The sequence below is a fragment of the Phyllobates terribilis genome, unplaced genomic scaffold, assembly GCF_046119375.1.
Source record: "Phyllobates terribilis strain yellow unplaced genomic scaffold, ASM4611937v1 Scaffold_2__4_contigs__length_985480577, whole genome shotgun sequence".
Taxonomy (NCBI): domain Eukaryota; kingdom Metazoa; phylum Chordata; class Amphibia; order Anura; family Dendrobatidae; genus Phyllobates; species Phyllobates terribilis.
Genome location: NW_027362762.1, coordinates 273534361 through 273822718, shown reverse-complemented (window position 1 = coordinate 273822718; position 288358 = coordinate 273534361).

Here is a 288358-nt window from a genome sequence, read left to right as displayed (position 1 = left end):
GTTTTTTTTTTACTGAAAAAAGGCCCAAAGCTGGATAATATAGAGATTTGAACGGTGGAACTACAAAACCAAACTTCTAGTTATCTGACATGCACCAAAATATTTTAAACAGATATATTTGTGTCTGAACAGTCATGGCGACACTATTACTGTTTTTTTTTTATGTAAAAATGGCCAAAAGCTGGGTAATACAGAGATTTGAACCGTGTCACTGTAAAACCAAACTTCTGGTTATCTGGCCTACACTAGAATATTTTAAACAAATATATTTGCGTCTGAACAGTCAGGGAGACACTATTACTGTCTTTATTTTGTAAAAAAGGCCAAAAGCTGGATAATACAGAGATTTGAACCGTGGAACTACAAAACCAAACTTCTAATTATCTGGTCTACACCAGAATATTTTAAACAGATATATTTGTGTCTGAACCGTCAGGGAGACACTATTACTGTTTTTTTTTATTTAAAAAAAAAAAAAAGCTGGATAATACTGAGATTTGGACCGTGGAACTGCAAAACCAAACTTCTAGTTATCTGGCCTACTCCAGAATCTTTTAAAAAGATATATTTGTGTCTGAACAATGATTGAGACACTATTACTGTTTTTTTTTATGTAAAAAAGGCCAAAAGCTGCATAACACTGAGATTTGAACCGTGGAGCTGCAAAACCAAACTTCTAGTTATCTGGTCTACACCAGAATATTTTAAACAGATATATTTGTGTCTGAACAGTCAGGGAGACACTATTACTGTTTTTTTTATGTAAAAAAGGCCAAAAGCTCGATAAAACTGAGATTTGAACCGTGGAACTGCAAAACCTAACTTCTAGTTATCTGGCCTACACCAGAGTCTTTTAAACAGATATGTTTGTGTCTGAACAGTCAGGGCAACACTATTACTGTTTTTTTATGTAAAAAAGGCCAAAAGCTGGATATTAGTGAGATTTGAACTGTGGAACTGCAAAACCAAACTTCTAGTTATCTGGCCTACACCAGAATATTTTAAACAGATATATTTGTGTCTGAACAGTCAGGGAGACACTATTACTGTTTTTTTATGTAAAAAAGGCCAAAAGCTGGATAATACTGAGATTTGAACCGTGGAACTGCGTAACCAAACTTCTAGTTATCTGGCCTACTCCAGAATATTTTAAACAGATATAATTGTGTCTGAACAATCAGTGAGACACTATTACTGTTTTTTTTTAATGTAAAAAAGGCCAAAAGCTGGATAATACTGAGATTTTAACCGTGGAAGTGCCAAACCAAACTTCTAGTTATCTGGCCTACACCAGAATATTTTAAACAGATATATTTGTGTCTGAACAGTCAGGGAGACACTATTACTGTTTTTTTTATGTAAAAAAGGCCAAAAGCTGCATAACAATATTGTTGTCTGAACAGTCACAGACACACTTAATTTTTATTTTTTTTTTGGGAGGGGGGAATACCAAAAGGTTACTAAGACGTGGATTTGTACAGTCTGACTGAGGAAAAAAAAAATACAGGATTTAGATGCAAGAAAAATGATTTTTCCTGGCCCCTGAGACCTGGGGATTAGTCTAGCAATTTGACCAGCAGGAGCACACAGGACTGTAATGCACTGTTTGTTGGTATAACCACTGTGTCTCCTATACAGCCTGCCTGCCTGCCTGATATCTGGTATGGATATTAGTCCGGAGAAGGACTGTTTGTTTGATTTGGCAGCCTTTAGAGACCCTACACAAACTATTTTGCACTACATATCTCTCCCTAACTCAGCAGCACTCTCCATACACTGTCTGATCCCGGGCGACTGTGTCCAAGATGGCGGCGCCCGGTTTTAAATACTCGATGTGACACTATGTGGCCAGCCAATCACTGTAATGCCCACAAACAACATGGCTGCGGCATTACAGTGACTGGCTGGTAATCCCTGCATGTTTGTTGGCTCTGTAAAGAGCACCAAACGTGCAGGGCGGAGACCCGAGCTCCCGCCTGAGGAACACGGAAATGCTCGGTGCTCGCCGAACATCGCGAGTAGCGAGATGCTTGGGCGAGTAACAAGCAGTGTCGAGCATGCTCGCTCAACACTACTCCTTACTACCACAGTGGAAACAGCTCCCCTCAGCACGGCATGTTTTTTGGCGAGACTTGACCATCTTGGTCTGGTCGATCTGCATGGGTTCGGGCGAGCGTGCCCGGGGAGTTACAGGTTGGGATACAGGTTTCTGGAAAAACAGGAGCAAGATGAGGAAAACTTCTCTCCCGGGTAGTCTCCTTAGCTCGTTCCAGGAAACGTATGTCAATCTGGGTAGCTAGTGACACCAGGTCATCCAGGGTGGTAGGAATGTCCAGGCCGGCTAGCTCGTCCTTGATCCGTCCGGAAAGACCTTCCCAGAAGGTGGACACCAGGGCCTCGTCGTTACAGGCAAGCTCAGAAGTGAGGGTACGGAACTTTATGCCATACTCGCCCATGGTGAGACTCCCTTGGGGGAGTTGGAGCGATGAGGAGGCAGTAGAATTCCTTCGTCGGGGCTCATAGAAGACCTTCCAGAAGGCAGTGTGGAAAGCAAGAAGATCGGACACCAGGGGATCCCCTCTCTCCCATAGAGGGTTTAGCCATGCCAATGCTTCCCTGGTAAGGTGAGACATGATGAACCCCACCTTGGCCCGGTCGGAGGGAAACTGATGTGCCAGTAGTTCAAAGTTCAGCGTGCACTGGTTCAGAAAACCCTGACATAAGACAGGGTCACCCCCAAAACGAGGACGCGCAGAGAGCCGGGGTCCTGAGTAGAGATGAGCGGTGTTCGACTCGAACTGTTCGCCAATCTCAAATTCAAGCTGTTTTGGGTGGTGTTCGAGCCGTTCGGCGAACACGAACGATTTGAAAAAAATTCAGCTGTTCGAGGTTATGTTCGATAACTGTTCGTGCACCAAAATCATAACTGGATTTTTTCTCAGTAATGCTGAAAATTAATGTTAATACACAGTTTGAGTGCACAGCGGGGCGGGGGGAGGGGCAGGGGATGGATCTCTGCAGGAATAATGAAGATCTCCATTTTTTTTCTCTTTCCCGCATTTACAGTGGGGAGGTGCAATCTGTCAGCCTATCAGCAGCGCACACACGGAGCGAAGTGCTTTTTTTCACACAAGCAAGGGCATGTGTCAATGGCAATGTATGTCACATTTCCTTGCCCTATAAGACCCAGCCATTTTCCCCATCGCCACCATTTTCTCACTGCTGCAGCTGCGTGTTAGACGGCACCGCTGTTGCTGTGTGCGCTATGCCTTGTTAATTTCAAGCCAATTTTCGCACAAATCTACAGATAGCTTGGGAGTAGGGAATAGTTGTGATTGCAGTCCTTTTAAGGACTAGGTTGCATCATTTTCTACGACTTTTATCAGGCAGGTCTGTGCTCTTAAATAGATAAGTTGGGAGTAAAGACTAATTGTAATTGCAGTCTTTTTCAGGACTAAGTTACATCAGTTCCTATCAGTTTTTGCAAGGCAGGTCTGTGCCAGTGCTGTGCAAGTTTTTTTCACAGCATTTGGCTAAATCTAGCAAAGCAAATCCTTTTTGGCCTATTGCAGAGAGTGTTAGTCAGTGGAGTAGCCTATCTGTGTTGCAAGCTACACCACCTGTGTATAGAATACCAATTTTTTTACTGCACCTAGTGAAGTAAAATCTTTTGGGCATAGAATCATTCTATTAGTCCATCCATACTAACCTCCACCAGGTTGCAAATTCAATATAATATTTTTCTGCATCGAGCTCTGAAAAACTATTTTGGCTTCCAGCAGTGTGTGAGAGTTGTTCTATTAGTCCATCTATACTGACCTCCATCAGGTTGCAAATTCAATATAATTTTTTTCTGCATTTTGCTATAAAAAAATATTTCGGATTCTAGCAGTGTGTAGGACTTGTTCTATTAGTCGATCTATACTAACCTCCATCAGGTTGCAAATTCAATATAATTTTTTTCTGCATCTAGCTCTGAAAAAATATTTCAGCTTCTAGCAGTGTGTGGGACTTGGTCTATTAGTCCATCTATACTAACCTCCACCAGGTTGCAAATTCAATATAATTTTTTTCGTCATCTAGCTCTGAAAAAATATTTCGGCTTCTAGCAGTGTGTGGGACTTGGTCTATTAGTCCATCTATGCTAACCTCCACCAGGTTGCAAATTAAAAATAATTTTTATCTGCATCTAGCTCTGAAAAAATATTTGGGCTTCTAGCAGTGTGTGGGACATGGTCTACTAGTCCTTCTATACTGACCTCCATCAGGTTGCAAATGCAATATAATTTTTTTCTGCATCTAGCTCTGAAAAAACATTTCGGCTTCTAGCAGTGTCTGGTACTTGGTCTACTAGTCCATCCATACTAACCTCCACCAGGTTGCAAATTAAATTTTTTTTTTATCTGCATCTATCTCTGAAATAATATTTGGGCTTCTAGCAGTGTGTGGGACTTGTTCTATTAGTCCATCTATACTAACCTCCATCAGGTTGAAAATTCAATATGATTTTTTTCTGCATCGAGCTCTGAAAAAATATTTTGGCTTCTAGCAGTGTGTGGGATTTGGTCTTTTAGTCCATCTATACTAACCTCCACCAGGTTGCAAATGAAAAATAATTTTTATCTGTATCTAGCTCTGAAAAAATATTTTGGCTTCTAGCAGTGTGTAGGACTTTGTCTATTAGTCCATCTATACTGACCTCCATCAGGCTGCAAATTCAATATCATTTTTTTCTGCATCTAGCTCTGAAAAAATATTTCGGCTTCTAGCAGTGTGTGGGACTTGTTCTATTAGTCCATCTATACTAACCTCCACCAGGTTGCAAATTCAATATCATTTTTTTCTGCATCTAGCTCTGAAAAAATATTTCGGCTTCTAGCAGTGTGTGGGACTTGTTCTATTAGTCCATCTATACTAACCTCCACCAGGTTGCAAATTCAATATCATTTTTATCTGCATCTAACCAAGCAAATACTTTTTGCCTAATACCACAGTTTGGCTACTCAGCTCTGCTCGGTTCCCATCCATTGTTGTTTTGTGCAAACAACTCCAGAGTTCTGAATTAGTTAACCACCAAAATGAGTGGAAAAAGGCCTGCTGCTGGTGGAAAAGGGAATAGGCGTGTTGGAAAGGGGAAAAAAGTTGTGTCCGTGGGGTAGGTGTTAAAGCACAGTATCATCTGCAGAAGAAAGACAATCTTTCAGCCAAACTAAAATGTCTTCTTCTTTTAGCGGACAATGTGATAAGATCCCTTTCTAACGGCCACGCCAATCGCTACAAATTCCAGATGAGGCACAAAAACAGCAGGTGCTTCAACGGATATCAAGTGCTCCTTTATGTGGGCTCTCCTCCACCTCAACTTCAACATCACAAATACTCCAGCCCTCAGAGGTGTCACCACAATCGCACTTGCTTCCTCACAGCTCCCAAATCTCCAGCTGCCCATCTGAGTATGGGGTAGAACAGATGGTTGAGTCTGCAGAGCTGTTTACTCATACTATAGACTGGGAATCAGAGGTCGGCTCCAGAGCTTCTGTGAATCCAGACGAGGAAATGATCTGCACTGATGCCCAGAATCTTTATGAGTTGGATCCAGGACCAGACGCAGAAGGTTCTCACCATAATGTAGACTCTCATTCCCAAACTGTAACTGCTGTTGGTGGAGACAATGAGGAAGACGATGATGAGACTCAAATACCTGATTGGAGCGACAACTTTAGTTTTTTGTCAGGGCAGGATCAGGTTGGCTCTGAGGACGACGGGTGTGATAACACACAGGGTGTTGATGATGAGGTTGGAGTTCCCACTTACTGTCAACCCACAGTCAGCCAAGAGATGAGGTCAGCAGAGGAGGTGGAGGAGGATGCTAGTGACGACGAGGTCACGTTGCGCCTTCCTGGACAGAGACGTAGTACTGGAAGCACGTCAACAACTGCATCCTCAAACACAACTCTGCCTCTGACCACAAGTCGTGGTGGCTCTTCAGGTCGCATGGGTGCTAAGCCTTGCATAGCCTGGGCATTTATTCAGATCGATAAAGATGACCCAACATGTGTTATCTGTAACATTTGTCACCAAAAGCTAAGTAGAGGCCAAAAAATACATAGTTTGAGTACTTCAAGCATGAACCGGCACATGGACATGAAGCATAAGTTGCAGTGGGAAGCTCACTGTGCTACAATGCGGTCTAGCCGGCCAGGCCAACCACCGTCTGCCACATCTTGTGCATCCGCGGCCTCTTCAACCTCTGTGACTGGGGGGTCAGCAGTCACACCTGTTTTGGGACGCAGACCTGCCACCTCTTTACCCGCAACAGCCAGCGTGATTGGCAGGTCATAATTTTCTTTGGAGGTGGAAACACCAGCTGCTGTTGAGCGCTGTCCGACATCGATAGCACCACCTTTGGATCAAGGCAACCTAACATGTCTGCCTGCATCTTCCTCACAGACTGGCAGTTTGCCGGGGACACCCTTCTCATCCCCGTCTAAGCACAACAGCCAGCCCTTGGTCCCTCAGATGTGGACAAGTAAAAGACCATTTCTTCCTAGCCATGAGAAAGCTAAGAGGTTGAATTTCACCATCTGCAAACTCTTGGCTACAGAAATGCTTCCTTTCCTCCTGGTGGACACAGAGGATTTTCGAGACCTTATGTCCGTCGCAGTGCCCCAGTACCAGATGACCAGTCGGCACTACTTCTCAAAGAAAGGTGTGCCTGTGCTCCACCAGCATGTCGCACACAACATCACCGCTACGTTGTGAAACTTTGTGTGTGACAGGGTGCATTTCACCACAGTCACTTTGACGAGTAGGCATGGACAGGGGCGTTAAATGTCGCTGACTGGGCACTGGGTAACTATGGTGACAGCAGGACAAGGGGCTGCTGTCCAAGTCTTGCCGTCCCCACGAGTTGTGCGTCAATCCTCTTTATCTCAAAGTTCCTCCACTGAGACTGCCTCCTCAACCTCCTCTCGGTCCTCCACCTGCACCCAAAGACTGTCTGGTAATGCCACAAGCTTTCTAACTGTGCAGAAGGGATCCTGCACACCTCCTTACTATGCTGGCAGCAGGACTCAATGTCATCAGGTGGTTTTTACTTTGAAATGTCTGGGAAATGTGAGTCACACAGCTGAGGAGTTGTGGTCAGCTCTGGAGAACCAATTTCTTGAATGGTTGTCTCCACTGGACCTGAAACCAGGGAAGGCCGTGTGCGACAATGCTGCAAACCTGGGTGCGGCCCTTCGCCGGGGCAATGTCACACACGTGCCTTGTATGGCTCAGGTGTTGAACCTGGTTGTCCAGCAATTTTTAGCCCACTATCCTGGACTAGATGGCCTTCTGTATGGGGCACGGTCGCTGTGTGCTCACTTCCGCCGATCGCATCCCGCAGCTCAACGACTTAAATCTCTACAGAAGTTGTTGGACCTGACAGTTCACCAGCTAAAATGCAATGTACCTACCCGGTGGAATTCAACTCTGCACATGTTGCAGCGACTGTGGCAGCACTGACAAGCCCTGGTGCAATACGTTCTGACGTATAGCCTGGGCCAATGAGATCCAGAGGTAGGGCAAATCACGCTGGACGAGTGGTCTCAGATCAGGGACCTATGCAACCTTCTGCACAGTTTTGAAATGGCGACAAAGATGTTTAGTGCTGACGATGCCATTATCAGCATGACTATTCTGGTGATTTACATGCTGGAGCACATGTTAAACAGAATTTGGAGTCAGGTGGTGGCACAAGAGGAGGTGGAGGAAGTAGAGGAGGAGGAGTTGTATGCAGAAGGGCTAACATCTGCAAAGTCCAGACGGACGGCAGCAGCAAGGCAGCAGGCATGTGAGGGTGGGGGAGATGGTTTTACCAGGGCGCATGGTAGCAGCCAAACTAGTGAGGAACGTGCAGGAGCCCAGGATGAAGTGGAGGACGAACTGATGGAAGACTCATCAGATGAGGGAGACCTTGATCACATTTCTGTTGTGCGAGTTTGGGGGGAGAGGACAGAGGAAGGAAGCATGATTGTTACCTCGCCACCAACACAACAGGGACTTGGTGCTCCTGGATGCTCAAGACACATGAGTGCCTTCTTGCTGCACTTCCTGCAACATGACCCTCGAATTGTGAGAATTAGAAATAATCCTGCCTACTGGGTTGCCACACTGTTAGATCCCCGGTACAAAAGTAAATTTGCAGAAATTATTCCTTCCATAGAAAGGGATGCACGCATGCAGGAGTATCAGCAGAGACTGTTGCAGAATCTTACATGTGCTTTTCCACAAAACACCAGTGGTGCACGTAGTGAATCTCACAGTTCCAACTTGCCAACCGTGGGACCGTCAAGTGTTCAGCACTCAAACCGTAACAGAAACACAGTATCTGCTGGTAACATCAATTTTGCGGAATCATTTCACCACTTTTTTAGCCCATCCTTTGTAAGGCCACAAGAGACAAGAAGTCTGACACATAGTCAACGCCTAGAGACGATGGTACAGGAGTATCTCCAAGTAAACCTGGAAGCCATGACTGTGTCACTGGACCCTTGCTCTTTTTGGGCTTCCATTCTGGATAAATGGCCGGAGCTCGCCACTTACGCCTTGGAGATCTTGTCATGCCCTGCAGCCAGCGTTCTGTCTGAACGTGTGTTCAGCGCTGCTGGTGGTGTGCTGACAGATAAGCGCACGCGGCTCTCCACTGATAATGTAGACAGACTCACTTTCATAAATATGAACAAATCATCGATCCGAAATGACTTTCCTACCCCTGTGTCAGCCTGGGAAGAGCAAAAGCTTGATGATTTGTTAAAATCACCTCAACAACCATTTTAAGCTTTCAAATTACTAATCATGTTTATCTGTATCTTGGCTGGAAAATAATTTGGCTTTGTAGCAGTGTGCAGTACTGATTCTATTAGGCCATCTATTCTAAGCTCCTCCAGATTTAAAATTACTAATCATGTTTATCTGTATCTTGGCTGGAAACTAATTTGGGCTTTGTATCAGTGTGCAGTACTGATTCTATTAGGCCATCTATACTAAGCTTCACCAGATTTAAAATTAAAAATAATTTTTAGCTGCATCTAGCCCAGAAAATAATTTTGGGGCTCCTAGATGCGCAAGACACATGAGTGCCTTCTTGCTGCACTACCTGCAACATGACCCTCAGATTCTCAGAATTTCGAAGTAATCCTGACTACTGGGTTGCCACACTCTTAGATCCCCCACACTCTTCGATCAACCTTTTAATTTTAATAATGAACAAAAAAATGGTCATTTTTGAAATTATAAGCATTAGCAGGTTATTAGAAACTGAAATCAAAACTTTATTCTAGGTGATGTTACATTTGCACATAGGACCCATTGTTCGAAAGGAGCTTCTGAACTGTCCCGTCCATTGAATTTGTCAGGTTTTGGATGGTTTCTGCTTCCATTTTTTTTGCATGAGGACAGAATACCCTCCCAGAGCTGTTGCTTAGATGTGAACTGCCTCCCGCCATCATAGACGCTCAATTTGATGATGCTCCAGAGGTTCTGAATGGGGTAGAGGTCAGGGGAGCATGGGGGTCACACCATAAGTATGTCCCCTTTTATGCCCATATCAGCCAGAGATGCAGATGTGTTAAGTGCAGCATGAGACAGTGCATTATCATGCATGAAAATGATCTTGCTGTGGAATACACGGTTCTTCTTCTTGAACCATGACAGGAAGTGCTGTTTGAGAAACTCCACATACATTATGGAGTTCATCTTTACCCCTTCAGGAATCCTAAAGGGGCCGACAATCTCTCTCCCCATGATTCCAGCCCAAAACATTACTCCACCTCCTCCTTGTTGGCGCTGTAGCCGTGTTTGCGTGGGGTGTCCATCAACCAGCCATCCTCCACTCCATCCATCTGGACCATCGAGCGTTGCACGGCACTCATCCGCGAACAAAACAGTTTTGAAGTCAGTGTTCATGTATTGTTTGGCCCACTGGAGGCGTTTCTGCTTGTGTGCAGTGGATAGAGGAGGTCGACAGGATGGCGTACGCACAGCTGCAACCCTCTGAAGGACCCTGCATCTTGTTGTTCGGGGGACATTGGAGGCACCAGCAGCTTCAAAAACTTGTCTGCTGCTATGACAAGGCTTTTGTGCCGCTGCTCTTTAAACCTGACGTAATTGCCTGTAGTAAAGAGTCCTCAATTTTCCATTATCAGCACGCACACGTGTGTACTGTGAATCAGCTACATACTTCTTGATTGTGCGATGATCAGAATGAAGTGTCTTGGCAATGTTGATTGTAGTCATGCCTTGACCTAAACACTCCACAATTTGTTGCTTCTCAGCAGCCAACACATCTTTTTTCTTTCCCATTTTGGCAGAAAATGTAGGCTGCTTAATAATGTGGGACAGCCTTCTTAAGTAGTCTTGCCTTTCATTGGACACACCTGCCAAACTAATTAGCACAGGTGTCTGCAATTGCTTACAGTGATATAAAGAGCCCTGACACACATCACCATCAATGAGTTTAACTGACAAACAAAAAAATTCTTACCTTATCACTCCTAAACACTTTTTGCATAATAATTTGGAACACAGTGTACATGTGCTTTTCCACAAAACACCAGTGGTTCACGTAGTGAATCTTACAGTTCTAACTTGCCAACCATGGTCTATATGGAGCTGTTCAATAAAGGGCCCAAAATTAAGATAACATAGACGGGAGAGGTCTCTATGAATAGGAATTCCTAAGTATTTGATACCCTGTGAGGGCCAGGCAAAGGGAAAGTTGGACTGGATGGAATCCTGTATGGATTTTGGGAGAGAGACATCGAGGGCCTCAGACTTCGCTGCATTGATTTTAAAATTTGAACATGTAGCAAAGTGATCTATTTCAGCCATAACAGCAGGGATGGATATATGTGATTGAGTGATATATACTAGGACATCATCAGCAAATAGAGAGCACTTGTACTCGGTGCCTCCCACCTCAATCCACCTAATATTGGGGTTATGGCGAATTGATGAGAGCAGGTGCTCCGTCACTAGGATGTATAAGAGAGGGGACAGAGGACATCCCTGCCTTGTCCCATTGGTGATTATGAAAGGTGATGAAAATGTTCTGACGCGCCCCCTGGGCCTTGGGACACCCGGGCCGGACCCTTTTTGGTGGATGCTGGTGGCTGTAGTCTCCGTGGCGGCGACCCGGTTCCGTTGCTCACGGCGGTCAAAGCAGTGGCGGAACTATTTATGTGGTTTTGATGTTTAAATGTACGACTAGGCCACCCGTGGATTGCGGTCAGTGTGAACGGCCGCTGCAGGGCAGACCGCTGAGGCTGGTGTTGTGGGTGCAGCAAAGAGTAGTATAACTCCCCACGGGAGGAGTATAGCCTCAGGGCAGTGTATGCGGAGGATGGGGGTGATGGTGCAGGGCAGCAGCAGTAACGACACAGAGTCAGTGATGCAGTCCAGGGCCTTTACTCACAGTTCTTATTATCCAGACCACTTCTGCATGTAACGGCTGCCCATGTCATACTGTGCTCACCAGGTGAGGGGCTCAGACAACTCTGAGATAACTTTGGAGTGCATCACAGGACCCCCTTTGTATGTCCTTTGTCTGGCCTTTCTTACCAACCCTCCTGTCCGGCTGCCTCGGGCCTCCTCTTGGTAAACTTGGCGCCAGTTTTCCTGACCCTATGTGGTGCCTTCCTAGCGGGTGTAGCGAGGGGCTGCCCCACATAAAATGTCACAGCCTCCGGTTTGTATCAGAGGGTCATTTCCCGCCTCCACTAGTTTCGGGGACCGGTCTCCCCCTTTGGCCTGACCCCTCCACGCAGGTGGATTCGGGCGTGCGTGGCGACTCACCCGTCCGCACCCCTGGGATCCCTTCGTTCCTCTTTCCTGGAGCCTTCTCCGCTCCTCTTCCTTTCTTCTCCCTCTGCCAGGCCTGGGCCTCTGTTACTAGGCCCGCCTCTGGAGCAGAGCTCATGCAGAGCCCCTGCTCCCTGTCACTTCTGCTCAGACTTCTCTGCACTGAACTAAGATGGTGCCCACCTTTTATACTCCCTTCTCAACGCACCCAGGAACTGCTTCCTCCCTGCTCCTGCACTACAGGGTTCCCCTTCCTCAGTGTTCCCTACCCCCACTCCAGCCAGATACAGGGACTTTCATGCCCATCTCAGGGGCATATTGGTCGCCCTGCCCCACGGCAATGTGGTGTAATGCTTGCAGGTGTCGGGGTCCTGATCCACACTCCATCCTTACCTGAGAGTGAGATATCACACCTCTGGGTGAGGTGCAATACCTCTGTAGCAACCTAGCCCTCGGGGTGCTACAGTTCTATTTATCTTCAGCCTAGGTGACGTATTGCGATACAGGGCCGTGATTTTGGCTATAAAAGGGTCCCCTAGACCCCTACCCCAAGATTTTTAAGAGAATAATATATGGCGTGCCAGGAGACTCTATGGAATGCATTCTCAGCATCCAATAAGAGTATCTAATTACAAATGTTTAACTGCATCTAGCCCAGGAAATACTTTGTGCCTAGTAGCAGTGTCTGATATTCAGTGGATTATCCCAGCTGTTAAGCAAGCTACATCACCTGTAGATTGGACATTTAATTTTTTCAAAGGAAATGCTTCGGGACCCTGGAATACTGAGTGAAGAGCATCAGGAGGCACCCCAAGGCATAGGGGCTGGGACTGGCGGTAGGACGCCTTGCGGTGGACCTCCAAGCTCGATCCTTATAAAACCTTTTTAACTGCAGAAGCTTTAGTGGACGCACTGGAGCTGGAATTACGCGGCTGCTGGCATGAGACTTGCCCTCCAATAGATCCTTGTAAAAGGTTTTAAAGTGTATTCATTCAAATTAGAGAGACAATTTAAATTAAAAAGCTTAGACCTGCCTCCACCACAGGGGGGCTCAATCGACCCATCAGCGGACTGGCACCAGTATTGGGAGAGGGGGGCTGGCCGTCAGGGTCCTCCGCGGCTCTGGCACAAACTCGGCGACACGGAGGTCGCACGGGCAGGAACGGACTGGCCGTGTCGGCTTCTCACTTTTTGGGTTTTAGAAAGGCATGACATGCCTATATCTGTGTCTCCCTCTCCTTTTACTCCTCCACCTCTTTTCTTTTCGCATGACTATATGTACTTGTCACTTTTCCATGTGTTAGTTATGTCTTCTGAGCAGTTTGTCAGCTTTTGGACACCTTTGAAGGTGTTTTCTATGTGTTTCTATGTGTTTTTTTTTGCCTGCCATTGGTTTTAACGGTGTTCGACGGTGTTCGACGAACAGTTCGACGAACAGTTCGGCGAACACACGGGTGTTCGACGAACCGAACTGAACTCGAACACTACGGGGGTGGCTCAACACTAGTCCTGAGCTGGATGCTGAGGCACAGGTAGGCAGAGGCGCCGCCAGAGTGGGTGTCACTCGGCTCGAAGCGGATACTGGTGGGGCAGGCAGCGTGTCCAGGCGAGAGTTGACAGAACGCAGGTAGGTCAGGATGGTTTCTTGTTTGGATGTCTGACGAGAAACTTCCTGCTACAGGTCAGCAAGTGAAGGAACCTGGGGGCCACTGGATACATGGCCCGTGCAAACTGTTAAGGATCCGAGTGGTGGAACCTCTGCTGCAGTGCAAGGAGGGACCAGAGGGACGTAACTAGGTATCAACTCGGACTGACCAAGGTCGCACGGCGGCTCAATCAACTCCGTGAACCAAGGAAGGACCGAGCAGAGGGACCAGGTGCTTCTCTGGAACAGTCCTTGTATGAGAGCAGGTGACTCCCATGGGTCAGAAGGCAGGGACTGACCGGTATAGCAGATGAGCATGGCAGGCAGGCTGACGGGTGATCCGGGAAGTCGGACTAATAGACATCACGGGTAACTGGCTCTAGCCTCCAGGTTGGCTGGCTAGTAGGCACGGCAGGTAACTGGTACGTTCTCCGGGTAGGCTGGCAAGCCTGACCCATAGACAGATTGGCTGGTTAGAACCGTAGGCAGACCGTCAGGCTGGAGAGTGTACTTGGCAGGCGGACACGCGTAGACAGGCAGGCGGACTGGACTGGTAGTCAGGCTGGCAGACTGGACTGGTAGTCAGGCTGGCGGACTAAACTGGTAGACGGGCGGACTGGACTTGTGGTCAGGCTGGCGAACTGGACTGCTAGACAGGCTGGTGGGCTGGACTGGTAGTCAGGCTGGCGGGCTGGACTGATAGTCAGGCTGGCGGGCTTGACTGGTAGTCAGGCTGCCGGACTGGACTGGTAGTCAGGCTAGCAGCGGGACCTGAGTGCTGAAGCAGAGTTTAGCACACAGAGCTACAACCTTGCACGGGCTCCTCCATTTTGGAGGAGGTGCCTTTTATATGTGAGGTCCTCCAGCCATTGGCCGGGGACTCCTTAGGACGGCGCGCGCGGCCCCTTTAAGAGGGAAGGAGCGCGCGCCCTAAGCTTAGTGCCTGGGAAGCTGCGCGAGCCGGCAGCAGCAGCAGGAGTGCCCGAAGACGCTGGGTCAGGAGCGCGGAGGTAAGGGGGACGGCGTCTCTGCCTGTCAGGGGGCAGAGACGCCGATACTACATTCACTGAGCAGAACTGGTAGAAGACCAGGTCCAGAGTATTCCCATCCTCATGTGTAGGTGAGTTAGTAAGCTGTGAAAGTAGGAAAGAGGAAGTTAGAGAAATAAAATGGTAGATGAGGAGAGTGGATTATCAATGAGGATTTTTAAGTCCCCCATGATGAGAGTGGGAATATCACAGGCTAGAAAGTATGGAAGCCAGATTGCACAGTGATCCAGGAACTGGTTGGTTTTGCTTGCAGGGTGTTACACAACCGCCACTCACAGGTAGCAGAAATTAAACAATCTCAAAGTATGGACCTTAAAAGTAGAAAATATAGAAAAGGGTACCCGGGGGATAATCTGGAAAACACACTGTGATGAAAGAAGTAGACCAACACCTCCACCTTATCTGCTCCCAGGTCTGGCAGTATGTGAAAATTTTAGCCTATCACATGAGAAAGCAGAAGTGACGGTGGTGCCCAAATGCTGGATCTAGGTTTCAGTGAGAGCCAGAAGGTTAAAGGAATTGGAAAGGAAGCAGTCCTGAATGTAGAGGCGTTTGTTGCACACTGATCGTAAGTTCCAAAGAACACAATTAAAAGAGACAGGAGAAGGCATGCACTGAATATTGATAAGATGAGCAGGGTCTCTATATGCAGCAGATAGAAAGTCATATTATTATTTTGACTCCCTCACTCACAGCCACTGCAACAAGCAGTTGCCAGAAATGCCAGTCTGACCTTGCCTCTCCCTACCATTGATACCTGTCCACTTTCCTTATCACCTTTTAAAAGTACAGAAAGAATGGTAAGCAGCCAAAACTAAAACATTTTGCACAAAGGAGGCATTTGTTGAAATTGGTCAGGAAATTTAAAATGTAAACATCTTCTGAAAGATAAATGAGTTGAGGAGTGCTTGATTAATTTTAGACTAGATTTTACAGAATTAAAGTGCAAATTTATATGTGTATGTAATTAATAAAAATAAAAAATACATACACTTATAATAGTAATTAAGCAATTAAAAAGTATGCCATGCAAAATTTTATAAAGAAAGGTCATGTAAATTAAAAAAAAAGATTTGTATTACTAGATGACAGTATATGCAAGATTGATAGTTGAAGACTATCCCTTATATCATATAATCTGCAAACCCATTGATTCTTTTGAATTAATGTATGAAAAAATAATAATTGGAATGATATTGTGGAGAAGAAAAAAACTAAATGTCAACAGCCAAGTTCTGACAGATTGACAGCTATCATTCTTTTCTGATAGTACTGGACATTTTTAATCCTGCTACAAACAGCAATTTAAGGATTTTCATGTGATCCCTTGTGCCGTATGTTCATGACTGGCATATTTTCGTCACTCTAAACTCCCAAATCAGTAGAACTTAATCCTTGGGAAACTGAAATATAAGCTGTGAATATATCTTGTTGGAAAAGTTACCAGTGCTAACTCTTTCTTAACACACGGCAAAATTTTAAAACACTTGCTTCACTGGATTCATAGATAAACTGCAAACATTTACAGATGAAATAAAAAGGATGTTTCCATCTGTTATCTTTTTGATAGGGAAAATATGATTTTCCACTAGCAAGTAAAGGTTACCGTAAATTTTGAAATTCTAATTTGACGGCTTTGCAAATTTTTCCCACAGGATTTGTGGCAAATAAATTTGTGAAAATCTCAATACTAGAAAGTCTATAATTGCTTGGACAGAGCTAGGTCCTCACTTACCATAGGAGCTTACACACTACAGAAGAGAGGACCTAGCTGAGAATAAAAGTTAGTGAATAGTAAAATATCTCTTATTCCTTTCTAATCCCTGCCATGTGCCCAAACAGTAGCATTTGACCACATATGAGGTATCATCATATCTAGAAGGAATTGCACAAAAAATTGTGTGCTCATTTTTTCCATTTACTCTTGTAAAAATTAGAAATTTGAGGCCTAAACAACATTTAAAATTTGTAAAAAAAAAATTGTGTTATTTCATTTTCATGGCCCAATATTTTATTTTTTCTAAAAATACTTTAAAATTCTGGGAAGCACCAGTAGGCTCAGGATGCTCATCAAATCCCTAGATGAATTCTTTGAGTGGTGCAGTTTGCTAAATTGGGTCACTTTTTTTTTTTTTTTTTTGCTGTTTTGGCACTTCAGGCTCTCTTCAATGGGTTTCTGAATCAGTTTCAGCTAAATTTGTGCTCCAAAAATCAAATGTTGGTACTTTGCATTCAAGCCCTGCTGTGTGACTATACAGTAATGAAACAAATGAAAAAAAACTATACAGAAACAGGTGCACAACTATAAATGCAAAATCCAAATATTTATTGTACATAGCAATAATTAAAAGCCAGGTAAAACTATAACATCCCCACCAGTAAATAGACCAATATACACATCTAAAATACATAAATAAAATAATGAGTACCAAAATCAAGAAATATGTACAATAAGTTATAGAACCATATGTTAGTATTGGCACTATTACGGTCCCCAATGATTTATACATGAGTAAATATCACCAAATCTACTGTAAATGAATGTAATAATACCAATAACCTCATATTATACTAAACCAAAGGCAATTAGACATCCTCATTTTTGGCTTTAAGCCCAGAAAACAATATTGTGCAAAATCTTTAGACCTGGATATGGGTACAGAAAATAAACCCTCAGAAAGCAAAGTGAATATCAAAAATATAAATAAAGGCAAACATAGACAAAAATAAGAAGCACCAGAAAGCGCTAATAACCTGCCAGTGTATACAAATAATAAAAAATGTGAGACTATCAGAAAATTTAAAGTCCAATAGGACAGAGGCCAGTATGTGAACCTCATATAAGAGCAATGAAAAGGGTATCCATATTAAGGAGTCCAAGACCCATATTCTTTCCCCTGATGAAACTGCTTTTGGGTCCAGTGATATGTGACGCGCCCCCAGGGCAGTGGGGTACTCGGTGTCCGGGCCTATGGATGCTGGGGGGAATATGTCACAGTCACGGTCCGTGGCCCAGGGAGGTCAACAAAAAGGGGATAGTTTATATGGGATTTGTAGTTTGATCGTGACGCCACCTGTGGTTTCTGGTAATTTGTACCAGCGCTGCTGCAGACCTCTGAGGCAGTTGATAGGCAGCTAGGATGGAACAGCTCCCCCACAGTTGGAGCGGGCCTCAGGGCAGTGTAGAGTTTGATGGTGAGTGGTGATGCTGGGCTTGTAGTGCAGTCGGGATGGCGCAGCAGGAGTAACTGACAGAGACAGGGGATTCGCTTCAATAAGTTTACTGTTGCGGATGTCAGGTACGGTCCAGGGTACTCGGTAGGAAGGGTGCACTTCAGGACTTCTCCCCAGTGAGTGGGTATAAGGCCTCCTGGTCCGTGTTTCCCTCACTCTGAGCTCCTGGCCAGCCTGCAACTGGGCCTAGCTTCTGTGTCGTGTTGCTCTCTTCACCTGTCGCTTGGTAGTAGGACCTTCCTCTGGCAACCACTTTCCCTGGGCGCCGGGGCCTTCATGGTTCCTGGTCCTGTAATGGGTTTAGCTTCAGGTCAGCCAGGGACTTGTAGTCCTCCTGGTATGCCGGTGATCCCTACTGGGTATAAAGGAACCCTGTAGACGCGGACCCGGTGTCGGCTTTGTATACTCGGGGTGAGCCTATGATGCTCCTCTGCCCCCTCAACTCTTCTCTCCTCTCCTCTTTGCCTTCGGCCACACTTGGGGCCCTCAATACAGCAGCAGACGTGCTGCGTCTTTGCTGCTCTCAGCGTCAGCACGGTCTCCTACGACTAAACACTCTGACTCTGTCTGACTGACTGCCTGGCTCCTCCCTCCATATATATATCCCTAACGGGCTCCCTCTGGTGGTATGAGGTGGAAGGGTGGAGGTGTTTGTTTGTAATGAGGGCCTCTTGTGGAGAAGTCCATCCATGCACCTTTTTGGGTCTTGTGGTACCTGTGAACAGGAGGGTGCCACATTCCCCCCTAGTACAATTCAGTACTCCAGGACTGAAGCATTTTGTAACAGGTTACAACAATAACAATAATAATAATAATAATAATAATAATAATAATAAAGTTACAGTAAGTCCCGTATCCCGGTGTCCATTTCACCGAAGAAAGTGTATCAAGGGTAACATCTGGGGCCCACCTGAAAACCCTCAACGTAGGCCCTGGGCATGGCTACAGGGCCTAAGTGATCCAGGTGCCGGACCACATCTTCGGCCACGCCAAACGGGTTTTTGTTCTGTGGTCTTATAAGGTGGCGCTTTTGATGAGTGCAACTATTTACAAGGACAGTTTTTGGCTGCTCACAGTCCTCAGCCTACAAGTCTCTGTACCCTGACGGGTAACTAAATGCACATATTATTTCAGTTCATACAATAAACAATAGACAATACCAAACTGGGTAACTATTTATAATGTAGGCACTTTGTGCTTATTCCCTAAACCTGGCAGGGATTTGGCCTTGTGTGCTGCATGTGGACCTTCGTAGCACTGGGGTGTTACTAGTGTCTGTGCATGCACTTTCTGTTAATCTAGCAGGTGTATATGCTGGTAGATTATAAAACTGCCTCAATCTCTCTATGGGACTGGCAATTGCACTGCTTACTGGACCTTCAGGCTCTGCTTCCACGGGTGATACTCCTCTGACTGGGGACTCTTCCTGTTCCTGAGCAGGTTCTTCCAGAGCGCTCACAGGTTCTTCTTGTGGCTGGTAGAAGTGTATTACGGGTATAATAACTGCTCCATCAAGTTGAGGCCAGTCCGCAGGGAAATCTCCTAGAACTGTGTGAAGCACTTCTTTCTTAGGTTCTTCCGATGCTATAGGAGGTATTTCTTCCTCCGTTGTCTTCAGTAGACCTGGGCACACTTTCAAATGGTCTCTTGAGACTGTTGCGGTCGTTTTACCTCCATCTTTACTGATCATGCAGCTTTTACTGTTGTCAAATCTGGAGTTTAGCACAGTGTAGGGCTCTCTTTCCCACTGGTCATCGAGCTTGTGACCTCTTCTTTTCCGCTTTAGCACTATCTCTCCAGGTGCCAAGGGTTCTGCTGGTGCATGTTTATTGTACTGTTCTTCTTGTTTTTCCCTAACTCTATTTAGACTGTCTTTGACACAGGCCTGTACTCTCCTGTACTGCTCTTGCCGATTTGTATCCCAGTCTCCAGTGGACATATCTGCTGCAGGCTCTACCACTCCGAGTTCCAGGTCCATGGGCAACTTTCTGGGTCTTGCTCTCAGGAGGTATGCTGGGGTACAATTAGTAGAACTCACAGGTATGTGATTGTACAGATTAACCAGGTCAGGTAGTTTGTCTGGCCACTGGTTCCTTTCTTCCAAGGGGAAGGTTTTCAGCAGGTCTATGACGATGTTGTTCAATTTCTCACACAAACCATTGGTCTAAGGGTGATATGGCGCAGTCCGGATCTTCGGGCACCCATACAGATGACAGAATTCTTTAAACAGCTCGGCTTCAAAGGGAGGGCCTTGATCCATCAGCACTTTCTCTGGGTATCCATGGGGCCTGCAGAAGTATGCTTGGAATGGTCTTGCTGCAGTTTCTGCTGTCAGATCCTTGACAGGGGCTACCACCAGGAACCGGGAATAATGATCCACCATGGTCAGTGCATAGGAATAGCCTGACCTGCTGGGTGACAGCTTGACGTGATCCAGTACCCAACCAGTCCCAGGAATTGCCGCACCTCTTTGATGCTTCTCGGTTCAGGCCACTTCTGGATGGCAGTGACCTTCTCCGGGTCTGGCGCTACTCACTCTGAGCTGACTACGTTTCCCAGGTACTGAACCTTCTGCTTGATCAAGTGCCATTTAGAAGGTTTTAGTTTCATCCCATACCGGGACAATGCTTCAAATACCTCCGCCAGGTGCTTCAGATGGTCTTCATACGTCCTCGAGTACATGATAACGTCATCCAGGTACAGCAGCACTGTCTCAAAGTTCCGGTGTCCCAATCAACAGTCCATCAGCCTCTGGAACCTTCCGGGTGCATTGCAGAGTCCAAACGGCATGCTGTTGAATTCGCACAGTCCCATTGGGGTGGTGAAGGCTGTCTTCTCCCGGTCTTCCTCAGCAACAGAGACTTGCCAGTACCCGCTAGTGAGATCCAATGTAGAGAAGTAATTGGCAGATTTTATTGCAGCCAGGGATTCCTCTATACGGGGCAAAGGGTATGCATCTTTATGTGTCATTCGATTAATTTGTCTAAAATCTACACACATCCTCATGCTACCGTACTTTTTACTGACCAGGACCAGGGGAGCTGCCCAGGGGCTACAGCTATCCCTTATTACCCCTGCCTTTTTCATGTCATGCAACATTTCCTTTGCTTTTTGGTAATGTGCTGGTGGTACGGGTCTGTAACGCTCTTTAATGGGTGGATGGCTACCGGTGGGTATGTGATTTTGTACCCCTTTAACCCTTCCAAAATCTAGTGGGTGTTTACTAAACACTTGTTCATATTTCTGAACCACTCTGTAGACAACGTGTTTTTGATGGACAGGAGTGGCGTCAGTACCAACATGGAGCTGTTGACACCAATCCTCCAGCTAAGCTTCGGAGTCATTGTCCTCCACTGTATCTGGTGGGGTCAAGGATTCCACTGTGTGTATGGCATCATTATCCATAGTATAAAATCTGGCAACAGTGGCGTATCTTGGCAATTTAACTTCCTCCTCCCCACAATTTAGGAGACGTATGGTTACCCTCCCATTGCGTACATCAACTACCCCTCTAGCAGTTAAGAGTGTAGGTCTGTGCTCTGAGCTAATGGGCTCCACTACCGCCTGGTAGTTCTGTCCCTTGAGACCTATTGCTGCCCTACACCAAATCAGCATCTCACTCATTGGGGGAATCACAATGGGTATCGGATCTGTCCCCAGTACATACCAATCTCACCACCTGTTAGCTTTACCTGTTGCTGGTACAGGAAGGCTCGAATCTCTCTCTGGAGCACCTTGCTCTGCCCTAGTTTGGTAGTGTCAGAAATCTGTTGGAGTAAAAACAACACTTCTCCCAAACAGTTACCAACAAGTATCATATACGGATTGGTATCACCAGGGTTAGATTCTATAACAATTAGTCCTTGGTCCTTTAGTTCCACTCTCCACGTCTTCACTGTCACGTCCTTAACCCCTACAAGGTTAAGAGGAAGGCCGTTAGAGGCATACACAGAGAGGTTCGGGGATGGCGGGTGGAGTTCATCTATGGACCACTACCTTTTGTAGAGGACATCAGGTATGATGGTTACCTGTGAGCCTGTGTCCAGTAACGCAGGTGTTGCTATGCGGTCCAGCACGATGGACAGGAAAGGCCTTCCTCCTACGAACCGGTCGTACCAGCTTGATGGGCATGATTGAGTTACTCCTGGGTGTCGGCCCTCGGCCCCAGGTTTTGCCCGTTTAAAGGACAGTTCCGCGCAGTGTGGCCTGCCTTGTGGCAACAGTAGCAGATGAAATTCCCAGGAGGGCGCCGTTGGTCGTTGGTCCTCCCACAGGGTGGCGTTGTCCTCCTAAGGGGTTGGAGATGTCCTCCTTCTTCTCCTCATTCAGGGGACATCCTCAGGACTGTCGGCGAGTAGGATCCTTCCTTCCGGCTCGGACACCGTCTGTAGCTGCAGGGTGCTCAGGACAGTGGCCAGGGTTTTACTTAGCTGACGCACTTCAGAGCGCAGGCTGTCTAGATCGCTAGGGGGCACTGTTTGCATGTTTGTTTCAGCTGTTAATGAAGGAGCAGTGGGTGCTGCGGGCACTGGGGTGGCCCCACCCTGGTAATGCTGGATAGCAGTCCCTGATGTTTCCAGAAGGCCCTTAATAGCCATGTCCTTCAGGGTGTCAAAGGTGGCATTTGGATGATCTAAGGCTCACCATGGTACGGTTCTGCTCTCCTCCTGGGACCTCAACCCTGCGATGAGTTTTTCTTGTCAGCATTTTATTCTCATCTTGTATGCTGGCTTGACTAACCTGTTTCAGGGCCCGCAGGGCTTCCTGTAAGTGCCAGGCATAGTCCTGGATACTGTCCTCAGGTTTCTGGGTACAGTGGTAGAACCCTATCCAGAGATCTGTCTCAGTGCGGTTTTCAAAGACAGTTTGCAGTCTCTTAAAGATAATGGATACTGATTCCTGGTCTGCGGCTGGCCAGGTTTCAACTTCCCGCTCTGCGGCACCAGTCAATTGTCCCAGCACAACAGCGGCTCTCTGCTTACCAGTCATTGAGTACATATCCAGTACACCGCATATTTTCCTTTTGAATCCAGACAGGGTGTCTGGTTTGCCGTCATACTGGGGAAGCCATTTTGCTCCAGGGATATACGGCAGGGCCATGAGTATTAACCGAGTCACGACCCCTGCTGGTGGGTTAGTCGCTCCGGCTTTAGCAGCCCCGGGTGCAAGTTGAGCATAAGGAGCGTTATCCGGTGCTCCGGCGTATCGCTGGTTGTCGGCCATGGTTACGCATTCCTAGTGAACCGTAGCCTACCTCCTGTTTCTTTAATCGGGTAGGCCGCAGCTCCGCAGATGAGGGTCTCCTTCCAGGACCTGACGCTTCCAGGTGCTGCGTCAGGGCACGAGGCGGGGCTTGAGCTTCTCGAGCTTTTAGCAGTCATGCCTCTCCGATTCCCGCGGTTACGCCCCTCTTCTACCCGCGAGGCGAGGCGGTAATGGCGGCGATGTTCATCACAGTAAAACACAGTTCAATTACGACACACAGTACCCGGTGGCAACGGGATCGAAATCCTGTTCGTGACGCCAGAGATGACACGCCCCCAGGGCAGTGGGGTGCTCGGAGTCTGGGCCTATGGATGCTGGGGGGAATATGTCACAGTGGCTGGCTCAGTCCGTGGCCCAGGGCGGTCAACTAAAAGGGGATAGTTTATATGGGATTTGTAGTTTGATCGTGACGCCACCTGTGGTGTCTGGTAATTTGTACCAGCGCTGCTGCAGACCTCTGAGGCAGTTGATAGGCAACTAGGATGGAACAGCTCCCCACAGGTGGAGTGGGCCTCAGGGCAGTGTAGAGTTTGATGGTGGGTGGTGATGCTGTGGCTTGTAGTGCAGTCGGGATGGCGCGGCAGGAGTAACTGACAGACAGGGGATTCGCTTCAATACCTTTACTAGTGCGGATGTCAGGTATGGTCCAGGGTACTCGGTAGGAAGGGTGCACTTCAGGACTTCTCCCCAGTGAGTGGGTATAAGGCCTCCTGGTCCGTGTTTCCCTCTCTCTAAGCTCCTGGCCAGCCTGCAACTGGGCCTACCTTCTGTGTCGTGTTGCTCTCTTCACCTGTTGCTTGGTAGTAGGACCTTCCGCTGGCAACCACTATCCCTGGGTGCCGGGGCCTTTGTGGTTCCTGGTCCTGTAATGGGTTTAGCTTCAGGTCGGCCAGGGACTTGTAGTCCTCCTGGTATGCCTGTGATCCCTACTGGGTATAAAGGGACCCTGTAGGCGCGAACCTGGTGTCCGATTTGTATACTCGGGGTGAGCCTATGATGCTTCTCTGCCCCCTCAACTCTTCTCTCCTCTTTGCCTTCGGCCACACTCGGGGTCCTCAATACAGCAGCAGACGTGCTGCGTCTTTGCTGCTCTCAGCGTCAGCACGCTCTCCTCCGACTAAACACTCTGACTCTGTCTGACTGACTGCCTGGCTCCACCCTCCATATATATATCCCTAACAGGCTCCCTCTGGTGGTATGAGGTGGAAGGGTGGAGGTGTTTGTTTGTAATGAGGGCCTCTTGTGGAGAAGTACATCCATGCACCCTTTAGTGTCCTGTGGTACCTGTGAACAGCCTGGTGCCACATATGCGTGGGGTCTCTCCCTATTGATATTTTCTGTTAGCACTATAGGTGATGGTACTTCTAGAAAAAAATCAAAATTATTTGATTAAAGAGGCATGTTAAACTAAGGTGTGTCCTTTAGTCTAAAAAGGAGAACTAAGAGTCCATAAAGCAATGATAAAATAACAGTTTTATTAAAAAGTCATTAAAAAACAAATAATTTGGTAATTTAATGACTAATCCCCAAAAACGGGTTAGTGAGCTGCCATGAGAGTTTTCAACTGTAACTCAACCAAAGTATATATGGCACGGAGACTACTGACCAAACACCCACATATATTAGACATTCAAATTTGCATAAGGAATAGTGATGAGCGAGCCCTAAAATGCTCGGGTACTCGTTGCTCGGGTCGAGCAAATTGGAATGATCGAGTGCTCGGTCCGAGTAACGAGCCCATTGTAAGTCTATGGAAAGCGTAAGCATTTCTCTAGTGTTCCCCCCCCCGGTGGTCTGCAGAGGGCCTAAAAATTGCCAAAATTGATGGGAGCAGTGCTCAAATGACATGGGAAAAGCATGGGGAAGACCCCAGGAAGCATCTCTGACTCCCAGGTCACTGCTGTCAACAGCACAAAAAAAAAACCAAAATGGATTTTCCTGGGAAAAATGTTAAGGATCATCCATTCCAGGGTAAAGCATTGTGTATTAGGCAAAATACATATACAAAAACAAAAATGCTCCAGCACACCTTGGGCTATATTCACACATAGCATTTTTGATGCGTTTTTGCACTTTTGCATTGCTTTCAACGGTGAAAAGTGCATTCACCAGTAAAAGTCATTTTAACATTTTACTACCTTGTCTTGCCATGTGGTGTGTGAGACATGATCAGACACATCCTGTTTTACTTATTAAGGAGGGACTCTGAAAGTCACATAAACTATTTTTATAGGGCCATCCGGCGGCCCTTACTATTCTTAAAGGACCAGCAGTCGGCTATGCTGTGGTGTTCACATTATTAAAGAGTTGGTCTGCTATACTGTTTTTGGGTATGCAGCGACTGCAAGGGCTGCCAAAAATTTGGACTCACCCAAATGCCTCTTTGAAGAGACATAGAGGAGGGCCCCAATAAAAAAATGTTCACATTAAAAAGGAGTGGGTCTCCTATAGTGGTAATGACCATGCAGTGACTGCAAGGGCAACCAAAATTTGGGAAAAAACCCACTAACAATTTAAAGACACATAGAGCTGGGCCTCAGTAATGACATGTTCCCATTAGAAAGGAGCGGGTCTCCTATATTTTTATAGGGTATGCAGTGAGTCCAATGGCTGACAAAATTTAGGAAATACCCCAATAACAATTTAAAGACACATAGAGATGGGCCACAGTAACGACATGTTCCTATTAGAAAGGGATGGGTCTCCCATACTTTTATTACTTATGCAGTGACTGCAACGACTGCCAAAAATTTGAAGGAACTCCAACGCCTCTTGCAAGAGATGAAGAGGTCAGAGGGCCTCCTGAAAACAATGTTCCCATTATTAGAAAGTGGGTCTCACATACTGTTTGCCCATGCAGTGTATGAAACAGCTGCCAAAAATTTGGAGGAACTCCAATGTCCCTTGCAAGAGATGTAGAGGTCGGAGGGCTTCCTGAAAACAATCTTCCCATTATTAGGAAGTGGGTCTAACATACTGTTTGCCTACGCAGTGAATGTAAAAGCTGCCAACAATTTTGAGGAACTCCAATGTCTCTTGCAAGAGACATAGAGGTTGGAGTGCCTCCTAAAAACAATGTTCCCATTATTAGGAAGTGGGTCATCCACACTGTTTGCCTATGCAGTTAATGCTATGGCTGCCAAAAATTTATAGGAACTCCAATGTACCTTGCAAGAGCCGTAGATATGGTGATATGGTAGATATTGTGGTGATATGGTGGTGGAGGATGAGGATGAGTAGGAGGAGGACAAGAGCAAATGGACAAAATCAGGAAGCTTATACGCATGTCTGGGTGTGAAGACAGAGGTGCATACGAATAGAGTTAACTCCCAATAAAAAGACACTGTATTTGAGTTTATGCTACACTGCTATCATTCAGTGGTGTTGAGAAGTCTGGCCCAATCCAGCCCTTGTTCATTTTTATGACAGGCAGTCTGTCAGCATTTTCAGTTGACAGGTGGATGCGCCTATCGGTTATAATTCCACCAGCGGCACTAAAAACCCGCTCTGACAAAACGCTAGCGGCAGAGCAGGCCAGGACCTCCAAGGCATAGAGAGCCAGTTCATGCCATATGTCCAGCTTGGATTCCCAATAATTATAAGGCACAGAGGAATCACGGAGGATGTTGGTACGGTCGGCAAGGTACTCCCTTAGCATTTTCTGAAACTTTTCCCTCCTTGGAAGAGTACACCACTCCTCAGGGCCTGTGTGATGGGAGGGTCTGAGAAAACTGTCCCAAAACTTTGACAGTGTTCCCCTGCCTCCTCTGGATTGCACTGGTGTCTCTCTCACTTAAACTCCTTGGTTGTCCAACAAACTGCAAACTCTGCAGCCAGTATTTTCAGATGGAATTTTTTTTAATAATTTCACAACAAGGGCATTTTGGTACTGCCCCATTTTATTAGACCTGTCCAGCAAGGGAATAAGAGACAGAAAGTTCTCCTTGTAGAGTGGGTCTAGAAGTGTAACCAACCAGTAATGACTGTCACTCAAAATTTGAACTACGTGAGGATCACGGGAAAGGCAGCGTAACATAAACTCAGCCATGTGTGCCAGATTGCAAAGAGGCAAGACTTCTGTGTCCTCACCAAGAGGACGACTGACCATGCTCTCCTCCTCATCCTCCTCCTTTTCCTCCTCCTCCCTGTCCTCAGTCCATCCACGCTGAACAGACAGTATGACAGTTGTTCAGGTAGTACCATCTATAGCGCAGGAAAATAGCTCCTGTTCTTTCTCCTCCTCCTCCACATTGACACCCAATCCACATTAGGATGAGATGAGGCTGGGCTGAGTGGAATCACCCTGTATGGTTCCTTGCTTCACATAGTGCTCCACTTGCAATGCATTCTCTTTAATTGTGAGCAGAGAGCGTTTCAGAAGACAGAGAAGCGGGATGGTGATGTAATTATAGCATCAACGCTGCTCACCATCTTCATGGACTCCTCAAAGTTTTGAAGCATAGTACAGATGTCTGACATCCATGTTCAATCCTGAGGTCTTATGTGTTGAGTCTGATCTTAATACCGACAGCCGGGTTGATGCTGGTAGTCAAAATCTGCCCTCTTCTGCTCACAAATCCTTCCCAGCATCTGCAATGTAGAGTTCCAATGCATGGGGACATCACACACCAGTCAGTGAGCTGTTGAAGCATGGCAAAGGCGGCAGAAGCTGTAGCTGACTTTCTAAAATGGGCACACACGCTGCAAACGCTGCTGAAGCATGGAAAGGGCAGTGGAGGCTGAAGCTGAGTTTCTTAAATGGGCACACATGCAGCATAATTTGACAAGCAAATGCAATAGATCTAAGTAGGTTTTGAGAAACCGCTGAACAACGAGGTTAAGCACATGGGCTAGGCATGGTACGTGTGTGAGCTCGCCTCGCTTCAGAGCCGCCAACAGGTTCCGTTGCCATTGTCACACACGACAATGCCTGGCTGTAGGTTCAGCAGTGTCAACCACAGATCTGCATGCTCTATCAGAGCTGTCCACAACTCTTCAGCTGTGTGTGGTTTGTCACCTAAGAATATTAGCTTCAGCACAGCCTGTTGCCGCTTGGCCGAGGCACTGCTGCAGTGCTTCCAGTTTCTGACTGATGTGCTCGTTTTGGAGATGGAGGCTGAAGAGGAGGAGGAAGTGCAGGAGCTTTAGAATGTGGTGGCAACTCCGATTGACCCAAGGCCCGCAATCCTCGACGTCGGGATGACGTGTTCCGTCCCAAGGTTCGACTGGGTCCCGACTTCCACTATATTAACCCAGTGTGCAAACAGCGAGATGTAACATCCCTGCCCACAAGGACTGCTTTAGTTTTTAAGCAAATAACCAGGCTTAAGATCAAAATAAAAATTTGCCCTGACCCCTCACACCTGGGGCTATGTCTACAAATATCTGTAAGAACAGCAGCAGCTGGAACATGCTATGGACCCTCTTGCATTATATGCACTGCAGTATGCCACATACACTGCCTGCCTGCCTAACTCCTGCTGTCACCTTCACCACTGAAAATATGCATCTGTATTAGTCCTCAGGAGGACTATTAGTTCAGATAGATATATGGATATATGTTGTGAAATAAATATACTAACTCTAAACAAGCAAATCTCTCCCTGACTCAGCAGCAGCTCTCCCTACTCTGCCTGATTCCGGGGTAGACTGTGATGAGCATAGTGAGTCAGGTCTTATATAGACGTGATGATGCTGTGCGGCCAGCCAATCACTGTAATTACCACAACCAACTTGGCCACATCATTACAGTTCGTGGCAAGCAATCCCTGCATGTTCATTGATTCTCTAATGAAAGGCAAACATGCAGGGCAGGGACCCGCGTTCCCACCCGAGAAACCCGGAAATGCTCGCCGAGCTTGTCGAGCACCGTGATGCTCGGGCGAGTACCAAGCAGTGGCGAGCATGTTTACTCATCACTAATAGTAACAACTTCTACTGCATCTCACTCACGGTCCAGCAGATTGTCCGGTTCACTATACTCCGCCCTCTCTCAGCACAGCAGCGATCCTTCGGTCTCGTAGTTGTGGTGACGTAAAATATTGTTTCCTCCTACACATTGCAAAGCTAAGAGGTTTAACTCCACCATCTCCCATCTGTTGGCCACGGAAATTGTGATGTCAGGCCCTAATTGTTTGAACTGTGAACACTCCTGTATGGCTGCTTTTTTACTGCGGAAGAAACCATAGAACCTGGGGAAAACTCCCGCAAACACAGGATGACCATACAAACTACTCGCCAATGTTGTCCTTGATGGGATTTTTACCCAGGACTCCAGAGCTGCAAGGCTGCAGTGCTAACCACTGAAACACTGTGTTGCTTTCTCTGTTCTCCCGACTCTGATATCTAACATGCTGGAGAAGCTTGCACCTACTGCCACTCAGTGTCTTCAGCTCCTTTGGGAGAAACTAATGTTTGGGCAGCCACTCAGTCTACCAGATAAAATTCCTGGGAAGTAAATCATGGATGACTTCGCTTCTGGAACGGGGTACAATGCTAATACCATGGCATCATGCCACAATTCACAGGAAATATTCCAAGCTGGTTGGAGACGAGCTCATTCCCACAAAAAAGTACCAGCAGCAAACTAAGGAGATGGTGGCCTCTATCATCATAAAGGAGTTAGCTCGTTATCTAGGAGACTGCCCAACACTGCTGTCTACCTTGTGAACATTGTATTGAAGCATGCAAGGTATCACGGGTCTACCATGCCATAGAGGAGCCAGAAGACTGTAGTGTCTCATTCCTCCCACTCCTGCAGTCATTAGAAGCCTTTCACCTTCTAATTAATCAGTGCAAGGGTTAATCTGCTCCGTTGTGTGCTCCAGGAAGCTTATGGTGATTTAGGGTCTCAGTAGATTTGTCCCTTGCATCTCACCTGCTGTGTAATACTATACCCCAACACATTATACTGTCGCCTAAAGTGGAAACCTTTAAAAGGAAGTTGAAGAACAACTTCTTGTAACAAGCATACAATCTACGTTAACCCTCGCTCCAGCATGCCGCTGCACGACAAGCTGTACCTTGATCTACTGTATCCTCACGCATCCCTTGTAGATTGTGCGCCCTTGAGGGCAGGGTCCTCTCTCCTCTTGTACAAGTCGGTGAGTCACCGACGGTGACCCCTGTTGACATGTAAAGCGCCACGGAATAATGTCGCTGTAATAATAATAATTATAATAATAATAATAATTTTAGTTCTTGTACTCTGGGTCAATTGATGGCACTTTCCAGGCATCAAAACATTTGCTCATCTTTAGTGTGCATGGATGTCAGACATCTGTACCATCCTCCAAAAGTTTGAGGACTCCACCAAGATGGTGAGCGAAGATGACGCCATAATTAGCGTCACAATCCCGCTTCTCTGTCTTCTGAAAGGCTCGCAGCTCACAATTAAAGAGGAGGCATTGCAGGTGGATCATGATGAGATTGAGCACAGAACCATACTGGGTGATTCCATACAGTCCAGCCTCATCTCATCCAAACATGGATTGGGTGACAATGAGGAAGAGGAGGAGGATGAACAGGAGCTAGTTTCCTGCGCTACAGACAGTACTACCTCACAACTGTCATACTATCTATTCAGAGTGGATGGCCTGAAGAGAGGGAGGAGGTGGGGAGGAGGATGAAGAGGAGAGCGTGATTAGTCGTCCTCTTGGTGAGGACACTGAAGTTTTGACTGTTTGCAGTCTGGCACACATGGCTGAGTTTATATTACGCTGCATTTCCTGTGACCCTCGCGTTCTCCAAATTTTGGATGATAGTCAATACTGGTTGGTGACACTTCTAGACTCATGCTGCAATGAGCACATTCTATCTCTTATTCCCACAGTAGACAGGTCTACTAACAATGGGCAGTACCAGAAGGCCCTTGTTGCGGAATTATTAAAAAAATTCCCATCTGATAATGCTGGCGGCAGAGGTCACAGTTCTTTGGACAACAAAGGAGCAAAGTGAGAGACACAAATCCAATCCAGCTGAGGCAGGGAAACACTGTTAAAGTTTTGGGACAGTTTTTTCAGACCCTACTATCACACAAGCCCTGATGCGCAGGTAGCCTCTCAAGGAGGAAAAAGTTTGGAAAGATGCTGAAGGAATACCTTGCCGACCATACTAACGTCCTCTGTGATTCCTCTGTGCCTTATAATTATTGGGAATCCAAGCTGGACACGTGGCACGTGAACTGTCTCTCTACTCCTTGGAGGTCCTGACCTGCCCTCCCGCTAGCGTTTTGTCAGAGCGAGTTTTTAGTGCCGCCAGAGGAATTATAACTGATAGGCGCATCTGCCTGTCAACTGAAAATGATGATAGGCTGACTTTTATAAAAATTAACAAGGGCGGGATTGGACCAGACTTCTCAACACCACTGAATGATAGCAGCAGAGCATAAACTCAAAACCAGTGTCTTTTTTTTTAGGAAGTCTATTCGCATGTACCTCTTCACACCGAGACATGGGTATACGCTTCCTGATTTTGTCTATTTGCTCTTGTCCTCCTCCTTCTCCTCATCCTCATCCTTAGCCACCATATCACCAACATATCTACCATATGACCATATATACGTCCCTTGCAAGGGGCATTGGAGTGCCTCCAAATTTTTGGCAGCCCTTGCATTCACTGCATAGGTTATAACAATATGGGAGACCCAGTTCCTAATAATGGAACATTTATTTCATGAGGCACTCCTCTGCGACTCTCTTCACAGGGGTATTGGAGTGCGTCCAAATTTTTGGCAGCCATTGCTGTCACTGCATATGCAAGAACAGTATGGGAGACCCGCACCTTTATATTGGGAACATGTCGTTACTGAGGCCCACCTCTATGTATCTTTAAATTGGTATTAGGATATTTCTCTAATTCAGGCAGTCATTGGACTCACTGCATATGCAATAACTGTATAGCAGAACCGCTCCTTTCTAATGGGAACATGTCATTACTGAGGCCCACCTCTATGTGTATTCAAATTGGTATTGGGGTATTTCCCAATTTTAGGGAGCCGTTGTACTCAATGCATATGCAATAACTGTATAGCAAAACTGATCCTCTTTAATGGGAACATGTTGTTACTAGTGATGAGCGAGGATATTCGTTACTATTCGCTTTTCGCACGGAGAGTACGGTATTCGGGTTAATCGTTATAATGTATTTGTGTACTCGCCTCGCTATATTTGGATGTCCCGCCCCCCAGTTTTGGCGCCTCCTTTGCAGCCACTAAACATGCTGGGATTCTTAACTAATCACAGTAATGCAACAGACATCTTGGTTGTGGCATTACTGTGATTGGCTGGCCGTCCAGTTTTATATGGTCTATTTAAGCCCTGCTGTCGTCATTTTGTGCACATTGCATCTGGAGCCTGAGTACTGGAAGCATAGGGAGCGATCGCTGAGCTGCTAGGGAGAGTGTTTAAGCCTCTTGATAAAACAAAAGCCCTTTTAAGGGCTACCTGCAGTGTATACTAGTTCTGTGTTTAAAGGAGCCTCTCGCTAGCTCCATAATACCACCAAAAAATAGCTATTTTCAGAGCTGAAGACACACAACAAAGTCAGAGTACAGGGAGGGAGAGATTGTGTATTATGTAGGGAGAGGTTAAAGTGTTCTTCCAGTGTCCATCTTTAAACAGCTCTTGTCAGAGGCAAAGCAAAATTTTTCCAGCACACACAGAGTAGTAGCATTTTTTGCTGCCTTTTTTTGTAAACGCACCGCCGGTCTATTTTCCCCACTGTTTTAGGGGTCATAGCCTAGTCTCTACTGTCCACATTAGTCCACTTAAAAAGGCGGTTAGTGCCCAATGCAAAGCAGTAGTCCAAACATTTCCTACTGCCTGCTACCAAGCACGCACCAGGCCATTTTCCCCGCTGTTTTGGGGGTGACATCCTGCTTTCTGTCCACATTAGTCCACTTAAAAAGGCGTTTAATGCCCTACACAAAGCAGTAGTCCAAACATTTCCTACTGCCTGCTACCAAGCATGCACCAGGCCATTTTACCCACTATTTTGGAAGCCACCATCCCAAGGGCCACCAATCACAAATAGTAGTTAGGCTGGAGTAGGAATACTGTCCTGGTTTGTCCACTGCACAATGTGCATAGGGTTTGTAAAAATTAGCCCTATGGGCTGAGTCATGGTAGACGCAGGAAGCCACCATCCCAATGGCCTCCAATCACAAATAGTAGTTAGGTTGGAGTAGGAATACTGTCCTGGTTTGTCCACTACATAATGTGCATAGGCCTGCACCTCCAAGGCATATAAGGAGAGGTCGGGCAAAGTGTTCAGCTTAGACACCCAATAATTAAAGGGAACTGAAGCATCAGAAAGGACGCACGTGTGGTCACTTAAGTACCCCTTGACCATGTTCTGCAACTTATCCCTCCTTGTCCTTGTTACAGGCACAGATTGCCCTTGCTGTTGTGCTGGTTTACTGAAAATTGCCCACTTTGCGCACATTTTCCCCCCACCTCTTTTGGAGCTGGTGTTCGTGTCTCTCCCCATTATTCCTTGGTGTTGAAAAGAGCCGGTACCTCTGCCACCAGCATTGTCTGAGTTTGATGTTTTCAGCAACTGATCTACAACGACCCTCTTGAACGATTCCATTGTAAAATTCTTTGGTGACTCCAAAAGCAGAGAAGGAAATTTCTCCTTGTACCGTGGATTTAGAAAGGTGGCCAACCAGTAAAGGTCGCTCTTGTCACCTGCATCTTAAAAACTTCTCCAGAATCTGACCTTTTCTCCCAATTGAAACTGCTAAAACTCTTACTGTCGCTCTTATTGGCTCTCGTCTGGACTACTGCAACTCTCTTCTGATCGGTCTCCCTCTTACCAAACTTTCTCCTCTCCAATCCATCCTGAATGCAGCAGCTAAGGTCGTATTTCTGTCCAGCCCCTTCACTGATGCCTCCGTCTTGTGCCAGTCATTACACTCGTTGCCCATTCGCTACAGGGTCCAATATAAACTCATCACTCTCACTCACAAAGCTCTCCACAGTGCTGCACCACTTAATATCTTCTCTCTCATTTCTGTATATCGCCCTACACGTGCCCTCTCTTCTACAAATGACCTAAGACTAACATCCCCCTTAATCCGAACCTCGCACCTCCGTCTCCAAGACTTCTCTCTTGCTGCACCATTTCTCTGGAATGCTCTACCCCACACAATCCGACTGATGTCTAGCCCCCACGTCTTCAGGCACGCTTTAAAAAAACATCTCTTTAAACAAGCTTACTACTACTCAGTAAACTAACTTTCCCCTGTTCCCTTCTTCTAAATATTATTCAGAATATGCACCCTACTATTCATCTGTCTCCGCACCCTCCATGCATACGATAGCTGCACTCAATACTTGATTATTGCACTTAAGCATACTGGCTGATAACCGGATCATGCAGCTTTATATGAAAATCCCTACTTATTATAATTGCCAGACCTGAAATAACAAGCACTTTTCACCTATTATGTCCACCCATTTCCTTGTCGAATGTAAGCTTGCGAGCATGGACCTCACTCCTAATGTAACTGTTTAAACGGTCTTACCTTGTATTGAATTTATTGTATGTACATGTCCCCGCCTAATTGTAAAGTGCTGCGGAATATGTTGGCGCTATATAAATAAAAAATATTATTATTATAATTGTTGGATACAATGTGCATCACTTGAGGGTCTTGCCACAGACACTTACACATGAACTGTGCCATGTGGGCCAAGCTGCAAAAAAGGAAATGTTCTGTGTCCCCAACAGTAGAAACAGCACCCATCCTCTCCTCACGCTGACTCGCTTCCTCCTCCTCCTCCTCCTCCTCCTCCTCCCCCACCTCCTCCTCTTCAGCCCATCCAGGATGGACAGACATGAAGCTTGGGTTGGGTGTCCCCTCTGTAGCACAGAAAAACAAGTCCTCTCCCTCCTCATCCTCCTCATCACCCAATGTTGCCTCAGAATATTGGCTGGGCTGGATAGTATTACCCATTGGGAAATTTGGCTCCTTACCAACATGCTGGGCACTCAAAGCGTCCTCTCTGATATTATGCAGTGATTGTTTCAAGAGACACAGCAGCGGGATGGCTACCCTGATAATAGCCTGATCACTGCTCACGAGGTTGCTGCAGTACTCAAAATTCTCAAGAACCTTACAAATGTCAGTGATCCATACTAGAGATGAGCGGTGTTCGAATCGAACTGTTCACCAATCTCAAATTCGAGCTGTTTTGGGCGGTGTTCGAGCCGTTCGGCGAACACGAACAATTTGAAAAAAATTTGGCTGTTCGAGGTTATGTTCGATAACTGTTCGTGCACCAAAATCATAACTGGATTTTTTCTCAATAATGCTGAAAATTAATGTTAATATGCAGTTTGAGTGTACAGCGGGGCGGGGGGAGGGGCCGGGAATGGATCTCTGCATAAATAATGAAAATCTCCAATTTTTTTCTCTTTCCCGCATTTGCAGTGGGGAGGTGCAATCTGTCAGCCTATCAGCAGCGCAAACACGGAGCGAAGTGCTTTTTTTCACACAAGCAAGGGCATGTGTCATTGGCAGTGTATGTCACATGTCCTTGCCCAATAAGACCCAGCCATTTTCCACGTAGCCACCATTTTCTCACTGCTGCAGCTGCGTGTTAGACGGCACCGCTGTTGCTGTGTGCGCTATACCTTGTTAATTTCAAGCCAATTTTCGCACAAATCTACATATAGCTTGGGAGTAGGGAATAGTTGTGATTGCAGTCATTTTGAGGACTAGGTTACATCATTTCCTATGACTTTTATCAGGCAAGTCTGTGCTCTTAAATAGATAGGTTGGGAGTAAAGACTAATTGTAATTGCAGTCCTTTTGAGGGCTAGGTTACATCAGTTCCTATCACTTTTATCAGGCAGGTCTGTGCTCTTAAATAGATAGGTTGGGAGTAAAGACTAATTGTTATTGCAGTCCTTTTGAGGGCTAGGTTACATCAGTTCCTATCACTTTTTGACAGGCAGGTCTGTGCCACTGCTGTGCAAGTTTTTTTCACAGCATTTGGCTAAATCTAGCTAAGCAAATCTTTTTTGGCCTCTTGCAATGTGTGTTAGTCAGTGGAGTAGCCTATCTGTGTTGCAAGGTACACCACATGTGTATAGAATACTAATTTTTTTACTGCACCTAGCCAAGTTAAACCTTTTGGGCATAGCATCATTCTATTAGTCCATCTTTACTATCCTCCACCAGGTTTCAAATTCAAAATAATTTTTATCTGCATCTAGCTCTGAAAAAATATTTGGGCTTGGGCTTGTAGCAGTGTGTGGGACTTGTTCTATTAGTCAATCTACACTAACCTCCACCAGGTTGCAAATTCAAAATAATTTTTTTCTGCATCTAGCTCTGAAAAAATATTTGGGCTTGGGCTTGTAGCAGTGTGTGGGACTTGTTCTATTAGTCCATCTATACTAACCTCCACCAGGTTTCAAATTCAAAATAATTTTAATCTGCATCTAGCTCTGAAAAAATATTTGGGCTTGGGCTTGTAGCAGTGTGGGACTTGTTCTATTAGTCCATCTATACTAACCTCCACCAGGTTGAAAATTCAAAATAATTTTTATCTGCATCTAGCTCTGAAAAAATATTTGGGCTTGGGCTTGTAGCAGTGTGTGGGACTTGTTCTATTAGTCCATCTATACTAACCTCCACCAGGTTGCAAATTCAAAATAATTTTTATCTGCAACTAGCTCTGAAAAAATATTTGGGCTTGGCCTATAGCAGTGTGTTGTACTTGTTCTATTAGTCCATCTATACTAACCTCCACCAGGTTGCAAATTCAAAATAATTTTTATCTGCATCTAGCTCTGAAAAAATATTTGGGCTTGGACTTGTAGCAGTGTGTGGTACTTGTTATATTAGTCCATCTATACTAACCTCCACCAGGTTGCAAATTAAAAATCATTTTTATCTGCATCTAGCTCTGAAAAAATATTTGGGCTTGGGCTTGTAGCAGTGTGTTGGACTTGTTCTTTTAGTCCATCTATACTAACCTCCACCAGGTTTCAAATTCAAAAAAATTTTTATCTGCATCTAGCTCTGAAAAAATATTTGGGCTTGGGCTTGTAGCAGTGTGTGGGACGTGTTCTTTTAGTCCATCTATACTAACCTCCACCAGGCTGCAAATTCAAAATAATTATTATCTGCATCTAGCTCTGAAAAATATTTGGACTTGGGCTTGTAGCAGTGTGTGGGACTTGTTCTCTTAGTTCATCTATACTAACCTACACAAGGTTGCAAATTCAAAATAATTTTTATCTGCATTTAGCTCTGAAAAAATATTTGGGCTTGGGCTTGTAGAAGTGTGTGGGACTTGTTCTATTAGTCCATCTATACTAACCTCCACCACCTGTGTATGTAATAAAATTGTTTTACTGCATCTAACCCAGCCAATACTTTTGGGCTAATACCACAGTTTGGCCACTCAGCTCTGCTCGGTTCCCATCCATTTTTTTTTGTGCAAACAACTCCAGAGATGTCAATTAGCTAACCACCAAAATGAGTGGGAAAAGGCCTGCTGCTGGTGGAAAGGGGAATAGGCGTGTTGGGAAGGGAAAAAAAGGTTGTGTCCGTGGGGTAGGTGTTAAAGCAACAGTAACATCTGCAGAAGAAAGACCATCTTCCAGCCAAACTAAGATGTCTACTTCTTTTAGCGGACAATGTGATAAGATCCCTTTCTTACGGCCAAGCCAATAGCTACAAATTCCAGATGAGGCACAAAAAAAGCAGGTGCTTCAACGGATATCAAGTGCTCCTTTAAGTGGGCTCTCCTCCACCTCAACTTCAACATCACAAATACTCCAGTCCTCAGAGGTGTCACCCCAATCGCACTTGCTTCCTCACAGCTCCCAAGTCTCCAGCTGCCCGTCTGAGTATGGGGTAGAACAAATGGTTGAGTCTGCAGAGCTGTTTACTCATACTATAGCCTGGGAATCAGAGGTCGGCTCCAGAGCTTCTGTGAATCCAGACAAGGAAATGATCTTCACTGATGCCCAGAATCTTTATGAGTCGGATCCAGGACCAGACGCAGAAGGTTCTGACCATAATGTAGACCCTCGTTCCAAAACTGTAACTCCTGTTGGTGGAGACAATGAGGAAGATGATGATGAGACTCAAATACCTGATTGGAGCTACAAAATGAGTTTTTTGTCAGGGCAGGAAGAGTTTGGCTCTGAGGACGACGGGTGTGATAACACACAGGGTGATGATTAGAGATGAGCGGTGTTCGACTAGAACTGTTCGCCAATCTCAAATTCGAGCTGTTTTGGGCGGTGTTCGAGTCGTTTCACGAACGCGAATGATTTGCAAATTATTCGGCTGTTCGAGGTTATGTTCGATAACTGTTCGTGCACAAAAAGCGTGTCCTGCATGTCTGGCACTATTTAGAGCACCAATCATGCAGGGATTGTCTGCCACTCACTGTAATGCCACAGCCATGGTGGTTGTGGCATTACAGTGGTTGCACAAATCGATGGGAACAGTGCTCACAGTGAAACATGAAAAGCTGGCAATTCAGCAGCGGCATACACCGGTTCCCGACAATTTAGAACCGAAAGAAGAGAGTATCACACAAAGATTAGATAAATAGAAACATGTCAGTCACATATAAAAGAAGTACAGTGACAGTGTTGGTTACTGTACTTGTCATTTAGTGTTAAGGATTTATTAAGAAAATAGTAGTGTTTTCATGCACCGTCTCTTTAAAAAAGCCGGCTGGCAATTCATCAGCGGTATCCGACAATTTATAACAGAAATAATAGAGCATCACACAGATTAGATAGATAGAAACATGTCAGTCACATATATAAGAAGTACAGTGATAGTGTTGATTACTGTACTTGTCATTTAGTGTTAAAATAAAGGAATAATTAAAAAAAAAATGGCGTGGGGTTCCCCGTAATTTTAGTCTCTAGCGGAGGTTAAGCAGACGGCTGGGGCAGATGTTTGAAGCCTGGGAAGGGGGTAATACCCATGGAGCTTCCCAGGCTACTAATATCAGCCCCCAGCTGAATACCTAGCCTTTACTAGCTATTAAAATGGGGGAACCCCAAAAAAATGATGTGGGGTCCCCCCTATTTTAATAGGTAGTAAAGGCTAGGCAGACAGCTGGGGGCTGATATTAATAGCCCAGGAAGGGTGCCATGAATATTGGCCCCCTCCAAGGCTAGAAACACCAGCCAGCAGCCGCTCCAGAAATGGCACATCCATAGGATGCGCCAATTCTGGCATTTAGCCTCGCTCTTCCCACTGCCATGTAGCAGTGGCAGTGGGGTTATAGGGCTGGGTTTGATGTCAGCTTATAATGCCAGCTGACATCAAGCCCAGGTTAGTAATGGAGAGGCGTCTATAAGACACCCCCATTACTAACCCCATAGTCAAAGTTACAAAAAAACACAAACACCCAGAATAAAGTCCTTTCATTGAAATAAAGACACAATTCTTTACTGTTCTAAATTAACCCATACTTACAATCACGCCCAATCCAGCTGAAGCCAACGATCTCCTGCAATAAAAGTAAAATAATAAAGCAACATCATCCTTACTTTTCCATGGTTCCCACGACAGCTTCAGCTCTGCTACATTCACATGACAGGCTGGACCTCAGCAGAATGCTGCCATCCAGCTTACCATGCGGCAGACACTGAGAAGCGCAGGCATGCTTGCGCTCCTCAGTGTCTGGCTGTGACGGTATCCAGATGAGCCGAGTTCACGTCCAATGAACTCAGCTCACCTCATGCACGTCACTGACAGCGTGGGAACATTCTCCTGCGCATGCGGTGAGTGCAGGAGAATTTTCTCACGCTGTCAGTGATGTGCATGAGGTGAGCTCATGTCCAATGAACTCGGCTCACCTCATGCACATCACTGACAGCGTGGGAAAATTCTCAGCGCTCAGCGCTTGAGCAGGAAAATTTGACGAACCGAACCCGAACACTACGGGGGTGGCTCAACACTAGTGATGATGACGAGGTTGGAGATCAGATTTACTGTCAACCCACAGTCAGCCAGTCGATGAGGTCAGCAGAGGAGGTGGAGGAGGATGCTAGTGACGACAAGGTCAGGTTGCGACTTCCTGGACAGAGACGTAGTACTGGAAGCTCGTCAACAACTGCATCCTCAAACACAACTCTGCCTCTGACCACAAGTCATGGTGGCTTTTCAGGTCGCATGAGTGCTAAGCCTTGCATAGCCTGGGCATTTTTTCAGATCGATAAAGATGACCCAACTAGTGTTATCTGTAACATTTGTCAGCCAAAGCTAAGTAGAGGCCAAAAAATCCATAGTTTGAGTACTTCATGCATGAACCGGCACATGGATATGAAGCATAAGTTGCAGTGGGAAGCTCACTGTGCTACAATGCGGCCTAGCTGGCCGGGCCACCGTCTGCCACATCTTGTGCATCCACGGCCTCTTTATCCTCTGTGACTGGGGGGACAGCAGTCACACCTGTTTTGGGACGCAGACCTGCCACCTCTTTACCCGCAACAGCCAGCGTGATGGGCAGGTCATCATTTTCTTTGGAGGTGGAAACACCAGCTGGTGTTGAGCGCTGTCCGACATCGATAGCACCACCTTTGGATCAAGGCAACCTAACATGTCCGCATGCATCTTCCTCACAGACTGGCAGTTTGCCGGGGACACCCTTTTCAACCCCGTCTAGGCACAACAGCCAACCCTCGGTCCCTCAGATGTGGACAAGTAAAAGACCTTTTCCTCCTAGCCATGAGAAAGCTAAGAGGTTGAGTTTCACCATCTGCAAGCTCTTGGCTACAGAAATGCTGCCTTTCCACCTGGTGGACACAGAGGATTTTCGAGACCTTATGTCCGTCGCAGTGCCCCAGTACCAGATGCCCAGTTTGCACTACTTCTCAAAGAAAGGTGTGCCTGCGCTCCACCAGCATGTCGCACACAACATCACCGCTTCTTTGTGAAACTCTGTGTGTGACAGGGTGCATTACACCACAGACACTTGGACGAGTAGGCATGGACAGGGGCGTTACATGTCGCTGACTGGGCACTGGGTAACTATGGTGACAGCAGGACAAGGGGCTGCTGTTCCAAGTCTTGCCAACCCCACGAGTTGTGCATCAGTCCTCTTCATCTTGAAGTTCCTCCACTGCTTCTGCCTCCTCAACCTCCTCTCGGTCCTCCACCTGCACCCAACCCCTATCTGGTCATGCCACAAGCTTTCTAACCACGTAGAAGGGATCCTGCACATGTCCTTACTATGCTGGCAGCAGGGCTCAATGTCATCAGGCAGTTTTTACTTTGAAATGTCTGGGAAATGTGAGTCACACAGCTGAGGAGTTGTGGTCAGCTCTGGAGAACAAATTTCATGAATGGTTGTCTCCATTGGACCTGAAACCAGGGAAGGCCGTGTGCGACAATGCTGCAAACCTGGGTGCGGCCCTTCGCCGGGGCAATGTCACACACGTGCCTTGTATGGCTCACTTGTTGAACCTGGTTGTCCAGCAATTTTTAGCCCACTATCCCGGACTAGATGGCCTTCTGCAGAGGGCACGGTCGCTGTGTTCTCACTTCCGCCGTTCGCATCCCGCAGCTCAGCGACTTACATCTGTACAGAATCCGTTGGGCCTGCCTCTTCACCGGCTAAAATGCGATGTGCCTACCCGGTGGAATTCAACTCTGCACATGTTGCAGTGACTGTGGCAGCACCGACAAGCCCTGGTGCAATACGTTGTGACGTATAGCCTTGGCCAATGAGATCCAGAGGTGGGGAAAATCGCGCTAGAGGAGTGGTCTCAGATCAGTGACCTATGCACCCTTCTGCACAGTTTTGAAACGGCGACGAAGATGTTTAGTGCTGATGATGCCATTATCAGCATGAGTATTCTGGTGATTTACATGCTGGAGCACATGTTAAACAGAATTCGGAGTCAGGTGGTGGCACAAGAGGAGGTGGAGGTAGTCGAGGAGGAGGAGTTGTATGCGGAAGTGCTAACATCTGCAAGGTCCAGACGGTCGGCAGCACCAAGGCGGCAGGCATGTGAGGGTGGGGGAGATGGTTTTACAGGGCGCATGGTAGCAGCCTAACTAGTGAGGAAGGTGCAGGAGCCCAGGAAGAAGTGGAGGACGAACTGATGAAAGACTCATCAGATGAGGGAGACCTTGATCAAATTTCTGTTGTGCGAGGTTTGGGGGGGAGAGGGCAGAGGAAGGAGGCTTGATTGTTACATTGCCACCAACACAACAGGGACTTTGTGCTCCTGGATGCGCAAGACACATGAATGCCTTCTTGCTGCACTACCTGCAACATGACCCTCGAATTGTGAGAATTAGAAATAATCCTGACTACTGGGTTGGCACACTGTTAGATCCCAGGTACAAAAGTAAATTTGCAGAAATTATTCCTGCCATAGAAAGGGATGCACGCATGCAGGAGTATCAACAGAGACTGTTGCAGAACCTTACATGTGCTTTTCCACAAAACACTAGTGTTGCACGTAGTGAATCTCACAGTTCCAACTTGCCAACCGTGGGACCGTCGAGTGTTCAGCACTCAAAACGTAACAGAAACACAATATCTGCTGGTAAGATCAATTTTGCGGAATCATTTCACTACTTTTTTAGTCCATCCTTTGCAAGGCCACAGGAGACAAGAAGTCTGACACATAGTCAACGCCTAGAGACGATGGTACAGGAGTATCTCCAAGTTAACATTGAAGCCATGACTGTGTCACTGGACCCTTGCTCTTTTTGGGCTTACAATCTGGATAAATGGCCAGAGGTCGCCACTTATGCCTTGGAGATCTTGTCATGCCCCTCAGCCAGCATTCTGTCTGAACGTGTGTTCAGCGCTGCTGGTAATGTGCTGACAGATAAGCGCACGCGGCTCTCCACTGATAATGTAGACAGACTCACGTTCATAAAGATGAACAAATCATGGATCAGAAAGGACTTTTCTACCCCTGTGTCATCCTGGGGAGAGTAAAAGCTTGATTTGTTAAAATCACAACACCAACCGTTTTAAGCTTTCAAATTACTAATCATGTTTATCTGTATCTTGGCTGGAAAATAATTTGGGCCTTGTAGCAGTGTGCAGTACTGATTCTATTAAGCCATCTATTCTAAACTCCACCAGTTTTAAAATTACTAATTGTTACGGGTCCGGGTGGTGGAACCTCTGTGCCGAGGTGCAAGGAGGGACCCAGAGGGGCGTGATTAAGTATCCACCCCAACCAACCCTGGTCGTACGGCAGCAAACGACACAGGGACCAGGGAGGATCCAGGCTGAGGGACCAGGTTCTACTCTGGGGACGACCTTGTAAGAGAGCAGGTGGCTCCGACGGGTCAGATGGCTGGGACTGACCGGTATGGCGGATGGACACGGCAAGCAGGCGGAAGTCTCTAGTAGCAGACAGGTGGTCACAGTTCGAGAAAGCAGGGCAAGTAGCAGTCTTTTGGTTTAACAGGAAGGTGGTCACAGCAAGTGACGGCAGGGTCTCCAGGCAGGCTGACAGGAAACAGGCAGGTGCTCCCAGATGAGTGGGCAGACAGACGAGGCGGGTAACAGGCAGGTAACTGGTGGGCGCTCCCATGTGAGCGGGCTGACGGACACAGCTGGTAATAGGCGGGTGCTCCCAAGTGAGCGGGCAGACAGACGAGGCAGGTAACAGGCAGGTAACTGGTGGACGCTCCCAGATGAGCGGTCAGACAGACAGGACAGGCGGATGCTCCCAGGTGAGCGGACAGATAGCCAAGGCAGGTAACAGTCAGGTAACAGGTGAGCGCTCCAGATGAGCAGGCTGGCAGGCTCGGCAGGTAAAGGGTAGATAACAGGCTGGCAGGCAGGACGAGAAGCCAGGCTAGCAGCGGGACCTGAGGGCTGAAGCACAGATCAGACACAGTGCAAACAACTTTGCTCGGGCACCTCCATTTTAGAGGAGGTGCCTTATATATGGGAAGTCCTCCGGCAATTGGCCGGGGACTCCTTAGGACGATGCGCGTGGCCCTTTTAAGAGAGGTGGAGGGCGCTCGTCCTAAGCACAGTGCCCTGGAAGGAGCGTGTACTGGCAGCAGCGAGGGAAGGAGTGCTGGAGCACGCCGTGAGCTGAACAGGAAGGTGAGAGTGACGGCGTCTCTGCCAAGCAGGAGGCAGAGACGCCGATGCAACACTAATCATGTTTATCTGTATCTTGGCTGGAAAATAATTTGGGCCTTGTAGCAGTGTGCAGTACTGATTCTATTAGGCCATCTATACTAAACTCAACCAGATTTAAAATTACTAATCATGTTTATCTGTATCTTGGCTAGAAAATATTTTGGGCCTTGTAGCAGTGTACAGTACTGATTCTATTAGGCCATCTATACTAAACTCCAACAGATTTATAATTACTAATCATGTTTATCTGTATCTTGGCTGTAAAATAATTTGGGCCTTGTAGCAGTTTGCAGTACTGATTCTATTAGGCCATCTATACTAAGCTCCACCAGCTTTCAAATAAATAATAATTTTTAGCTGCATCTAGCCTGGAAAATAATTTTGGGGCTCCTAGATGCACAAGACACATGAGTGCCTTCTTGCTGCACTACCTGCAACATGACCCTCAGATTGTCAGAATTCGAAATAATCCTGACTACTGGGTTGCCACACTCTTAGATCCCCCACACTCTTCGATCAACCTTTTCATTTTAATAAAGAACAAAAAAGTGGTCATTTTTGAAATTATAAGCATTAGCAGGTTATTAGAAACTGAAATCAAACAGTTTTCAACTCAAAACTTTATTCTAGGTGATGTTACATTTGCACATAGGACCCTTTGTTCGAAAGTAGCTTCTGAACTCTCTCGTCCATTGACTTAGTCAGGTTTTGGATGGTTTCTGCTTCAATTGTTTTGCATGAGGACAGAATACCCTCCCAGAGCAGTTGCTTAGATGTGAACTGCCTCCCGCCATCATAGACACTCCTTTTGATGATGCTCCAGAGGTTCTCAATGGGGTTGAGGTAAGGGGAGCATGGGGGTCACGCCATAAGTTTGTCCCCTTTTATGCCCATATCAGCCAGAGATGCAGATGTGTTATGTGCAGCATGAGACTGTGCATTATCATGCATGAAAATGATCTTGCTGCGGAATACACGGTTCTTCTTCTTGAACCATGGCAAAAAGTGCTGTTTGAGAAACTCCACATACATTATGGAGTTCATCTTTACCCCTTCAGGGATCCTAAAGGGGCCGACAATCTCTCTCCCCATGATTCCAGCCTAAAACATTACTCCACCTCATCCTGTTGGCGCCGTAGCCTTGTTTGCATGGGGTGTCAATCAACCAGCCATCCTCCATTCCATCCATCTTGACCATCGAGCTTTGCACAGCACTCATCGGTGAACAAAACAGTTTTGAAGTCAGTCTTCATGTATTGTTTGGCCCACTGGAGCCGTTTCTGCTTGTGTACAGTGGATAGAGGAGGTCGACAGGATGGCTTACGCACAGCTGCAAACCTCTGAAGGACCCTGCATCTTGTTGTTCGGGGGACGTTGGAGGCACCAGCAGCTTCAAAAACTTGTCTGCTGCTATGACAAGGCTTTTTTGCTGCTGCTCTTTTAACCTGACGCAATTGCCTGTAGGAAAGAGTCCTCAATTCTCCCTTATCAGCACGCACACGTGTGTACTGTGAAACAGCTACATACTTCTTGATTGTGCGATGATCAGGATGAAGTGTCTTGGCAATGTTGATTGTAGTCATGCCTTGACCAAAACACTCCACAATTTGTTGCTTCTCAGCAGCCGACACATCTTTTTTCTTTCCCATTTTGGCAGAAAATGTAGTCTGCTTAATAATGTGGGACAGCCTTCTTAAGTAGTCTTGCCTTTCATTGGACAAACCTGCCAAACTAATTAGCATAGGTGTCTGCAATTGCTTACAGTGATATAATGAGCCCTGACACACATCACCATCATTGAGTTTAACTGACAAACAAAAAAATTCTTACCTTATCACTCCTAAACACTTTTTGCATAATAATTTGGAAGACAGTGTACATGTGCTTTTTCACAAAACACCAATGGTTCACTTAGTGAATCTTACAGTTCTAACTTGCCAACCGTGGTCTTTATGGAGTTGTTCAATAAAGGGCCCAAAATTAAGATAACATAGACAGGAGAGGTCTCTATGAATACAAATTCCTAAGTATTTGATACCCTGTGAGGGCCAGGCAAAGGGAAAGTTGGACTGGATGGAATCCTGTATGGATTTGGGGAGGGAGACATCGAGGGCCTCAGACTTCGCTGCATTGATTTTAAAATTTGACCATGTAACAAAGTGATCTATTTCAGCTATAGCAGCATGGATGGATATATGTGATTGAGTGATATATACTAGGACATCATCAGCAAATGCTGTGCAATTGTATTCGGTGCCTCCCACCTCAATCCACCTAATATTGGGGTTATGGCGAATTGATGAGAGCAGGTGCTCCGTCACTAGGATGTATAAGAGAGGGGACAGAGGACATCCCTGCCTTGTCCCATTGGTGATTATGAAAGGTGATGAAAATGTTCCATTTATCTTCAGCCTAGGTGACGTGTTGCGATACAGGGCCGTGATTTTGCCTAGAAAAGGGTCCCCCAGACCCCTACCCCAAGCTTTTTAAGAGAATAATATATGGCGTGCCAGGAGACTCTATGGAATGCTTTCTCAGCATCCAACGAGAGTATCTAATTACAAATTTTTAACTGCATCTAGCCCAGGAAATACTTTGTGCCTAGTAGCAGTGTCTTCTATTCAGCGGATTATCCCAGCTGTTAAGCAAGCTACACCACCTGTAGTTTGGACACTTAATTTTTTCAAAGGAAATGGTTCGGGCCCGCGGGACACTCAGTGAAGAGCATCGGGGAGGCACCCCAAGGCACAGGGCCTGGGACTGGCGGTAGGAAGCCTTGCGGTGGACCGCCAAGCTCGATCCTTATAAAAGCTTTTTAACTGCAGCAGCTTTAGTGGACGCTACTGGAGCTGGAATTACCGTGGCTGCTGGCATGAGACTTGCCCTCCAATAGATCCTTGTCAAATTTTTTTAAGTGTACTCATTCAAATTAGAGAGACAATTTACATTAAAATGTTTAGACCTGCCTCCACCGCAGGGGGGCTCGCTCGACCCACCAGCGGACAGGCACCAGTATTGGGAGAGGGGGGCTGGCCGTCAGGGTCAACCGCGGCTCTGGCACAAACTCGGCAACACGGAGGTCGCCCGGGCAGGAACGGACTGGCCGTGTCGGCTTCGCACTTTTTTGGTTTAAGAAGGGCATGACATGCCTATATCTGTGTCTCCCCTCCTTTTACTCCTCCACCTCTTTTCTTTTCGCATGACTATATGTACTTGTCACTTTTCCATGTGTTAGTTGAGTCTTCTGAGCAGTTTGTCAGCTTTTTGACACCGTTGAAGTGTTTTCTATGTGTTTTCTATGTGTTTCTATGTGTTTTTGTTTGCCTGCCATTGGTTATAATGGTGTTCGAAGGTGTTCGACGAACAGCTCGACGAACAGTTCGGCGAACATACGGGTGTTCGACGAACCGAACCGAACTCGAACACTACGGGGGTGGCTCAACAGTAATCCACACCCACTCGACAGTTGCTATATGTGGTGGCTGACTCTCAGTCAGAAGCATGTTGAAGCTGGTATTCAGCTACTGCCCTCTGCTGTTCACTAATCCTCGTTAACATATGAAAGGTTGAGTTCCACCGCATGGCCAGGTTGCAAGTGAGTCTGTGACTTTGCAAATTCTAGCGCTTTTGCAGTGCTGTAAGAGCAGCAAAATCAGTAGAGGAATGGCAGAAATGGGTGCTAATATGGTGCACCTTCTCACGTAGGTACGGCAAGTCACGGTAAGTTTTAAGAAATTTCTGAACAACTAGGTTCAGCACGTGAGTCATGCATGGCACGTGTACCAGCTTGCCGACCTTTAAAGCCGCCACCAGGATACGCTCATTATCGCAGACGACCTGACCGGGTTGCCTGTGAGCGACGAATGATAGAGCCGCTCACAGGCAGAAGCAGCAACAGGAGGTAATTAGAAAGAAGCTTCTATTTATCATTAAAACACATTAGCACATTTTTAAAAGTACTGGACAACCACGTTAACCTTTTTGGCCTGTTCAATGCAATTTAGGTTAGGTTTGGTAGTTGTTCTTGTGTGTCTGTAAAAGTGGCGTAATACTGCAACAAACTTATTCCCATAAACCATATGTGAGTCAGAAATGCATGCAGGCATATTCTCCAGGCTCTTCCCATTCTGTTTCATCACTTTCCCATCCATTTCAGCCTTTTCCTCAGGCCCCCAGACTTCTTTGTAGTGTCCAGCAGAAAATTACTCGCATTTCCCATTGACTTACAATGTACTCGCTCTTCGGAACGAATACGCGATTATTGCAAAGTTCTCGTTATGAGTATAGCGTTTACGAATATTATGGTAGTCGCTCATCACTAGCTGTTAAGGAGGCCCACCTCTATCTGTCTTCAAATTGATATTGGAGTATCCCAAATTTAGACAACCGTTGTACTCACTGCATATGCAATAACTATATAGCAGAACCACTCCTTTTTAAAGGGAACATGTTGTTACTGAGGCCCACCTCTATGTGTCTTCAAATTGGTATTGGGGTATTTCATAAATTTAGGCAGCCGTTGCAGTCACTGCATGGGCATTACCACTATAGGAGATCCACTCTTTTAAAATGGGAACATTTTTTTTAATGAGACCCTCCTCTATGTCTCTTCAAAGGTGCATTAGGGTGCGTCCAAATTTTAGGTAGCCCTTGCAGTCACTGCATACGCAGTAACAGTATAGGAGACCCACTCTTTAATAATGGGAACAACAAAGCATAGCCAGCTGATGGCTCTCTAACAATAGTAAGGGCCAACTGCTGGCCCTTTATGAATAGTAAAGGCCGCCTGATGGCCCTATAAAAACAGGCTATGTGACTTTCAGAGTCCCTCCTTCATAAATGAAACAGGATGTGTCTGATCGTGACTCACACAAAACATGGCCAGATAAGATAGTAAAATGTTAAAATTGCATTTACTGGTGAATGTATTTTTCACCATTGAAAGCAATGTAAAAGTGCAAAAATGCTTTAAAAACGCTACGTTTGAACTTAGCCAAAGGTGTGGAGGATAATTTTTGTTTTTGGTTATTTATTTTGCCTTATATACAAGTCATTACCCTTGAAACAATGTTCTTTAACATTTTTCCCAGGAAAATCCATTTTGGTTTCATTTTTGTATGCTTTATTGTGAGTCCGTTAAAGTTGCATAATATTCTGACAACATTGTTGGCAGCAGTAACCTCGGAGTCAGTGATGCTTCCAGGGGTATTCCCCAATGCGGTTCCCATGTCATTTGAGCACTGTTCCCATCGATTTCGGCAATTTTCAGGCCCTCTGCAGCCCCCCTGGGGGGGCTGCCGGAAAATTTCTAGAGCTTCCCATAGACTTACATTGAGCAATCCAGTTTGCTCAACTCAATCAATGAGTACACGAGCATTTTAGTGCTCGTTCATCACTAATCACGATATTTTAAATGTTTCACAAAAAGTCAACTGCTGTAGCTATATATTTAGCAGTGGACTGCAAAGTCCTAATACCTGCCTAGAGACTGTATTCAGCCACTCTCCCTGCTCCTGCAATTCTCTCTCCCTCCCTAGGCTAAATGCAGAATGTATCTGATACAAACAGCAAAGCATAGGACTAGCCCTTATACTGTGCACACACATGCCTGGACAAGCACTCTCTCTATCTAATAACATCTGTCACAGAGCTGTACCATGGCATCAGTGTGCCAAGTCTGGCCGCGCCTGCCCTTTTATAGCCCCTGATGATGTCATATGCCCAGCTAATCAATCACAGTAATGCCACTATTGAGATAGCTACGACATTGCAGTGATTAGCAGGCAATCCCTGCATGCTTATTGGCTACATAACTGGCACCAAAGAAGCGGGACGGGGATTCAAATTTGAAATTGAGCACAGTCTAATGCTTGCTGAGGAATTAGCACTTTAGAGCACCTATATACTTGAGTGATATCCAAGTATCACCGAGCACGTTTGCTCATCCCTAGTTCTACGTAATTGTCAATAATTTTTTTGATGAGTTGGCTGCAATTATATTATTTTAATGTGCATTGTACTGCTCATTGCTCATTCTGATTAAGTGCTCAAAACTCAGCTTTTCTACATTGTACAGTACAATTTGTTCTCTCTGCATCAGAAGTAATGTTCTTGCTTATACAACTCTACAGTTTATACTGTGTGAACTGATGTGCTTAATATTGTTCATAGTTCAAGGTACTGTACTGTATTGTAGAAAGTGTTTGTGAGATGCACTATCACCCATTTTTTACTTTTTGTTGCTTGGTATCTACACAGTAATGAATTAATATTAGCAGTTGTTCTATCTGATTGCTAGGATATTTTCCCTGTTTTTTCCTGATTGCCTCCAATATGAGCTATCAGAGAAAGCAGAGCTTTATTTAAATAAAATATGAGTTATTTTTCTTAATTAAAATAAGAAATCTACAATTTATATTAGATGATTTCTTCTAAAGATGTTCTAATTTAAATTCATGTTTGCCACATGCGGAAAAACGCTACTTACCACTTTGCTAGCAGTAAATTCTTTCCACAGATGCCAGTACAACACTGCCAGCAGCTGCAACAGTTAATTAATATAAAGTATGGATCTTTGAAATGCTTTAATTCTGAAAGAGCAATGTGATCCCAATTATACAATAGTCCTTTCACAAACTAATCAGTATGGGGCACTATGGTGTACGACATTCAAGAATTATAGCCCAGGAGTAGGAAGCATCATCTATTACTTTCCTGAAATCCCCAACATAAATAAACTAGCTATTAAACCCGTTATACACCCGGGTGGAGAGCATTTTTATTGGTATATGGTCACCCATGCTGGTATGTGCTGCCCCCATCCTGTCTCCACCATCCTATCCTAGTATGCATGGCACCCCTCACCCCAAATCCTGATATGCATGGCACCCCTCATCCCCAATCCTGGTATGCATGGCACCCCTCATCCCCAATCCTGGTATGCATGGCATCCCTCATTCCAAATCCTGGAATGCGTGGCACCCCTAATCCCAAATCCTGGTATTCGTGGCACCCCTCATCCCCAATCCTGATATGCGTGGCACCCCTCATCCCCAATCCTGGAATGCATGGTACTCCTCATCCCTATCCCGGTATGTGTGGTACGCCTCACCCCTATCCCAGTATGCGTGGAACCCCTCATCCCCAATCCTGGTATGTGTGGCAACCCTCACGCCCAATCCCGGTATGTGTGGCACCCCTCACCCCCAATCCCGGAATGTGTGTCACCCCTCACCTCCAATGCTAGAATGTGTGGCACCCCTCACCCCCAATCCCGGTATGCCTGGCACCCCTCACCCCAAATACCGGTATGCATGGCACCCCTCATCCTTATCCTTGTATGATTGGTACCCCTCATCCTGGTTTGCATGGTGCCCCGCATTCCTATCCATATATGTATGGTACGCCTCATCCCTATTCTTGTACTCATGGTACCCCTCACCCCCCCAATCTTGGTATGCATGGTCCCCTCAACCCCCAATCCTTGTATGTGTAGTACCCCTCACCCCCTAATCCTGGTATGTATGGTACCCCTCACCCCCCAATCCTGGTATGCATGGTCCCCTCACCCCTCAATCCTGGTATGTGTGGCCCCCTCATCCCCCAATCCTGGTATGCATGGTCCCCTCACCCCCCCAATCCTGGTATGCATGGTCACTTCACTCCCCAATCCTGGTATGCATGGTCCCCTCACCCCCCAATCCTGGTATGTGTGGCCCCCTCATCCCTTTCACACTGTACACACATACAAAAAAATAAACAGTTACACTCACCTTTCTTCTCTGTGCTCCAGCACCGCTGCGTCCTGTTCTGCCGGAGGCCGGGGGAGGAGTGCGGTGCCGGAGCACAGCGCTGTCTGGTGCCATTTTGCTGAAGACACACTGCAAATGTGACTTCAGTAAAACGACGCCCGATAGCGCTATGCCCATGCGCGGATCTCACTTCTGCCCCGGTCTCCGGTGAAGAGAGGCGCCGCGGCAACATTCCTCCTGGTCAGGTAAATATGTAAGTATGGCGCCGGAGATCGCGGTATGCATTCAGTGTCTACGCATACTGCGATCTCCGGCGCCATGCACACTCCTCTTACCTGTAACGGCTGGATGCCTGCTTCTGTCTGGAGCCAGACTGTGCGTGACGCATGCGCAGTCTATAAAGGCTTCAGACAGAGACACGCATCCCCGGTTATATTATAGATTAGTAGAAATGGTGCCCCCAATTTTTTGCAGATTTCATAAAGGTAGCAACTAGAGAAGCTTTTTTTTCTTTTTTTTTTTAAATTTAGACCTTAAATGAATGTATAACTAACTCTATATAAAACTTAGTGCTGTTAACACCAACATGACCAACCCACAGAGAATTATTCAGTTTTACAAGCTGGCTTTGCTCATGGCAATCACGTTTTTTAACTACCAAACTGTGTTTTGTATTAGATGATGTGTCTTATTGCTTCTCTAACCTACATTATATTAAGGGCTCTAACCTACAGTATACTAAAGGCTCATTTTTGAGACAATGGACAGAAACCATACATTTCCTAGCCTACTGTATATATAGTTGTGCTCAAAAGTTTAGATATCCCGGCAGAATTTTTGCTTTCTTGGCCTTGTTTCTGAGAATATGAATGATAACAAAAAAACTTTTTCTCCACTCATGTTTATTGGTTGGGTGAAGCCATTTATTGTCAAACTACTATGTTTTCATTTTTTAAATCTTAATGACAACCAAAAACATCCAAATGACCCTGATTAAAAGTTCACATACCCCAGTTCTTAATACCATGTCTGTGATTGCAATGCATTCCAGCGGGTTCAATAGATCTCCATGCGCATGCTAGGGGATACATATCGACCCCCGCATATGATTTCTCTCACTGCCTCACATATCCCCCCCTCTGTTCAAACTTGAGGTGCTGAACACCTGTAACCATACAGGGTGCCCGTGACAGGGCATCTGCATTTCCCTGCGATTTAGCAGCTCAGTGTTCCACCGAGAAACTGAAATTTTGCAATGACAGGAACCAGCTGGTGACTCAAGCATTCCTCTCCTTGGAATTTCTCATCCATACCAAGGGTAAATGGTCCATCACCAAGCGAAACTGTCGCCTGAGCAAATAATACCCACTTAATGGTCAAGCACTCCTTCTTCACTACGCTATAATTTTTCTCTGCCGGAATAAGTTTCCTATTCAAGTAGGTGACCGGATGTTCTTCTCCGTTCATCTCCTGTGACAGCACTAGGCCTACCTCAGAAGCATCTGTTTCCACTATAAAGCCCTTCTTGAAATTTTGGCTGGTGAGGACGGGCTGTCCGCACAATGCCAGCTTCATGGACCGGAACGCTTCCTCCGCCTGAGGATTTCACCAAACCATGACTGACTTCTTTCCCTTTAGGAGATCGGTCAGGGATGCTGACCTCCAAGCTAAATTAGGTATATACCAGTGGTAGTACCCAATGATGCCAAAGAAGGCTCTTTCCTGTTTAGAAGTAAGAGGTCGGGGCCAGTTTTGAAAGGCCTCAATCTTGTTTATTTGGGGTATAATAACCCAACGGCCAGTCACGTACTCTAACTACCAGGTTTACTCCAGTCATATCGCACATTTCTTTGAGTTCGCTGTTAATCCCGCGACTCTGAATGAATTCAGCACTGCTTGTACCTAGGACAGGTGCGTATGTCAGTCAGTGCTATAGATGATGATATCATCTAAATATGCTGATGCGTACTTCTCATGAGGCTCTAACACTATGTCCATCAACCTCTGGAAGGTGGCCGGGGCCCCGTGTAATCCAAAAGACAAGACAACATAGTGATAGAGGCCCTCTGGTGTTACAAAGGAGGTCTTTTCTTTTGCTGATTCCTGCCATTAACCCTTGGTCAGATCAAGCATGATGAAGTACTGGGCCTGCACAAGTCTCTCAATCAGCTCGTCTACCCGAGGCATTGGATAAAGGTCAAATTTTGACCCCTCTTTCAATTTTCATAAGTAATTACAAAATCGTAATGATCCGTCTGGCTTCAGAATCAGCACAATGGGACTAGCCCACTCACTCCTGGATTCCTCAATGACTCCTAACTGGAGCATTTGTTTCATTTCAGCTGCGGTGGTTTGCGGTGGTACACTTTGTAATTTACCTCCCCCTTATTTTTCCGGATTTCATATGGCCTTTTACACTTGGCCATGAGCTTACTCTCTGGGGTGGGCACTGACACTAATACCCGATCCCCTTCTTTAAAGGACCTCACTGTGGCATTTCTATTATATGCTCGGCTCTGCGCAGCCTGAGCATCTAGGAGTTCTTTTATTATCGGCATTACCACCGCGATCCGGTCCTGCATACTTGCCACATGTTCTATTACACTCCTATGTGTGGTAGGCTCTTGTTCCCACGTCTCTTTGACAATGTCCAGCAGACCCCTAGGATGCCGGCCGTACAATGGCTCAAAGGGTGAGAACCCCGTGGAAGTCTATGGTGCCTCGCAGATGACAAACATTAAATAGGGCAGCAACATGTCCCAATCCCTCTCATCCCTAGAGATGACTTTTTTATCATAGATTTAATAGTCTTGTTAAATCTCTCAACTAATCCATCGTTTGGGGGTGGTACACCGACGTGAGCAACTGTTTTATTTTAAGCAGCTAACACAGTTCCTTTGTCACCTTGGACATAAAGGGAGTCCCCTGATCTATAAGGATCTCCTAAGGCAGCCCAAGGCAACAGAACATGGCAAACAGCTCCCGGGCAATAAGTTTTGCCAAGGTGTGGCAGAGCGGAATGGCCTCCGTGTAATGGGTGGCATAATCAACGACCTCAAGTATGTGTTGGTGACCATGAGCTGACTCATCAATGGGCCCCTCCAGATCCATCGCAATTCGTTCAAAAAATACCTCTATAACTGGCAGAGGCACCAATGGACTATGGAAGATTGGGGTGGGTGTGTTCAGCTGATATTCCGGGCAAGATTCACAAAACCTCTGTACCTTAGCGTAAATCCAAGGCCAAAAGAACTGATGCAAGATGCTCTCTTGTGTCTTTTTATCCCCTAGATGCCCACCCAGCAGGTGTGTGGGCCATCTCAAGCACCGCCAAAGGGTACGACTGAGGCACTACTAGTTGTTCCATGACCTCGTCCCGGATCTTGCAACTCTATAGAGTAAATCTTGGTTGACCGCCATGCACGGAAAACAATCTCTGCACCCGGTTTCTGAGCCACCCCATTTACCTTTATTACCCTTTCCCGTGCCAGGGTCAGGGTAGGATCCTGTAGCTGAGCTCTCCCAAACGTTCCCTGGGACACTTCCAGCTCTGGGATTGATGGGGTCTCCTCAACCTCTCCTGCCAATACCTCTAAGGGTAACCTATTGGGTTTACACTCTGTCCCTAGGTTGGCGACCCCGACGGCAGGTATCCCTGACTTGGGATCTTCGGGTTCCACTCACAGAAAGACATTTACCTTGGGAGGAGTAATTTTATTCTTCCACAAGAACCATAATAGTGGCTAGTCTCTTCCCAAACAGTCCCAAAAGGAAGGGTCTTCACTAGTGTTGAGTGAGTATGTTCTGTCTGAGTATGCTCAGGCCGAGCTCCGAGTATTTATAGCTGCTCGATGATATGGTTGAATCGCTCCCGTGTGCATGATTTGCAACTGTTTGAAAGTTTTATTACATGTCAGGAATGTGTAAGAAATAGACATTCCTCACATGTAATAAAATTGTCAAACAGTTGCAAATAAAGCACACGGGAGCGATTCAACCATATCACCGAGCAGCTATAAATACTCGGAGCTCAGCCTGAGCATACTCGGCGAAAGGGTTAATAGAACATACTCGCTCAACACTAGTCTTCACCACTCCCACCACATGTTTCTTCTCCCCACACAGTGTTGAAAAAATAACCTCCGCTGTCGGCCACTCTCGGTGATCCCCATGTATACAAACAACCCCCATTTTCTGACCATCAGGGTTGTCCTCGGCAACCAATGAGGCATGGACTAGTGTCACTAGGCTCGCTGAGTCGAAGAGGGCCTTTGTCGGGTACCCGTTGATGAGTACCTGGCACACTTGTGGTTCACTGCGCGTAGGATCTGCATTCGCGGTGCAGACTGTTTGGACATACATTGACACCCGGTGAATAAACCCGCAGGAGGCAGTTGGAAGCTACATGTCATGGCCCTTGGCACTGTCATCACTTGATAGTGGTGGCACTCTTAGTCAATGAGACAGGTTCAGTTTTAACTGGTCTCCGTCCACCGTCACTCCGGGTTATCCCTTCCATATGGGCTTTGTCCTGATTGACCCCAGCAGTGGTCCAGTGTGATAGCCGCAGTGGGGCAGAGTCCCGTATGAAGTCTTGAGGGGCTGAAAACCTCTCAATCAGGCTAACCACCTGGTCCAGAGTACCCTGGTCCCCATGCCGCACCCAATGCTGTATAGCGGCTGGCAGAGTTATCAGAAACTGGATAACCACCACCCTCTCTACCATCTGGGATGGAGTCAAGGTCTCAGGCTGAGCCACCTTTTAACTAGCTGCAGCAAGTCATATGCCTGAGTCCGGGTGGGTCGAGACTCCACAAAGGTCCATGAAAACACCCGCTGGGCTCTCACATAGGTCTTAACCCCCAGTTGGGCAAGAATCTCACCTTTCAGCATCCCATATTCCTGGGCATCCTCCTGACTGAGGTCAAAATAGGCCTTCTGCTTGCCACCCATCAGGAATGGAGTCACCACATTAGCCCACTGGGAAGTTGTCAGGCTCTCCCGCGCCACGGTGTGCTCGTAGATGGTGAGGAAGGCTTCCACATCGTCCTCCGGGCTCAGCTTCTGCAATGCTGAACGGACCTTGTCCCGGGCATCACAATGTTCTGGGGTCGGTGAAGGTGGCGTCTCTCGCAGAGCCGCAATCTGCTACAGCAACAGGTTGTTCATCTATTGTTACTATTGATGTTTGAGGACCAACTGTCTCAGGATTTCCTCCATCTTATCAGTGGGCCTGGGTTGCAATGTGGCAAACCTAATGATAGACAAGCAGATGGTGTTGGGGTATGCCTTAGTTCACACTGCCCGCATTCTCCACCAAATTGTAGTGCGGCAGTGTTCATACAGTGCGACTTAACAGGCAGTGACCCAAGAATGTCCAACTTAAAGTTTTTATTGTCCAAATAAATTCACAAATTAAAGGCAGCTTTATTCTCCCGATCGCAGCAGGGACCTCCCGTACAGTCGGTATAACACAACCTCCTTGCCGTGGGCAACTGCACCGCCGTGTTACTCAAGGTACATCAGATACGTTCACAGGCCTGTTTTCAGCTTTCACAGAAGCTTGCAGTGCAGAGCCTCCTGCTCTGCTGCTAGCAAACACAACACTGACACACCCAAACCTTTGCTGCAGGTTTTTAAATGAAAACTGTGGACATGAGCCACATGCAAGACCTGGGCTGGAGGGAGTGAACCGCCCCACTGCCATCCTGTAGTTCACTCCAAAAATAAAAGCCCATGCTGGGTTTTCTTAAATCCGACTTTGTCAAAATAGCTTGACCAAGTCAAAGCTTTCTTTTATTTTGCACTGCAACCACAGCCGTGTCTGTGATTGCAAAGCACTCCAGTGGGTTCAATAGTTTTCTATGTGCATCCTAGGGGATACATACCAACCATCGCATATGTTTACCCTCACTTCCTCACAATACACAATAGTTTATAACCTAGAGTTTTAGTAGACTGTCAGGAGAAAATCAGCATATCGTCGCATTTTCAAATATGTGATTGTGTTTAAATGCTGCAATTTTATGATACATAAAAAGCTTCATTAGAAACTTTAGATTTGGTCAAGCTACATTAGTCAAAGTAAATTAAGAGTATATTGTAATTTACCCTAAGGGCTAAAGATAGTGAGTAATATTGTGACATGTGCCATGAGCAGGTGTTGTATGTACATCTGTCCAGTTGACACAAGGAGTGATATACCATTAAAAATCCCTATATCTTCAGAATATTCACTGCAGTATATTAACAATATCATCACTACCAAATCCTTGAGTTCAAATAAGGCCTCTTTGAAAAACAATTGAAGAATTACCCTACAATGATGGAAAGGTCAAAGTGACAATCATGACTATTACTGTGGAATACAAGCATCTCACATTTCCGTTTTGACAGGAGTTCAATGAGGTTATATGTGGTCATTTCTGAGTGTTACAATAGCAACTACTGAATATTGCAGAAATGATACATTTCTCTTGAAATTAAAAGGAAAAGAGTGAATGTGTGTTTTTTAAGAAGAAGCTGTAGTGCAAAAATAATTATAAGGAGACTAAACTAATGGTAAATTATGCCAATCTGGCAGCTTTTTTTTATTCGCAGGTAAATAACAGATAAGGAGTATTGTTCATCAGTTTTATCATGTTATACTTGCCACATCATGGTATAGTAGCTGCAGATCTAAATGAAACAGATTTTTTAATTTCTTTTTTCCTTTGCAAAGATATTGTCTTGTAAAGTTTAAATTAAAATATATATAAAAAAGGGATTTTTTATATAGACTTGCACTGGTAACAGTGTGGGATTGAGATGAGTGTGAATGAATATAATACAAATTTATTAGAACAAGGTTAAAAAGGTAAAAGGTGCAAATTAGGTTAAAACCAAGAAAAAATCAGAAAGCTAGGGAAGGATCCTCGTTTTCCTGCTTAAAGTGCGTAGTGCTTCCTGTTAGTAAGGTGGAGGGACACTTATATCAGAGCCTCCATCTTGAGCCCACTCTGAACCTCTAGGTGTTTTCTACTCACACCCAGGAGAGCAGAAGGGAGTACAGCTGAGCTGACAATGCTGGAAGTGGAGAGCTTCAGAGGTTTTTAAGTTTATGATGCACAACTGTGCTCTACTCCCCTCCCCTCACTAACTGCCATAACATGAAAACTTGAGGTGTTTGTAATCACACTTAGCTCTGGTATATTCACCCTCCTCTCACACTGACTGCTGTCAGATGAAAGCTTGAGGTGTTTGTAATGACACTCAACTCTGCTGTGCTTTACATAGTAGATGCAGTGATCACAGAGGTGAGACAGGAGGTCTATCATTATAGGTCTCACAAGAAAAGGCATTTTCTTGTAGACTACAGGGTGTGTGTTTTTTTTCACCTTTTATGATGCTTCCTGCTTATGATGGGTCACCATCATACAGGGCAAAAAGAGTACACCCTCAGAGATGAATCTCTGGTAACACAACATTTGGGCGTATCATAAATTGTAACCTAAACTTTTCAAGCTAATATCTCTGCAATGTAGATGAGAAATTAAAAAATAAGAAATATGTTTTGCTCTGCTTTGCAGTCTCTATACCATTATCTGACCAGTCTAATATGCTAAAACTGGTGAAAGGCCAACTTTAACATTGCAAATTAGACAGCAGCCTCTCAGTAAGTTAAGTTGTTGAATTTGTCACAGGTTTTTTTCTGCAAACTATTTTCATTGAAAAGATAAGTTGTTTTGTTTCTAAGCATTATATTCCCGGAGCAGTGATTTGTTGGTGACCATAGCAACTTCTGGCAATCTTTTTTCTAATATTTTGTCACTATAACCTGTCTCTACGAATTTAACAGAAATCATTGAGACAGACTTTGTTACTGTAGCTTGTGTTCATAGAAGTGTATTCCAAATGCTTTTGAAATAAATGTAAATGGTTGTTATTTTGGGTTTGTTTATGTGTTTCAAGGTCTGAAAACCTTGCAATATGTGATTTGTCACCTATATAACTTGTTTTTGTATATAGGTACTTTACATAAATGTGCCTTTTCATTCTGCAACTATATCTTTGCAATATAATTATCTTATATGAAGAAATTCAGAGCCAAGTGCAAGCTTTAAATTGTAATTAGATATAGGCAAACCCAAACGATAAAGTTCAGAATCCTCACCGGACACCTAATGTCTGAGCACAAACCCGAACACGGACTTCTCCCGAAAGTTCATGTTACTGTTCGCATTCGGAAGCTCGAACAAATCTTGTTGTAAGACTGCAGCACAGCCAATAATCAAGATATTCCTATGTGGGCACTTCCGGCCCCATCACAGGCATGTGAAGTATTGGCATGACTTTGATTGGTCGGCAAACCATGTTAAAAATAAAAAAAAGATGTGGGATCTCCTCCATCTTTGATAACAAGCGCAGGTAAAGCTGATAGCAGTGGACTTTAGCCATCAGCTTTTTGGTTTATCTTGGCAGGTTAATAAAATTAGAAGGGCCCCCACACCATTATTTTTAATTTTTTAATTAAATAATTTTAAAAAAGAGTGTGGGATCAGCCCCATTTTTGATAACCAGACAAGCTAAAGCAGACAGCAGGGAGCTAGATTTCTCAGACGGGGAAGGTCCATGGATATTTGGCCCTTCCCAACCTAAAGATAGCAACCCGCAGCAGCCACAGAAAAGGCACATCTTTTAGATGTGCAAATTATGGTGCTTTGTCTGGCTCTTTCTGCTTTCCCTGGTGCATTGGCAAGTGGGTTAATATTTTAGGGTTGATATAAACTTTGTAATATCAGCTGACATCAAGCCCAGGGATAGTAATGAAGTGGCATGTATAAGACATCCCCATTACTAACCCCATTAAGAAAGACACACACACAGAGAAATTTATTGAACAAAACACTCGCCGATAAATCCCATTCTATATCCATTTATTAATATAAAATAAAAAATAAAAGTTATCTTCACCTGTCCTCCATTAATCCATAATAATGAGGACCCACGGCGATCTTCAACTCTTCAACATCTGGATACAATGGTGTGTGGTGATATCAGTAACGTGACCACTCATCACGGCGTCCGGAACGCAGTGAACTTAGCGTTAGAACTGACGGCTGCAGTAACAAGCAGTGACAAAATTTAGGTTACCGCAGGTCACATGCGGTGGTTCTCACGCTAACCTCTGTGTGAACTGGCCTGTGACCTGCGGTAACCTTACTGTAAAGTCACCTGTGTTCATAGCAGATGGTTCTCATGCTGTACAGCACCATTGCCGGACTGATGAACGACAGCAAGTCTGGCACTCGGCACTCTGGCACTCATTAGTTCAGCACTCGAGCTACCATGAGACCCAGTGGCTGTGAAAACTTTAAGAGAGACTTTCAGGTTACTGGAGTTTCCAGCTGCTAGAACATCTGAAGGCTGTGAACTAAGGTTACCTTGGATGTGTATTTTAATGTACTTGTTAATAAATAAATATCTAAATAAAGTATTAACAACAATAGAAAAGAGAGCTGAACAGCCCAGTGCATGGAGCCCCTATATTCTGTTCTTTACAGCCGGATGATTAGTGCCCGTTCATCCTAGTACACAGTGCACTTACAGTGGTGTAGAGTGCCCTTACAGCCTGGTACACAGTGCACTTCCAGCCTGATGTATAGTGTTCATACAACCTGATGCACAGTGCACAGCTGCTGCAAGGAGATGACATGGTCGTTCTGTGCCTGCTACGTGCCCAAGTGCCTGCTAGGTTCACACAGATCATAGGACATTCGGCATCTTTTCATAGGTTCGAGTAAAACTTGAAGAATGCTGAGGCCACAAGATGTTGAAAAGGTGTTAGAATGGATGGCTGCAACTGTCTCCAGTTCCTTGGCATTGTCTTCCACCCAGACCCCTGCTGAAAGCGTAGATTTGGAACCTGAGAACCATGGTCAGCCAAGCTGTCTGAGCCTCAAGTCATGCAGCAGTTTCTTCCCTTGCCTGATGCATGTGCTTAATTTGGTCGTGCATAGCTTCCTCAAAAATTACCCAGATATGTCCATTCTGATGGTGAAAGTGCCACAGGATTATCTCCCTCATGAAACCTTCCCCACCTCCATCTCCATGCAGGATAAAGAATGCTGTGTACTAGTGAGTCTTTGTGAAGGAAAAGCCTGCTGTTTATGCATAAAAGTGAGCTGCCAAGAGATCTAATCTGTGCTGAATTATGCAACTGAAGAGACTGACGTTACTGTGCCTGCTTTATGAGATTGTAATGTAATGAAGATTGTTGCTGTAAAATCCCTGAATTGCACTGGCCGTGCTTCAGATTTAATTCCACTGTTGAAAAAGACTCTTGTGAGAAGCTGCAGAGAAGCTGAAGCCTATGGTCACCCTGAGTAATGATTCCCTCAGGATTCCAAAGAATTCATGAAACCCGTCTCGCCCTATCTGAACCTAGCAGAGTGTGTGTAACACTTGTACTAACAGTGGACATGTGCACAAGTGTACAGCCAGGGGACAGTTTTGGAGGATGAGGAATAGGAGGAACAACTGTGTTCACAGCAGGGTGGCTCTCAAAGCAACTCACAAACATCACTGAAGCATAGCTGGGGGGATACTGAGGACCCAGACGATACACCTCCCACTGAGGACAGCTGGTTGTTGCCTCTAGGTAGCCTGGTATACAGGAGCCAATACATGCTGCAGTGCCTGCAAAATGACAGCCGAGTTGCCCGTATTGTTACCAGTGCAGATTACTGGGTGACCACCCTGCAGGATCCCGACTACAAGGACAAAGTACCCACATTACTTCCGTCACTGGATCTGCACAGATAAATGCGTCAATACAGGCATGCGCTGGTAGAGAAATTATTGACTGCTTTTCCACCTGACAGCGGGGGGCTCAGTGGGAGAACAAGGCAGAGGAGGAGGAAGAAGTCGCCAACACAACTTTGGCGGCACCACCACCTCAAAAGGTAGGGTTAGCATGGCCGCAATTTGGAAAACTTCATGACATGCCACGACATCTTACTTCACCATGTGAGACTGCCTGAATAAGCAGGAGACAGCATTTCCACAACATAATGGAAGATATCTTGTCTACACATATCCACATACTAACTGATGGGTCTGCCCCATTTAACTCTTGGGTGTCCAAGTTGGACACATGGCCAGATATTGCCTTGTATGCCTCCGAGGTTGTGGCAGAAAGTGTAATGTCAGAGCATGCCTTTAGCACTGCAGGTGGTGTGATCATAGATAGGTGCATCTGCCTGTCCTCAGCAAAAGTGGGAAAGCTTACATTCATTAAAATGAATCAGGCGTGGATCACACAATTCTTGTCCATACCTTTAGCTAACTAAACAACAATACAAGCCACACCCAGCCATGGTTACACTATTCGTTTCATTTTGGTGCGTCCCCAAATTCAAACAAAAAACAATAAAACAGTGTTGGCTACCTCCTCCTCCATCTCTTCCATGTACACTGCCATGTCGACCTCCACTTAGACCTCTGCCTTATGGTTCTTTTTTTTTCTTTTTTTTTTTTTTAGTCTCTGTTATTTTAAGTCATTTGCCTATCACAATTTGTTTGCAGGGCAATTGTCCTGCTCTTACCCTCACTTTTGCAGCCCCCTACCTCTTACTACCATTATTTTACAGCAATTTTATAGCACTGAAATTTAAGTCTACTGTTACTCTCATGCCGAGACTGTTTGGCGTGAGCATGGTTTGTGGTCCCACTGGGCCATGAACCGAGGATTGCCTGAAGGGGAGTGACTAGGGGCCTCGCGAGTTCAGACCACGGACGCAGGTCGGTTTAATCGACTCCGTGGTCCGAGGAGGGACGATGAAGGTGGCCCAGGTGCTACACACAGCTGTTGACCCACACCGGAGTATGCAGGAAAGGGCAGGTTCGGCTGGTGTGTAGATAGGCAGGCAGGTACTAGTGGGCATGGCTGATTTACAGGCGGGCAAGTACTGGCAGGTACGGCTGATATACAGACAGGCGGGTACACAGGCTGGATAGGGACCAGTACAGACTGGGATACTGGAGCAGAGCCGCAGGTGCTGATGGGAAGTGGAGCAGAGTAGGGCAGAGCATAGTCGCAGGTAAGGACGGGAAGCGGAGCAAACAAGGGCAAATCAGAGCCGCAGGTGTGGATGGGTAGCGGAGCAGAGCAGGGCAGAGGAGAGATGCAGGTGGAGATGGAAAATAGAGCAGAGCAGGGCAGAGAAGAGATGCAGGTGCAGACGGGAAGCGGAGCAGAGCAGAGCCGCAGATGCGGACGGAAAGCGGAGCAAAGCAGGGCATGGCAGAGCAGCAGGTGTGGACAGGAAGCAGAGCAGACCAGGGCAGGGCAGAGCCGCCAGCATGGACGGGAAGCAGAGCAGAGCAGGGCAGGGCAGAGCAGAGCTGCGGGTGCGGACGGGCAGAAAAGCAGAGCAGGACAGGGCAGAGCCACAGGTTTGGATGGTAAGCGGAGCAGGGCAGAGAAGAGCAGAGCCGCAGATGCAGACGGGAAGCAGAGCAGAGGCAGGCGGGAATGCCGCAGAGCGTAGCCAGGCGGGAATGCCGCAGACTGCGGCCAGGCGGGAAAGGGCTCTATTCACAAGGAACAGGCAGTCGGGAAAACGCAGGAAGATACAGTGGGTTCGGCAAGTATTCAGACCACTTTAAATTTTTCTTGACTGAAAAAAAAAGAAATGTAGAAATTTTTGCAAATTTTTAAAAAAAGAAAAGCTGAAATATAACATGGTCATAAGTATTCAGACCCTTTGTTCAGTATTGAGTAGAAGCACCCAGTTCAGCTAGTACAGCCATGAGTCTTCTTGGGAATGATGCAACAAGTTTTTCACACCTGGATTTGGGGATCCTCTGCCATTCTTTCTTGCAGATCCTGTCCAGTTCCGTCAGGTTGGATGGTGAACGTTGGTGGACAGCCATTTTTAGGTCTCTCCAGAAATGCTCAATTGGGTTCAGGTCAGGGCTCTGGCTGGGCCAGTCAATAATGGTCACAGATTTGTTCTGAAGCCACTCCTTTGTTATTTTAGCTGTGTGCTTAGGGTCATTGTCTTGTGGGAAGGTGAACCTTTGGCCAAGTCTGAGGTCCAGAGCACTCTGGAAGAGGTTTTCATCCACGATATCTCTGTACTTGGCTGCATTCATGTTAACTTCATCGCAAACAGCTGTCCTGTCACTGCAGCTGAAAAACACCTCCATAGCATGATGCTGCCACCACCATGTTTCACTGTTGGGATTGAGATTGTTGCAAGTAGAGGAGCACAGTGCACAGCCTGGACTGGTAGGTAAGTTGGCGGTCTTGCATGGTGGGAGATGGTAAGCCATGCCAGCACGCCGCCAGGGATGTTACATCTACACTCCTTTTTTATTTATTAATTATTTATAATAAAATAAATATTAAAGAAAGATGTGGAATCACCCTCTATTTTAATAACCAGCCAAAGAAAGCAGACAGCAGGGGGCTGCGGCACTCAGCTGTCTACTTTACCTTGGCTGGTTAACAAAAATAGAGGGGCCCCAGTGACTTTTTTTTAAATAATTAAAAAAAAATAATTTAAAAAATTATGTGGCGTACCCCTCATTTTTCATAACCAGCCAATGTAAAGCAGTTAGTTGGGGCTGGTATTCTCAGGCTGGGAAGACCCATGGTTCTTTGGTCTTCCCCAGCCTAAAAATAGCAGCCCGCAGATATTGGATGTGCCAATTCTGGCGCTTTCCCCATATCTTCCTGCCTTGCCCTGGTGCCGTGGTAAACAGGGTAAAATTTTGGGATTGATGTCAGCTGTGAATTGACAGCTGACATCAAGTCCAGAGGTTAGCAATGGGGTGGCATATATCAGACATTCTCATTAATAACCCAATAAGAGTCTGGGATCATTGTGGGACCTCATCATTATGGATTAACAGCAGGCAGGTGAGGATTACTTAGATTTTTTATTTTTAATTTTATCTTAATAAATGGGTAAAAGATGATAATTGTTGAGAAGTATTTTTTTCAATTAAAGGACTTTTCTCTGTGTGTGTCTTTATTACTTTTGATTATGAGGTTAGTAATATGGGAATCTGATAGACACCTTTCTATTAGTAACCCCTGAGCTTGCTGTCAGTGGACAGAAAACAGCTGATATCAACCCCAAAACACTTACCCCGCTTGCCAACGCACTAGGGCAACGGATGCACCATTTCTGGGGTGGCTAAGGGCTAGTGTTATTAGTCTGGGAGGGGGCCAATATCCATGGCCCCTTCCCAGACTATTAATATCATCATGCGGCTGTCTGCTTAACCTTTGGTGGTTCTTAAAAATAGAGGGGACACCACATCATTTTTTTTTGCGGAGGTCCTCCCTTTTTAATAACCAGTAAAGGCTACATAGGCAGCTGTGAGCTGATAGTAATATCCTGGGAAGCTCCATGATTATTGTCTCCCTCCCAGAATACTAATACTAGCCCCCAGCTGTCTGCTTTTCTTCAACTGGGTATTGAAAATAAGGGGGAACCCACAAAATTTTTCTCTTTTACTCTTTTTTTTTTTGCTAAATACATGTACAGTAAGCCACACACGCACAGCACTTTATGTATATCACACTGACATCTTTCTTATTATGCACAGGCACCGCTTAGTTAATACACTCATCAGCGTCATCTGCTTTTGCTGCTATCAGCGAGACCAGACGTACACTGATAAGAGTAGTTGTCATCAGCCGACGCCTGACCGGCGGTAATCTTTTCACCCCCGGTCACAGCTGCTTGCTCACTCTGTGTGAAAGCATGGGTACCACAGTGCTGTGGCCGGTGGTAACATCAGTGATGTTACCACCGATCAGAGCCCGTGTTTCCCATGCTGTCACCTAGATGACAGTGTGGGAGCCGCCTGATGTTCGGGTACTGTTCTGGTATGCGAATCAAACTTTTTTATAAAGTTAAGCAGAACCTGATGGACCCGAACATGCATGGATCCACCCATCCCTAATTGTAATTACAGTTTTAAATAAATTAAACAGCATGCAGAACAATATTGTCTCATTTATAAGTGAACAGCTTGTTGCATTTGCACTGCTTATTTACAGCTGTAGCTACTAAAGATGCTCAAATCAATCCTTGGAGTCGAATCTCCTGAAAGTCGTAGCTTCACGTGAATTCAAACATTTTGAGATGTGATTCGCGGTTCACAAATTCAAACTTCCTCTTTACCACTTCACACAGTGCTGAAGCCTCAGAGACCAGGCTCAGAGACCTGCAAATGCTGCTGAAACACAGCAAGGGCGGCGGAAGCTGTAGATGACTTTCTAAAATGGGCACACAGGCAGCGTACTTTGACAAGCAGATCTGGCAGCTTTGGGTAGGATTTGAGAAACCGCTGAACCACGAGGTTAAGCACATGGGCCAGGCATGGTACGTGTGTGAGCTCGCCTCGCCTCAGAGCTGCCACCAGGTTCCGACCATTGTCACACAGGACCATGCCTGGCTGTAGGTTCAGCGATGTGAGACACAGATCTGCCTGCTCTTTCAGAGCCATCCACAACTCTTCAGCATTTTGTGGTTTGTAACCTAAGCATATTAACTTCAGCACAGCCTGTTGCCACTTGGCCGAGGCAGTGCTGCAGTGCTTCCAGCTTGTGACTGATATGGTCATTTTGGATATGGAGGCTGAAGAGGAGGAGGAGGCTGAGGTGGATGAGGTGCAGGATCTGAAGACTGTGGGGGCAACCCCGATTAACTTAGGGCCCCAATCCTTGGCGTCGGGAGGACGTGTTCCGTCCTAATGTCCGACTAGGTCTCGACTTCCACTATGTTAACCCAGTGTGCCGTCAGTTAGATGTACTGTCCCTGCCCACAAGCACTTGTCCACATGTCCGTGGTTAGGTGGACTTTCCCGGTTACTGCGTTGTTGAGGGCACGGCTAATGTTTTGGGACACGTGCTTGTGTAATGCGGGGACGGCACTCTGGGAGAAATAGTGGCTGTTGGGGACCGAGTGCCGAGAAATGGCCGCCGCCATCAGGTTGCAGAATTCTTCCGTCTCCATGAGCATAAAAGGCAACATTTCGAGCGCAAGCAGTCGTGAACTGTGGGAATTTAGTAGTGTGGCATGTGGGGCTTTGGCTGCATATTTGCGCTTGCGTTCCAAGGACTGGGGTATGGACAACTGAACACTGCGCTGGGACAAAGACGTGGACGTGCTTCCTGCTGCTGCAGGAGGCATCTTCGCATGCACCATGGCTTGCATGCAAAACGGCGGAAGAAGCAATGGTGCCACCCGCAGACACTGTTCCTGGACCTTGGGGTTCAGCCCACAAAGTTGGGTGCATTGCTGCCATGTACCTGATCGTGCTGGTGGTGGTCAGGCTGCTAGTTTTGCTGCCCCTGCCTGCTGGTGCTGGCCTGGCAGGTGGTGCAAATGGCCTTTTGGGGGTTATTAGCAGAGTCGTTAAAAAACAACCAGACTCCAGAAGACCTAACAGTTGTACTGGCAACTTCCTTCGTGTTGGTGTTACGGGGAACGTTGCCTGCCTTTTGTCTATGGCCACCACACTGCTTCTTCCTGCTTGTTGGGGTGCTCTGTTTCCCTCACCCTGTGTGCTGCCATTCTCGCTCTGCATGTCCTCCTGCCAGGTTGGGTCAGTTACTATATCATCCACCCTCTTATCTTCCACTTCCGCACCCTGGTCCTCCTCCTGACATTCTGGCAATTGTGTCTCATCATCGTCCATCTCTTGTGACATTTTTCCACCGTCGCCTTCATGTTACTGTGGCTGCTCAAATATTTCGACATCGCTACATGTGATCTCCTCTTGCCCCGCTTTAAGTGTACTGGGCGAGAGGCCCGAATCTATGAATGGAAAAGTGAACAGCTCTTCTGAGTGTCTAAGTGTGGGATCAGTTGTCTCTGGGCACTCGGCATGGTGGGATGAAGGAGGATCAGGATGAGGAATATGCGGTCCAGACTCACGGCTACTGAGACTTGACCATGTGGAAGACAGGATGGTGGTGGTGGCTAAGAGACTGGAAGCATTATCCGCTATCTAACCAACAACCTTTTGACACTGCTCTGGGTTCAATAGTGGTGTGCTGCGGTCCCCTAGGAATAGGGACAGAAAGGTCCAGCGAGAAGATGGGGGTGTTTGTTGTGGCACAATTTCAGCTTGCCCGCGGCCTTGGCCTCGGCCTCTGCATGCACCATCACGAGTACATCCAGTACCCCGTCCCTTGCCATTCGACTTACCCCTTTTAAATGGAAGACAATATCTTCCACGCTCACTACAAATGGCTGAATTTGGAGTGAAGTTATATGTAATCCGTGTGATGGAGAAACCAGAGTTTTAAATTCCTGGCCTGTAGGTAACTATTTTGAACAGCAAACCGGTGCCAAAACTTTGCTGACACACTGAAAAAAAATTTGAATGGACGCCAAAAATGGCAGTATTTTCAGCGCAATTATATGTGATCCATGTGACGGACAAACCACAGTTTTAAATAGCTGTATTTCTAACGCTGTAATATGGAAAGGACCTGGCTGTATTCTGCAGTGCCAACAAGCAAATGGCACAGAAAAACTGTGTTGTCTGGATTGCTTTTAAAGCAAATCATGAGGATTAAGATCTAGAAAAAATTATTCCTGGACCCTGAGACCTGGGCCTTTGTCTAGAAATATTTAACAGCAGCAGAAATCATAACTGGAATGGAGCCTCTTGTGCTCTATGCACTGCAGTCTGCTATATACACTGCCTGCCTGATATCTCTTCAAATGGATTAGTCCTCAGAAGGACTGTTAGCTGAGATGAATTTGTGTAATGTACTTGTTTTCTCCCTACACTACATAATACACAACCAAATCTCTACCTAGCTCAGCAGCACCTCTCCCTACACTGCCTGATTGAGGAGTAGACTGAAGATTACAGCGGCGCCAGGTCTGATATAGACCTGATGACGCTGTCCGGCCAGCCATTCACTGTAATGCCACAGCCACAGCCACCTCAGTGGTGAGGTGAGCATATTAATTTTTAATTTAGTTAAGCTTTTGATGGCCCATTATGGTTCAGAAAAATGGTGGCCACCATTTTACTGAATAAGCGAAGACGAAAATTACAAAAAAATCAGCATTTTGGTAAATCTGAATTTTTGTAAAATTTGAATAGAATTCCTTTGCACTGAAATTTCAACTTCTGCAAAAACATGTTTGAATAAAAACATGTTACTTTTACTATTCAAAATAAATAAAACCAACAAAAAAAATCACTGTCCAGCACTTTAGACCTTTTTCACCTAAGGGAGGTGAATAGCATAACACTTAGGGCGAATTTTCAGTGACAATTGCGGCCGCTAATAGACCGCTGATTGGCTACATTGAAGTGGCAGTCATTTTATAGCCTGTTTATACTGGCTGGCAGCACTTCCATGTTCACAATATAATTGCTCATGCGCACATTGTGAATGTTCTTTACAGAAAATTTCCTATTTAAACATGCCTCGATCATACCCATCCTCAAAAAGCCCTCCCTTGACCCATCCTCTCTGTCTAGCTATTGCCTCATCTCACTTCTCCCCATGCCTCAAAAGTACTGTAACAACACGTCCATTTTGAACTGTCCTCCCACCTGTCCTCCTACTCCCTCTTTGACTGCTTACAATCTGGCTTCCAACCGCATCACTCCACTGAAACTGCCCTGACTAAAGTCACCAGCAACCTACTGACCACCAAATCCAAGCGACACTACTCTGTCCTCCTCCTCCTGGACCTGTCCTCTGCTTTTGATACAGTGGACCATTCCCTCTAACTACTGACTCTCTCATCTCTCGGTATCACAGCACTGGTCCTATCTTGGATCTCCTCATACCTAACAGACAGGACATTCAGCGTCTTCCACTTACACACCACCTCCTCATCAAGCCCCCTATTTGTTGTTGTCCCCCAAGGCTCAGTTCTAGGATCCCTGCTTTTATCCATCTACACCTTCGGCCTGGGACAGCTCATAGATTCTCACGACTTTTAGTATCACCTCTATGCTGATGACACACAGATCTATCTCTCTGGACCTTATATCACCTCCACTAACCAGAATCCCACAATGTGTGTCTTCTATTTCATCTTTCTTCTCTGCTAGATTCCAAAAACTTAATATGGTTAAAACTGAATTCATTATCATTCCACCATCTCACTCAACCCTCCACCAAACCTATTATAGTCAATGGCTGTTCACTCTCCCCAGTCCCGCAAGTTCACTGCCTCGAAGTAACCCTTGACTCTGATCTCTCCTTCAATCCTCATATCCAAGCCCATTCCACTTCATGCCGACTCCAACTCAAAAATATTTCCCGCATCCGCACATTCCTCAATCATGAATCCGCAAAAACACTAGTGCATAACCTCATCATCTCTCGCCTCGACTACTGCAACCTCCAGCTCTGTTGCCTCCCTTCTACCACTCTCGCACCCCTGCAAACTATCCTAAACTTTGCTGCCCGACTAATCCACCTGTGCCCCTGCTATTTCCTGACCTCACCCCTCTGTACTCGCTCCCCATTGCCCAGAGACTAAAGTTCAAGACAATAACCTTGGTATACAAAGCCATCCACAAACTGTCTCCTCCATACATCTGTGATCTAGTCTCCCGGTACTTACCTGCACTCAACCTCTGATCCTCACAGGATCTCCTTCTCTACTCCCCTCTTATCTCCTCTTCCCACAATCGCATACAAGATCTCCCGTGCACCCCCTTACTCTGGAACTCTCTACCCCAACACGTCAGACTCTCGCCTACTGTGGAAACATCAAAAAGAACCTGAAGAACTACCTCTTCCAACAAGCCTACAACCTGCAGTAACCCTTGCTGCATGACCAGCTGTTCCCTCTCCTACTGTATCCTTACCACCCCCTTCTAGATTGTGAACTCTCGCGGGTAGGGTCCTCTCTCTCCTGTACCAGTTGGCTACTTATTTTGTTCAAACTATTGTACTTGTTGTTTGCTATGCATACCCCTTTTTTCACATGTAAAGTGCCATGGAATTAATGGTGCTATAATAATAAATAATATTACAGCGACATTTATTCCGTGGCGCTTTACATGTGAAAAGGGGTCACCCCCGGTGACTCACCGACTGGCACAAGAGGAGAGAGGAACCTGTCTGCGAGGGTGCACAAACAGTCTACAAGGAATGGGTGCGGATACAGTGTGTCAGGGTAAAGCCAGTCGTGCAGTGTTATGTGGGAGCGAGGGTTACTGCAGATTGTATGCTTGTCACAAGAAGTGGGTCTTCAGCTTCCTTTTCAAGGTTTCCACAGTAGGAGAGAGTCTGATGTGTTGGGGAATAGCGTTACACAGTAGGTGAGATAAACGGGACAAATCCGCTGAGAACCTAAATCACGTTAAATTTCCAGGTGCTCACAACTGAGCATATTAACCCCTGCACTTATTAATATGAAGGCAAAATGCTTCTAATGACTGCACGAGTGGGAGGAATCAGACGCTGCGGTGTTCTGGCTTCTCTCTGTCACGGTAAACCCGTGACACATTGCAAGCTTCAGCACAATGTTCACAAGATAGACAGGAGCGGTGGTCAGTCTCCTAGACAACGAGCTAACTCCTTTATGATGATAGAGGCCACCATCTCCTTAGCTTGCTGCTGGTATTTTTCTGTGGGAATGAGCTTGTCTCCAAGCAGCCTGGAATATTTCCAGTTAATTATAGCACGACGGCATGGTATTAGCAGTGCACTCAGTACCAGAAGCGAAGCCATCCACTATTTCCTTTCAGGAATTTTATTTGGCAGACTGAGTGACTGCCCAAAGATTAGTTTCTCACAAAGGAGCTGAAGACACTGAGTGGCAGTAGGTGCTAGTTTGTCCAGCATGTTATATATCAGAGCCAGAAGATCAGAGAGAGCAGCATGGTGGCACTGTGGTTAGCACTGCAGCCTTGCAGCATTCGAGTCCTGGGTTCAAATTCCACCAAGGACAACATCTGCAAGTAGTTTGTATGTTCTCCCGGTGTTTGCGAGGAGTTCTCCGGTTTCCTCCTCAGTAAAAAAGCAGCCATACATGAGTGTTCACAGGTCAAAAAATTAGGGCCTAACACCACCAATTCCATGGCCAAAAGAATGGAGATGGTGGAACTCAACCTCTTAGCTTTGTCATGTGTAGGAGGAAACAATCTTTTTTTACGTGACCACACCTGCGGGATAGAGGGCTGGCTGCTGTGCTAAGAGAGGGTGGAGTACGGTGAACCGGACAAACTGCTGGACCGTGAGTGAAATGTAGGCGGAGATGTTACGATGGATTGATAACGGTGTGGTGTGCTCGTTTTCCGAGATCTGTCAAAAACAGCAGGCATATCTGCTTCCGCAAAAGCTAAAGGGCTCTCACTGAGCCTGACTGGAGCTGGTAAAGAATCGGAGGTTCTGTGGTGGGAGACCTGCATGACAATACTTGGCACGGTAACAGAGGAGGAGGAAGAACCAGCAGATGCGGCTGATGGTTGTTGAGGTTCGCATTTTATCGCAGTGAGATTGCCAGAGTAACGCATGTTGATTGCACATGTGAAGGTTCATGCATGTAGTAGTCAAATTATTGCACTTTTTCCCTCTACTGAGTTTTTTATCGCAAGTTTGCAGATAACATGAGTTGGCTCATCGTTTGCGGTCTGAAAAAAGGCCCATGCTAAGCAACCCATGCCATTCCTGTGAGCTGCAGACCCTCATCCTCTGCTGAGCACAGCCACAGTTGTGGCTAAGGATGCAGTGCTCGTTGTAGGTGTGTCACTCCGTGTGTGTGCTGTAGGACGCAACGTTACTTCGTCTTCCTCCTCCTCCAACTCCTCACATGAGCTACTCAGCTGCGTGCCTCTGGGTTCACACCAAATATGATCTACAACCTCATCATCAACCAATGTGCTATCCCATTTCTTGCCCTGAGAGTAATCCTCCTCCTCTTTTTGCCCTGACAGCACAGTACAGTCGAGGGTCAGGAAGCTGCTCGGATTCAACCTTTCATTTTTTTTTCCCTGTATGGAGAATAATATCTGTCCCAAAGAATTTTAAGGTCAGATGTAGCCTGCTTTAAATACTACTTTTGAGTTTTTCAGGTCTGTGTACCCCTGTATGGAGAACAATATCTGTGCCAAAGAATTTTAAGTTGATATGTAGCCTGCTTTATATACCACGGTGGAAAGAAAACCAATTTCTATTTTATCATGTGATCTCCTGAGAGAACAATATCTGTACCAAACAATTAATTTTACTTGAGTATAAGTATTATAATGGAGATCAACATCTCTTCCACTACAGCCAATCCGATGCAATATGGAGTAAAAACGTTTTTTACTGCGCTGCTGGCTGACCATGTGGAAAATACAGATCAAATCCAAAGGAATTCCAATAAAGGACTTTTTACTTCTTGTCTGTTAAAGATTAAAATCGACACGTTTCAAAGTTTTATCCAACTTCTTCATCAGGATATCATAAGGCAAATCTAGATGACATTTGAACATCTTCATTTTTATACACACAAGGTACAAGTAGTGTTAAGCGAGCACTAAAATGCTCGGGTGCTCGAAGCTCGGGCCGAGCTCACCGTGATACTCGGGTGCTCGACCAAAGCAATGAGCCCAATGTTAGTCTATAGGAGACCCGAGCATTTTTGCGGCGGCACCACCGGCAGTCTGTAGAAAGCCTAAAAAGTGCTCAAAACGATAGTAACAGTGCTCAAATGACATGGGGACAGCATGGGGATCGCCCCATGAAGCATTTCTAACCCCCAGGTCACTGCTGTCAACAACGTGGTCAGAGGTATTAAGCCACTTTTACGGGCTCACAATAAAACGTTCAAAAACTAAACTGAAACGGTTTTCCTGTGAAATAGGTTAAGGAACTTCCTTTCCAGAGTAAAGACTTGTGATTAAGGTAAAATAAATAAACAAAAAGAAAAATAAACCTCCACGCCTTGGGCTATGTTTACAAGTAGCATTTTTCATGCATTTTTGCACTTTTGTATTGCTTTCAACTGTGACAAATGCATTCACCGGGAAATGTCATTTTAACATTATACAACCTTTTCTGGCCATGTGCTGTGTGACACATGCATACAGTACTGAAAAGACATGGGAACAGCATGGGGAAGGCCCCTGGAAGCATCTCTGATAGTGTTGAGCCACCCCCGTAGTGTTCGGGTTCGGTTCGGTTCGTCGAACACCGGGATGTTCGAGGAACTGTTCGTCGAACACCTTAGAACACCGTCGAACACCGTTAAAACCAATGGCAGGCAAACAAAAACACATAGAAACACATAGAAAACACCTGCAAAGGTGTCCAAAAGCTGACAAACTGCTCAGAAGACACTCTCTTTAAAAAAGCCGGCCGGCAAATTCAGCAGCGGCATACACCGGTACCCGACAATTTAGACAAGAAGGAATAGAGCATCACACATAGATTAGATAGATAGAAACATGTCAGTCACACATATAAGAAGCACAGTGACAGTGTTGGTTACTGCACTTGTCATTTAGTGTAAAGGATTTATTAAAAAAAATATTAGTGTTTTCATGCACCGTCTCTTTAAAAAAGCCGGCCGGCAATTCAGCATCTGTACCCGACAATTTAGAACAGAAAGAATAGAGCTTCACACATAGATTAGATAGATAGAAACATGTCAGTCACATATATAATAAGTACAGTGATAGTGTTGCTTACTGTACTTGTCATTTAGTGTAAAGGATTTATTTAAAAAAATAATAGTGTTTTCATGCACTGTCTCTTTAAAAAAGCCGGCCGGCAATTCAGCAGCGGTACCCGACAATTTAGAACAGAAAGATAGAGCATCACACATAGATTAGATAGATAGAAACATGTCAGTCACATATATATGAAGTACAGTGATAGTGTTGGTTACTGTACTTGTCATTTAGTATTAAAATAAAGGATTTATTATTAAAAAAATTGGCGTGGGGTTCCCCTTAATTTTAGGCTCTAGCGGAGGTTAAGCAGACGGCTGGGGCAGATGTTTGAAGCCTGGGAAGGGGGTAATACCCACGGAGCTTCCCAGGCTACTAATATCAGCCCCCAGCTGAATACATAGCCTTTACTAGCTATTAAAATGGGGGACCCCCCAAAAAAAATGACGTGGGGTCCCCCCTAATTTAATAGCTAGCAAAGGCTAGGCAGACAGCTGGGGGCTGATATTAATAGCCCAGGAAGGGAGCCATGAATATTGGCCCCCTCCCAGGCTAGAAACACCAGCTGTCAGCCGCCCCAGAAATGGCGCATTCATAGGATGCGCCAATTCTGGCACTTAGCCTCGCTCTTCCACGCTGCCCTGGTGCGGTGGCAGGGGGTAATAGGGTTGGGGTTGATGTCAGCTTATAATGCCAGCTGACATCAAGCCCAGGTTAGTAATGGAGAGGCGTCTATAAGACACCCCCATTACTAACCCCATAGTCAAAGTTAAAAAAAACACAAACACCCAGAATAAAGTCCTTTAATTGAAATAAAGACACAATCCTTTATTGTTCTAAATTAAACCATACTTACCATCACGCCCATTCCAGCTGAAGCCAACGATCTCCTGCAATAAAAGAAAAATAATAAAGCAACCTCATCCTTACCTTTCCATGGTTCCCACGACAGCTTCAGCTCTGCTACATCGAGATGACAGGCTGGACCGCAGCAGAACGCTGCCATCCAGCCTGTCATCCCGCAGACACTGAGAAGAGCAGGCTTGCTTGCGCTGCTCAGCGTCTCTCTGTGACGACATCCAGATGAGCCGAGTTCATGTCCAATGAACTCGGCTCACCTCATGCACGTCACTGACAGCGTGGGAAAATTCTCACGCTGAAGCGCTGATTGCAGGAGAATTTTCCCACGCTGTCAGTGACGTGCAGGAGGTGAGCTGAGTTCATTGGACATGAGCTCACCTCATGCACATCACTGACAGCGTGGGAGAATTCTCCTGCACTCAGCACTTCAGCGTGAGAATTTTCCCACGCTGTCAGTGACGTGCATGAGGTGAGCCGAGTTCATTGGACATGACCTCGGCTCATCTGGATGCCGTCACAGCGAGACAGTGAGGAGCGCAAGCATGCCTGCGCTTCTCAGTGTCTGCGGGATGACAGACTGGATGGCAGCGTTCTGCTGCGGTCCAGCCAGTCATCTCGATGTAACAGAGCTGAAGCTGTCGTGGGAACCATGGAAAGGTAAGGATGAGGTTGGTTTATTATTTTTCTTTTATTGCAGGAGATCGTTGGCTTCAGCTGGAATGGGTGTGATTGTAAGTATGGTTTAATTTAGAACAATAAAGAATTGTGTCTTTATTTCAATTAAAGGACTTTATTCTGGGTGTTGTGTTTTTTTTAAATACTTTACTAGAAATTCATGGCGGTCATGTCTAATACTGGCGTGACCCCATGAATTTTGGGCTTGGGGCCAGCTGATAATACCAAGCTGGCCCTAACCCCTTTATTACCCAGTGAGCCACCGCACCAGGGCCCTGGATGAGTTGGGTACAGCGCCAGAAGATGGCGCTTCTATGAACGCGCCATTTTCCGGGGTGGCTGCGGACTGCAATTTGTAGCGGGGGGGGCCCAGAAAGCTTGGGCCTCCCTGCGCTGCAGATTCCAGCCCCCAGCTGCCTAGTTGTACCTGGCTGGACACAAAAATAGGGCGAAGCCCCACGTACTTTTTTTTAAATTATTTCATGAAATTCATGAAATAATTAAGAAAAAAAGGCCTTCCCTATATTGTTGTGTCCGGCCAGGTACAAATAGGCAGCTGGTGGTTGGGGGCAGCCCGTTCCTGCCTGCTGTACCTGGCTGGACACAAATATAGTGCGAAGCCCCACTTCAATTTTTTTTAATTATTTCATGAAATTCATGAAATAATTAAGAAAAAAAGGGCTTCCCTATATTGTTGTGTCCGGCCAGGTACAAATAGGCAGCTGGTGGATGGGGGCAGCCCGTTCCTGCCTGCTGTACCTGGCTGGACACAAATATAGTGCGAAGCCCCACTTCAATTTTTTTAAATTATTTCAGGAAATTCATGAAATAATTTAAAAAAAATTGACGTGGGGCTTCGCACTATATTTGTGTCCAGCCAGGTACAGCTGGCAGGAACGGGCTGCCCCCAACCACCAGCTGCCTATTTGTACCTGGCCGGACACAACAATATAGGGAAGCCCTTTTTTTCTTAATTATTTCATGAAATAATTTAAAGAAAATTGACGTGGGGCTTCGCCCTGTTTTTGTGTCCAGCCAGGTACAACTAGGCAGCTGGGGGCTGGAATCCGCAGCGCAGGGAGGCCTAAGCTTTCTGGGCCACCCCCGCTGCAAATTGCAGTCCGCAGCCACCCCGGAAAATGGCGCGTTCATAGAAGCGCCATCTTCTGGCGCTGTACCCAACTCATCCAGGGCCCTGATGCGGTGGCTCACTGGGTAATAAAGGGGTTAGGGCCAGCTTGGCATTATCAGCTGGCCCTAAGCCCGAAATTCATGGGGTCACGCCAATATTAGACATGACCACCATGAATTTCTAGTAAAGTATTTAAAAAAAACACAACACCCAGAAAAAAGTCCTTTAATTGAAATAAACACACAATTCTTTATTGTTCTAAATTAAACCATACATACTGTCACGCCCATTCCAGCTGAAGCCAATGATCTCCTGAAATAAAAGAAAATAATAAAGCAACATCATCCTTACCTTTCCATGGTTCCCATGACAGCTTCAGCTCTGCTACATCGAGATGACAGGCTGGACCGCAGCAGAACGCTGCCATCCAGCCTCTCATCCCGCAGACACTGAGAAGCGCAGGCTTGCTTGCGCTCCACAGTGTCTCTCTGTGAGGGCATCCAGATGAGCCGAGTTAATGTCCAATGAACTCGGCTCACCTCATTCACGTCACTGACAGCGTGGGAAAATTCTCCTGCACTCAGCGCTTCAGCGTGGGAGAATTCTCACACTGAAGCGCTGAGTGCAGGAGAATTCTCCCACGCTGTCAGTGACGTGCAGGAGGTGAGCTGAGATCATTGGACATGAGCTCACCTTATGCACGTCACTGACAGCGTGGGAAAATTCTCCTGCACTCAGCGCTTCAGCGTGGGAGAATTCTCACGCTGAAGCGCTGAGTGCAGGAGAATTCTCCCACGCTGTCAGTGACGTGCAGGAGGTGAGCTGAGTTCATTGGACATGAGCTCACCTTATGCACGTCACTGACAGCGTGGGAGAATTCTCCTGCACTCACCGCTTCAGCGTGAGAATTTTCCCACGCTGTCAGTGACGTGCATGAGGTGAGCCGAGTTCATTGGACATGAACTCGGCTCATCTGGATGTCGTCACAGAGAGACGCTGAGCAGCGCAAGCATGCCTGCGCTTCTCAGTGTCTGCGGGATGACAGGCTGGATGGCAGCGTTCTGCTGCGGTCCAGCCTGTCATCTCGATGTAGCAGAGCTGAAGCTGTCGTGGGAACCATGGAAAGGTAAGGATGAGGTTGCTTTATTATTTTTCTTTTATTGCAGGAGATCGTTGGCTTCAGCTGGAATGGGCGTGACGGTAAGTATGGTTTAATTTAGAACAATAAAGGATTGTGTCTTTATTTCAATTAAAGGACTTTATTCTGGGTGTTTGTGTTTTTTTTAACTTTGACTATGGGGTTAGTAATGGGGGTGTCTTATAGACGCCTCTCCATTACTAACCTGGGCTTGATGTCAGCTGGCATTATAAGCTGACATCAACCCCAACCCTATTACCCCCTGCCACCGCACCAGGGCAGCGTGGAAGAGCGAGGCTAAGTGCCAGAATTGGCGCATCCTATGAATGCGCCATTTCTGGGGCGGCTGACGGCTGGTGTTTCTAGCCTGGGAGGGGGCCAATATTCATGGCTCCCTTCCTGGGCTATTAATATCAGCCCCCAGCTGTCTGCCTAGCCTTTGCTAGCTATTAAATTAGGGGGGACCCCACGTCATTTTTTTTGGGGTGTCCCCCATTTTAATAGCTAGTAAAGGCTATGTATTCAGCTGGGGGCTGATATTAGTAGCCTGGGAAGCTTCGTGGGTATTACCCCCTTCCCAGGCTTCAAACATCTGCCCCAGCCGTCTGCTTAACCTCCGCTAGAGCCTAAAATTAAGGGGAACCCCACGCCAATTTTTTTAATAATAAATCCTTTATTTTAATACTAAATGACAAGTACAGTAACCAACACTATCACTGTACTTCATATATATGTGACTGACATGTTTCTATCTATCTAATCTATGTGTGAAGCTCTATTCTGTCTGTTATAAATTGTCGGGTACCGCTGCTGAATTGCCGGCCGGCTTTTTTAAAGAGACGGTGCATGAAAACACTAATATTTTTTTTGATAAATCCTTTACGCTAAATGACAAGTACAGTAAGCAGCACTTTCACTGTACTTCGTATATATGTGGCTGACATGTTTATATCTATCTAATCTATGTGTGAAGCTCTATTCTTTCGGTTCTAAATTGTCGGGTACAGGTGTATGCCGCTGCTGAATTGCCGGCTTTTCATGTTTCACTGTTGGCACTGTTCCCATCGATTTGGGCAATCACTGTAATGCCACAACCACCATGGCTGTGGCATTACAGTGAGTGGCAGACAATCCCTGCATGATTGGTGCTCTAAATAGCGCCAGACATGCAGGACACGCTTTTGGTGCACGAACAGTTATCGAACATAACCTCGAACAGCCGAATTTTTTGCAAATCGTTCGGGTTCGTCGAACAACTCGAACACCGCCCAAAACAGCTCGAATTTGAGATTGGCGAACAGTTCTAGTCGAACACCGCTCATCTCTAATCTCTGACACCCAGGTCACTGCCTAAAAGTGTGCCCATCATAAGTGATCCTTGCCGCATCAGAAGTTACAGATTTGCAACTATCCCCGTGCAACTCTTTGTTCCAGGGCAGTTTTCAATTGTACCTCCCCATTCCTTGCAATGCAAGCGCAAGTATGCAGCCTGCCACCCACCCACCCCCAGGCTGCAATACCATACTGCTTGCTTGCACTTGAAATTGGACCTTTTAGGCATGTGGAGGCGGAATCTGGCCACCACATCATAGCTGCGTCAGTGGCCTGGTATCCATACCCAGTCCCCAGCTGCCCGGCGGCCGCGTGTCCAGGCTTGGCCCCAGCAGCCAGGGGGTGGCCGGGTGTCCATACTCGGTCCCCAGCCGCCCCACGGCCGGGTGCCTACACACGGTCCCCAGCTGCCTGGGGGCAGCCGGGTGTCCATAAACGGTCCCCAGCCGCCCCTATTTGAAGGACAGCCTAACCACAAACATGTGGACAAGTGAATGTGGCCAGGGATGGTCCATCTGACTGATGCCTTCACACTGGGTTAATATTGTGGAAGCCGGGACACAGTTGGACACTGGGATGCAACACGGCCTCCAGACATAGAGGATTGCGGGTCCTGGGTCAATCAGGCTTCAACACAAAGTTCAGAAGCTAGACAGCAGCAGTGGTCAGCCTCCTACACAACGAGTAAATTATTCATGATCATGAGGCCATCCATATCCTTAGCTTTCTGTTCCTTGGAATGCAAGCGCATGACTGTAGTAGTGGCTAGGCCTGAGGTGGTCAGCGTGTTGGCGCATATCCTACCTCCTCCGAGGATTGCTGGATGTTTTCCTGCTACTATCCCAGTTCTATGACTCCCGTTAAAACAAAGCTTCAGGTGATGAATGATAGATGAGGTGGTGGCAAAGGAGAAAGAGCAGGAGGAACAGGGACCATTCACATCAATATCAGGCCAGTCAACCACATATGTCTTGTAGGATATGTTTCTGTACCAAAAGGAGCAGTTCGGCTACACAGTTATAGGGCATACAATGAGTGCAATGCATACCAATAATTTCGAGGCACTCTAATGCCCCTTGGAAGAGACATGGAGGTCAGAGGGCCTTAACTAAACCGTTTTGTCCATTTATAGCAACTGGGTCTCCTGTACATTGTTGGCCTAAGAAGTGAATGGAAGGCTTTCCAAAAATTATGAGGAACTGCAATGCCCCTTGAAACAGACGAGGATTACAGCATACTAAAAACCTTCTACCCATTATTGGGAAGTGGGTCTCCCTTAGTGTTCGCCTATGCATTGAAAAGCAAAAGCGGACTAAAATTAGGAGGAAATGCAATGCCCGTTTAAAGAGTCGTGGAGGTCAGAGGTAATTAAAAACAACATTTCAATGCCCCTTTGAAGAGCTGAGGAGTTCAGAGTGGTTTAACAAGATGGTTTTAATGGCCCTTGGAAGAGCTGTGGAGTTCAGAGTGGTTTAAAAAGACGGTTTTAATGCCCATTAGAAGAGTGGTGGAGGTCACAGTAGCTTAACAAGATGGTTTTAATGCCCCTTGGAAGAGTGGTGGAGGTCACAGTAGCTTAACAAGACTGTATTAATGCCCCTTGGAAGAGACGTGGAGTTCAGAGTGGTTTAACAAGACTGTTTTAATGCCCCTTGGAAGAGTGGTGGAGGTTGCAGTGGAATAAAAAGACAATATCAATGTCCCTTGGAAAAGTGGTGGAGGTCACAGTAGCTTTACAAGATGGTTTTAATGCCCCTTGGAAGAGACGTGGAGATCACAGTAGCTTAACAAGACAGTTTTAATGCCCCTTGGAAGAGTGGTGGAGGTCATAGTAGCTTAACAGGACGGTTTTAATGCCCCTTGGAAGAGATGTGGAGGTCACAGTAGCTTAACAAGACACACTTATTGCCCCTTGGAAGAGTGGTGGAGGTCACAGTAGCTTTAAAAGACAGTCTTAATGCCCCTTGGAAGAGACGTGGAGTTCAGAGTGGTTTAACAAGACAGTTTTAATGCTCCTTGGAAGAGACGTGGAGGTCAAAGTAGCTTGACAAAACAGTTTTAATGCCCCTTGGAAGACTGGTGGAGGTCACAGTGGAATAAAAAGACAATATCAATGCCCCTTGGAAGAGTGGTGGAGGTCACAGTAGCTTAACAAGAATGTTTTAATGTCCCTTGTAAGAGACAGGGAGGTCACAGTAGCTTAACAAAACAGTTTTAATGACCCTTGGAAGAGTGGTGGAGTTCAGAGTGGTTTAACAAGAAGGTTTTAATGCTCCTTGGAAGAGACGTGGAGGTCACAGTAGCTTAACAAGACAGTTTTAATGCCCCTTGGAAGAGATGTGGAGGTCACAGTAGCTTAACAAGACACTTTTAGCGCCCCTTGGAAGAGTGGTGGAGGTCACAGTAGCTTAACAAGACAGTCTTAATGCCCCTTGGAAGAGACGTGGAGTTCACAGTGGTTTAACAAGACAGTTTTAATGCTCCTTGGAAGAGACGTGGAGGTCACAGTAGCTTGACAAAACAGTTTTTATGCCCCTTGGAAGAGTGGTGGAGGTCGCAGTGGAATAAAAAGACAATATCAATGCCCCTTGGAAGAGTGGTGGAGGTCACAGTAGCTTAACAAGACGGTTTTAATTTCCCTTGTAAGAGACGTGGAGGTCACAGTAGCTTAACAAAACAGTTTTAATGACCCTTGGAAGGGTGGTGGAGTTGAGAGTGGTTTAACAAGAAGGTTTTAATGCTCCTTGGAAGAGACGTGGAGGTCACAGTAGCTTAACAAGACAGTTTTAATGCTCCTTGGAAGACACGTGGAGGTCACAGTAGCTTAGCAAGACAGTTTTAATGCCCCTTGGAAGAGTGGTGGAGGTCACCGTAGCTTAACAAGACGGTTTTAATGCCCCTTGGAAGAGACGTGGAGGTCACAGTAGCTTAACAAGACAGTTCTAATGCCCTTTGGAAGAGTAGTGGAGGTCAGAGTAGCTTAACAAGACGGTTTTATTGCCCCTTGGAAGAGTGGTGGAGGTCGCAGTGGAATAAAAACACAATATTAATGCCCCTTAGAAGAGTGGTGGAGGTCACAGTAGCTTAACAAGATGGTTTAATGCCCCTTGGAAGAGACGTTGAGGTCACAGTAGCTTAACAAGACAGTTCTAAAGCCTATTGGAAGAGTGGTGGTGGTCATAGTAGCTTAACAAGACAGTTCTAATGCCCCTTGGATGAGTGGTGGAGGTCACAGTAGCTTAACAAGACAGTTTTAATTCCCCTTGAAAGAGACGTGGAGGTCACAGTAGCTTAACAGACAGTTTTAATGCCCCTTGGTAGAGTGGTCGAAGTCCCAGTAGCTTAACAAGACGGTTTTAATGGCCCTTGGAAGAGTGGTGGAGGTCACAGTAGCTTTACAACATGGTTTTAATGCTCCTTGGAAGAGACGTGGAGTTCAGAGTCGTTTAACAAGATGGTTTTATTGCCCCTTGGAAGAGGCGCGGCGGTCACAGTAGCTTAAGAAGACGGTGTAATTGCCCCATGGAAGAGACGTTGAGTTCAGAGTGGTTTAACAAGATGGTTTTAATGCCCCTTGGAAGAGATGTGGAGGTCACTGTAGCTTAACAAGACGGTTTTCATGCCCCTTGGAAGAGTGGTGGAGGTCACAGTGGAAAAATAGACAATATCAATGCCCCTTGGAAGAGACGTGGAGGTCACAGTAGCTTAACAAGACAGTTTTAATGCCCCTTGGAAGAGACGTGGAGGTCACAGTAACTTAACAAGACGGTTTTAATGCCCCCTGGAAGAGACGTGGAGGTCAGAGTTGTTTAACAAGATGATTTTAATGCCCCTTGGAAGAGAAGTGGAGTTCAGAGTAGCATAACAAGACGGTTTTCATGCCCCTCAGAAGAGCCATGCAGCACAGCATATTAAAAACATTATTCCCATTATTGGGGAGTGGGTCTCCCATAGTCTTTGCCTATGTCTTCCAAGCAAAAGCTGCAAAAAATTAGGATGGAGGAACTTGCAATGCTGGCAACACGGACCACGGTCACCGTGGTGGTATAGTGGTGTTGTAGGCTGAGGTTAAGGAGAAGAGCAAAATACAGCCGAAATGAGGAAGCGTATACCCATGTGTGGGTGTTAAGTGGTGCATTGGAATACACCTCCCGAAATAACACAGTGGATTTGACTTTATGCTACTCTGCTGTCATTTGGTGGTGATGAGAAGTCTGGCCCAATCCAGCCCTTGTTCATTTTGATAAGGGTCAGCTTGTCAGCACTGTCAGTTAACAGGCGAGTGTGCTTATCAGTTATAATTCCCCCAGCGGCACTAAAAACATGCTCCGATAACACGCTAGCAGCAGGGCAGGCCAGGACCTCCAAGGCGTACAGAGCGAGTTCATTCCAAGTGTCCAGCTTGGATACCCAATAATTAAAAGGCACAGAGGAATCACGGAGGACGCTGGTATGGTCGGCAAGGTACTCCCTCACCATCTTTTGAAACTATCCACTCCTTGTGAGACTACCCCGCGCCTCAGGGCCTGTAAGCTGGGCGGGTCTCAGAAAACTGTCCCAGAACGTTGACAGTGTTCCCCTGCCTCTGCTGGATTGGAGTTGCGTCTCTCTCGCCTATACGCCTTGGTTGGTCAACGAACTGTGACCTCTGCCGCTAGAGTGTTGAGATAGGAATTTTTTTTACAGTTCTGCAGCAAGGGCCTTCTGGTACTGCCCCATTTTTGTAGACCTCTCCACCTCAGGAATAAGAGAGTGAAAGTTCTCCTTGTAGCGGGGGTTTAAAAGTGTCACCAACCAGTAATGACTGTCACCCAAAATTTTGACAACGTGAGGGTCACGGTTAAGGCAGCGTAACATAAAGTCAGCCATGCGTGCCAGACTGGTAATGGGCAAGACTTCCGTGTCCTCACCAAGATGACGAATGACCATGCTCTCCTCCTACTCCTCCTCCCCCTGTCCTCAGGCCACCCACGCTGAACCGACGGTATGACAGTTGTACAGGTGCTACCGTCTACAGCGCATGATACCAGCTCCTGTTCTTCCACATCCTCCTCCTCCTCTCCCTCATTGTCACCCGATGCATGTTAGGATGAGATGAGGTTGCGCTGTGTATAATCGCCCGTTACAGCTTCTTGATCCATCTCATCATACTCTGGCTGCAATGCCTCCTCTTTAATTCTCTGCAGAGAGCGTAGCAAAAGACAGACAAGTGCGATGCTGACTCTAATGATGACTTTATCGCCACTCACCATCTTAGTGGACTTCTCAAAGTTTATCTGGATGGTACATATTTCAGACATCCAGGTCCACTCCTGAGGTCTTATGTGTGGAGTCTGACCTGAATATCGACGGCCTTGTTGCAACTGGTACTCCACAACTGCTCTCTTCTGCTCACAAATCATTTGCAACATGTGGAGGATAGAGTTCCAACATGTGGAGACATCACACACCAGTTGGTGTGCAGAAAGCTGCAAACGCTGCTGCAAAACAGCAAGGGCGGCGGAAGTTGTAGCCGACTTCCGAAAATGAGCTGACAGGCGGCGTACTTTGAGGAGCAGATCTGGCAACTCGGGGTATGGTTTAAGAAACCGCTGAACCATGAGGTTAAGCACATGAGCCAGGCTTGGTACGTGTGTGATCTCACCTCGCCTCAGAGCTGCAACCATGTTACGGCCATTGTCGCACACGACCATGCCTGGATGTAGGTTCAGCAGTCTCAGCCACAAATCTGCCTGCTCTTTCACAGCTGTCCACAACTCACAAGAAGTGTGAGGTTTATCACCTAAGCTTATGAGTTTCAGCACAGCCTGTTGCCGCTTGGCTGAGGCAGTACTGCAGTGCTTCCAGCTTGTAACTGATGTGATGATATCTGAGATGGAGGCTGATCATGAGGAGGAGGATGATGCACAGAAGCTGTACACTATGGGGGCATCTCTGACTGACAGAGGGCCCGCAATCCTCGGTGTGGGGAGGACGTGTTCCATCCCAAGGTCCGACTGGGTCCCGGCTTCCACTATGTTTACCCAGTGTGCCGTCAGGGAGATGTACCGTCCCTGGCCACAAGCACTTGTCCACGTGTTCTTTGTCAGGTGTACTCTCCCAGTAACTGCATTGTTGAGGGCACGGCAGATGTTTTGGGACACGTGCTTGTGTAGTGCGGGGATGGCACACCGGGCAAAATAGTGTCGGCTGGGGACCGAGTACCGAGGGACGGCCACCGCAATAAGGTTGCGGAAGGATTCCGTCTCCACCAGCCTAAAAGGCAGCATCTCCAATGCAAGCAGTCTTGAAATGTGTGAATTTAGGACTGTGGCCTGTGGGGCATTGGATGCGAATTTGCGCTTTCATTCAAAGGCCTGGGATATGGACAATTGAACGATGCGATGGGATGTGGACGTTGATGCTGTTTCTTGAGAAACTGCCATAACAAGTGAAGACTGAGAGGAGGGGGCATCTTTGCATGCAGTATGGACAGGGGATTGCCTTGCACGCACTACAGGGGGTTCTCTTACACGCACAACAGCGGAAGAAGCAGTGGTGACACCCGCTGACACTGGTCGTGGACCCTGGGATTCGCCCCACAAGGTCGGGTGCTTTGCTGACATGTGCCTGATTTTGCTGGTGGTGGTCAGGCTGGTAGTTTTGTCAACCTGTTGATGCTAACATGGCATGTGGTACAAATGGCCTTTTTGGGGTTATCAGCAGAGTCTTTAAAAAATATCCAGACTCTGGAAGACCTACCGGTTGTACTGGCAACGTCCCTCGTGTTGGTGTTACGGGGAACTGTTGCCCGCATTCTGTGTGCGGCCACCACACTGCTTCTTCCTGCCTGTTGGGGTACTCTGCCTCCCTCCCCCTGTGTGCTGCTGGCCACGCTCTGCGTGTCCTCCTGCCACATTGGGTCAGTTACTTGATCATCCACCACCTCCTCCTCTTCCACTTGCACACAAAGATCCTCCTCCTCACTTCGTGGCAATTGTGTCTCGTCATCGTCCACCTCTTGTGACAAATTGCCAGCGTCGACTTCCTCTGGCCATGGCTGTTCAAATATTTAGGCATCGCTGCATGGGATCTCCTCTTCCACCTTTTCAAGCGGAGCAGGCGAGGGACACAAATGTGGAAATGGACCAGTGAACAGCTCTTCAGAGTGTCCAACTGTAGGATCAGTTGCTGTCTGACGACACTTGGCATGGTGGAAGGAAGGAGCATCAGGGTGAGGAGGAGTCCTGAGGAGGAGGAGGGGAGGAGTCCTGAGGAGATAATTTGCATATTCCCACTGCATTTTGGGGTAAGTGAAGAGTCTCCGTGAGCTCAAAGAACACTGGATTTTGGCTGTTGGAGCTGAAAAGAGGACATCGGTAAACCAGGGGAGGAGTCCTGAGGAGATAATTTGCATATTCCCACTGCATTTTGGGGTAAGTGAAGAGTCTCCGTGAGCTCAAAGAACACTGGATTTTGGCTGTTGGAGCTGAAAAGAGGACATTGGTAAACCGCGCGCCTAACGGCGCGCGCATTTTGAAGCTTTTTTTTTAAGCTTTTTTCACTGTTTTCAGAACATTAACAGTAAGAACATGGAAGAGTCCAGGAGCCATTTGGTGAGCTGCATATCCTGCTACATGTTCACAGACTTGCCAGTGGAAAAGCCAAATTTCACATGCCAGAAATGCAAGCTTGTGTACCTGTTGGAGGAAAAGTTGCGAAATCTAGAAGAGAGGTTAACTACCTTGAAAATCATTAAGGAAGGTGAAGAGTTCTTAGACAGAGCAGAATTATCTCTTCATGATTCAGAAAGAGAAGAAATTCGAACTGCACCTGAGGAAACAGAGGAATGGAAGCATGTGACCCAGAGAAGCAGGAGGATAGAGAGGCAGTCAGCACCTATATGTAACGGGTCCGGGAGGCGGAACCTCTGAGCTACTATACAAGGGGGCGGCCCTTGTAAGGGAGCGGGTGGCAGTCTCTGGGTGAACGGACAGGGAGTTACGGCAAGTGATCAGGGCAGTTTCTGGGTAAGGGGTAGGTACGACCTGTGATGGCAGAGCCTCCGGGTAGGCTAGCAGGCAGATGGTAGATGTGTGCTCCCAGGTGAGCAAGCGAGAGTCTCTGGAATAGCAGGTGGTCACGGCACGTGACGGCGGAACCTCCGGGCTGGCAGGCAGGTAGGTAACGGAGATGCGCTCCCAGGTGAGCGGGCAAGAGTCTCTGAGATAGCTGGTGGTCACAGCACGTGACAACGGAGCCTCCGGGCTGGCAAGCAGGCAGATAACGGAGAAGCGCTCCCAGGTGAGCGGGCAAGCTGGTCCATAGACAGACTGACCGGAGTAGTAAGGCAGACCGTCGGACCTCAGGCAAGCAGGCAGGTAGCTGATATGCGCTCCCAGGTGAGCGGGCAGGCTGGTCCTTTAGACAGACTGACAGGAGTAGTAAGGCAGACCGTCGGACCTCAGACTGGCAGACAGGTAACAAGTATTCAGGCAGGAATCAGGCAGGTAACTAGCAGGAAACTGGCAGGAAACTGGCAGGTAACTGGCAGGTAACTGGCAACGGGACCTGAGGGCTGAAGCACAGGTGAGACACAGGTGCAAACAACATTGCTCGGGCACCTCCATTTTGGAGGAGGTGCCTTATATATGATGAAGTCCTCCGGCCATTGGCCGGGGACTCCTTAGGACGGCGCGCACGGCCCCTTTAAGAGGAGGGGAGCGCGCGCGCGCGCGCCCTAAGCACAGGGGCCGGGAAGGAGCGCGCGCTGAGAGCAGAGCGGGAGGAGGACGCCGGGAAGGAGCGCGCGCTGACAGCAGAGCGGGGAGAGGACGCCGGGCACGGAGCAGAGCGGTGAGGGGAGCAGCGTCCCTGCCTAGCAGAGGGCAGGGACGCCAGCGCTACAGTACCCCCCCCTTTAGGCCCCCCCTTTTTTAGGCCAGACAGAAATTTAGCTAGGATGAGAGGGGCATGGATGTTCTCCCGGGGCTCCCACGTTCTCTCCTCAGGACCAAACCCCTTCCAATCTACCAGAAAAAAGGTCTTTCCTCTTACCCTTTTGGTGGCAAGAATGTTCTCTACCTCAAACTCGTCCTCAGCAGAAACCGGAGCAGGAGGCGTACCTGTAGACTTGGAAAAAGAGTTAAGCACTACAGGTTTGAGGAGAGACACATGGAAGGAGTTAGGGATCCGTAAGTTGGCCGGGAGTTTCAATTTATAGGCCACCGGGTTGATCTGACTGATGACCTCCAGTGGGCCGATGAACCGAGGCCCTAACTTATAGGAAGGGATCTTGAGCCGGACATATTTGGACGAGAGCCAGACTTTATCCCCAGGGCGGAATTGAGGAGGGTCCAGACGTTTTTTGTCAGCGTGTCTTTTCATACGCTCGGATGACAGAAGGAGTGCGGACCGGGTACTCTCCCATATGGAGGAAAATTTGTTAACAAGAGATTCCGCAGCCGGATTGTCCGCCGAGGTGGAGACGGGAAACGGGATCCGAGGATGCTGACCGTAGACTACAAAAAACGGGGATTTGGAGGAAGACTCGCTCTCGTGATTGTTGTACGAGAATTCGGCCCATGGCAGGAGATCCACCCAGTCAGAATGGTGGGCATTAACGAAGTGCCGAAGGTAACTGGTCAGGTTCTGATTGATCCGCTCCACTTGACCATTAGACTGTGGGTGGTAAGCGGAGGAGAAGTCCAGGGTGACGTCCAGCAATTTACAAGTGGCTCTCCAGAAACGGGAAGTGAACTGTACCCCACGATCCGACACGATGTGACGGGGCAGACCATGAAGACGGAAGATGTGGCGGATAAAGTCTTTAGCCAGCTCGGGTGCAGACGGAAGACCTGGCAGTGGAATGAAGTGAGCCATCTTGGAGAAGCGGTCAGCGACCACCCAAATGACCGTACAACCGGCAGAGACGGGTAGATCAGTAATGAAGTCCATCGCTATATGCTGCCAGGGGGCAGCAGGTACTGGCAGAGGTAGGAGGCGGCCGGCCGGCAGGTGTCTCGGAACTTTGTTGCGGGCGCAGGACACACAGGCAGAAACAAAGTCTATTACATCCTTGTGCAGGTTAGGCCACCAGTAGTTCCGGGTAATAAGCTGGAGGGTCTTTTTCTGACCGGCGTGGCCAGCTAGTTTAGACGAATGACCCCAGTGTAGGATCTTCTCCCGATCAGGTACTGGTACGAACGTCTTACCAGGAGGAAGACGATTTAGACTCACGGGAGCCACCTGCATTACTCTGGCGGGATCGATGATATGTTTCGGATCCTCCTCGAGATCAGACACCAGAAAGGACCGAGACAAGGCGTCCGCCTTGACGTTTTTGTCAGCCGGGCGAAAATGAAGGACAAAATCAAAACGAGCAAAAAACAAGGACCACCGGGCTTGGCGCGGGTTAAGTCTCTGGGCATGCTGGAGGTAAGCCAAGTTCTTGTGGTCAGTGTAAATTATTACCGGGTGAAGAGCCCCCTCGAGCAGGTAACGCCACTCCTCCAATGCCAGTTTGATGGCCAATAACTCTCGGTCTCCTATGGAATAGTTGCGCTCAGAGGAGGAGAAGAGTTTAGAGAAGAAGCCACAAGTTACCATCCTCCCGGAAGATGATTTTTGAGTAAGTACCGCTCCGGCTCCAGAGGAGGAGGCGTCAACTTCCAGGAAGAACTGTTTGTTGCCATCTGGGCGATGCAGCACCGGGGCGGAAGAGAAGGCCTGTTTAAGGGAAAGAAAGGCCTCCTCTGCTTCGGGTGGCCACTCTTTGGGATTAGTACCTTTACGGGTGAGCGCAGAAATTGGGGCCGTCCGGGAAGAGAAGTGTGGTATGAAGAGGCGGTAGTAGTTGGCGAAGCCCAGGAATCGCTGAATGGCCTTCAACCCCTCCGGTCGGGGCCATTTCTCGATGGCAGACAGTTTCTCAGGATCCATTTGTAGGCCGGTCTGAGAGATAATGTAGCCCAGAAACGGAAGCGAGGTCTGCTCAAAGAGGCACTTCTCAAATTTAGCGTAGAGATGGTTCTGCCTTAGCCTGAGCAGGACCTGACGAACGTCCCTCCGGTGAGTCTGGAGATCCGGAGAGAAGACCAAGATGTCGTCCAGGTACACCACTACGCAGGAGTAGAGAAGGTCCCGGAAGATGTCATTGACCAACTCTTGAAAGACGGCAGGAGCGTTACAGAGACCAAAGGGCATTACCAGGTATTCATAGTGGCCGTCCCGGGTGTTGAATGCCGTCTTCCATTCATCCCCCTGACGAATACGAACCAGGTTGTACGCCCCACGAAGGTCCAGTTTGGTGAAGATACTAGCCCCCCTCAGGCGATCAAATAATTCTGGAATGAGCGGAAGGGGGTACTTATTCTTCACCGTGATCAGGTTTAGGCCTCTATAGTCTATACAGGGACGGAGAGAGCCGTCCTTCTTTTTGACGAAAAAGAAGCCTGCTCCCGCCGGGGAGGTAGATTTCCGGATGAATCCTCTGGCCAGATTCTCCTCAATATATTCGGACATTGACCGGGTCTCAGCAGCGGATAAAGGATAGATACGCCCACGGGGAGGAGTAGTACCGGGTAGCAGATCGATGGGACAGTCGTATGGTCTATGTGGTGGTAATGTCTCTGCCTCCTTTTTATTAAAGACATCTGCATAAGACCAATAAGGAATCGGAAGTCCAGGTAGATTAGCTGGGGTAGGAGAGGGACGGACGGGATGGACGGGAACCAGGCAGGTTTTATGACAGTCTTGTCCCCAGCGAAGGACCTCTCCGGTTTGCCAGTCTAGCACGGGTGCATGTCTCTGGAGCCAGGGCAGACCTAGCAAGAGGGCGTGAGAGAGTCCAGGCAGAACATGAAAGGAGATACTTTCAGAATGCAGCATTCCCACCTGCAGGGTAATGGATTCGGTGATGAGTTGAATGGGGCGAGGTAAGAGGCCCCCATCCACGGCAGCGACAGACAAGGGTACAGCCAGAGGTTTGGTAGGGATGCGGTATTTCTCAACCAGGGACTGTGAAATAAGGTTCCCGGCTGCTCCAGAGTCAAGTTGGGCTAGTTCGAAATAACGGTTCTCCCCGTAGATGATCGAAACTGACAACAGCAGGGATGGAGAGGATTTATTCTTGTCTAGGTGGACCTCTCTGAGCGAACCTAGACACAGGCGTTTCCCGACCTCTCCGGGCAGGCACGGATCCGGTGCTCCCTACTGCCACAGTAGAAGCAGCTCCCCTCGGCACGGCGTGAGTCCTGACGGGTTTTGACCATCTTGGTCTGGTCGACCTGCATAGGCTCAGGAGAGTGTACCTGGGGAGAGATGGAGGGAATGACGGGTTTCTGGAAAGTAGGAGCTAAACGTGGAATCCTTCTCTCACGGGTGACCTCTTTGGCACGCTCCTGGAACCGTAGGTCAATCCGGGTGGCAAGGGTTATTAGATCATCGAGAGAGGTAGGAATGTCCCGACCAGCAAGTTCATCTTTAATACGACCGGACAGACCCTCCCAGAAGACGGATACCAGAGCGTCGTTATCCCAGGCCAGCTCCGAGGCAAGGGTGCGGAACCGTATGGCATATTGGCCCACGGTGAGACCCTCCTGACGGAGGCGTAGCAGAGAGGATGCGGATGAGGTCTTCCGTCCGGGTTCGTCGAAGACTTTCCGGAAAGCCGAGAGAAAAGCAGGCAAGTTGGACACCAGGGGGTCTCCTCTCTCCCATAGAGGATTTAGCCAGGCCAGGGCCTCCCCGGTGAGATGGGACATGATAAAGGCAATTTTGGCCCGGTCGGAATTAAACTGATGGGACAAAAGTTCAAAGTGCAGGGTGCACTGATTTATGAAGCCCCGAGCCTGGACGGGGTCGCCTCCGAAGCGAGGAGGTGCAGAAAGCCGGGGTCCGGGGTAGGATACCATAGTATTAGTGGGCAGCGGAGCTGCCGGATTGCAAGATATGGCACTGGCGGAAGTTGTTGGTGGATCAGACAGAGTGTTCAGGCGAGTATTAACATTCCGCAGGTGACCCAGGATGGCCTCCTGTTGGGACCTCTGACGGGACAGTTCAAGACAGAGGTCCGAGAGCGAGGGAGCTTGGGTGCCACCGGGTTCCATGGCCCGAGCAAACTGTAACGGGTCCGGGAGGCGGAACCTCTGAGCTACTATACAAGGGGGCGGCCCTTGTAAGGGAGCGGGTGGCATTCTCTGGGTGAACGGACAGGGAGTTACGGCAAGTGATCAGGGCAGTCTCTGGGTAAGGGGTAGGTACGACCTGTGATGGCAGAGCCTCCGGGTAGGCTAGCAGGCAGATGGTAGATGTGTGCTCCCAGGTGAGCAAGCGAGAGTCTCTGGAATAGCAGGTGGTCACGGCACGTGACGGCGGAACCTCCGGGCTGGCAGGCAGGTAGGTAACGGAGATGCGCTCCCAGGTGAGCGTGCAAGAGTCTCTGAGATAGCTGGTGGTCACAGCACGTGACAACGGAGCCTCCGGGCTGGCAAGCAGGCAGATAACGGAGAAGCGCTCCCAGGTGAGCGGGCAAGCTGGTCCATAGACAGACTGACCGGAGTAGTAAGGCAGACCGTCGGACCTCAGGCAAGCAGGCAGGTAGCTGATATGCGCTCCCAGGTGAGCGGGAAGGCTGGTCCTTTAGACAGACTGACAGGAGTAGTAAGGCAGACCGTCGGACCTCAGGCTGGCAGACAGGTAACAAGTATTCAGGCAGGAATCAGGCAGGTAACTAGCAGGAAACTGGCAGGAAACTGGCAGGTAACTGGCAGGTAACTGGCAACGGGACCTGAGGGCTGAAGCACAGGTGAGACACAGGTGCAAACAACATTGCTCGGGCACCTCCATTTTGGAGGAGGTGCCTTATATATGATGAAGTCCTCCGGCCATTGGCCGGGGACTCCTTAGGACGGCGCGCGCGGCCCCTTTAAGAGGAGGTGAGCGCGCGCGCGCGCGCCCTAAGCACAGGGGCCGGGAAGGAGCGCGCGCTGAGAGCAGAGCGGGAGGAGGACGCCGGGAAGGAGCGCGCACTGACAGCAGAGCGGGGAGAGGACGCCGGGCACGGAGCAGAGCGGTGAGGGGAGCAGCGTCCCTGCCTAGCAGAGGGCAGGGACGCCAGCGCTACACTATACTGCTCAGGAACCAGTACCAGGCTCTCTCGCAGGAGAACCATGAAGAAATACAGCAAGATTAGACTTTGCCAGCAATGAATAACCTTGTAAGCCCTCAGAATCCTCCTGGATGGAGAAAGAAGAATGTTGTGAAGAAAAAACGGAGAGTGGTGGTCATGGGGGATTCCCTGTTAAGAGGAACAGAGGCTGCTATCTGCAGACCAGACATAACCTCAAGAGAAATGTGCTGTCTTCCAGGAGCAAAAATTAAAGATGTGTCTGACAGGATATCAAGACTCTTCAGACCTACAGATCACTACCCATTCCTGCTAATACATGTGGGGACAAATGACACCGCAAGAAAGGACCTGGAAACCATCTGCAGTGACTTTGAAGACTTGGGCAAGAAAGTGAAAGAATTGGGAGCGCAGGTAGTCTTCTCATCCATCCTCCCAGTGGATGGCCATGGAACAATGAGGTGGAATAAGATTCTACAGGTGAACAACTGGCTACGTCGATGGTGCCGTCAACAAGGATTTGGATTTCTGGATCACGGAATGAATTACCTATACGATGGACTACTTGCTAGAGATGGGGTGCACCTTACGAAGACTGGAAAACATGTATTTGGAAATTGCCTTGCTGCACTCATCAGGAGAGCTTTAAACTAGAACAATGTGGGAAGGGAAGCAAAAGGCCAGAAAAAGCCATACAGCTGACAAATACTATTGAGATCTCTGCTACTGGAAGTGGAAAGGAAGAACAAAGACAAAACAATTTAAATAATAAAAATATGGGAGGAAGAGAAACCAATCACAAACTAAAATGTTTTTATACAAATGCACAAAGCATGGGCAACAAACAAGGAGAATTAGAACTACTAACGCAGGAAAAGAAATATGATGTCATTGGAATCACTGAAACTTGGTGGGACGATACACATGATTGGAATAAAAGGCTAAAAGGATACAACTTATTTGCAAGAAACAGACTTGATAAACGAGGAGGAGGTGTCGCATTGTAAGTTAGAAAAGCGTATATCTGCACAGAGATTGAAGCTTCAGAGACTGGGAGTTCTGTGGAAACTGTTTGGGTAAGAATACAAGGAGAGAACAACGGAAAGGACACCATTGTAGGCATTTACTACCGGCCACCTGGGCAAGCTGAAGATATGGATGAACTCTTTATGTATCAAATGACCAAGTTCTCAAAAAAATATGACGTAGTGGTCATGGGAGATTTCAACTATCCAGACATTTGTTGGGAATCTCTCTCAAGTAAAACTAACAGGTCAAGCAAATTCTTATCCTCTCTTGCTGACAACTTTATCTTCCAAAAGGTAGGGGAGAAAACAAGGGGATCTGCTACTTTGGATCTAATCCTTATAAACAAGGAGTAAATGGTTGAGGAGGTAAAAGTGGCTGGGACCCTAGGAGGCAGCGATCATGCTATTATAGAATTTTGGATAACTAGAGGAGGAAGACATGTGAAGACTCAAACTTCAAGGTTAGATTTTAGAAAGGCAGATTTTAAGAGACTCAGAAAGAGAATAGGAGGGATCCAATGGCTGGATGTCCTTAAGGACAAAAATGTCCAGGAAGGATGGGAAATTTTTAAGAATGAGATTCTCAAAGCACAATCGTTAACAATCCCGAAAAGTAGGAAGAATGGGAAGCATTTAAGGAAACCAGGATGGATGAACACAGAACTTAAACACATGCTAAAAAGAAAGAAAGAAATGTTTATTAAATGGAAAGAGGGAGGCATATCTAAAGAAGATTATAATGCAGTCTGCAGATCCTGCAGGGCATGTATCAGGTTAGCTAAAGCTGACAATGAATTAAGGCTTGCAAGAGATGTCAAAAGCAATAAAAAAGGATTTTGGGGGTATGTCAAAAGTAAAAGAAAAGTCAAAGATGCTATAGGATTTTTACAGGATGAAAATGGAGAAATGGTAAGAGAGGATGTTGAGAAGGCCAAACTTTTCAATTCCTATTTTGCATCTGTTTTCTCTCAGAAAGAAAATGTAACATCAACTGATCTTCACTGTCCTTTTAAAGGAATAGAAGAATCCAAGTTATCTGTAAACAGAAAGATTGTGAGGGAATATTTAGCTAACATAAATGAGTTCAAGTCTCCAGGTCCAGATGAATTACACCCCAGAGTACTGAAGGAGATCGTAGAAGAAATTTTAGAACCACTCTCCATAATCTTTGAAAATTCTTGGAGAACAGGAGAAGTCCCAGAAGACTGGAGAAGAGCAAATGTTGTTCCTATCTTCAAAAAGGGGAAGAAGGTGGACCCAGGGAACTATAGGCCGGTGAGTCTGACTTCTATACCAGGAAAGATCTTTGAACAAATTATTAAACAACATGTATGTAAGTACCTGGATAAGAATGAAGTGATTAACCAGAGTCAGCATGGGTTTATAACTAACAAGTCATGTCAGACTAACTTAATTTCCTTCTATGACAGAATCACTGACTGGGTGGATCAGGGAAATGCTGTAGATATAGTATATCTTGACTTCAGCAAAGCATTTGACAAAGTATCTCACACCATCCTTATTGAAAAAATGACCAAGTATGCAATGGACCAGGCAACTGTTAGGTGGATTCATAACTGGCTTAGTGATCGGACTCAAAGGGTGATTGTAAATGGCTTCACATCCAGCTGGATGAATGTCTCAAGTGGGGTACCACAGGGCTCCGTACTGGGACCTGTATTGTTCAACATCTTTATCAATGATTTAGATGAAGGAATTGAGGGTAAACTGATTAAATTTGCTGATGACACAAAGCTAGGAGGGATAGCTAATACTAGAGAAGAGAGAGAGAGGATTCAAAAAGACCTAAATAAACTGGAGCAGTGGGCAGCAACCAACAGATTGGTTTTTAACAGGGAAAAATGCAAAGTACTACATCTGGGCAATAAAAATGAAAAAAGCATATACAGAATGGGAGGAATAGAGCTAAGCAACAGTACATGTGAAAAAGACTTAGGTATACTAATAGATCATAGACTGAACATGAGTCAACAGTGTGATGCAGCAGCAAAAAAGGCAAATACAATTCTGGGATGTATTAACAGAAGCATACAGTCTAGATCACGTGAAGTCATTATTGGTCTTTACTCCTCTTTGGTCAGACCTCATCTGGAATACTGTGTACAGTTTTGGGCACCACATTTTAAAAAAGACATAGACAAACTGGAGCAAGTTCAGAGAAGAGCGACCAGAATGGTGACTGGTCTGCAAACCATGTCCTATGAGAAACGGTTGCAGGATTTGGGAATGTTTAGCTTGCAAAAAAGAAGACTGAGAGGAGACTTAATAGCTGTCTACAAATATGTCAAGGGCTGTCACATTGTAGAAGGATCATCTTTATTCTCATTTGCACAAGGAAAGACTAGAAGCAATGGGATGAAACTAAATGGGAGGAGACACAGATTAGATATTAGAAAAAACTTTTTGACAGTTAGGGTGATTAATGAGTGGAACAGGCTGCCACGAGAGGTGGTGAGTTCCCCTTCAATGGACGTCTTCAAACAGAGGCTGGACAGACATCTGTCTGAGATGATTTAGTGAATCCTGCTTTGAGCAGGGGGTTGGACCAGATGACCCAGGAGGTCCCTTCCAACTCTACCATTCTATGATTCTATGAGTATGTGGTCGAGACTCATGGCTACTAAAACTTGACCGTGTGGAAGACAGACCGTAGGTGGTGGTGCCCAGGTAACTGGAAGTATTATCTGCTATCCAATTAATAAACTGTTCACGCTTATCACTTCGCAATACTGGTGTTGTAGTGTGCTTCCCTAGTAATTCGGTCAAGTAGTGGGAGCGAGAAAATGTGGCTGTTGGTTGTGGCACATTTTGACCTTGGCCACGGCCCCATCCTCTACACGCACCATCACCAGAACGTGCAGTTCCACGTCCCTTGCCACGCACCTTGCCCATTGTAAATGAAGTAAAATAGCGTATACTCGCACTATCAATGGAAAAAGGTTAATAAAAAGGAGATTAGAAACGTGGAAGAGGAAAACCACAGTTCTATTTTTATGGCCTACACCAGAATCATTTAAAAAGATATATTTGTGTATGAACACTGAGCGAGACACTCAAACTGTTTTTTTTTAATGTAAACAAGGCCAAAGCTGGATAATGCAGAGATTGGAACCGTGGAACTTCAAAACCAAACTTCTAGCTATCTGGCCTACACCAGAATATTTTAAACAGATATATTTGTGTCTGAACAGTCAGGGAGACACTATTACTGTTTTTTTTTCGGAAAAAAGGCAGAAAGCTGGATAATACAGTGATTTGAAGCGTGGAACTGCAAAACCAAACTTCTAGTTATCTGGCCTACACCAGAATATTTTAAACAGATATATTTGTGTCTGAACAGTCAGGGAGAAACTATTACTGGTTTTTGAACGGAAAAAAGAACAAAAGCTGAATAATACAGAGATTTGAACCGTAGAACTGCAAAATCAAAATTCTAGTTATCTGGCCTACACCAAAATATTTTAAACAGATATATCTTTGTGTCTGAACAGTTAGGGAGACACTGTTACTGTTTTTTTATGTAAAATAGGCCAAATTCTGGATAATACAGAGATTTGATCCGTGGAACTGCAAAAAAACTTCTAGTTATCTGGCCTACACCAGAATATTTTAAACAGATATATTTGTTTCTGAACAGTCAGGGAGACACTATTATTATTTTTTTTTAACGAAAAAAAGGCCAAAAGCTGGATAATACTGAGATTTGAACCGTGGAACTGCAATCCAAACTTCTAGTTATCTGGCCTACACCAGAATATTTTAAACAGATATATTTGTTTCCAAACAGTCAGGGAGACACTACTACTGTTTTTTTACGGAAAAAAGGGCAAAAAATTGGATAATACAGAGATTTGAAACATGGTACTGCAAAACCAAACTTCTAGTTATCTGGCTCACACCAGAATATTTTCAACAGATATATATGTGTCTGAACAGTCATGGAGACACTATTATTTTATTTTTTTACGGAAAAAAGGCCAAAGACTGGATAATACTGAGATTTGAAACATGGTACTGCAAAACCAAACTTCTAGTGATCTAGCCTACACCAGAATATTTTAAACATATATATTTGTGTCTGAACAGTCAGGGAGACACTATTACTGTTTTTTTTTACGGAAAAAAGGCCGAAAGCTGGATAACACAAAGTTTTGTACCGGGAAGTGCAAAACCAATCTTCTAGTTATCTGGACTACAACACAATATTTTAAACAAATAAATTTGTGTCTGAACAGTCAGGGAGACGCTATCACTGTTTTTTTTACTGAAAAAGGCCAAAAGCTGGATAATACTGAGATTTGAACCATGGTACTGCAAAACCAAACTTCTAGTTATCTGGCCTACACCAGAATATTTAAAACGGACATATTTGTGTTCTGAACAGTCAGGGAGACACTGTTACTGTTTTTTTTATGGAAAAAAGGCCAAAAGCTGGAAATTACAGAGATTTGAACAGTGGAACTGCAAAACCAAACTACTAGTTATCTGGCCTACACCAGAATATTTTAATCAGATATATTCGTGTCTGAACACTGAGAGACACTCAAACTGTTTTTTTTATGTAAAAAAGGCCAAAAGCTGCATAATACTGAGATTTGAACCATGGAACTGCAAAACCAAACTTCAAGTTATCTGCCCTACACCAGAATATTTTAAACAGATGTATTTGTGTCTGAACAGTCAGGGAGACACTATTACTGTTTTTTTTTACGGAAAAAAGGCCAAAAGCTGGATAATACTGAAATTTGTAACATGGTACTGCAAAACCAAACTTCTAGTTATCTGGCCTACACCAGAATATTTTAAACATATATATTTGTGTCTGAACAGTCAAGGAGATACTATTACTGTTTTTTTAACGGAAAAAAAGGCCAAAAGCTGGATAACACAGAGATTTCTACCGTGGAACTGCAAAACCATTCTTCTAGTTATCTGGCCTACACCAGAATATTTTAACGAGATATATTTGTGTCTGAACAGTCAGGGAGACAATAATACTGTTTTTTTGCGGAAAAAAATGCCAAAAGCTGGATAATACTGAGATTTGAAGCGTGGTACTGCAAAACCAAACTTCTAGTTATCTGGCCTACACCAGAATATTTTAAACAGATATATTTGTTTCCAAACAGTCAGGGAGACACTACTACTGTTTTTTTACGGAAAAAAGGCAAAAAATTGGATAATACAGAGATTTGAAACATGGTACTGCAAAACCAAACTTCTAGTTATCTGGCTCACACCAGAATATTTTCACCAGATATATTTGTGTCTGAACAGTCATGGAGACACTATTATTTTATTTTTTTACGGAAAAAAGGCCAAAGACTGGATAATACTGAGATTTGAAACATGGTACTGCAAAACCAATCTTCTAGTTATCTGGCCTACACCACAATATTTTAAACAAATATATTTGTGTCTGAACAGTCAGGGAGACGCTATCACTGTTTTTTTTTACTGAAAAAAGGCCAAAAGCTGGATAATACTGAGATTTGAACCATGGTACTGCAAAACCAAACTTCTAGTTATCTGGCCTACACCTGAATATTTAAAACGGACATATTTGTGTTCTGAACAGTCAGGGAGATACTGTTACTGTTTTTTTATGGAAAAAAGGCCAAAAGCTGGATATTACAGAGATTTGAACAATGGAACTGCAAAACCAAACTACTAGTTATCTGGCCTACACCAGAATATTTTAATCAGATATATTCGTGTCTGAACACTGAGAGAAACACTCAAACAGTTTTTTTTTATGTAAAAAAGGCCAAAAGCTGGATAAAACTGAGATTTGAACCATGGAACTGCAAAACCAAACTTCTAGTTATCTGCCCTACACCAGAATATTTTAAACAGATGTATTTGTGTCTGAACAGTCAGGGAGACACTATTACTGTTTTTTTTTACGGAAAAAAGGCCAAAAGCTGGATAATACTGAAATTTGTAACATGGTACTGCAAAACCAAACTTCTAGTTATCTGGCCTACACCAGAATATTTTAAACATATATATTTGTGTCTGAACAGTCAAGGAGATACTATTACTGTTTTTTTTACGGAAAAAAGGCCAAAAGCTGGATAATACTGAAATTTGTAACATGGTACTGCAAAACCATTCTTCTAGTTATCTGGCCTACACCAGAATATTTTAACGAGATATATTTGTGTCTGAACAGTCAGGGAGACAATAATACTGTTTTTTTGCGGAAAAAAAGGCCAAAAGCTGGATAATACTGAGATTTGAAGCGTGGTACTGCAAAACCAAACTTCTAGTTATCTGGCATACACCAGAATATTTAAAACAGATATATTTGTGTTCTGAACAGTCAGGGAGACACTGTTACTGTTTTTTTATGGAAAAAAGGCCAAAAGCTGGATATTACAGAGATTTGAACAGTGAAACTGCAAAACCAAACTACTAGTTATCTGGCCTACACCAGAATATTTTAATCAGATATATTCATGTCTGAACACTGAGAGAAACACTCAAACTGTTTTTTTTTATGTAAAAAAGGCCAAAAGCTGCATAATACTGAGATTTGAACCATGGAACTGCAAAACCAAACTTAAAGTTATCTGCCCTACACCAGAATATTTTAAACAGATGTATTTGTGTCTGAACAGTCAGGGAGACACTATTACTGTTTTTTTTATGGAAAAAAGGCCAAAAGCTGGATAATACTGAAATTTGTAACATGGTACTGCAAAACCAAACTTCTAGTTATCTGGCCTACACCAGAATATTTTAAACATATATATTTTTGTCTGAACAGTCAAGGAGATACTATTACTGTTTTTTTAACGGAAAAAAAGGCCAAAAGCTGGATAACACAGAGATTTCTACCGTGGAACTGCAAAACCATTCTTCTAGTTATCTGGCCTACACCAGAATATTTTAACGAGATATATTTGTGTCTGAACAGTCAGGGAGACAATAATACTGTTTTTTTGCGGAAAAAAAGGCCAAAAGCTGGATAATACTGAGATTTGAAGCGTGGTACTGCAAAACCAAACTTCTAGTTATCTGGCCTACACCAGAATATTTAAAACAGATATATTTGTGTCTGAACAGTCAGGGAGACACTCTTTCTGTTTTTTTTACGGAAAAAAGGGCAAAAGCTGGATAATACTGAGATTTGAACAGTGGAACTGAAAAACCAAACTTCTAGTTATCTAGCCTACACCAGAATATTTTAAACAGATATATTTGTGTCTGAACACTGAGAGAGACGCTCAAACTGTTTTTTTTATGTAAAAAAGGCCAAAAGCTGGATAATACAGAGATTTGTACCGTGGATCTGCAAAACCAAACTTCTAGTTATCTGCCCTACACGAGAATATTTTATACAGATATATTTGTGTCTGAACAGTCAGGGAGACACTATTACTGTTTTTTTTTTGGAAAAAAGGCCAAAAGCTGGATAATACTGAGATTTGAAACATGGTACTGCAAAACCAAACTTCTAGTTATCTGGCCTACACCAGAATATTTTAAACAGATATATTTGTGTCTGAACAGTCTGGGAGACACTATTACTGTTTTTTTTACAGAAAAAAGAGCAAAAGCTGGATAACACAGTGATTTGTACCGGGGAACTGCAAAATCAAAATTCTAGTTATCTGGCCTACACCAAAATATTTTAAACAGATATATCTTTGTGTCTGAACAGTTAGGGAGACACTGTTACAGTTTTTTTATGTAAAATAGGCCAAATTCTGGATAATACAGAGATTTGATCCGTGGAACTGCAAAAAAACTTCTAGTTATCTGGCCTACACCAGAATATTTTAAACAGATATATTTGTTTCTGATCAGTCAGGGAGACACTATTATTATTTTTTTTTTACGAAAAAAAGGCCAAAAGCTGAATAATACTGAGATTTGAACCGTGGAACTGCAATCCAAACTTGTAGTTATCTGGCCTACACCAGAATATTTTAAACAGATAAATTTGTTTCCAAACAGTCAGGGAGACACTACTACTGTTTTTTTACGGAAAAAAGGCAAAAAATTGGATAATACAGAGATTTGAAACATGGTACTGCAAAACCAAACTTCTAGTTATCTGGCTCACACCAGAATATTTTCACCAGATATATATGTGTCTGAACAGTCATGGAGACACTATTATTTTATTTTTTTACGGAAAAAAGGCCAAAGACTGGATAATACTGAGATTTGAAACATGGTACTGCAAAACCAAACTTCTAGTGATCTAGCCTACACCAGAATATTTTAAACATATATATTTGTGTCTGAACAGTCAGGGAGACACTATTACTGTTTTTTTTTACGGAAAAAAGGCCAAAAGCTTGATAACACAAAGATTTGTACCGGGAAGTGCAAAACCAATCTTCTAGTTATCTGGCCTACACCACAATATTTTAACAAATATATTTGTGTCTGAACAGTCAGGGAGACACTATTACTGTTTTTTTTTCGGAAAAAAGGCCAAAAGCTGGATAATACTGAGATTTGAAACATGGTACTGCAAAACCAAACTTCTAGTTATCTGGTCTACACCAGAATATTTTAAACAGATATATTTGTGTCTGAACAGTCAGGGAGACACTATTACTGCTTTTTTTACGGAAAAAAGACCAAAAGCTGGATAACACAGTGATTTGTAACGGGGAACTGCAAAACCAATCTTCTAGTTATCTGGCCTACCCCAGAGAATTTTAAACAAATATATTTGTGTCTGAACAGTCAGGGAGACGCTATCACTGTTGTTTTTTACGGAAAAAAAGGCCAAAAGCTGGATAATATCGAGATTTGAGCCATAAGACTGCAAAACCAAACTTCTAGTTATCTGGCCTACACCAGAATATTTTAACCAGATATATTTGTTTCTGAACAGTCAGGGAGACAATATTACAGTTTTTTTTATGAAAAAAAGGCCAAAAGCTGGATAATGCTGATATTTGGACAGTGGAACGGCACAACCAAACTTCTAGTTATTTGGCCTTCATCAGAATATTTGAAACAGATATATTTGTGTCTGAACAGTCAGGGAGATACTATTACTGTTTTTTTTACGGAAAAAATGCCAAAAGGTGGATAACACAGAGATTTGTACCGTGGAACTGCAAAACCTTTCTTCTAGTTATCTAGCCTACACCAGAATATTTTAACGAGATATATTTGTGTCTGAACAGTCAGGGAGACAATAATACTGTTTTTTTTTGCGGAAAAAAGGCCAAAAGCTGGATAATACTGAGATTTGAACCGTGGTACTGCAAAACCAAACTTCTAGTTATCTGGCCTACACCAGAATATTTACAACAGATATATTTGTGTCTGAACAGTCAGGGAGACACTCTTACTGTTTTTTTTACGGCATAAAGGCCAAAAGCTGGATTAAACTGAGATGTGAACAATGGAACTGCAAAACCAAACTACTAGTTATCTGGCCTACACCAGAATATTTTAAACAGATATATTCGTGTCTGAACATTTAGAGAGACACTGAAACTGTTTTTTTTTAATGTAAAAAAGGCCAAAAGCTGGATAATACTGAGATTTGAACCATGGAACTGCAAAACCAAACTTCTAATTATCTGCCCTACACCAGAATATTTTAAACAGATATATTTGTGTCTGAACAGTCAGAGAGACACTATTACTGTTTTTTAATGGAAAAAAGGCCAAAAGCTGGATAATACTGAGATTTGAAACATGGTACTGCAAAACTAAACTTCTAGTTATCTGGCCTACACCAGAATATTTTAAACAGATATATTTGTGTTTGAACAGTCAGGGAGAGACTATTAGTTTTATTTTTCGGAAAAAAAGCCAAAAGCTGGATAATACTGAGATTTGAAACATGGTACTGCAAAACCAAACTTCTAGTTATGTGGCCTACACCAGAATATTTTAAACAGATATATTTGTGTCTGAACAGTCAGGGAGAGACTATTAGTTTTTTTTTTCGGAAAAAAGGCCAAAAGCAGGATAATACTGAGATTTGGACCGTGCAACTGCAAAACCAAACTTCTAGTTATCTGACCTACACCAGAATATTTTAACCAGATATATTTGTGTCTGAACAGTCAGGGAGGCACTATTACTGTTTTTTTATGGAAAAAAGGCCAAAATCTGGATAATACTGAGATTTGAAGCATGGTCCTGCAAAACCAAACTCCTAGTTATCTGGCCTACACCAGAATATTTAAAACAGATATATTTGTGTCTGACAAGTCAGGGAGACACTGTTACTGTTTTTTTTTTTTACGGAAAAAAGGCCAAAAGCTGGATAACACAGAGATTTGTACCGGGGAACTGCAAAACCAATCTTCTAGTTATCTGGCCTACACCAGAGTATTTTAAACAAATATATTTGTGTCTGAACAGTCAGGGAGACGCTATCACTGTTTTTTTTATGTAAAAAAGGCCAAAAGCAGGATAATACTGAGATTTGAACTGTGCAACTGCAAAACCAAACTTCTAGTTATCTGGCCTACACCAGAATTTTTTAAACAGATACAGTAGAGACCAAAAGTTTGGACACACCTTCTCATTTAAAGATTTTTCTGTATTTTCATAACTATGAAAATTGTACATTCACACTGAAGGCATCAAAACTATGAAATAACACGTGTGGAATTATTTACTTAACAAAAAAATGTGAAACAGCTGAAAATATGTCTTATATTCTAGGTTCTTCAAAGTAGCCACCTTTTGCTTTGATGACTGCTTTGCACACTCTTGGCATTCTTTTGATGAGCTTCAAGAGGTAGTCACCGGAAATCATTTTCACTTCACAGGTGTGCCCTGTCAGGTTTAATAAGTGGGATTTCGTGCCTTATAAATGGGGTTGAGACCATCAGTTGTGTTGTGCAGAAGTCTGGTGGAAACACAGCTGATAATCCTACTGAATAGACTGTTAGAATTTGTATTATGGCAAGAAAAAAGCAGATTATTAAAGAAAAACGAGTGGCCATCATTACTTTTAGGAATGAAAGTCAGTCAGTGTGAAAAATTGGGAAAACTTTGAAAGTGTCCCCAAGTGTAGTTGCAAAAACCATCAAGCGCTACAAAGAAACTGGATCACCTGAGGACCGCCCCAGGAAAGGAAGACCAAGAGTCACCTCTGCTTCTGAGGATAAGTTTATCCGACTCACCAGCCTCAGAAATCGCAGGTTAACAGCAGCTCAGATTAGAGACCAGGTCAATGCCACACAGAGTTCTAGCTGCAGACACATCTCTACAACAACGGTTAAGAGGAGACTTTGTGCAGCAGGCCTTCATGGTAAAATAGCTGCTAGGAGACCACTGCTAAGGACAGGCAACAAGCAGAAGAGACTTGTTTGGGCTAAAGAACACAAGGAATGGACATTAGACCAGGGGAAATCTGTGCTTTGGTCTGATGAGTCCAAATTTGAGATCTTTGGTTCCAACCACCGTGTCTTTGTGCGACGCAGAAAAAGTGAACGGATGGACTCTACATGCCTGGTTCCCATCGTGAAGCAAGTAGGAGGAGGTGTGATGGTGTGGGGGTGATTTTCTGGTGACACTGTTGGGGATTTATTCAAAATTGAAGGCATACTGAACCAGTATGGCTACCACAGCATCTTGCAGCGGCATGCTATTCCATCCAGTTTGCGTTTAGTTGGACCATCATTTATTTTTCAACAGGGCAATGACCCCAAACACACCTAAAGGCTGTGTAAGGGCTATTTGACCAAGAAGGAGAGCGATGGGGTGCTACGCCAGATGACCTGGCCTCCACAGTCACCAGACCTGAACCCAATCGAGATGGTTTGTGGTAAGCTGGACCGCAGAGTGAAGGCAAAAGGGACAACAAGTGCTAAGCATCTCTGGGAACTCCTTCAAGATTGTTGGAAAACCATTTCCAGTGACTACCTCTTGAAGCTCATCAAGAGAATGCCAAGAGTGTGCAAAGCAGTCATCAAAGCAAAAGGTGTCTACTTTGAAGAACCTAGAATATAAGAGATATTTTCAGTTATTTCACACTTTTTTGTTAAGTATATAATTCCACATGTGTCAATTCTTAGTTTTGTTGCATTCAGTGTGAATGTACAATTTTCAAACTCATGAAAATACAGAAAAATCTTTAAATGATAAGATGTGTCCAAACTTTTGGTTTGTACTGTATATTTGTTTCTTAACAGTCAGGGAGACACTATTACTGTTTTTTTACGGAAAAAAGGCCAAAACAGGATAATACAGAGATTTGAACCGTGGAACTGCAAAACCAAACTTCTAGTTATCTGGTCTACACCAGTATATTTTAAACAGATATATTTGTATCTGTACATTCAGGCAGATACTACTGCTGTTTTTTTTAAGGAAAAAAGGCCAAAAGCTGGATAATACAGAGATTTAAACCGTGGAACTGCAAAACCAAACTTCTAGTTATCTGGCCTACACCAGAATATTTTAAAGAGATATATTTGTGTCTGAACAGTCAGGGAGACACTATTATTGTTTTTTTTATGGAAAAAATGCCAAAAACTGGATAATACAGAGATTTGAACCGTGGTACTGCAAAACCAAACTTTTAGTTATCTGGCCAACACCAGAATATTTTAAACAGATATATTTGTGTCTGAACAGTCAGGGAGACACTATGACTGTTTATTTTTGCGGAAAAAAGGCCAAAAGCTGGATAATACAGAGATTCGAACCGAGGATCTGCAAAACCAAACTGCTAGTTATCTAGCCAACACCAGAAAATTTTAGTCAGATATATTTGTGTCTGAACAGTCAGGGAGCCACTATTACTGTTTTTTTTTTACGTAAAAAAGGCCAAAAACTGGATGATACAGAGATTTGAACCGTGGAACGGCAAAACCAAACTTCTAGTTGTCTGGCCTACACCAGAATATTTTAAACACATATATTTGTGTCTGAGCAGTCAGGGGGACACTAATACTGTTTTTTTTTACAGAAAAAAGGCCAAAATCTGGAAAATACAGAGATTTGAACCATGCATCTGCAAAACCAAACTTCTAGTTATCTGGCCTACACCAGACTATTTTAACTAGATATATTTGTATCTGAACAGTCAGGGAGAGACTATTACTGTTTTTTTTTTTTATTGAAAAAATGCCAAAAGCTGGATAATACTGAGATTTGAAACATGGTACTGCAAAACCAAACTTCTAGTTATCTGGCCTACACCAGAATATTTTAAACAGATATATTTTTGTCTGAACAGTCAGGGAGAGACTATTAATTTTATTTTTCGGAAAAAATGCCAAAAGCTGGATAATACTGAGATTTGAAACATGGTACTGCAAAACCAAACTTCTAGTTACCTGGCCTACACCAGAATATTTTAAACAGATATATTTGTGTCTGAACAGTCAGGGAGAGCCTATTAGTTTTTTTTTTCGGAAAAAAGGCCAAAAGCAGGATAATACTGAGATTTGGACCGTGCAACTGAAAACCAAACTTCTAGTTATCTGACCTACACCAGAATATTTTAAACAGATATATTTGTGTCTTAACAGTCAGGGAGACACTATTACTGTTTTTATTGTGGAAAAAGGGCAAAAAGCTGGATAATACTGAGATTTGTACTGTGGAACTGCAAAACCAAACTTCTAGTTATCTGGCCTACACCAGAATATTTTAAACAGATACAGTAGAGACCAAAAGTTTGGACACACCTTCTCATTTAAAGATTTTTCTGTATTTTCATAACTATGAAAATTGTACATTCACACTGAAGGCATCAAAACTATGAAATAACACGTGTGGAATTATTTACTTAACAAAAAAATGTGAAACAGCTGAAAATATGTCTTATATTTTAGGTTCTTCAAAGTAGCCACCTTTTGCTTTGATGACTGCTTTGCACACTCTTGGCATTCTTTTGATGAGCTTCAAGAGGTAGTCACCGGAAATCATTTTCACTTCACAGGTGTGCCCTGTCAGGTTTAATAAGTGGGATTTCGTGCCTTATAAATGGGGTTGGGACCATCAGTTGTGTTGTGCAGAAGTCTGGTGGAAACACAGCTGATAATCCTACTGAATAGACTGTTAGAATTTGTATTATGGCAAGAAAAAAGCAGATTATTAAAGAAAAACGAGTGGCCATCATTACTTTTAGGAATGAAAGTCAGTCAGTGTGAAAAATTGGGAAAACTTTGAAAGTGTCCCCAAGTGTAGTTGCAAAAACCATCAAGCGCTACAAAGAAACTGGATCACCTGAGGACCGCCCCAGGAAAGGAAGACCAAGAGTCACCTCTGCTTCTGAGGATAAGTTTATCCGACTCACCAGCCTCAGAAATCGCAGGTTAACAGCAGCTCAGATTAGAGACCAGGTCAATGCCACACAGAGTTCTAGCTGCAGACACATCTCTACAACAACGGTTAAGAGGAGACTTTGTGCAGCAGGCCTTCATGGTAAAATAGCTGCTAGGAAACCACTGCTAAGGACAGGCAACAAGCAGAAGAGACTTGTTTGGGCTAAAGAACACAAGGAATGGACATTAGACCAGGGGAAATCTGTGCTTTGGTCTAATGAGTCCAAATTTGAGATCTTTGGTTCCAACCACCGTGTCTTTGTGCGACGCAGAAAAGGTGAACGGATGGACTCTACATGCCTGGTTCCCATCGTGAAGCAAGTAGGAGGAGGTGTGATGGTGTGGGGGTGCTTTTCTGGTGAAACTGTTGGGGATTTATTCAAAATTGAAGGCATACTGAACCAGCATGGCTACCACAGCATCTTGCAGCGGCATGCTATTCCATCCGGTTTGAGCTTAGTTGGACCATCATTTATTTTTCAACAGGGCAATGACCCCAAACACACCTACAGGCTGTGTAAGGGCTATTTGACCAAGAAGGAGAGCGATGGGGTGCTACGCCAGATGACCTGGCCTCCACAGTCACCAGACCTGAACCCAATCGAGATGGTTTGTGGTAAGCTGGACCGCAGAGTGAAGGCAAAAGGGACAACAAGTGCTAAGCATCTCTGGGAACTCCTTCAAGATTGTTGGAAGACCATTTCCGGTGACTACCTCTTGAAGCTCATCAAGAGAATGCCAAGAGTGTGCAAAGCAGTCATCAAAGCAAAAGGTGTCTACTTTGAAGAACCTAGAATATAAGAGATATTTTCAGTTGTTTCACACTTTTTTGTTAAGTATATAATTCCACATGTGTCAATTCATAGTTTTGTTGCATTCAGTGTGAATGTATAATTTTCAAACTCATGAAAATACAGAAAAATCTTTAAATGAGAAGGTGTGTCCAAACTTTTGGTTTGTACTGTATATTTGTTTCTTAACAGTCAGGGAGACACTATTACTGTTTTTTTACGGAAAAAAGGCCAAAACAGGATAATACAGAGATTTGAACAGTGGAACTGCAAAACCAAACTTCTAGTTATCTGGTGTACACCAGTATATTTTAATCAGATATATTTGTATCTGTACAGTCAGGCAGACACTATTGCTGTTTTTTTTTAAGGAAAAAAGGCCAAAAGCTGGATAATACAGAGATTTAAACCGTGGAACTGCAAAACCAAACTTCTAGTGATCTGGCCTACACCAGAATATTTTAAACAGATATATTTGTGTCTGAACAGTCAGGGAGACACTATTATTGTTTTTTTTATGGAAAAAATGCCAAAAACTGGATAATACAGAGATTTGAACCGTGGTACTGCAAAACCAAACTTCTACTTATCTGGCCTACACCAGAATATTTAAAACAGATATATTTGTGTCTGAAAAGTCAGGGAGACACTCTTACTGGATTTTTACGGAAAAAAGGGCAAAAGCTGGATAATACTGAGATTTGAACAGTGGAACTGCAAAACCAAACTTCTAGTTATCTGCCCTACACCAGAATATTTTAAACAGATATATTTGTGTCTGAACAGTCAGGGAGACACTATTACTGTTTTTTTTACGGAAAAAAGGCCAAAAGCTGGATAATGCTGAGATTTGAAACATGGTACTGCAAAACCAAACTTCTAGCTATCTGGCCTACACCAGAATATTTTAAACAGATATATTTGTGTCTGCACAGTCAGGGAGACACTATTACTGTTTTTTTTATGAAAAAAGGCCAAAAGCTGGATAACACAGAGATTTGTACCGGGGAACTGCAATACCAATCTTCTAGTTATCTGGCCTACACCAGAGTATTTTAAACAAATATATTTGTGTCTGAACAGTCAGGGAGACGCTATCACTGTTTTTTTTATGTAAAAAGGCCAAATGCAGGATAATACTGAGATTTGAACCGTGCAACTGCAAAACCAAACTTCTAGTTATCTGCCCTACACCAGAATATTTTAAACAGATATATTTGTGTCAGAACAGTCAGGGAGACACTATTACTGTTTTTTTTACGGAAAAAAGGCCAAAAGCTGGATAATACTGAGATTTGAAACATGGTACTGCAAAACCAAACTTCTAGTTATCTGGCCTACACCAGAATATTTTAAACAGATATATTTGTGTCTGAACAGTCAGGGAGACACTATTACTGTTTTTTTTATGGAAAAAAGGCCAAAAGCTAGATAACACAGAGATTTGTACCGGGGAACTGCAAAACCAATCTTCTAGTTTTCTGGCCTACACCAGAGTATTTTAAACAAATATATTTGTGTCTGAACAGTCAGGGAGACGCTATCACTGTTTTTTTATGTAAAAAAGGCCAAAAGCAGGATAATACTGAGATTTGAACTGTGCAACTGCACATCCAAACTTCTAGTTATCTGGCCTACACCAGAATATTTTAAACAGTTACAGTAGAAACCAAAAGTTTGGACACACCTTCTCATTTAAAGATTTTTTTGTATTTTCATAACTATGAAAATTGTACATTCACACTGAAGGCATCAAAACTATGAAATAACACGTGTGGAATTATTTACTTAACAAAGAAATGTGAAACAGCTGAAAATATGTCTTATATTCTAGGTTCTTCAAAGTAGCCACCTTTTGCTTTGATGACTGCTTTGCACACTCTTGGCATTCTTTTGATGAGCTTCAAGAGGTAGTCACCGGAAATCATTTTCACTTCACAGGTGTGCCCTGTCAGGTTTAATAAGTGGGATTTCTTGCCTTATAAATGGGGTTAGGACCATCAGTTGTGTAGTGCAGAAGTCTGGTGGAAACACAGCTGATAGTCCTACTGAATAGACTGTTAGAATTTGTATTATGGCAAGAAAAAAGCAACTTATTAAAGAAAAACGAGTGGCCATCATTACTTTTAGGAATGAAAGTCAGTCAGTGTGAAAAATTGGGAAAACTTTGAAAGTGTCCCCAAGTGTAGTTGCAAAAACCATCAAGCGCTACAAAGAAACTGGATCACCTGAGGACCGCCCCAGGAAAGGAAGACCAAGAGTCATCTCTGCTTCTGAGGATAAGTTTATCCGAGTCACCAGCCTCAGAAATCACAGGTTAACAGCAGCTCAGATTAGAGACCAGGTCAATGCTACACAGAGTTCTAGCAGCAGACACATCTCTACAACAACGGTTAAGAGGAGACTTTGTGCAGCAGTCCTTCATGGTAAAATAGCTGCTAGGAAACCACTGCTAAGGACAGGCAACAAGCAGAAGAGACTTGTTTGGGCTAAAGAACACAAGGAATGGACATTAGACCAGGGGAAATCTGTGCTTTGGTCTGATGAGTCCAAATTTGAGATCTTTGGTTCCAACCACCGTGTCTTTGTGCGACGCAGAAAAGGTGAACGGATGGACTCTACATGCCTGGTTCCCATCGTGAAGCAAGTAGGAGGAGGTGTGATGGTGTGGGGGTGCTTTTCTGGTGACACTGTTGGGGATGTATTCAAAATTGAAGGCATACTGAACCAGTATGGCTACCACAGCATCTTGCAGCGGCATGCTATTCCATCCAGTTTGCGCTTAGTTGGACCATCATTTATTTTTCAACAGGGCAATGACCCCAAACACACCTACAGGCTGTGTAAGGGCTATTTGACCAAGAAGGAGAGCGATGGAGTGCTACGCCAGATGACCTGGCCTCCACAGTCACCAGACCTGAACCCAATCGAGATGGTTTGTGGTAAGCTGGACCGCAGAGTGAAGGCAAAAGGGACAACAAGTGCTAAGCATCTCTGGGAACTCCTTCAAGATTGTTGGAAGACCATTTCCGGTGACTACCTCTTGAAGCTCATCAAGAGAATGCCAAGAGTGTGCAAAGCAGTCATCAAAGCAAAAGGTGGCTACTTTGAAGAACCTGGAATATAAGACATATTTTCAGTTGTTTCACACTTTTTTGTTAAGTATATAATTCCACATGTGTTAATTCATAGTTTTGATGCCTTCAGTGAGAATGTACAATTTTCATAGTCATGAAAATACTGAAAAATCTTTAAATGAGAAGGTGTGTCCAAACTTTTGGTCTGTACTGTACATTTGACTAGGTATACAATTACTTAAAAGGGGCGGGGCCAGATACAGAGTAATACCTCTATATTAACCCCTTGAGTTCATATATGCTCAATAGAGTAAAAAGGATTGTTATAAAATAATGCCTAATGAAGCATATAGGGTTCTTATAAAAAGGATTCGCTGTAAAAAAAAAAAAAAAAACTTGTGAATCCTAGAATCTTAATACTTCATAGGATATATTGTCATCTACCACCCTATATTTTAGATTATATAAAAAAATAATAATAATAATTTTTACATACAACATAAAACAATGCATAAATATAAAGTATAAAATTACAATCAGTTCCTATCATTGTAATTAGGAAAAGTAGACGAAGAAAGGAAAGAGAAAAAAAAAAAAAAAAAAATTTCCCTGACCACGTGATATACCACCAAGAGATCAGGATCTGTGAACGCCGCTGGAAATAGATGACAGCCACCAACAGAGCGGAGCTTGTGGAGCTTTACACTGGGGTTGTGCAGAGGTGCACAACTTCATAAGGTTAGTAGCCATCCCCACACCCCTCTATAAATTGCAATACTGAGTCACCCATTGCACCTTGTTCTCTCCTCTCTTTACATGAACAGTCAGGGAGACACTATTATTGTTTTTTTTATGGAAAAAATGCCAAAAACTGGATAATACAGAGATTTGAACCGTGGTACTGCAAAACCAAACTTGTAGTTATCTGGCCAACACCAGAATATTTTAAACAGATATATTTGTGTCTGAACAGTCAGGGAGACACTATGACTGTTTATTTTTGCGGAAAAAAGGCCAAAAGCTGGATAAATACAGAGATTTGAACCGAGGAACTGCAAAACCAAACTTCTAGTTATCTAGCCAACACCAGAAAATTTTAGTCAGATATATTTGTGTCTGAACAGTCAGGGAGACACTATTACTGTTTTTTTTTTACGTAAAAAAGGCCAAAAACTGGATGATATAGAGATTTGAACCGTGGAACGGCAAAACCAAACTTCTAGTTATCTGGCCTACACCAGAATATTTTAAACACATATATTTGTGTCTGAACAGTCAGGGGGACACTATTACTGTTTTTTTTTTACAGAAAAAAGGCCAAAATCTGGAAAATACAGAGATTTGAACCATGCATCTGCAAAACCAAACTTCTAGTTATCTGGCCTACACCAGAATATTTTAACTAGATATATTTGTATCTGAACAGTCAGGTAGAGACTATTACTGTTTTTTTTATTATGGAAAAAATGCCAAAAGCTGGATAATACAGAGATTTCAACCATGGAACTGCAAAACCAAACTTCTAGTTATCTGACCTACAACAGAATATTTTAAATAGATATATGTGTCTGAACAGTCAGGGAGACACTATTACATTTTTTTTTACGGAAAAAAGGAAAAAAGCTGGATAATACAGAGATTTGAACCGTGGAACTGCAAAACCAGACTTTTAGTTATCTGGCCTACACCAGGATGTTTTAAACAGATATATTTGTGTCTGAACAGTAAGGGAGACACTACTACTGTTTTTTTTTACGGAAAAAAAAGACAAAAGCTGGATAATACAGAGATTTGAACTGTGGAACTGCAAAACCAAACTTCTAGTTATCTGGCTTACACCAGAATATTTTAAACAGATATATTTGTGTCTGAACAGTCAGGGAGACACTATTACTGCTTTTTTATGGAAAAATGGCCAAAAGTTGATAATACAGAGATTTGAACCGTGGAACTGCAAAACCAAACTTCTAGTTATCTGGCCTACACAAGAATATTTAAAACAGATATATTTGTGTCTGAACACTAATAGAGACCCTCAAACTGTTTTTTTTTACGTAAAAAAGGCCAAAAGCTGGATAATACTGGGATTTGAACTGAGGAACTGCAAAACCAAACTTGTAGCTATCTGGCCTACACCAGAATATTTTAAACAGATATATTTGGTCTGTACAGTCAGGGAGACACTATTACTGTTTTTTTTACGGAAAAACGGCCAAAAGCTGGATAATACAGAGATTTGTACTGTGGAACTGCAAAACCAAACTTGTAGTTATCTGGCCTACTCCAGAATATTTTAAACAAGAAATATTTGTGTTTGAACAGTCAAGGAGAGACTATTACTGTTTTTTCTTACGGAAAAAAGACCAAAAGTTGGATAATACTGAGATTTGAACCATGGAACTGGGAAACCAAACTTCTAGTTATCTGGCTTGCACCAGAATATTTTAAACAGATATATTTGGTCTGTACAGTCAGGGAGACACTATTACTGTTTTTTTTTGTAAAAAATGCAAAAAGCTGGATAATACAGAGATTTGTACAGTGGCACTGCAAAACCAAACTTCTAGTTATCTGGCTTACACCAGAATATGTTAACCATATATATTTGTGTCTGAACAGTCAGGGAGACACTATAACTGTTTAATTTTTATGGAAACAATGCCAAAAGCTGGATAATACAGAAATTTGAACCGTGGACCTGAAAAACCAAACTTCTAGTTATGTGGCCTACACCAGAATATTTTAACCAGATATATTTGTGTCTGAACAGTCATGGAGACACTATTACTGCTTTTTTACGGAAAAAAAGGCCAAAAGCTGGATAATACAGAGATTTGAACCGGGGAACTGCAAAACCAAACTTCTAGTTATCTGGCCTACACCAGAATATTTTACCCTGATATATTTGTTTCTGAACAGTCATGGAGACACTATTACTGCTTTTTTTACGGAAAAAGGCCAAAAACTGGATGATACAGAGATTTGATCCGTGGAACAGCAAAACCTAACTTTTAGTTATCTGGCCTACACCAGAATATTTTAAACAAATATATTTGTATCTGAGCAGTCAGGGAGGCACTTTTACTGTTTTTTTTACGGAAAAAAAGCCAAAAGCAGGATAATACTGGAATTTGAACCTTGGAACTGCAAAACCAAATTACTAGTTATCTGGCCTACACCAAAATATTTAAACAGATACATTTGTGTCTGAACAGTCAGGAAGACACTAATAATGTTTTTTTTACATAAAAAATGCCAAAAGCTGGATAATACAGAGATTTGAACTGTGGAACTGCAAAACGAAACTTCTAGTTATCTGGCCTACACCAGAATATGTTAACCATATATATTTGTGTCTGAACAGTCAGGGAGACACTATAACTGTTTAATTTTTATGGAAACAATGCCAAAAGCTGGATAATACAGAGATTTGAACCGTCGAACTGAAAAACCAAACTTCTAGTTATCTGGCCTTCACAAGAATATTTAAAACAGATATATTTGTGTCTGAACACTAACAGAGACCCTCAAACTGTTTTTTTTACGTAAAAAAGGCCAAAAGCTGGATAATACTGGGATTTGAACTGAGGAACTGCAAAACCAAACTTGTAGCTATCTGGCCTACACCAGAATATTTTAAACAGATATATTTGTGTCTGAACAGTCAAGGAGACACTATTACTATTTTTTTTACGGAAAAAGGGCCAAAAGCTGGATAATACAGAGATTTGTACTGTGGAACTGCAAAACCAAACTTGTAGTTATCTGGCCTACTCCAGAATATTTTAAACAAGAAATATTTGTGTTTGAACAGTCAAGGAGAGACTATTACTGTTTTTTCTTACGGAAAAAAGACCAAAAGTTGGATAATACAGAGATTTGAACCGAGGAACTGCAAAACCAAACTTCTAGTTATCTAGCCAACACCAGAAAATTTTAGTCAGATATATTTGTGTCTGAACAGTCAGGGAGACACTATTACTGTTTTTTTTAACGTAAAAAAGGCCAAAAACTGCATGATACAGAGATTTGAACCGTGGAACGGCAAAACCAAACTTCTAGTTATCTGGCCTACACCAGAATATTTTAAACACCTATATTTGTGTCTGAACAGTCAGGGGGATACTATTACTGTTTTTTTTTACAGAAAAAAGGCCAAAATCTGGAAAATACAGAGATTTGAACAATGCATCTGCAAAACCAAACTTCTAGTTTTCTGGCCTACACCAGAATATTTTAACTAGATATATTTGTATCTGGACAGTCAGGGAGAGACTATTACTGTTTTTTTTTATGGAAAAAATGCCAAAAGCTGGATAATACTGAGATTTCAACCATGGAACTGCAAAACCAAACTTCTAGTTATCTGACCTACAACAGAATATTTTAAATAGATATATCTGTGTCTGAACAGTCAGGGAGACACTGTTACATTTTTCTTACGGAAAAAAGGAAAAAAGCTGGATAATACAGAGATTTGAACCGTGGATCTGCAAAACCAGACTTTTAGTTATCTGGCCTACACCAGAATGTTTTAAACAGATATATTTGTGTCTGAACAGTAAGGGAGACACTATTACTGCTTTTTTATGGAAAAATGGCCAAAAGTTGATAATACAGAGATTTGAACCGTGGAACTGCAAAACCAAACTTCTAGTTATCTGGCCTACACAAGAATATTTAAAACAGATATATTTGTGTCTGAACACTAATAGAGACCCTCAAACTGTTTTTTTACGTAAAAAAGGCCAAAAGCTGGATAATACTGGGATTTGAACTGAGGAACTGCAAAACCAAACTTGTAGCTATCTGGCCTACACCAGAATATTTTAAACAGATATATTTGGTCTGTACAGTCAGGGAGACACTATTACTGTTTTTTTTACGGAAAAAGGGCCAAAGGCTGGATAATACAGAGATTTGTACTGTGGAACTGCAAAACCAAATTTGTAGTTATCTGGCCTACTCCAGAATATTTTAAACAAGAAATATTTGTGTTTGAACAGTCAAGGAGAGACTATTACTGTTTTTTCTTACGGAAAAAAGACCAAAAGTTGGATAATACTGAGATTTGAACCATGGAACTGCGAAACCAAACTTCTAGTTATCTGGCTTGCACCAGAATATTTTAAATAGATATATTTGTGTCTGAACAGTCAGGGAGACGTTATTACATTATTTTTATGGAAAAAAGGCCAAAGGCTGGATAATACTGAGATTTGAACCATGGAACTGCAAAACCAAACTTCTAGCTATCTGGCCTACACCAGAATATTTTAAACAGATATATTTGGTCTGTACAGTCAGGGAGACACTATTACTGTTTTTTTTTTGTAAAAAATGCAAAAAGCTGGATAATACAGAGATTTGTACAGTGGCACTGCAAAACCAAACTTCTAGTTATCTGGCTTACACCAGAATATGTTAACCATATATATTTGTGTCTGAACAGTCAGGGAGACACTATAACTGTTTAATTTTTATGGAAACAATGCCAAAAGCTGGATAATACAGAGATTTGAACCGTGGACCTGAAAAACCAAACTTCTAGTTATGTGGCCTACACCAGAATATTTTAACCAGATATATTTGTGTCTGAACAGTCATGGAGACACTATTACTGCTTTTTTACGGAAAAAAAGGCCAAAAGCTGGATAGTACAGAGATTTGAACCGGGGAACTGCAAAACCAAACTTCTAGTTATCTGGCCTACACCAGAATATTTTACCCTGATATATTTGTTTCTGAACAGTCATGGAGACACTATTACTGCTTTTTTTACGGAAAAAGGCCAAAAACTGGATGATACAGAGATTTGATCCGTGGAACGGCAAAACCTAACTTCTAGTTATCTGGCCTACACCAGAATATTTTAAACAAATATATTTGTTCTGTACAGTCAGGGAGACACTATTACTGTTTTTTTTACGGAAAAAGGGCCAAAAGCTGGATAATACAGATATTTGTACTGTGGAACTGCAAAACCAAATTTGTAGTTATCTGGCCTACTCTAGAATATTTTAAACAAGAAATATTTGTGTTTGAACAGTCAAGGAGAGACTATTACTGTTTTTTCTTACGGAAAAAAGACCAAAAGTTGGATAATACTGAGATTTGAACCATGGAACTGCGAAACCAAACTTCTAGTTATCTGGCTTGCACCAGAATATTTTAAATAGATATATTTGTGTCTGAACAGTCAGGGAGACATTATTACATTATTTTTATGGAAAAAAGGCCAAAGGCTGGATAATACTGAGATTTGAACCATGGAACTGCAAAACCAAACTTCTAGCTATCTGGCCTACACCAGAATATTTTAAACAGATATATTTGGTCTGTACAGTCAGGGAGACACTATTACTGTTTTTTTTTTGTAAAAAATGCAAAAAGCTGGATAATACAGAGATTTGTACAGTGGCACTGCAAAACCAAACTTCTAGTTATCTGGCTTACACCAGAATATGTTAACCATATATATTTGTGTCTGAACAGTCAGGGAGACACTATAACTGTTTAATTTTTATGGAAACAATGCCAAAAGCTGGATAATACAGAGATTTGAACCGTGGACCTGAAAAACCAAACTTCTAGTTATGTGGCCTACACCAGAATATTTTAACCAGATATATTTGTGTCTGAACAGTCATGGAGACACTATTACTGCTTTTTTACGGAAAAAAAGGCCAAAAGCTGGATAGTACAGAGATTTGAACCGGGGAACTGCAAAACCAAACTTCTAGTTATCTGGCCTACACCAGAATATTTTACCCTGATATATTTGTTTCTGAACAGTCATGGAGACACTATTACTGTTTTTTTACGGAAAAAGGCCAAAAACTGGATGATACAGAGATTTGATCCGTGGAACGGCAAAACCTAACTTCTAGTTATCTGGCCTACACCAGAATATTTTAAACAAATATATTTGTATCTGAGCAGTCAGGGAGGCACTTTTACTGTTTTTTTTACGGAAAAAAAGCCAAAAGCAGGATAATACTGGAATTTGAACCTTGGAACTGCAAAACCAAATTACTAGTTATCTGGCCTACACCAAAATGTTTAAACAGATACATTTGTGTCTGAACAGTCAGGAAGACACTAATAATGTTTTTTTTACATAAAAAATGCCAAAAGCTGGATAATACAGAGATTTGAACTGTGGAACTGCAAAACGAAACTTCTAGTTATCTGGCCTACACCAGAATATGTTAACCATATATATTTGTGTCTGAACAGTCAGGGAGACACTATAACTGTTTAATTTTTATGGAAACCATGCCAAAAGCTGGATAATACAGAGATTTGAACCGTGGAACTGAAAAACCAAACTTCTAGTTATGTGGCCTAAACCAGAATATTTTAAACAGATATATTTGTGTCTGAACAGTCAGGGAGACACTATGACTGTTTATTTTTGCGGAAAAAAGGCCAAAAGCTGGATAATACAGAGATTTGAACCGAGGAACTGCAAAACCAAACTTCTAGTTATCTAGCCAACAGCAGAAAATTTTAGTCAGATATATTTGTGTCTGAACAGTGAGGGAGACACTATTACTGTTTTTTTTTTACGTAAAAAAGGCCAAAAACTGGATGATACAGAGATTTGAACCGTGGAACGGCAAAACCAAACTTCTAGTTATCTAGCCAACAGCAGAAAATTTTAGTCAGATATATTTGTGTCTGAACAGTGAGGGAGACACTATTACTGTTTTTTTTTACAGAAAAAAGGCCAAAATCTGGAAAATACAGAGATTTGAACCATGGAACTGCAAAACCAAACTTCTAGTTATCTAGCCAACACCAGAAAATTTTAGTCAGATATAATTGTGTCTGAACAGTGAGGGAGACACTATTACATTTTTTTTTACGGAAAAAAGGAAAAAAGCTGGATAATACAGAGATTTGAACCGTGGAACTGCAAAACCAGACTTTTAGTTATCTGGCCTACACCAGAATGTTTAAAACAGATATATTTGTGTCTGAACAGTAAGGGAGACACTACTACTGTTTTTTTTTACGGAAAAAAGGCCAAAAGCTGGATAATACAGAGATTTGAACCTTGGAACTGCAAAAGCAAATTACCAGTTATCTGGCCTACACCAGAATATTTTAACAGATATATTTGTGTCTGAACAGTCAGGAAGACACTAATAATGTTTTTTTTACATAAAAAATGCCAAAAGCTGGATAATACAGAGATTTCAACTGTGGAACTGCAAAACCAAACTTCTAGTTATCTGGCCTACACCAGAATATGTTAACCATATATATTTGTGTCTGAACAGTCAAGGAGACACTATAACTGTTTAATTTTTATGTAAACAATGCCAAAAGCTGGATAATACAGAGATTTGAACCGTGGAACTGAAAAACCAAACTTCTAATTATTTCGCCTACACCAGAATATTTTAAACAGATATATTTGTGTCTGAACAGTCAGGGAGACACTATTTCTGTTTTTTTTATGGAAAAAAGGCCAAAAGCTGAATAATACTGAGATTTGAACCATGGAACTGCAAAACCAAACTTCTAGCTTTCTGGCCTACACCAGAATATTTTAAACAGATATATTTGTGTCTGAACTTTCAGGGAGACACTATTACTGTTTTTTTATGTAAAAAATGCCAAAAGCTGGAAAATACAGAGATTTGAACCGTGGAACTGAAAAACCAAACTTCTAGTTATGTGGCCTACACCAGAATATTTTAAACAGATATATTTTTCTCTGAACAGTCAGGGAGACACGATTACTGCTTTTTTTACGGAAAAGGCCAAAAGCTGGATAATACTGAGATTTGAACCATGAAACTGCAAAACCAAACTTCTAGTTATCTGGCCTACACCAGAATATTTTAAACAAGAAATATTTGTGTTTGAACAGTCAAGGAGAGACTATTACTGTTTTTTCTTACGGAAAAAAGGCCAAAAGTTGGATAATACTGAGATTTGAACCATGGAACTGCGAAACCAAACTGGTAGTTATCTGGCCTACACCAGAATATTTTAAATAGATATATTTGTGTCTGAACAGTCAGGGAGACACTATTACATTTTTTTTACGGAAAAAAGGAAAAAAGCTGGATAATACAAAGATTTGAACAGTGGAACTGCAAAACCAAACTTCTACTTATCTGGCCTACACCAGAATATTTTAAATAGATATATTTGTGTCTGAACAGTCAGGGAGACACTATTACATTTTTTTACGGAAAAAAGGAAAAAAGCTGGATAATACAGAGATTTGAACCGTGGAACTGCAAAACCAAACTTCTAGTTATCTGGCCTACACCAGAATATGTTTACCATACATATTTGTGTCTGAACAGTCAGGGAGACACTACTACTGTTTTTTATGTAAAAAATGCCAAAAACTGGATAATACAGAGATTTGTACCGTGGAACTGCAAAACCAAACTTCTAGTTATGTGGCCTACACCAGATATCTAAACCATATATATTTGTGTCTGAACAGTCAGGGAGACACTATAACTGTTTATTTTTTATGGAAACAATGCCAAAAGCTGGATAATGCAGAGATTTGAACCGTGGAACTGCAAAACCAAACTTCTAGTTATGTGGCCTACACCAGAATATTTTAAATAGATATATTTGTGTCTGAGCAGTCAGGGAGACACTATTACATTTTTTTACGGAAAAAAGGAAAAAAGCTGGATAATACAGAGATTTGAACCATGGAACTGCGAAACCAAACTTCTAGTTATCTGGCCTACACCAGAATATTTTAAATAGATATATTTGTGCCTGAACAGTCAGGGAGACACTGTTACATTTTTTTTATGGAAAAAAGGCCAAAAGGCTGGATAATACTGAGATTTGAACCATGGAACTGCAAAACCAAACTTCTAGTTATCTGGCCTACACCAGAATATGTTTACCATACATATTTGTGTCTGAACAGTCAGGGAGACACTATTACTGTTTTTTATGTAAAAAATGCCAAAAACTGGATAATACAGAGATTTGTACCGTGGAACTGCAAAACCAAACTTCTAGTTATGTGGCCTACACCAGAGATCTTAACCATAAATATTTGTGTCTGAACAGTCAGGGAGACACTATAACTCTTTAATTTTTATGGAAACAATGCCAAAAGCTGGATAATACAGAGATTTGAACCGTGGAACTGCAAAACCAAACTTCTAGCTATCTGGCCTACACCAGAATATTTTAAACAGATATATTTGTGTCTGTACAGTCAGGGAGACACTATTACTGTTTTTTTTTGTAAAAAATGCAAAAAGCTGGATAATACAGAGATTTGTACAGTGGCACTGCAAAAGCAAACTTCTAGTTATCTGGCTTACACCAGAATATGTTAACCATATATATTTGTGTCTGAACAGTCAGGGAGACACTATAACTGTTTAATTTTCATGGAAACAATGCCAAAAGCTGGATAATACAGAGATTTGAACCGTGAAACTGAAAAACCAAACTTCTAGTTATGTGGCCTACACCAGAATATTTTAACCAGATATATTTGTGTCTGAACAGTCATGGAGACACTATTACTGCTTTTTTTACGGAAAAAAAGGCCAAAAGCTGGATAATACAGAGATTTGAACCGGGGAACTGCAAAGCCAAACTTCTAGTTATCTGGCCTACACCAGAATATTTTAGCCTGATATATTTGTGTCTGAACAGTCATGGAGACACTATTACTGCTTTTTTTACGGAAAAAGGCCAAAAACTGGATGATACAGAGATTTGATCCGTGGAACGGCAAAACCTAACTTCTAATTATCTGGCCTACACCAGAATATTTTAAACAAATATATTTGTATCTGAGCAGTCAGGGAGACACTATTACTGTTTTTTTTACGGAAAAAAAGGCCAAAAGCTGGATAATACTGAGAGTTGAACCGTGGAACTGCAAAACCAAACTTCTAGTTTTCTGGCCTACACCAGAATATTTTAAACAGATATAATTGTGTCTGAACAGTCAGGGAGACACTATTACTTTTTTTTTTACGGAAAAAAAGTCAAAAGCAGGATAATACTGGAATTTGAACCTTGGAACTGCAAAACCAAATTACTAGTTATCTGGCCTACACCAGAATATTTTAAATAGATATATTTGTGTTTGAACAGTCAGGGAGACACTATTACATTTTTTTTACGGAAAAAAGGAAAAAAGCTGGATAATACAGAGATTTGAACCGTGGAACTGGAAAACCAAACTTCTAGTTATCTGGCCTACACCAGAATATTTTAAATAGATATATTTGTGTCTGAACAGTCAGGGAGACACTATTACATTTTTTTACGGAAAAAAGGAAAAAAGCTGGATAATACTGAGATTTGAACCGTGGAACTGCAAAACCAAACTTCTAGTTATCTTGCCTACACCAGAATATGTTTACCATACATATTTGTGTCTGAACAGTCAGGGAGACACTATTACTGTTTTTTATGTAAAAAATGCCAAAAGCTGGATAATACAGAGATTTGTACAGTGGAACTGCAAAACCAAACTTCTAGCTATGTGGCCTACACCAGATATCTTAACCATATATATTTGTGTCTGAACAGTCAGGGAGACACTATAACTGTTTAATTTTTATGGAAACAATGCCAAAAGCTGGATAATACAGAGATTTGAACCGTGGAACTGCAAAACCAAACTTCTAGTTATGTGGCCTACACCAGAATATTTAAAACAGATATATTTTTGTCTGAATAGTCAGGGTGACACTATTACTGTTTGTTATGGAAAAAGGCCAAAAGTTGGATAATACTGAGATTTGAACCATGGAACTGCAAAACCAAACTTCTAGTTATCTGGCCTACACCAGAATATTTTAAATAGATATATTTGTGTCTGAACAGTCAGGGAGACACTATTACATTTTTTTTATGGAAAAAAGGCCAAAGCTGGATAATACTGAGATTTGAACCATGGAACTGCAAAATCAAACTTCTAGCTATCTGGCCTACACCAGAATATTTTAAACAGATATATCTGTGTCTGAACAGTCATGGAGACACTATTACTGTTTTTTTTTGTAAAAAATGCAAAAAGCTGGATAATACAGAGATTTGTACAGTGGCACTGCAAAACCAAACTTCTAGTTATCTGGCTTACACCAGAATATGTTAACCATATATATTTGTGTCTGAACAGTCAGGGAGACACTATAACTGTTTAATTTTTATGGAAACAATGCCAAAAGCTGGATAATACAGAGATTTGAACCGTGGAACTGAAAAACCAAACTTCTAGTTATGTGGACTACACCAGAATATTTTAACCAGATATATTTGTGTCTGAACAGTCATGGAGACACTATTACTGCTTTTTTTACGGAAAAAAAGGCCAAAAGCTGGATAATACAGAGATTTGAACCGGGGAACTGAAAAACCAAACTTCTAGTTATCTGGCCTATACCAGAATATTTTAGCCTGATATATTTGTGTCTGAACAGTCATGGAGACACTATTACTGCTTTTTTTACGGAAAAAGGCAAAAAACTGGATGATACAGAGATTTGATCCGTGGAACGGCAAAACCTAACTTCTAGTTATCTGGACTACACCAGAATATTTTAAACAAATATATTCGTATCTGAGCAGTCAGGGAGACACTATTACTGTTTTTTTGATGGAAAAAAAGCCAAAAGCAGGATAATACTGGAATTTGAACCTTGGAACTGCAAACCAAATTACTAGTTATCTGGAAAACACCAGAATATTTTAACAGATATATTTGTGTCTGAACAGTCAGGAAGACACTAATAATGTTTTTTTTACATAAAAAATGCCAAAAGCTGGATAATACAGAGATTTGAACTGTGGAACTGCAAAACCAAACTTCTAGTTATCTGGCCTACACCAGAATATGTTAACCATATATATTTGTGTCTGAACAGTCAGGGAGACACTATAACTGTTTAATTTTTATGGAAACAATGCCAAAAGCTGGATAATACAGAGATTTGAACCGTGGAACTGAAAAACCAAACTTCTAGTTATTTCGCCTACACCAGAATATTTTAAACAGATATATTTGTGTCTGAACAGTCAGGGAGACACTATTTCTGTTTTTTTTTGGAAAAAAAGCCAAAAGCTGGATAATACTGAGATTTGAACCATGGAACTGCAAAACCAAACTTCTAGCCTTCTGGCCTACACGAGAATATTTTAAAAAGATATATTTGTATCTGAACTGTCAGGGAGACACTATTACTGTTTTTTTATGTAAAAAATGCCAAAAGCTGGATAATACAGAGATTTGAACCGTGGAACTGAAAAACCAAACTTCTAGTTATGTGGCCTACACCAGAATATTTGAAACAGATATCTTTTTCTCTGAACCGTCAGGGAGACACTTTTACTGTTTTTTTATGGAAAAAAGGCCAAAAGTTGGAAAATACTGAGATTTGAACCATGGAACTGCAAAAGCAATCTTCTAGTTATCTGGCCTACACCAGAATATTTTAAACAGATATATTTGTGTCTGAACAGTCAGGGAGACACGATTACTGCTTTTTTTACGGAAAAAGGCAAAAAGCTGGATAATACTGAGATTTGAACCATGGAACTGCAAAACCAAACTTCTAGTTATCTGGCCTTCACCAGAATATTTTAAACAAGAAATATTTGTGTTTGAACAGTCAAGGAGAGACTATTACTGCTTTTTTTACGGATAAAAAGGCCAAAAGCTGGATAATACAGAGATTTGAACCGGGGAACTGCAAAACCAAACTTCTAGTTATCTGGCCTACACCAGAATATTTTAGCCTGATATATTTGTGTCTGAACAGTCAGGGAGACACTATTAATGTTTTTTTTTACGGAAAAAGGCCAAAAACTGGATGATACAGAGATTTGATCCGTGGAACGGCAAAACCTACCTTCTAGTTATCTGGCCTACACCAGAATATTTTAAACAGATATATTTGTGTCTGAACTGTCAGGGAGACAATATTACTGTTTTTTTATGTAAAAAATGCCAAAAGCTGGATAATACAGAGATTTGAACAGTGGAACTGCAAAACCAAACTAATAGTTATCTGGCCTACACCAGATATGTTAACCGTATATATTTGTGTCTGAACAGTCAGGGAGACACTATAACGGTTTAATTTTTATGGAAACAATGCCAAAAGCTGGATAATACAGAGATTTGAACTGTGGAACTGAAAAACCAAACTTCTAGTTATGTGGCCTACACCAGAATATTTTAAACAGATATATTTTTCTCTGAACAGTCAGGGAGACATAATTACTGTTTTTTTGTGGAAAAAAGGCCAAAAGTTGGAAAATACTGAGATTTAAACCATGCAACTGCAAAACCAATCTTCTAGCTATCTGGCCTACACCAGAATATTTTAAACAGATATATTTGTGTCTGAACAGTCAGGGAGACACTCTTACTGTTTTTTTTTACGGAAAAAGGCCAAAAACTGGATGATACAGAGATTTGATCCGTGGAACGGCAAAACCTAACTTGTAGTTATCTGGCCTACACCAGAATATTTTAAACAGATATATTTGTGTTTGAACAGTCAAGGAGAGACTATTACATTTTTCTTACGGAAAAAAGGCCAAAAGTTGGAAAATACTGAGATTTGAACCATGGAACTGCGAAAACAAACTACTAGTTATCTGGCCTACACCAGAATATTTTAAATAGATATATTTGTGTCTGAATAGTCAGGGAGACACTACTACATTTTTTTTACGGAAAAAAGGAAAAAAGCTGGATAATACAGAGATTTGAACCGTGGTACTGCAAAACCAAACTTCTAGTTATCTGGCCTACACCAGAATATTTTAAATAGATATATTTGTGTCTGAACAGTCAGGGAGACACTATTACATTTTTTTACGGAAAAAAGGAAAAAAGCTGGATAATACAGAGATTTAAACCGTGGAACTGCAAAACCAAACTTCTAGTTATCTGGCCTACACCAGAATATGTTAACCATACATATTTGTGTCTGAACAGTCAGGGAGACACTATTACTGTTTTTTATGTAAAAAATGCCAAAAGCTGAATAATACAGAGATTTGTACAATGGAACTGCAAAACCAAACTTCTAGTTATGTGGCCTACACCAGATATCTTAACGATATATATTTGTGTCTGAACAGTCAGGGAGACACTATAACTGTTTATTTTTTATGGAAACAATGCCAAAAGCTGGATAATACAGAGAATTGAACTGTGGAACTGCAAAACCAAACTTCTAGTTATCTGGCCTACACCAGAATATTTTAACAGATATATTTGTGTCTGAACAGTCAGGAAGACACTATTAATGTTTTTTTTACATAAAAAATGCCAAAAGCTGGATAATACAGAGATTTGAACTGTGGAACTGCAAAACCAAACTTCTAGTTATCTGGCCTACACAAGAATATGTTATCCATATATATTTGTGTCTGAACAGTCAGGGAGACACTATAACTGTTTAATTTTTATGAAAACAATGCCAAAAGCTGGATAATACAGAGATTTGAACCGTGGAACTGAAAAACCAAACTTCTTGTTATTTCTTCTACACCAGAATATTTTAAACAGATATATTTGTGTCTGAACTGTCAGGGAGACACTATTACTGTTTTTTTATGTAAAAAATGCCAAAAGCTGGATAATACAGAGATTTGAACAGTGGAACTGCAAAACCAAACTTCTAGTTATCTGGCCTACACGAGATATGTTAACCGTATATATTTGAGTCTGAACAGTCAGAGAGACACTATAACTGTTTATTTTTTATGGAAACAATGCCAAAAGCTGGATAATACAGAGATTTGAACCGTGGAACTGAGAAACCAAACTTCTAGTTATCTGGCCTACACCAGAATATTTAAAACAGATATATTTGTGTCTGAAAAGACAGGGAGACACTCTTACTGGATTTTTACGGAAAAAAGGGCAAAAGCTGGATAATACTGAGATTTGAACAGTGGAACTGCAAAACCAAACTTCTAGTTATCTGGCCTACACCAGAGTATTTTAAACAAATATATTTGTGTCTGAACAGTCAGGGAGACGCTATCACTGTTTTTTTTATGTAAAAAAGGCCAAAAGCAGGACAATACTGAGATTTGAACCGTGCAACTGCAAAATTAAACTTCTAGTTATCTGCCCTACACCAGAATATTTTAAACAGATATATTTGTGTCTGAACAGTCAGGGAGACACTATTACTGTTTTTTTTATGGAAAAAAGGCCAAAAGCTGGATAACACAGAGATTTGTACCGGGGAACTGCAAAACCAATCTTCTAGTTATCTGGCCTACACCAGAGTATTTTAAACAAATATATTTGTGTCTGAACAGTCAGGGAGACGCTATCACTGTTTTTTTTTGTAAAAAAGGCCAAAAGCAGGATAATACTGAGATTTGAACTGTGCATCTGCAAATCCAAACTTCTAGTTATCTGGCCTACACCAGAATATTTTAAACAGTTACAGTAGAGACCAAAAGTTTGGACACACCTTCTCATTTAAAGATTTTTTTGTATTTTCATAACTATGAAAATTGTACATTCACACTGAAGGCATCAAAACTATGAAATAACACGTGTGGAATTATTTACTTAACAAAGAAATGTGAAACAGCTGAAAATATGTCTTATATTCTAGGTTCTTCAAAGTAGCCACTTTTTGCTTTGATGACTGCTTTGCACACTCTTGGCATTCTTTTGATGAGCTTCAAGAGGTAGTCACCGGAAATCATTTTCACTCCACAGGTGTGCCCTGTCTGGTTTAATAAGTGGGATTTCTTGCCTTATAAATGGGGTTGGGACCATCAGTTGTGTTGTGCAGAAGTCTGGTGCAAACACAGCTGATAGTCCTACTGAATAGACTGTTAGAATTTGTATTATGTCAAGAAAAAAGCAGCTTATTAAAGAAAAACGAGTGGCCATCATTACTTTTAGGAATGAAAGTCAGTCAGTGTGAAAAATTGGGAAAACTTTGAAAGTGTCCCCAAGTGTAGTTGCAAAAACCATCAAGCGCTACAAAAAAACTGGATCACCTGAGGACCGCCCCAGGAAAGGAAGACCAAGAGTCACCTCTGCTTCTGAGGATAAGTTTATCCGAGTCACCAGCCTCAGAAATCACAGGTTAACAGCAGCTCAGATTAAAGACCAGGTCAATGCCACACAGAGTTCTAGCTGCAGACACATCTCTACAACAATGTTTAAGAGGAGACTTTGTGCAGCAGGCATTCATGGTAAAATAGCTGCTAGGAAACCACTGCTAAGGACAGGCAACAAGCAGAAGAGACTTGTTTGGGCTAAAGAACACAAGGAATGGACATTAGACCAGGGGAAATCTGTGCTTTGGTCTGATGAGTCCAAATTTGAGATCTTTGGTTCCAACCACCGTGTCTTTGTGCGACGCAGAAAAGGTGAACGGATGGACTCTACATGCCTGGTTCCCATCGTGAAGCAAGTAGGAGGAGGTGTGATGGTGTGGGGGTGATTTTCTGGTGACACTGTTGGGGATTTATTCAAAATTGAAGGCATACTGAACCAGTATGGCTACCACAGCATCTTGCAGCGGCATGCTATTCCATCCAGTTTGCGCTTAGTTGGACCATCATTTATTTTTCAACAGGGCAATGACCCCAAACACACCTACAGGCTGTGTAAGGGCTATTTGACCAAGAAGGAGAGCGATGGGGTGCTACGCCAGATGACCTGGCCTCCACAGTCACCAGACCTGAACCCAATCGAGATGGTTTGTGGTAAGCTGGACCGCAGAGTGAAGGCAAAAGGGACAACAAGTGCTAAGCATCTCTGGGAACTCCTTCAAGATTGTTGGAAGACCATTTCCGGTGACTACCTCTTGAAGCTCATCAAGAGAATGCCAAGAGTGTGCAAAGCAGTCATCAAAGCAAAAGGTGTCTACTTTGAAGAACCTAGAATATGAGAGATATTTTCAGTTGTTTCACACTTTTTTGTTAAGTATATAATTCCACATGTGTCAATTCATAGTTTTGTTGCATTCAGTGTGAATGTACAATTTTCAAACTCATGAAAATACAGAAAAATCTTTAAATGAGAAGGTGTGTCCAAACTTTTGGTTTGTACTGTATATTTGTTTCTTAACAGTCAGGGAGACACTATTACTGTTTTTTTACGGAAAAAAGGCCAAAACAGGATAATACAGAGATTTGAACCGTGGAACTGCAAAACCAAACTTCTAGTTATCTGGCCTACACCAGAATATTTTAACCAGTTAAATTTGTATCTGTACAGTCAGGCAGACACTATTACTGTTTTTTTAAGGAAAAAAGGCCAAAAGCTGGATAATACAGAGATTTAAACCGTGGAACTGCAAAACCAAACTTCTAGTTATCTGGCCTACACCAGAATATTTTAAACAGATATATTTGTGTCTGAACAGACAGGGAGACACTATTATTGTTTTTTTTATGGAAAAAAAGCCAAAAACTGATTAATACAGAGATTTGAACCGTGGTACTGCAAAACCAAACTTGTAGTTATCTGGCCAACACCAGAATATTTTAAACAGATATATTTGTGTCTGAACAGTCAGGGAGACACTATGACTGTTTATTTTTGCGGAAAAAAGGCCAAAAGCTGGATAATACAGGGATTTGAACCGAGGAACTGCAAAACCAAACTTCTAGTTATCTGGCCAACACCAGAAAATTTTAGCCAGATATATTTGTGTCTGAACAATCAGGGAGACACTATTACTGTTTTTTTTTACGTAAAAAAGGCCAAAAACTGGATGATACAGAGATTTGAACCGTGGAACGGCAAAACCAAACTTCTGGTTATCTGGCCTACACCAGAATATTTCAAACAGATATATTTGTGTCTGAACAGTCAGGGGGACACTACTACTATTTTTTTTTACAGAAAAAAGGCCAAAATCTGGAAAATACAGAGATTTGAACCATGCATCTGCAAAACCAAACTTCTAGTTATCTGGCCTACACCAGAATATTTTAACTAGATATATTTGTATCTGAACAGTCAGGGAGAGACTATTACTGTTTTTTTTTATGGAAAAAATGACAAAAGCTGGATAATACTGAGATTTCAACCATGGAACTGCAAAACCAAGCTTCTAGTTATCTGACCTACAACAGAATATTTTAAATAGATATATCTGTGTCTTAACAGTCAGGGAGACACTGTTACATTTTTTTTTACGGAAAAAAGGAAAAAAGCTGGATAATACAGAGATTTGAACGGTGGAACTGAAAAACCAGACTTTTAGTTATCTGGCCAACATCAGAATGTTTTAAACAGATATATTTGTGTCTGAACAGTAAGGGAGACACTACTACTGTTTTTTTTTACGGAAAAAAAAGACAAAGGCTGGATAATACAGAGATTTGAACCGTGGAACTGCTAAACCAAACTTCTAATTATCTGGCTTACAAAAGAATATTTTAAACAGATATATTTGTGTCTCAACAGTCAGGTAGACACTATTACTGCTTTTTTATGGAAAAAGGGCCAAAAGTTGATAATACAGAGATTTGAACCGTGGAACTGCAAAACCAAATTTCTAGTTATCTGGCCTACACAAGAATATTAAAAACAGATATATTTGTGTCTGAACACTAATAGAGACCCTCAAACTGTTTTTTTTTACGTAAAAAAGGCCAAAAGCTGGATAATACTGAGATTTGAACCGAGGAACTGCAAAACCAAACTTGTAGTTATCTGGCCTACACCAGAATATTTTAAACAGATATATTTGTGTCTGAACAGTCAAGGAGACACTATTACTGTTTTTTTTTACGGAAAAAGGGCCAAAAGCTGGATAATACAGAGATTTGTACTGTGGAACTGCAAAACCAAACTTGTAGTTATCTGGCCTACTCCAGAATATTGTAAACAAGAAATATTTGTGTTTGAACAGTCAAGGAGAGACTAATACTGTTTTTTCTTACGGAAAAAAGGAAAAAAGCTGGATAATACAGAGATTTGAACCGTGGAACTGCAAAACCAAACTTCTAGTTATCTGGCCCACACCAGAATATTTTAAATAGATATATTTGTGTCTGAACAGTCAGGGAGACACTATTACATTTTTTTAAGGAAAAAAGGAAAAAAGCTGGATAATACAGAGATTTGAACCGTGGAACTGCAAAACCAAACTTCTAGTTATCTTGCCTACACCAGAATATGTTTACCATACATATTTGTGTCTGAACAGTCAGGGAGACACTATTACTGTTTTTTATGTAAAAAATGCCAAAAGCTGGATAATACAGAGATTTGTACAGTGGAACTGCAAAACCAAACTTCTAGTTATGTGGCCTACACCAGATATCTTAACCATATTTATTTGTGTCTGAACAGTCAGGGAGACACTATAACTGTTTAATTTTTATGGAAACAATGCCAAAAGCTGGATAATACAGAGATTTGAACCGTGGAACTGCAAAACCAAACTTCTAGTTATGTGGCCTACACCAGAATATTTTAAACAGATATATTTTTGTCTGAACAGTCAGGGAGGCACTATTACTGTTTTGTATGGAAAAAGGCCAAAAGTTGGATAATACTGAGATTTGAACCAAGGAACGGCAAAACCAAACTTCTAGTTATCTGGCTTACACCAGAATAAGTTAACCATATATATTTGTGTCTGAACAGTAGGGGAGACACTATAACTGTTTAATTTTTATGGAAACAATGCCAAAAGCTGGATAATACAGAGATTTGAACCGTGGAACTGAAAAACCAAACTTCTAGTTATTTCGCCTACACCAGAATATTTTAAACAGATATATGTGTCTGAACAGTCAGGGAGACACTATTTCTGTTTTTTTTATGGAATAAAGGCCAAAAGCTGGAAAATACTGAGATTTGAACCATGGAACTGCAAAACCAAACTTCTAGCTTTCTGGCCTACACCAGAATATTTTAAACAGATATATTTGTGTCTGAACTGTCAGGGAGACACTATTACTGTTTTTTTATGTAAAAAATGCCAAAAGCTGGATAATACAGAGATTTGATCCGTGGAACGGCAAAACCTAACTTGTAGTTGTCTGGCCTACACCAGAATATGTTTACCATACATATTTGTGTCTGAACAGTCAGGGAGACACTATTACTGTTTTTTATGTAAAAAATGCCAAAAGCTGGATAATACAGAGATTTGTACAGTGGAACTGCAAAACCAAACTTCTAGTTATGTGGCCTACACCAGATATCTTAACCATATTTATTTGTGTCTGAACAGTCAGGGAGACACTATAACTGTTTAATTTGTATGGAAACAATGCCAAAAGCTGGATAATACAGAGATTTGAACCATGGAACTGCAAAACCAAACTTCTAGTTATGTGGCCTACACCAGAATATTTTAAACAGATATATTTTTGTCTGAACAGTCAGGGAGACACTATTACTGTTTTCTATGGAAAAAGGCCAAAAGTTGGATAATACTGAGATTTGAACCAAGGAACTCCAAAACCAAACTTCTAGTTATCTGGCCTACACCAGAATATTTTAAATAGATATATTTGTGTCTGAACAGTCAGAGAGACACTATTACATTTTTTTTATGGAAAAAAGGCCAAAGGCTGGATAATACTGAGATTTGAACCATGGAACTGCAAAACCAAACTTCTAGCTATCTGGCCTACACCAGAATATTTTAAACAGATATATTTGTGTCTGTACAGTCAGGAAGACACTATTACTGTTTTTTTTTGTAAAAAATGCAAAAAGCTGGATAATACAGAGATTTGTACAGTGGCACTGCAAAACCAAACTTCTAGTTATCTGGCTTACACCAGAATATGTTAACCATATATATTTGTGTCTGAACAGTCAGGGAGACACTATAACTGTTTAATTTTTATGGAAACAATGCCAAAAGCTGGATAATACAGAGATTTGAACCGTGGAACTGAAAAACCAAACCTCTAGTTATGTGGCCTACAACAGAATATTTTAACCAGATATATTTGTGTCTGAACAGTCATGGAGACACTATTACTGCTTTTTTTACGGAAAAAAAGGCCAAAAGCTGGATAATACAGAGATTTGAACCGGGGAACTGCAAAAGCAAACTTCTAGTTATCTGGCCAACACCAGAAAATTTTAGCCAGATATATTTGTGTCTGAACAGTCAGGGAGACACTATTACTGTTTTTTTTTACGTAAAAAAGGCCAAAAACTGGACGATACAGAGATTTGAACCGTGGAACGGCAAAACCAAACTTCTAGTTATCTGGCCTACACCAGAATATTTTAAACAGATATATTTGTGTCTGAACAGTCAGGGGGACACTACTACTCTTTTTTTTTACAGAAAAAAAGGCCAAAATCTGGAAAATACAGAGATTTGAACCATGCATCTGCAAAACCAAACTTCTAGTTATCTGGCCTACACCGGAATATTTTAACTAGATATATTTGTATCTGAACAGTCAGGGAGAGACTATTACTGTTTTTTTTTATGGAAAAAATGCCAAAAGCTGGATAATACTGAGATTTCAACCATGGAACTGCAAAACCAAACTTCTAGTTATCTGACCTACAACAGAATATTTTAAATAGATATATCTGTGTCTGAACAGTCAGGGAGACACTGTTACATTTTTTTTTACGAAAAAAAGGAAAAAAGCTGGATAATACAGAGATTTGAACGGTGGAACTGAAAAACCAGACTTTTAGTTATCTGGCCAACACCAGAATGTTTTAAACAGATATATTTGTGTCTGAACAGTAAGGGAGACACTACTAATGTTTTTTTTTACGGAAAAAAAAGACAAAAGCTGGATAATACAGAGATTTGAACCGTGGAACTGCTAAACCAAACTTCTAGTTATCTGGCTTACAAAAGAATATTTTAAACAGATATATTTGTGTCTCAACAGTCAGGGAGACACTATTACTGCTTTTTTATGGAAAAAAGGCCAAAAGTTGATAATACAGAGATTTGAACCGTGGAACTGCAAAACCAAACTTCTAGTTATCTGGCCTACACAAGAATATTTAAAACAGATATATTTGTGTCTGAACACTAATAGAGACCCTCAAACTGTTTTTTTTTACGTAAAAAAGGCCAAAAGCTGGATAATACTGAGATTTGAACCGAGGAACTGCAAAACCAAACTTGTAGTTATCTGGCCTACACCAGAATATTTTAAACAGATATATTTGTGTCTGAACAGTCAAGGAGACACTATTACTGTTTTTTTTTACGGAAAAAGGGCCAAAAGCTGGATAATACAGAGATTTGTACTGTTGAACTGCAAAACCAAACTTGTAGTTATCTGGCCTACTCCAGAATATTGTAAACAAGAAATATTTGTGTTTGAACAATCAAGGAGAGACTATTACTGTTTTTTCTTACGGAAAAAAGACCAAAAGTTGGATAATACTGAGATTTGAACCATGGAACTGCGAAACCAAACTTCTAGTTATCTGGCCTACACCAGAATATTTTAAATAGATATATTTGTGTCTGAACAGTCAGGGAGACACTATTACATTTTTTTACGGAAAAAAGGAAAAAAGCTGGATAATACAGAGATTTGAACCGTGGAAATGCAAAAACAAACTTCTAGTTATCTTGCCTACACCAGAATATGTTTACCATACTTATTTGTGTCTGAACAGTCAGGGAGACACTATTACTGTTTTTTATGTAAAAAATGCCAAAAGCTGGATAATACAGAGATTTGTACAGTGGAACTGCAAAACCAAACTTCTAGTTATGTGGCCTACACCAGATATTTTAACCATATTTATTTTTGTCTGAACAGTCAGGGAGACACTATAACTGTTTAATTTTTATGGAAACAATGCCGAAAGCTGGATAATACAGAGATTTGAACCGTGGAACTGCAAAACCAAACTACTAGTTATGTGGCCTACACCAGAATATTTTAAATAGATATATTTGTGTCTGAACAGTCAGGGAGACACTATTACTGTTTTCTATGGAAAAAGGCCAAAAGTTGGATAATACAGAGATTTGTACAGTGGAACTGCAAAACCAAACTTCTAGTTATGTGGCCTACACCAGATATTTTAACCATATTTATTTGTGTCTGAACAGTCAGGGAGACACTATAACTGTTTAATTTTTATGGAAACAATGCCGAAAGCTGGATAATACAGAGATTTGAACCGTGGAACTGCAAAACCAAACTACTAGTTATGTGGCCTACACCAGAATATTTTAAATAGATATATTTGTGTCTGAACAGTCAGGGAGACACTATTACTGTTTTCTATGGAAAAAGGCCAAAAGCTGGATAATACAGAGATTTGAACCGGGGAACTGCAAAACCAAACTACTAGCTATCTGGCCTACACCAGAATATTTTAGCCTGATATATTTGTGTCTGAACAGTCATGGAGACACTATTACTGCTTTTTTTACGGAAAAAGGAAAAAAACTGGATGATACAGAGATTTGATCCGTGGAACGGCAAAACCTAACTTCTAGTTATCTGGCCTACACCAGAATATTTTAAACAAATATATTTGCATCTGAGCAGTCAGGGAGACACTATTACTGTTTTTTGGACGGAAAAAAAGCCAAAAGCAGGATAATACTGGAATTTGAACCTTGGAACTGCAAAACCAAATTACTAGTTATCTGGCCTACACCAGAATATTTTAACAGATATATTTGTGTCTGAACAGTCAGGAAGACACTAATAATGTTTTTTTTACATAAAAAAGGCCAAAAGCTGGAAAATACTGAGATTTGAACCATGGAACTGCAAAACCAAACTTCTAGCTTTCTGGCCTACACCAGAATATTTTAAACAGATATATTTGTGTCTGAACTGTCAGGGAGACACTATTACTGTTTTTTTATGTAAAAAATGCCAAAAGCTGGATAATACAGAGATTTGATCCGTGGAACGGCAAAACCTAACTTGTAGTTATCTGGCCTACACCAGAATATTTTAAACAGATATATCTGTGTCTGAACAGTCAGGGAGACACGATTACTGCTTTTTTTTACGGAAAAAGGCCAAAAGCTGGATAATACAGAGATTTGAACCGGGGAACTGCAAAACCAAACTTCTAGTTATCTGGCCTACACCAGAATATTTTAGCCTGATATATTTGTGTCTGAATAGTCAGGTAGATATGATTACATTTTTTTTACGGAAAAAAGGAAAAAAGCTGGCTTATACAGAGATTTGAACCGTGGAACTGCAAAACCAAACTTCTAGTTATCTGGCCTACACCAGAATATTTTAAATAGATATATTTGTGTCTGAACAGTCAGGGAGACACTATTACATTTTTTTACGGAAAAAAGGAAAAAAGCTGGATTATACAGAGATTTGAACCGTGGAACTGCAAAACCAAACTTCTAGTTATGTGGCCTACACCAGATATCTTAACCATATATATTTGTGTCTGAACAGTCAGGGAGACACTATAACTGTTTATTTTTTATGGAAACAATGCCAAAAGCTGGATAATACAGAGATTTGAAACGTGGAACTGCAAAACCAAACTTCTAATTATGTGGCCTACACCAGAATATTTTAAACAGATATATTTTTGTCTGAACAGTCAGGGAGACACTATTACTGTTTTTTATGGAAAAAGGCCAAAAGTTGGATAATACTGAGATTTGAACCATGGAACTGCAAAACCAAACTTCTAGTTATATGGCCTACACCAGAATATTTTAAATAGATATATTTGTGTCTGAGCAGTCAGGGAGACACTATTACATTTTTTTTACGGAAAAAAGGCCAAAGGCTGGATAATACTGAGATTTGAACCACGGAACTGCAAAACCAAACTTCTAGCTATCTGGCCTACACCAGAATATTTTAAACATATATATTTGTGTCTGTACAGTCAGGGAGACACTATTACTGTTTTTTTTTTTGTAAAAAATGCAAAAAGCTGGATAATACAAAGATTTGTACAGTGGCACTGCAAAACCAAACTTCTAGTTATCTGGCTTACACCAGAATATGTTAACCATATATATTTGTGTCTGAACAGTCAGGGAGACACTATAACTGTTTAATTTTTATGGAAACAATGCCAAAAGCTGGATAATACAGAGATTTGAACCGTGGAACTGAAAAACCAAACTTCTAGTTATGTGGCCTACACCAGAATATTTTAACAAGATATATTTGTGTCTGAACAGTCATGGAGACACTATTACTGCTTTTTTTACAGAAAAAAAGGCCAAAAGCTGGATAATACAGAGATTTGAACCGTGGAACTGCAAAACCAAACTTCTAGTTATCTGGCCTACACAAGAATATTTAAAACAGATATATTTGTGTCTGAACACTAATAGAGACCCTCAAACTGTTTTTTTTTACGTAAAAAAGGCCAAAAGCTGGATAATACTGAGATTTGAACTGAGGAACTGCAAAACCAAACTTGTAGTTATCTGGCCTACACCAGAATATTTTAAACAGATATATTTGTGTCTGAACAGTCAAGGAGACACTATTACTGTTTTTTTTTACGGAAAAAGGGCCAAAAGCTGGATAATACAGAGATTTGTACTGTGGAACTGAAAAACAAAACTTCTAGTTATGTGGCCTACACCAGAATATTTTAAACAGAAATATTTGTGTTTGAACAGTCAAGGAGAGACTATTACTGTTTTTTCTTACGGAAAAAAGACCAAAAGTTGGATAATACTGAGATTTGAACCATGGAACTGCGAAACCAAACTTCTAGTTATCTGGCCTACACCAGAATATTTTAGCCTGATATATTTGTGTCTGAATAGTCAGGTAGACACGATTACATTTTTTTTACGGAAAAAAGGAAAAAAGCTGGATAATACAGAGATTTGAACCGTGGAACTGCAAAACCAAACTTCTAGTTATCTGGCCTACACTAGAATATTTTAAATAGATATATTTGTGTCTGAACAGTCAGGGAGACACTATTACATTTTTTTACGGAAAAAAGGAAAAAAGCTGGATAATACAGAGATTTGAACCGTGGAACTGCAAAACCAAACTTCTAGTTTTCTGGCCTACGCCAGAATATTTTAAACAGATATAATTGTGTCTGAACAGTCAGGGAGACACTATTACTTTTTTTTTTACGGAAAAAAGGCCAAAAGCTGGATAATACTGAGATTTGAACCGTGGTACTGCAAAACCAAACTTCTACTTATCTGGCCTACACCAGAATATTTAAAACAGATATATTTGTGTCTGAAAAGTCAGGGAGACACTCTTACTGGATTTTTACAGAAAAAAGGGCAAAAGCTGGATAATACTGAGATTTTAACAGTGGAACTGCAAAACCAAACTTCTAGTTATCTGGCCTACAAAAGAGTATTTTAAACAAATATATTTGTGTCTGAACAGTCAGGGAGACGCTATCACTGTTTTTTTATGTAAAATAGGCCAAAAGCAGGACAATACTGAGATTTGAACCGTGCAACTGCAAAATTAAACTTCTAGTTATCTGCCCTACACCAGAATATTTTAAACAGATATATTTGTGTCTGAACAGTCAGGGAGACACTATTACTGTTTTTTTTACGGAAAAATGGCCAAAAGCTGGATAATACTGAGATTTGAAACATGGTACTGCAAAACCAAACTTCTAGTTATCTGGCCTACACCAGAATATTTTAAACAGATATATTTGTGTCTGAACAGTCAGGGAGACACTATTACTGTTTTTTTTACGGAAAAAAGGCCAAAAGCGGGATAATACTGAGATTTGAAGCATGGTACTGCAAAACCAAACTTCTAGTTATCTGGCCTACACCAGAATATTTTAAACAGATATATTTGTGTCTGAACAGTCAGGGAGACACTATTACTGTTTTTTTATGTAAAAAAGGCCAAAAGCAGGATAATACTGAGATTTGAACTGTGCATCTGTAAATCCAAACTTCTAGTTATCTGGCCTACACCAGAATATTTTAAACAGTTACAGTAGAGACCAAAAGTTTGGACACACCTAATCATTTAAAGATTTTTTTGTATTTTCATAACTATGAAAATTGTACATTCACACTGAAGGCATCAAAACTATGAAATAACACGTGTGGAATTATTTACTTAACAAAGAAATGTGAAACAGCTGAAAATATGTCTTATATTCTAGGTTCTTCAAAGTAGCCACCTTTTGCTTTGATGACTGCTTTGCACACTCTTGGCATTCTTTTGATGAGCTTCAAGAGGTAGTCACCGGAAATCATTTTCACTTCACAGGTGTGCCCTGTCTGGTTTAATAAGTGGGATTTCTTGCCTTATAAATGGGGTTGGGACCATCAGTTGTGTTGTGCAGAAGTCTGGTGCAAACACAGCTGATAGTCCTACTGAATAGACTGTTAGAATTTGTATTATGGCAAGAAAAAAGCAGCTTATTAAAGAAAAACGAGTGGCCATCATTACTCTTAGGAATGTAAGTCAGTCAGTGTGAAAAATTGGGAAAACTTTGAAAGTGTCCCCAAGTGTAGTTGCAAAAACCATCAAGCGCTACAAAAAAACTGGATCACCTGAGGACCGCCCCAGGAAAGGAAGACCAAGAGTCACCTCTGCTTCTGAGGATAAGTTTATCCGAGTCACCAGCCTCAGAAATCACAGGTTAACAGCAGCTCAGATTAGAGACCAGGTCAATGCCACACAGAGTTCTAGCTGCAGACACATCTCTACAACAACGGTTAAGAGGAGACTTTGTGCAGCAGGCCTTCATGGTAAAATAGCTGCTAGGAAACCACTGCTAAGGACAGGCAACAAGCAGAAGAGACTTGTTTGGGCTAAAGAACACAAGGAATGGACATTAGACCAGGGGAAATCTGTGCTTTGGTCTGATGAATCCAAATTTGAGATCTTTGGTTCCAACCACCGTGTCTTTGTGCGATGCAGAAAAGGTGAACGGATGGACTCTACATGCCTGGTTCCCATCGTGAAGCAAGTAGGAGGAGGTGTGATGGTGTGGGGGTGCTTTTCTGGTGACACTGTTGGGGATTTATTCAAAATTGAAGGCATACTGAACCAGTATGGCTACCACAGTATCTTGCAGCGGCATGCTATTCCATCCAGTTTGCGCTTAGTTGGACCATCATTTATTTTTCAACAGGGCAATGACCCCAAACACACCTACAGGCTGTGTAAGGGCTATTTGACCAAGAAGGAGAGCGATGGGGTGCTACGCCAGATGACCTGGCCTCCACAGTCACCAGACCTGAACAGAATCGAGATGGTTTGTGGTAAGCTGGACCGCAGAGTGAATGCAAAAGGGACAACAAGTGCTAAGCATCTCTGGGAACTCCTTCAAGATTGTTGGAAAACCATTTCCGGTGACTACCTCTTGAAGCTCATCAAGAGAATGAAAAGAGTGTGCAAAGCAGTCATCAAAGCAAAAGGTGTCTACTTTGAAGAACCTAGAATATAAGAGATATTTTCAGTTGTTTCACACTTTTTTGTTAAGTATATAATTCCACATGTGTCAATTCATAGTTTTGTTGCATTCAGTGTGAATGTACAATTTTCAAACTCATGAAAATACAGAAAAATCTTTAAATGAGAAGGTGTGTCCAAACTTTTGGTTTGTACTGTATATTTGTTTCTTAACAGTCAGGGAGACACTATTACTGTTTTTTTACGGAAAAAAGGAAAAAAGCTGGATAATACAGAGATTTGAAACGTGGAACTGCAAAACCAAACTTCTAGTTTTCTGGCCTACGCCAGAATATTTTAAACAGATATAATTGTGTCTGAACAGTCAGGGAGACACTATTACTTTTTTTTTTACGGAAAAAAGGCCAAAAGCTGGATAATACTGAGATTTGAACCGTGGTACTGCAAAACCAAACTTCTACTTATCTGGCCTACACCAGAATATTTAAAACAGATATATTTGTGTCTGAAAAGTCAGGGAGACACTCTTACTGGATTTTTACAGAAAAAAGGGCAAAAGCTGGATAATACTGAGATTTTAACAGTGGAACTGCAAAACCAAACTTCTAGTTATCTGGCCTACAAAAGAGTATTTTAAACAAATATATTTGTGTCTGAACAGTCAGGGAGACGCTATCACTGTTTTTTTATGTAAAATAGGCCAAAAGCAGGACAATACTGAGATTTGAACCGTGCAACTGCAAAATTAAACTTCTAGTTATCTGCCCTACACCAGAATATTTTAAACAGATATATTTGTGTCTGAACAGTCAGGGAGACACTATTACTGTTTTTTTTACGGAAAAATGGCCAAAAGCTGGATAATACTGAGATTTGAAACATGGTACTGCAAAACCAAACTTCTAGTTATCTGGCCTACACCAGAATATTTTAAACAGATATATTTGTGTCTGAACAGTCAGGGAGACACTATTACTGTTTTTTTTACGGAAAAAAGGCCAAAAGCGGGATAATACTGAGATTTGAAGCATGGTACTGCAAAACCAAACTTCTAGTTATCTGGCCTACACCAGAATATTTTAAACAGATATATTTGTGTCTGAACAGTCAGGGAGACACTATTACTGTTTTTTTATGTAAAAAAGGCCAAAAGCAGGATAATACTGAGATTTGAACTGTGCATCTGTAAATCCAAACTTCTAGTTATCTGGCCTACACCAGAATATTTTAAACAGTTACAGTAGAGACCAAAAGTTTGGACACACCTAATCATTTAAAGATTTTTTTGTATTTTCATAACTATGAAAATTGTACATTCACACTGAAGGCATCAAAACTATGAAATAACACGTGTGGAATTATTTACTTAACAAAGAAATGTGAAACAGCTGAAAATATGTCTTATATTCTAGGTTCTTCAAAGTAGCCACCTTTTGCTTTGATGACTGCTTTGCACACTCTTGGCATTCTTTTGATGAGCTTCAAGAGGTAGTCACCGGAAATCATTTTCACTTCACAGGTGTGCCCTGTCTGGTTTAATAAGTGGGATTTCTTGCCTTATAAATGGGGTTGGGACCATCAGTTGTGTTGTGCAGAAGTCTGGTGCAAACACAGCTGATAGTCCTACTGAATAGACTGTTAGAATTTGTATTATGGCAAGAAAAAAGCAGCTTATTAAAGAAAAACGAGTGGCCATCATTACTCTTAGGAATGTAAGTCAGTCAGTGTGAAAAATTGGGAAAACTTTGAAAGTGTCCCCAAGTGTAGTTGCAAAAACCATCAAGCGCTACAAAAAAACTGGATCACCTGAGGACCGCCCCAGGAAAGGAAGACCAAGAGTCACCTCTGCTTCTGAGGATAAGTTTATCCGAGTCACCAGCCTCAGAAATCACAGGTTAACAGCAGCTCAGATTAGAGACCAGGTCAATGCCACACAGAGTTCTAGCTGCAGACACATCTCTACAACAACGGTTAAGAGGAGACTTTGTGCAGCAGGCCTTCATGGTAAAATAGCTGCTAGGAAACCACTGCTAAGGACAGGCAACAAGCAGAAGAGACTTGTTTGGGCTAAAGAACACAAGGAATGGACATTAGACCAGGGGAAATCTGTGCTTTGGTCTGATGAATCCAAATTTGAGATCTTTGGTTCCAACCACCGTGTCTTTGTGCGATGCAGAAAAGGTGAACGGATGGACTCTACATGCCTGGTTCCCATCGTGAAGCAAGTAGGAGGAGGTGTGATGGTGTGGGGGTGCTTTTCTGGTGACACTGTTGGGGATTTATTCAAAATTGAAGGCATACTGAACCAGTATGGCTACCACAGTATCTTGCAGCGGCATGCTATTCCATCCAGTTTGCGCTTAGTTGGACCATCATTTATTTTTCAACAGGGCAATGACCCCAAACACACCTACAGGCTGTGTAAGGGCTATTTGACCAAGAAGGAGAGCGATGGGGTGCTACGCCAGATGACCTGGCCTCCACAGTCACCAGACCTGAACAGAATCGAGATGGTTTGTGGTAAGCTGGACCGCAGAGTGAATGCAAAAGGGACAACAAGTGCTAAGCATCTCTGGGAACTCCTTCAAGATTGTTGGAAAACCATTTCCGGTGACTACCTCTTGAAGCTCATCAAGAGAATGAAAAGAGTGTGCAAAGCAGTCATCAAAGCAAAAGGTGTCTACTTTGAAGAACCTAGAATATAAGAGATATTTTCAGTTGTTTCACACTTTTTTGTTAAGTATATAATTCCACATGTGTCAATTCATAGTTTTGTTGCATTCAGTGTGAATGTACAATTTTCAAACTCATGAAAATACAGAAAAATCTTTAAATGAGAAGGTGTGTCCAAACTTTTGGTTTGTACTGTATATTTGTTTCTTAACAGTCAGGGAGACACTATTACTGTTTTTTTACGGAAAAAAGGCCAAAACAGGATAATACAGAGATTTGAACCGTGGAACTGCAAAACCAAACTTCTAGTTATATGGCCTACACCAGAATATTTTAACCAGTTATATTTGTGTCTGAACAGTCAGGGAGACACTATTACTGTTTTTTTATGGAAAAAAGGCCAAAAGCTGGATAATACAGAGATTTGAATAGTGGAACGGCAAAACCAAACTTCTAGTTATCTGGTCTACACCAGTATATTTTAAACAGATATATTTGTATCTGTACAGTCAGGCAGACACTATTACTGTTTTTTTAAGGAAAAAAGGTCAAAAGCTGGATAATACAGAGATTTAAACCGTGGAACTGCAAAACCAAACTTCTAGTTATCTGGCCTACACCAGAATATTATAAACAGATATATTTGTGTCTGAACAGTCAGGGGGACACTACTACTGTTTTTTTTTACAGAAAAAAGGCCAAAATCTGGAAAATACAGAGATTTGAACCATGCTTCTGCAAAACCAAACTTCTAGTTATCTGGCCTACACCAGAATATTTTAACTAGATATATTTGTATCTGAACAGTCAGGGAGAGACTATTACTGTTTTTTTTTTATGGAAGAAATGCCAAAAGCTGGATAATACTGAGATTTCAACCATGGAACTGCAAAACCAAACTTCTAGTTATCTGACCTACAACAGAATATTTTAAATAGATATATCTGTGTCTGAACAGTCAGGGAGACACTATTACATTTTTTTTTACGGAAAAAATGAAAAAAGCTGGATAATACAGAGATTTGAACCGTGGAACTGAAAAACCAGACTTTTAGTTATCTGGCCAACACCAGAATGTTTTAAACAGATATATTTGTGTCTGAACAGTAAGGGAGACACTATTACATTTTTTTACGGAAAAAAGCTGTATTATACAGAGATTTGAACCGTGGAACTGCAAAACCAAACTTCTAGTTATGTGGCCTACACCAGATATCTTAACTATATATATTTGTGTCTGAACAGTCAGAGAGACACTATAACTGTTTATTTTTTATGGAAACAATGCCAAAAGCTGGATAATACAGAGATTTGAACCGTGGAACTGCAAAACCAAACTTCTAATTATGTGGCCTACACCAGAATATTTTAAACAGATATATTTTTGTCTGAACAGTCAGGGAGACACTATTACTGTTTTTTATGGAAAAAGGCCAAAAGTTGGATAATACTGAGATTTGAACCATGGAACTGCAAAACCAAACTTCTAGTTATCTGGCCTACACCAGAATATTTTAAATAGATATATTTGTGTCTGAGCAGTCAGGGAGACACTATTACATTTTTTTTACGGAAAAAAGGCCAAAGGCTGGATAATACTGAGATTTGAACCACGGAACTGCAAAACCAAACTTCTAGCTATCTGGCCTACACCAGAATATTTTAAACATATATATTTGTGTCTGTACAGTCAGGGAGACACTATTACTGTTTTTTTTTTTGTAAAAAATGCAAAAAGCTGGATAATACAAAGATTTGTACAGTGGCACTGCAAAACCAAACTTCTTGTTATCTGGCTTACACCAGAATATGTTAACCATATATATTTGTGTCTGAACAGTCAGGGAGACACTATAACTGTTTAATTTTTATGGAAACAATGCCAAAAGCTGGATAATACAGAGATTTGAACCGTGGAACTGAAAAACCAAACTTCTAGTTATGTGGCCTACACCAGAATATTTTAACAAGATATATTTGTGTCTGAACAGTCATGGAGACACTATTACTGCTTTTTTTACAGAAAAAAAGGCCAAAAGCTGGATAATACAGAGATTTGAACCGTGGAACTGCAAAACCAAACTTCTAGTTATCTGGCCTACACAAGAATATTTAAAACAGATATATTTGTGTCTGAACACTAATAGAGACCCTCAAACTGTTTTTTTTTACGTAAAAAAGGCCAAAAGCTGGATAATACTGAGATTTGAACTGAGGAACTGCAAAACCAAACTTGTAGTTATCTGGCCTACACCAGAATATTTTAAACAGATATATTTGTGTCTGAACAGTCAAGGAGACACTATTACTGTTTTTTTTTTACGGAAAAAGGGCCAAAAGCTGGATAATACAGAGATTTGTACTGTGGAACTGAAAAACCAAACTTCTAGTTATGTGGCCTACACCAGAATATTTTAAACAGAAATATTTGTGTTTGAACAGTCAAGGAGAGACTATTACTGTTTTTTCTTACGGAAAAAAGACCAAAAGTTGGATAATACTGAGATTTGAACCATGGAACTGCGAAACCAAACTTCTAGTTATCTGGCCTACACCAGAATATTTTAGCCTGATATATTTGTGTCTGAATAGTCAGGTAGACACGATTACATTTTTTTTACGGAAAAAAGGAAAAAAGCTGGATAATACAGAGATTTGAACCGTGGAACTGCAAAACCAAACTTCTAGTTATCTGGCCTACACCAGAATATTTTAAATAGATATATTTGTGTCTGAACAGTCAGGGAGACACTATTACATTTTTTTACGGAAAAAAGGAAAAAAGCTGGATAATACAGAGATTTGAACCATGGAACTGCAAAACCAAACTTCTAGCTATCTGGCCTACACCAGAATATTTTAAACAGATATATTTGTGTCTGTACAGTCAGGAAGACACTATTACTGTTTTTTTTTGTAAAAAATGCAAAAAGCTGGATAATACAGAGATTTGTACAGTGGCACTGCAAAACCAAACTTCTAGTTATCTGGCTTACACCAGAATATGTTAACCATATATATTTGTGTCTGAACAGTCAGGGAGACACTATAACTGTTTAATTTTTATGGAAACAATGCCAAAATCTGGATAATACAGAGATTTGAACCGTGGAACTGAAAAACCAAACTTCTAGTTATGTGGCCTACACCAGAATATTTTAACCAGATATATTTGTGTCTGAACAGTCATGGAGACACTACTACTGCTTTTTTTACGGAAAAAAAGGCCAAAAGCTGGATAATACAGAGATTTGAACCGGGGAACTGCAAAACCAAACTTCTAGCTATCTGGCCTACACCAGAATATTTTAGCCTGATATATTTGTGTCTGAAAAGTCAGGTAGACACGATTACATTTTTTTTACGGAAAAAAGGAAAAAAGCTGGATTATACAGAGATTTGAACCGTGGAACTGCAAAACCAAACTTCTAGTTATCTGGCCTACACCAGAATATTTTAAATAGATATATTTGTGTTTGAACAGTCAGGGAGACACTATTACATTTTTTTACGGAAAAAAGGAAAAAAGCTGGATAATACAGAGATTTGAACCGTGGAACTGCAAAACCAAACTTCTAGTTTTCTGGCCTACGCCAGAATATTTTAAACAGATATAATTGTGTCTGAACAGTCAGGGAGACACTATTACTTTTTTTTTTACGGAAAAAAGGCCAAAAGCTGGATAATACTGAGATTTGAACCGTGGTACTGCAAAACCAAACTTCTACTTATCTGGCCTACACCAGAATATTTAAAACAGATATATTTGTGTCTGAAAAGTCAGGGAGACACTCTTACTGGATTTTTACAGAAAAAAGGGCAAAAGCTGGATAATACTGAGATTTTAACAGTGGAACTGCAAAACCAAACTTCTAGTTATCTGGCCTACAAAAGAGTATTTTAAACAAATATATTTGTGTCTGAACAGTCAGGGAGACGCTATCACTGTTTTTTTTATGTAAAATAGGCCAAAAGCAGGACAATACTGAGATTTGAACCGTGCAACTGCAAAATTAAACTTCTAGTTATCTGCCCTACACCAGAATATTTTAAACAGATATATTTGTGTCTGAACAGTCAGGGAGACACTATTACTGTTTTTTTTACGGAAAAAAGGCCAAAAGCTGGATAATACTGAGATTTGAAACATGGTACTGCAAAACCAAACTTCTAGTTATCTGGCCTACACCAGAATATTTTAAACAGATATATTTGTGTCTGAACAGTCAGGGAGACACTATTACTGTTTTTTTTACAGAAAAAAGGCCAAAAGCTGGATAATACTGAGATTTGAAGCATGGTACTGCAAAACCAAACTTCTAGTTATCTGGCCTACACCAGAATATTTTAAACAGATATATTTGTGTCTGAACAGTCAGGGAGACACTATTACTGTTTTTTTATGTAAAAAAGGCCAAAAGCAGGATAATACTGAGATTTGAACTGTGCATCTGTAAATCCAAACTTCTAGTTATCTGGCCTACACCAGAATATTTTAAACAGTTACAGTAGAGACCAAAAGTTTGGACACACCTTATCATTTAAAGATTTTTTTGTATTTTCATAACTATGAAAATTGTACATTCACACTGAAGGCATCAAAACTATGAAATAACACGTGTGGAATTATTTACTTAACAAAGAAATGTGAAACAGCTGAAAATATGTCTTATATTCTAGGTTCTTCAAAGTAGCCACCTTTTGCTTTGATGACTGCTTTGCACTCTCTTGGCATTCTTTTGATGAGCTTCAAGAGGTAGTCACCGGAAATCATTTTCACTTCACAGGTGTGCCCTGTCTGGTTTAATAAGTGGGATTTCTTGCCTTATAAATGGGGTTGGGACCATCAGTTGTGTTGTGCAGAAGTCTGGTGCAAACACAGCTGATAGTCCTACTGAATAGACTGTTAGAATTTGTATTATGGCAAGAAAAAAGCAGCTTATTAAAGAAAAACGAGTGGCCATCATTACTCTTAGGAATGTAAGTCAGTCAGTGTGAAAAATTGGGAAAACTTTGAAAGTGTCCCCAAGTGTAGTTGCAAAAACCATCAAGCGCTACAAAAAAACTGGATCACCTGAGGACCGCCCCAGGAAAGGAAGACCAAGAGTCACCTCTGCTTCTGAGGATAAGTTTATCCGAGTCACCAGCCTCAGAAATCACAGGTTAACAGCAGCTCAGATTAGAGACCAGGTCAATGCCACACAGAGTTCTAGCTGCAGACACATCTCTACAACAACGGTTAAGAGGAGACTTTGTGCTGCAGGCCTTCATGGTAAAATAGCTGCTAGGAAACCACTGCTAAGGACAGGCAACAAGCAGAAGAGACTTGTTTGGCCTAAAGAACACAAGGAATGGACATTAGACCAGGGGAAATCTGTGCTTTGGTCTGATGAATCCAAATTTGAGATCTTTGGTTCCAACCACCGTGTCTTTGTGCGACGCAGAAAAGGTGAACGGATGGACTCTACATGCCTGGTTCCCATCGTGAAGCAAGTAGGAGGAGGTGTGATGGTGTGGGGGTGCTTTTCTGGTGACACTGTTGGGGATTTATTCAAAATTGAAGGCATACTGAACCAGTATGGCTACCACAGTATCTTGCAGCGGCATGCTATTCCATCCAGTTTGCGCTTAGTTGGACCATCATTTATTTTTCAACAGGGCAATGACCCCAAACACACCTACAGGCTGTGTAAGGGCTATTTGACCAAGAAGGAGAGCGATGGGGTGCTACGCCAGATGACCTGGCCTCCACAGTCACCAGACCTGAACAGAATCGAGATGGTTTGTGGTAAGCTGGACCGCAGAGTGAATGCAAAAGGGACAACAAGTGCTAAGCATCTCTGGGAACTCCTTCAAGATTGTTGGAAAACCATTTCCGGTGACTACCTCTTGAAGCTCATCAAGAGAATGAAAAGAGTGTGCAAAGCAGTCATCAAAGCAAAAGGTGTCTACTTTGAAGAACCTAGAATATAAGAGATATTTTCAGTTGTTTCACACTTTTTTGTTAAGTATATAATTCCACATGTGTCAATTCATAGTTTTGTTGCATTCAGTGTGAATGTACAATTTTCAAACTCATGAAAATACAGAAAAATCTTTAAATGAGAAGGTGTGTCCAAACTTTTGGTTTGTACTGTATATTTGTTTCTTAACAGTCAGGGAGACACTATTACTGTTTTTTTACGGAAAAAAGGCCAAAACAGGATAATACAGAGATTTGAACCGTGGAACTGCAAAACCAAACTTCTAGTTATATGGCCTACACCAGAATATTTTAACCAGTTATATTTGTGTCTGAACAGTCAGGGAGACACTATTACTGTTTTTTTATGGAAAAAAGGCCAAAAGCTGGATAATACAGAGATTTGAATAGTGGAACGGCAAAACCAAACTTCTAGTTATCTGGTCTACACCAGTATATTTTAAACAGATATATTTGTATCTGTACAGTCAGGCAGACACTATTACTGTTTTTTTAAGGAAAAAAGGTCAAAAGCTGGATAATACAGAGATTTAAACCGTGGAACTGCAAAACCAAACTTCTAGTTATCTGGCCTACACCAGAATATTATAAACAGATATATTTGTGTCTGAACAGTCAGGGGGACACTACTACTGTTTTTTTTTACAGAAAAAAGGCCAAAATCTGGAAAATACAGAGATTTGAACCATGCTTCTGCAAAACCAAACTTCTAGTTATCTGGCCTACACCAGAATATTTTAACTAGATATATTTGTATCTGAACAGTCAGGGAGAGACTATTACTGTTTTTTTTTTATGGAAGAAATGCCAAAAGCTGGATAATACTGAGATTTCAACCATGGAACTGCAAAACCAAACTTCTAGTTATCTGACCTACAACAGAATATTTTAAATAGATATATCTGTGTCTGAACAGTCAGGGAGACACTATTACATTTTTTTTTACGGAAAAAATGAAAAAAGCTGGATAATACAGAGATTTGAACCGTGGAACTGAAAAACCAGACTTTTAGTTATCTGGCCAACACCAGAATGTTTTAAACAGATATATTTGTGTCTGAACAGTAAGGGAGACACTACTACTGTTTTTTTTTACGGAAAAAAAAGACAAAAGCTGGATAATACAGAGATTTGAACCGTGGAACTGCTAAACCAAATTACTAGTTATCTGGCCTACACCAGAATATTTTAAACAGATATATTTGTGTCTGAACAGTCAGGTATACACTATAACTGTTTAATTTTTATGGAAACAATGCCAAAAGCTGGATAATACATAGATTTGAACCGTGGAACTGAAAAACCAAACTTCCAGTTATTTCGCCTACACCAGAATATTTTAAACAGATATATTTGTGTCTGAACAGTCAGGGAGACACTATTTCTGTTTTTTTATGAAAAAAAGGCCAAAAGCTGGATGATACTGAGATTTGAACCATGGAACTGCAAAACCAAACTTCTTGCTTTCTGGCCTACACCAGAATATTTTAAACAGATATATTGGTGTCTGAACTGTCAGGGAGACACTATTACTGTTTTTTTATGTAAAAAATGCCAAAAGCTGGATAATACAGAGATTTGAACCGTGGAACTGAAAAAACAAACTTCTAGTTATGTGGCCTACACCAGAATATTTTAAACAGATATATTTTTCTCTGAACAGTCAGGGAGACATTATTACTGTTTTTTTATGGAAAAAAGGCCAAAAGTTGGAAAAAACTGAGATTTGAACCATGGAACTGCAAAACCAATGTTCTAGCTATCTGGCCTACACCAGAATATTTTAAACAGATATATTTGTGTCTGAACAGTCAGGGAGACACTATTACTGTTTTTTTTGACGGAAAAAGGCCAAAAACTGGATGATACAGAGATTTAATCCGTGGAACGGCAAAACTTAACTTGTAGTTATCTGGCCTACACCAGAATATTTTAAACAGATATATTTGTGTCTGAACAGTCAGGGAGACACGATTACTGCTTTTTTTACGGAAACAATGCCAAAAGCTGGATAATACTGAGATTTGAACCATGGAACTGCAAAACCAAACTTCTAGTTATCTGGCCTACACCAGAATCTTTTAAACAAGAAATATTTGTGTTTGAACAGTCAAGGAGAGACTATTACTGTTTTTTCTTACGGAAAAAAGGCCAAAAGTTGGATAATACTGAGATTTGTACCATGGAACTGCGAAACGAAACTTCTAGTTATCTGGCCTACACCAGATTATTTTAAATAGATATATTTGTGTCTTAACAGTCAGGGAGACACTATTACATTTTTTTGACGGAAAAAAGCTGGATAATACAGAGATTTGAACCATGGATCTGCAAAACCAAACTTCTAGTTATGTGGCCTACACCAGATATCTTAACCAAATATATTTGTGTCTGAACAGTCAGGGAGACACTATAGCTGTTTAATTTTTATGGAAACAATGCCAAAAGCAGGATAATACAGAGATTTGAACCGTGGAACTGCAAAACCAATCTTCTAGCTTTCTGGCCTACACCAGAATATTTTAAACAGATATATTTGTGTCTGAGCAGTCAGGGAGACACTATTACATTTTTTTTACGGAAAAAAAGCCAAAGGCTGGATAATACTGAGATTTGAACCATGGAACTGCAAAACCAAACTTCTAGCTATCTGGCCTACACCAGAATATTTTAAACAGATATATTTGTGTCTGCACAGTCCGGGAGACACTATTACTGTTTTTTTTTGTAAAAAATGCAAAAAGCTGGATAATACAGAGATTTGTACAGTGGCACTGCAAAACCAAACTTCTAGTTATCTGGCTTACACCAGAATATGTTAACCATATATATTTGTGTCTGAACAGTCAGGGAGACACTATTACTGTTTAATTTTTATGGAAACAATGCCAAAAGCTGGATAATACAGAGATTTGAACCGTGGAACAGAAAAACCAAACTTCTAGTTATGTGGCCTACACCAGAATATTTTAACCAGATATATTTGTGTCTGAACAGTCATGGAGACACTAATACTTCTTTTTTTACCGAAAAAAAGGCCAAAAGCTGGATAATACAGATATTTGAACCGGGGAATTGCAAAACCAAACTTCAAGTTATCTGGCATACACCAGAATATTTTAGCCTGATATATTTGTGTCTGAACAGTCATGGAGACACTAGTACTGCCTTTTTTACGGAAAAAGGCCAAAAACTGGATGATACAGAGATTTGATCCGTGGAACGGCAAAACCTAACTTCTAGTTATCTGGCCTACACCAGAATATTTTAAACAGATATTATTGTGTCTGAACAGTCACGGAGACACTATTACTTTTTTTTTTACGGAAAAAAAGCCAAAAGCAGGATAATACTGGAATTTGAACCTTGGAACTGCAAAACCAAATTACTAGTTATCTGGCCTACACCAGAATATTTTAACAGATATATTTGTGTCTGAATAGTCAGGAAGACACTAATAATGTTTTTTTTACATAAAAAATGCCAAAAGCTGGATAATACAGAGATTTGAACTGTGGAACTGCAAAACCAAACTTCTAGTTATCTGGCCTACACCAGAATATGTTAACCATACATATTTGTGTCTGAACAGTCAGGAAGACACTATTACTGTTTTTTATGTAAAAAATGCCAAAAGCTGGATAATACAGAGATTTGTACAGTGGAACTGGAAACCAAACTTCTAGTTATGTGGCCTACACCAGATATCTTAACCATATATATTTGTGTCTGAACAGTCAGGGAGACACTATAACTGTTTAATTTTTATGGAAACAATGCCAAAAGCTGCATAATACAGAGATTTGAACCGTGGAACTGAAAAACCAAACTTCTCGTTATTTCGCCTACACCAGAATATTTTAAACAGATATATTTGTGTCTGAACAGTCAGGGAGACACTATTTCTGCTTTTTTTTATGGAAAAAAGGCCAAAAGCTGGATAATACTGAGATTTGAACCATGGAACTGCAAAACCAAACTTCTAGCTTTCTGGCCTACACCAGAATATTTTAAAAAGATATATTTGTGTCTGAACTGTCAGGGAGACACTATTACTGTTTTTTTATGTAAAAAATGCCAAAAGCTGGATAATACAGAGATTTGAACAGTGGAACTGCAAAACCAAACTTCTAGTTATCTGGCCTACACCAGAATATTTTAACCAAATATATTTGTGTCTGAACAGTCATGGAGACACTATTACTGCTTTTTTAACGGAAAAAGGCCAAAAACTGGATGAAACAGAGATTTTATCCGTGGAACGGCAAAACCTAACTTCTAGTTATCTGGCCTACACCAGAATATTTTAAACAAATATATTTGTATCTGAGCAGTCAGGGAGACACTATTACTGTATTTTTTACGGAAAAAAAGGCCAAAAGCTGGATAATACTGAGAGTTGAACCGTGGAACTGCAAAACGAAACTTCTAGTTTTCTGGCCTACACAAGAATATTTTAAACAGATATAATTGTGTCTGAACCGTCAGGGAGACACTATTACTTTTTTTTTACGGAAAAAAAGCCAAAAGCATCATAATACTGGAATTTGAACCTTGGAACTGCAAAACCAAAATACTAGTTATCTGTCCTCCACCAGAATATTTTAACAGATATATTTGTGTCTGAACAGTCAGGAAGACACTATTAATGTTTTTTTTACATAAAAAATGCCAAAAGCTGGATAATACAGAGATTTGAACTGTGGAACTGCAAAACCAAACTTCTAGTTGTCTGGCCTACACCAGAATATGTTAACCATATATATTTGTGTCTGAACAGTCAGGGAGACACTATAACTGTTTAATTTTTATGGAAACAATGCCAAAAGCAGGATAATACAGAGATTTGAACCGTGGAACTGAAAAACCAAACTTCTAGTTATATCGCCTACACCAGAATATTTTAAACAGATATATTTGTGTCTGAACTGTCAGGGAGACACGATTACTGTTTTTTTATGTAAAAAATGCCAAAAGCTGGATAATACAGAGATTTGAACAGTAGAACTGCAAAACCAAACTTCTACTTATCTGGCCTACACCAGATATGTTAACCGTATATATTTGTGTCTGAACAGTCAGGGAGACACTATAACTGTTTAATTTTTATGGAAACAATGCCAAAAGCTGGATAATACAGAGATTTGAACCGTGGAACTGAAAAACCAAACTTCTAGTTATGTGGCCTACACCAGAATATTTTAAACAGATATATTTGTGTCTGAACAGTCAGGGAGACACTATTACTGTTTTTTTATGGAAAAAAGGCCAAAAGTTGGAAAAAACTGAGATTTGAACCATGGAACTGCAAAACCAATGTTCTAGCTATCTGGCCTACACCAGAATATTTTAAACAGATATATTTGTGTCTGCACAGTCCGGGAGACACTATTACTGTTTTTTTTTGTAAAAAATGCAAAAAGCTGGATAATACAGAGATTTGTACAGTGGCACTGCAAAACCAAACTTCTAGTTATCTGGCTTACACCAGAATATGTTAACCATATATATTTGTGTCTGAACAGTCAGGGAGAAACTATTACTGTTTAATTTTTATGGAAACAATGCCAAAAGCTGGATAATACAGAGATTTGAACCGTGGAACAGAAAAACCAAACTTCTAGTTATGTGGCCTACACCAGAATATTTTAACCAGATATATTTGTGTCTGAACAGTCATGGAGACACTAATACTGCTTTTTTTACCGAAAAAAAGGCCAAAAGCTGGATAATACAGATATTTGAACCGGGGAATTGCAAAACCAAACTTCAAGTTATCTGGCATACACCAGAATATTTTAGCCTGATATATTTGTGTCTGAACAGTCATGGAGACACTAGTACTGCTTTTTTTACGGAAAAAGGCCAAAAACTGGATGATACAGAGATTTGATCCGTGGAACGGCAAAACCTAACTTCTAGTTATCTGGCCTACACCAGAATATTTTAAACAGATATTATTGTGTCTGAACAGTCACGGAGACACTATTACTTTTTTTTTTACGGAAAAAATGCCAAAAGCTGGATAATACAGAGATTTGTACAGTGGAACTGCCAAACCAAACTTCTAGTTATCTGGCCTACACCAGATATGTTAACCATATATATCTGTGTCTGAGCAGTCAGTGAGACACTATTTATGTTTTTTTTATGGAAAAAAGGCCAAAAGCTGGATAATACTGAGATTTGAACCATGGAACTGCAAAACAAAAGCTCCTAGCTATCTGGCCTACACCAGAATATTTTAAACAGATATATTTGTGTCTGAACAGTCAGGGAGACACTATAACTGTTTAATTTTTATGGAAACAATGCCAAAAGCTGGAAAATACAGAGATTTGAACCGTGGAACTGAAAAACCAAACTTCTAGTTATGTGGCCTACACCAGAATATTTTAACCAGATATATTTGTGTCTGAACAGTCAGGGAGACACTATTACTGCTTTTTTTACGGAAAAAAAGGCCAAAAGCTGGATAATACAGAGATTTGAACCGGGGAACTGCAAAACCAAACTTCTAGTTATCTGGCCTACACCAGAATATTTCAGCCAGATATATTTGTGTCTGAACAGTCAGGGAGACTCTATAACTGCTTATTTTTTATGGAAGCAATTCCAAAAGCTGGATAATACAGAGATTTGAATCGTGGAACTGCAAAACCAAACTTCTAGCTATCTGGCCTACACCAGAATATTTTAAACAGATATATATGTGTCTGAACAGTCAGGGAGACACTATTACTGTTTTTTTATGGAAAAAGGCCAAAAGCAGGAAAATACTGAGATTTGAACCATGGAACTGCAAAACCAAACTTCTAGCTATCTGGCCTACACCAGAATATTTTAAACAGATATATTTGTGTCTGGACAGTCAGGGAGACACTATTACTGTTTTTTTTTTACGAAAAAAAAGTCCAAAAACTGGATGATACAGAGATTTGATCCGTGGAATGGCAAAACCTAACTTCCAGTTATCTGGCCTACACCAGATTATTTTAAACAAATATATTTGCATCTGAACAGTCAGGGAGACACTATTACTGTTTTTTTTACGGAAAAAAAGGCCAAAAGCTGGATAATACTGAGAGTTGAACCGTGGAACTGCAAAACCAAACTTCTAGTTTTGTGGCCTACACCAGAATATTTTAAACTGATATAATTGTGTCTGAACAGTCAGGGAGACACTATTACTTTTTTTTTTTTACGGAAAAAATGCCAAAAGCAGGATAATACTGGAATTTGAACCGTGGAACTGCAAAACCAAATTACTAGTTATCTGGCCTACACCAGAATATTTTAACATATATATTTGTGTCTGAACAGTCAGGAAGACACTATTAATGTTGTTTTTACATAAAAAATGCCAAAAGCTGGATAATTTGAACCGTGGATCTGCAAAACCAAACTTCTAGTTATCTGGCCTACACCAGAATATGTTAACCATATATATTTGTGTCTGAACAGTCAGGGAGACACTATAACTGTTTAATTTTTATGGAATCATTGCCAAAAGCTGGATAATACAGAGATTTGAACCATGGAATTGAAAAACCAAACTTCTAGTCATGTGGCCTACACCAGAATATTTTAAACAGATATATTTGTGTCTGAAAAGTCAGGGAGACACTATTACTGTTTTTTTATGGAAAAAAGGCCAAAAGTTGGAAAATACTGAGATTTGAATCATGGAACTGCAAAACCAATCTTCTAGCTATCTGGCCTACACCAGAATATTTTAAACAGATATATTTGTGTCCGAACAGTCAGGGAGACACTATTACTGTTTTTTTTACGGAAAAAGGCCAAAAACTGGATGATACAGAGATTTGATCCGTGGAACGGCAAAACCTAACTTGTAGTTATCTGGCCTACACCAGAATATTTTAAACAGATATATTTGTGTCTGAACAGTCAGGGAGACACGATTACTGCTTTTTTTACGGAAAAGGGCCAAAAGCTTTATAATACTGAGATTTGAGCCATGGAACTGCAAAACCAAACTTCTAGTTATCTGGCCTACACCAGAATATTTTAAACAAGAAATATTTGTGTTTGAACAGTCAAGGAGAGACTATTACTGTTTTTTCTTACGGAAAAAAGGCCAAAAGTTGGATAATACGGAGATTTGAACCATAGAACTGCAAAACCAAACTTCTAGTTATCTGGCCTACACCAGAATATGTTAACCATACATATTTGTGTCTGAACAGTCAGGGAGACACTATTACTGTTTTTTATGTAAAAAATGCAAAAGCTGGATAATACAGAGATTTGTACAGTGGAACTGCAAAACCAAACTTCTAGTTATCTGGCCTACACCAGAATATTTTAAACTGATATAATTGTGTCTGAACAGTCAGGGAGACACTATTACTTTTTTTTTACGGAAAAAATGCCAAAAGCTGGATAATACAGAGATTTGTACAGTGCAACTGCAAAACCAAACTTCTAGTTATCTGGCCTACACCAGATATCTTAACCGTATATATCTGTGTCTGAACAGTCAGGGAGACACTATTTATGTTTTTTTATGGAAAAAAGGCCAAAAGCTGGATAATACTGAGATGTGAACCATGGAACTGCAAAACAAAAGCTTCTAGCTATCTGGCCTACACCAGAATATTGTAAACAGATATAATTGTGTCTGAACAGTCAGGGAGACACTATTACTTTTTTTTATGGAAACAATGCCAAAAGCTGGATAATACAGAGATTTGAACCGGGGAACTGCAAAACCAAACTTCTAGTTATCTGGCCTACACCAGAATATTTCAGCCAGATATATTTGTGTCTGAACAGTCAGGGAGACACTATTACTGTTTTTTTATGGAAAAAGGCCAAAAGCAGGAAAATACTGAGATTTGAACCATGGAACTGCAAAACCAAACTTCTAGCTATCTGGCCTACACCAGAATATTTTAAACAGATATATTTGTGTCTGGACAGTCAGGGAGACACTATTACTGTTTTTTTTTACGAAAAAAAAGTCCAAAAACTGGATAATACAGAGATTTGATCCGTGGAACGGCAAAACCTAACTTCCAGTTATCTGGCCTACACCAGATTATTTTAAACAAATATATTTGCATCTGAACAGTCAGGGAGACACTATTACTGTTTTTTTTACGGAAAAAAAGGCCAAAAGCTGGATAATACTGAGAGTTGAACCGTGGAACTGCAAAACCAAACTTCTAGTTTTCTGGCTTACACAAGAATATTTTAAACTGATATAATTGTGTCTGAACAGTCAGGGAGACACTATTATTTTTTTTTTTTACGGAAAAAATGCCAAAAGCTGGATAATACAGAGATTTGTACAGTGGAACTGCAAAACCAAACTTCTAGTTATCTGGCCTACACCAGATATCTTAACCGTATATATCTGTGTCTGAACAGTCAGGGAGACACTATTTATGTTTTTTTTATGGAAAAAAGGCCAAAAGCTGGATAATACTGAGATTTGAACCATGGAACTGCAAAACAAAAGCTTCTAGCTATCTGGCCTACACCAGAATATTGTAAACAGATATAATTGTGTCTGAACAGTCAGGGAGACACTATTACTTTTTTTTATGCAAAAAATGCCAAAAGCTGGATAATACAGAGATTTTAACCGTGGAGCTGAAAAACCAAACTTCGAGTTATGTGGCTCACACCAGAATATTTTAACCAGATATATTTGTGTCTGAACAGTCAGGGAGACACTATTACTGTTTTTTTATGGAAAAAGGCCAAAAGCAGGAAAATACTGAGATTTGAACCATGGAACTGAAAAACCAAACTTCTAGCTATCTGGCCTACACCAGATTATTTTAAACAAATATATTTGCATCTGAACAGTCAGGAAGACACTATTACTGTTTTTTTTACTGAAAAAAAGGCCAAAAGCTGGATAATACTGAGAGTTGAACCGTGGAACTGCAAAACCAAACTTCTAGTTTTCTGGCTTACACAATAATATTTTAAACTGATATAATTGTGTCTGAACAGTCAGGGAGACACTATGACTTTTTTTTTTATGGAAAAAATGCCAAAAGCAGGGTAATATTGGAATTTGAACCGTGGAACTGCAAAACCAAATTACTAGTTATCTGGCCTACACCAGAATATTTTAACTGATATATTTGTGTCTGAACAGTCAGGAAGACACTATTAATGTTGCTTTTACATAAAAAATGCCAAAAGCTGGATAATTTGATCCGTGGAACTGCAAAACCAAACTTCTAGTTATCTGGCCTACACCAGAATATGTTAACCAAATATATTTGTGTCTGAACAGTCAGGGAGACACTATAACTGTTTAATTTTTATGGAAGCATTGCCAAAAGCTGGATAATACAGAGATTTGAACCATGGAATTGAAAAACCAAACTTCTAGTTATGTGGCCTACACCAGAATATTTTAAACAGATATATTTTTCTCTGAACAGTCAGGGAGACACTATTACTGTTTTTTTATGGAAAAAAGGCCAAAAAGTTGGAAAATACTGAGATTTGAACCATGGAACTGCAAAACCAATCTTCTAGCTATCTGGCCTACACCAGAATATTTCAAACAGATATATTTGTGTCTGAACAGTCAGGGAGACACTATTACTGTTTTTTTTTACGGAAAAAGGCCAAAAACTGGATGATACAGAGATTTGATCCGTGGAACGGAAAAACCTAACTTCCAGTTATCTGGCCTACACCAGATTATTTTAAACAAATATATTTGCATCTGAACAGTCAGGGAGACACTATTACTGTTTTTTTTACGGAAAAAAAGGCCAAAAGCTGGATAATACTGAGAGTTGAACCGTGGAACTGCAAAACCAAACTTCTAGTTTTCTGGCTTACACAAGAATATTTTAAACTGATATAATTGTGTCTGAACAGTCAGGGAGACACTATTACTTTTTTTTTTACGGAAAAAATGCCAAAAGCTGGATAATACAGAGATTTGTACAGTGGAACTGCAAAACCAAACTTCTAGTTATCTGGCCTACACCAGATATCTTAACCGTATATATCTGTGTCTGAACAGTCAGTTAGACACTATTTATGTTTTTTTTATGGAAAAAAGGCCAAAAGCTGGATAATACTGAGATTTGAACCATGGAACTGCAAAACAAAAGCTTCTAGCTATCTGGCCTACACCAGAATATTGTAAACAGATATAATTGTGTCTGAACAGTCAGGGAGACACTATTACTTTTTTTTATGCAAAAAATGCCAAAAGCTGGATAATACAGAGATTTTAACCGTGGAGCTGAAAAACCAAACTTCGAGTTATGTGGCTCACACCAGAATATTTTAACCAGATATATTTGTGTCTGAACAGTCAGGGAGACACTATTACTGTTTTTTTATGGAAAAAGGCCAAAAGCAGGAAAATACTGAGATTTGAACCATGGAACTGAAAAACCAAACTTCTAGCTATCTGGCCTACACCAGATTATTTTAAACAAATATATTTGCATCTGAACAGTCAGGAAGACACTATTACTGTTTTTTTTACTGAAAAAAAGGCCAAAAGCTGGATAATACTGAGAGTTGAACCGTGGAACTGCAAAACCAAACTTCTAGTTTTCTGGCTTACACAATAATATTTTAAACTGATATAATTGTGTCTGAACAGTCAGGGAGACACTATGACTTTTTTTTTTATGGAAAAAATGCCAAAAGCAGGGTAATACTGGAATTTGAACCGTGGAACTGCAAAACCAAATTACTAGTTATCTGGCCTACACCAGAATATTTTAACTGATATATTTGTGTCTGAACAGTCAGGAAGACACTATTAATGTTGCTTTTACATAAAAAATGCCAAAAGCTGGATAATTTGATCCGTGGAACTGCAAAACCAAACTTCTAGATATCTGGCCTACACCAGAATATGTTAACCAAATATATTTGTGTCTGAACAGTCAGGGAGACACTATAACTGTTTAATTTTTATGAAAGCATTGCCAAAAGCTGGATAATACAGAGATTTGAACCATGGAATTGAAAAACCAAACTTCTAGTTATGTGGCCTACACCAGAATATTTTAAACAGATATATTTTTCTCTGAACAGTCAGGGAGACACTATTACTGTTTTTTTATGGAAAAAAGGCCAAAAAGTTGGAAAATACTGAGATTTGAACCATGGAACTGCAAAACCAATCTTCTAGCTATCTGGCCTACACCAGAATATTTCAAACAGATATATTTGTGTCTGAACAGTCAGGGAGACACTATTACTGTTTTTTTTTACGGAAAAAGGCCAAAAACTGGATGATACAGAGATTTGATCCGTGGAACGGAAAAACCTAACTTCCAGTTATCTGGCCTACACCAGATTATTTTAAACAAATATATTTGCATCTGAACAGTCAGGGAGACACTATTACTGTTTTTTTTACGGAAAAAAAGGCCAAAAGCTGGATAATACTGAGAGTTGAACCGTGGAACTGCAAAACCAAACTTCTAGTTTTCTGGCTTACACAAGAATATTTTAAACTGATATAATTGTGTCTGAACAGTCAGGGAGACACTATTACTTTTTTTTTTACGGAAAAAATGCCAAAAGCTGGATAATACAGAGATTTGTACAGTGGAACTGCAAAACCAAACTTCTAGTTATCTGGCCTACACCAGATATCTTAACCGTATATATCTGTGTCTGAACAGTCAGTTAGACACTATTTATGTTTTTTTTATGGAAAAAAGGCCAAAAGCTGGATAATACTGAGATTTGAACCATGGAACTGCAAAACAAAAGCTTCTAGCTATCTGGCCTACACCAGAATATTGTAAACAGATATAATTGTGTCTGAACAGTCAGGGAGACACTATTACTTTTTTTTATGCAAAAAATGCCAAAAGCTGGATAATACAGAGATTTTAACCGTGGAGCTGAAAAACCAAACTTCGAGTTATGTGGCTCACACCAGAATATTTTAACCAGATATATTTGTGTCTGAACAGTCAGGGAGACACTATTACTGTTTTTTTATGGAAAAAGGCCAAAAGCAGGAAAATACTGAGATTTGAACCATGGAACTGAAAAACCAAACTTCTAGCTATCTGGCCTACACCAGATTATTTTAAACAAATATATTTGCATCTGAACAGTCAGGAAGACACTATTACTGTTTTTTTTACTGAAAAAAAGGCCAAAAGCTGGATAATACTGAGAGTTGAACCGTGGAACTGCAAAACCAAACTTCTAGTTTTCTGGCTTACACAATAATATTTTAAACTGATATAATTGTGTCTGAACAGTCAGGGAGACACTATGACTTTTTTTTTTATGGAAAAAATGCCAAAAGCAGGGTAATACTGGAATTTGAACCGTGGAACTGCAAAACCAAATTACTAGTTATCTGGCCTACACCAGAATATTTTAACTGATATATTTGTGTCTGAACAGTCAGGAAGACACTATTAATGTTGCTTTTACATAAAAAATGCCAAAAGCTGGATAATTTGATCCGTGGAACTGCAAAACCAAACTTCTAGATATCTGGCCTACACCAGAATATGTTAACCAAATATATTTGTGTCTGAACAGTCAGGGAGACACTATAACTGTTTAATTTTTATGAAAGCATTGCCAAAAGCTGGATAATACAGAGATTTGAACCATGGAATTGAAAAACCAAACTTCTAGTTATGTGGCCTACACCAGAATATTTTAAACAGATATATTTTTCTCTGAACAGTCAGGGAGACACTATTACTGTTTTTTTATGGAAAAAAGGCCAAAAAGTTGGAAAATACTGAGATTTGAACCATGGAACTGCAAAACCAATCTTCTAGCTATCTGGCCTACACCAGAATATTTCAAACAGATATATTTGTGTCTGAACAGTCAGGGAGACACTATTACTGTTTTTTTTTACGGAAAAAGGCCAAAAACTGGATGATACAGAGATTTGATCCGTGGAACGGAAAAACCTAACTTCCAGTTATCTGGCCTACACCAGATTATTTTAAACAAATATATTTGCATCTGAACAGTCAGGGAGACACTATTACTGTTTTTTTTACGGAAAAAAAGGCCAAAAGCTGGATAATACTGAGAGTTGAACCGTGGAACTGCAAAACAAAACTTCTAGTTTTCTGGCCTACACAAGAATATTTTAAACTGATATAATTGTGTCTGAACAGTCAGGGAGACACTATTACTGTTTTTTTTACGGAAAAAATGCCAAAAGCAGGATAATACTGGAATTTGAACCGTGGAACTGCAAAACCAAATTACTAGTTATCTGGCCTACACAAGAATATTTTAACATATATATTTGTGTCTGAACAGTCAGGAAGACACTATTAATGTTGTTTTTACATAAAAAATGCCAAAAGCTGGATAATTTGAACCGTGGATCTGCAAAACCAAACTTCTAGTTATCTGGCCTACACCAGAATATGTTAACCATATATATTTGTGTCTGAACAGTCAGGGAGACACTATAACTGTTTAATTTTTATGGAAACAATGCCAAAAGCTGGATAATACAGAGATTTGAACCGTGGAACGGCAAAACCTAACTTGTAGTTATCTGGCCTACACCAGAAATTTTAAACAGATATATTTGTGTCTGAACAGTCAGGGAGACACTATTACTGTTTTTTTTTACGATAAAAGGCCAAAATCTGGATAATACAGAGATTTGAACCATGGAACTGCAAAACCAAACTTCTAGTTATCTGGCCTACACCAGAATATTTTAAACAGGAAATATTTGTGTTTGAACAGTCAAGGAGAGACTATTACTGTTTTTTCTTACGGAAAAAATGCCAAAAGTTGGATAATACTGAGATTTGTACCATAGAACTGCAAAACCAAACTTCTAGTTATCTGGCCTACACCAGAATATTTTAAATATATATATTTGTGTCTGAACAGTCAGGGAGACACTATTACATTTTTTTACGGAAAAAAGGAAAAAAGCTGGATAATACAGAGATTTGAACCGTGGAACTGCAAAACCAAACTTCTAGTTATCTGGCGTACACCAGAATATGTTAACCATACATATTTGTGTCTGAACAGTCAGGGAGACACTATTACTGTTTTTTATGTAAAAAATACCAAAAGCTGGATAATACAGAGATTTGTACAGTGGAACTGCAAAACCAAACTTCTAGTTATGTGGCCTACACCAGATATCTTAACCATATATATTTGTGTCTGAACAGTCAGGGAGACACTATTACTGTTTTTTTTTACGGAAAATGGCCAGAAACTGGATGATACAGAGATTTGATCCGTGGAACGGCAAAACCTAACTTTGAGTTATCTGACCTACACCAGATTATTTTAAACAAATATATTTGCGTCTGAACCGTCAGGGAGACACTATTACTGTTATTTTTACGGAAAAAAAGGCCAAAAGCTGGATAATACTAAGAGTTGAACCGTGGAACTGCAAAACCAAACTTCTAGTTTTCTGGCCTACACCAGAATATTTTAAACTGATATAATTGTGTCTGAACAGTCAGGGAGACACTATTACTTTTTTTTATGCAAAAAATGCCAAAAGCTGGATAATACAGAGATTTGTACAGTGGAACTGCAAAACCAAACTTCTAGTTATCGGGTCTACACCAGAATATGTTAACCATATATATTTGTGTCTGAACAGTCAGGGAGACACTATAACTGTTTAATTTTTATGGAAACAATGCCAAAAGCTGGATAATACAGAGATTTGAACCGTGGAACTGAAAAACCAAACTTCTAGTTATGTGGCTCACACCAGAATATTTTAGCCAGATATATTTGTGTCTGAACAGTCAGGGAGACACTATTACTGCTTTTTTTACGGAAAAAAAGGCCAAAAGCTGGATAATACAGAGATTTGAACCGGGGAACTGCAAAACCAAACTTCTAGTTATCTGGCCTACACCAGAATATTTCAGCCAGATATATTTGTGTCTGAACAGTCAGGGAGACACTATTACTGTTTTTTTATGGAAAAAGGCCAAAAGCAGGAAAATACTGAGATTTGAACCATGGAACTGCAAAACCAATCTTCTAGCTATCTAGCCTACACCAGAATATTTTAAACAGATATATTTGTGTCTGAACAGTCAGGGAGACACTATTACTGTTTTTTTTTACGGAAAAAGGCCAAAAACTGGATGATACAGAGATTTGATCCGTGGAACGGCAAAACCTAACTTGTAGTTATCTGGCCTACACCAGAATATTTTAAACAGATATATTTGTGTCTGAACAGTCAGGGAGACACGATTACTGCTTTTTTTACGGAAAAAGGCCAAAAACTGGATAATACAGATATTTGAACCATGCAACTGCAAAAAAAAACTTCTAGTTATCTGGCCTACACCAGAATATGTTAAACAAGAAATATTTGTGTTTGAACAGTCAAGGAGAGACTATTACTGTTTTTTCTTACGGAAAAAAGGCCAAAAGTTGGATAATCCTGAGATTTGAACCATAGAACTGCAAAACCAAACTTCTTGTTATCTGGCCTACACCAGAATATTTTAAATAGATATATTTGTGTCTGAACAGTCAGGAAGACACTATTACTTTTTTTTATGTAAAAAATGCCAAAAGCTGGATAATACAGAGATTTGTACAGTGGAACTGCAAAACCAAACTTCTAGCTATCTGGCCTACACCAGAATATTTTAAACAGATATATATGTGTCTGAACAGTCAGGGAGACACTATTACTTTTTTTTATGTAAAAAATGCCAAAAGCTGGATAATACAGAGATTTGTACAGTGGAACTGCAAAACCAAACTTCTAGCTATCTGGCCTACACCAGAATATTTTAAACAGATATATTTGTGTCTGGACAGTCAGGGAGACACTATTACTGTTTTTTTTTACGAAAAAAAAGTCCAAAAACTGGATAATACAGAGATTTGATCCGTGGAACGGCAAAACCTAACTTCCAGTTATCTGGCCTACACCAGATTATTTTAAACAAATATATTTGCATCTGAACAGTCAGGGAGACACTATTACTGTTTTTTTTATGGAAAAAAAGGCCAAAAGCTGGATAATACTGGAGTTAAACCGTGGAACTTCAAAACCAAACTTCTAGTTTTCTGGCTTACACAAGAATATTTTAACTGATATATTTGTGTCTGAACAGTCAGGAAGACACTATTAATGTTTTTTTTACATAAAAAATGACAAAAGCTGGAAAATACTGAGATTTGAACCATGCATCTGCAAAACCAAACTTCTTGTTATCTGGCCTACACCAGAATATTTTAACTAGATATATTTGTATCTGAACAGTCAGGGAGAGACTATTACTGTTTTTTTTTTATGGAAAAAATGCCAAAAGCTGGATAATACTGATATTTGAACCATGGAACTGCAAAACCAAACTTCTACTTATCTGGCCTACACCAGAATATTTTAACAGATATATTTGTGTCTGAACAGTCAGGAAGACACTATTAATGTTTTTTTTACATAAAAAAAGCCAAAAACTGGATAATACAGAGATTTTAACTGTGGAACTGCAAAACCAAACTTCTAGTTATCTGGCCTACACCAGAATATGTTAACCATATATATTTGTGTCTGAACAGTCAGGGAGACACTATAACTGTTTTTATTTTTATGGAAACAATGGCAAAAGCTGGATAATACAGAGATTTGAACCGTGGAACTGAAAAACAAAACCTCTAGTTATTTCGCCTACACCTGAATATTTTAAACAGATATATTTGTGTCTGAACAGTCAGGGAGACACTATTACTGTTTTTTTATGGAAAAAAGGCCAAAAGTTGGAAAATACTGAGATTTGAACCATGGAACTGCAAAACCAATCTTGTAGCTATCTGGCCTACACCAGAATATTTTAAACAGATATATTTGTGTCTGAACAGTCAGGGAGACACTATTACTGTTTATGTTTACGGAAAAAGGCCAAAAACTGGATGATACTGAGATTTGATCCGTGGAACGGCAAAACCTAACTTGTAGTTATCTGGCCTACACTAGACTATTTTAAACAGATATATTTGTGTCTGAACAGTCAGGGAGACACGATTACTGCTTTTTTTATGGAAAAAGGCCAAAAGCTGGATAATACTGAGATTTGAACCATGGAACTGCAAAGCCAAACTTTTAGTTACCTGGCCTACACCAGAATATTTTAAACAAGAAATATTTGTGTTTGAACAGTCAAGGAGAGACTATTACTGTTTTTTCTTACGGAAAAAAAGCCAAAAGTTGGATAATACTGAGATTTGAACCATGGAACTGCAAAACCAAACTTCTAGCTATCTGGCCTACACCAGAATATTTTAAACAGATATATTTGTGTCTGGACAGTCAGGGAGACACTGTAACTGTTTAATTTTTATGGAAGCAATGCCAAAAGCTGGATATTACAGAGATTTGAACCTTGGAACTGAAAAACCAAACTTCTAGACTATGTGGCCCACACCAGAATATTTTAAACAGATATATTTTTGTCTGAACAGTCAGGGAGACACTATTACTGTTTTTTTATGGAAAAAAGGCCAAAAGCTGGAAAATACTGAGATTTGAACCATGGAACTGCAAAACCAAGCTTCTAGCTATCTGGCCTACACCAGAATATTTTAAACAGATATATTTGTGTCTGGACAGTCAGGGAGACACTGTAACTGTTTAATTTTTATGGAAGCAATGCCAAAAGCTGGATAATACAGAGATTTGAACCTTGGAACTGAAAAACCAAACTTCTAGCTATGTGGCCTACACCAGAATATTTTAAACAGATATATTTGTGACTGAACTGTCAGGGAGACACTACTACTGTTTTTTTTTTTAAGGAAAAAGGCCAAAAACTGGATGATACAGAGATTTGATACGTGGAACGGCAAAACCAAACTTCTAGTTATCTGGCCTACACCAGAATATTTTAAACAAATATATTTGCATCTGAGCAGTCAGGGAGACACTATTACTGTTTTTTTAACGGAAAAAAAGGCCAAAAGCTGGATAATACTGAGAGCTGAACCGTGGAACTGCAAAACCAAACTTCTAGTTTTCTGGCCTACACCAGAATATTTTAAACTGATATAATTGTGTCTGAACAGACAGGGAGACACTATTACTTTTTTTTTTTACAGAAAAAATGGGAAAAGCAGGATAATACTGAGAGCTGAACCGTGGAACTGCAAAACCAAATTACTAGTTATCTGGCCTACACCAGAATATTTTAACAGATATATTTGTCTCTGAACAGTGAGGAAGACACTATTAATGTTTTTTTTACTTAAAAAATGCCAAAAGCTGGATAATACAGAGATTTGAAACGTGGAACTGCAAAACCAAACTTCTAGTTATGTGGCCTACACCAAAATATGTTAACCATATATATTTGTGTCTGAACAGTCAGGGAGACACTATAACTGTTTAATTTTTATGGAAGCAATGCCAAAAGCTGGATAATACAGAGATTTGAACCGTGGAACTGAAAAACCAAACTTCTAGTTATGTGACCTACACTAGAATATTTTAAACAGATATATTTGTGTCTGAACAGTCAGGGAGACACTATTTATGTTTTTTTATGGAAAAAAGGCCAAAAGCTGGATAATACTGAGATTTGAACCATGGAACTGCAAAACCAAACTTCTAGTTATGTGGCCTACACCAGAATATTTTAACTAGATATATTTGTGTTTGAACAGTCAGGGAGACACTATAACTGTTTAATTTTTATGGAAGCAATGCCAAAAGCTGGATAATACAGAGATTTGAACCATGGAACTGCAAAACCAAACTTCTAGTTATCTGGCCTACACCAGAATATGTTAACCATATATATTTGTGTCTGAACAGTCAGGGAGACACTATAACAGTTTAATTTTTATGGAAGCAATGCCAAAAGCTGGATAATACAGAGATTTGAACCGTGGAACTGAAAAACCAAACTTCTAGTTATTTGGCCTACACCAGAATATTTTAAACAGATATATTTGTGTCTGAACAGTCAGGGAGACACTATTTCTGTTTTTTTTTATGGGAAAAAGGCCAAAAGCTGGATAATACTGAGATTTGATCCATGGAACTGCAAAACCAAACTTCTAGCTATCTGGCCTACACCAGAATATTTTAAACAGATATATTTGTGTCTGAACAGTCAGGGAGACACTATTTCTGTTTTTTTTTATGGGAAAAAGGCCAAAAGCTGGATAATACTGAGATTTGATCCATGGAACTGCAAAACCAAACTTCTAGTTATCTGGCCTACACCAGAATATTTTAAATAGATATATTTGTGTCTGAACAGTCAGGGAGACACTATTACATTTTTTTTATGGAAAAAACTAAAAAAGCTGGATAATACAGAGATTTGAACCGTGGAACTGCAAAACCAAACTTCTGGTTTTCTGGCCTACACCAGAATATTTTAAACAGATATATTTGTGTCTGAACAGTCAGGGAGACACTCTTACTGTTTTTTTATGTAAAAAATGCCAAAAGCTGGATAATACAGAGATTTGTACAGTGGAACTGCAAAACCAAACTTCTAGTTATCTGGCCTACACCAGAATATGTTAACCATGTATATTTGTGTCTGAACAGTCAGGGAGACACTATAACTGTCTAATTTTTATGGAAACAATGCCAAAAGCTGGATAATACAGAGATTTGTACATTGGAACTGAAAAACCAAACTTCTAGCTATGTGGCCTACACCAGAATATTTTAAACAGATATATTTTTGTCTGAACAGTCAGGGAGACACTATTACTGTTTTTTTATGGAAAAAAGGCCAAAAGCTGGAAAATACTGAGATTTGAACCATGGAACTGCAAAACCAAACTTCTAGCTATCTGGCCTACACCAGATTATTTTAAACAGATATATTTGCGTCTGAACTGTCAGGGAGACACTATTACTGTTTTTTTTTTTAAGGAAAAAGGCCAAAACCTGGATGATACAGAGTTTTGATCCGTGGAACGGCAAAACCTAACTTCTAGTTATCTGGCCTACACCAGAATATTTTAAACAAATATATTTGCATCTGAGCAGTCAGGGAGACACTATTACTGTTTTTTTTACGGAAAAAAAGGCCAAAAGCTGGATAATACTGAGAGCTGAACCGTGGAACTGCAAAGCCAAACTTCTTGATTTCTGGCCTACACCAGAATATTTTAAACTGATATAATTGTGTCTGAACAGTCAGGGAGACACTATTACTTTTTTTTTTCAAAAAAAATGGGAAAAGCAGAATAATACTGGAATTTGAACCGTGGAACTGCAAAACCAAATTACTAGTTATCTGGCCTACACCAGAATATTTTAACAGATATATTTGTGTCTGAACAGTGAGGAAGACACTATTAATGTTTTTTTTACTTAAAAAATGCCAAAAGCTGGATAATACAGAGATTTGAACCGTGGAACTGCAAAACCAAACTTCAAGTTATCTGGCCTACACCAAAATATGTTAACCATATATATTTGTGTCTGAACAGTCAGGGAGACACTATAACTGTTTAATTTTTATGGAAGCAATGCCAAAAGCTGGATAATACAGAGATTTGAACCGTGGGACTGAAAAACCAAACTTCTAGTTATCTGGCCTACACCAGAGTATGTTAACCATATATATTTGTATCTGAACAGTCAGGAAGACACTATAACTGTTTAATTTTTATGGAAGCAATGCCAAAAGCTGGATAATACAGAGATTTGAACCATGGAACTGCAAAACCAAACTTCTAGTTATCTGGCCTACACCAGAATATGTTAACCATATATATTTGTGTCTGCACAGTCAGGGAGACACTATAACTGTTTAATTTTTATGGAAACAATGCCAAATGCTGGATAATACAGAGATTTGAACCGTGGAACTGAAAAACCAAACTTCTTGCTATCTGGCCTACACCAGAATATTTTAAACAGATATATTTGTGTCTGAACAGTCAGGGAGACACTCTTACTGTTTTTTTATGTAAAAAATGCCAAAAGCTGGATAATACAGAGATTTGTACAGTGGAACTGCAAAACCAGACTTCTAGTTATCTGGCCTACACCAGAATATGTTAACCATATATATTTGTGTCTGAACAGTCAGGGAGACACTATAACTGTTTAATTTTTATGGAAACAATGCCAAAAGCTGGATAATACAGAGATTTGTACCTTGGAACTGAAAAACCAAACTTCTAGCTATGTGGCCTACACCAGAATATTTTAAACAGATATATTTTTGTCTGAACAGTCAGGGAGACACTATTACTGTTTTTTTATGGAAAAAAGGCCAAAAGCTGGAAAATACTGAGATTTGAACCATGGAACTGCAAAACCAAACTTCTAGCTATCTGGCCTACACGAGATTATTTTAAACAGATATATTTGTGTCTGAACTGTCAGGGAGACACTATTACTGTTTTTTTTTTAAGGAAAAAGGCCAAAACCTGGATGATACAGAGTTTTGATCCGTGGAACGGCAAAACCTAACTTCTAGTTATCTGGCCTACACCAGAATATTTTAAACAAATATATTTGCATCTGAGCAGTCAGGGAGACACTATTACTGTTTTTTTTACGGAAAAAAAGGCCAAAAGCTGGATAATACTGAGAGCTGAACCGTGGAACTGCAAAGCCAAACTTCAAGATTTCTGGCCTACACCAGAATATTTTAAACTGATATAATTGTGTCTGAACAGTCAGGGAGACACTATTACTTTTTTTTTTCAAAAAAAATGGGAAAAGCAGGATAATACTGGAATTTGAACCGTGGAACTGCAAAACCAAATTACTAGTTATCTGGCCTACACCAGAATATTTTAACAGATATATTTGTGTCTGAACAGTGGGGAAGACACTATTAATGTTTTTTTTACTTAAAAAATGCCAAAAGCTGGATAATACAGAGATTTAAACCGTGGAACTGCAAAACCAAACTTCAAGTTATCTGGCCTACACCAAAATATGTTAACCATATATATTTGTGTCTGAACAGTCAGGGAGACACTATAACTGTTTAATTTTTATGGAAGCAATGCCAAAAGCTGGATAATACAGAGATTTGAACCGTGGGACTGAAAAACCAAACTTCTAGTTATCTGGCCTACACCAGAGTATGTTAACCATATATATTTGTATCTGAACAGTCAGGAAGACACTATAACTGTTTAATTTTTATGGAAGCAATGCCAAAAGCTGGATAATACAGAGATTTGAACCGTGGAACTGAAAAACCAAACTTATAGTTATGTGGCCTACACCAGAATATTTTAAACAGATATATTTGTGTCTGAACAGTCAGGGAGACACTATTTATGTTTTTTTTATGGAAAAAAGGGCAAAAGCTGGATAATACTGAGATCTGAACCATGGAACTGCAAAACAAAACCTTCTAGCTATCTTGATTACACCAGAATATTGTAAACAGATATATTTATGTCTGAACAGTCAGGGAGACACTATTACTTTTTTTAATGGAAACAATGCCAAAAGCTGGATAATACAGAGATTTGAACCGTGGAACTGAGAAACCAAACTTCTAGTTATGTGGCCTACACCAGAATATTTTAACTAGATATATTTGTGTCTGAACAGTCAGGGAGACACTATAACTGTTTAATTTTTATGAAAGCAATGCCAAAAGCTGGATAATACAGAGAATTTGAACCGTGGAACTGCAAAACCAAACTTCTAGTTATCTGGCCTACACCAGAATATGTTAACCATATATACTTGTGTCTGAACAGTCAGGGAGACAATATTACTTTTTTTATGTAAAAAATCCCAAAAGCTGGATAATACAGAGATTTGTACAGTGGAACTGCAAAACCAAACTTCTAGTTATCTGGTCTATACCAGAATATGTTAACCATATATATTTGTGTCTGAACAGTCAGGGAGACACTATTACTGCTTTTTTTACGGAAAAAAAGTCCAAAATCTGGATAATACAGAGATTTGAACCGTGGAACTTAAAAACCTAACTTCTAGTTATCTGGCCTACACCAGAATATGTTAACCATATATATTTGTGTCTGAACAGTCAGGGAGACACAATAACTGTTTAATTTTTATGGAAGCAATGCCAAAAGCTGGATAATACAGAGATTTGAACCGTGGAACTGAAAAACCAAACTTCTAGTTATGTGGCCTACACCAGAATATTTTAAACAGATATATTTGTGTCTGAACAGTCAGGGAGACACTATTACTTTTTTTATGAAAAAAAGGCCAAAATCTGGATAATACAGAGATTTGAACTGGGGAACTGCAAAACCAAACTTCTAGTTATCTGGCCTACACCAGAATATTTTAGCCAGATATATTTGTGTCTGAACAGTCTCAATGAGACACTATAACTGTTTAATTTTTATGGAAGCAATGCCAAAAGCTGGATAATACTGGAATTTGAACAGTGGAACTGCAAAACCAAATTACTAGTTATGTGGCCTACACCAGAATATTTTAACAGATATATTTGTGTCTGAACAGTCAGGAAGACACTATTAATGTTTTTTTTTTTACATAAAAAATGCTAAAAGCTGGATAATACAGAGATTTGAACCATGGAACTGCAAAACCAAACTTCTAGTTATCTGGCCTACACCAGAATATGTTAACCATATATATTTGTGTCTGCACAGTCAGGGAGACACTATAACTGTTTAATTTTTATGGAAACAATGCCAAACGCTGGATAATACAGAGATTTGAACCGTGGAACTGAAAAACCAAACTTCTAGTTATTTGGCCTACACCAGAATATTTTAAACAGATATATTTGTGTCTGAACAGTCAGGGAGACACTATTACTGCTTTTTTTACGGAAAAAAAGGCCAAAATCTGGATAATACAGAGATTTGAACCGTGAAACTGAAAAACCAAACTTCTAGTTATTTGGCCTACACCAGAATATTTTAAACAGATATATTTTTGTCTGAACAGTCAGGGAGACAATATTTCTGTTTTTTTTTATGGGAAAAAGGCCAAAAGCTGGATAATACTGAGATTTGAACCATGGAACTGCAAAACCAAACTTCTAGCTATCTGGCCTACACCAGAATATTTTAAACAGACATATTTGTGTCTGAACAGTCAGGGAGACACTCTTACTGTTTTTTTATGTAAAAAATGCCAAAAGCTGGATAATACAGAGATTTGTACAGTGGAACTGCAAAACCAAACTTCTAGTTATCTGGCCTACACCAGAATATGTTAACCATATATATTTGTGTCTGAACAGTCAGGGAGACACTATAACTGTTTTTTTATGGAAAAAAGGCCAAAAACTGGAAAATACTGAGATTTGAACCATGTAACTGCAAAACCAAACTTCAAGCTATCTGGCCTACACCAGATTATTTTAAACAGATATATTTGTGTCTGAACTGTCAGGGAGACACTATTACTGTTTTTTTTTTAAGGAAAAAGGCCAAAAACTGGATGATACAGAGATTTGATCCGTGGAACGGCAAAACCTAACTTCTAGTTATCTGGCCTACACCAGAATATTTTAAACAAATATATTTGCATCTGAGAAGTCAGGGAGACACTATTACTGTTTTTTTTACGGAAAATAACGCCAAAAGCTGGATAATACTGAGAGCTGAACCGTGGAACTGCAAAACCAAACTTCTAGTTATCTGGCCTACACCAGAATATTTTAAACTGATATAATTGTGTCTGAACAGTCAGGGAGACACTATTCCTTTTTTTTTGTACAGAAAAAATGGGAAAAGCAGGATAATACTGGAATTTGAACCGTGGAACTGCAAAACCAAATTACTAGTTATTTGGCCTACACCAGAATATTTTAACAGATATATTTGTGTCTGAACAGTGAGGAAGACACTATTAATGTTTTTTTTACTTAAAAAATGCCAAAAGCTGGGTAATACAGAGATTTGAACCGTGGAACTGCAAAACCAAACTTCAAGTTATCTGGCCTACACCAAAATATGTTAACCATATATATTTGTGTCTGAACAGTCAGGGAGACACTATAACTGTTTAATTTTTATGGAAGCAATGCAAAAAGCTGGATAATACAGAGATTTGAACCGTGGAACTGAAAAACCAAACTTCTAGTTATGTGGCCTACACCAGAATATTTTAAACAGATATATTTGTGTCTGAACAGTCAGGGAGACACTATTTCTGTTTTTTTTTATGGAAAAAAGGCCAAAAGTTGGATAATACTGAGTTTTAAACTATGGAACTGCAAAACCAAACTTCTAGCTATCTGGCCTAAACCAGAATATTTTAAACAGACATATTTGAGTCTGAACAGTCAGGGAGACACTATTACTTTTTTTTTATGTAAAAAATGCCAAAAGCTGGATAATACAGAGATTTGTACAGTGAAACTGCAAAACCAAACTTCTAGTTATCTGGTCTACACCAGAATATGTTAACCATATATATATTTGTGTCTGAACAGTCAGGGAGATACTATAACTGTTTAATTTTTATGGAAACAATGCCAAAAGCTGGATAATACAGAGATTTGAACCGTGCAACTGAATAACCAAACTTCTAGTTATGTGGCCTACACCAGAATATTTTAACCAGATATATTTGTGTCTGAACAGTCAGGGAGACATTATTACTGTTTTTTTTAAGGAAAAAAGGCCAAAAGCTGGATAATACTGAGAGTTGAACCGTGGAACTGCAAAACCAAACTTCTAGTTTTCTGGCCTACACCAGAATATTTTAAACAGATATAATTTTGTATGAGCAGTCAGGGAGTCACTATTACCTTTTTTTTTTACATAAAAAATGCCAAAAGCTGGATAATACAGAGATTTGAACCATGGAACTGCAAAACCAAACTTCTAGTTATCTGGCCTACACCAGAATATGTTAACCATATATATTTGTGTCTGAACAGTCAGGGAGACACTATAACTGTTTTTTTTTTACGGAAAAAATGCCAAAATCTGGATAATACAGAGATTTGAACCGTGGAACTGCAAAATCAAACTTCTAGTTAATTGTCCTACACCAGAACATTTTAAACATATATATTGGTGTGTATACAGTCACACTCAATTTTTTTGGGGGGGAGGGGGAAATACCAAAAGGTTAATAAGACGTGTATTTGTACAGTCTGACTGAGGAAAAAAAAAATACAGGATTTAGATGAAAAAAAATGGATTTTTACTGGCCCCTGAGACCGGGGGATAAGTCTAGCAATTTGACCAGAAGGATCACACAGGACTGTAATGCACTGCGTCTCCTATACAGCCTGCCTGCCTGATATCTGGGATGGATATTAGTCCTGAGAAGGACTGTTTATTTGATTTGGCAGCCGTTAGAGACCCTACACTATCTATATTCACACTATATATCTCTCTCTAACTCAGCAGCACTCTCCCTACACTCTTTGATCCCGGACGACTGTGTCCAAGATGGCGGCGCCCGGTTTTAAATACTCGAGGTGAGGTTGCACGGCCAGCCAATCACTGTAATGCCCACAAACAATATGTCTGCAGCATTACAGTGACTGGCTGGCAATCCCTGCATGTTCATTGGCTCTGTTAAGAGTGCCAAATGTGCAGGGCGGAGACCCGAGCTCCAGCCCGAGTAACCCAGAAATGCTCGGTGCTCGCCGAACATCCTGAGTAGCGAGATGCTCGGGCGTGTACCGAGCCGTGTCGAGCAATGCTCGCTCAAAACTAAGTACAATTTGAAAGAAAAAAAAAAGGTGAGGAGGAGAAAACAAGTTAAGGGGATACACATGATAGGGCAAATGTTAAGGTTTACCCTTAACGTTATGAATCTCACAGATTTATTAGATTTTCAACCTGATTTCATCTGTATAGTAGTAATAAAAACCTGCCATATCCTTTTGAATTTTAGGGAGATGATACAAGAACGGGGTAGTGGGGTATTTCACCAAGAGAAACTTTTTCTCTTTCTCATTTAAAACACCAACCTCAAGACTACAAATGTTGTGCTCTAATGGGGTCCTGATATGTTTGAAAAGTTGGGACTCTCTGTTTGAAATGTTGGATCTCTTTCCTGATCTCTATTTTATGTTTAAATAACTGCAAAAACCTGTTTTATGATGATTAATCTACATATAAGTAAGCCCTGGATGTAAGATAATTATTCAATTTAGTACAATTATAAATGTTGCGCTCTAATGTGTTTTTTTTTTTTTGTCAATATGGTTGAGATATCATGACCTTCTTTTCTGACCCTTTGGTTAAGTTCGGTTCATTCCTTATATACTATAATAATACTCTAAAATCGTTATTGATACTCCAGTTTAAGTGCCTCTGTTTGAGTATCAAATAGTCTTCTAAGGGAGATGCCATTAACTGATGTGTCTCTCGCTGCTAGGGATTATGATTCATGAACATATTCAATGATCCATCTGGCAGGTTCAAATCCATTGAATGCTAGTTCTTTTTGCCAACCTTTTCTATAATTAATTGTTTTTTGTTTTAGTCCGTTTTCTACCCTTTTGAAGGTAATGGTATGATCATATGAAGGTAATACTGACAGCGTTTTGGAATCCTGAGCATAAACGCATAATAGATAATTTCTCCACTTTTCTCCAATTTTAGCTGCAGATCATTTAGAAAATTATTTAGAGGTATGTCACCCATGTCAGGCCCAGTTCGGGTTGTTGATGCTCCTGTCTTTTGTGAACACGGTGGTCTCATGGCATGTTTCACTCTTACGTTGGCATTGCGGTCTGCAGGTCCAGATGCCTGTGGATTCTCCTCTTTCCATCCCAATTAGGGAGACAAACTAATTTGGCATGTGGCTTACAGTGATAATGCTAGTCTTCCAGCAATAAGGGTATTCCTAATAAGCAGGATTGAGTTCTGTTAGTTTTTTATTTTGTACCTTGTGTATATAAAAATGAAGATGTTCAATTTTCATCTAGATTTGTTTTATTCTATCCTGATGAAGAAGTTGGATAAAACTTCGAAACTCATTGATTTTAATCTTTAACAGACAAGAAATAAAAAGTAAAAAATCCTTTAATGGAATTCCTTTGGATTTGATGTGTCTTTTCCACATGGTGGAAGCAGCACAGTAATAAACGGTTTATACTCCATATTGCATCAACTCTTGATCCGACGGATCCACAGCTATGCAGCAGCTGGAACATGCTTACATATAGTTGCAGGTTTCAACTTGCTAAGGTGAGTGCAAGATTTTCATTTATTTGCACTGTTTGTAATCAGGAAAAGCTCTATTTGCGCTCATTATCTTTCCAGCCTCTTCACTTTATACTACAGCCAACCCAGCAGATGGAAACACAATCAAAAAAAATTATTGCCTAACACCACTATTTCCGTGGCCAACAGATTTGAGATGGTGGAGTTCAACCTCTTAGCTTTGTCATGTGTAGGATGAAACAATTTTTTACGTGACCACAGCTGCAGGACCGAGGGCTGGCTGTATTGCTCAGAGAGGCTGGAGTACGGTGAACCAGACAAACTGCTGGACTGTGAGTGAAGTGCAGGTGGATTGTTATGGTGGATTGAGAAAGATGTGGTGTTCTCGGTGAAACAAACAGCAGGTACGTCTGCTTCTGTTACAGCTGACAGGCTCTCACTGAGCCTGACTGGAGCTGGTAGAGAACAGGAGGTTCTGCGGTCAGAGACCTGTGTGACAATAGTTGTCATGATAACAGAGTAAGGCTTTGTGCCCACGATGCAATTTTTAAGCGTTTCCGCAGAAGCAAAAACGCTGCAGAAACGCTTAAAAAACACATGGTAGAAGGCCTGCCATGTTCACCAATGATAATCCGCATGTGCTATGCACATGCTGCGGAAATTTCCGCTGCGGATTATCATTGTGGAAAAAAACGCAGCACTACCAATTATTATGCGGAAGTGCTGCGTTTTCGCAGCCATTGATTTGCATTACTGTATATTTAGATGCGCATTCCATGAATTCTAATGTGCGGATGGTACCCAGGTCTAGAGGAGAGGAGACTCTCCTCCGGACCCGGTATCATAGAAACTGTAAAAAAAAAGATTAAAATAAAAAATAAATATATACTTACCTTCTGATGGCCCCCGCTGCGCTCCTCCTCGCATGCTGGCAGTTTGTGATGGACTGAAGGACCTGCGCTGACGTCATAGTCATGTGACGGGTCACGCGACGCTGACGTCGGCAGGTCCTTCAGTGTATCGCTGCTGGCAAGGGAGAACGGAGTGAAGCAAGACACCGGGGGCCATCAGAAGGTAAGTATAGATTTATTTTGTTATTTTTTACCATTCTTTCGGTCACAGTATATAAATCCATGCCGTTTCCATGGATTTATATGGTGTGACCAAGTTGACAAGCACTTTCCAAGTGATGCTAAAATCACGTGGAAAGCGCTTGTCGACCCGCATGTGGAAATGCAAGTGAAGAACCCTTCACTTCCGCATGTCCCTGGCAGGAAAACGCATGTACAATCCGCATGCATTTATTTCTGCCAGGGAGATGCAGAAAAGCTCAGGAAAAAGTCCTGAGCATTTCTGCATCATGGGCACATAGCCTAAGAGGAAGAATCAGCGGATGTGGTTGATGGGGTGGCTGATGGTTGTTGAGGTCCGCTGGTCTGCTTTTTAGTGCAGTGAGATTCCCATGTTGTGTGCGCATGTGAAAGTTCATGCATGTAGTAGTCAAATTATTGCAGTTTTTCCTTCGCAAAGTGTGCAGATAGCGTGAGTTGACTTATCCTTTGCGGTCTCAAAAAAGGCCCAGGCTAGACAACCCTTGCCGTCCCTGCGAGCTGCAGACCCGCAACCGCTGCTGGCCGCAGCCACAGTTGTGGGTAAGGATGCTGTGCTCCTCGTGCTTGCATCACTCCATGTCTGTGACATAGGGTGAAAGGTCACCTCCTTGTCTTCCTCCTCCACCTCTTCAGATGAGCTGCTCAGCTGCGTGATTCTGGGTTCACATCAAGTAGGATCTTCAACCTCATCATCATCCAATGTGTTATCCCATTCCTGGCTTTCAGAGTGACCATTCTCCTCTTGTTGCCCTGACAGCACATGAGCTTCAGGTATTTAGTCTCATCAGGATCACCTCCTTCCCCAGTGGTTAACGTCTGGTGATGAGGGTCAGCAACGTGCTCGTACCCTACTCCATCCTGCCCCCGATTAAACCTGAAAAACTTTTGAAGCATTGGTGCAGATGCTTTCCTCCTCTTCTTGACTCTTGACTCTTGTGAATGTTTGTAGTACACCTCTGATGCCCAAGTTATAGAATGGGTGAACTGTTCAATAGACTCGCCCATCTGTGGTTCGTTACAGTCATTTGGGCACTTGGACAGTTGTGGCGTGGGAGGAAGCAAGGGTAATTGGGGTGCCACCTATGTGGACTGTACTGTGTGTGATGCTGAGGTGGAGTAAGAAGAAGTGAGGCCACTTGAAGCAGCGCTTGCCATCCACTGGAGCACCTGATCTTTCTGACCCTTATCAACAAGGCGTATTGCTGTATGGCTGCCAAAGAAAGGGATTGGAGTAGCCCGTCCTCCAGTAACAGAAGTTGTCAGTTGTCTGCAGATAGGACATGATGGTATTGGTTCACAAGTGCTTTCACTAATATTACCACCTACCCCATGTATACCTTTAACACCAAGCCTATTCCCCCTTACACCGCAACTTCTCTTTTTTCCCACTCATGTTGCTCAGAGAGTGTGGTAGGAGCACACTATTAGTAAAACAAAATTAGATTTTTTCCTCTGCAGCAGCTCTGCACACATCTGAATTTCAGCAGGACTAAATGACAAGGTAATATATGGCTTGCTGTATAACGTTACTAACAGAAGAAATTATTTTTTTTAGTATGGAACTGTGGATGAGGCCTATATAACATACGAGATATTCTCCAAACTATTAAAAACTGAGATGTCCCCTGCTGTATCACGTTAGGAACAGAATAAAGTATTTTTTTTTACTGTGGATGAGGCCTGTATAACATACAAGATATTCTCTAAACTATTTCAAACTGAAATCTAGCCTACTGTATTCACGTTAGGAACAGCAAAAAATAGATTTTTTTTACTCTGCATAAGCTCTGCACACAACTGAATTTCACCACCACTAAAGGACTAGTTGACTTATAGCAAAGTTAAACGTTTGCGACAGAAAAAAAAAAAATTTTGACTCTGCCCAGGAAGAGAAATTTTTTTTTTTACTTGAGGACAGCAGAAGTTCACTGCCACTAACGTAGTAGATGGCTTATAGCAGACTGTATCATGCTTGTCACGCAAAAGAACATTTTTTGGACTCTGCCTAGCAAGAGAAAAAATAAATTTTTTTACTCTGAAAATAGCTGAACTTCAACGCCACTAAAATAGTAGGTGGCTTTTAACAGAGTGTATCACGTTTGCGACATAAAACAATCTTTGGTGGACTCCGGCTAGCAACAGAAAAATATATATATTTTTTTTACTGTGCATACAGTTGAATTTCACCCACCAAAAATGACAAAGTGGGCTGCTATAGCTTGCACTATCACATTAGCAAATGAAAAAAAAATGTTTTTTGTGCTCTGCACTCAGAATCTCTGCAGAGTCTGCATACAGCTCAATGTCAACCCCACAAAATCAAAATGTGGGCTGCAAGGGCTTGCTTGCTTGCTTTATCATATTAGCAGGTGAAAAAACAGATAGAAGGCATACTTGTGCATGGAGCACAATACAACCGATGCACAGTTCTACGGCATGGGCCCTGCTGTTTCTATCTGAATCTCAGTAATTGCCCAAGAAAAAAAATGTGCTGCAACATAGATTTCACAGGTAAACAACATAGGACTTATTTACACTATCTGTCTTCCACACAAGTGCCCATCTATCTAGTTAATATCTCTCAGTGCACAGGAGCACATTGAGCAGCGTCTGGCAGCAGTCAGTGACATGCATAAAATGGCGCTGAGGGAACATGGCCGCTCTTTATATAGTGATGACATGTGATTTCAGCAGCCAATGGCAGAAGCCCTTGTGTCTGGACAGTGTGGATGCTTCCTGCACTCTGATTGGCTAACTGCGCTTTCCTCCCTTAAAGTTACAGATTAAAGAAAAAAAAAAAAAAGATTACAAGTGCGCCACTGATCTGACCTGTTCTGAGCTATCACCAGCCCCCCCACTCATTAAACATGTCCCCCCGCTCATCATAAACAATTACTATGCTGGCCAAACTGTTCAAAATGCTGTAGTTTCCCCGCAATCACCTTCCCGCATTTATTCGCCGAACGTTGCCGATTTTACCAAATTTGAGAAAAAATGCTCGCCTTTCCGATCACTAATCCGTATGTGCCACATTCGTGTTGAACTTACGTTTGGAGATCAGATTTCGAACATATTCGCTCATCACTATTCACTAATAGAAAGGTATAAGATAATAGTTTTTTTTACATTTTGACAGAAACAGTTTTAAAGCTGTATGAAAATCATCATCACATCATTACTGTTCTAAGCAATGGAACACTCAATAACAAAAGAGATTTGAAAGGTCTTAATTATTCTTCTGTTTTAGATTAGTCCCACTGTAGGGAACGCTGTGAAAAATATTGTCTTATGAGATCAAACATAAAAATACTCACGGTGACTAAAAGTCATTGTGATTCTGATGTTTGAAGAAAGTTACACATAAGATTCACACATCAAAATCAAACATCATTTGAATTTGTCTTGCTTGCAGTGTGTGCATAAGTCCCAATGAGTTTTAGACAAGTTTGCACTGAAAATCATATACCCAAATAGAGCTCCTAGGTTTTCACAACTGAGTTTACAGCTCAGTGGTTAGTGCACTGGTTTTTGGACACAGAATTTTGGGTTCATGTCACATCAGCGAACAGTTACTTTTTTTTTATTATTATTATTATTACAGTTGTAAATGTCACTTGTCAGAATCGCTCGTCAAAATCACTGGTCAAAATCAATTGTCAAAATCACTCGTCAGAATCACTCGTCAGAATCACTTGTCAGAATCGCTCATCAAAATCACTCGTCAAAATCACTCATCAAAATCATTTGTCAAAATCACTTGTCAGAATCACTTTTCAAAATCAGTTCTCAAACAGGGTATTTAGCCTCATCAGTCTGATGTTTGATTTTGATATCTGATCATGTCCTAAAATGGACACTGTAAACTTGAGAAAAAATAAAAGAAAAACTCGGTGTTTGTGGGTGCTGCCGGGTCCAGAAAAAGAGGGAAATTTTATTGACAAGGCATTAGAGAGTAGAGATGAGCGTTGTTCTACTCGAACTGTTCGCCAATCTCAAATTCGAGCTGTTTTGGGCGGTGTTCGAGCCGGTCGGCGAACACGAACAATTTGAGAAAAATTCGGCTGTTCGAGGTTATGTTCGATAACTGTTCGTGCACCAAAATCATAACTGGATTTTTTCTCAGTAATGATGAAAATTAATGTTAATACGCAGTTTGAGTGTACAGCGGGGCGGGGGGAGGGGCAGGGGATGGATCTCTGCAGGAACAATGAAGATCTCCATTTTTTTTTCTCTTTCCCGCATTTGCAGTGGGGAGGTGCAATCTGTCAGCCTATCAGCAGCGCACACACGGAGCGAAGTGCTTTTTTTCACACAAGCAAGGGCATGTGTGATTGGCAGTGTATGTCACATGTCCTTGCCCTATAAGACCAAGCCATTTTCCCCGTCGCCACCATTTTCTCACTGCTGCAGCTGCGTGTTAGACGGCACCGCTGTTGCTGTGTGCGATATACCTTGTTAATTTCAAGCCAATTTTCGCACAAATATACAGATAGCTTGGGAGTAGGGAATAGTTGTGATTGCAGTCCTTTTAAGGACTAGGTTACAGCATTTCCTACGACTTTTATCAGGCAGGTCTGTGCTCTTAAATAGATAGATTGTGGGAGTAAAGACTAATTGTAATTGGAGTCCTTTTCAGGACTAGGTTACATCAGTTCCTATCAGTTTTTGCCAGGCAGGTCTGTGCCAGTGCTGTGCAAGTTTTTTTCACAGCATTTGGCTGAATCTAGCAAAGCTAATCCTTTTTGGCCTATTGCAGAGTGTGTTAGTCAGTGGAGTAGCCTATCTGTGTTGCAAGATATACCACCTGTGTATAGAATACCAATTTTTTTACTGCACCTAGTGAAGTAAAATCTTTTGGGCATAGCATCATTCTATTCGTCCATCTATACTGACCTCCATCAGGTTGCAAACTGAATATAATTTTTTTCTGCATCTAGCTCTGAAAAAATATTTGGGCTTCTAGCGGTGTGTGGGACTTGGTCTATTAGTCCATCTATACTGACCTCCATCAGGTTGCAAATTAAAAATAATTTTTTTCTGCATCTAGCTCTGAAAAAATATTTGGGCTTCTAGCAGTGTGTGGGACTTGGTCTATTAGTCCATCTATACTGACCTCCATCAGGTTGCAAATTAAAAATAATTTTTTTCTGCATCTAGCTCTGAAAAAATATTTGGGCTTCTAGCAGTGTGTGGGACTTGGTCTATTAGTCCATCTATACTGACCTCCATCAGGTTGCAAATTAAAAATAATTTTTTTCTGCATCTAGCTCTGAAAAAATATTTGGGCTTCTAGCAGTGTGTGGGACTTGGTCTATTAGTCCATCTATACTGACCTCCATCAGGTTGCAAATTGAATAAAAAAATTTTCTGCATCTAGCTCTGAAAAAATATTTGGGCTTCAAGCGGTGTGTGGGACTTGGTCTATTAGTCCATCTATACTGACCTCCATCAGGTTGCAAATTAAAAATAATTTTTTTCTGCATCTAACCCAGCCAATAGTTTTGGCCTAATACCACAGTTTGGCCACTCAGCTCTGCTCGGTTACCATCCATTGTTTTTTTGTGCAAACAACTCCAGAGTTGTGAATTAGTTAACCACCAAAATGAGTGGAAAAAGGCCTGCTGCTGGTGGAAAGGGGAATAGGCGTGTTGGGAAGGGGAAAAAAGGTTGTGTCCGTGGGGTAGGTGCAGAAGAAAGACCATCTTCCAGCCAAACTAAAATGTCTACTTCTTTTAGCGGACAATGTGATAAGATCCCTTTCTTACGGCCACGCCAATCGCTACAAATTCCAGATGAGGCACAAAAACAGCAGGTGCTTCAACGGATATCAAGTGCTCCTTTAAGTGGGCTCTCCTCCACATCAACTTCAACATCACAAATACTCCAGTCCTCAAAGGTGTCACCCAAATCGCACTTGCTTCCTCACAGCTCCCAAATCTCCAGCTGCCCGTCTGAGTATGAGGTAGAACAGATGGTTGAGTCTGCAGAGCTGTTTACTCATACTATAGCCTGGGAATCAGAGGTCGACTCCAGCGCTTCTGTGAATCCAGACGAGGAAATGATCTGCACTGATGCCCAGAATCTTTATGAGTCGGATCCAGGACCAGACGCAGAAGGTTCTGACCATAATGTAGACCCTCATTCCCAAACTGTAACTCCTGTTGGTGGAGACAATGAGGAAGACGATGATAAGACTCAAATACCTGATTGGAGCGACAACTTTAGTTTTTTGTCAGGGCAGGAACAGGTTGGCTCTGAGGACGACGGGTGTGATAACGCACAGGGTGATGATGATGAGGTCGGAGATCCCACTTACTGTCAACCCACAGTCAGCCAAGAGATGAGGTCAGCAGAGGAGGTGGAGGAAGATGCTAGTGACGACGAGGTCAGGTTGCGCCTTCCTGGACAGAGACGTAGTACTGGAAGCACGTCAACAACTGCATCCTCAAACACAACTCTGCCTCTCACCACAAGTCGTGGTGGCTCTTCAGGTCGCATGGGTGCTAAGCCTTGCATAGCCTGGGCATTTTTTCAGATCGATAAAGATGACCCAACTCGTGTTATCTGTAACATTTGTCAGCAAAAGCTAAGTAGAGGCCAAAAAATACATAGTTTGAGTACTTCATGCAAGAACCGGCACATGGACATGAAGCATAAGTTGCAGTGGGAAGCTCAGTGTGCTACAATACGGTCTAGCCGGCCGGGCCAACCACCGTCTGCCATATCTTGTGCATCCGCGGCCTCTTCATCCTCTGTGACTGGGGGGACAGCAGTCACACCTGTTTTGGGGCGCAGACCTGCCACCTCTTTACCCGCAACAGCCAGCGTGATTGGCAGGTCATCATTTTCTTTGGAGGTGGTAACACCAGCTGGTCTTGAGCGCTGTCCGACATCGATAGCACCACCTTTGGATCAAGGCAACCTAACATGTCTGCCTGCATCTTCCTCACAGACCGGCAGTTTGCCGGGGACACCCTTATCAACCCCGTCTAAGCACAATAGCCAGCCCTCGGTCCCTCAGATGTGGACAAGTAAAAGACCATTTCCTCCTAGCCATGAGAAAGCTAAGAGGTTGAATTTCACCATCTGCAAGCTCTTGGCTACAGAAATGCTGCCTTTCCGCCTGGTGGACACAGAGGATTTTCGAGACCTTATGTCCGTCGCAGTGCCCCAGTACCAGATGCCCAGTCGGCACTACTTCTCAAAGAAAGGTGTGCCTGCGCTCCACCAGCATGTCGCACACAACATCACCGCTTCTTTGAGAAACTCTGTGTGTGACAGGGTGCATTTCACCACAGACACTTGGACGAGTAGGCATGGACAGGGGCATTACATGTCGCTGACTGGGCACTGGGTAACTATGGTGACAGCAGGACAAGGGGCTGCTGTCCAAGTCTTGCCGTCCCCACGAGTTGTGCGTCAATCCTCTTTATGTCATTTTTCCTCCACTGCTTCTGCCTCCTCAACCTCCTCTCGGTCTTCCACCTGCACCCAAAGCCTGTCTGGTCATGCCACAAGCTTTCTAACTGCGCAGAAGGGATCCTGCACACCTCCTTACTATGCTGGCAGTAGGGCTCAACGTCATCAGGCGGTTTTTACATTGAAATGTCTGGGAAATGTGAGTCACACAGCTGAGGAGTTGTGGTCAGCTCTGGAGAACCAATTTCATGAATGGTTGTCTCCACTGGACCTGAAACCAGGGAAGGCCGTGTGCGACAATGCTGCAAACCTGGCTGCGGCCCTTCGCCGGGGCAATGTCACACACGTGCCTTGTATGGCTCACGTGTTGAACCTGGTTGTCCAGCAATTTTTAGCCCACTATCCCAGACTAGATGGCCTTCTGCAGAGGGCACGGTCGCTGTGTGCTCACTTCCGCCGTTCGCATCCCGCAGCTCAGCGACTTACATCTCTACAGAAGTCGTTGGGCCTGCCACTTCACCGGCTAAAATGCGATGTGCCTACCCGGTGGAATTCAACTCTGCACATGTTGCAGCGACTGTGGCAGCACCGACAAGCCCTGGTGCAATACGTTCTGACGTATAGACTGGGCCAACGAGATTCAGAGGTGGGGCAAATCACGCTGGAGGAGTGGTCTCAGATCAGGGACCTATGCACCCTTCTGCACAGTTTTGAAATGGCGACGAAGATGTTTAGTGCTGACGATGCCATTATCAGCATGACTATTCCGTTGATTTACATGCTGGAGCACATGTTAAACAGAATTCGGAGTCAGGTGGTGGCACAAGAGGAGGTGGAGGAAGTAGAGGAGGAGGAGTTGTATGCGGAAGGGCTAACATCTGCAAGGTCCAGACGGTCGGCAGCACCAAGGCGGCAGGCATGTGAGGGTGGGGGAGATGGTTTAACCAGGGTGCATGGTAGCAGCCAAACTAGTGAGGAAGGTGCAGGAGCCCAGGAAGAAGTGGAGGACGAACTGATGGAAGACTCATCAGATGAGGGAGACCTTGATCACATTTCTGTTGTGCGAGGTTGGGGGGAGAGGACAGAGGAAGGAAGCATGATTGTTACCTCGCCACCAACACAACAGGGACTTGGTGCTCCTGGATGCGCAACACACATGAGTGCCTTCTTGCTGCACTACCTGCAACATGACCCTCGAATTGTGAGAATTAGAAATAATCCTGACTACTGGGTTGCCACACTGTTAGATCCCCGGTACAAAAGTAAATTTGCAGAAATTATTCCTGCCATAGAAAGGGATGCACGCATGCAGGAGTATCAGCAGAGACTGTTGCAGAATCTTACATGTGCTTTTCCACAAAATACCAGTGGTGCACGTAGTGAATCTCACAGTTCCAACTTGCCAACCGTGGGACCGTCAAGTGTTCAGCACTCAAACCGTAACAGAACCACAGTATCTGCTGGTAACATCAATTTTGCGGAATCATTTCACCACTTTTTTAGCCCATCCTTTGCAAGGCCACAGGAGACAAGAAGTCTGACACATAGTCAACGCCTAGAGACGATGGTACAGGAGTATCTCCAAGTAAACATTGAAGCCACGACTGTGTCACTGGACCCTTGCTCTTTTTGGGCTTCCAATCTGGATAAATGGCCGGAGCTAGCCACTTACGCCTTGGAGATCTTGTCATGCCCCGCAGCCAGCGTTCTGTCTGAACGTGTGTTCAGCGCTGCTGGTGGTGTGCTGACAGATAAGCGCACGCGGCTCTCCACTGATAATGTAGACAGACTCACGTTCATAAAGATGAACAAATCATGGATCCGAAACGACTTTTCTACCCCTGTGTCATCCTGGGGAGAGTAAAAGCTTGATGATTGGTTAAAATCACCCTACCAACCGTTTTAAGCTTTCAAATTACTAATCATGTTTATCTGTATCTTGACTGGAAAATAATTTGGGCTTTGTAGCAGTGTGCAGCACTGATCCTATTAGGCCATCTATAATAAGCTTCACCAGATTTAAAATTAAAAATAATTTTTAGCTGCATCTAGCCCGGAAAATAATTTTGGGGCTCCGAGATGCGCAAGACACATAAGTGCCTTCTTGCTGCACTACCTGCAGCATGACCCTCATATTGTCAGAATTCGAAGTAATCATGACTACTGGGTTGCCACACTCTTAGATCCCCCAAACTTTTCGATCAACCTTTTCATTTTAATAAAGACCAAAAAAATGGTCATTTTTGAAATTATAAGCATTAGCAGGTTGTTAGAAACTGAAATCAAACAGTTTTCAACTCAAAACTTTATTCTAGGTGATGTTACATTTTCACATAGGACCCCTTGTTCGAAAGGAGCTTCTGAACTCTCTCGTCCATTGAATTTGTCAGGTTTTGGATGGTTTCTGCTTCAATTGTTTTGCATGAGGACAGAATACCCTCCCAGAGCTGTTGCTTAGATGTGAACTGCCTCCCGCCATCATAGACACTCCTTTTAATGATGCTCCAAAGGTTCTGAATGGGGTAGAGGTCAGGGGAGCATGGGGGTCACACCATAAGTTTGTCCCCTTTTATGCCCATATCAGCCAGAGATGCAGATGTTTTATGTGCAGCATGAGATGGTGCATTATCATGCAGAAAAATGATCTTGCTGTGAAATACACGGTTCTTCTTGTTGAACCATGGCAGGAAGTGCTGTTTGAGAAAATCCACATACATTATGGAGTTCATCTTTAGCGCCTTCAGGGATCCTAAAGGGGCCGACAATCTCTCTTCCCATGATTCCAGCCCAAAACATTACTCCACCTCCTCCTTGTTGGCGCTGTAGCCGTGTTTGCGTGGGGTGTCCATCAACCAGCCATCCTCCACTCCATTCATCTGGACCATCGAGCGCTGCACGGCACTCATCCGTGAACAAAACAGTTTTCAAATCAGTCTTCATGTAATGTTTGGCCCACTGGAGCCGTTTCTGCTTGTGTGAAGTGGATAGAGGAGGTCGACAGGATGGCGTATGCACAGCTGCAAACCTCTGAAGGACCCTGCATCTTGTTGTTCGGGGGACGTTGGAGGCACAAGCAGCTTCAAAAACTTGTCTGCTGCTATGACAAGGCTTTTTTGCCGCTGCTCTTTCAACCTGACGTAATTGCCTGTAGGAAAGAGTCCTCAATTTGCCCTTATCAGCACGCACACGTGTGTACTGTGAATCAGCTACATACTTCTTGATTGCCAAGACACTTCATCCTGATCATCGCACAATGTTGATTGTAGTCATGCCTTGACCTAAACACTCCACAATTTGTTGCTTCTCAGCAGCCGACACATCCTTTTTCTTTCCCATTTTGGCAGAAAATGTAGGCTGCTTAATAATGTGAGAGAGCCTTCTTAAGTAGTCTTGCCTTTCATTGGACACACCTGCCAAATTAATTAGCACAGGTGTCTGCAATTGCTTACAGTGATATAAAGAGCCCTGACACACATCACCATCAATGAGTTTAACTGACAAACAAACAAATTCTTCCCTTATCACTCCTAAACACTTTTTGCATAATAATTTGGAACGCGGTGTACATGTGCTTTTCCACAAAACACCAGTGGTTCACGTAGTGAATCTTACAGTTCTAACTTGCCAACCGTGGTCTGTATGGAATTGTTCAATAAAGGGCCCAAAATTAAGATAACATAGATGGGAGAGGTCTCTATGAATAGGAATTCCTAAGTATTTGATACCCTGTGAGGGCCAGGCAAAGGGAAAGTTGGACTGGATGGAATCCTATATGGATTTAGGGAGGGAGACATCGAGGGCCTCAGACTTCGCTGCATTGATTTTAAAATTTTACCATGTAACAAAGTGATCTATTTCAGCCATAACAGCAGGGATGGATATATGTGATTGAGTGATATATACTAGGACATCATCAGCAAATAGAGAGCACTTGTACTCGGTGCCTCCCACCTCAATCCACCTAATATTGGGGTTATGGCGAATTGATGAGAGCAGGTGCTCCGTCACTAGGATGTATAAGAGAGGGGACAGAGGACATCCCTGCCTTGTCCCATTGGTGATTGTGAAAGGTGATGAAAATGTTCTGACGCACCCCCTGGGCCTTGGGACACCCGGAGCCGGACCCTTTTTGGTGGATGCTGGTGGTTGTAGTCTTCGTGGCGGCGATCCGGTTCCGTGGCTCAGGGCGGTCAAACCAGTGGCGGAACTATTTATGTGGTTTTGATGTTTAAATGTCCGACTACGCCACCCGTGGATTGCGGTCAGAGTGAACCGCCGCTACAGGGCAGACCGCTAAGGCTGGTGTTGTGGGTGCAGCAGAGCGTAGCATAACTCCCCACGGGAGGAGTATAGCCTCAGGGCAGTGTATGCGGAGGATGGGGGTGATGGTGCAGGGCAGCAGCAGTAACGACACGGAGTCAGTGATGCAGTTCAGGGCCTTTACTCACAGTTCTTATTATCCAGACCACATCTGCAGGTAACGGCTGCCCACGTCGTACTGTGCTCACCAGGTGAGGGGCTCAGACAACTCCCAGATAACTTTGGAGCGCTTCACAGGACCCCCTTTGTGTGTCCTTTGTCTGGCCTTTCTTACCAACACTTCTGTCCGGCTGCCTCGGGCCTCCTCTTGGTAAACTTGGCGCCAGTTTCCCTGACCCTATGTGGTGCCTTCCTAGCGGGTGGAGCAAGGGGCTGCGCCACATAAAATGTCAGAGCCTCCGGTTTCTAGCTGAGGGTCGTTTCCTGCCTCCACTAGTTCGGGGACCGGTCTCCCCCTTTGGCCTGACCCCTCCACGCAGGTGGATTCGGGCGTGCGGTGGCGACTCGCCCGTCCGCACCCCTGGGATCCCTTCATTCCTCGTTCCTGGAGCCTTCTCCGCTCCTCTTCCTTCCTTCTCCCTCTTGCAGGCCTGGGCCTCTGTTACTAGGCCCGCCTCCGGAGCAGAGCTCATGCAGAGCCCCTGCTCCCTGCCACTTCTGCTCAGACTTCTCTGCACTGAACTAAGATGGTGCCCACCTTTTATACTCCCTTCTCAATGCACCCAGGAACTGCTTCCTCCCTGCTCCTGCACTGCAGGGTTCCCCTTCCTCAGTGTTCCCTCCCCCCACTCCAGCCAGGGACAGGGACTGTCGTGCCCATCTCAGGGGCATATTGGTCGCCCTGCCCCATGGCAATGTGGTGTAATGCATGCAGGTGTCGGGTCCTTATCCACACTCCATCCTTATCTGAGAGTGAGATATCACACCTCTGGGTGAGGTGCAATACGTCTGTAGCAACCGAGCCCTCGGTGCTACAGTTCCATTTATCTTCAGCCTAGGTGACGTATTGTGATACAGGGCCGTGATTTTGGCTATAAAAGGGTCCCCTAGACCCCTACCCCAAGCTTTTTAAGAGAATCATATATGGCGTGCCAGGAGACTCTATGGAATGCTTTCTCAGCATCCAACGAGAGTATCTACTTACAAATTTTTAACTGCATCTAGCCCAGGAAATACTTTGTGCCTAGTAGCAGTGTCTGCTAGTCAGCGGATTATCCCGGCTGTTAAGCAAGCTACACCACCTGTAGTTTGGACACTTAATTTTTTCAAAGGAAATGCTTCGGGACCACGGAATACTTAGTGAAGAGCATCAGGAGGCACCCCAAGGCATAGGGGCTGGGACTGGCACTAGGATGCCTTGCGGTGGACAGCCGAGCTCGATCCTTATAAAAGCTTTTTAACTGCAGCAGCTTTAGTGGACGCTACTGGAGCTGGAATTACGCGGCTGCTGGCATGAGACTTGCCCTCCAATAGATCCTTGTAAATGGATTTAAAGTGTATTCATTCAAATTAGAGGGACAATTTAAATTAAAAAGCTTAGAGCTGCCTCCACCACAGGGGGGCTCTCTCGACCCACCAGCGGACAGGCACCAGTATTGGGAGAGGGGGGCTGGCCGTCAGGGTTCACCGCGGCTCTGGCACAAACCCGGCGACACGGAGGTGGCACGGGCAGGAGTGGACTGGCCGTCTCGGCTTCTCACTTTTTGGATTTTAGAAGGGCATGACATGCCTATATCTGTGTCTCCCCCTCCTTTTACTCCTCCACCTCTTTTCTTTTCGCATGACTATATGTACTTGTCACTTTTCCATGTGTTAGTTGTGTCTTCTGAGCAGTTTGTCAGCTTTTGGACACCTTTTGAAGGTGTTTTCTATGTGTTTCTATGTGTTTTTGTTTGCCTGCCATTGTTTTTAACGGTGTTCGAAGGTGTTCGACGAACAGTTCGACGAACAGTTCGGCGAACACACGGGTGTTCGACGAACCGAACCGAACTCGAACACTACGGGGGTGGCTCAACACTACTGTCAACCCACAGTCAGACAGTCGATGAGGTCAGCAGAGGAGGTGGAGGATGATGTGACTAGCACTGGGGATGGGGATGACTCGGTACCCGGGCATTTGCCTGGCCTTGGGGATGTCGCGGTGGTCGGCTCCCTGGCCCGTACCCTGGGGTCTCTCTTTAAAAGGGTGGATAATTGTTAATTTTATAAGAGTTCATGACGCCACCTGTGGTATCTGGTGACAAGCACCAGCGCTGCAGCAGTCCACTGAGGCCGGTGATAAGGCAGCTCGATGGTATAGCTCCCCACAGGTGGAGCTAGGTCTCAGGGCAGCGTATGGAGGGGGAATGCAGGACAGGCGAGACCCAGCTGGGTCAGAGCAAGAACGGGAACGGACACGGTAGTCACTTCAGTACCTTTTACTGGTGGAAATTCAGGCACATCCCGGAGCACTGTAGGGTGAAGAGTGCATATCAGGATCCTCCCCAATGAGCGGGTGTAGGGCCTCCTGTTTCTTGCCTCTGCGTAGTAAGTTTCTGACCTGCCTGGAGCTAGGCCTAACTTTGTCTCTGTCCTGCGCTGGCTGACCTTGTGGTAGGGCCTTCTCTTGGAGTTCACGCTCCCAGTATGCGGGGCCTAAGCGTCTCCTGGCTCTGTTACATATCAGCACCTTAGCGATCCTGGGACTTGTAGTTCTCCAGGGATTCCGGTTATGCCTTACTGGGTCATAGAGATACCGGTAAGCTCGGATCCTGTGTCCGGTAAATGCTTCGGGGTGAGCTGGTTAAGCTCCTCTGCCCCTTATGTACTAACTCGCCACTCGCCTTCGGCCTACTCGGGCCCTCACTAGGCTATACACACTAACGGCAGCTTGCCGCGCTTCACTGATCTTACGGCACCGGCACACCTTAAGCTCTATCTGGGCTCCCTGAATCTAGCAAGCAGGAGCCTCGTGCTCCACTGCTGAACTATTAACTGCGTTCTCTAGACTAGACTGAGCTCCACTGCAGACTGACCTCTCTTAGGCTTCTCTACTGCAGGAACTCTTCAGAGGAACTGAACTGCCTAGCTCCACCTTCCCTATTTATATCCCAACGGGCTCCCTCTGCTGGTCTGAGGTGGAAGGTGGAGATGTGTGAATGTTTATGGGGGCCTCTTGTGGAGGATTCCATCAATGCACTCTTGTAGGATCTGTGATACCAAGCGCAGCGGGGCATCACAGATGCTATTGACGACGAGGTTAGGTTGCGCCTTCCTGAACAGAGACGGAGTACTGGAAGCACGTCAACAACTGCATCCTCAACCACAACTCTGCCTCTGACCACAAGTCGTAATGGCTCTTCAGGTCACATGGGCTCTAAGCCTTGCATAGCCTGGGCATTTATTCAGATCGATAAGGATGACCCAACTCGTGTTATCTGTAATATTTGTCAGCAAAAGCTAAGTATAGGCCAAAAAATCCATAGTTTGAGTACTTCATGCATGTACCGTCACATGGATATGAAGCATAAGTTGCAGTGGGAAGCTCACTGTGCTACAATGTGGCCTAGCCGGCTGGGCCAACCACCGTCTGCCCCATCTTGTGCATCCGCAGCCTCTTCATCCTCTGTGACTGGGGGGACAGCAGTCACACATGTTTTTGGACGCAGACCTGCCACCTCTTTACCCGCAACAGCCAGTGTGATTGGCAGGTCGTCAGTTCATTGGGAAGTGGAAACACCTGCTAGTGTTGAGCGCTCTCCGACATCGAGAGCACCACCTTTGTATCAAGGCAACATAACATGTCCGCCTGCATCTTCCTCACAGACCGGCAGTTACCGGGGACACCCTACTCAACACCGTGTAAGCACAACAGCCAGCCCTCGGTCCCTCAGATGTGGAAAAGTAAAAGACCATTTCCTCCTAGCCATGAGAAAGCTAAGAGGTTGAATTTCACCATCTGCAAGCTGTAGGCTACAGAAATGCTGCCTTTCCACCTGGAGGACACAGAGGATTTTCAAGACCTTATGTCCGTCACAGTGCCCCAGTACCAGATGCCCAGTCGGCACTACTTCTCAAAGAAAGGTGTGCCTGCGCTCCACTAGCATGTCGCACACAACATCACCGCTTCTTTGAGAAACTCTGTGTGTGACAGGGTGCACTTCACCACAGACACTTGGACGAGAAGGCATGGACAGGGGCGTTACATGTCGCTGACTGGGCACTGGGTAACTATGGTGACAGCAGGACAAGGGGCTGCTGTCCAAGTCTTACCGTCCCCACGAGTTGTGTGTTAATCCTCTTTATCTCGAACTTCCTCCACTGCTTCTGCCTCCTCAACCTCCTCTCGGTCCTCCACCTGCACCCAAAGCCTGTCTGGTAATGCCACCTGCTTTCTAACTGCGCAGAAGGAATCCTGCACACCTCCTTACTATGCTGGCAGCAGGGCTCAATGGCATCAGTGTTTACTTTGAAATGTCTGGGAAATGTGAGTCACACAGCTGAGGAGTTTTGGTCAGCTCTGGAGACCCAGTTTCATGAAAGTTTGTCTCCACTGGACCTGCAAACAGGGAAGGCCATGTGCGACAATGCTGCAAACCTGGGTGCGGCACTTCGCTGGGGCAATGTCACACACGTGCCTTGTATGGCTCACGTGTTGAACCTGGTTGTCCAGCAATTTTTAGCCCACTATCCCAGACTAGATGGCCTTCTGCAGAGGGCACGGTCGCTGTGTGCTCACTTCCGCCGTTCGCATCCCGCAGTTCAACGACTTACATCTCTACAGAAGTCGTTGGGCCTGCCAGTTCACCGGCTGAAATGCGATGTGCCGACACGGTGGAATTCAACTCTGCACATGTTGCAGCAACTGTGGCAGCACCGACAAGCCCTGGTGCAATACGTTCTGACGTATAGCCTGGGCCAACGAGATCCAGAGGTGGGGCAAATCACGCTGGAGGAGTGGTCTCAGATCAGGGACCTATGCACCCTTCTGCACAGTCTTGAAATGGCGACGAAGATGTTTAGTGCTGACGATGCCATTATCAGCATGACTATTACGGTGATTTACATGCTGGAGCACATGTTAAACAGAATTCGGAGTCAGGTGGTGGGACAAGAGGAGGTGGAGGAAGGAGAGGAGGAGTCGTATGCGGAAGGGATAACATCTCCAAGGTCCAGACGGTTGGCAGCACCAAGGCGGCAGGCATGGGAGGGTGGGGGAGAGGGATTAACCAGGGCGCATGGTAGCAGCCAAACTGTTGAGGAAGGTGCAGGAGCCGAGGAAGAAGTGGAGGATGAACTGGCAATGGGCATGGAAGACTCATCAGATGAGGGAGACCTTGATCACATTTCTGTTGTGCGAGGTTGGAAGGAGAGGGCAGAGGAAGGAAGCATGATTCTTACCTCGCAACCAACACAACAAGGACTTGGTCCTTCTGGATGCGCAAGACACATGAGTGCCTTCTTGCTGCACTACCTGCAACATGACCCCCGGATTGTCAGAATTCGAAGTAATCCCGACTACTGGGTTGCCACACTCTTAGATCCCCGGTACAAAAGTATATTTGCCGAAATAATTCCTGCCATAAAAAGGTATTGACGAATGCAGGAGTATCTGTTGCAGAATCTTACATGTGCTTTTCCACAAAACACCAGTGGTGCACGTAGTGAATCTCACAGTTCTAACTTGCCAACGGTGGGACTGTCGAGTCTTCATCACTCAAACAGTAACAGTAACACAGTATCTGCTGGTAACAGCAATTTTGTGGAATCGTTTCACCACTTTTTTAGACCATCCTTTGCAAGGCCACAGGAGACAAGAAGTCTGACACATAGTCAATGCCTAGAGAGGATGGTACAGGAGAATCTCCAAATGAACATCGAAGCCATGACTGTGTCACTGGACCCTTGCTCATTTTGGTATTCCAATCTTGAAAAATTGCCGGAGCTCGCCACTCACGCTTTGGAGATCTTGTCATGCCATGCAGCCAGCGTTCTCTCTGAACGTGTGTTCAGCGCTGCTGGTGGTGTGCTGACAGATAAGCGCACGCGGCTGTCCACTGAGAATGTAGACAGACTCACGTTCATAAAGATGATCAAATCATGGATTCGCAAGGACATTTCTACCCCTGTGTCATCCTTGGGAGACTAAAAGCTTGGGGATTTGGTAAAATCACCTCACCAACCGTTTTAAGCAACAGTGGGGCAATTGATGCCACTTAACCCTAGAACGCATGACCATAAAAATCTACACTTTCACATACCTGGGGCCCTTTAGGCCCGTGTGCAAATAACATGGAATAACTCAAACTCAAATGACAAACAACTATATACATGAAGAATACCTAGAGTTTCAAAATTCTAACTAAAGCAATCTTGCAGAAAATAGAAAACAATTAACTGGGCGGGCCTGCAAGGCCACAGGTATGCGTTCTAGGGTTAAGTGGTGTCTGTGCCACAATTTTGGGAGTCCCCTTGCTGTGTCTTACGTGACGTTGGCATCGTCAATTCCAGGTGGGTTGGGTCGCACCCCCCCCTTTTAACTGTAAGAAACTACATACACTATGGCTTGGGGTAACACAGATGGTTGAGTCTGAAGAGCTGTTTACTCAGAGGTCTGCTCCAAATCTTCAGTGTCTGCTAGTCAGCGTAGAATTTCTAACTTCATCTAGCCTAGGCAATACTTTGGGCGTAGTAGCCCAGCTGCGAAGCAAGCTGCACCGCCTGTGTATCTAATAAGAATTTTTAAATTAATCTAGCCTAGGCAGACTGTGGGGACCCCCAACCAAACCCAGATGCTCAGCCCCCCTACCGCCCCCCTTTCATGGACAAGTCAATAATGTAACTCTTACAACTGGATGGGTGAGGATAGGTCACAGCTTTATTAACTCTTTATACTCATTCCATTAGAAAGGCATTTTATTTCTAAAATCAGCTTGTTGCAGCATGCCCTGGGTCCCCACTCCGGCAAGTTGGCCAACAAGTGTAACTCTCCAACATGTCCTTTCTATTTCCAGGCCACGGAGGATCCAGCGTACTCGTATGCAGGACTCTGACCCCCACCCATCACTCTTAACGCTTGTTCCACTCCGTCCTGGAGTCCTGACAGGAATATGTCCAGTCCAATATCTATTAAGTGAACACCGTCGGGCCGTATGAGGCCTGCTTTATCTCCTTCCAGTTGTCGGTGTCGTATCACTACACCGCCTCTGTCTCTTCTAAATTTTGCCATCCGAATATTTATTACCCGCCTTGTCCATTCGATGGCCGTGATGTCTCGCGCACCTTGCCATACCGCTATCGGCACAATCTCTGACCATACTATAGCTAATTTTGTGAAAAATTCTCTGAAGCGCTCAGTGTCTAGTTTCATTATTGCCATTAGTTATGTGCTCTTGTGATGACCTAGGTTGTTTCCCCCGGCCTGCATAACTAAGATGACCGGACCTCTTGCCTCTCTCCCTACCTTGATTACCTCCATTAGTACCTGTGGCCATAGCAAGCCTCTAATACCTCTCCAGTTGAAATATGTGTTATGAAACTCTAATTTCCTCCCGCCTGGGTGGACTTTCGCCCTTTTTTGTGCCCAATATATATACGAGTGGCCTATCACTCACACTGTTGGCTTAGCGTCACCTGTGAAAGAAACAAACCACGTTAGGATAACAAATCCGGTCTTATGTATCTCGCCAAACACATGGATCGCCATCTCCCTATCCTCTGAACTTCCGTTTCTGACAGTCCTGCTCTTGCTGCTTCCATGGCCGCACCTATGCGGAATGAGTGTGTCCCGTAATCTTTGGGGTGGTTCCCTGCCGATGTTATGCATTTATTAAATATAGCTTGGAACAGGTATCTTGATAATGGCGTTCCATCAATGTGTGATACGAAGAAATTACTTTGTGATCTGATGGTTAGATATGTTTTTACTATTGTTACCCGACTCAGTGTACCGTTTGTGGGTTGTAGAAGTACCCAAGTACCCCTGCCCGCTGGAACCGTTTTCGATTGGTGCATGCGTACACGTATTGCATTATTGGCTATGACTACTTCCTGGTGTAATAAGCGTCCACTGGTGGTAATTTTGGATTGAGGGACTAATTCGCTTATACATAGCGCCCCGAAGAAGGCGATCACAAATGCAGTAGACATTAGTGTTGCTTCAAATTGTGAGTGTCATGTTAATGGTGTTAGGGATAAGATGTGAGAAATCAGTTTTAGTGACACGGGACGGGACGTCTACATTCCTGACTTGGCTGACCCCTTTTCCACCCTTTTATGGATTGTCTGATGATGAATCTTTGTCACATCTCCCCAATTCAGTAGTTGAAAGTGAAATGCTACTCCGGTCAGACACCGCTGCGCTGGCGCCCCTGATATGCCCCTCATCATTAGCTGGTGGAGAAATTCTATGGTGACTTGTGATCTGGCTTGTTCACATTGGTCAACCCGTCTGCCTGCTACTAGTCGTGTCCACTCTTCCCATGCCTTACCGTATGCTTGCCACTTTGACGGGGCAACTGACGCTCTGATTAATGGCATCAACTATTCGCCACTAGATCCCATAGGGAGGGTGGGCAACTGTTGCCCGATGGGTGGGCGTTGTGGAAGAGCTCTGTGAAAATCTGCCAATTGAATTGTTATAAAGCGTTAGCAGCAGCTTTATACCCCTCAGCATAGTGGCTAGCGCGGACCCATACATTATGTTTTAGGCGCAGGAATACTAGCCTGCGTAGTAAGCCTAGCACTGGGAGAGACGATGATGCCATCTTATTAATGCAGTGCGCTAGGCTGGTGTTTTGTGTTATGAAGCGTATATTTTTGTTAGCCAGGCGCGCACCCCATAATTATTTTCAGGGCTAGATGCAGCTAAAAATTATTATTCATTTCAAAGCTGGTGGAGCTTGGTATAGATGGCCTAATACAATGAGTCCCACACACTGCTAGAAGCCCAAATATTTTTTCAGAGGTAGATGCAGATAAAAATTATTTTTAATTTGCAACCTGATGGAGGTCAGTATAGATGGACTAATAGAGAAAGTCCCACACACTGCTAGAAGGCCAAATATTTTTTCAGAGCTAGATGCAGATAAAAATTATATTCAATTTGCAACCTGATGGAGGTCAGTATAGATGGACTAATAGAACAAGTCCCACACACAGCTAGAAGCCCAAATATTTTTTCATAGGTAGATGCAGATAAAAATTATTTTTAATTTGCAACCTGATGGAGGTCAGTATGGATGGACTAATAGAGAAAGTCCCACACACTGCTAGAAGGCCAAATATTTTTTCAGAGCTAGATGCAGATAAAATTTATATTCAATTTGCAACCTGATGGAGGTCAGTATAGATGGACTAATAGAAAAGGCCCACACACAGCTAGAAGCCCAAATATTTTTTCAGAGGTAGATGCAGATAAAAATTATTTTTAATTTGCAACCTGATGGAGGTCAGTATAGATGGACTAATAGAGAAAGTCCCACACACTGCTAGAAGGCCAAATATTTTTTCAGAGCTAGATGCAGATAAAAATTATATTCAATTTGCATCCTGATGGAGGTCAGTATAGATGGACTAATACAACAAGTCCCACACACAGCTAGAAGCCCAATATTTTTTCAGAGGTACTGTAGATGCAGATAAAAATTATTTTTAATTTGCAACCTGATGGAGGTCAGTATAGATGGACTAATACAACAAGTCCCACACACAGCTAGAAGCCCAATATTTTTTCAGAGCTAGATGCAGACAAAAAATTATTTTGAATTTGCAACCTGATGGAGGTCAGTAAAGATGGACTAATAGAGAAAGTCCCACACACTGCTAGAAGGCCAAATATTTTTTCAGAGCTAGATGCAGAAAAAAATTATATTCAGTTTGCAACCTGATGGAGGTCAGTATAGATGGACTAATAGAGAAAGTCCCACACACTGCTAGAAGGCCACATATTTTTTCAGAGGTAGATGCAGAAAAAAATATATTCAGTTTGCATCCTGATGGAGGTCTGTATAGATGGATTAATAGAACAAGTCCCACACACATCTAGAAGCCCAATATTTTTTCAGAGGTAGATGCAGAAAAAAATATATTCAGTTTGCAACCTGATGGAGGTCAGTATAGATGGACTAATACAACAAGTCCCACACACAGCTAGAAGCCCAATATTTTTTCAGAGGTAGATGCAGAAAAAAATATATTCAGCTTGCAACCTGATGGAGGTCTGTATAGATGGATTAATAGAACTAGTCCCACACACAGCTAGAAGCCCAAATATTTTTTCAGAGGTAGATGCAGATAAAAATTATTTTTAATTTGCAACCTGATGGAGGTCAGTATAGATGGACTAATAGAGAAAGTCCCACACACTGCTAGAAGGCCAAATATTTTTTCAGAGCTAGATGCAGATAAAAATTATATTCAATTTGCAACCTGATGGAGGTCAGTATAGATGGACTAATAGAACAAGTCCCACACACAGCTAGAAGCCCAAATATTTTTTCAGAGGTAGATGCAGATAAAAATTATTTTTAATTTGCAACCTGATGGAGGTCAGTATAGATGGACTAATAGAGAAAGTCCCACACACTGCTAGAAGGCCAAATATTTTTTCAGAGCTAGATGCAGATAAAAATTATATTCAATTTGCAACCTGATGGAGGTCAGTATAGATGGACTAATAGAACAAGTCCCACACACAGCTAGAAGCCCAAATATTTTTTCAGAGGTAGATGCAGATAAAAATTATTTTTAATTTGCAACCTGATGGAGGTCAGTATAGATGGACTAATAGAGAAAGTCCCACACACTGCTAGAAGGCCAAATATTTTTTCAGAGCTAGATGCAGATAAAAATTATATTCAATTTGCAACCTGATGGAGGTCAGTATAGATGGACTAATAGAACAAGTCCCACACACAGCTAGAAGCCCAAATATTTTTTCATAGGTAGATGCAGATAAAAATTATTTTTAATTTGCAACCTGATGGAGGTCAGTATAGATGGACCAATAGAGAAAGTCCCACACACTGCTAGAAGGCCAAATATTTTTTCAGAGCTAGATGCAGATAAAAATTATATTCAATTTGCAACCTGATGGAGGTCAGTATAGATGGACTAATAGAACAAGTCCCACACACAGCTAGAAGCCCAAATATTTTTTCAGAGGTAGATGCAGATAAAAATTATTTTTAATTTGCAACCTGATGGAGGTCAGTATAGATGGACTAATAGAGAAAGTCCCACACACTGCTAGAAGGCCAAATATTTTTTCAGAGCTAGATGCAGATAAAAATTATTTTCAATTTGCATCCTGATGGAGGTCAGTATAGATGGACTAATAGAACAAGTCCCACACACATCTAGAAGCCCAAATATTTTTTCAGAGGTACTGTAGATGCAGATAAAAATTATTTTTAATTTGCAACCTGATGGAGGTCAGTATAGATGGACTAATACAACAAGTCCCACACACAGCTAGAAGCCCAATATTTTTTCAGAGCTAGATGCAGACAAAAAATTATTTTGAATTTGCAACCTGATGGAGGTCAGTAAAGATGGACTAATAGAGAAAGTCCCACACACTGCTAGAAGGCCAAATATTTTTTCAGAGCTAGATGCAGAAAAAAATTATATTCAGTTTGCAACCTGATGGAGGTCAGTATAGATGGACTAATAGAGAAAGTCCCACACACTGCTAGAAGGCCACATATTTTTTCAGAGGTAGATGCAGAAAAAAATATATTTAGTTTGCATCCTGATGGAGGTCTGTATAGATGGATTAATAGAACAAGTCCCACACACATCTAGAAGCCCAATATTTTTTCAGAGGTAGATGAAGAAAAAAAATATATTCAGTTTGCAACCTGATGGAGGTCAGTATAGATGGACTAATACAACAAGTCCCACACACAGCTAGAAGCCCAATATTTTTTCAGAGGTAGATGCAGAAAAAAATATATTCAGTTTGCAACCTGATGGAGGTCTGTATAGATGGATTAATAGAACTAGTCCCACACACAGCTAGAAGCCCAAATATTTTTTCAGAGGTAGATGCAGATAAAAATTATTTTTAATTTGCAACCTGATGGAGGTCAGTATAGATGGACTAATAGAGAAAGTCCCACACACTGCTAGAAGGCCAAATATTTTTTCAGAGCTAGATGCAGATAAAAATTATATTCAATTTGCAACCTGATGGAGGTCAGTATAGATGGACTAATAGAACAAGTCCCACACACAACTAGTAGCCCATATATTTTTTCAGAGGTACTGTAGATGCAGATAAAAATTATTTTTAATTTGCAACCTGATGGAGGTCAGTATAGATGGACTAAAACAACAAGTCCCACACACAGCTAGAAGCCCAATATTTTTTCAGAGCTAGATGCAGAAAAAAATATATTCAGTTTGCAACCTGATGGAGGTCTGTATAGATGGATTAATAGAACAAGTCCCGCACACAGCTAGAAGCCCCATATTTTTTCAGAGGCAGATGCAGAAAAAAATATATTCAGTTTGCAACCTGATGGAGGTCAGTATAGATGGACTAATACAACAAGTCCCACACACAGCTAGAAGCCCAATATTTTTTCAGAGCTAGATGCAGATAAAAATTATATTCAATTTGCAACCTGATGGAGGTCAGTATAGATGAACTAATAGAATGATGCTATGCAAAAAAGATTTTACTTCACTAGGTGCAGTAAAAAAATTGGTATTCTATACACAGGTGGTATATCTTGCAACACAGATAGCCTACTCCACTGACTAACACACTCTGCAATAGGCCAAAAAGGATTAGCTTTGCTAGATTCAGCCAAATGCTGTGAAAAAAACTTGCACAGCACTAAAACAGACCTGCCTGGCAAAAACTGATAGGAACTGATGTAACCTAGTCCTGAAAAGGACTCCAATTACAATTAGTCTTTACTCCCACAACCTATCTATTTAAGAGCACAGACCTGCCTGATAAAAGTCATAGGAAATGCTGTAACCTAGTCCTTAAAAGGACTGCAATCACAACTATTCCCTACTCCCAAGCTATCTGTAGATTTGTGCGAAAATTGGCTTGAAATTAACAAGGTATAGCGCACACAGCAACAGCAGTGCCGTCTGCAGCAGTGATAAAATGGTGGCGACGGGGAAAATGGCTTGGTCTTATAGGGCAAGGACATGTGACATACACTGCCAATGACACATGCCCTTGCTTGTGTGAAAAAAAGCACTTTGCTCCGTGTGTGCGCTGCTGATAGGCTGACAGATTGCACCTCCCCACTGTAAATGCGGGAAAGAGAAAAAAATAATGGAGATCTTCATTGTTCCTGCAGAGATCCATCCCCTGCCCCTCCCCCCACCACGCTGTACACTCAAACTGCGTATTAACATTAATTTTCATCATTACTGAGAAAAAATCCAGTTATGATTTTGGTGCACGAACAGTTATCGAACATAACTTCGAACAGCCGAATTTTTCTCAAATTGTTCGTGTTCGCCGAACGGCTCGAACACCGCCCAAAACAGCTCGAATTTGAGATTGGCGAACAGTTCGAGTAGAGCAACGCTCATCTCTAGTCGGGAGGACACTTTTCGTCCCAAGGTCCGACTGGGTCCCGGCTTCCATTATGTTAACCCAGTGTGCCGTCATTGAGATGTACCGTCCCTACCCACAAGCACTTGTCCAAGAGTCCGGGGTTAGGTGGACTTTACCGGTAACTGCGTTGTTGAGGGCACAGCTAATGTTTTGGGACACGTGCTTGTGTAATTCGTGGACGGCACACCAGGAGATATACTGGCGGCTGGGAAGCCAGTACCGAGGTACGCTGCCGCCATCAGGTTGTGGAATGCTTTTGTCTCCATGAGCCTAAAAGGCAACATTTCAAGAGCAAGAAGTCGTGAAATGTGAGAATTTAGTAGTGTGGCCTATGGGGCGTTGGCTGCATATTTGCACTTGCGTTCCAAGGACTGGGGTATGGACAACTGAACGCTGCGCTGGCACAAGGACATGAAGTGCTTCCTGATGCTGCTACTTGAGAGTGTGCAACGACAGGTGCAGGGCAGGAGGCATCTTCGCATGCACCATAGACAGGGGATTAGTGTTCATGCACAACAGCGGGTTGTATACTCTCAAAAGTCCCAAAAATCATGTTGCACCTGACTCACCCGGATAGAGAAAAAGCCTTGACGCACGTTTTGCCGTTTGCCTCTTGAGAAAGCCACGTCCTAACACTGGCTTTTTCTAACCCTGCGTCCTATCCCTGCACCACAGTTTGCAGGTCTGGGGTCCCTTTCTATCCAGGTGAGTCTGGTGCAACATGATTTTTGGGACTTTTGGGAGTATACAACCAACATGGGAGTGATTCCTAATTATTTCAACTACATGTCCCTCTCCCTGTCTTAATTTTAGCACCATGTCCTGACCCTCGGGGTGAACCTTCTGTTTAGACCTATTTATATGCAATATGAGGGATTATATGTCCGCTTGTCCTATCTATATGTCATTGTTACTAAAGTGATGTACTGTCTTTTAATATTTATACAATAAAGTTTTTCTATGCCATTCTACTCATCTGTTCTCCCAATTTCTTTGTATAGAAATATCTAACAGCAGCAGAAGGCAGAATTGGAATGGAGCCTCTTGTGCTATATGCACTGCAGTCTGCTATATACACTGCCTGCCTATATACCCTGCCTGCCTGATATCTCTGCTGATGGATTAGTCCTCAGAAGGACTGTTTGTTAAGATAGATAGGTGTAATGTACTTGTTTTCTCCCTACACTTAATAATACACAAGCAAATCTCACCTTGACTCAGCAGCACCTCTCCCTACACTGTCTGATTCTGGAGTGACTGTGACGAGAATGGCGGCACCAGGTCTGATATAGACATGATGACGCTGTGCGGCAAGCCAATCACTGTAATGCCCACATCCAACATGGCTACGGCATTACAGTGCATGGCAGGCAATCCTTGTATTTTCATTGGCTCTCTAAAGAGCGCCAAACATGCAGGGAGGGGACCCTAGTTCCCGCCGGAGAAACCCGGAAATACTCGGCGAGTGCCGAGCATCTCGAGCAGCGAGATGCTCAGGCGAGCACTGAGCAGTAGCGAGCATGCTCGCTCATCACTAGTGAATAGGCATGAGCGAACATTTCTATGTTCGGTTCGGAAAAGTTTGCCGAAAAAATTGATATTCTTCAAATTTATTCGCTGAATGTTTGTCGAACATTTCCGAATCCCATAGGAGTCAATGGGGGGACCAAAAAAATTAATATACAACACCTAGAAACGGGAAAAAAAGCTGCGAAAACACATCAAATTAGGTGTAGACACCAGGGAATTGCCATCAATTAACCCAGAGTACAAGTATATAATAGTTATTATTATTACTGTGAGATCGACATTTATTCAGTTGCGCTTTACATGTCAAAAGGGGTCACCGACTGGTACAACAGGAGAGAGGACCAGGCCTGCAAGGGCGCACTGTCAGGGACGTGGTTTGTGGAACCACTGTGCTACGGACTCCAGTGAGCCTGGAGGGGAGTGACTAAGCGAGTACCGGACTGTTCGCTAGAGCATCTGATGGTGAAGTTAGACTTGTACACTCCAGGACAGACAAACGGACGTTCAGCAGCTGAACCCAGTAGGACAGACTAGATAATGCAGCAGGCAGAGTCTGTATCAGAGTGCAGCAAGTAGAGTCTGTATCAGGGGTGCAGCAGGCAGAGTCTGTATCAGGAGTGCAGCAGGCAGAGTCTATATCAATATACAGCTGGAAGAGTCTGTATCCCAGTGCAGCAGGCATAGTCTGTATCAGGAGTGCAGCAGGCATAGTCTGTATCAGGAGTGCAGCAGGCATAGTCTGTATCAGGAGTGCAGCAGGCATAGTCTGTATCAGGAGTGCAGCAGGCAGAGTCTGTATCAGGAGTGCAGCAGGCAGAGTCTATATCCGGAGTGCAGCAGGGACTGGTATGCAACCTTACACACCTTAGACTGCTGAACATGAAGATTCCACTACAGCCAGCCCAATAGATGGAGACCCAATCAGGATTCCCCACATTTCCAAAAATTTGTGACAGACAATAGCAATGTCTAATCAATTTCACTACAGCAGATATAGTGTAAATAAGACCCACACCTCTTCCAGTACAGCCAACCGAGGAGATGGAGACCTAACCAGGAGTTTTCACATTGCCCTAAATGAGGACCTAACAAGACCAAAATGTCATCAATGTCATCAGACTACAAGTAGTTTAATGCAGACCCATACCTGTCCCACTACAGCCAAGCCAGGAGATGCAGACTCAATCGGAAGTGTTTACATTAAAAAAAAAGGGCCTAAGACCACCATTTCCATGGCCAACAGATTGGAGATGGTGGAGTTCAACCTCTTAGCTTTGTCATGTGTAGGATGAAACAATCTTTTACGTGACAACAGCGGGATTGAGGGCTGGCTGCAGTGCTGAGAGAGGGCAGAGTATAGTGAAACGGACAAACCGATAGACTGTGAGTGAGGAGCAGGCAGAGATGTTACGGTGGATTGAGAAACATGTGGTTTGCTCAGAGAAACAAACACAGCCTAACTGCAGCGGGTATACAGATGTTTTTGTCAGACACCTGCGTGACACAACTTAGCACGGTAACAGAGGAGGAGGAAGTAGCAGCAGAGGTATTTGATGGGGTGGCTGATGGTTATTTATTGAAAATCAATTTAGAGTTTATCATGTTTGTGTACCCGTTTGGGGAGAATAATATCTGCACCAAATTCCCAATTTCACTCCAGTATAACTATAGAAATGCATGGACACAAAAACCTTTCCACTACAGTCAACCCAATGGATGGAGACCCATTCAGAATTCCCCACATTTCCAAAAATTAGTGACAGATGCCAGCAAAGTGTAATCAAATCCACTACAGTAGAAATAGTGTAAATGAGACCCACATCTCTTCCAGTACAGACAACCCAAGAGATGGAGACTTTGCCTGGAGTGTTCACATTGCCCTAAAAGAGGGCCTAACAAACACCACCGAAGTGGCATCAATTTCACTAGAGTATTGTATTGCAAAGGTGGCCAAAACCAGTTCCTCTACAGCCACCACAATAGATGGACATCCAGTCATGATTCTCCACTAGTGATGAGTGAGCATATTCGCAAGTACTCGGTACAGTCAAGTCTCAGTAGATGTGAGTCTGTACCGGATATTCCTCACCGTGATCCTCATTCCGCCAACCATGCCGAGAGCCCGTAAAAAACTGATCCCACACTTGGACACTCTGAAGAGCTGTTCACTTTTCCATTTATATATTCAGGCCTCTTGCCCGGTCCACTTGAAGCGGGGCAAGAGGAGATCGCATGTAGCGATGCCCAAATATTTTGGCAGCCACGGTCACATGAAGGCGACGGTGGGAAAGTGTCACAAGAGGTGGACGATGATGAGACACAATTGCCAGAATGTCAGGAGGAGGACCAGGGTGTGGAGGTGGAAGACGAGGTGGAGGATGATATAGTAACTGACCCAACCAGGCAGGAAGACATGCAGAGCGATGACAGCAGCACACAGGGGGAGGGAGGTAGAGCACCACAACAAGCAGGAAGAGGCAGTGTGGTGGCAGCAGACAGAAGGCAGGCAACTTTTCCCGTAACACCAACACGAAGGAAGTTGCCAGTACAACTGTTAGGTCTTCCCAAGTTGGGTTGTTTTTTAAAGACTCTGCCGATAACCCCAAAATGGCCATTTGCACCACCTTCCAGGCCAGCATCAGCAGGGGTGGCAAAACGACGAGCCTGACCACCACCAGCATGATCAGTCACATGGCATAAAAGCACCCGACTTTGTGGGCCGAACCCCAGGGTCCAGGAACAGTGTCTGTGGGCGGCACTACTGCTTCTTCTGCTGTTGTGCATGCAAGCCAATCCCCTGTCCATAGTGCATGCAAAGATGCCTCCTGCCCTGCACGTGTCGTTGCACACTCTCAAGTAGCAGCATGAGGAAGCACGTCCACATCCTTGTCCGAGCGGAGCATTCAGTTGTCCATACCCCAGTCCTTGGAACGCAAGCGCAAATAGGCAGCCAATGCCCCACAGGCCACACTACTAAATTCCCACATTTCACGACTGCTTGCGCTCGAAATGTTGCTTTTTAGAGAGGAGGAGGAGGAGAGCATGGTCAGTCATCCTCTTGGTGAGGACACGGAAGTCTTGCCTTTTAGTAGTCTGGCACGCATGGCTGATTTTATGTTACGCTGCCTTTTCCATGACTCTTGCATTCTCAAAATTTTGGGTGACAGTCATGACTGGTTGGTAACACTTCTAGACCCACACTACAAGGAGAACTTTCTATCTCTTATTCCTGAGGCGGACAGGTCTACAATAATGGAGCTGTACCAGAAGGCCCTTGCTGCGGAACTATTAAAAAAAATTCTCATCTGAAAACACTGACGGCAGAGGTCTCCGTTTGTTGGACAACCAAGGAGTACAGATGTTGGAGACACAACTTCAATCCAGCAGAGGCAGGGGAACACTGTCAAAGTTCTGGGAGAGTTTTCTCAGCCCCTACCATCGCACAGGCCCTAAGGAGCGGGGTACTCTCACAAGGAGTGCAAAGTTTGGAAAGATGCTGAGGGAGTACCTGGCTGACCATACCAATCCGTGATTCCTCTGTGCCTTATAATTATTGGGTATCCAAGCTGGATATGTGGAATGAACAGGCTCTCTATGCCTTGCAGGTGCTGGCCTGCCCTGCCGCCAGCGTTTTATCAGAGCGGGTTTTTAGTGTCGCTAGTGGAATTATAACTGGTAAGCGCATCCGCCTGTCAACTGAAGATGCTGACAGGCTGACTCTTATGAAAATGAACAAGGGCTGGATTGTGCCAGACTTCTCAACACCACCGAATGACAGCAACGTAATATATACTCAAATCCAGTGTCTATTTTTGGGAGGTGTATTCCCATCTTCTCAGCCACACATGGGTATTCGCTTCCTGATTTTGACTATTTGCTCTTGTCCTCCTTCTTCTCCTCATCCTCATCCTCCACTACCATATCACCAGGGTGACCATGGTCCGTGATGCAACACCCACATAATTTTTTTAAAGGGTGTTTATGATGCCCGCAAAAAAAATTTTTTATACAGTATGTTCATGTATACCCCCGAGGGGTAAATGTTTGTCAGCCCATACACTTAGTGCATGGACATTGCAAGTATAGGGGACCCGCTCCTTTCTAATGGGAACAATTTTTTATGAGGCCCTCCTCCACGTCCATTCCAAGGGGCATTGTAGCACCTCACAATTTTTGGCAGCCCTTGCATTCACTGCATAGGCAAACACAATGGGAGACCTACTTCCTAATAATGGGAACATTTTTTTTGGAGGCCCTCCCCTACTTCTCTTCCAAGGGGCATTGGTGTGCCTCCCAATTTTTGGCAATCCTTGCATTCACTGCTTAGGCAAACACAATGGGAGATCCACTTCCTAATAATGGGAACATTGTTTTCAAGAGGCCCTCTGACCTCCACATCTCTTCCAAGGGGCATTGGAGCGCCTCCAAATTTTGGACAACCCTTGCATTCACTGCATAGGCTAATGCAATAGGAGTCCTACTTCCTAATAATGTGAACATTGTTTTCAGGAGGCCCTCCTCTAAGTCTCTTTAAAGGGGTATTGGAGTGCGTCCACATTTTCAAAGTGGTATTGGGGTGCGTCCAAATTTTTGGGCAGCTCTGTCACTCACTGCATAATAACAGTATAGGAGACCCACTCTTTAGTAATGGGAACAATAAAACATAGCCGGATTATGGCTCTCTAACAATAGTGAGGGCCGACTACTGGCCCTTTAAAAATAGTAAAGGCCACCTGAGGTCCTATAAAAATAGTCTTTGTGACTGTCAGAGTCCCTCCTTCATAAATGAAACACGATATGTCTGATATCTCATACACCACATAGGCAGATAAAGTGGTGAAATGTTAAAATGACATTTCCTGGTGAATGCATTTGTCACGGTTGAAAGCAATGCAAAAGTGAAAAAGCGCATCCAAAATGCTACGTGTGAACATAGCCCAAGGTGTGGAGGAGCATTTTGTTTTGGTTATTTCTTTTGCTATATATATTGTGTCACTTGAGCACTGTTCCCATCGATTTGGGCAATTTTTAGGCCCTCTGCAGACCGCCGGGTGGAGCCGCCTGAAAAATGCTCGAGTTTCCCATAGACTTACATTGGGCACGTTGCTTGGGTTGAGCACCCGAGTATTCCAATGTGCTCGACCCGAGCATCGAGCACCCAAGCATTTTATTGCTCGCCCATCACTATTCTCCACATTTAAAAAATTTTGTGGCAGACACTAGCAATGTCTAATCAATTTCACTACAGTAGAAATAGTGTAAATAAGACCCACACCTGTTCCAGTACAGTAAACCCAAGAGCTGGAGACCTAACCAGGAGTGTTCACATTGCCCTAAATGAGGGCCTAACACCACTGAAGTGGCATTAATTTCACTAGAGTATAAGTATTGCAAAGGAGGCCTAAACAAGTTTCAATACAGCAACCCAATAGATGGAGACCCAATCAGGATTCCCCACATTTAAAAAAATTTGTGGCAGATGAAAGCAAAGTGGCATCAATTTCACCAGTGTACAAATAGTGTAAATAAGTAGAGATGAGCGGTGTTCGAATCGAACTGTTAGCCAATCTCAAATTTGAGCTGTTTTGGGCTGTGTTCGAGCCATTCGGCGAACACAAACGATTTGAAAAAAATTCAGCTGTTCGAGGTTATGCTCGATAACTGTTCGTGCACCAAAATCATAACTGGATTTTTTCTCAGTAATGCTGAAAATTACTGTTAATACGCAGTTTGAGTGTACAGCGGGGAGGGGGGAGGGGCAGGGGATGGATCTCTGCATAAATAATGAAGATCTCCATTTTTTTTTCTCTTTCCTGCATCTACAGTGGGGAGGTGCAATCTGTCAGCCTATCAGCAGCGCACACACGGAGCGAACTGATTTTTTTCACACAAGCAAGGGCATGTGTCATTGGCAGTGTATGTCATATGTCCTTGCCCTATAAGACGCAGCCATTTTCCCCGTCGCCACAATTTTCTCACTGGTTCAGCTGCGTGTTAGACGGCACCGTTGTTGCTGTGTGCGCTAAGCTTTGTTAATTTCAAGACAATTTTTGCACAAATCTACAGATAGCTTGGGAGTAGGGAATAGTTGTGATTGCCATCCTTTTAAGGACTAGGTTACAACATTTCCTATGAGTTTTATCAGGCAGGTCTGTGCTCTTAAGTAGATAGGTAGGGAGTAAAGACTAATTGTAATTGCAGTCCTTTTCAGGACTAGGTTACATCAGTTCCTATCACTTTCTGCCCGGCAGGTCTGTTTTAGTGCTGTGCAAGTTTTTTTCACAGCATTTGGCTAAATCAAGCAAAGCAAATCCTTTTTGGTCTCTTGCACTGTGTGTTAGTCAGTGGAGTAGACTATCTGTGTTGCAAGCTACACCACCTGTGTATTGAATACGAATTTTTTTACTGCACCTAGTGAAGTAAAACCTATTGGGCATTGCATCATTCTATTAGTCCATCTATACTAACCTCCACCAGGTTGAAAATTCAATATAATTTTTATCTGCATCTAGCTCTGAAAAAATATTTCGGCTTGTAGCAGTGTGTGGGACTTGTTCTATTTGTCTTCTATACTAACCTCCACCAGGTTGCAAATTCAATTTAATTTTTTTCTGCATCTAGCTCTGAAAAAATATTTCGGCTTGTAGCAGTGTGTGGGACTTGTTCTTTTAGTCCATCTATACTAACCTCCACCAGGATGAAAATTCAATATAATTTTTATTTGCACCTAGCTCTGAAAAAATATTTGGGCTTCGGTTTGTAGCAGTGTGTGGGACTTGTTCTATTAGTCCATCTATACTAACCTCCACAAGGTTGCAAATTCAATATATTTTTTTTCTGCATCTAGCTCTGAAAAAATATTTCGGCTTGTAGCAGTGTGTGGGACTTGTTCTATTAGTCCATCTATACTAACCTCCACTAGGTTGCAAATTCAATATAATTTTTTTCTGCATCTAACTCTGAAAAAATATTTTGGCTTGTAGCAGTGTGTGATACTTGTTCTATTAGTCCATCTATACTAACCTCCACTAGGTTGCAGATTCAATATAATTTTTTTCTGCATCTAGCTCTGAAAAAATACTTTGGCTTGTCGCAGTGTGTGATACTTGTTCTATTAGTCCATCTATACTAACCTCCACTAGGTTGCAAATTCAATATAACTTTTATCTGCATCTAGCTCTGAAAAAATATTTGGGCTTCAGCTTGTAGCAGTGTGTGGGACTTGTTCTATTAGTCCATCTATACTAACCTCCACGAGGTTGCAAATTCAATATAATTTTTTTCTGCATCTAGCTCTGAAAAATATTTCAGCTTGTAGCAGTGTGTGGGACTTGTTCTTTTAGTTCATCTATACTAACCTCCACCAGGTTGAAAATTCAATATAATTTTTATCTGCATCTAGCTCTGAAAAAATATTTGGGCTTCGGCTTGTAGCAGTGTGTGGGACTTGTTCTATTAGTCCATCTATACTAACCTCCACAAGGTTGCAAATTCAATATAATTTTTTTCTGCATCTAGCTCTGAAAAAATATTTTGGCTTGTAGCAGTGTGTGGGACTTGTTCTATTCGTCCATCTATACTAACCTCCACCAGGTTGCAAATTCAATATAATTTTAATCTGCATCTAGCTCTGAAAAAATATTTGGGCTTCGGCTTGTAGCAGTGTGTGGGACTTGTTCTATTTGTCCATCTATACTAACCTCCACCAGGTTGCAAATTCAAAATAATTTTTTTCAGCATCTAGCTCTGAAAAAATATTTCGGCTTGTAGCAGTGTGTGTGACTTGTTCTATTAGTCCATCTATACTAACCTCCACCAGGTTGCAAATTCAATATAATTTTTATCTGCATCTCGCTCTGAAAAAATATTTGGGCTTCGGCTTGTAGCAGTGTGTGGGACTTGTTCTATTAGTCCATCTATACTAACCTCCACAAGGTTGCAAATTCAATATAATTTTTTTCTGCATCTAGCTCTGAAAAAATATTTTGGCTTGTAGCAGTGTGTGGGACTTGTTCTATTCGTCCATCTATACTAACCTCCACCAGGTTGCAAATTCAATATAATTTTAATCTGCATCATGCTCTGAAAAAATATTTCGGCTTGTAGCAGTGTGTTGGACTTGTTTGATTAGTCCATCTATACTAACCTCCACCAGGTTGCAAATTCAATGTAATTTTTTTCTGCATCTAGCTCTGAAAAAATATTTTGGCTTGTAGCGGTGTGTGGGACTTGTTCTATTCGTCCATCTATATTAACCTCCACAAGGTTGCAAATTCAATATAATTTTTATCTGCATCTAGCTCTGAAAAAATATTTGGGCTTCGGCTTGTAGCAGTGTGTGGGACTTGTTCTATTAGTCCATCTATACTAACCTCCACCAGGTTGCAAATTCAATATTATTTTTATCTGCATCTAGCTCTGAAAAAATATTTCGGCTTGTAGCAGTGTGTGGGACTTGTTCTATTAGTCAATCTATACTAACCTCCAACAGGTTGCAAATTCAATATAACTTTTATCTGCATCTAACTCTGAAAAAATATTTGTTCTTCGGCTTGTAGCAGTGTGTGGGACTTGTTCTATTAGTCCATCTATACTAACCTCCACCAGGTTGCAAATTCAATATAATTTTTTTCTGCATCTAGCTCTGAAAAAATATTTTGGCTTGTAGTAGTGTGTGGGACTTGTTCTATTAGTCCATCTATACTAACCTCCACCAGGTTGCAAATTCAATATAATTTTTTTCTGCATCTAGCTCTGAAAAAATATTTCGGCTTGTAGCAGTGTGTGGGACTTGTTCTATTAGTCCATCTACACTAACCTCCACCAGGTTGCAAATTAAATATAATTTTTTTCTGCATCTAGCTCTGAAAAAATATTTTGGCTTGTAGCAGTTTCTGGGACCTGTTCTATTAGTCCATCTATACTAACCTCCAACAGGTTGCAAATTCAAAATAATTTTTTTCTGCATCTAGCTCTGAACAAAATATTTGAGCTTCGGCTTGTAGCAGTGTGTGGGACTTGTTATATTAGTCCATCTATACTAACCTCCACCAGGTTGGAAATTCATATAATTTTTTTCTGCATCTAGCTCTGAAAAAATATTTTGGCTTGTAGCAGTGTGTGGGACTTGTTCTATTCGTCCATCTATACTAACCTCCACCAGGTTGCATGTTCAAAATAATTTTTATCTGCATCTAGCTCTGAAAAAATATTTGAGCTTCGGCTTGTAGCAGTGTGTGGGACTTGTTATATTAGTCCATCTATACTAACCTTCACCAGGTTGCAAATTCAATATAATTTTTATCTCCATCTAGCTCTGAAAAAATATTTGGGCTTGTAGCAGTGTGTGTGACATGTTCTATTAGTCCATCTATACTAACCTCCACCAGGTTGCAAATTCAATATAATTTTTTTCTGCATCTAGCTCTGAAAAAATATTTCAGCTTGTAGCAGTGTGTGGGACTTGTTATTTTAGTCCTTCTATACTAACCTCAACCAGGTTGCAAATTCAATATAATTTTTATCTGCATCCAGCTCTGAAAATATATTTGGGCTTCGGCTTGTAGCAGTGTGTGGGACTTGTTCTATTAGTCCATCTATACTAACTTCCACCAGGTTGCAAATTCAATATAATTTTTTTCTACATCTAGCTCTGAAAAAATATTTTGTCTTGAAGCAGTGTGTGGGACTTGTTCAATTAGTCCATCTATACTAACCTCCACCAGGTTGCAAATTCAAAATAATTTTTATCTGCATCTAACCCAGCAAATTCTTTTGGGCTAATACCACAGTTTGGCCACTCAGCTCTGCTCGGTTCCCATTCATTGTTTTTTGTGCAAACAACTCCAGAGTTGTGAATTAGTTAACCACCAAAATTAGTGGAAAAAGGCCTACTGCTGGTGGAAAGGGGAATAGACTTATTGGGAAGGGAAAAAAAGGTTGTATCGGTGGGGTAGGTGTTAAAGTAACAGTAACATCTGCAGAAGAAAGACCATCTTCCAGCCAAACTAAGATGTCTACTTCTTTTAGCGTTCAATGTGATAAGATCCCTTTCTTACGGCCACGCCAATTGCTATAAATTCCAGATGAGGCACAAAAACAGCAGGTGCTTCAATGTATATCAAGTGCTCCTTTAAGTCGGCTCTCCTCCACCTCAACTTCTACATCACAAATACTCCAGTCCTCAGAGGTGTCACCCCAATCGCACTTGCTTCTTCACAGCTCCCAAGTCTCCAGCTGCCCGTCTGAGAATGGGGTAGAAGAGATGGTTGAGTCTGCAGAGCTGTTTACTTATACTATAGCCTGGGAATCAAGAGGTTGGCTCCAGAGCTTCTGTGAATCCAGATGAGGAAATGATCTGCACTGATGCCCAGAATCTTTGAGTCGGATCCAGGACCAGACGCAGAAGGTTCTGACCATAATGTCGACCCTCGTTCCCAAACTGTAACTCCTGTTGGTGGAGACAATGAGGAAGACGATGATGAGACTCAAATACCTGATTGGAGCGACAACTTTAGTTTTTTGTCAGGGCAGGAAGAGGTTGGCTCTGAGGACGACGGGTGTGATAACACACAGGGTGATAATGACGAGGTTGGAGATCCCACTTAATGTCAACCCACAGTCAACCAAGAGATGAGGTCAGCAGAGGAGGTGGAGGAGGATGCTTGTGACGACGAAGTCAGGTTGCGCCTTTCTGGACAGAGACGTAGTACTGGAAGCACGTCAACAACTGCATCCTCAAACAAAACTGCCTCTGACCACAAGTCGTGGTGGCTCTTCAGGTCGCATGGGTGCTAAGCCTTGCATAGCCTGGGCATTTTTTCAGATCGATAAAGATGACCCAATTCGTGTTATCTGTAACATTTGTCAGCAAAAGCTAAGTAGAGGCCAAAAAATACATAGTTTGAGTACTTCATGCATGAACCGGCACATGGATATGAAGCATAAGTTGCAGTGGGCAGCTCACTGTGCTACAATGTGGCCTAGCTGGCTGGGCCAACCACCGTCTGCCACATCTTGTGCATCCGCGGCCTCTTCATCCTCTGTGACTTGGGGGACAACAGTCACACCTGTTTTGGGACGCAGACGTGCCACCTCTTTATCAGCAACAGCCAGCGTGATTGGCAGGTCATCATTTTCTTTGGAGGTGGAAACACCAGCTGGTGTTCAGCGCAGTCCGATATCGATAGCACCACCTTTAGTACATGGCAACCTAACATGTCTGCCTGCATCTTCCTCACAGACCGGCAGTTTGCCGGGGACACCTTTCTCAACCCCGCCTAAGCACAACAGCCAGCCCTCGGTCCCTCAGATGTGGACAAGTAAAAGACCATTTCCTACTAGCCATGAGAAAGCTAAGAGGTTGAATTTCACCATCTGCAAGCTTTTGGCTACAGAAATGCTGCCTTTCCGCTGGGTGGACAGAGAGGATTTTCGAGACATTATGTCCGTCGCAGTGCCCCAGTACCAGATGCCCAGTCGGCACTACTTCTCAAAGAAAGGTGTGCCTGCGCTCCACCAGCATGTCGAACACAACATCACCGCTTCTTTGAGAAACTCTGTGTGTGACAGGGTGCATTTCACCACAGACACTTGGACAAGTAGGCATGGACAGGGGCGTTACATGTCGCTGACTGGGCACTGGGTAACTATGGTGACAGCAGGACAAGGGGCTGCTGTGCAAGTATTGCCATCCCCACGAATTGTGCGTCAATCCTCTTAATCTCGAAGTTCCTCCACTGCTTCTGCCTCCTCAACCTCCTCTCGGTCCTCCACCTGCACCCAAAGCCTGTCTGTTCATGCCACAAGCTTTCTAACTGCGCAGAAGGTATCCTGCACACCTCCTTACTATGCTGGCAGCAGGGCTCAACGTCATCAGGCAGTTTTTACTTTGAAATGTCTGGGAAATGTGAGTCACACAGCTGAGGAGTTGTGGTCAGCTCTGGAGAACCAGTTTCATGAATGGTTGTCTCCACTGGACCTGAAACCAGGGAAGGCCATGTGCGACAATGCTGCAAACCTGGGAGCGGCCCTTCACCGGGGCAATGTCACACACGTGCCTTGTATGTCTCACGTGTTGAACCTGGTTGTCCAGCAATTTTTAGCCCACTATCCCAGACTAGATGGCCTTCTGCAGAGGGCACGGTCGCTGTATGCTCACTTCTGCCGTTCGCATCCCGCAGCTCAGCGACTTACATCTCTACAGAAGTCGTTGGGCCTGCCACTTCACCGGCTAAAATGCGATGTGACTACCTGGTGGAATTCAACTCTGCACATGTTGCAGCGACTGTGGCAGCACCGACACGTCCTGGTGCAATACGTTCTGACGTATAGCCTGGGCCAACGAGATCCAGAGGTGGGCAAATCACGCTGGAGGAGTTGTCTCAGATCAGGGACCTATGCACCCTTCTCCATAGTTTTGAAATGGCGACGAAGAAGTTTTGTGTTGACGATGCCATTATCAGCAGGACTATTCTGGAGATTCACATGCTGGAGCACATGTTAAACAGAATTCGGAGTCAGGTGGTGGTACAAGAGGAGGTGGAGGAAGTAGAGGAGGAGGAGTTGAATAGGGAAGGGCTAACATAATCAAGGTCCAGACGGTCGGCAGCACCAAGGCGGCAGGCATGTGAGGGTGGGGGAGATGGTTTTACCAGGGCGCATGGTAGCAGCCAAACTAGTGAGGAAGGTGCAGGAGCCCAGGAAGAAGTGGAGGACGAACTGATGGAAGACTCATCAGATGAGGGAGACCTTGATCACATTTCTGTTGTGCGAGGTTGGGGGGAGAGGGCAGAGGAAGGAAGCATGATTGCTAACTCGCCACCAACACAACAGGGACTTGGTGCTCCTGGATGCGCAAGACACATGAGTGCCTTCTTGCTGCACTACCTGCAACATGACCCTCGAATTGTGAGAATTATAAATAATCCTGACTGCTGGGTTGCCACACTGTTAGATCCCCGGTACAAAAGTAAATTTGCAGAAATTATTCCTGCCATAGAAAGAGATGCATGCATGCAGGAGTATCAGCAGAGACTGTTGCAGAATCTTACATGTGCTTTTCCACAAGACTCTAGTTGTGCACGTAGTGAATCTCACAGTTCCAACTTGCCAATCGTGGGACCCTCAAGTGTTCAGCACTCAAAACGTAACAGAAACACAGTATCTGCTGGTAACATCAATTTTGCGGAATCATTTCACCACTTTTTTAGCCCATCCTTTGCAAGGCCACAGGAGACAAGAAGTCTGACACATAGTCAACGCCTAGAGACGATGGTACAGGAGTATCTTCAAGTAAACATTGAAGCCATGACTGTGTCACTGGACCCTTGCTCTTTTTGGGCTTCCAATCTGGATAAATGGCCGGAGCTCGCCACTTACGCCTTGGAGACCTTGTCATGCCCCGCAGCCAGCGTTCTGTCTGAACGTGTGTTCAGCGCTGCTGGTGGTGTGCTGACAGATAAGCGCACGCGGCTCTCCACAGATAATGTAGACAGACTCATGTTCATAAAGATGAACAAATCATGGATCTGAAAGGACTTTTCTACCCCTGTGTCATCCTGGGGAGAGTAAAAGCTTGATGATTGGTTAAAATCACCTCACCAACCGTTTTAAGCTTTAAAATTACTAATCATGTTTATCTGTATCTTGGCTTGAAAATAATTTGGGCCTTGTAGCAGTTTGCAGTACTGATTCTATTAGGCCATCTATTCTAAACTCCACCAGATATAAAATTACTAATCATGTTTATCTGTATCTTGGCTGTAAAATAATTTGGGCTTTGTAGCAGTTTGCAGTACTGATTCTATTAGGCCATCTATACTAAACTTAACCAGATTTAAAATTACTAATCATGTTTATCTGTATCTTGGCTGGAAAATAATTTGGGCCTTGTAGCAGTTTGCAGTACTGATTCTATTAGGCCATCTATACTAAACTCCACCAGATTTATAATTACTAATCATGTTTATCTGTATCTTGGCTGTAAAATAATTTGGGCCTTGTAGCAGTTTGCAGTACTGATTCTATTAGTTCATCTATACTAAGCTCCACCAGCTTTCAAATTAATAATAATTTTTAGCTGCATCTAACCCGGAAAATAATTTTGGGGCTCTTAGATGCGCAAGACACATGAGTGCCTTCTTGCTGCACTACCTGCAACATGACCCTCAGATTATCAGAATTCGATATAATCCTGACTACTGGGTTGCCACACTCTTAGATCCCCCACACTCTTCGATCAACCTTTTCATTTTAATAAAGAACTAAAAAATGGTCATTTTTGAAATTATAAGCATTAGCAGGTTATGAGAAACTGAAATCAAACAGTTTTCAACTCAAAACTTTATTCTAGGTGATGTTACATTTGCACATAGGACCCCTTGTTCGAAAGGAGCTTCTGAACTCTCTCGTCCATTGAATTTGTCAGGTTTTGGATGGTTTCTGCTTCAATTGAATTGCATGAGGACAGAATACCCTCCCAGAGCTGTTGCTTAGATGTGAACTGCCTCCCTCCATCATAGACACTCCTTTTGATGATGCTCCAGAGGTTCTCAATGGGTTTGAGGTCAGGGGAGCAAGGGGGTAACACCATAAGTTTGTCTCCTTTTATGCCCGTATCAGCCAGAGATGCAGATGTGTTATGTGCAGCATTTGACGGTGCATTATCATGCATGAAAATGATCTTGCTGCGGAATACATGGTTCTTGTTCTTGAATCATGGCAGGAAGTGCTGTTTGATTAACTCCACATACATTATGGAGTTCATCTTTACCCCTTCAGGTATCCTAAAGGGGCCGACAATCTCTCTCCCCATGATTCCAGCCCAAAACATTACTCCACCTCCTCCTTGTTGGCGCCGTAGCCGTGTTTGCATGGGGTGTCCATCAACCAGACATCCTCCACTCCATCCATCTGGACCATCAAGCGTTGCATGGCAATCATCGGTGAACAAAACAGTTTTGAAGTCAGTTTCATGTATTGTTTGGCCCACTGGAGCCGTTTCTGCTTGTGTACAGTGGATAGAGGAGGTCGACAGGATGGCTTACCCACAACTGCAAACCTCTGAAGGACCCTGCATCTTTTTGTTCGGGGGACGTTGGAGGCACCAGCAGCTTCAAAAACTTGTCTGCTGCTATGACAAGGCTTTTTTGCCGCTGCTCTTTTAACCTGACGTAATTGCCTGTAGGAAAGAGTCCTCAATTTTCCCTTATCAGCACGCACACGTGTACTGTGAATCAGCTACATACTTCTTGATTGTTCAATGATCAGGATGAAGTGTCTTGGCAATGTTAATTGTAGCCATGCCTTGACCTAAACACTCCACAATTTGTTGCTTCTCAGCAGCCGACACATCCTTTTTCTTTCCCATTTTGGCAGAAAATGTAGGCTGCTTAATAATGTGGGACAGCCTTCTTAAGTAGTCTTGCCTTTCATTGGACACACCTGCCAAACTAATTAGCACAGGTGTCTGCAATTGCTTACAGTGATATAAAGAGCCCTGACACACATCACCATCATTGAGTTTAACTGACAAACCAAAAAATTCTTACCTTATCACTCCTAAACACTTTTTGCATAATAATTAGGAACACAGTGTGCATGTGCTTTTCTACAAAACACTTGTGGTTCACGTAGTGAATCTTACAGTTCTAACTTGCCAACCGTGGTCTGTATGGAGTTGTTCAATAAAGGGCCCAAAATTAAGATAACATAGATGGGAGAGGACTCTATGAATGTGAATTCCTAGGTATTTGATACCCTGTGAGGGCCAGGCAAAGGGAAAGTTGGACTGGATGGAATCCTGTATGGATTTGGGGAGGGAAACATCGAGGGCCTCAGACTTCGCTGCATTGATTTTAAAATTTGACCATGTAACAAATTGATCTATTTCAGCCATAACAGCAGGGATGGATATATGTGATTGAGTGATTAATACTATGACATCATCAGCAAATGCACAGCACTTGTACCCGGTGCCTCCCACCTCAATCCACCTAATACTGGGGTTATGGCGAATTGATGAGAGCAGGTGCTCCGTCACTAGGATGTATAAGAGAGGGGACAGAGGACATCCCTGCCTAGTACCATTGGTGATTATGAAAGGTGATGAAAATGTTCTGACGCGCCTCCTGGGCCTTGGGACTCCCAGAGCCGGACCCTTTTTGGTGGATGCCCGGGGTTGTAGTCTCTGTGGTGGCGAACCGGTGCGGTGGCTCAGGGCGGTCAAACCAGTGGCAGAACTATTTATGTGGTTTTGATGTTTAAATGTCCGACTACGCCACCCGTGGATTGCAGTCAGAGTGAACCGCCGCTGCAGGGCAGACAGCTGAGGCTGGTGTTGTGGGTGCAGCAGAGCGTAGTATAACTCCCCACGGGAGGAGTATAGCCTCAGGGCAGTGTATGCGGAGGATGGGGGTGATGGTGCAGGGCAGTAGAAGTAATGACAAGGAGTCAGTGATGCAGTCCAGGGCCTTTACTCACAGTTCTTATTATCCAGACCACTTCTGCAGGTAACGGCTGCCCACGTCGTACTGTGCTCACCAGTTGAGGGGCTCAGCCAACTCCCAGATATCTTTGGAGCGCTTCACAGGACCCCCTTTGTGGGTCCTTTGTCTGGCCTTTCTTACCCCACCAGTGACCACGCTTCTGTCCGGCTGCCTCGGGCCTCCTCTTGGTAAACTTGGCACTAGTTTCCCTGACCCTATGTGGTACCTTCCTAGCGGGTGTAGCGAGGGGCTGCGCCACATAAAATGTCACAGCCTCTGGTTTCTAGCTGAGGGTCGTTTCCCGCCTCCACTAGTTTCGGGGACCGGTCTCCTCCTTTGGCCTGACCACTCCTTGCAGGTGGATTCGGGCGTGCGGTGGCGATTCGCCCATCCGCACCCCTGGGATCCCTTCGTTCCTCATTCCTGGAGCCTTCTCCGCTCCTCTTCCTTCCTTCTCCCTCTTCCAGGCCTGGGCCTCTGTTACTAGGCACGCCTCCGGAGCAGAGCTCATGCACAGCCCCTGCTCCCAGTCACTTCTGCTCAGACTTCTCTGCACTGAACTAAGATGGTGCCCACCTTTTATACTCCCTTCTCAATGCCCCAGGAACTTCTTCCTCCCTGCTCCTGCAATACAGGGTTCCCCTTCCTCGGTGTTCCCTCCCCCCACTCCAGCCAGGGACAGGGACTGTCGTGCCCATCTCAGGGGCATATTGGTCGCCCTGCCCCACAGCAATTTGGTGTAATGCATGCAGGTGTCGGGGTCCTGATCCACACTCCATCCTTACCTGAGAGTGAGATATCACACCTCTGGGTGAATTGCAATACCTCTGTAGCAACCGAGCCCTCGGGGTGCTACAGTTCCATTTATCTTCTGCCTAGGTGACGTATTGCGATACAGGGTCGCTATTTTGGCTATAAAAGGGTCCCCTAGACCCCTATCCCAAGCTTTTTAAGAGAATAATATATGGCGTGCCAGGAGACTCTATGGAATGTGTAACATACCTGGCGGCGTCCTTGCATAGTGGTCCATCTCCCACTGTGCAAGAGCGCTCACTTGATCTGAAGTCCAGTCTGCTAGCCTGGCTTCCCTCCATGTTGTCTGCTTGCTTCTATTTCTGGTGCTTAAGGGCGGCGCCCGATCACTTCTTATTTCTTGTACCTGCTGCAGACACACCCCTTGTGCGTCCTCAGCCTATTGTTGTCTGTCACCTGGTATTTAACCCAGCTCCTCCCAAGAAACCCTGCCTGAACATTGTGTTCTGTCAGTTGGCTTCTGGTCACTGATATGCCAGGTCCCGTTTATGTTTCTTGCCTTCGGTATCAGTTCCCGTGTCTGAACTGTGTCCTGTCTGTATTATCTTCTAGCCTGTTGTCTTCTGCCTATCCTGGAGGCTGTATTTCCAGGCCTGTGTGTGCACGCTCCTAGCCTGTTCGTTCCACCTACTAGGGGCCGGATACCTAGACCCGCTCCTGTATCTTGCTGCTGTGTCTGAATACTCTCCTAGCCTGTTTCCTGTTTTTCTCTACGTCCGTACCTTCCCTTTTCCTGCAGAATCTGATCCCGTACCTATCTCCTACTTGTTGTCTCTGTACTCCTGTTTGTGAGTTTAGAGTCCACTCGCTACTTCATTGCAAGTATCCTGTGTGTACCTGGTTCTGCCTTTTCCTTCCAGTCTGTTCCGTGTGTACAGAGCCCTGTCCCCTCTGCTCTGCCTTGCTTACCGCTCCGGCGGTTCTTGCCCGCTCTGCCCTGTCCACCGCGTCTGCGGTTTCGCTTTGCTCAGCCCTGTCCACCGCCTCTGCGGTTTCACTTTGCTCAGCCCTGTCCACCGCCTCTGCGGTTTCACTTTGCTCAGCCCTGTCCACCGCGTCTGCGGTTTCGATTTGCTCAGCCCTGTCCACCGCGTCTGCGGTTTCGCTTTGCTCAGCCCTGTCCACCGCATCTGCGGTTTCGCTTTGCTTAGCCCTGTCCACCGCGTCTGCGGTTTTGCTTTGCTCAGCCCTGTCCACCGCGTCTGCGGTTTCGCTTTGCTCAGCCCTGTCCACCGCGTCTGCGGTTTCGCTTTGCTCAGCCATGTCCACCGCGACTGCGGTTTCGCTTTGCTCAGCCCTGTCCACCGCGACTTCGGTTTCGCTTTGCTCAGCCCTGTCCACCACGTCTGCGGTTTCGCTTTGCTCAGCCCTGTCTACCGCGTCTGCGGTTTCGCTTTGCTCAGCTTTGTCTACCGCGTCTGTGATTCTGCTCTGCTCAGCCTTGTCTACCGCACCTGCGGTTTCGCTTTACTTTGTTTGTTTACCGCATCTGCGGCTCTGAATTTGTCTCCCAGTCTGTACTCGACCCTACCCAGCCTGCGCTCTAGTCTACCTGTTCCTGTATTCCCCGTTGTGGGTCAACAGCCGTGTCTGGAGTCTGACCTGGAGTAGACCCTGGTCCCTCTGCTCGGTTCCTCCCTGTTGCACTGGCGTCGTATGCCGTCGTGCGACCATGGTCGGATCGGGCAGATACTTAGTTACGCCCCTCCAGGCACTCTCCGGTTCATGGCACAGTGGAACCACTAAACATGCACACGCCAGTCAGTCCGGGCGTGTGAATTACAGCATGCTTAGGCCATGGTTCCCATTGAGCCCCACGGCCTTTGCTCTCTGAGATGTTTTCCAGCGAATACGTGCTTCTAGAAGAAATTTATTTTTTGCTACCAGCTGAGTTTCAGGTGTATTACTCACCCGTCCAGATGGATCCATCAGCACTCGTTCCTGCGTATCCGCCACGGTACTATGGGGATCCAAGTCTGAGTCGTGCATTTGTGGAGCAATGCAAGCTACACTTCAAGTTCTACCCTCTTTGTTTTCCCACCGATCGGGTTAAGGTGGGATTCATGATGTCTTACCTAATGGGTGATGTCTTGGAATGGATCAACCCCCTATGGGAAGCACAGGATCCTATCCTCCTGGACATTCAGGCCTTCCTGGTGGCCTTTCTAATGGCCTTTGATGACCCTAATCCAGAGGCTCCTGCTGAAGCTTCACTTCCCAATAACCCGGAGCAGCCCCATTGGGTAATGTGTGTGGGTAGCACACTAGTCCTCCTGCCCGAAGAGACTACGGCCCACCCAGAATCCACACAGGATGACTACGCTCTCCGGAATACTTCTCCCAACCTCAAGAGGCAGTCCAGACTTGCTAGGCGTAGAGGCAAGCCGTCACGCCAGGGTCTGTCCTCCCAAAGACGTCCTGACCCCTACCTTGAAGTCCCTGCTGAAGCTTCACTTCCCTGTATCCCGGAGCATCCACGACAGGTAATGTGCTTGGGTAGCGCACCAGTTCTACTGCCCGAAGAGACTTCTGCCCACCTAGAATCCACACAGGAGGACTTCCTGCACCCGATATCTGATGCTTCACCCACTTTAACCGGTGAGCCTGTCCAAGGGTACTCCGAAGCAGTGATTACCTCCGAGTCTGTGCATCTCTACTACCTGGCAGAGGACCCCCTGTTGCCTCCTGAATCTTCCGGGATACCACCTAATGACAAATGGAGAGAGACTTCCCTACACCCGGTACCCGATACTTCGTCCGCTCCGTCCTGTGAGCCTGACAATGGGTACCTCAAATCGGTAGTTAACCCCAAGTCTCTACACCCCTCCGACCAGGCGGAGGACCTCCAGTTTTCTCCAGAACCCTTCGGGGTGCTACCTGGTAGCGAATGGACAGAGTCTTCCCTATACTCTGTACCTGATTCCTCACCCGCTTCGTCCAGTGAGTCCGACCTAGTGTACTCCGAAGCAGAGGTTATCCCAGAGTCTTTACACCCCTCCGACCAGGCGGAGGACCTCCAGTTGTCTCCTGAACCCTTCGGGGTGCTACCTGATAGCGAATGCACAGGGACTCTCCTATACTCGGTACCTGATACCTCGCCCGCTTCTTCCAGCGAGTCCGACCTAGTGTACTCCGAAGCAGAGGTTGCCCCCGAGTCTCTGCACTCTTCCGACCCGGTGGAAGACCCCCAGTTGTTTCCTGAATCTTCCAGGGTACCACCAGATAACCAAGAGACAGTGACTTTTTTACACCTTGTATCTGATACCTCGCCCATTTCATCCTGTGAGCTTGACAAGATGTACCCCGAAGCAGAGGTTATCCCCAAGTCTCTGCACCCCTCCAAACCGGCGGAGGACTTCCAGTTTTCTCCTGAACCCTCTGGGGTGCTACCTGATAATAAGTGGAGAGAGACTTCCATGTGTGCTGTTCCTGGAACTCCACCCGTTTCGTCTGTTGCTGAGGATAGTTGGATAGGAGGTAGCATCCTAGCTACCCAGATGAGACCAGTTTTTCCTGTGGACAGTGGAAGTGATCTCCTTGAAGTGAAGGATTGGCCCTCGAATTCCCTGCGGAACATTCTGGCAGGCCTGAAGAAGAGGGGGCGTAAGGGGGGGTACTGTAACATACCTGGCGGCATCCTTGCATATTGGTCCATCTCCCACTGTGCAAGAGTGCGCACTTGATCTCCAGTCCTGTCTGCTAGCCTGGCTTCCCTCCATGTTGTCTGCTTGCTTCTGTTCTGCTGCTTAAGGGCGGCGCCCGATCACTTCCTGTTTCTTGTACCTGCTGCAGACACACCCCTTGTGCATCCTCAGCCTATTGCTGTCTGTCACCTGGTATTTAATCCAGTTCCTCCCAAGAAACCCTGCCTGAGCATTGTGTTCTGTCAGTTGGCTTCTGGTCACTGATATGCCAGGTCCTGTTTATGTTTCCTGCCTTCGGTATCAGTTCCCGTGTCTGAACTGTGTCCTGTCTGTATTATCTTCTAGCCTGTTGTCTTCTGCCTATCCTGGAGGCTGCATTTCCAGGCCTGTGTGTACATGCTCCTAGCCTATTTGTTCCGCCTTCTAGGGGCCACATACCTAGACCCGCTCCTGTATCTTGCTGCTGTGTCTGTTCTTGTCTGAATACTCTCCTAGCCTGTTTCCTGTTTTTCTCTATGTCCGTACCTTCCCTTTTCCTGCAGAATCTGATCCCGTACCTATCTCCTACTCGTTGTCTCTGTACTCCCATTTGTGAGTTTAGAGTCCACTCGCTAATTCATTGCAAGTATCCTGTGTGTACCTGGTTCTGCCTTTCCCTTCCAGTCTGTTCCGTGTGTACAGAGCCGTGTCCCCTCTGCTCTGCCTTGCTAACCGCTCCGGCTGTTCTTGCCCGCTCTGCCCTGTCCACCGCATCTGCGATTTTGCTTTGCTCAGTCCTGTCCACCGTGTCTGCGGTTTCGCTTTGCTCAGCCCTGTCCACCGCGTCTGCGGTTTTGCTTTGCTCAGCCCTGTCCACTCCGTCTGCGGGTTCGCTTTGCTCAGCCCTGTCCACCGCGTCTGCGGTTTCGCTTTACTCAGCCCTGTCCACCGCGTCTGCGGTTTCGCTTTGCTCATCCCTGTCCACCGTGTCAGCGGTTTCGCTTTGCTCATCCCTGTCCACCGCGTCTGCGGTTTCGCTTTGCTCAGCCCTGTCCACCACGTCTGTGGTTTCGCTTTGCTCAGCCCTGTCCACCGCGTCTGTGGTTTTGCTTTGCTCAGCCCTGTCCACCGCATCTGCTGTTTTGCTTTGCTCAGCCCTGTCTACCGCGTCTGTGGTTTCGCTTTGCTCAGCCCTGTCCACCGCTTCTGCGGTTTCGTTTTGCTCAGCCCTGTCCACCGCGTCTGCGGTTTCGCTTTGCTCAGCCCTGTCCACCGCGTCTGCGGCTTCGCTTTGCTCAGCCCTGTCCACCGCGTCTGCGGTTTCGCTTTGCTCAGCCCTGTCCATCGCGTCTGCGGTTTCGCTTTGCTCAGCTTTGTCTACCGCTTCTGCGGTTTTGCTCTGCTCAGCCTTGTCTACCGCACGTGCAGTTTCGCTTTACTCTGTTTGTTTACCGCATCTGCGGCTCTGAATTTGTCTCCCAGTACTGTACTGGACCCTACCCAGCCTGCGCTCTAGTCTGCCTGTTCCTGTATTCCCCGGTGTGGGTCAACAGCCGTGTCCGGAGTCTGACCTGGAGTAGACCCTGGTCTCTCTGCTCGGATCCTCCCTGGAGCACTGGCGTCTTATGCCGTCGTTCAACATTGGTCAGATTGGGCAGATACTTAGTTACGCCCCTCCAGGCACTCTCCAGTTCATGGCACAGTGGAAACACTAAACACGCACACGCCAGTCAGTCCGGGCATGTGTATTACAGAATGCTTTCTCAGCATCCAACGAGACCATCTAATTACAAATTTTTAACTGCATCTAGCCCAGGAAATACTTTGTGCCTAGTAGCAGTGTCTGCTAGTCAGCGGATTATCCCAGCTGTTAAGCAAGCTACACCACCTGTAGTTTTGACACTTAATTTTTTCAAAGGAAATGCTTTGGGCCCCCAGGATACTCAGTGAAGAGCATCGGGAGGCACCCCAAGGCACAGGGGCTGGGACTGGCGGTAGGACGCCTTGAGGAAGACCACCAAGCTCTATCCTTATAAAAGCTTTTTAACTGCAGCAGCTTTAGTGGACACTACTGGAGCTGGAATTCCCACAGCTGCTGGCATCAGACTTGCCTTCCAATAGATCCTTGTAAAAGGATTTAAAGTGTACTCATTCAAATTAGAGAGACAATTTAATTAAAAAAGCTTAGACCTGCCTCCACCGCAGGGGGGCTCGCTCGACCCACCAGCTGACAGGCACCAGTATTGGGAGAGGGGGGCTGGCTGTCAGGGTCCACCACAGCTCTGGCACAAACCCGGCGACACGGAGGTCGCACGGGCAGGAACGGACTGGCCGTGTCGGCTTCGCGCTTTTTTGGTTTTAGAAGGGCATGACATGCCTATATCTGTGTCTCCCCCTCCTTTTACTCCTCCACCTCTTTTCTTTTCGCATGACTATATGTACTTGTCACTTTTTCATGTATTAGTTGTGTCTTCTGAGCAGTGTGTCAGCTTTTGGACACCTTTGAAGTGTTTTCTATGTGTTTTCTATGTGTTGCTATGTGCTTTTCTTTGCCTGTCATTGGTTTTAATGGTGTTCGAAGTTGTTCGTCGAACAGTTCGACGAACAGTTCGTCGAACATACGGGTGTTCGACGAACCGAACCGAACTCGAACACTACGGGAGTGGCTCAACACTATAAATAAGACCCACACCACTTCCAGTACAGCCAACCCAGGAGATGGAGACCTAACCATGAGTGTTCATTTTGCCCTAAATGAGTGCTTAACACTAGTGTTGAGCCACCCCGGTAGTGTTCGTGTTCGGTTCGGTTCGTCGAACTCCCTTGTGTTCGACGAACTGTTCGTCGAACTGTTCGTCGAACACCTTCGAACACCGTTAAAACCAATGGCAGGCAAACAAAAACGCATAGAAACACATAGAAAACACCTTCAAAGGTGTCCAAAAGCTGACAAACTGCTCAGAAGACATAACTAACACATGGAAAAGTGACAAGTACATATAGTCATGCGAAAAGAAAAGAGGTGGAGGAGTAAAAGGAGGGGGAGACACAGATATAGGCATGTCATGCCCTTCTAAAATCCAAAAAGTGAGAAGCCGACACAGCCAGTCCGCTCCTGCCCGTGCCACCTCCTTGTCGCCGGGTTTGTGCCAGAGCCGCGGTGGACCTTGATGGCCAGCCCCCCTCTCTCAATACTGGTGCCTGTCCGCTCATGGGTCTAGCGAGCCCCCCTGTGGTGGTGGCAGGTCTAAGCTTTTTAATTTAAATTGTCTCTCTAATTTGAATGAATATACTTTAAATCCTTTTACAAGGATCTATTGGAGGTCAAGTCTAATGCCAGCAGCCGCGTAATTCCAGCTCCAGTAGCATCCACTAAAGCTGCTGCACTTAAAAAGCTTTTATAGGGATCGAGCTCGGCGGTCCACAGCAAGGCGTCCTACCGTCATTCCCAGCCCCTGTGCCTCGGGGTGCTTCCTGATGCTCTTCTCTGAGTATTCCGGGGTCCCGAAGCATTTCCTTTGAAAAAATTAAGTGTCCAAACTACAAGTGATGTATCTTGCTTAACAGCTGGGATAGTCCGCGGACTAGCAGACACTGCTACTAGGCACAAAGTATTTCCTGGGCTAGATGCAGTTAAAAATTTGTAATTAGATACTCTCTTTGGATGCTGAGAAAGCATTCCATAGAGTCTCCTGGCACGCCATGTATTATTCTCTTAAAAAGCTTGAGGTAGGGGTCTAGGGGACCCTTTTATAGCCAAAATCACGGCCCTGTATGGCAATACGTCACTTAGGCTGAAGATAAATGGAACTGTAGCACACCGTGGGCTCAGTTGCTACAGAGGTATTGCACCTCACCCAGAGGTGTGATATCTCACTCTCAGGTAAGGATGGAGTGTGGATCAGGACCCCGACACCTGCATGCATTACACCACATTGCCGTGGGGCAGGGCGACCAATATGCCCCTGAGATGGGCACGACAGTCCCTGTCCCTGGCTGGAGTGGGGGGAGGGAAAACTGAGATGGGGAAACCCTGTAGTGCAGGAGCAGGGAGGAAGCAGTTCCTGGGTGCATTGAGAAGGGAGTATAAAAGGTGGGCACCATCTTAGTTCAGTGCAGAGAAGTCTGAGCAGAAGTGACAGGGAGCTGGGGCTCTGCATGAGCTCTGCTCCGGAGGTTGGCCTAGTAACAGAGGCCCAGGCCTGGAAGATGGAGAAGGAAGGAAGAGGAGCGGAGAAGGCTCCCGGAACGAGGAATAAAGGAATCCCAGGGGTGCGGACGGGTGAGTCGCCACCGCACACCCGAATTCACCTGCGTGGAGGGGTCAGGCCAAAGGGGAGACCGGTCCCCGAAATAGTGGAGGTGGGAAATGACCCTCAGCTAGAAACCGGAGGCTGTGACATTTTATGTGACGTAGCCCCTCGCTACACCCGCTAGGAAGGCACCACATAGGGTCAGGGAAACTAGTGCCAAGTTTACCAAGAGGAGGCCCGAGGCAGCCGGACAGAAGAGTTGGTAAGAAAGGCCAGACAAAGGACACACAAAGGGGGTCCTGTGAAGCTCTCCAAAGTTATCTGGGAGTTGTCTGAGCCCCTCACCTGGTGAGCACAATACGACGTGGGCAGCTGTTACCTGCAGAAGTGGTCTGGATAATAAGAACTGTGAGTAAAGGCCCTGGACTGCATCACTGACTCCGTGTCGTTACTACTGCTGCCCTGCACCATCACCCCCATCCTCCGCATACAATGCCCTGAGGCTATAATCCTCCTGTGAGGAGTTATACTATGCTCTGCTGTACCCACAACACCAGCCTCAGCGGTCTGCCCTGCAGCGGCGGTTCACTCTGACCGCAATACACGGGTGGCGTAGTCGGACATTTAAACATCAAAACCATATAAATAGTTCCGCCACTGGTTTGACCGCCCTGAGCCACGGAACCGGGTTGCCGCCACGGAGACTACAACCACCAGCATCCACCAAAAAGGGTCCGGCTCCTGGTGGCCCAAGGCCCAGGGGGCGCGTGAGAACATTTTCATCACCTTTCATAATCACCAATGGGACAAGGCAGGGATGTCCTCTGTCCCCTCTCTTATACATCCTAGTGACGGAGCACCTGCTCTCATCAATTCGCCATAACCCCAATATTAGGTGGATTGAGGTGGGACGCACCGAGCTCAACTTCTCTCTATCTCCTGATGATGTCCTAGTATATATCACTCAATCACATATATCCATCCCTGCTGTTATGGCTGAAATAGATCACTTTGTAACATGGTCAAATTTTAAAATCAATGCAGCGAAGTCTGAGGCCCTCGATGTCTCCCTCCCCAAATCCATACAGGATTCCATCCAGTCCAACTTTCCCTTTGCCTGGCCCTCACCTGGTATCAAATACTAAGGAATTCCTATTCATAGAGATCTCTCCCGTCTATGTTATCTTAATTTTGGGCCCTTTATTGAACAACTCCATACAGACCACGGTTGGCAAGTTAGAACTGTAAGATTCACTACGTGAACCACTGGTGTTTTGTCGAAAAGCACATGTACACTGTTCCAAATTATTATGCAAAAAGTGTTTAGGAGTGATAAGGGAAGAATTTGTTTGTTTGTCAGTTAAACTCATTGATGGTGATGTGTGTCAGGGCTCTTTATATCACTGTAAGCAATTGCAGACACCTGTGCTAATTAGTTTGGCAGGTGTGTCCAATGAAAGGCAAGACTACTTAAGAAGGCTGTCCCACATTATTAAGCAGCCTACATTTTCTGCTAAAATGGGAAAGAAAAAGGATGTGTCGGCTGCTGAGAAGCAACAAATTGTGGAGTGTTTAGGTCAAGGCATGACTGCAATCAACATTGTGCGATGATCAGGATGAAGTGTCTTGGCAATCAAGAAGTATGTAGCTGATTCACAGTACACACGTGTGCGTGCTGAAAAGGGCAAATTGAGGACTTTTTACTACAGGCAATTTCGTCAGGTTAAAAGAGCAGCGGCAAAAAAGCCTTGTCATAGCAGCAGACAAGTTTTTGAAGCTGCTGGTGCCTCCAACGTCCCCCGAATAACAAGATGCAGGATCCTTCAGAGGTTTGCAGCAGTGCGTAAGCCATCCTGTCGACCTCCTGTATCCACTGCACACAAGCAGAAACGGCTCCAGTGGGCCAAACAATACATGAAGACTGACTTCAAAACTGTTTTGTTCATGGATGAGTGCCGTGCAACGCTCGATGGTCCAGATGGATGGAGTGGAGGTTGGCTGGTTGATGGACACCCCACGCAAACACGGCTACAGCGCCAACAAGGAGGAGGTGGAGTAATGTTTTGGGCTGGAATCATGGGGAGAGAGATTGTCGGCCCCTTTAGGATCCCTGAAGGGGTAAAGATGAACTCCATAATGTATGTGGAGTTTCTCAAACAGCACTTCCTGCCATGGTTCAAGAAGAAGAACCGTGTATTCCACAGCAAGATCATTTTTATGCATGATAATGCACCGTCTCATGCTGCACATAACACATCTGCATCTCTGGGTGATATGAGCATAAAAGGGGACAAACTTATGGTGTGACCCCCATGCTCCCCTGACCTCTACCCCATTCAGAACCTCTGGAGCATCATCAAAAGGAGTGTCTATGATGGCGGGAGGCAGTTCACATCTAAGCAACAGCTCTGGGAGGGTATTCTGTCCTCATGCAAAACAATTAAAGCAGAAACCATCGAAAACCTGACAAATTCAATGGACGAGAGAGTTCAGAAGCTCCTTTCAAACAAGGGGTCCTATGTGCAAATTTAACATCACCTAGAATAAAGTTTTGTGTTGAAAACTGTTTGATTTCAGTTTCTAATAACCTGCTAATGCTTATAATTTCAAAAATGACCATTTTTTTGTTCTTTATTAAAATGAAAAGGTTGATCGAAGAGTGTGGGGGATCTAAGAGTGTGGCAACCCAGTAGTCAGGATTACTTAGAATTCTGACAATCTGAGGGTCATGTTGCAGGTAGTGCAGCAAGAAGGCACTCATGTGTCTTGCGCATCTAGGAGCCCCAAAATTATTTTCCGGGCTAGATGCAGCTAAAAATTATTATTAATTTTAAATCTGGTAGAGCTTAGTATAGATGGTCTAATAGAATCAGTACTGCACACTGCTACAAAGCCCAAATAATTTTCCAGCCAAGATACAGATAAACTTGATTAGTAATTTTAAATCTGCTGGAGCTTAGTATAGATGGCCTAATAGAATCAGTACTGCACACTGCTACAAAGCCCAAATAATTTTCCAGCCAAGATACAGATAAACATGATTAGTAATTTGAAAGCTTAAAACGGTTGTTGAGGTGATTTTAACCAATCATCAAGCTTTTACTCTCCCCAGGATGACATAGGGGTAGAAAAGTCATTTCGGATCCATGATTTGTTCATCTTTATGAACTTGAGTCTGTCTACATTATCAGTGGTGAGCAGTGTGCTCTTATCTGTCAGCACACCACCAGCAGCGCTGAACACACGTTCAGACAGAATGCTGGCTGCGGCGCATGACAAGATCTCCAAGGCGTAAGTGGCGAGCTCCGGCCTTTTATCCAGATTGGAAGACCAAAAAGAGCAAGGGTCCAGTGACACAGTCATGGTTTCAATGTTTACTTGGAGATACTCCTGTACCATCGTCTCTAGGCGTTGACTATGTGTCAGACTTCTTGTCTCCTGTGGCCTTGCAAAGGATGGGCTGAAAAAGTGGTGAAATGATTGTGCAAAATTGATGTTACGGTTTGAGTGCTGAACACTCGACGGTCCCATTGTTGGCAAGTTGGAACTGTGAGATTCACTACGTGCACCACTGGTGTTTTGTGGAAAAGCACATGTAAGATTCTGCAACAGTCTCTGCTGATACTCCTGCATGCGTGCATCCCTTTCTATGGCAGGAATAAATTCTGCAAATTTACTTTTGTACCGGGGATCGAACAGTGTGGCAACCCAGTAGTCAGGATTATTTCTAATTCTCACAATTCGAGGGTCATGTTGCAGGTAGTGCAGCAAGAAAGCACTCATGTGTGTTGCGCATCCAGGAGCACCAAGTCCCTGTTGTGTTGGTGGCGAGGTAACAATAATGCATCCTTCCTCTGTCCTCTCCCCCCAACCTCGCACAACAGAAATGTGATCAAGGTCTCCCTCATCTGATGAGTCTTCCATCAGTTCGTCCTCCACTTCTTCCTGGGCTCCTGCACCTTCCTCAATAGTTTGGCTGCTACCATGCGTCCGGGCAAAACCATCTCCCCCACCCTCACATGCCTGCCGCCTTGGTGCTGCCGACTGTCTGGACCTTGCAGATGTTAGCCCTTCCGCATACAACTCCTCCTCCTCTACTTCCTCCACCTCCTCTTGTGCCACCACCTGACTCCGAATTCTGTTTAACATGTGCTCCAGCATGTAAATCACCAGAATATTCATGCTGATAATGGCATCGTCAGCACTAAACATCTTCGTCGCCAATTCAAAACTGTGCAGAAGGGTGCATAGGTCCCTGATCTGAGACCACTCCTCCAGCGTGATTTGCCCCACCTCTGGATCTCGTTGGCCCAGGCTATACATCAGAACGTATTGCACCAGGGCTTGTCGGTCCTGCCACAGTCGCTGCAACATGTGCAGAGTTGAATTCCACCGGGTAGGCACATCGCATTTTAGCCGGTGAAGTGGCAGGCCCAACGACTTCTGTAGAGATGTAAGTCGCTGAGCTGCGAGATGCGAACGGCGGAAGTGAGTACACAGCGACCGTGCCCTCTGCAAAAGGCCATCTAGTACGGGATAGTGGGCTAAAAATTGCTGGACAACCAGGTTCAACACGTGAGCCATACAAGTCACGTGTGTGACATTGCCCCAGCGAAGGGCCGCTCCCAGGTTTGCAGTATTGTCGCACACAGCCTTCCCTGGTTTCAGGTCCAGTGGAGACAACCATTCATGAAATTTGTTCTCCAGAGCTGACCACAACTCCTCAGCTGTGTGACTCACATTTTCCAGACATTTCAAAGTAAAAACCGCCTGATGACATTGAGCTCTACTGCCAGCATAGTAAGGAGGTGTGCAGGATCCCTTCTGCGCAGTTAGAAAGCTTGTGGCATGACCAGACAGGCTTTGGGTGCATGTGGAGGACCGAGAGGAGGTTGAGGAGGCAGAAGCAGTGGAGGAACTTTGAGATAAAGAGGATTGACGCACAATTCGTGGGGACGGCAAGACTTGGACAGCAGCCCCTTGTCCTGCTGTCACCATAGTTACCCAGTGCCCAGTCAGCGACATGTAACACCCCTGTCCATGCCTACTCGTCCAAGTGTCTGTGGTGAAATGCACCCTGTCACACACAGAGTTTCTCAAAGAAGCGATGATGTTGTGTGCGACATGCTGGTGGAGCGCCGGCACACCTTTCTTTGAGAAGTAGTGCTGAATGGGCATCTGGTACTGGGGCACTGCGACGAACATAAGGTCTCGAAATCCTCTGTGTCCACCCGGCGGAAAGGCAGCATTTCTGTAGCCAAAAGCTTGCAAATGGTGAAATTCAACCTCTTAGCTTTGTCATGGCTAGGAAGAAATGGTCTTTACTTGTCCACATCTGAGGGACCGAGGGCTGGCTGTTCTGCTTAGACGGGGTTGATAAGGGTGTCCCCGGCAAACTGCCGGTCTGTGAGGAAGATGCAGGCGGACATGTTAGGTTGCCTTGATCCAAAGGTGGTGCTATCGATGTCGGACAGCGCTCAGTACCAGCTGGTGTTACCACCTCCAAAGAAAATGATGACCTGCCAATCACGCTGGCTGTTGCGGGTAAAGAGGTGGCAGGTCTGCGTCCCAAAACAGGTGTGGCTGCTCTCCCCCCCAGTCACAGAGGATGAAGAGGCCGCGGATGCACATGATGCGGCAGACGGTGGTCGGCCCGGCCGGCTAGGCCGCATTGTAGCACAGTGAGCTTCCCACTGCAACTTATGCTTCATGTCCATGTGCCGGTTCATGCATGAAGTACTGAAACTATGTATTTTTTGGCCTCTACTTAGCTTTTGCTGACAAATGTTACAGATAACACGAGTTGGGTCATCTTTATCGATCTGAAAAAATGCCCAGGCTATGCAAGGCTTAGCACCCATGCGACCTGAAGAGCCACCACGACTTGTGGTCAGAGGCAGAGTTGTGTTTGAGGATGCAGTTGTTTACGTGCTTCAAGTACTACGTCTCTGTCCAGGAAGGCGCAACCTGACCTCGTCGTCACTAGCATCCTCCTCCACCTGCTCTGCTGACCTCATCTCTTGGCTAGCTGTGGGTTGACAGTAAGTGGGATCTCCAACCTCATCATCATCACCCTGTGTGTTATCACACCCGTCGTACTCAGAGCCAACCTGTTCCTGCCCTGACAAAAAACTAAAGTTGTCGCTCCAATCAGGTATTTGAGTCTCATCATCGCCTTCCTCATTGTCTCCACCAACAGGAGTTACAGTTTGGGAACGAGGGTCTACATTATGGTCAGAACCTTCTGCGTCTGGTCCTAGATCCGACTCATAAAGATTCTGGGCATCAGTGCAGATCATTTCCTCGTCTGGATTCACAGAAGCTCTGGAGCCGACCTCTGATTCCCAGGCTATAGTATGAGTAAACAGCTCTGCAGACTCAACCATCTGTTCTACCCCATACTCAGACTGGCAGCTGGAGATTTGGGAGCTGTGAGGAAGCAAGTGCGAATGCGGTGACACCTCTGAGGACTGGAGTATTTGTGATGTTGAAGTTGAGGTGGAGGAGAGCCCACTTAAAGGAGCACTTGATATCCGTTGAAGCACATGCTGTTTTAGTGCCTCAACTGGAATTTGTAGCGATTGGTGTGGCCGTAAGAAAGGGATCTTATCACATTGTCCGCGAAAAGAAGTAGACATTTTAGTTTGGATGGAAGATGGTCTTTCTTCTGCCGATGTTACTGTTGCTTTAACACCTACCCCACGGACACAACCTTTTTTCCCCTTCCCAACATGCCTATTCCCCTTTCCACCAGCAGGAGGCCTTTTTCCACTCATTTTGGTGGTTAACTAATTCACAACTCTGGAGTTGTTTGCACAAAAAAACAATGGATGGGAACCGAGCTGAGCTGAGTGGCCAAACTGTGGTATTAGGCCAAAATAATTGGCTGGGTTAGATGCAGATAAAAATGATATTGAATTTGCAACCTGATGGAGGTCAGTATAGATGGACTAATAGAACAAGTCCCACACACTGCTAGAAGCCCAAAAATTTTTTCAGAGCTAGATGCAGATAAAAATTATTTTTAATTTGCAACCTGGTGGAGGTTAGTATGGATGGACTAATAGACCAAGTCCCACACACTGCTAGAAGCCTAAATATTTTTTCAGAGCTAGATGTAGAAAAAAATTATATTCAATTTGCATCCTGATGGAGGTCAGTATAGATGGACTAATAGACCAAGTCCTACACACTGCTAGAAGCCCAAATATTTTTTCAGAGCTAGATGCAGAAAAAAATTATATTCAATTTGAAACCTGATGGAGGTCAGTATAGCTGGACTTATAGACCAAGTCCCACACACTGCTAGAAGCCAAAATATTTTTTCAGAGCTAGATGCAGAAAAAAATTATATTCAATTTGCAACCTGATGGAGGTCAGTATAGATGGACTAATAGACCAAGTCCCACACACTGCTAGAAGCCCAAATATTTTTTCAGAGCTAGATGCAGAAAAAAATTATATTGAATTTGCAACCTGATGGAGGTCAGTATAGATGGACTAATAGAACAAGTCCCACACACTGCTAGAAGCCTCAAATATTTTTTCAGAGCTAGATGCAGATAAAAATTATTTTGAATTTGCAACCTGGTGGAGGTTAGAATAGATGGACTAATAGACCAAGTCCCACACACTTCTAGAAGCCCAAATATTTTTTCAGAGCTAGATGTAGATAAAAATTATTTTTAATTTGCAACCTGGTGGAAGTTAGTATAGATGGACTAATAGACCAAGTCCCACACACTGCTAGAAGCTCAAATATTTTTTCAGAGCTAGATGCAGATAAAAATTATTTTTAATTTGCAACTTGGTGGAGGTTAGTATAGATGGACTAATAGACCAAGTCCCACACACAGCTAGAAGCCCAAATATTTTTTCAGACCTAGATGCAGAAAAAAATTATATTGAATTTGCAACCCGATGGAGGTCAGTATAGATGGACTAAGAGACCAAGTCCCACACACTGCTAGAAGTCCAAATATTTTTTCAGAGCTAGATGCAGAAAAAAATGATATTCAATTTACAATCTGATGGAGGTCAGTATAGATGGACTAGTAGACCAAGTCCCTCACACTGCTAGAAGCCCAAATATTTTTTTAAGAGCTAGATGCAGAAAAAAATTATATTCAATTTGCAACCAGATGGAGGTCAGTATAGATGGACTAATAGACCAAGTCCCACACACTGCTAGAAGCCCAAATATTTTTTCAGAGCTAGATGCAGATAAAAATTATTTTTAATTTGCATCCTGGTGGAGGTCAATATAGATGGACTAATAGAACAAATCCCACGCACTGCTAGAAGCCTCACATATTTTTTCAGACCTAGATGCAGATAAACTTTATTTTTAATTTGACCTGGTGGAGGTTAGTATTGATGGACTAATAGACCAAGTCCCACATACTGCTAGAAGCCCAAATATTTTTTCAGAGCTAGATGCAGATAAAAATTATTTTTAATTTGCAACCTGGTGGAGGTTAGTATAGATGGACTAATAGTCCAAGTCCCACACACGGCTAGAAGCCCAAATATTTTTTCAGAGCTAGATGCAGATAAAAATTATTTTTAATTTGCAACCTGCTGGAGGTTAGTATAGATGGACTAATAGACCCAGTCCCACACACTGCTAGAAACCCAAATATTTTTTCAGAGCTAGATGCAGAAAAAAATTATATTGAATTTGCAGCCTGATGGAGGTCAGTATAGATGGACTAATAGACCAAGTCCCACACACTGCTAGAAGCCCAAATATTTTTTCAGAGCTAGATGCAGAAAAAAATTATATTCAATTTGCAACCTGATGGAGGTCAGTATAGATGGACTAATAGACCAAGTCCCACATACTGCTAGAAGCCCAAATATTTTTTCTGAGCTAGATGCAGATAAAAATTATTTTTAATTTGCAACCTGGTGGAGGTTAGTATAGATGGACTAATAGACCAGGTCCCACACACTGCTAGAAGCCCAAATATTTTTTCAGAGCTAGATGTAGAAAAAAATTATATTGAATTTGCAACCTGATGGATGTCAGTATAGATGGACTAATAGACCAAGTCCCACACACTGCTAGAAGCCCAAATATTTTTTCAGAGCTAGATGCAGAAAAAAATTATATTCAATTTGCAACCTGATGGAGGTCAGTATAGATGGACTAATAGACCAAGTCCCACATACTGCTAGAAGCCCAAATATTTTTTCTGAGCTAGATGCAGATAAAAATTATTTTTAATTTGCAACCTGGTGGAGGTTAGTATAGATGGACTAATAGACCAGGTCCCACACACTGCTAGAAGCCCAAATATTTTTTCAGAGCTAGATGTAGAAAAAAATTATATTGAATTTGCAACCTGATGGATGTCAGTATAGATGGACTAATAGACCAAGTCCCACACACTGCTAGAAGCCCAAATATTTTTTCAGAGCTAGATGCAGAAAAAAATTATATTCAATTTTCAACCTGATGGAGGTCAGTATAGATGGACTAATAGACCAAGTCCCACACACTGCTAGAAGCCCAAATATTTTTTCAGAGCTAGATGCAGAAAAAAATTATATTGAATTTGCAACCTCATGGAGGTCAGTATAGACGGACTAATAGACCAAGTCCCACACACTGCTAGAAGCCCAAATATTTTTTCAGAGCTAGATGCAGAAAAAAATTATATTCAATTTGCAAGCTGATGGAGGTCAGTATAGATGGACTAATAGACCAAGTTCCCACACACTGCTAGAAGCCCAAATATTTTTTCAGAGCTAGATGCAGAAAAAAATTATATTCAATTTGCAACCTGATGGAGGTCAGTATAGATGGACTAATAGACCAAGTCCCACACAATGCTAGAAGCCCAAATATTTATTCAGAGCTAGATGCAGAAAAAAATTATATTCAATTTGCAAACTGGTGGAGGTTAGTATAGATGGACTAATAGAATGATGCTATGCCCAAAAGGTTATACTTCACTAGGTGCAGTAAAAAAATTGGTATTCTATACCCAGGTGGAGTAGCTTGCAACACAGATAGGCTATTCCACTGACTAACACAATCTGCAATAGGCCAAAAAGGATTTGATTTGCTAGATTTAGCCAAATGCTGTGAAAAAAACTTGCACAGCACTGGCACAGACCTGCCTGGCAAAAACTGATAGGAACTGATGTAACTTAGTCCTGAAAAGGACTGCAATTACAATTAGTCTTTACTCCCAACCTATCTATTTAAGCGCACAGACCTGCCTGAAAAAATTTGTAGGAAATGATGTAACCTAGTCCTTAAAAGGACTGCAATCACAACTCTTCACTACTCCCAAGCTATCTGTAGATTTGTGCGAAAATTGGCTTGAAATTAACAAGTTATAGTGCGCACAGCAACAGTGGTGCCGTCTAACACGCAGCTGCAGCAGTGATAAAATGGTGGCGACGGGGAAATTGGCTGGGTCTTATAGGGCAAGGACATGTGACATACACTGCCAATGACCCATGCCCTTGCTTGTGTGAAAAAAAGCATTTCGCTCCGTGTGTGCGCTGCTGATAGGCTGACAGATTGCACCTCCCCACTGTAAATGCAGGAAAGAGAAAAAAAAATGGAGATCTTCATTATTCCTGCAGAGATCCATCCCCTGCCCCTCCCCCCGCCCCGCTGTACACTCAAACTGCGTATTAACATTAATTTTCAGCATTACTGAGAAAAAATCCAGTTATGATTTTGGTCCACGAACAGTTATCGAACATTACCTCGAACAGCCGAATTTTTTTCAAATCGTTCGTTTTCGCCGAACGGCTCGAACACCGCCCAAAACAGCTCGAATTTGAGATTGGCGAACAGTTCGAGTCAAACACCGCTCATCTCTACTTAACACCACCGAAGTGGCATCAATGTCTTCAGACTACAAGTAGTTTAACGCAGACGCAAACTTGTCCCACTACAGCCAGTCTAATAGATGGAGACACAATCAGAATTCTCCATATTTCCCAAAATTAGGGCCTAAAACCTGCAGCAGCAGCAAGAGCAGGCACAGAAGCCATATCACAAACTGCAATTTTAAGAGATCAATGCAGCACACACAAAACAAAATCATCGCCTACTCAGTACAATCTGCAATTGGGGTGCAAAAGTCCTTGGAGATCCTTCAAGACACTACGAGCAGCGCTGAAGACACGTTCAGAGGGAATGCTGGCTGCCGGGCATGATAAAACCTCCAAGGCATGAGAGGAGAGCTCAGGCCATTCATCCATTTTTGAAGACCAAAATGTAAAAGGATCCAAACTCTCCCTGATGGTATTGATATTGAACTCTATAAACTCCTGCACCACCCTCTCCAGTCGTCCACCACGTGTCAGACTTGTACTCTGTTGTGCTGGTGCACGAGCTGGTGCAAAAAATGTGTGAAAGGACTCCCAGAAATTGCTTTTGCCACTAATTTAGCTTAAAAGCTTGTTTCGATACTCCAACATAAGCGGTTCCCTTTCCAGGACGGGAAGCATCTGGCAAAATTGACTCTTATAACGTGGATCTAACAGAGTGGCAACCCAGTAGTCAGCATTATTTCGAATCCTAACTATCATGGATCATGGATCATGTTGCTGATGTGCATCAAGAAGGCACTCATATGTCGGGCTCGTCCAGGAGGTCCAAAGCCGGGCTATATTGTGGGCTGCGTAACATTAATGCTTGCTTCCTCCATCCCCTCCTGCCAACCACGTTCAAATGAGAGGGGATGATTATCCTCTTCATCCTCTGACAGTTGCTCGCCCATCACCTCTTGCTCCTCCATTAGTTCCTCGGCTCTTGCACCTTCACTAACAGTTTTCCAGGTATCACCAAACCCCTCGATCGCTATAATCCACCGTCACTTGGCATCCGCCTGTGTGACAACAGTCTGGAAATTTGAGACATTGGTATCCCTTCTTCATACTCATCTTCATCTGGGGCCACCACCTCCTGCCGCAGGATATCCAAAGTTTGCTCCAGCATGTATATGACCGGAATAGTGATGCTGATGACTGGATTGTCAGCGCTAACCAGTTTAGTAGCCATTTCAATACTGTGCAGAAGGATTCAGAGGTCCTTAATCTGTTCCCACTCCACAAACGTGATATGCCCCAAGTCCGTACTGCGTTGCCCCAAGCTATACGCCATGACATACTGTGTCAGAGCTCATTGCTGCTGGCACAGTCACTGCATCAAGTCAAGAGGGGAATTCCACCGCGTCGGCACATTGATGATCAACCTGTTAACTGGCACGGACAAAGACCTCTGCATAGATGCAAGTCGATGACATGAGGGGTGCAAACAGTGGAAGTGAGCACACAGCTTCCGTACTTTGTGAAGCAGCTCATCCAGGCCAGGAGAGTGGCAGAGAAATCGCTGTACCACCAGGTTGAGGATTTGAGCCATTCAAGCCACGTGTGCGAGCTTGCCTTGGTCTAGGGCTGCTAACAGGATCACACTGTTATCGCACACTGCCTTCCCTGGATCTAGGATCAGCGGAGACAGCCATTGCTCAAACTGAGCCTGAAGAGCTGCCCACAACTCTTCATCTGTATGACTGCAATCTCCAAGGCATATTAATTTGAAGACTGCCTGATTACGGTGATCCTTGACTGTGCAGTACGGAGGTGGTGTGTATTCGCTCTGCACCCTTGGAACGTGTGTCTCGTTAAGGCAGAGGTTTAGTACGCAGGTGGAGGCCCTAGAGGAGGTGTAGGACGCAGAAGCAGCGGAGGAAGTGGGAAATACAGAGGTTTCTTCAGCAAGCCTTGGGGATTCCAAAATTTGTGGAGCAGCCCCTTACTTGTCTGCTCCCACAGCCACCAGAGTCACCCAGTGCCCTCTCAGCAAGATGTAACGCCCTTGGCCATGCTTGCTCATCCAGGTGACGGCTATCAGTTTTTGGAAACCATCTGTATCTACGAGGCGGAAAGGCAGCATTTCCGTGGCCAACAGATTGGAGATGATGGAGATCAACCTCTTAGCTTTGTCATGCGTAGTATGAAACAATCTTTACATGACCACAACTGTGGGACCGAGGGCTGGCTAAGGTGCTGAGAGAGGGTGGAGTATGGTGAACCGGAAAATTTGGTGGAGCGTGAGTGAGGTGCAGATGTTACGGTGGATTGAGAAACATGCGGTGTATTCGGTGTAACAAACACAGCAGGCGTGTCTGCTTCCATTACAGCTGACGGGCTGTCACTCAGCCTGACTGGAGCAGGTAAAGAGTTTCTGCGATGGGAGACCTGCATGACAATACTTGGCATGGTAACAAAGGAGAATGAATAAGCAGCGGATGCGTTTGATGGGGCAGCTGATGGTTGTTGAGGTGCGCTGGTCCGCATTTCAGAACGTTAAGATTCCCTGCGTAAAGAATGTTGTTTGAGCATGTGAACATTCATGCATGTAGTAGTCAAATTATTGTAGTTTTTCCCTCTACTGAGTTTTTTATCGCAGAGTTTGCAGATAACGTGAGTTGGCTCATCCTTTGCATTGACAAAAAAGGCCCATGCTAGGCAACCCTAGCTGCCCCTGCAAGATGCAGACCCGTGACCGCTGCTGGCCACAACCACAGTTGTGGCTAAGGATGCAGTGCTCCTCATGCTTGCATCAATCCGTGTCTGCGCTGTAGGGCAAAATATAGCCTCCTCACCTCCTCAGATGAGCTACTCAGCTGCGTGACTCTGGGTTCACACCAAGTAGGATCTTCAACCTCATCATCATGAAATGTGTTATCCCATTCCTCTCCCTCAAAGTTACCCCTCTCCTCTTGTTTGCCCTGACAGCACAGTACAGTCTGCATGAGCCTCAGGTATCTGAGTCTCATCGGGATCACATCCCTCCCCTGTGGTTAACGTCTGGTGATGAGGGTCAGGAACCTGCTCAGACCCCACTTTGTACTGCCCTGAATCCAAGCTAAAAAAAATTTGGGCATCGGTGCAGATGCTTTCCTCCCCTTGACTCTGTGACTGTTTGGAGTACACTTCTGATGCCCATGGTGTAGAATGGGTGAAGAGTTCTACAGACTCGCCCATCTGTGTTTCGCTACAGTCAGTTGGGCAGTTGGCCAGCTGTGACACGGTGGGAAGCATGGGTAAATGGGGTGCCATCTTTGTGGACTATACTGCGTGTGATGTTGAGGTGAAGGAAGAATAGGAGAGGGCACTGGAAGCAGAGCTTGCCATCCACTAGAGCACCTGCTCTTCAGGGCCTTATTAAAAAGGCGTATCGCTGTGCGGCTGCCTAGGAAGGGAGTGCAGTAGGCCGTCCACTAATATAAGTAGTCAGTTGTCTTTGGATAGGATCTATTTGTGTTGGTTCACTAGTGCTTTCACTAACATTACCACCTACCCCATGTACACCTTGAATAGTTTTTACAAAAGGAGAAAACATGAGTTTTACAGCATAAAGAACATGATTTTATTAAATAGGATAAACAAACTAGTGCGTACAAAGTCATTTCATATAAATTACAATACAGGGGAAGTAAAGTGCATAGTGCCAGATGTCAGCGGATCCCGCATAGGATGCAACAGCCGGGCTAAATATATATGAGTTGTTATATAAACTGGTTCAGGGTGGGTATATGAGCATACAATCACATTGCTAGACAGCTAATGCAAATAGTAACAGATTGTAATAAAAAGAGCAAGCAGTCACATACAGTACATTTCCCAGCCCATCCCATACATATCAGTGTGACCTCATGTATAAAACTCACCCAACTTCAATGCCCGCACAGTCAGCACCTCAATGGGCCCCCACCCTCCGGCGCGTCTTTCTCATCTACACCAGCGGTGGGGGGGTCCCATTGAGGTGCTGACTGTGCGGGCATTTAAGTTGGGTGAGTTTTATACATGAGGTCACACTGATATGTATGGGACGGGCTGGGCAACGTATGTGACTGCTTGCTCTTTTTATTACAATCTGTTACTATTTGCATTAGCAGTCTAGCACTGTGATTGTATGCTCATATACCCACCCTGAACCCGTTTATATAACAACTCATATATATTTAGCCCGGCTGTTGCATCCTATGCGGAATCCCCTGACATCTGGCACTATGCACTTTACTTCCCCTGTATTGTAATTTATATGAAATTACTTTGTACGCACTAGTTTGTTTATCCTATTTAATAAAATCATGTTCTTTATGCTGTAAAACTCATGTTTTCTCCTTTTGTAAAAACATTTGGTATATGAGTATATGAGCACTCGTGACCAGACACCACGGACCGGTCAGCTTTATAAGGTGTGCCACCGTTTATACACCTTGAATAGTGTTGAGAGAATTTGTTCGGCATTTCAAAGTCGTGTTCGGGGTTCCGGCTTGTTCGCACCATAAAATCGGCTCCACCCATGAACATCCCTGATTTGCCACATTGTCACGCAAATCTTAACCCCAAACATGAACACGAATTTGAAATGCCGAACAAATTCGCTCACCACTAACCTTGAACACCAAGCCTATTTTCCCTTTCACTCATGTTTTTCAGATACAGTCAGTGGTAGTAGCATGCAATTAACTAAAGAAAAATATGTTTTTTTCCTGTGCAATAGCTCAGCACACACCTGCATTTCAGCAACACTAAATGACAAGGTAAGATATGGCCTGCCGTATAACGTTACTAACAGACAAAAGAAATTTGTTAGTGTGCATGAGGCTGATAAAACCTACGAGATATTCTCCAAACAATTTCAAACTGAGATGTTCCCTGCTGTATTACTTTAGGAACAGAAGAAATTTTTTTTGGAATATGGATGAGGCCAGTATGACATTGAAATATTTTGGAGAATATATTCTAACTCAGATCTAGCCAGTTGTATCACTTTACAAAGAGCAAAAAATATTTTTGGGTTACTCTGCATAAGCTCTGTGTCCAGCTGACTTTGACCGCCACTGACGTAGTAGCTGGCTTATAGCAATGTATGACTATTTCCCACAGGAAAAAATATTTTTGGACCAGGCGTAGCAAGAGAAAAAATTTATTTTTTTACTCTGAAACCACCTGAAGTTCAACTCCACAAAAATAGTATCTGACACTAAAAACAACTTTAGTGCACACAGCTTTCAATATCACAATAGCAACAGAAAAAAAAAACAGATTCTGTGCTCTGCAATAAGAAGCTCTGCAGTCTGTGCAGAGCACAATTTCAACCCCACTAAATGAAAAGGTGCACTGCGCTTGCTTGATCACATTAGCAAGTGCAAAAAAAAATTCCAGGTATACTGAGACATGGAGCTCTATACCAGAAGTGCATAGCACTATTGTATGGCATGGGCCCTCTGTTTCTGTCAGAATCTCAGTACTTGCACAAGAACACCAAAAATGTGCAGCACCAGCGGTTGCAGAGGTACACAAACTAGGAATTACCTACACTTTCTGACTACCACACAAGCGCCCATCTATCTAGCTAATATCTCTCATTACACAGGAGAACACGGAGTTGCGTCTGTCTCCAGCAGTGCCATGGATATAAAGGCGCTCAAAGTACATGGCCACTTTTTATATTGAGAGGACATGTGATTTCTGCAGCCATTTGCAGAAGCCCTTATTGCTGGACATTGTAGATGATTCCTGCTTTATGATTGGCTGGCCGCGCTTTCCTCAGTTAAAGTTACTGCCCACAGGAAAAAAAAACACAGTGCGCCACTGATCTGACCTGTTCTAAGCTCTCCACAGCCCCCACACTCACCAGGCACATGTCACCGCTCATCATACACTTGCACTATGCTAATAAAACTGTTTAAAACGCTGTGGTTGCCCTGTATTCGCGGTCCAGCGCAAATTTCTCAAACTTTGCCCATTTTAAGAAAATTTGCTTGCCTTTGCGATCATGAATCCGAATGTGCTATATTCGTGCCGAATTTTAAACTTTCGAACATTCACCGAACAAATTCGCTCAATACTACTGGTGAACCTCAGCTGTTTTCAGACTAAAAAAATGTTTTTTTTTGTCTTGCTAGGCAGAGTCCACAAAAGATTTTTTGTGTCGCAAATGTGATACTCTGCTAAAAGCTACCTACTATCTTAGTGTCAGTGAACCTCAGCTGTTTTCAGACTTAAAATTTTTTTTTTTGTCTTGCTAGGCAGGGTCCACAAAAGATTTTTTGTGTCGCAAACATGATACACCCTGCTAAAAGCCACCTACTATTTTAGTGGCGGTGAACCTCAGCTGTTTTCAGATTAAAAAAAGTTGATTTTTGTCTTGCTAGACAGAGTCTACAAAAGATTTTTCTTGTGTCGCAAACATGATACACTGCTAAATGCCACCTACTGTCTTTGTAGCGGTGAACCTCAGCTGTTTTCAGAGTAAAAAAAAATGATTTTTTGTCTTGCTAGGCAGAGTCCACAAAAGATTTTTTTGTGTTGCAAATGTGATACACTCTGCTAAAAACCATCTACTATTTTAGTGGCTTTGAACCTCAGCTGTTTTCAGAGTAAAAAAATTGATTGTTTGTCTTACTAGGCAGAGTCCACAAAAGATTTTTTGGGTCGTAAACGTGATACACTCTGCTAAAAGCCACCTACTATTTTAGTGGCGGTGAACCTCAGCTGTTTTCAGAGAAAAAAAATGATTGCTTGTCTTGCTAGGCAGAGTCCACAAAAGATTTTTTTGTGTCGCAAACGTGATCCATGCTGCTAAAAGCCACCTACTTCATTAGTGGTGGTGAACCTCAGCTATTTTGCTCTTGCTAGGCAGAGTCCACAAAAAATCGAATTTTGCTTTGCTAATAGCGTGCTCCTACCACAATATCAGAGCAACATGAGTGGGAAAAAGAGAGGTTGTGGTTAGTGTTGAGCATTCCGATACTGTAATATCGGGTATCGGCCGATATTCGCGGTATCGGAATTCCGATACTTAATTCCGATACTTTTACAATATCGGAAACTGGAATCGGAAGTTCCCATAATGCCTGCGCTCTGTAGTGTCTGTGAAGGATGACAAGTTGGATGGCAGCGCGATCCAGCCTGTCATCAGAATGCCATCCCAGCGGGGGAGAATTCTCCTGATTGTTTAAAAGCCGGCGGCTTTTAAACAATCACACAGCCCCATACTGCTTCCCCGCAGCCTCCCACCCCGATCCTCCGCTCCCCTCGCCACCTCCCATCCCGATCGTAAGTTAGGACCGGGCGGGGAGCGCAGCTCCAAGGAGCGGGGAGTGAAGGACCCGGGCGGGGAAGCCGGCAGTGAAAAGACTTCACCGCCGGCTTTCCCGTTCTGTGCTGCGCTTTCCCGCCGGTTATTTCAAATGAACAGCTGAGGTATCAGGTGATGCTGATCAGCTGTTCATTTGAAGTCGCCGCGTTGCCCTCAGAGGGTTCATGTGAGTTCATGCTTGACTGCAAGAACTCACATGAACTTTCCCACGGCCGCACAGGTCAGCCTCACCTCCCAGACCCGTCATGATTAGTGTGTGTGCGGGGTGTGTGTGCGGGGTGTGTGCGCGATGTTTGTGCGGGTGTGCGCAGTGTCTGTGCGATGTGTGCGGGGTGTGTGTGCGGGGTGTCTGTGCGATGTGTGCGGGTGTGTGCGGTGTGTGCGCGTGCAGGCAGACATAGGCCGATGTGACACCACTACTCCCATCGGCCTATGTCTGTCCCCCGTCCACTCCTGCCAGCAGGATCAGCTCGATGGGAGCAGTAGTTCCCATCAGACTGATCCTGCTATTTAAATTGCCCTACTGTGTCCCCAATAAATGTTAAATACATGTCATTGGTGGCCAGTGGTTACCTAAAAGAAATTAGTTCATACATTACCTGTCCCTGCCGATCGCCACCTAAAATAAAGTAAAAAATAAAAAACTACACCTATACTCACCAAGACACCTAATTCCCCGAAGCCATCGATCTCCTGTAATAAAATATAAAATAATAAACCACAACCTTATCCTTACCCCTCCGTAGTAGTCCATGAGTGTCCCACGAAGATCTCCAGTTCAGAGCAGCCACATAGAATGTGACCGCTCTGAACCGCTGCCGCCGCTAGAATGACAGCATAAGCGGGTTCACCGGAGTTCAGGCAGCGCTGCTCCGGTTAGCTGCTTTACGGCCCTGCTGTATAGTGAGAAATTCCCACGGTACAGCAGTGCCGTAAAGGAGGTCTCCGGAGCTGCGCTGACTGAATGCACTCCGGTGACCTCAGTCAGTGGCTCCCGCTGCCGGGAGCGGACATGTTCCCGGCAGCGTGAGCTTACAGCAGCCATGCACAGCTGTCACCATCTCCAGATGTGACAGCTGTGCATGGGAGATCAGCGCAGGAACGTGGACAGGTAACTATTATTTTTAGTAAACTAAGAATTAAATAAAATTATGTGTTTTATTTCAAATAAATTATTTTTTTCTGGGAGTAGTGTGTGTTTTTTCTTTTTAACACTTTGTAGGTTAGTAATGGGGGTGTCTTATAGACGCCCATCTTTACTAACCTGGGCTTCATGGCAGCTGGCGCTGACATGAACCCCACCACTATTACCCCCTGCCACCGCACCAGGGCAGCGTGGAAGAGCGAGGCTAAGTGCCAGAGTTGGCGCATCCTATGGATGCGCCATTTCTGGGGCGGCTGACGACTGGTGTTTCTAGCCTGGGAGGGGGCCAATATTCATGGCACCCTTCCTGGGCTATTAATATCAGCCCCCAGCTGTCTGCCTAGCCTTTGCTAGCTATTAAAATAGGGGGGACCCCACGTCATTTTTTTTGGGGGGGGTCCCCCATTTTAATAGCTAGTAAAGGCTAGGTATTCAGCTGGGGGCTGATATTAGTAGCCTGGGAAGCTCCGTGGGTTTTACCCCCTTCCCAGGCTTCAAACATCTGCCCCAGCCGTCTGCTTAACCTCCGCTAGAGACTAAAATTATGGGGGATCCCACGCCATTTTTTTTTTAAATAAATCCATTATTTTAACACTAAATGACATTTGAGGAGTTAATAAAGATGCAGTCCCTAAATTATTATTTATTTTTTAATTAATTTTTCCCAAAACTTTTGACGTGGGCTTCGCCATATTTTTGTATGCCAGCCAGGTACAGCATCCAGCTTCTATGAACGCGCCATTTTCCGGGGCGGCTGCGGACTGCAATTTTCAGCGGGTGGGGCCCAGAAAGCTTGGGCCTCCCTGCGCTGCAGATTCCATCCCCCAGCTGCCTAGTTGTACCTGGCTGGACACAAAAATAGGGAGAAGCTCCACGTTTTTTTTTTTTTTAATTATTTCATGAAATTCATGGAATAATTAAGAAAAAAAGGGCTTCCCTATATTGTTGTGTCCGGCTAGGTACAAATAGGCAGCTGGTGGTTGGGGGCAGCCCGTTCCTGCCTGCTGTACCTGACTGGACACAAATATAGGGCGAAGCCCCACATCAATTTTTTTTAATTATTTCATGAATTTCCTGAAATGATTTAAAAAAAATTGACGTGGGGCTTCGCACTATATTTGTGTCCAGCCAGGTACAGCAGGCAGGAACGGGCTGCCCCCAACCAACAGCTGCCTATTTGTACCTGGTTGGACACAACAATATAGGGAAGCCCTTTTTTTCTTAATTATTTCATGAATTTCATGAAATAATTAAAAAAAAAAAATACTTGAAGCTTCTCCCTATTTTTGTGTCCAGCCAGGTACAACTAGGCAGCTGGGGGATGGAATCTGCAGCGCAGGGAGGCCCAAGCTTTCTGCCCCCCCCCCCCCGCTGAAAATTGCAGTCCGCAGCCACCCCGGAAAATGGCGCGTTCATAGAAGCTGGATGCTGTACCTGGCTGGCATACAAAAATATGGCGAAGCCCACGTCAAAAGTTTTGGGAAAAATTAATTAAAAAATAAATAATAATTTAGGGACTGCATCTTTATTAACTCATCAAATGTCATTTAGTGTTAAAATAAAGGATTTATTTTAAAAAAATTTGACGTGGGGCTTCGCCCTATATTTGTGTCCAGCCAGGTACAGCAGGCAGGAACAGGCTGCCCCCAACCACCAGCTGCCTACTTGTACCTGGCCGGACACAACAATATAGGGAAGCCCTTTTTTAAAAAAATTATTTCATGAAATAATTTAAAAAAAATTGACGTGGGGCTTCGCACTATATTTGTGTCCAGCCAGGTACAGCAGGCAGGAATGGGCTGCCCCCAACCACCAGCTGCCTATATGTACCTGGTTGGACACAACAATATAGGGAAGCCCTTTTTTTCTTAATTATTCCATGAATTTCATGAAATAATTAAAAAAAAAAATGCGTGGGGCTTCGCCCTATTTTTGTGCCCAGCCAGATACAACTAGGCAGCTGGGGGCTGGAATCCGCAGCGCAGGGAGGCCCAAGCTTTCTGGGCCACCCCCGCTGCAAATTGCAGTCTGCAGCCGCCCCAGAAAATGGCGCGTTCATAGAAGCGCCATCTTCTGGCGCTGTACCCAACTCATCCAGGGCCCTGGTGCGGTGGCTCACTGGGTAATAAAGGGGTTAAGGCCAGCTTGGCATTATCAGCTGGCCCTAAGCCCGAAATTCATGGGGTCACGCCAATATTAGACATGACCACCATGAATTTCTAGTAAACTATTTAAAAAAACACAACACCCAGAAAAAAGTCCTTTAATTGAAATAAACACACAATTCTTTATTGTTCTAAATTAAACCATACTTACCATCACGCCCATTCCAGCTGAAGCCAACGATCTCCTGCAATAAAAGTAAAATAATAAAGCAACATCATCCTTACCTTTCCATGGCTCCCACGACAGCTTCAGCTCTGCTACATCGAGATGACAGGCTGGACCGCAGCAGAACGCTGCCATCCATCCTGTCATCCCGCAGACACTGAGAAGCGCAGGCATACTTCCACTCCTCAGTGTCTGGCTGTGACGGCATCCAGATGAGCCGAGGTCATGTCCAATGAACTCAGCTCACCTCATGTACGTCACTGACAGCGTGGGAAAATTCTCCTGCACTCAGCACTTCAGCGTGAGAATTTTCCCACGCTGTCAGTGACGTGCATGAGGTGAGCTGAGTTCATTGGACATGAACTCGGCTCATCTGGATGACGTCACAGAGAGACACTGAGGAGCGCAAGCATGCCTGCGCTTCTCAGTGTCTGCGGGATGACAGGCTGGATGGCAGCGTTCTGCTGCGGTCCAGCCTGTCATCTCGATGTAGCAGAGCTGAAGCTGTCGTGGGAACCATGGAAAGGTAAGGATGAGGTTGCTTTATTATTTTACTTTTATTGCAGGAGATCGTTGGCTTCAGCTGGAATGGGCGTGATGGTAAGTATGGTTTAATTTAGAACAATAAAGGATTGTGTCTTTATTTCAATTAAAGGACTTTATTCTGGGTGTTTGTGTTTTTCTTTAACTTTGACTATGGGGTTAGTAATGGGGGTGTCTTATAGACGCCTCTCCATTACTAACCTGGGCTTGATGTCAGCTGGCATTATAAGCTGACATCAACCCCAACCCTATTACCCCCTGCCACCGCACCAGGGCAGCGTGGAAGAGCGAGGCTAAGTGCCAGAATTGGCGCATCCTATGGATGCGCCATTTCTGGGGCGGCTGACGGCTGGTGTTTCTAGCCTGGGAGGGGGCCAATATTCATGGCACCCTTCCTGGGCTATTAATATCAGCCCCCAGCTGTCTGCCTAGCCTGTGCTAGCTATTAAATTAGGGGGGACCCCACGTTATTTTTTTTGGGGGGTTCCCCCATTTTAATAGCTAGTAAAGGCTAGGTATTCAGCTGGGGGCTGATATTAGTAGCCTGGGAAGCTCCGTGGGTATTACCCCCTTCCCAGGCTTCAAACATTTGCCCCAGCTGTCTGCTTAACCTCCGCTAGAGCCTAAAATTAAGGGGAACCCCACGCCAATTTTTTTTTAAATAAATCCTTTATTTTAACACTAAATGATAAGTACAGTAATCAACACTATCACTGTACTTCATATATATGTGACTGACATGTTTCTATCTATCTAATCTATGTGTGATTCTCTATTCTTTCTATTCTAAATTGTCGGGTACAGATGCTGAATTGCCGGCCGGTTTTCTTAAAGAGACGGTGCATGAAAACACTAATATTTTTTTAAATAAATCCTTTACACTAAATGACAAGTACAGTAAGCAACACTGTCACTGTACTTCTTATATATGTGGCTGACATGTTTCTATCTATCTAATCTATGTGTGAAGCTCTATTCTTTCTGTTATAAATTGTCGGGTACCGCTGCTGAATTGCCGGCCGGCTTTTTTAAAGAGACGGTGCACGAAAACACTAATATTTTTTTTAATAAATCCTTTACACTAAATGACAAGTACAGTAAGCAACACTGTCACTGTACTTCATATATATGTGACTGACATGTTTCTATCTATCTAATCGATGTGTGATGCTCTATTCCTTCTGTTGTAAATTGTCGGGTACCGGTGAATGCCGCTGCTGAATTGCCGGCTTTTCATGTCATTCTACATTATTCTTAGTTGTTTTACTTCATGTAGAATTAACCTACAAGGAAAGAAAGGGTTTATTTTCATTCCGATATTTGTGTCCCATTGACTTGCATTGGTTTCCGGTATCGGAATCGGCGATATCCGATACTTTTTGGGTATCGGCCCGATCCAATCCGATACGATATTTCCTGATATCGGAAGGTATCGCTCAACACTAGTTGTGGTGGAAGGGGAAACTTGTCTTGGTGTTCAAGGTATACGTGGGGTAGGTGGTAATATTAGTGAAAACACTAGTGAACCAACACCATCATGTCCTATCCGAAAACAACTGACAACTTCTGTTACTGGAGGACGGGCTACTCCAATCCCTTTCTTTGGCAGCCACACAGCTATACGCCTTGTTGATAAGGGTCAGAAAGATCTGGTGCTCCAGTGGATGGCAAGCACTGCTTTAAGTGGCCTCTTCTCATCTTCCTCCAACTCAACATCACACACAGTACAGTCCAGAGAGGTGGCACCCCAATTACCCTTGCTTCCCCCCATGTCACAACTGTCCAAGTGCCCAACTGACTGTAGCGAACCACAGATGGGTTAGTCTATAGAACTCTTCACCCATTCTATACCATGGGCATCAGAAGTGTACTCCAAACATTCACATAGTTAAGAAGAGGAGGAAAGCATCTTCATCGATGCACAATATTTTTTTGGGGTTGGATTCAGGGCAGGACGGAGCAGGGTCCGAGCAGGTTCCTGATCCTCGTCACCACACATTAACCACTGGGGAGGGAGGTGATGCTAATGAGGGTCATGCAGATTGTACTGTGCTGTCAGAGCAACAAGAAGAAAAGGGTCACTCTGAGGGCAAGGAATGGGATAACACTTTGGATGATGATGAGGTTGAAGATCCTACTTTATCTGAACCCAGAGTCACGCAGCTCATCTGAGGAGGTTGAGGAGGAAGATGAGGAGGTTACATTGCATCCTATGGAGCATCACCATCCTGCTTCTCTGTCTACTGAAATGCTCCTTGCTCACAGTTAAAGAGGAAGTATTGCAGGCGGAGCAAAGAACTGTACAGCACAGCCTCATCTCATCTCAACGCGGATTGGGTGATAATGAGGAGGGGGAGTAGGTGAACATGGACAGTTATTCTCTTAGTGAGGACAGAGAAGTCTTGGTTGTCTTCGCAGTGTTGATACCCCTATTTCAGTCTGTGGGAAAGCTGTATGAGTTTTGCTTAATGATGACCTTGAGTAGCCTAAACCTTGGCTTTCCTTATGCAAGTTATTTATCAAAACGCATTGCAGATCAGGCCATTGCCCAACTCTGTAGTCATGAAATTGAGGGCACAAAGAAAGATCTTTGTGTTTCAAAGCACCACCGAGAAGTGTGACCTAATGTTGGATGGGTTGTCATTGCTTATGGAACAAGCTGCATTAGAGGACTTTCCTGTGAGAAATGACAACCGGAGTAGATACGGTTTCCCTCTATACCAGTCCTTTCACTGAGCTAAAGAATATGGCTGAGGTGAAATACAACTGTCACCAAGAAACACTGTAAAACTGAAGAACATTGGGCCCACCAGAGGATTTGATTCTGAGGGACCACCTTTCTCCCCTAGTCAAAAGCCCCCTAGCAGTTGCAAGGTTTGTTCTATGAACTCTCCTGAAGGAGAAGCCAGGGCCCATCAGAAAAGTATCTGGTGGGTCTGTCCAACCCTGCCGAGAAACAGCCCTGGCTAAGAAAAGTCTGTGTGAAGGTTCACGGACACTCTACGGCTTATTTTTTACTGTGAACTGGCTCCAGCAATCTATAAGATTGCAATCTATAAGATCCCTTCACTGGCTACCAATTTCCCAGCATATCCAGTTCAAACTACTAACACTGACCTACAAAGTCATCCATAACCTTTCTTCTCCATACAGCTCTAAGCTAATCTCCCGATATATTTCATTACGTAATCTACGGTCCTCCCAAGCCCTCCTTCTTTCCTCCACACTCATTTGTTCCTCACCCAATCTCCTCCAAGAGTTCTACCAAAGATCCCCCATCCTCTGTAATTCTGTGCCTCAACACATCCGATTAGCCACCACATTCGGATCCTTCAGACACAACCTGAAAACCCATCACTTCAAGACAGACTGCAGCCTGCCATTGCTTCGCTGCCACCTCAACACCACCAGAGTTAATGCAACTCCACAACCTACTGACTCCTTCTCCACCATCCTGTAGAATGTAAGGCAGCTTGATTGCGGTGAGCCCTGGCTGCGCAGTACGGTGGTGGGGGGGATTCAACCTGCACTGTTGGAAAGTGTGTCTCATTAAGTCAGAGGTTGAGGGCACAGGTAGAGGCCCTAGAGGAGGTGAAGGAGGCAGATGCACTGGAGGAAGTGTTAGATACAGAGGTTTGTCCCGCAAGCCTTGGGGATTCCAACACTTGCTGTCTAGTGACACCTTGGTGTCTAGTGGTTTAGTTCTCCATCCCCTGGTGTGTAGTAGTTTAGTTCTACAACCCTAGCTGTTTAGTAGGTTAATTTTCCAACCCCTGCTGTCTTATTAGTTTAGTTCTCCAACCGCTGTTTTCTATTAGTTTAGTTTTCTATGTTCAGGTGTGTAATTGTTTCATTCTCCAACCTTAGCTGTTTAGTAGTTTAATTCTCCAACCCCTGTTGTCTGTTAGTTTGCTTCTCCATCTTCTGGTGTCTAGTAGTTTGGTTCTCATCCCCTGGTTTGTAGTAGCTTAGTTCTCCAATCCTTGCTGTTTAGTGGTTTAGTTTCCCAACCCCTGTTGTATATTAGTTTAGATTTCCATGTTCTGGTGTGTACTTATTTAGTTCTCCAACACATCCATGCCCACCCCCAGGGATTAATGTCTGGTGATGAGGGTTTGGATTCTTCTCAGACCTTATTTTGTCCGGGCCCAGATAAACTGAAAAAAATTTGGGGCATCACTACACATGCTTTCTCCCTCTTAAGTCTGTGAAGCTTTGGATCAGACCTCTGATGCCCCGGAATAGAATATGTGAACAACTCTACAGACTCGCCCATCTGTGCTTCCCCATAGTCAGTTGGCTGGTTGGAGAGTTGTGACACTGGTGAAAACAAGGGTAATTGGGGTGCCACCTCTGAGGACTGTACTGTGTGAGGTTAAGGTTAAGGAAGAGGAGCAGAGGCCACTTGATGCACCGCTTGTCATCTACTGGAGCACGTGTTCTTCCTGCTCCTCATCTACAAGGCATACCGCTGTGCGACTGCTAAAGAAAGGAAGTTGAGTTCAGTAACAGAAGTTTTCAAAATGCTGCACAATTGCTCACTACAGCAAAACAAACTTACTTCTCCTCTCATATCTTACGTGTGTCACAACTCTAAACAGCTATTTAGTACTTTCAAGTGCCTCCTCTGTCCACCAGCTTCCCCTCCCTCTCCTCTCATCTCAGCTGAAGACTTAGCCTTATTCTTCCAGCAGAAGATTGACAACATAGGGCAAAGCTTTTGCTAACAGTCCCAACAGCCCTCCTCATAACTACTCAACTTTTCTCCTCCAAAACCAGCTTCTCCGCCATCACGGAAGATCATCTTTACTCTCCAAATCACATCTCACCACCTGTGAACTTGACCCAATACCTTTCCACCTCATTCCAAACCATATCACAGTCTTCAACCCAAGCCTTTCCCTCCTATTCAACTTGTCACTAACAAGTGATGTCCTCCCCTCATGATTCAAACATACCTCAATCACACCTATCCTCCAAAAGCCCTCCCTTGACCCATCCTATGTCTAGCTATCGCCCCATCTCACTTCTCACCTATACCTCCAAACTACTGGATCAACACATCCATTTTGAACTGACCTCCCACCTCTCCTTCTCCCTCTTTGACAGCTTACAATGTGGCTTCCGATCGCATGATTCCGCTGAAACTGCCCTGACTAAAGTCACCAATGACCTACTAACTGCAAAATCCAAGCAAGACTACTCTGTCCTCCTCCTCTTAGACCTGTCATCTGCCTTCAACACAGTAGACCATTCCCTCTTACTGCAGACTTTCATCTATCGGCATCACAGACTTGGCCCTATCCGGGATCTTTTCATACCTAACCGACAGGACATTCAGTGTATCCCAATCACACACCACCTCCTCATCTCACCCCCTATGTGTCAGTGTCCCCCATGGTTCAGTTCTAGGACCCCTGGTCTTCTCCATCTACACCTTTGGACTTGGAGAGCTCATAGTCTCACAGCTGTCAGTATCACCACTATGCTGATGACACACAGATCTACCTCTCTGAACCTGATATCACCTCCTTACTAACCAGAATCCCACAATGTGTGCCCTCTATTTCATCTTTCTTCTCTGCTAGGTCTTTAAAACTTAACATGGAAAAAACTGAATGCATCATCTTTCCATCATCTCATTCATCCCCCCCAACTGACCTATCCATCAAAGAGAATGGCTGCCCACTCTCCCCAGTCCCGCAAGCTTCACTTTGATCTGTCCTTCAAACATCAGATCCAAGCACTTTTCACTTGCTGCTGACTTCAACTCCATAGTATCTCGGGGATCCGCACATTCCTCAACCATGAACCTAGAAAAATACCAGTGCACGCCCTCATCATCTCTCACCTTGACTACTAAAAGCTCCTTCTCTGTGATGTCCTTTCTACCCCTCTCGCACCCCTCCAATCTATCCTAAACTGTGCTGTATTAATCTACCTGCCACCCCGTTATTCCCAGGCTTCTCCCATCTGTAAATCCCTGCGCTGGCTCCCTGTTGCCTAAAGACTCTAGTTGAAAAGCTTAACTATGGCATACCAAGCCAACGAAAACTTGTCTCCTCCATACATGTGTGACCTAGACTCCCTGTATTAGTTACCTGAATGCAACTCCCATCCTTCCAAGATCTCCTTCTCTACTTCTCTCTTATCTCTTCTTGTCACAATGGCATATAAGATTGATCACGTGCATCTCCGCTACTGTGTAACCCTGTACTCCAACACATCAGACTGTCACCTACTGTGGAAACCTTGACAAAGAAGCTGAAGACCCACTTTTTCTGTCAAGCGTACTATCTTCTGTAACCCTCGCTTCAGCATACCACTGCACAACTATCTGTACCCTGACCAACTGTGTCCTCACCCATCCCTTGTAGATTGTTTGTGCGCCTTCGCAGGCAGAGTCCTCTTTCCTATTGTAGCAGTCGGTGAGTCACCGACGGTGACCCCTTTTCACATGTAAAGCGCCACGGAATAAATTGATGGCACTTCCCAGGTGTCTACCCCTGAATCCTATGGTGTTCGGTAATGTTCAGCGAATATTCGATTAATAAATCGGTGAATATTGCAAATTCGACAATCGTAATCAGAACCGAATATTGAAATATTCACTCATCTCTAGTTATGACACCAGGACATCACACTTACTTCATTGTTTTATTGGTATTGGTTTATTTATATTTTAGCATGTCTGGTGAAGGTCTGAGAACATAGTATGTAATATTATATATTTATTTGGATTGTTAGTACAATAAATATTGTGTAAAGACAAATGATTCCAGAAGCCGGAGGATCCGGTAAAATCCAATATTTTCTGAGAAAATATTTATGCAATGACTAAGGATATGGGTCCGAAAAACGTCTGACTAATTTTTTAATGGATTTAAGTGGTGGGATAGGTTGCTTTTTGTCTTTTATACATCTTTTCTAATAAAATATTGGATCTTATGATATCTTCCTGCTGTTTGAATCAATTGTCTTCACTGAATATCCCTGATGCACCGCAGTGCATGCAGTGAATCACTTGACCGAGCTGACAAAAGAGTGTTCTCTACAATTTTTTGCAATAAATATCACCTTCAAAATCTATGAAAATTAGAGTGGAGGTTTCTTCATTGGCCACATCTATGCAAAGTTGCTGAACATTCAGCTGTGTGGGAAACTGCAGCCAGCCCCATTCCATCTGGATGTAACCCTTTAAAACCACATGAAAAATCTTTAAAAAGTAAGTCACTAAAGCATAAACACAAGTTTGTATAAAAATGCTTACAACATTTGAAAACTGCCGGTTTGGTAATTAAGAGATGTCCAGACATAAAATATTGATGATCTATTGTCAAGATGGATAATCAGTATCAGATTAATGAAAGTATAAAACTAGGCACTCCCACTAATCAGCTGTTGTTAGCTATGGGCATAGGTAGATGAAATCATTGGACAGAACTGAACAGAACAGCTATATTTAACCACTTAGCATTCTATAACATATATCCATCAACAGTAAATGTCTGTTTGTGTTCCATTATGGATATCTACATCATTCTTGCTACCCGGTACAGGTCATGTACCATTGACATCGGCTGCAGGAGCCTAACTGATATACATGGCTGGGCTTCTGCTGTAACTCTTAGAAACAGTGTTCTCAACTGTCCCAGCAATTTAATTCTCATTTGATGTTTTTAGCAGTGACAGTGGCAGATGAGTAGTTTGACAGAGAGCCCATCGGCATCCCTGTAGCACAATCATGGAGTGCCAATGGGATGCTACGGTACCTGGAGGCTTCACATTGGCATTAAGGCCTTCCATACAATACAGCCTATCAGATCCTTCCAGAGAGCATGTCAGTCAAACTATGACCGGATAAGTTTACATACTTACATAGATAGATAGTACAATTAAAAAAAGACAAATATTCACCAAGTTCAATCAAGAGATGGGAAAGTATAAAGGGAAGAAGTACAGGTGTATTCATAATGCAAGACCCAGTCTGAACTAAAGAGCAAGTTTCTATTTCCTAATTCAGTGTGTCAATAAATGTACCTTTTTTTCTTCTACAAAAGCATTTAAAACCCATGTTGAAACATTTTTCATGGTAAAAAAGCCTAGCCTTCTATGGAGATTGAACCTTTTTTCTTCCAGACAGAGTGAGTGCCATCTTGGCTTTTGAGAAGGTAAAGTATTAACTATGTAGAGTAGTGTATTACTTATGCAGTCTTATGATCAATAGTTAATAACTAGTGTTGAGCAAGCACTAAAATGCTCGGGTGCTCGAAGCTCGGGCCGAGCTCACCGTGATACTCGTTGCTCGACCCGAGCAATGAGCCCAATGTTAGTCTATGGGAGACCCGAGCATTTTTGCGGCGGTACCCCCGGCAGTCTGTAGAAAGCCTAAAAAGTGACCAAACGATAGTGACAGTGCTCAAAAGACATGGGGACAGCATGGGCATGGCCCCAAGAAGCATTTCTGACCCCCAGGTCACTGCTGTCAACAACGTGGTCAGAGGTATTAAGCCACTTTAACGGGCTCACAATAAAACGTTCAAAAACTAAACTGAAAAGGTTTTCCTGTGAAATATGTTAAGGAACTTCCTTTCCATGGTAAAGACTTGTGTATAAGGTAAAATAAATAACCAAAAACAAAAATACTCCTCCACACCTTGGGCTATGTTCACAAGTAGCATTTTTTATGCATTTTTGCACTTTTGTATTGCTTTCAACCATGACAAATGCATTCACCGGGAAATGTCATTTTAACATTTTACAATCTTATCTGGCCATGTGCTGTGTGACACATGCATACAGTGCTGAAAAGACATGGGAACAGCATGGGGAAGACCCCTGGAAGCATCTCTGACACCCAGGTCACTGCCTAAAAGTGTGCCCATAAGAAGTGATCCTTTCCGCATCAGAAGATGCAGACTTCCAACTATCCCCGTGCAAGTCCTTGTCCCAGGGCAGTGTTCAATTGTACCTCCCCCATTCCTTGCAATGCAAGCTCAAGTATGCAGCCTGCCACCCACCCCACCCCCCCCGGGTGCAATACCATACTGCTAGCTTGCTGTCACTTGAAATGTGGCCTTTTAGTTTGGAGGAGGCCGAAGCTGGCCACTACCTCATGGCTGCTTCGGCAGCGAGGTATCCATTCTCGGTCCCCTGCCGCCCCGCGGCCGGGTGTCCACACGGTCCCCTGCTGCCTGGGGGCGGCCGGGTGTCCATAAACGGTCCCCAGCCACCCCTATTTCTCCTTGAAACTTCCCCCACACTTTTCTTAGCCTTGCCTGCTTTAGGGCAGCATTGGACGAGCCCACCAGAGAACCAGACTCCTCCGGTGGGCCCTGGCTTCTCCATCAGGGGAGTTGAGAGTGCCAAGGTGAGCAGCATGATGATGATGATAGAAGTTAGCATCTGCTTTGTTTTCTTGGAATGCAAGCGTAAGTGTGCAACCTGACACCCACCCACCCCCCAGGCTGCAATACCATACTGCTAGCTTGCACTTGAAATGGGGCCTTTTAGTTTGGAGGAGGCCGAAGCTGGCCACTACCTCATGGCTGCTTCGGCAGCGATGTATCCATACTCAGTCCCCAGCCGCCCGGCGGCCGGGTGTCCACACACGGTCCCAGCTGCCTGGGGGCGGCCGGGTGTCCATAAATGGTCCCCAGCCACCCCTATTTCTCCTTGAAACTTCCTCCATACTTTTCTTTGCCTGGCCAGCTTTAGGGCAGCATTGGACGAGCCCACCAGAGAACCAGTCTCCTCCGGTGGGCCCTGGCTTCTCCATCAGGGGAGTTGAGAGTGCCAAGATGAGGAGCATGATGAAGATGATAGAAGATAGCGTCTGCTTTCTTTTCTTGGAATGCAAGCGTATGTATGTAATAGCGGCAAGGCCTGAGGTGATCAGCGTTTTGGTGCATATCCTACCTCTTCCGAGGATTGCTGGATGTTTTCCTGCTACAATCCCAGTTCTATGACTCCTGTTAAAACAAATCTTCAGGTGATGAATGATGGATGATGTGGTGGCAAAGGAGAAAGAGCAGGAGGAACAGGGAGTATTCACATCAATATCAGGCCTGTCAACCACACATGCCTTGTAGGATATGTTTCAGTACCAAAAGGAGCTGTTCGGCTACACAGTTAAAGGGCATTCAGTGAGTGCAATGCCTATCAACAATTTTGAGGCACTCCAATGCCCCTTGGAAGTGACATGGAGGTCAGAGGGCCTTAACTAAACCGTTTTTTCCATTTATACCAACTTGGTCTCCTGTGCACTGTTGACCTAAGCAGTGAATGGAAGGCTTTACAAAAATTATGAGGAACTGCAATGCCCCTCGTAACAGACGTGTATTACAGCATACTAAAAACCTTCTACCAATTATTGGGGAGTGGGTATCCCTTAGTGTTCGCCTATGCATTGAAAAGCAAAAGCTGACTAAAATTAGGAGGAAATGCAATGCCCGTTGGAAGAATGGTGGAGGTCGCAGTGGAATAAAAAGACTATATCAATGCCCCTGGGAAAAGTGGTGGAGGTCGCAGTGGAATAAAAAGACTATATCAATGCCCCTGGGAAAAGTGGTGGAGGTCGCAGTAGCTTAACAAGATGGTTTTAATGCCCCTTTGAAGAATGGTGGAGGTCGCAGTGGAATAAAAAGACAATATCACTGCCCTTGGAAAAAGTGGTGGAGGTCGCAGTAGCTTAACAAGACTCTTTTAAAGCACCTTTGAAGAGACGTGGAGGTCGCAGTAGCTTAACAAGATTGTTTTAATGTCCCCTGGAAGAGACGGGGAGATTGCAGTAGCTTAACAAGACGGTTTTAGTTCCCTTTGGAAGAGACGTGGAGGTTGCAGTAGCTTAACAAGACGGTTTTAATGCCCCTTGGAAGAATGGTGGAGGTCGCAGTAGCTTAACAAGACGGTTTTAATGCCCCTTGGAGCAGTGGTGGAGGTCGCAGTAGCTTAATAAGACGGTTTTAATGCCCCTTGGAAGAGACGTGGAGGTTGCAGTAGCTTAACAAGATGGTTTAAATACCCCTTAGAAGAGCCATGTAGTTCAGCATCTTAAAAACATTATTCCTATTATTGGAGAGTGGGTCTGCCATACTCTTTGTCTTTGCCTTCCAAGCAAAAGCTGCCAAAAATTAGGATGGAGGATCTTGCAATGCTGGCAACAGGGACCAAGGTCACCCTTGTGGTATGGTGGTGTTCGAGGCTGAGGATAAGGAGAAGAGCAAAATACAGCCGAAATGAGGAAGCGTATACCCATGTGTGGGTGTGAAGTGATGCATGGGAATACACCTCCCGAAATAACACAGTGGATTTGACTTTATGTTACACTGCTGTAATTTGGTGGTGATGAGAAGTCTGGCCCAATCCAGCCCTCTGTTTATTTTGATAAGGGTCAGCTTGTCAGCATTGTCAGTTGACAGGCGAGTGCGCTTATCTGTTATAATTCCCCAAGCGGCACTAAAAACACGCTCCGATAACACGCTAGCGGCAGGGCAGGCCATGACCTCCAAGGCGTACAGAGCGAGTTCATTCCAAGTGTCCAGCTTGGATACCCAATAATTAAAAGGCACAGAAGAATCACGGAGGACGCTGGTACGGTCGGCAAGGTACTCCCTCACCATATTTTGAAACTATCCACTCCTTGTGAGAGTACCCCGCGCCTCAGGGCCTGTAAGCTTGGCGGGTCTCAGAAAACTGCCCCAGAAAGTTGACAGTGTTCCCCTGCCTCTGCTGGATTGGAGTTGCGTCTCTGTACGCCTTGGTTGGGCAACAAACTGTAACCTCTGCTGCTAGCGCGTTCAGATGGGAATTTTTTTAACAGCTCTGCAGCAAGGGCCATCTGTTACTGTTCCATTTTTGTAGACCTCTCCACCTCAGGAATAAGAGAGTGAAAGTTCTCTTTGTAGCGTGGGTCTAAAAGTGTCACCAACCAGTAATGACTGTCACCCAATATTTTGACAATGCGAGGGTCACAGTTAGGGCAGCGTAAAATAAAGTCAGCCATTCGTGCCAGACTGGTAACGGGCAAGACTTCCGTGTCCTCACCAAGAAGATGACTGACCATGCTCTCCTCCTCCTCCTCCTCCCCCCTGTCCTCAGGCCACCCACGCTGAACCGACGGTATGACAGTTGTACAGGTACTACCGTCTTCAGCGCATGATACCAGCTCCTGTTCTTCCTCCTCCTCCTCCTCTCCCTCATTGTCCCCCAATGCACATTGGGATGAGATGAGGCTGGGCTGTGTGTAATCACCCGCTACGGCTTCTTGATCAATCTCATCATACTCTGGCTGCAATGCCTCCACTTTAATTCTCTGCAGAGAGCGTTGAAAATACAGACAAGTGGGATGCTGACGCTAATGATGACATCATCGCCACTCACCATCTTGGTGGACTCCTCAAAGTTTGTCAGGATTGTACATATGTCAGACATCCAGGTCCACTACTGAGGTCTTATGTGTGGAGTCTGACCTGAATATCAACGGCCTTGTTGCAGCTGGTACTCCACAACTGCTCTCTTCTGCTCACAAATCCTTTGCAACATGTGGAGGGTAGAGTTCCAATGTGTGGGGACATCACACACCAGTCGGTGTGCCGGAAGCTACAACTGCTGCTGCAACACAGCAAAGGCGGCGAAAGCTGTAGCCGACTTGCAAAAATGAGCTGACATGCGGCGTACTTTGACGAGCAGATCTAGCAACTCGGGGTACGATTTAAGAAACCGCTAAACCACGAGGTTAAGCACATGAGCCAGGCATGGTACGTGTGTGATCTTGCCTCGCCTCAGAGCCGCCACCAGGTTAAGGCCATTGTCACACACGACCATGCCTGGATGTAGGTTTAGCGGTCTAAGCCACAGATCTGGCTGCTCTTTAACAGGTGTCCACAACTCACAAGCAGGGTGAGGTTTATCACCTAAGCTTATGAGTTTCAGCACAGCCTGTTGCCGCTTGGCTAAGGCAGTACAGCAATGCTTCCAGCTTGTAACTGATGTGGTGATATCTGAGATGGAGGCTGAACATGAGGAGGAGGAGGAGGATGATGTGCAGGGGCTGTACACTCTTGGGGCAACTCTGACTGACATAGGGCCCGCAATCCTCGGTGTGGGGAGGATGTGTTCCGTCCCAAGGTACGACTGGGTCCCGGCTTCCACTATGTTCACCCAGTGTGCCGTCAGGGAGATGTACCATCCCTGGCCACAAGCAATTGTCCACGTGTCCGTTGTCAGGTTGTCTCTCCCAGTAACTGCATTGTTGAGGGCACGGCAGATGTTTTGGGACACGTGCTTGTGTAGTGCGGGGATGGCACACCAGGCAAAATAGTGTCGGCTGGGGACCTAGTACCGAGGGACAGCCACCGCCATAAGGTTGCGGAAGGATTCCGTCTCCACCAGCCTAAAAGGCAGCATTTCCAACTCAAGCAGTCGTGAAATGTGCAAATTTAGGACTGTGGCCTGTGGGACGTTGGCTGCGAATTTGAGCTTTCGTTCAAAGCGTGGGACATGGACCATTGAACGCTGCGGAGGGACATGGACGTGGACGTTGATGCTGTTTCTTGAGCGACTGCCATATCAAGTGAAGACTGAGAGGAGGGGGCATCTTTGCATGCAGTATGGACAGGGGATTGCCTTGCATGAACCACTGGGGGTTCTATCACACGCACAACAGCGGAAGAAGCAGTGGTGACACAAGCCGACACTGGTTGTGGACCCTGGGGTTCGCCCCACAAAGTCAGGGGGTTTGCTGCTATGTGCCTGATCGTGCTGGTCGGGGTCAGGCTGGTAGTTTTGTCACCCCTGCTGATTCTGGCATGGTAGGTGGTACAAATGGCCTTTTTGGGGTTATCAGCAGAGTCTTTAAAAAAATTACTGACTCTGGAAGACCTTCCGGTTGTAATGGCAACGTCCCTCGTGTTGGTGCTACGGGGAATTGTTGCCCGCCTTCTGTGTGCGGCCACCACACTGCTTCTTCATGCCTGTTGGGGTACTCTGCCTCCCTCCCCCTGTGTGCTGCTGGCCTAGCTCTGCGTGTCCTCCTGCCACGTTGGGTCAGTTACTAGATCATCCACCACCTCCTCCTCTTCCACTTGTGTACCACGATCCTCCTCCTCACTTCGTGGCAACTGTGTCTCGTCATCGTCCACCTCTTGTGACAAATTGCCATCGTCGACTTCCTGTGGCCGTGGCTGTTAAAATATTTGGGCATCGCTACATGGGATCTCCTCTTCCACCACTTCAAGCGGAACAGGCGATGGGCACAAATATGGAAATGGACCAGTGTGGGATCAGTTGCTGTCTGACGACACTCGGCATGGTAGTAGGAAGGAGCATCAGGGTGAGGAGGAGTATGCGGACGAGACTCTTAGCTACTAAAACTTGATCGTGTGGAAGACAGACCAGAGGTGGTGGTGCCCAGTTAACTGTGGGAGCGAGAAGATGTGGCTGTTGGTTGTGGCACATTTTCACCTTGGCCACGGCCCCGTCCTCTACACGCACCATCACCAGATCGTCCAGCTCCACGTCCCTTGCCACGCGCCTTGCCCATTGTAAATTAAGTAAAATAGCTTACACTCGCAATATCAATGGAAAAAGGGTAAGAAAAAGGAGATTAGAACCGTGGAAGAGGATAACCACTGTTCTATTTGTCTGGCCTACACCAGAATCTTTTTAACAGATATATTGGAGTCTGACCAGTCAGGGGGACACTATTACAGTTTTTTTTTACAGCAAAAAATGCCAAAAGCAGGATAATGCAGAGATTTTGCCCGTGGAACTGCAAAACCACAGTTATAGTTATGTGGCATACACCAGACTCTTTTAAACAGATATATTGGTGTCTGAACAGTCAGGGAGACACTATTACAGTTTTTTTTACGGCAAAAAATGCCAAAAGCAGGATAATACAGAGATTTGACCCGTGGAACTGCAAAACCACAGTTCTATTTTTCTGGCCTACACCAGACTCTTTTAAAACAGATATATTGGTGTCTGAATAGTCAGGGAGACACTATTAATGTTTTTTTTTACGGCAAAAAATGCAAAAAGCAGGATAATACAGAGATTTGACCTGTGGAACTGCAAAACCACAGTTATAGTTATGGGGCGTAAACCAGACTCTTTTTAACAGATATATTGGAGTCTGACCAGTCAGGGGGACACTATTACTGTTTTTTTTTACAGCAAAAAATGCCAAAAGCAGGATAATACAGAGATTTTGCCCGTGGAACTGCAAAACCACAGTTCTATTTTTCTTGCCTACACCAGACTCTTTTAAACAGATATATTGGTGTCTGAACAGTCACAGACACACTAAATTTTTTTGGGGGGAGGAAAAAATACCAAAAGGTTAATAAGACGCGTATTTGGACAGTTGACTGAGGAAAAAAAAAATACAGGATTTAGATGAAAAAAAAATATATTTTTTCCTGGCCCCTGAGACCGGGGTAATAAGTCTAGCAATTTGACCAAGAGTAGCACTCAGGACTGTAATGCAGCGTTTTCTGGTATAACCACTGCGTCTCCTATACAGCCTGCCTGCCTGCCTGATTTCTGGGATGAATATTAGTCCTGGGAAGGACTGTTTGTTTGATTTGGCAGTCTTTAGAGACCCTACACTACCTATTTCGCACTATATATCTCTCCCTAACTCAGCAGCACTGACCCAACACTGGCTGATCCGGAGCGACTGTGTCCAAGATGGCGGCGCCCGGTTTTTAATACTCGAGGTGATGCTGTATGGCCAGTCAATCACTGTAATGCCCACAAACAACATGGCTGCGGCATTACAGTGACTGGCTGGCAATCCCTGCATGTTAATTGGATCTGTAAAGAGCGCCAACCGTGCAGGGCGGAGATTCGAGCTCCCGCCCGAGTAACCTGGTAATGCTCGGTGCTCGCCGAACATCCCGAGTAGTGTTGAGCCACCCCCGTAGTGTTCGAGTTCGGTTCGGTTCATCGAACACCCGTGTGTTCGCCGAACTGTTCGTCGAACTGTTCGTCGAACACCTTCGAACACCGTTAAAACCAATGGCAGGCAAACAAAAACACATAGAAACACATAGAAAACACCTTCAAAGGTGTCCAAAAGCTGACAAACTGCTCAGAAGACACAACTAACACATGGAAAAGTGACAAGTACATATAGTCATGCGAAAAGAAAAGAGGTGGAGGAGTAAAAGGAGGGGGAGACACAGATATAGGCATGTCATGCCCTTCTAAAATCCAAAAAGTGAGAAGCCGACACGTTCAGTCCGCTCCTGCCCGTGCCACCTACGCGTCGCCGGGATTGTGCCAGAGCCGCGGTGAACCCTGACGGCCAGCCCCCCTCTCTCAATACTGGTGCCTGTCCGCTGGTGGGTTGAGCGAGCCCCCCTGTGGTGGAGGCAGCTCTAAGCTTTTTAATTTAAATTGTCTCTCTAATTTGAATGAATACACTTTAAATCCATTTACAAGGATCTATTGGAGGGCAAGTCTCATGCCAGCAGCCGCGTAATTCCAGCTCCATTAGCGTCCACTAAAGCTGCTGCAGTTAAAGAGCTTTTATAAGGATCGAGCTCGGCTGTCCACCGCAAGGCATCCTACTGCCAGTCCCAGCCCCTATGCCTTGGGGTGCCTCCTGATGCTCTTCACTGAGTATCCCGTGGTCCCGAAGCATTTCCTTTGAAAAAATTAAGTGTCCAAACTACAGGTGGTGTAGCTTGCTTAACAGCTGAGATAATCCGCTGACTAGCAGACACTGCTACTAGGCACAAAGTATTTCCTGGGCTAGATGCAGTTAAAAATTTGTAATTAGATACTCTCGTTGGATGCTGAGAAAGCATTCCATAGAGTCTCCTGGCACGCCATATATGATTCTTTTAAAATGCTTGGGGTAGGGGTCTAGGGGACCCTTTTATAGCCAAAATCACGGCCCTGTATCGCAATACGTCACCTAGGCTGAAGATAAATGGAACTGTAGCACCCTGAGGGCTCGGTTGCTACAGAGGTATTGCACCTCACCCAGAGGTGTGATATCTCACTCTCAGGTAAGGATGTAGTGTGGATCAGGACCCGACACCTGCATGCATTACACCACATTGCCGTGGGGCAGGGCGACCAATATGCCCCTGAGATGGGCACGACAGTCCCTGTCCCTGGCTGGAGTGGGGGGAGGGAACACTGAGGAAGGGGAACCCTGTAGTGCAGGAGCAGGGAGGAAGCAGTTCCTGGGTGCATTGAGAAGGGAGTATAAAAGGTGGGCACCATCTTAGTTCAGTGCAGAGAAGTCTGAGCAGAAGTGGCAGGGAGCAGGGGCTCTGCATGAGCTCTGCTCCGGAGGATGGCCTAGTAACAGAGGCCCAGGCCTGGAAGATGGAGAAGGAAGTAAGAGGAGCGGAGAAGGCTCCAGGAACGAGGAATGAAGGGATCCCAGGGGTGCGGACGGGCGAGTCGCCACCGCGCGCCCGAATCCACCTGCGTGGAGGGGTCAGGCCAAAGGGGGAGACCGGTCCCCAAAACTAGTGGAGGCAGGAAATGACCCTCAGCTAGAAACAGGAGGCTGTGACATTTTATGTGGCGCAGCCCCTCGCTACACCCGCTAGGAAGGCACCACATAGGGTCAGGGAAACTGGCGCCAAGTTTACCAAGAGGAGGCCCGAGGCAGCCGGACAGAAGGGTTGGTAAGAAAGGCCAGACAAAGGACACACAAAGGGGGTCCTGTGAAGCGCTCCAAAGTTATCTGGGAGTTGTCTGAGCCCCTCACCTGGTGAGCACAGTACGACGTGGGCAGCCGTTACCTGCAGAAGTGGTCTGGATAATAAGAACTGTGAGTAAAGGCCCTGGACTGCATCACTGACTCCGTGTCGCTACTGCTGCTTCCCTGCACCATCACCCCCATCCTCCGCATACACTGCCCTGAGGCTATACTCCTTCCGTGGGGAGTTATGCTTCTCTCTGCTAAACCCACAACACCAGCCTCAGCGGTCTGCCCTGGAGCGGCGGTTCACTCTGACCGCAATCCACGGGTGGCGTAGTCGGACATTTAAACATCAAAACCACATAAATAGTTCCGCCACTGGTTTGACCGCCCTGAGCCACGGAACTGGGTCGCCGCCACGGAGACTACAACCACCAGCATCCACCAAAAAGGGTCCGGCTCCGGGTGTCCCAAGGCCCAGGGGGCGCGTCAGAACAATTTCATCACCTTTCACAATCACCAATGGGACAAGGCAGGGATGTTCTCTGTCCCCTCTCTTATACATCCTAGTGACGGAGCACCTGCTCTCATCAATTCGCCATAACCCCAATATTAGGTGGATTGAGGTGGGAGGCACCGAGTACAAGTGCTCTCTATTTGCTAATGATGTCCTAGTATATATCACTCAATCACATATATCCATCCATGCTGTTATGGCTGAAATAGATCACTTTGTTACATGGTCAAATTTTAAAATCAATGCAGCGAAGTCTGAGGCCCTCAATGTCTCCCTCCCCAAATCCATATAGGATTCCATCCAGTCCAACTTTCCCTTTGCCTGGCCCTCACAGGGTATCAAATACTTAGGAATTCCTATTCATAGAGACCTCTCCCATCTATGTTATCTTAATTTTGGGCCCTTTATTGAACAACTCCATACAGACCACGGTTGGCAAGTTAGAACTGTAAGATTCACTACGTGAACCACTGGTGTTTTGTGGAAAAGCACATGTACACTGTGTTCCAAATTATTATGCAAAAAGTGTTTAGGAGTGATAAAGGAAGAATTTGCTTATTTGTCAGTTAAACTCATTGATGGTGATGTGTGTCAGGGCTCTTTATATCACTGTAAGCAATTGCAGACATCTGTGCTAATTAGTTTGGCAGGTGTGTCCAATGAAAGGCAAGACTACTTAAGAAGGCTGTCTCACATTATTAAGCAGCCTACATTTTCTGCCAAAATGGGAAAGAAAAAGGATGTGTCGGCTGCTGAGAAGCAACAAATTGTGGAGTGTTTAGGTCAAGGCATGACTACAATCAACATTGTGCGATGATCAGGATGAAGTGTCTTGGCAATCAAGAAGTATGTAGCTGATTCACAGTACACACGTGTGCGTGCTGATAAGGGCAAATTGAGGACTCTTTCCTACAGGCAATTAAGTCAGGTTGAAAGAGCAGCGGCAAAAAAGCCTTGTCATAGCAGCAGACAAGTTTTTGAAGCTGCTGGTGCCTCCAACGTCGCCCGAACAACAAGATGCAGGGTCCTTCAGAGGTTTGCAGCTGTGCATACGCCATCCTGTCGACCTCCTCTATTCACTTCACACAAGCAGAAACGGCTCCAGTGGGCCAAACATTACATGAAGACTGATTTGAAAACTATTTTGTTCACGGATGAGTGCCGTGCAGCGCTCGATGGTCCAGATGGATGGAGTGGAGGATGGCTGGTTGATGGACACCCCACGCAAACACGGCTACAGCGCCAACAAGGAGGAGGTGGAGTAATGTTTTGGGCTGGAATCATGGGGAGAGATATTGTCGGCCCCTTTAGGATCCCTGAAGGCGCTAAAGATGAACTCCATAATGTATGTGGATTTTCTCAAACAGCACTTCCTGCCATGGTTCAACAAGAAGAACCGTGTATTTCACAGCAAGATCATTTTTTTGCATGATAATGCACCATCTCATGCTGCACATAAAACATCTGCATCTCTGGCTGATATGGGAATAAAAGGGGACAAACTTATGGTGTGACCCCCATGCTCCCCTGACCTCTACCCCATTCATAACCTTTGGAGCATCATTAAAAGGAGTGTCTATGATGGCGGGAGGCAGTTCACATCTAAGCAACAGCTCTGGGAGGGTATTCTGTCCTCATGCAAAACAATTGAAGCAGAAACCATCCAAAACCTGACAAATTCAATGGACGAGAGAGTTCAGAAGCTCCTTTCGAACAAGGGGTCCTATGTGAAAATGTAACATCACCTAGAATAAAGTTTTGAGTTGAAAACTGTTTGATTTCAGTTTCTAACAACCTGCTAATGCTTATAATTTCAAAAATGACCATTTTTTTGGTCTTTATTAAAATGAAAAGGTTGATCGAAAAGTTTGGGGGATCTAAGAGTGTGGCAACCCAGTAGTCATGATTACTTCGAATTCTGACAATATGAGGGTCATGCTGCAGGTATTGCAGCAAGAAGGCACTTATGTGTCTTGCGCATCTCGGAGCCCAAAAATTATTTTCCGGGCTAGATGCAGCTAAAAATTATTATTAATTTTAAATCTGGTGAAGCTTTAGTATAGATGGCCTAATAGGATCAGTGCTGCACACTGCTACAAAGCCCAAATTATTTTCCAGTCAAGATACAGATAAACGTGCTTAGTAATTTTAAATCTGGTGGAGCTTATTATAGATGGCCTAATAGAATCAGTGCTGCACACTGCTACAAAGCCCAAATTATTTTCCAGCCAAGATACAGATAAACATGATTAGTAATTTGAAAGCTTAAAACGGTTGGTAGGGTGATTTTAACCAATCATCAAGCTTTTACTCTCCCCAGGATGACACAGGGGTAGAAAAGTCGTTTCGGAACCATGATTTTTTCATCTTTATGAACGTGAGTCTGTCTACATTATCAGTGGAGAGCCGCGTGCGCTTATCTGTCAGCACACCACCAGCAGCGCTGAACACACGTTCAGACAGAACGCTGGCTGCGGGGCATGACAAGATCTCCAAGGCGTAAGTGGCTAGCTCCGGCCATTTATCCAGATTGGAAGCCCAAAAAGAGCAAGGGTCCAGTGACACAGTCATGGCTTCAATGTTTACTTGGAGATACTCCTGTACCATCGTCTCTAGGCGTTGACTATGTGTCAGACTTCTTGTCTCCTGTGGCCTTGCAAAGGATGGGCTAAAAAAGTGGTGAAATGATTCCGCAAAATTGATGTTACCAGCAGATACTGTGGTTCTGTTACAGTTTGAGTGCTGAACACTTGACGGTCCCACGGTTGGCAAGTTGGAACTTGTGAGATTCACTACGTGCACCACTGGTATTTTGTGGAAAAGCACATGTAAGATTCTGCAACAGTCTCTGCTGATACTCCTGCATGCGTGCATCCCTTTCTATGGCAGGAATAATTTCTGCAAATTTACTTTTGTACCGGGGATCTAACAGTGTAGCAACCCAGTAGTCAGGATTATTTCTAATTCTCACAATTCGAGGGTCAAGTTGCAGGTAGTGCAGCAAGAAGGCACTCATGTGTGTAGCGCATCCAGGAGCACCAAGTCCCTGTTGTGTTGGTGGCGAGGTAACAATCATGCTTCCTTCCTCTGTCCTCTCCCCCCAACCTCGCACAACAGAAATGTGATCAAGGTCTCCCTCATCTGATGAGTCTTCCATCTGTTCGTCCTCCACTCCTTCCTGGGCTCCTGCACCTTCCTCACTCGTTTGGCTGCTACCATGCGCCATGGTAAAACCATCTCCCCCACCCTCACATGCCTGCCGCCTTGGTGCTGCCGACCGTCTGGACCTTGCAGATGTTAGCCCTTCCGCATACAACTCCTCCTCCTCTACTTCCTCCACTTCCTCTTGTGCCACCACCTGACTCCGAATTCTGTTTAACATGTGCTCCAGCATGTAAATCACCGGAATAGTCATGCTGATAATGGCATCGTCAGCACTAAACATATTCGTCGCCATTTCAAAACTGTGCAGAAGGGTGCATAGGTCCCTGATCTGAGACCACTCCTCCAGCGTGATTTGCCCCACCTCTGGATCTCGTTGGCCCAGGCTATACGTCAGAACGTATTGCACCAGGGCTTGTCGGTGCTGCCACAGTCGCTGCAACATGTGCAGAGTTGAATTCCACCGGGTAGGCACATCGCATTTTAGCCGGTGAAGTGGCAGGCTTCTGTAGAGATGTAAGTCGCTGAGCTGCGGGATGCGAACGGCGGAAGAGAGCACACAGCGACCGTGCCCTCTGCAGAAGGCCATCTAGTCTGGGATAGTGGGCTAAAAATTGCTGGACAACCAGGTTAAACACGTGAGCCATACAACGCACGTGTGTGACATTGCCCCGGCGAAGGGCCGCACCCAGGTTTGCAGCATTGTCGCACACGGCCTTCCCTGGTTTCAGGTTCAGTGGAGACAACCATTCATGAAATTGGTTCTCCAGAGCTGACCACAACTCCTCAGCTGTGTGACTCACATTTCCCAGACATTTCAATGTAAAAACCGCCTGATGACGTTGAGCCCTACTGCCAGCATAGTAAGGAGGTGTGCAGGATCCCTTCTGCGCAGTTAGAAAGCTTGTGGCATGACCAGACAGGCTTTGGGTGCAGGTGGAAGACCGAGAGGAGGTTGAGGAGGCAGAAGCAGTGGAGGAACTTTGACATAAAGAGGATTGATGCACAACTCGTGGGGACAGCAAGACTTGGACAGCAGCCCCTTGTCCTGCTGTCACCATAGTTAGCCAGTGCCCAGTCAGCGACATGTAACGCCCCTGTCCATGCCTACTCGTCCAAGTGTCTGTGGTGAAATGCACCCTGTCACACACAGAGTTTCTCAAAGAAGCGGTGATGTTGTGTGCAACATGCTGGTGGAGCGCAGGCACACCTTTCTTTGAGAAGTAGTGCCGACTAGGCATCTGGTACTGGGGCACTGCGACGGACATAAGGTCTCGAAAATCCTCTGTGTCCACCAGGCGGAAAGGCAGCATTTCTGTAGCCAAGAGCTTGCAGATGGTGAAATTCAACCTCTTAGCTTTCTCATGGCTAGGAGGAAATGGTCTTTTACTTGTCCACATCTGAGGGACCGAGGGCTGGCTATTGTGCTTAGACGGGGTTGATAAGGGTGTCCCCGGCAAACTGCCGGTCTGTGAGGAAGATGCAGGCGGACATGTTAGGTTGCCTTGATCCAAAGGTGGTGCTATCGATGTCGGACAGCGCTCAACACCAGCTGGTGTTACCACCTCCAAACAAAATGATGACCTGCCAATCACGCTGGCTGTTGCGGGTAAAGAGGTGGCAGGTCTGCGCCCCAAAACAGGTGTGACTGCTGTCCCCCCAGTCACAGAGGATGAAGAGGCCGCGGATGCACAAGATATGGCAGACGGCGGTTGGCCCGGCCGGCTAGGCCGCATTGTAGCACACTGAGCTTCCACTGCAACTTATGCTTCATGTCCATGTGCTGGTTCATGCATGAAGTACTCAAACTATGTATTTTTTGGCCTCTACTTAGCTTTTGCTGACAAATGTTACAGATAACATGAGTTGGGTCATCTTTATCGATCTGAAAAAATGCCCAGGCTATGCAAGGCTTAGCACCCATGCGACCTGAAGAGCCACCACGACTTGTGGTGAGAGGCAGAGTTGTGTTTGAGGATGCAGTTGTTGACGTGCTTCCAGTACTACGTCTCTGTCCAGGAAGGCGCAATCTGACCTCGTCGTCACTAGCATCTTCCTCCACCTCCTCTGCTGACCTCATCTCTTGGCTGACTGTGGGTTGACAGTAAGTGGGATCTCCAACCTCATCATCATCACCCTGTGCGTTATCACACCCTTCGTCCTCAGAGCCAACCTGTTCCTGCCCTGACAAAAAACTAAAGTTGTCGCTCCAATCAGGTATTTGAGTCTTATCATCGTCTTCCTCATTGTCTCCACCAACAGGAGTTACAGTTTGGGAATGAGGGTCTACATTATGGTCAGAACCTTCTGCGTCTGGTCCTGGATCCGACTCATAAAGATTCTGGGCATCAGTGCAGATCATTTCCTCGTCTGGATTCACAGAAGCGCTGGAGTCGACCTCTGATTTCCAGGCTATAGTATGAGTAAACATCTCTGCAGACTCAACCATCTGTTCTACCTCATACTCTGATGGGCAGCTGGAGATTTGGGAGCTGTGAGGAAGCAAGTGCGATTGGGGTGACACCTTTGAGGACTGGAGTATTTGTGATGTTGAAGTTGATGTGGAGGAGAGCCCACTTAAAGGAGCACTTGATATCCGTTGAAGCACCTGCTGTTTTTGTGCCTCATCTGGAATTTGTAGCGATTGGCGTGGCCCTAAGAAAGGGATCTTATCACATTGTCCGCTAAAAGAAGTAGACATTTTAGTTTGGCTGGAAGATGGTCTTTCTTCTGTAGATGTTACTGTTGCTTTAACACCTACCCCACGGACACAACCTTTTTTCCCCTTCCCAACACGCCTATTCCCCTTTCCACCAGCAGCAGGCCTTTTTCCACTCATTTTGGTGGTTAACTAGTTCACAACTCTGGAGTTGTTTGCACAAAAAAACAATGGATGGGAACCGAGCAGAGCTGAGTGGCCAAACTGTGGTATTAGGCCAAAACTATTGGCTGGGTTAGATGCAGAAAAAAATTATATTCAATTTGCAACCTGATGGAGGTCAGAATAGATGGACTAATAAAACAAGTCCCACACACAGCTAGAAGCCCAAATATTTTTTCAGAGGTAGATGCAGAAAATTTTTTTATTCAGGTTGCAACCTGATGGAGGTCTGTATAGATGGATTAATAGAACAAGTCCCACACACAGCTACAAGCCCAATATTTTTTCAGAGGTAGATGAAGAAAAAAAATATATTCAGTTTGCAACCTGATGGAGGTCAGTATAGATGGACTAATAGAGAAAGTCCCACACACTGCTAGAAGGCCAAATATTTTTTCAGAGCTAGATGCAGACAAAAAATTATTTTGAATTTGCAACCTGATGGAGGTCAGTATAGGTGGACTAATAGAACAAGTCCCACACACTGCTAGAAGGCCAAATATTTTTTCAGAGCTAGATGCAGAAAAAAATTATATTCAGTTTGCAACCTGATGGAGGTCTGTATAGATGGATTAATAGAACAAGTCCCACACACAGCTAGAAGCCCAAATATTTTTTCAGAGGTAGATGCAGATAAAAATTATTTTTAATTTGCAACCTGATGGAGGTCAGTATAGATAGACTAATAGAGAAAGTCCCACACACTGCTAGAAGGCCAAATATTTTTTCAGAGCTAGATGCAGATAAAAATTATATTCAATTTGCAACCTGATGGAGGTCAGTATAGATGGACTAATAGAACAAGTCCCACACACAGCTAGAAGCCCAAATATTTTTTCAGAGGTACTGTAGATGCAGATAAAAATTATTTTTAATTTGCAACCTGATGGAGGTCAGTATAGATGGACTAATACAACAAGTCCCACACACAGCTAGAAGCCCAAAATTTTTTCAGAGGTAGATGCAGAAAAAAATATATTCAATTTGCAACCTGATGGAGGTCAGTATAGATGGAGTAATAGAACAAGTCCCACACACAGCTAGAAGCCCAAATATTTTTTCAGAGGTAGATGCAGATAAAAATTATTTTTAATTTGCAACCTGATGGAGGTCAGTATAGATGGACTAATAGAGAAAGTCCCACACACTGCTAGAAGGCCAAATATTTTTTCAGAGCTAGATGCAGATAAAAATTATATTCAGTTTGCAACCTGATGGAGGTCAGTATAGATGAACTAATAGAGAAAGTCCCACACACTGCTAGTAGGCCACATATTTTTTCAGAGGTAGATGCAGAAAAAAATATATTCAGTTTGCAACCTGATGGAGGTCTGTATAATTGGATTAATAGAACAAGTCCCACACACAGCTAGAAGCCCAATATTTTTTCAGAGGTAGATGCAGAAAATAATATATTCAGTTTGCAACCTGATGGAGGTCAGTATAGATGAACTAATACAACAAGTCCCACACACAGCTAGAAGCCCAATATTTTTTCAGAGGTAGATGCAGAAAAAAATATATTCAGTTTGCAACCTGATGGAGGTCTGTATAGATGGATTAATAGAACAAGTCCCACACACAGCTAGAAGCCCAATATTTTTTCAGAGCTAGATGCAGAAAAAAATTATATTCAATTTGCAACCTGATGGAGGTCAGTATAGATGGACTAATAGAATGATTCTATGCCCAAAAGATTTTACTTCACTTGGTGCAGTAAAAAAATTGGTATTCTATACACAGGTGGTATATCTTGCAACACAGATAGGCTACTCCACTGACTAACACACTCTGCAATAGGCCAAAAAGGATTAGCTTTGCTAGATTCAGCCAAATGCTGTGAAAAAAACTTGCACAGCACTGGCACAGACCTGCCTGGCAAAAACTGATAGGAACTGATGTAACCTAGTCCTGAAAAGGACTCCAAGTACAATTAGTCTTTACTCCCACAATCTATCTATTTAAGAGCACAGACCTGCATGATAAAAGTCGTAGGAAATGCTGTAACCTAGTCCTTAAAAGGACTGCAATCACAACTATTCCCTACTCCCAAGCTATCTGTAGATTTGTGCGAAAATTGGCTTGAAATTAACAAGGTATAGCGCACACAGCAACAGCGGTGCCGTCTAACACGCAGCTGCAGCAGTGAGAAAATGGTGGCGACGGGGAAAATGGCTTGGTCTTATAGGGCAAGGACATGTGACAAACACTGCCAATGACACATGCCCTTGCTTGTGTGAAAAAAAGCACTTCGCTCCGTGTGTGCGCTGCTGATAGGCTGACAGATTGCACCTCCCCACTGTAAATGCGGGAAAGAGAAAAAAAAAATGGAGATCTTCATTGTTCCTGCAGAGATCCATCCCCTGCCCCTCCCCCCACCCCGCTGTACACTCAAACTGCGTATTAACATTAATTTTCATCATTACTGAGAAAAAATCCAGTTATGATTTTGGTGCACGAACAGTTATCGAACATAACCTCGAACAGCCGAATTTTTCTCAAATTGTTCGTGTTCGCCGAACGGCTCGAACACCGCCCAAAACAGCTCGAATTTGAGATTGGCGAACAGTTCGAGTAGAACAACGCTCATCTCTAATCTCGAGTAGCGTGATGCTCGGGTGAGTAACGATCAGTGTCGAGCATGCTCACTCAATACTATTAATAATCCATTGGAGAATGAAGAAATATTTATAAAAATGTAAAAATAATGTTTTTAAATGACTAAAATAGAAGCCAAAACATAGTTCTTAAAAACTAAGATTTAATAATAAAAATAGCTTAAAGGGGTTTCCACTACTAAGACAACCCCTTCCTGCACTAAGTGTTTGCCCCTATAAAATAAAAAAACTATACTCACCTCATATGCTGGTGTAATTCCTGCAGTGTCAGTACTCGCGGTCTCGGAGCTCTGGTGCAGTGGAATGACTTGTGGTTCCCCGCACAAAATCAGTGCTGGCGTCACTGTCTGCACCTTCGTATAGATTGAACATAAAGAGGAAGTCTGATCAGCTGCAGCCCTGGCTTCCTCTTCATGCTCAATCTGTACATAGGTAGAGACACTGACGCCAGTGCTGATTAATGTTGAAGTGACATAGGAACAGCATGGGGAAGACCCCTGGAAGGATCTCTGCATTCCAGGTCACTGCCTAAACCGTGGTCATCAGATGTGATACTATATTACTGCGATAATAATACAGACATTTTTGGCAACGTGACAAATATTAAACTTCATATAAAATGGGTAAGGCGTGTGGCAAGGGACAAGGAAGTGGACGTTATGGTGATGGTGCATGCAGATTCCAAGGCCGTGGGCAAGATGAAACTGTGCCTCATGAGGGAGCACAAGAAGCACCCACATCATATTGACCTGTCCCACTTTTTAGGGGGTCGTGGAATACTACTGTTGAAGCCAGACCAGTGTGAAAAAGTTGTTGATTGGATAGCAGATAAAGAGATAATGCTTGCAGTCAGTTTGCAACAACCACCACCACCCTGTCTTCCACACGATCCATTCTCAGAAGCCATGAGTCTGGACCACATTATTATTATTATTATTATTTATTATTATTATTATTATAGCGCCATTTATTCCATGGCACTTTACATGTGAAAAAGGGGTATACATAGCAGAAACAATTACACAATGCCTCCAGTCCTGCACCTGTTGTTGCACACTTGCAAACATCCACATAAGCAACCACGCTCACGTTCTTGTCCCAGCGCAGTGTTCAATTGTCCCTACCCCAGTTCTTTGAATGCAAGTGGCCAACGCCCCACAGGCCACAATACTAAACTGCCACATTTCTCGAATGTTAGCACTTGAAATGTTGCCTTTTAGGCTCGTGGAGATAGAACCTTTCCACAACCTCATGCTCAGTACTTGTGGCCAAGAACAGTGCATTTCACTGATGGAAGACTGATTCAATATTGTGAAAGCTGGGACCCAGTTGGATCCTGGGACAGAACACGTCCTCCCCACGCTGAGGATTGTGGGCCCTGGGTCAATCAGGGTCGCTCCCACATTCTACAGCTCTTGCAACTCCTTCTCCTCCTCTTCAGCCTCCATCTCTGAAATTACCGCATCAGTCAGAAGCTGGAAGCACTGCAGCACTGCTTCAGCCAAATGGCAAAAGGCTGTGCTGAAGCTAATATGCTTAGGTGACCAAACCATAAACTGCTGCAGAGTTGTTCAAAGCTGAAACATAGCAGGCAGATCTGTGGCTGTCACCACTGAACCTACAGCCAGGCATGATCATGTGTTTCTTGGTCATGTGTGTGTGCCGGAACCTAGTGGCAGCTCTGAGGCTTGGCAACTTCACACACGTGCCATGCCTGGCCCATGTGCTCAATGTAATTGTTCAGCGGTTTCTCAAAACCTACCCGGATCTGCCTGAGCTGTTTGTGAAAGTATGGCGCATGTGTGCCCATTTCAGAAAGTCAGCTACAACTTCCACCACACTTGCCATGCTTCAGCAGCATTTGCAGCTTCCAGCTCACCAACTGGTGTGCGATAAAATCACGCTTTTGAACTCAACGTTGCATATGTTGGCAAGGATTTGTGAGCAGCAGAGGACAGTTTTTGAGTACCAACTTCAACACCCCCGTCGGTATTCAGGTCAGCCTCCGCACATGAAAGTTGATGAATGGGCATGGATTTCTGAAATTTGTGCCATCCTCCAAAACTCTGAGGACTCCACTTAGATGGTGAGCAGCGATGACGCCATAATTAGCATCACCAACCCGCTACTGAAACACTCGCTGCTCACAGTTAAAGAGGAGGCATTGCAGGCAGAGCACAATAATTTGGAGCAAAGAACTATAAATAATGATGCTACACAGTCCAGGCTCATCTCATGTTAACGCAGATTGGGTGTAATGAGAAGGAGGAGGAAGAGGAGGAGGAACAGGAGCTTGTTTTCTGCGCTAAAGACGGTACTACCCACACAACAGTCATACTGTTTATTCAGCGTGGATGGCCTAAGGAGAGGGAGAATGAGGAGGAGTACCAGGAGAGCGGTATGGACAGTCGTCCTCTTGGTCAGGACAGGGATGTCTTGGCTATTGGAAGTCTGGCACACATGGCTGACTTTATGTTCCACTGCCTTTCCCTTGACCTTCACATTGTATGCATTTTGGCAAACAATTCTGGTGTGACTGGTTGGTCACACTTCTAGACGCCTGCTACAAAGAGAACTTTCTACCTCTCCTTCCCGTGGCGGAGAGGTCTAATATAATGTTGCAGTACCAGAAGGCCCTTGTTGAAGAATTATTAAAAAAATTCACATCTGAAAATGCTGGTCACAATTTGTTGGACAACCAAGGAGTACAGGCAAGGGAGACTCAAATACAATGCAGCAGAGGCAGGTGAACACTGTCAAAGGTCTGAGACAGTTTTCCCAGACCCTTCCAGTGCCCAGGCCCTGATGCGTGGGGTACTCTGACAAATAGGGAAACATTTTGGAAGTTACTAAAGGAGTACCTTGTCGACTGTACCAATATACTCTGTGATTCTTCTATGCTTTAAATCTATTGGGCATCCAAGCTGGACACGTGACGTGAACTGGCTCTCTGTGCCTTAGAGGTCCTGGCCTGCCCTTCTGCTAGCTTTTTGTCAGAGCGGGTTTTTAGTGCCGCCGGGGGTATTATAAGTGATGAGCGCATTTGCCTGTCAATGGAAAATGCTGACAGGCTGACTCTTATCAAAATGAATAAGGCCTGGATTGGGCCAGACAACTCAACACCATGGGATGATAGCAGCAGAACATAAAGTCAAATACAGTGGGTTTTTTTTGGGGGGGGGTCTATTCCCATGCACCTCTTCACACCAAGACATGGGTATACGCTTCCTGATTTTTTCTATTTTATGTCACCCTCCTCCTTCTCCTCATCCTCCATTACCATGTCAACAGGGTGACCATCATGCAACATCCACATGATTTATGATGCCGTAGGAAATATTTTTAAAGGCCTACCTCTAATATTCTGTATGTTTACAGTATGATCATGTATACCCCCCAGGGGTAAATATTTTTAAGCCCATGCACTTAGTGCACGGACATTACCAGTATAAGAGACCCACTCTTTTATAAAGCAAGGAAAAGGAGAGCAACAGGTATCCAGCGGATCTTCATTAAAATATAGCTTTTTTGAAAACATATAAAAGCAGCCATGTCACAACGACAACACACAGAGTACTAATCCACAGAGCATGGTCGTCCCAACGCATTTCTGCTAGATGTTAGCCTTAATCATGGGATGAATTCACTGTGAAGCATAGTAGTATATATAACTAAACATACAAAGGTAACTCCACCTAGGCACAGGTGGTAAATAACTAATTAGTGAATAGGAGTAAATTTAAAGGTGAAATACTCATATAACAGAATACATGTTAAAAGTAACGATATTATACCATCACAGCAAAAAACAAATCTAAGAAAAGTGTATATATAAATCATGAAACAAACAAATAAAAAGAGAGAGAATATAAGAGAAATATCCTGTGTGGGGAAAAAAAAATAAAAATAAAAAAAAAGTATTCCTATTCGTTCCTTCTCTTTTCTCCCCACCCTCTTCTTTGGAAAATCAATTGTTTAGTTTCTACTAAATCATTGTTTATACCAGATAGGGATTAGTTTAAATAACTTTTTTATGGGAGACAATTGTTTATATTCTATAAATTTGATGAATTACCTTGCAAATATATAGGAATTTATTTAGTAAGAGGAACATCTTTCCATCTCGATAAGTTTTTATTCAATATTCTTAGTCATTACAAATATAAAGAGACTCAAAAGATAGATTTCCAACCAATTAATTTTATGTATTATAGTATTAAATCTTGTCTGATATTCAGACCTTACAATATTCTGGTAACTGATCTAAAAATCCAAAAAGGATTCTCTATTGAGAATTTTCCCTTTATGTTCCCCTCCCCTAAATGGTTAATATATTATCTCTATGTAAAATATGACTGAAATGTTGTGCTTTTCTGGACATAGACACATAAAATGCAGCGTGTGTGAACACAGCCATAGGAACCTCTTAATGTTGGCCAGGTATCTGAGATATAATTATTTCCTGATAGACAAGGGCTGGGGGATAAAATTGCTCCAGGAGTAGTTACCTGAGGGCTACAAATTGTAGAGATGGATTTCCAACCCATTGGATTATGTGTATTGTAGTATTAAATCTTGTCTGATATTCAGACCTTGCGGTATTCTGGTAGCTAATCTAAAAATCCTAAAGGATTCTCTATTGAGCAATTTCCTTTTGTGTTCCCCTCCTCTAAAAGGTTTATATACTTTCTCTATGGCTTTAAATTTGAAACCTGACACATCACCATTGTATGCACGCTGAAAGTGTCTTGATAAGGATAAACAATTAACAATTTTTAGGTTGCTGGCATCAGATAGATGCCTCCTAATGCGTTTTGCCAAGACTCTTTCATAAAGGGACATTTTTTTTACTGAGGCCCTCCTTTATGTTTCTTCGAAGGGTTATTGGAGTGCGTCCTAAGTTTTGGCAGCCCTTGCAGTCACTACATATGAAATAACAGTATAGGAGACACACTCCTTTATAATGGGAACATTTTTTTTCTGAAGCCTTCCTCTACGTCTCTTCAAAGGGATATTGGAGGGTGTCCTAATTTTTGGCAGCCCTTGCAATCACTGCATACGCAATAACAGTATAGGAGACCCACTCCTTAATAATGGTAATAACAAAACATAGCCAGCTGATGGCCCTGTAACAATAGTCAGGGATGACTGTTGGC